The 282,698-nt window shown below is 43.0% G+C and overlaps 3 protein-coding genes across 3 annotated transcripts; 1 reads left to right on the top strand and 2 right to left on the bottom strand.

The window, feature by feature from the left end:
* Positions 1 to 23,031: 23,031 nt before the first annotated feature.
* On the bottom strand, positions 23,032 to 24,051 carry LOC147894359 (uncharacterized). The gene has a single exon (XM_087385291.1). The coding sequence runs from the start codon at positions 24,049 to 24,051 to the stop codon at positions 23,032 to 23,034; it is 1,020 nt and encodes a 339-aa protein (XP_087241417.1).
* A 49,372-nt stretch (positions 24,052 to 73,423) lies between these two features.
* On the top strand, positions 73,424 to 232,906 carry LOC147894360 (5'-3' exonuclease family protein). The gene is made up of 14 exons (XM_087384797.1): positions 73,424 to 73,677; positions 117,294 to 117,474; positions 117,680 to 117,759; positions 145,576 to 145,614; positions 160,620 to 160,638; positions 171,600 to 171,727; positions 171,821 to 171,889; positions 203,254 to 203,339; positions 203,869 to 203,978; positions 215,215 to 215,265; positions 215,527 to 215,585; positions 222,902 to 222,946; positions 232,037 to 232,111; positions 232,294 to 232,906. Exons 1-14 carry the CDS (start codon positions 73,480 to 73,482, stop codon positions 232,402 to 232,404), a joined length of 1,251 nt encoding a protein of 416 aa, XP_087240923.1. The 5' UTR covers positions 73,424 to 73,479; the 3' UTR covers positions 232,405 to 232,906.
* A 20,868-nt stretch (positions 232,907 to 253,774) lies between these two features.
* On the bottom strand, positions 253,775 to 254,820 carry LOC147894361 (uncharacterized). Its single transcript, XM_087385441.1, has 3 exons — positions 254,595 to 254,820; positions 254,259 to 254,353; positions 253,775 to 254,172 (listed from the first exon to the last, which is right to left on the bottom strand). The coding sequence occupies exons 1-3, from the start codon at positions 254,716 to 254,718 to the stop codon at positions 254,047 to 254,049; spliced, it is 345 nt and encodes a 114-aa protein (XP_087241567.1). The 5' UTR covers positions 254,719 to 254,820; the 3' UTR covers positions 253,775 to 254,046.
* Between the last annotated feature and the right edge of the window lie 27,878 nt (positions 254,821 to 282,698).

Consider the following 282,698-nt stretch of genomic DNA (forward strand, 5'->3'; position numbering starts at 1 on the left):
CTATAAAGACGTGAAGAATGGAAAAACTCCTTCACTATCTTCAAAGAACATGCAAATGAATCAAAAACCAAAATACACAAGCAATCTCAATGACATTGAAGCACGCTTGGTGGCTATTCAAATACCGTTTACTCAAATTAGGGAGCTAACATATGAGGGTCAATATGGACTACATGGAAGTGTTGTCAATGTATTTGCTGACGTAGACCGGGCTCAATGAATCTTGTCGAGATTTTTAACTGAAAATGATATTGTTGGAGTAGCATTGAAGTGCAAGCTCACATTCAAACACAACTATATGAGTAGAATTGTATGACCCACTTTTATAATGCTTGCATTGAAAGAGTTGTTAGCGACTCCCCTATATCAAGATAACAACATTCATATAAACCATCTTTGGGAAGACCATATCAAACTTATCCAACTACAAGACAGAGAACAAGAAAAGAACAACAATTGCATGCCAGAACCTACAGACAATGAAGTCATGGCTGATACTCTCATTCATGGAATTTACACAAGCCAACAAGTGGTGGGCTTCGAAGGTCAAACTACTATGATTGTGCCATCTGAAGGTTTCTCTCCATTAAGCATTTTTAAAGACAAATTTTGTGAAGAACTTTCATTTCCTAGACTATTCTTTAGTAGGCCATGAAACTACGATGCTCCAAGACACATATCATACCACAAAAAGAAATCCAAACACACAAGCACCACAAAACATGTTTCAAAAAGGGGGGAAAATGTCGGTTTGGATTTTCGCATAAACCTATGCCCTTCACTAGGGTTTTACTGTCGTTGCTAGGTGAATCCAACAAAAGTACAAATGAAACTCATCAATGCACTCTCCTCGAAGACAGCACATTGTCATTAGACTACAATGGCTTTTTGGAAGCTATAAATTTGACTAAGGAAGAGTACATAATGGCACTTCGATCAACTTTAACACAACCAACATTGTTCCTGAGAAGAGAACCAAAAGACATTTACATCAATAACTTCAACCCCACTTTGTCAAGCTTATGGGGTGCAAACACAGTTGTTCAATTCATACTTAATCCACATGGAGCTGCTACCTATTGCACTTCTTACATAACTAAAATAGATAAAGAAACAACCACAGTAGTCAAGGAGGCACTAACACACTGCATAGGTTCAAACATACCGGCAAATGAGTGTATTAGAAGGGTGGGGAACACAATCCTTAATACCCAACACATTAGCTCTCAACAAGCAGTCACTTCATTGACACTTTCGACTTTATCACGAGAGTTCCAATACATTAATACAAATCCTCTTGAAAAGTGCACTCTACTCCTCAAATGACGTGAGCACCTACAAAACCTTGACCCTGAAAGCACAAAGATTTTCTTCAATGACATTATAACAAAGTACTTGAAACAACCAAAAGATCTACACAATATTTGCTTGGCATATTAGGCTAGCAAGTACACAACGACAGGAAGCGTGCTAAAAAAAAAGAAAGAAAGAAAAAATAATATGATTCAACAACTACAACGAATTCAAGGATCCAGAGATCCAGAGAACTACTACAGGGAATTATGTTTACTTTTCCACCCATATCACATTATGGAACCAACTCTTGAAGATGAAGATTCCACATGGCACGATATGTACAATGCCAACAAAAATATAATAGATTCAAACTCATCTAAATTTAACAAACTCATCCTGAAATTCCCCACAAACTCATCAAATAATAGTTCTTCCACAAACACATCATCTAATCCCCACAAAGAGAGACACTTATGAAATAGGCTTGGACATACCCAAAAAATCAACAATAAATCAATTCATCACAGGATCTTTGCTAACATATAAAGTTTTGCCTAACAATGACTACTACAACACCATAAGAACCCTTAACAATGAGCAAAGAATAATTCTTGAGGACATCATGCTCAAGAAAAGAATAGCTCCAAGTGACCCATTCTACCTATTCTTAACCGAAAATGCTAGAACAGGAAAGACATTTACTTTGATGGCCATTGTCCAAGCACTTTTACGTTATTACTCTCACAAGAGTACAAATAATGTAGATTCCCCAAAATTACTCCTTCTAGCTTACACTGGGAAAGCAACTTTTCACATTGGTGGAACAACAATCCATTCTGTGTTGCATCTACCTCTAATGGCAACCCACTACACAAATCTCTAATGATGGCATCCTTTTGGAAAGAAAATGTCTTGCTTTATGAGCTGAATGCACCAATGCATCAAACAAACATTGAGTTCTTGAACATACTCAATAGAATCAGAACGGCAAGACACAGATCAAAGACATCTCATACCTTAATGATACCTACCTACGAATACCTCCACAAAGCAAGACATTCCTGACCTCTTCTACACTAATGCTTTAAAGGACATACACAACAAAGAGATATTCAACTTACTGGAAGACAATCCTCACAACCTTGAGGCAGTTGATAAAAGACACAAGACATGTAGCAAAACCTTAGAAATCCCTTCAAATCCAAAAAGCACAGTAGGGTTGCACAAAACACTGCACTTGAAACCAGGCATGATAGTTAAAATATGCTCATGAACTCGCGACATATCAGACGGACTAGTTAATGGAGCTGACGGGATATTCAAACACTCGAACACAACAAATGAACCCCATGTTCTTTGGATCTTATTTAACAATAAAACTATAGGTGAGAAAACTCACTTCAACAATTCATATCTTTACATGAATGGCATTCCAAGAACATGGAATCCAATACAACACATTACTAGAGAATTTCAAATAGGGAAAAACAACCTCAATTCAATTACAGGACATCAATTCCCTATACAACCTGTTGCCGATAGAACAATACATCGTTCACAAGGACTATCCATGGATTCTCTTGCATTTGACCCATCCCTGATCAAAACACATGGACTAACATACACAGCTCTTTCACATATATGAAACCTAGAACAGCTTTACCTCCTCAAACCACTTCAACCAAAACACATCAAAGTAGATACCAAAGTTCTTAACAAAATAGAACGTTTGAAATCCAAAAAAAGGCATAGGTACATACACTTATTTCCTTTTTGTAAGCCTTACACACACACACAATCATTTCACACATATCACACACACACCCCTTTGAATTCATTTTTTTTGAAATACCCTTGATATCTCATGTTGTGTGGCAATGTATTCATTTTAACACACACAATTAAACTATTGCATGTGCAATCAGCCTCACTTACTTTTGTAGTACACACACACATAAGCACTCATATGCCTACATATGGCACATGTCTTTCACTCAACTGTTGCATGGTGTGTAGTCACATAGTGAGGATTGACATCGCCTTTGGGATCCCTCTTGGCTCATTGGCTACCGCTTACTCACTTTAGCTCATTTGGTCCTACTATTCTTTGCCAATTCTCATACACACCACCTTCTCCCTCCTCTTGGTGGATGCTATTGTGGCTGATTCTCAGATGCATCCTCCCTATCATCACTTTGTCATTCTCCGTAAGGCTCTTTCAAGGAGTTGCTAGGGAATTCATTTATACAGGCCTTGCCATTCTCCATAAGGCTCTTTCAAGGAACTACTAGGGACTTCATTTATACATGCCTTGCCATTGGCTCTTCTTGCCACATACACACACAATACACATATCCACATGTACACACACACACACACACACTCAATCGATATAATGCCACAACAATGCATAGGTTCCTTACTCATACTACTATAAGGCATTTTTTACTTGAAACAAAGCTGCGATTGAGATTGATATTGTGATTGTGATTGAGATTGAGATACTAAAGGTAGAGCTAGGGGTGATGGGGCAATACATTCCTCTTACTATAGAAATTGTCTCCTTTGTAAAGGAATTGATTTTGGAATAATATTTTCCAATTTCAAATTGTTATTTATGTGAAATCTCAACTTTTGTAACTGGGCACTTGGCTTTAGAGTATGTAATCTATAAGAAAAATCACAAACTCTATGAATATATACATACTTTATTTACCCTTGTTCAACTAGAGCTATCAAATTAAAGGTGTGCATGAAGTCATTTGTTCATTAGGTGCTCTTGCAAGGTATTTTCTTTCCCCAAATACCAAAAACTATCCTTTGTACAAGAATTCCTTATTCGATTAGTTAGGGGAAAAACAGTTATCATGCATACTTTAACAAGATTAGCCTTAACAAGTACTCTAAGTGGAGGCTAACACTAATAAGGGTCTAGCTTTCATGCCTCGTGGGAGAAAGAATTTCCCACAAAATCGCTCAATATACAAGAACATATGTTGAGTTATCTTGTGATTGAAATTAAGGTGCCCCTTGTGGTGTCATGAGCAGATGGATGCTTTTTTAAGGGATTCATGAAAGTAATAAAAGGGCTTGTCTATTAGATAGCATGTCCTATATATTAACATGCCCCTTGTAGGAGTGGCATCTAGTAGATGAATGATGTTGTAAGGTATTTGTGAAAGTAGTAAAAGGGCTTTTTTATTAGATAGCATGTCTATTAGATTCATGAAAGTGATTAAAGCGTTTCTCTATTACATAAGATGCCCTAAAGGACTGATGGAAAAATGATGGTTGGTTTTGATAAAGGGTTTCTCTATTACATAAGATGCCCTAAAGGATTGATGGAAAAATGATGGTTGGTTTAATTTATCAACTACTACTATCTTGGAACATTTGATTTTGGGCCCCATCACGATGCGGAAAAAGAGATGAGCGAATGTCTAGTGGAGAGCTGTAAGGGAAACATAGTGCAGAGATAGTGAAAAAATGATTGGTTTAGAGCTAAATGAAAGGAAAAATAAATGAGATTGTATGAGCACTTGCATGATTACATAAATGCTTTTGTCAGGTACAATGCAAAGATCATGTTGAAAGGCTCAAACATATAATATTTATTCAAGTAAGAGAGAGTTGGAAGAGGTCATGTGAGATACCCACCATCGATGGGAATCCTCCCCAATGTATGTTCCTTGGAATGGCTAAGGGAAGCCTTCAAGAAATCAAACTCTAAGGGGGTCCAAGGTAGCCAATAAAAGTATTATTCAATTTGTTATGAGTGGCATGTGAGCCAAGTTGGTGCTTTTTCTAAAGCAATAAAGTTAAGCACGTGCCATACATACAAATCTTGTAGTGTTTCAATCATATTGTGTTGCTAAGCTTGCCAAATCTTCCAAGTTTACTAGTATATTTTAAAACTATGATCTTCAATGTACAATAATTTTTGTCATCTATAACTACCAAAATGCTAAATTAGAAGAGATTAGAATGGCTCATATGCCTTTGATTCTTCTAGAGGACTTCTAGGATCATGATCATGTGTTTTCCAAAGCACTTACAACAAGTCTTAGTGTGTTCCTAGTTAATCATAAAATGTGTTCAAACCAAGTAATTGAAAGTCAATGCTTTCATAATTCCTAGCTTCTAAGATAGTGTAGAGAGGCTTAACAAAAAGGGCATCTAGCATTTTTGGTAACTTAGTAGCTGGATCACAACTTCACCTAGGATAGTAGTACAATCACACCAAGTCATAAGTGCCATGCATTAGTATACTTTTTCTGCATGTATGTCTTTCTAAGTGTCTAATGTGACTCTCTACTAAGTCTTACCACATATAAATGAAAAGGGGTTGAATTAAGGGATGATATTACCAAGTTTAAACTTAAACCAATTTTTGCAAACATCCGAAGCATAATATCAACCGAATATTAGAAAAATATTTAGTTATGAAAGTACTCATAGAATGATGTCTTAAATGGTTCATCTATTTTTGTGTATGCAGGTGCATTCATGAACATAAATGCACATGCATGCATGCACGCATTAGGAAAATTCAGAGCTTGTTTTGGGGCCTTTTAGCCCAAAAGAAAAATAGCCCTCCACCAATCAGAGGAGGGCCTATGTAACATAGGAAAAGATCACAAAATGAGGAAAAAGGGGGGGAAATCGAGATATCTACTTCATTTATTATATTTGATGTATGTGATTTTATGGTCGTGAATTTGATGTTTCTGACATGGTTGCCTTGTCAGGAGCAACCAAAACCCCTAGAATGACTTTTGAAATGCTAAGAATGGACACCCAGAGGCTCAAAAATGCTAGGTGCCCTTTTTGGCATCTAGTGCATCTAGCATTTTTGTCCACCTTGCCAAATTGTGTTTTGCTGTACGTTTTTTCCCGAGCCCACTGTCCACCTGGCCATATCGCGTGTTACTATACAATTTTTTTCAGGCCTTTTTTTTCCTTTTTCGAGCCTCCGTGTGTCCACTCTCAACATTTCAAAAGTTGTTTTTCTTTGGACGTGCCAGAGATGTCAAAAACATCAAATTCTAGACCAAACTTTTGAAGAAGTTAAGTGGCACGTCTACTTAGAACGCCTACCTTGTCAGTTTGCTTTTTGATATAATTTATTTTTGAAGATAATATATATATATATATATATATATATATAGCAATTTCTCTCGGGGACCCAAAATTAGCTCTGAATTTTTGTAGTGTGGTGTACACATGCATTTGCATGTGTGTGCATGTGTGCACATGTGTGTGCACGTGCACACATGCATATGCACATGTGCGGCTACACATAGGCTTGTGCATGCATACACCCATACGTTCATGCATGTGTTTGTGTGGAAGGCATGTACATTCGTGTTCATGTGTGCATGTGTATGTGCATGCACCAACATTGCACATGCATTCAAGATCATTTGCATTCAGGGGCGCATACCCACTTCCATCCACAGAAAAAGTGAGACAATGGTCCCTCAATTTGATGGACTCATTGTGAAACTAAGGTATTGTAATAAAAGGCTCTCTTAGTCTAATTCTAAAAATGGGTTAGCCTATTTGATGCATTCATTTAGCATATAATTTGTAGTAAATCCATTGGGGCCAAAAAGGTCAACAAGCTCTAGATATCATATGACACACTAGGAGAGTTAAGGATACGAAACCAATGGCTAGGTAGAGATGTCCATAAGGATCATGTTAACACTTTGGAAAGGAAATCTATTGCTTTTAAATTTGATGAAGAAATTTTTTTGGAGGGCTAACTTTTCCTCTTCCAAGAAAATATCATTGGAAGATTACAATTGAAAGGTGAGAGAAGAGAGCAATCAAATTGCAAAAAAGTAGCATTTGTTACCAGGGTATCATTGTTAAGTCTAAGGGATGAATTATTTTCTCCCTTGATGTTAACTATCTCTAGAGTTTAAATCGAAAAAGATTCTTGGGAATTCTAGCTTAGGGTTAAGAAAATTGTAACTATAGGGTTAATGATATCCAAGTTGGAGGTTTTGTAAAAGGGTTGAAGCAAATATATTTTGCCTTATTGTGCTAGTGTACAAAATCTCTATGCAAGTGAGTACATTATAGTAAAACAGTAAACCTTGGGAAAACCAAGGTGATGGTATTTAATACTACACAGGCTTGGATAACGCGCTCAGCACAACAGTTCACTTTCAAAGGTGAGACAGTAGAGCAGGTACTATCTTATGTGTACCTCGGGGTAATCTTTTTTGGTCCACAATTTTCATTGAGAGCCACGATTGATGCCAGATTGGATAGAGGCTATGCAGCTTTGGGGGCACTAGAGAGACAGTGTGCACATGTACAGCTCCAAGAGCCACGCAAAAATTATGGTTGTTTGAGACATTGGTGGTGCCCAACTATTTTATGGTGCAGCTATATGGGGACCCAGTGTAGGGGGTGGAAGTGAGTGGAGGAGACTGGAAAGGCCATTAGTGACACTGATTGCCCGCATGATCCAGAGCAAGCCATCTATACCACATCCGATAATACGAGCTGAATTAGCAGCTGCTCCACTAGTGACTGAGGCTCTGTTCCAGGTAGTAACTTGCATACATAGATTGTGGGATCTACCTGGCTCCAGATATGCACGGTTGGCTATGATATCATCCAGACAGCTAGCAGAGGAGGGTCGAACATGGTGCTAGTATGCTCAGCTACAGAGATGGTTTGTAGAGCATGAGTTGACAATGGATGCACTCCCACCCTTTCAATACAGTTTGGATTAGACCTGTCTCACCATGACCAAAACAAGATCATTAGAGCTGATATTATCAAGTTAGAGACTGAGAGAACCTGGACTAGATCACAAGAACCCCTAGGGAAGAAGATGGCACACTACCAGAACCATTTTCTTCATTTATCTCAAGATGAACTTATAGCCAGGCCAGCATACATGAACACACACCTATCTCATGGGCTATGTAGTATTATTGGCCAAATTCGAACCTCATCACATCAGTTGGGAATAGAGCGGGAGATACACCCACACAACCCATCAGGATCAGATATGTCAGTTATGCCAGTAGGAGGAGGAGATAGAGGAGCATTACATATGTAGATGCACGGTATATTATGAAATCTGAGGAAGATACCACTGTCTATTCAGAAAGGGATTTGGCCCACTTCATAGGGTGATGGAGTACAAAGATTAAAAATGCTTGGGTTTGTTTTTATCAGAGCTCAAGTGACATAGAGAGACTTTGTTGGGAGACAAACAGCCAAGACCTAGGTAAAGTACACTTAGAGACTTCTTCGCTGCCAGCACCTTAACTAGTTTTAAGCCCTCCTTGCCATCAGAAACCCCTGGCGCCACCACCACCTTATCACACACAGGCAGATTGCCACACTCTAGTGGTGTGATTTTGGACCGAGCCATCGCCATATCTAGGTCATGGAGGCGCAGGCCCCCAAGACCCCATGCCCGGCACCCATACCTTCATCAGATCCGTGCCATCATTGCCAAACACCAAAAACGTGTGGCACCGAGTTATGAGATCCTAGAGCTGCCCATGATTGGGATTTTTGACATAAGAAGAGTGCAACCTTTTTATTGATTAGCTTTCTGCCTATGCTAATCAATTGGTACTTTTAGTAAATACTTGCTTGGTATTTCATTAGTTTTGGGTCACTTGCAATCCCTCTGACTGTAAGTACCTTTAGTAGCTCTCAGCCTTCAGCTTATTTATTTTGTTGTTCTCTTTGATGAGACAACACTAGCAGATGTATCAACTGTTTTAGTCTCATAGGCCGTTTGGCCTTTTAGAGACGTTAATATATATCTATCTATCTCTCTCTCTCTCTCTCTCTCTCTCTCTCTCTCTCTCAACTTGGGTAAAACTAAGGTTATGATCTTTAATAATCTCGAGCTGTCATAGGAGTAGTTTGCATTTGATGGGTCCCCTGTTGAGGTAGTTTCATCATACACTTATCTTGGGGTTGTCTTTTCAAAACCCATCTTCACTATGAGACCCGCGATGCATGCACGCCTGAGTAGAATATATGCTTCATTGGCTAGACTAGAGAGACAGTGCTTCTGCTCTCACTTTTAGGAACCACGAATCACAGGGTTGCTTTTTGACTCCTTGGTCTGCCCAATAGGGATGTATGACAGTCCATGTTGGGGGCTAGATTTGTCGAATACAAAGTGGGTCAGGGTGGAGTGGCTACATGTTATCACGGATGATCCGTGGTAAGCCATTTGTTCCTCACCAAATCATTTAGGCGGAGTTTGGGTCACCCCCATTACAGTTAGATGTTGCATTTTAGGTCATCACGTATCTGTACTGAGTCAAGGAGTATGGGGATTACATCTTTGGGCATAGCAAGATACCATGGCTGGCATTGTCCTCTTCTTTGGCACTTATAGCAGGGGGAGACCAGAGGTGCTAGTATGCACACACACAGAGATGGTTTGAGGGACTAGGGCTCCACATGGACAGACTACCTCCATCCCACTACAACATGGATGCTCCATTATCTCCCTTCCTATCACACGAGGTCAACAAGGTTATCCGTGAGGATCTGCTACAGCTACACATTTCGGACTTGGGCCCGAGTGATCTTCTAGTGAAGTTGGGATTCTACAGAGATCACTTCTTACATATCATAGCAGAGGGTTTCATTGATCCACCAGGATACATGCAGATTCACCTACCCCACTCGTTGAGGGTCTCTCTTGGGCAGTTCCGAGTCTCTTCACACAGACTTCGTATCGAGAGCAGTGGAGCAGAGCGGTTACCCAGGGAGAGGCGCATATGCACACTGTGTGACATGTAGGAGGTTGAGACAGAGGAGCATTTCTTCTTCAGGTATCATGTTTACTATGAGATCCGAGGCCCCGTTTCTACTGCCTCTTCAGAGATAGTTATGGGGTTTTGGTCCTTTCCTCTCCTACCCAGACTAGCAATGTTTGGTTGGTTTCATTCATGAGGTGCTTAGACACCACGAGAGGATACTTCGAGCATGGAGACAGGAGCAGACTTCTTCCTCAATTGATACCTCTCAGAGCTCTATCACAGAGTTCTTTCAGCTAGATCACATAGACCCCCACGAGATGAGACCTTGATATGACCGTGACCTAGAGCCTGTGATGCAATAGCTCAGACAAAGGGTTGACACACTAAACATACTTGGGGGCATCCCCTCCTTGTTTCGAGTCAGAGCCAACCAATGGGGGTCACAGTGGGCCTGGTTAGACGCAGAGCTACGACTAGGAGACGTACCAGGACTGCAGCCTTGAGGGGCCGACAACTCTCTATTGTTGACCTCATGCCTCCACTGCCTCATCCATCCTGATGTCCTGCTACTGATGATGAGGATGATGATGATGCTAAGTTGATATATAGTCGACTATCAACATGATTATGTTGTACTATGTTGTACTTAGGACTTAGTTTTGCCATTTTGCATTTTTTGCATTCTGCATTGGTGTGGATGCTCGTTTAATAGCTCCACTACCATAGCTCATTGTATCAGGTTTTTCCACAGTCTCATAGGCCCATCGGTCTTCTAAAGACTTTAATAAACTCTCTCTCTCTCTCTCTATCACACACACACACACACACACACAAAAGGAAGGGGGGGGGATAAGTGGAAGAATAAAACTCAAGACTTTCTAGACTTGGTCCAAAATATATATCATTATCTACTTAAACATAAATATATACGTAAGGGTTCTAGAGTTAACTCATAACTCTGACTTGTGAGTCCTTTTCTATCCCTTTGCCAAAGTATTTGAAACACCATTGGCTCATTCTTGGCATACCTTAAAGCCTTGCAACCATTGCACTTAATTTCATGAGAATAGAGAAAACCGAAACGTCTATTTTATACACTAGGGTCCTACAGACAGTTCACTGGTACCTTCTTCAATGACATAATTGTCTTTTCTAAGTCCAAAGAAGAGCACAAGGAACATCTTGCTATAGTGTTTCAAGAGCTGAGAAATCATTAGCTCTATGCAAACAACCAGAAAAGTGAATTCTTCTTGGAAGACATCCATTACCTGGGGCATATAATATCCAAGAATGGGATACAGATGGATCCAACAAAGATCCGTGCCATTCAGGAATGGCTAGAGCTGAAAACTGTGCATGAAGTTCGAAGTTTCCTAGGTCTGTGTTCTTACTATAGAGAATTTATCAGGCATTTTGCAGATATAGCTGCTCCACTCCACGATCTTACTAAGAAAAATGCAGCTTTCAGGTGGGGAATTCCTCAAAAGAAAGCCTTCACCACACTCAAGGTGAGGCTGACTACAGATCCAATCTTAATCATTCCATATTTGTATCAGCCATTTGATGTGGATTGTGATGCTTGTGGGGAATGTGTTGGGGCTGCATTGCATCAGAATGGTCATGTAGTGGCTTATGAGAGCAGGAGACTCTGGGATGTAGAGAGATATCTGGGAATCTATGAGAAAGAATTATTGGCTATAATCCATGCCATCCATACATGGAAGCACTATCTTTTGGGTGCAGATTTTACTGTTAAAATAGATCACCAAAGTCTGAGATATTTTTTAACTCAGACAAAACTTTCCGAGAAGCATATGAAATGGGCAAATATGTTGTCAATGTATCATTTTCAGATTGTCCATACCCCAGGAATTCAGAACAGAGTGGCAGATGCCTTGTCCCAAAGACCCCATGTCAATAATGTGACTATTGCTTATCATCAGGACCTTGAAGGTATGAGGGAGCAATATGCTAATGATGCAGATTTTGGTGAGATTTTACAGCAAATGCAAGAGGGGCAATCCACCAGTCACTATTCCATGAAAGATGGGTATCTAATGAAAGATGACTGCCTATGCATCACCCAAGAGATGAGGAAAAAGATTTTGGAGGAATGCCATGCACCTCGCTATGCTAAACATAGAGGAATTACAGCAACAACTCTAGCACTAGAGAGGTATTTCTTTTGGCCAGGAATGCGAAAAGATATACATCAGTTTGTTACTGAATGCCTTACATGTCAGAAAGTGAAGTATAATAGACGGAAGGCACTTGGCCTACTTATGCCTCTTCTCGTGCCTCAGGCACCATGGGAAAGTATTACAATGGACTTCATTTTTTATTTGCCAAGACCAAAGTCAGGGAATGATGGGATTTAGACTATCATTGATAGATCCAGCAAGCAAGCTCATTTCATTCCGGTTCGCAAAACCATAAAGGCAGATCATATGGCTAAGCTTTTCATGGCACAGATCTTTAAGCACCATGGTATGCCTAAGTCCATTGTCAGTGATCAAGATCCCATACTGACCAGTCTATTCTAGAGAGCTTTATCTGATAATATGGGGACGAATCTGAATTTTCCTTCTTCTTTCCATCCCAAACAGATGGTCAAAGTGAAGTAGCAAATTCTATAGCATTGGATATGCTGAAATGCTATGTGGGTGACCAAGGTTCAGACTGGGAAAAGTACCTACCATTGGTAGAGTTTGCTTACAATAATACATTATACCGGTCTACAGGGAAAGCCCCCTTTGAGGTCATTTATGGGAAGGTGATTATGCCACCTATCTTGAGGACCAAGGATTAAATATTTACAGCTGATCAGTTTGTGAGAGACCTCCAGATAGCTTACAGCCAAGTCCGTACAGTAATTGAAACGTCTCAAGAGAAGCATAAAACAGCTGCAAATAAGCATAGGAGATAGCTAGATCTCAAGGAAGGGGATTGGGTACTTTTAAAGTTCGAGAAAGCTAGGCTCCGTAAGTTTAAAGGCAAACAGAAAGTGTATGCAAAGTTATCTCCCAGGTACTATGGCCCTTTTAGGGTTACATAAAGAATAAATGAAGTTGCATATAGGTTGGCATTGCCAGAGCATTGGAGGATTCACAATGCATTCCATGTGAGTCTTCTAAAGAAATTCCAGGGGCCAGAACCTATAGAGCCAGTATCAGAGGATCCACCAGAAGTGGATGAGCTGGAGGAGGTCCTTCAGCCAAAGCAGATTGTGTACCATACTGTACGCAAAGGCCCTCAGGGCAAGGAGTTTTACAGGTATCTTGTAAAATTCAAGAATTATACGGCATTAGATGCCAAGTGGATGGATGAAGACATGTTGTCCGATCATCCACAACTTCTAAATGTTTACAAGGAAGCTTTTTAGTTGAGTTCAACTGAATAGAAGTTGAGGGGATGTCACCATCATGTAAATATCCTAGGTCAAAGTACAATTAACCATTATTTGATCATAATTAAAGAGTTTTCATATGTATTAATTATGGTCAAAGAATTCTTTTAATGGTCAAAGAATTGACTATGGTCAAAGATACTTGAATCTAGTCAAGTAAACCTGACTTCGGTCAGGGAGACTTGGTTTATTACCCAAAGGGTTAACTGTGGTTAACTAGAGAACCACAAAGTTGACTACGGTCAGAGAGTGTTGACTTTGGTCAACGAGACTTGGCATGCGCCAAGAGGGTTAACCATAGTTAACCAAGATGTGCCAACTTCAATTGGAAAGTTGTGCCAACTTTGGTTGGAGAGACTTGATTATAACTAAGGCGCCTCGACCCTTGGTCAAAGCCTCTTAATTATGATCAAGAGTGTTGACTCCGATCAACCAGATAATAAATATATTTATTATATTTGTTATGTGTGCACATGTGTTCAGTGGGGACACCCACCGTGACTAGAATTAGTCCACAATGTGTTATTTGCGTGCAAAGCGCTAATAATTAATGGGTGCCATGATGGTGCGCTTTAATTAATTGTTGCAGGTACTAAGAAGAGTTATTTTCCTAAGCGCTACGGGAGCCTACCAAGAGTCTAGGAGGCGGTTCGCATGACCAAGTGCTTTGAAGACTCCAGAGTTGCCCTTAGTGGCATGTAATTAGGAAAGTAATGTAGAAATTGACAAGTGGCTTATTGCCAAGAAGGGGAACCTTAGAGCTCATGTAATGATTTTTATTGATGTTTTTTTTCATGGGGAGGTATGAACACCTCTACGCTGAGCTCTATACTCCATCTTCTCTCAAGTAATAAAATCCTTCGGGGGGGTCCAGCCCGACTATTGTCCTGGGCCCTAGTGTATCTATTGAGAGAGGGAGAGAAATGAAAGTGTCTTTGCTGTATTTAAACGTGGAAGGTTTTGGCTATCTTCAATGGGTAGATTTCACTCACCCAATGGATGTCATCATACAGGCTTTCAAGAAGACAGAAGCCTTCATTCCTCACAAGCCCACTCTTATGGTGCTCGGCTAACCTAGGTGTGGGAAAGCCCCTCCTCATTCCTAGCTTCTCTTCTGCAAGCTTGAAACCATACAAAGTCAACACACCATATAGCTCGCTGCACATATAACTAGAACAAGAACCACCCAAGATGTCGATATGGCATGTTAGCCATTTTAACACTAATACCTAAATGAAAATTATTATATACTAAATGCAAAGTTCTATATCCCAAACTCAAATTGGTACATGCTATATGCAAAATACTGTGTGCAAAATACAAAATCATACATTCCTTAATGCAAACTACCACAATTGTAACATGCTATATGCAAAATACTATGTGCAAAATGCAAAATGATATGAACCCAAGGAAGGGCACGTTTCTTGGTCTTATAATTTTTGGAGAGGAAACGTGCCAACTCTCCCCCCACATGAATGTGTGGTTAAGTTTGTTTGTTTATGTGTTGGATACAAAGTGCTATGTGCTAATGCAAAAATACTAGTTAGTCAATTCTACGTGCTATATGCAAAATACTATGTACAAAATACACAGTCATACATTTTTGAAAACAAAGTACCATGTGCAAAAAGCAAAATGCTATGTTCTATATCCCAAACTCAAATTGCAACATGCTATATGCAAAATACTATGTGCAAAATTCAAAATGATATGAACCCAAGGAAAGGCACGTTCCTTGGTCTTATAATTTTTGGAGAGGAAATTTGCCGACTCTCCCCCCACACGAATGTGTGGTTAAGTTTATTTGTTTATGTGTTGGATACAAAGTGCTATATGCTAAATGCAAAAATGCTAGTTACTCAATGCTAAGTGCTAATTCTAAATGTAAAATGCTATGTACAAAATTTAGAGTGCTATATTTCAAATTTGAATTGTATGTTAAACACAAACTCCTATGTGCAAAAAGAAAGAGCTATTTACCATGTTCTATATTCGAAATGCTATATGCTACATTCAAATTCGTGTTCACTCTTTACAAACCATACTTGTTGTTGATGTACCAAATATGTCAATCTATTATAATAGCAAACTCTACTCAAACTACATTATTACAAAGAGATATTGACCAACAAAGACGACAAGATCCAAGAATATTTGAATAAGAGATAATTAGACGTATTCTTAAGTTTCAAATACCAAGTTCTATTCTTGGATCTCCTTCATGGCACTGTAGAAATTTAAAAGATCTAATGGCACTGATTGAAACATGGGGCCTTCCCAATATATTCCTTACACTTACTGCAGATGAGGTATCAACCAAGAGATGGTGTGAAATCTATCAAATAGAAACAATTGCTAAACAATTCAATAAGAACTTCATATGGAGAGATTGTCCAGTTGAATGCATAGTGCTCTTCCATGTTAAACTGCAACAATTCTTAGCAAGATATATTCTGTGTGATAAAGGACTACTAGTAGAGTCAACCATCACATCATAAGATATGAGGTACAAAATTGAGGATCGATGCATGCACACATAATGCTATGGGTAGATGAACAAGACATAGAGATCGTATCAAACCAGATAGATGCATATATCCCTTACATGAATGATTTTAATAACTGGCCAGAGAATTCAATTCAAAGAAAGCTTAACTATATGGTAAAGAGAAAACAAATCCACACATGAAGGCCAACATGCAATCTATTTGACTCAAGCACAAACCACAAATGCAAATACAGATTTCCATATCCTATAGATTTAGAAACTAAACCTACTTTAGATCCTCTCACACAAAGATGGATCTACTTCCGTCCATCCCTAGAACATCATAATGTCGTTCCATACCATGCAGGAATATTACTGTTGTGGTAAGCACATATGAATATTCAAAAAATAACAAACACAAGACTATCATATTACCTTCTAAAATATGCTATGAAAACCGAACCCATGGGACACATGAGCTGAATCCTGGTGATGCGAAACTTCTAGGACTAGATATATCTAGATCCAATTAAGTTAAAAATGATATCTACATACATTCTTTCAAAACCAACATCTCCAACAGAGGCAGCATTGTCATGCTTACAAATATCTACCATTCAAAGAAGCGAAGCTGTGCATTTCATTGACTCCTCTCCCCCATCTATGCGCCAAAAATACCTTCGTGAACATTGTGTTTTAGTAATGCATCCTATAGATACATATTGCGGCCGTCCAAGTGTCATGGAGAACTTGACCTTCTATGAATTCTGAAAACAATACAATGTCCAAAAGTCAAAGGAAAAAAACAAAGATAACATAACTATCATAGATTCTTTCGAAAATTATGTATATCCATCAATACGGATTGTATGTTTCACAGATTACCACCCTGCTCATCATTTTGAAGGATTTTTTTGCAACCTTCTACTAAAGAACGTAAATTTTAGAAATGAGAATGAGCTCATTTCTAAAAACAATCATATGGAATCTTACATCTTAGAATGTCATATTCGAGACCTCATAAAAACAGAAGAAGACATCGAATCTCTGATCGATCAATATTGCAAAGTGCACTTGCTATTGTATGATTTAAAAATGGCATTACTATGTTATGAAATAGAAAGAAACTCAGACTATGACATAATATATGCAACTTTTGACAACTTCAACTGACATTCATGAAGATACCAATATACATAACACAGCACACACAAAATTACTTCAAATGATGAACGAGTTCAAGGACTTCAAAAATGTAACTCTTTCTTCTGAACAACAAGAAATTTACAAAAAGATAAATGGATCACCCACAGGACTTCATGTCATTTGTGGTAATCCTGGTTCAGGAAAGACATTTATGATCAAGTACATTACTTATAATTATGTAAAATAAGGAAATCCATTGTTCTAGCAGCAACAACAGGAGCAGCTGCAATGAGATTAAGTCGGTTACCAACTACTATCCATCATCAGTTTGCTCTACCAAAGAGACATGATATGTTTCGTGCCTCCTTACCAGTGTCAAACGAATGATACATAGAATTGCAAAATGCAGAAATCATAACTGATGAGATCTCAATGATGACATGCCAAACATTAAACACAATAATCAGACAGTTGTGCAAAACTTGCAAGCAAACAATCTTGCAGCCTTTTGAAAATAAAAAGATGCTCTTATTCGGAGATATGTCCCAATTGCCTCCAGTATGTAAATGCAAGGTGCAAGAAAATGAATTTTGTAGAAAATGCTATATTGGAAACTCGGGTTTCTAGACAACTACAACCTTTTCATTCCTTCACACATCAATACGTCACCTAGAAGATCCAACATACATAGAATTCTTAAACATAATCAGAATAAGACAGCCAATGGTAGAAGAGATTCAGTATTACCTAGGCAATTTAATCATAAGTGATAGTGAAGCAAACAATTTCATTGACAAGGACACAACTATACTATGCACCCATCAAAATGACACATGATATTATAATGAGCTCATACTACATAAGAAATTCAATGAGCATCAAATTAAAAGCATCACCTGACATCCAATGCAGATCAAATCTTAGAATTAAAAAAATGGATAATGGATCCAGATTTCCATCGTGAGGAGGCGAAGCGTCGGCGATATGAGGTGGGATCTTCAGGAGGGACCATTACGGATGCATGGAGTGATGGTGATAGTAGCCCTCCGCCATTACCTCATGAAGCCATGGAGGAGGAGGTGTTTGATGATATGGTGCGGGATTTATATGTCCCATCAATCCGAAGGGAGGAATGATAGCATGGAGCAGGACGATCTTTTTACCACAGCATCAACTCCACTGTTTGAGGGGTGTAGTACATTCTCTATTCTACATGCCTCCCTTGAGTCACTAAACTTGCAAACCATCTATGGATGGAGCAATGTAAGTTTGAATGCATTACTCAAGTAAGCTTTAAAGTCTATTTTGCAAACATGGTGAATTATGCTAGTGGGTCAATTACTCTAATACTTTTCCTCATTTATGGTCTTCACGTGCAAGCTATTGTGTAAAATGCTTCCAAGGGAGAATAAATTACCGACCTCAAGAGATATGGCAACAAGGCAACATGTGACCTCTCTTGGAGGATTAGATTACAAGCCCATCCATGCATGCGTCAATGATTGCATTTTGTTTCGTGGACTACATAAGGATGCAAGAGAGTGCCCTACTTGTGGAGAGGCAAGATATAGAGCAGATCTCAAAACTTTGGAGGTGCCTCATAAGGTTCTACGACATTTTCCCATAATCCCTCGCATCCAACATATGTTTAAGTGCAAATCCATTGCAGAGCTCATGTCATGGCATTCCTCCCATCGATTAATCAATGGCAAGTGAAGAACTCCCGCAGACTCTCCTGCATTGAAGCATATTGAAGACACATGGCCAAGCTTCAAGGAAGAACTTAGGAGCTTGAGACTTGGATTGGGTATGGACGGTGTGAACCCATTTGGTCTCAAAAGCACCTCTTACAATGTATGGCCAGTGATATTAGTGAATTATAATCTTCCACACTCTATGGCTATTAAGAAAGGACATGTTATGCTATCCCTTCTTATTCCATGGAAACATAAACTCAAAAATCCTGATGTTTATTTGGAGCCTTTAATTGATGAGCTAGAGATACTTTGGAGAGGTATCGAGGTGCATGATGTGAGCAGGCCTCCCTCGTCACAAAGCAGTCTTGATGTGGACGATGCATGACTTTCTAGGCTATGGCGAGTGTTTAGGTAAGCATTGCACTTCTAATTATGAATAGGCAAAGGATGTGGCACCCTAAACCCACCTTCAACTCTTAATTGCATCTATTGTTCAGGTCTCACTACATCGAGTTACCATGCATGTCCTGTTTGTGGTCCTTCACTAGTTGCCTCATGGGCAGACGCATTGAATAAGAACATCTATGAGAATCACCATCGATTTCTCCCACCTGATCATCCTAGATATGTTGCCCCTTGGAATGAAGTCCTCCCACAATCACTCACTGCGGGAGATTGGATGAGAATTTGGGATGGTTCCACGATGACTCTACCACTTGGCATGAGCCGGTAAGGGTTTGTAACTATTGTGTGCTATATTGGCTGGAAATAAAGATTGCCTGCTAACACTAGCTTTTGTTTAGATACTCCATCTTTTATTGTTTACCATATTGGTTCCACCTCAAGATCAATCACCTACTTGATCCCATGCATATCTTCAAGAATGTGGCATCTACCATTTGGGAGCATTTGAATGGGACACGAGATGCTGTAGGCATAAGGGAGGATCTATGTACCATAGGGAGGATGCATGAAGCTTGGCCACAAGAGAGACCAAATGGGCATGTTTTTTTACCTCGTGCACCGTGGAGGTTATCAAAGCTAGAGATGGTGGCGGTGAAGCACGCTATTGCTACAATTCATACTCCCACTAGATGCATGAGATGTTTGAAGGGAGTCTTTACAAAGAGCAAGAAAAGAGGTATAGAGCAATTATATGGCTTGAAATCTCATGATTGGCACAAGATGATCCAAGTAAGTATTTTATGTTCATAATATCTTTTTCCTTTCAAATTTGTGAGTGAATAATTATAAGCAACTAATCAACCACCTCCTCGTGGGTTCAGTTCATACTACCTACTAGCATTTCTCATAGTGCATCAAAGGATGTGAAAGATTGTATTTACAAGATGGGCAAGCTTGTGAGGTACTTTACATGATACAAAATATGATGCATATCAATGCTCCATGCAAGGTGTTCATATTGCTAATATGGTGTACTTTTTCATTTCTAGGTATGTGAGCTCAAAGGAAATAGATCCCACTACGCTTGAGAATGCTCGAGTTATGTCAATGGTGGATAATAATAGATGGTGGCATGTCATACCTATTATGCCACATTCCAAAGTGATGTATAGTACATTTACTAATATGGAGCGTATGGAGGATGATCATGGCCATGGAGGTGATGATGACCATGATACGAGAGAGGAGGATGATCATGAGATAGGAGATACAGATATTGAGGCCATTACCCGAGAGGATGAGCCTACCTTTGGTGATGCTAATTTTGATGAGCACATGAGTAGCACAAGTAGTAGTGGGTTGAATGTATTTGTAGATCTAAACACTTGTTTGGATTTTGAAGTGGACAGTTTGGCAAGGGTTGATCTCATTGAGGATGAGATTGAACTGTAGCCCATCATTGATATTGGCAAAACTATTTTACATATTGTCTCATTCTCCTCATCTCACTTAATTCTTGTATATGTGGGCTTGCAAAAAAAAATTGATGTTTTTGTTAAAATTATGTGCTTTGGTAATCATGGGCAATGTTTGGAAAGCAGTGATGTACACCAAAATCTCACTTTCTGTATTCTCTGTTTAGCATCTAAATACATGTCTAATTCTTAGTGTAGACGCGCAAATAGATGCACTTATACACGTGCAAATAGACGCGCTGATAAATGCAATGTTAGACGGGCCCGTATTTTCTCAATGTAGACATGCTAATAGACGTGTTAATACACGCACAAATAGATGAGCTATTAGATGCGCTATTAGATGCGCCCATAATTTCTCTATTCAAGCAATGCCTATAGACGCGCCCACTATTTTGCGCATTTATCAAGCGTGTCTATAGTTGCTTTGTGTTATTGTGAAAATAGGGGTCTATAGGGTTTCTCTTTTTATATCAACTTTGTCTATGTCCAATACAAATATTGTAGCATAACTTGCTAATACAACTCATGTACACGTCAATTTCTCCTAATTCGACTACATATATTAGGAGCAAGCATGTACATCTCTTTGGCATAAAAATGCCCTGAGTTGAGAAGAGTCCCCATAAAGATTAATGTGTTACTTAATATCTTCTCTTAATGGGAGGATGCGTGTGTGTGTGTGTGTGTGTGTGTGTGTGTGTGTGTGTATGCGTGCATGCACGTGCATGCATGAGAGAGAGAGAGAGAGAGCGGGGAGGGAGGAGGGAGGGAGGGAGGGAGGGAGCGAGCGAGCGAGAGAGAGAGAGAGAGAGAGAGAGAGAGGGAGAGAGAGAGAGAGAAGAGGGGGGAGCGAGGGAGGGAGCGAGGGAGGGAAAGCGAGGGAGAGCGAGAGAGAGGGAGAGCGAGAGAGAGAGAGAGAGACACACACACACACACACACACACATAGCTAGCAAGAGAGCGAGAGAGGGAACGAGGGAGCAAGAGAGAGAGAGAGGGGGGGAGGGGAGGGGGACGGGGGGAGAGAGAGAGAGAGAGAGAGAGAGAGAGAGAGAGAGGGGGGGGGGAGGGGGGAGAGCGAGGGGGGGGAGGGAGAGAGAGAGAGAGAGAGAGAGAGAGAGAGAGAGAGAGAGAGATGGGGTATTTTGTTCAAAAATAAGGTTTCAAAGGAGCGAGTTGGACTTGAAAGAAAAAGAGGCGGCTACTAAAGATGTTTTGGGATGCACAAATTGAATCTAAAGTATGAAGTTTAGAAGTGGATGCTTTTAATGATGGACTTTAAATAGTGTAACTTCTTTTAATGATGGACTTTAAATAGTGATTACACTCCTGACATATTGTGGCCGTGATAGCATCTATCCATGAGAGTGGGTAATTAAGTTACAAAATATAAGAGGGGTGATGAAGTTAGAAAATGAGTCTCTAGGTTGACTAGACAAAAATATTAAAGGATTAGAATGTAGTCTAGTGGAGGAGAATGGTGAAGAAAAATATTAAAGGATTAGAATATAGTCTAGTGGTGGAGAATGGTGGAAATAGTGGTGGAGAATGGTGGAAAAAGAAGTGACTTGTGGCAATTAAGCTAATTTATTTGCATCTTAATGCAAAAAATGTGACTCTTATAAATACGGGAATGTAAAGCTAACAATTGTATTGTAAACTACAAGCCTTGCACTCCATGCCAATAAATCTGGTAGGCTAATCTTTATGCTTGATATACTTGAACTATTCTTCAATCCTATGCATTGGTTTTATTATCTTTATAATTTGGAATTCCTTTAGGCTACTAGGATTTGCTCTTTTTCTCCGTGCAATAACATCCTCTTCAACCTACTCCGATCCTTTTATTGCATAAGAGCTCCCAATTTGTAGTACTAGATATCTCCAAATTTCTCTTGGCCTACCAGAAAAATGAAAGGGGGGGGAAGGGAAAATAAATAAGGAAAGACAGGGAGAAATTTGTTTTTTTTAATCAAGGAAGCCCAATGCCCATATGTCTCCTAGGATTTAGGAAGGATGATGAGTAGTAGGGAGTTGTACCACCAATATTGAGAAGTGGGAGTGGTACTCCCTCTTTGTAATAGTTGAACACAAAAGCCAAAGATGCAAAGAATGCAAACATGCATAAAACTAAACAAATGGGGAAAGATCTTGTAAATGTCTAAATCTCGTGTAGAGATGGTTTGAAGTATTCAATGATAATGGTACTACATGATAATGAGAACATGCAGTAGTACTACCTCGGAACACAAACGACAAACAATGAATGGAAAGAGTGTAGACATGAAAGATCTTGTAAAGGTCTATAGATAGATTAAAATGTTCAAAAGTAGGAAAGATCTTGTAAAGGTCTACAGATGGTTTGCAGAGTTCAACATCGTCTTGAACTCCAAAAAGTCTACTCGCCCATCACCATTTTTATCCACACTCTTTATCATCTCTATACAAGCTTCAAGATCTTCTGCTTCCTGAAAACCCATCCTACACAGAACGAACTGTAATTCCTCAGCACTAATGAACCCATCTTTATCTTTATCGAAAACGTTGAAGGCTTGCAGTATTTCTTCATCTGTAGAGTCTTCTCCTTCGTCTTCTGAACCGCACTCTTCGATCAAGGTGCAAATAGATTTGTACAGAAGAAGAAACTCTTCCATATCCACGTACTCGTGCACCTTGAGCGTTGCGACGCTTAGAATCGAGGCTACACGCTCGTCTGTCGTCTCAATTCCCAGCTTCTCCAACGATCTTTTGAGCTCTGCCTTTGTCACCCTCCCGTCTTTGTTCTCGTCAAACACGTCGAACACTCCTCGTAGCCACCATGTATGATCAGCCTCATGAGGAGCCTGCAGGCCTGACTCGTCGGTCGCATGGGGCGAGTGCTCGACGTGGGCTGGCAATTGAGTCGCGTCAACCACGTTGTATGTGATCCCAGTAGTGGTGATTCTACCAGGGACGCCATCGCAATCATTTTGAGAGGCTTTCTGCGCACCGTCGAGCTGTTTGCTTTTGGCATTGTTGTAATTTTCAGTGCCACTGCCGGCGTCTTTTACTTTGCCGCTGGGATCGTTGCACCTTCCCGTGATGCCGCAATGATATGAACTACCGCCGATATCGATGCCCCCAGCGGTATCGGGAAAAGCATCGAGCTGAATAGGGGCCTTAGGAGAAGCCTTAAGCAAAGCAGCGTGCTCGAATAGCTGCTGGCAGTGGTGGTAGCTTCCATTGCAAGGAAGGCAGCTGGGAGAGGGTCTGAGCTGGGAGGTAGGGCTTACAACGCAATCGTAGTGCCAAATGAGGTCGAGCAAGGGCTCGACCACCTCATCCAAAGGAAGCTGAGACCGGGGGGTGAGGAGGGCGATGTTGGAGCTCATGGAGGGTGGTGGGAAAGTCTCATCTATCCATGATTCTGGTCGCTACTCTTTATCATCTTGTTGATGGCACAACAAGCGAGGAACAAAGTCAGGGATCCAGCATCCAGGGCGAGAAGCTACCAGGAAGGAGCAGCTCTGCGAGGGGAGGGACGAAGTTGCATCAAAGCATGTGAGCTCGAGTCTGCTCGACGACTGTCGCAAGGCTTTACAAGTGAAGAGGACAATGGCTTCACGTTGTGCTGTCATTCTGTACAACCCGTGGATTCTCTCTCACTCTCACGTTGTGCTGTCATTCTGTACAACCCGTCGATTCTCTCTCTCTCTCTCTCTCTCTCTCTCTCTCGCTCTCTGATCTTCTCAGACCCTCTGTCTCTCGCGCTCTCCCTGTCTTTGGGTGTGTGTGTGTTTTTCTATGGATTTCTGTTGATCCATGCAGCCGAACCCTCGAGTCCAGCACCTTGCAAAGTTGCACCGTCACCTCGTCTGCTCATCACCCCTTGCTGTTTGCTCGCAAAATTCTTCTCCACGCGCCCCTCATGCATCTCACCTCGCCGCCACCTGTACCACGCTACTTGTAAATCATCGTGCTCGCTCCTTCGGAGTCCTTAACCTCCTTAAAGCTCGCATCCTCGTCTGCACCCCTTTTGAGAAGCTGAATCAGAGTACTACAGTTTTCGTCACCGTCAAATCGCTCTACTCCTTGCAGGCTTTTCAGGCTTGTGCTCATCAACACTAATTTTGTGAAGGCAGTACTTTTAAGTGTTTTCAGGTTGTCCTCATGAACACCAATTTTGTGAAGGCACTATTACCTAAAGTTATGTCAACCTTGCAAAGACTTGAAAGAAGTGACACTTCTATTTAGAAATTAAAGTTCGAAGTCGCTTCGTACTTTAGTTCTTTTTTATCTTTTTCAAAATTTCAAATTCTCTTCCACTTTGGCATTGCCCCTTTGCACACTAGCCCAAGAGTACTAAATAAGGCTCCGCACTAGTTGCAAGTTGAGAGGAGCTTGAATGGGAAAAGATTGTGCCACGCATGTAAATCGTTCTAGCTAGTAGATGCACAACTTGAGGCAGAGAGCCTTTGTCAAAATTGTGTTGGCCTTTGCAGATTGGTCGGTCAGTGTTTGCAAGGTGGCAGAGAAGAGTGCAGAGGGAGCCCATTGGTGGAAAGGAAAACGGCACACATGCAAAAAAGGGCACCTTCATTTGCGATTTAATGTGCCTTTGGAGGTGCTTTAATAATTTGGCACGTGGCTCAAAAATGTGCCACCCATGTAGCATTTTGGGAATGGTGAAGGATTGAAACTCTTTTGTGAATTTCCATGTGTAATTTTTTTTAATACATAATTTAAGACAAATTGCCATTTATAGAGACTATTCTGTAAAAATTACATTTTAATAGCCTCAACGTCCTTTAAAAGACCCTTGGCTTTCTCTTTTCCATCCAAAAGCGGTTGCTTTACCACTATATGAGGAGGCACTGCCCACGTGCACTAGTGTACCCTTGTTTTTATAGATTTTTTAATTCTCTTAATTATTGTGTTTAAAATTGACTTCCTTAGCATGTGGTCGAGCATCTTTTTCCTCTTTAGGTGCTAGGGGTGACATCAAAATGGGACCCCTATCCTACAATGGTGGATGGTAGGGAAGGAGTAGAACATCTTGGAAAATGATCCCTCTGTTGAACATGGAGACTATCACCTATGAGGATGGATCCATTGAACATGAGACTGCCTGATCACACCAAAATGAACCTTTGAGAATTGTAGACTATGTATCAACCACTCATCGACCAAAATGGTTACAGTTAGGTTCATGGTTCACACCATCTTGGATCTTCCAAGGATTGAAAGCATATCAAACACTATTGCAAAGGCCATGTCTAAGAGAAGCATCAATACTCCATGATTGGGACACAAATAAGCTCACCATCTACAATAGAGACACTACAGTCAAAGTAAAATGACACCATTACCATGCATCTCCTCTAGTCATTAAAGAGCTAAATCCAATAGAAGGTTACACCCAAAGTCTAAAAATCAACATGAAATACATGCATTGGCCAAAATCGATAACTTCAATAGTACATCCAATGTTGTCACAAGTGGATGCACATATGATACAACTAGAACCACCAATTGGGATGAAGAGCTAGAAGTCTTAAAGCTCGTGTTAACCATGGAATGGGAAAAGCGACTATAATTGATAGCAATGGTGTAGACTTCATCTTGGATCTTAAAAATAGAAGCTGATAATGTCACATTAGAAGGTCAAGTTTTTTATATTGATTTGGCATCCTTCAAACACTAATGGTAGTAGAGAGAATCATGTTTGGCACTCACATACAACATGCACTTTCAAGTGTGTGTATGCATGCATGCATGCACACACATGTGCATGCATGTGTGCGTGTGTACATATGCACCTACATGCACATGCACTAAGTCCCAAAGGAGATGGAAGTTTTATGAAAGACATGTTTTTCAATAATGCAAACATAATATTTCAAATGTACAAACATCTAAGTTCAAATGGTGGATGTGCGTGGTTCTAGAAGACTGAACCTCCTACATACTTTCGTCTCACTCTCTCCAATTTAGAATGCATGCAATAGTTTGGCCTCTTCCCAAGTTTTCTCACAAACCTCAAGCCCCTCAAGTTCTCTTTGAGCTTTTTAAAAATCCTTGAGCTCCCTTTGAGCTTTCCCACAATCCTCAAGCCCTTCCTATTAGGACACTCAAGTTTGAAATGGGGGCTCAATATTTAAACGTTTCTTTGCCCTCAAGCTCTCTCTAAGCTTTCTTGCAATCCTCAAGCTCTCTTTGAGCTTTCCCATCTAGACACTTGAGTTTGAAAGCAGGATATCAACCTTCAAACCTTTCTTTGCTCCTCCAGCTCTCTTTGAGCTCTCCTACAATCCTTGAGCTCTCTCTGAGCTTTCTTGAATGGACACTTGAGCTCAAAATCAGGGTCACAATCTTCAAACCTTTCAATCATCATGCCCAAGGCACCTCATGGATGAAAATTAGACCTAATGGCACCATTTTAAGGCAAGATTTATATGTTTATAGAAGATTTTCATGATATCCATGGGTTGACATTACTTGGGGGGGTCTGTTATCATATGTAACCCTATCACGTGAGTTCAACAGAAGGATATTTTTAATATCTAAATTTTACAAAAATTAATTTACATAAGGGAGTTTTTAAAATGATTTTGGAAAAAAATTACATATTTGTATAGAAAAAGGGTACATTTTATTAATGGAAAAATTACAGATAAGAGATTTTACAAATAGGCCTTGAACGCACGTGATATTGAGGGTTTATACATAGTGACCCCCCCCCCGAGTGAGATTAAAGGGGAGAATCTCCATCAATCGCAGGGCATAAGAGAAACCTTAGGTGAGGATTGTCAGCATGTTTTCAAGTGTCCCAAGCCTCTTCTTGGACAAAGGGTGAAGGTACAAGATAATAAGCGATAGTTTTTGGAGGACATGCTATTGCATCTTGAGTGTCTACCAAGAGGTGACCAAAGGCTTCAAACACAAGATGATCAAGAAATCTTTTGCAAAAGCCTTTGCATTTTAGAAATCAAAGATCAAACCAATGTAGTTTGATTGGGCTCATTTTGCAAAGGAAGATATGGATTGGGTAGAGGTGCCTGGTGACTTGGAAGCAAAGATGGATAGGTGGGAAGAGAAATAAAGGAAGTTACAAAAAGGTGGTTTGATGAGAAAGGATAAGGGACTCTGAGCCAAGTTTATATGAAGCAATCTCAACGAGTTCCTACTAGGAAGGACGACATACATATTCTTGATACATTGCTGCACAAGGCTATCTTCTATGTCTTCGATAGGTGGAGGGGGATTTGCGAGTTCAATATATAGCCTTTGAAACTCTCCAAGAGATTGGGACAATTCCGTAAAAGGATTCCAATGGGAATTGACACAGGGTAACTTAGAATGCTAGAGAGTGCAGCTCCTTCAAGTTGGCATGGCGGTACATTATGTTGCGGGTTCTATTGTTGGAACAGAGGCTCAAGCACAATATCAATACTCGGTGGGGCCAACAAGTCAGGGATTGGATCTTGTGCTTGCTTCTCAGTCTCAAATTGAGCTTGTTCCTTTTGTACCCATTGTTGAAGGGCCTGAAATTGAGCCTTTTCCACTTCTGCATTCGGGTATGGAGCTTCTTTTATTTGAGGTTCAAGAGCTGATGTGGATGAGCTTGGCTGCTCATTGCTTGGCAGAGGTAGAGGCACTTGTGCTTTCTTTTGAAGAAGTTGTCTTGATTGCATTGGAATATTAGGGTCTTTAGTGGCCTCTTTTTGTTGGCATGTAATTAGATTCACAGGTTGTGATATTACACTTGTCGGCCCTAGACTTTGATGGTCCACCCCAATAATGCAGATTGGGACGTCAGGCTTAGCCTCAGTTTGTTGTGGGACCTTATTTTTCATGGGACAACCCATACAGGCATGGATTATGCCACAATCTCTGTAGAGTGGTTGAAAAGTAGCGGGGCTACCATGATGAGGGCATCTCTCCACAATCGTAGCACTTGATTGGTGCTCAATATGTGTTGGGTCAAACTTCATTCACATAGACTGGTATTAAACCTTCTACACCTTCTACATAGTAGACTGGGTACTCAACTTCATACTTGATATGGTCATGGATTTGGATTCCTGAGTAATTGCGGGACTTGTGTCCGGATAGGAATAGGATTCAGCCTCGGAGCTGAGGGCACTTGTACAAATGCGAGTTGCTTGTACACTGGTATGGGTGTCGGCTACTATTGTTGAGGTTGAGGCAGGTTGTTGCACATGTTGAAGATGCAACTATTCTCATCATGGCCACCGACTACGCAGATATGGCACCACAACCTTGGCGGTGAATTTGCTTGTGCAGTGATCTTGGCTCTTAGGACTGGGCAACTATACAAGATGGGCAAGGACCAGGTTTTAAAAAGATGTATAATGCCTCATGAGATCATGCCAATCCTGAGTGAAGTCCATGAAGGCATTGCAGGAGGACACTTCCAAGGGGAAGCCACAACAAGAAAAGTCCTCGTAGGCTACGGGTGGCCAACACTTTGGGAAGATTCCTATGAATATGTCAAAGGTTGTGATGTATGCCAATGGACTACTAAACGCCAACACAAAGACTTCAATCCCCTTACAATAGTTGTTGCACAAAAACCATTTGAAAAATGGGGGATTAACTATGTGGGTCCCATCCATCCAATAGCAAAGGGAACACGGGCATGTTACATCATTGTGTCGACTAATTACTTTACCAAATGAGCTGAATCTAAAGCAGTCAGAAAGGCAGGTGCCAGAAGCATAGCAAGATTCTTATACAAGAATGTGATCACCTAGTTCGGATGCCCCATTGAAATTGTGTCGAGACTAGAGGCACGTATTTTGTCAATAAGGCAATTCAAGAGCTCTTGTCTAGCTTTATGGGTAATCCATAGAAAAAGCACACCCTACTACCCCCTAGGGAATGGACAAGCCGAATCTACCAACAAAATATTATGCATTATCCTCACCAAGGTAGTAGAAGTTCCACAGCGTTCTGATTGGGCAGAGAAACTAAATGCAGCCTTATGGGCACATTGAACCACACTCAAGGTCAGTACAGGGAATACAGCTTTTCAATTGATGTACAGCCTTACAGCGGTGGTCCCACTCAAATTTGTAATACCAAGCCTGCGCATAGCAATACAAGAATGCATGGGAGATCATGCATCCCTGAAAGAAAGACTCTATCAATTAGAGAAGCATACAGAGACCAGATTAGTCGCCTACCATGCCATGACAATAGAAGCATAAGAAAGGCATGGTTTGACAAAAATTTTTAAGCCAAAGACATCAAGGAAGGTGACCTGGTCTTGTTATACAATGCCAAAGTACACAAGGGAAAACTCAAGTATCTAGGTCAAGGACCCTATCGAGTAAGAAAAATGAATCTCGTCGGAGGTGTGCTACTAGAAACATTGGATGGAGTCCAATTCAATACAATCATAAACAGGAGCCGACTAAAGCACTACTACTTCAACACGCAAGCCATCCTCAACAAAAATGAAGATTTGGGAAACCGGATGCGTCAATTTTACGAGCAAAAACCTATGAGCAGGTTTATCCGAGCGTGTTTTTCAAGAGATTTTTAAAAATGTTTTTCTTTAGGAAACATGGTTTTTACACTTTTATTTTCACTAGAACTAGATCCCTTTATCATAAAAATATACAGACTAGTCACTCATTCATTTTTACACAACATAATTGTCTTATTTAGAGACATCCCTTTGTACCCCTGTTATTACCTTAAAAAAGTGTTGATTCCTTTAAGAAACATTCCTCATAATCACTCTCAATGTAATAATACTATGCATATATAATTACTTATCAACACATTTATATCATATGGCAATATCTTTTTAGTGTTTTTATAGCATATTTATGGACATGTTTCTAAAGAAGTTTAAATTACTATAAATAAGTATTAACTTGGGCTTATATATCACTCTCATAAAATACATGTAATATTTAATACTATATATGAAAGATTTTCCAAAATATAACTCCATAGATGTGCTCAAATAGGGTGTTCCGATCAATTTGAGTGGTTGAATGACTATATTTGGACATTGGATATGAAAGTTATGTCACTTTTAAAAGTGCTGTCCAAGGTAGTTTCGCCAGCGAAACTACCTTGGGAGACTTGCTTCAAAGGGGTTTCGCTGGCGAAACTACCTGGATGGCTTGCTTCAATGAGTTTTTTTTGAAGAAACTCTTTCATGAAGATAGGTTGAGAGAGGGTTTTCAATGTCACCCCCTATTAAGTAAAAGTTGTAAGAAGGATCATAAGGGAATTTTCATAGAGAAGTCTACTCTACATGCGGGTTTCTTCAAAAGCCATCCCATTATGCTCTCACCATTCCTACAGATTCACCTAAAGATTTTTGTATAAAATAGGCATTGCTATAATACTTTGCATATTTCTAAGTGAAACTATGTTTTCTTCTGCTCGATTTTTGCCATATTTATGCATAGTTGGAAGCTTTTTTTTTCCTTCGCTCGGACGCTCGAAAGATTTCGCTCAGAAAATGCTCGTCCCCTGGGAAACCCAAGTCTTCCTTAGTTAGTATTAGACTGTATCACGAGCACTCACATATGTACGTCTTTGCACATATAGGTAGCACCAACCAATTTCAACCTAGGACTCAGAAGTGATGCCTAAGTCCTGGCTGCCCTATGAAATCCTAGCAACAACTAAAAAAGCATATAGTTAGTCCCTACCTAGTTACTAGGTCACATGCACTCACATGCTTTCACTTAGACACAATACCTCAACAAATTCATCCTCATGAATGCAGTAGTGCATTATGCCACCCTTACCCATTCGGTATAATCGACCTGTTAAAACTGATAAGGTGCTTCATCCTTGATAAGTTTTTGGGCCCTACCTTTGTTAAGGGCCTGTCCTGCGGAAACCCATTGGCCAAAAAAATGACCAACCTCCTATGCCCATTCTGGTATTAGGTCTACAAGGAATAGTGAGGCATCTAGGAGATCATCTGACACCTTGCAGGCTGTCCATTGGGAATCCAAGACATATGGTCTGCCATGAAGTGTGTCCATCCCTTGTGGACCGCCAAGGTTAAATCAAATTCTAATAGAATTAGCATCCACCATGTGATGCATCCAGTCATGCAAGTCTTGTTTACCAGGTAAAGGAGCACCTGGTGTTCCATAAGAACACAGTGGTGGAATTTCTTGATGGCATAGACCATCACTGTTTCACTCATCTCTGCATCATTTAGTTGGTAACTTGCAAAGTGTATAGGATAGTCTAGCTTATACTCTCTTAGTTGTGCCAACACACACCCCATCTAGCTTATACTCTCTTGGTTATGCCAACACACACCCTATTGCAAACTTGGAAGCATCCATATGCACATGGAATATTAAATTCCGATTTGGTGCTCACAAGATAGGTGTGGAAGCCAGGACAAGTTTAATAGTTTCATAAGAGGTTTGGCAGTCCTCCGTCTAGGTTAATATGATCAACATCTTGTATAGGGGGCGAGCGATCTCAACATAGTTGTAGATAAACCTTCGATAATAGCCTATATGGTCAGTAAATTGTTGCACACCCTTCGCAATGCAGGGGGTGGTAGCTCTAATATGAGCTTGATCTTGTTGTAATCCATGGAAATTTCATTTTTGGATACAACACGACATATGATTACCCCGTGTTTAACTTGGAATAGGCACTTAAGAGGATTAAGGGAAATCCTATAGAGGCGACACCTCTCAAATACTAGTCTGGGGTATTTGAGGTGGTCACATCCCACACAGAATGTACACATAGGTCATCCAAGAACACCTACAGGAAGTCTTTCAAATATTCCTTGAAGGATGTGATCATGAACCTTTGGAATGTGGCGGGAGCCCAAAGAGCGTCACCCTTGAAGCATAGATTCCCCATTCCATGGTGGCGAATTTTGTCTTATGTTGATCCGTCGGTGCTATGGATACGTGGTTGTACCCGGAGAATCCATCCAAGAAGCTATTATAAATATGCCACACACTTTCATTCCACACTCTCAAAGCATGTGTAAAAATAAGCTCTCTCACAATACACACACAAATGTCATACCTGCATGCCAACTAATCTAATGATAAATGGTACACCATCACTAAAGAGGATGTGAAGAAAGAGCCCATTGCCTCAACCACATGAGACCCCCTCTAGAGTTCGCAACCATCTACCTCCTCTCAACCATAGTGACCACAAGCATTTGTAGTTCAGAGCAATAGCTCTAAGGAGGATTCGGTGCATGACATGGAAACACAAGAAGAACAAATGCCACCCGACTCACCACTAGCCTACACAACCATTGATGGCCCAGTCCTTGGAACTTGTGTGGCCACCTACATCGACTTATGCTCTTTCCATTGCAACAACATCTTTCTTAGAGAAAAGGGGTCTCGGCAGTTTGTATGAGAGCCTAAAATCCTTGGAGGATAGTCCTACTATGACCATGTACATTAGGGACTTTCTCCATTCTTACCACTCCAGCGATGCACAGGTTGGCAAGTACGGCACCATCATTATACATCAGAGCCCACTCAACAAAGGTTGAAGACATGTGCATGAACCAATATCTCCAAGCTCAAGAGAAGGCAGTGAGGGATGTGACCTCCAACCTCCACCAAAGCCAAATACAGCTAACATTAGTAGTATAAGCTACAGCAATCCTATAGACCTCCTATGACTACTTGACCTCCACACATGCTCAGAAGATGGAGGAACTAGCACAAGCTCGACTCACTCTAATCCACAAGGAAGATGAGCTCCAGGATTGCCAAGAAAAGCTTGAAGACATGCAGCAGTCTTTGGCAATACACACATTCAGCATTGAAGAGCTTATAAGGGACTGTCGAATCTTAATAAAGGACCAACTTGCTACTGCTGAAGAGGCCTGCACTTCTCAAGCACAAATCTTGGACCAATGGTCCAATACAATTGAAGTCATTCCTCAACAAGCACAAGTCACCTTACAAATGAAAAAGCTTAAGGAGGCATATACATCCATCTACCATAAATATAAAGAAAAAATGGATGAGATGCAATCCCAAAAGATAGTCATCTCCAAGCTTGAACTCCAATTGCTAGTGCACAACAATGAGGCAATGGAAGACAACACCAATGAAGTCCCCCTACAATGCACAATGGTGGTGTACCAAGAGCTTGTGACTGCTCTACAAGTGGAAGATCACCTCAAAGCACGAGTGCTTATCCAATGGAAGCAACTCCAACAGGATCATATCCACTCATCCAACAATCAAATGGGAATGTTCTAGAGGGACCAAACCTCTACGCATAATTTGCCAAGACTTTGTCCAAAGATGAGAAAAATATCTTCTGCCTGTCTACACATGCCAGGTTTATAGCACTCAGGATGGATGCTTTCATTGCATATATATGCCTCATAAGTAGTCCTCCCCTCATTGTTATTACTGGTTTGTTACCATCGCTACAAAGGCTATCACTATTATTTTCAAGGCATGACATAACCGACATCCCGCCCTTGCAGGCTGATGATCCCATTGCACTAGCAAAAAGAAGTGTCAAAACATGACAAGGCCTATCTCACATCAAACTTCCCATATCTAACCACTCTCTATGCCAACCTCATAACCTCACTTACCCTTGCTGCTACCACCCTCTTAACCTTCCCCGAGCTCCAACCTAACATCTACTCCCTTCATCGTCTCTTTGCTCATGCCTCTCACCACTTTCAACTAGCCCAACAGTCACAAATTTATGAGCCCCTCACACCTAGCTTCTTCCCTTCCCTTGCTAATCCTACCCTCGAGGATTACCAAGCTAATCAAACCATTTGCCCAGTTCTTCCCCCTCTCCCCTCTGATTCCCCTTCCACAACTAAACCCTTCCATATTTCTCCCCCATGTCCCCAGATTCTCTCCTTGCCCAATCATCACCTCTGACACTACTTGTGCTGCCATCAACAGAAAATGACCCAGTATTTGATTTTGAATATCAGGATCCGGATAATCCAATTCACACTCCCATGCCAAATTCCAATGATGGGTATGATTTTGATGTGATACCACTTCCCAGTAACCCCATCAAGGATTTTGGAGCAAATATCCTGATATGAGAACTCGAGGTCAATGGACCCTGGATAACTTCCCTACCAACCTTCATCAGCATCAAGTTAGTGAAAGATTGGGTAAGCAAGTTGGATCTCCAATCTTATTGGCGCCGTCCCAAGCTCTTTGATGTAATCTTCTTGAAAGAGTACCTGCATGCACCTCCATGTCTCAGAACCCATCCCAAGTTCTATGCAATTCTATGACATCACAGATAAGAAGCCAACATACACACTTTGAGTGAAGATCACACCATTAATTGGCCAATGATCGAGCCATACTTTGGTGTAGAATGGAATATCCAAGGCACACTAATCTGAGCACTTCAATAGCATGAACAAATAATGCATGGCAACATTGACCACATCCTTCGCCAAAGTGCTATCTTCTGCAAAACATTGGAATACATTTTGGAGGTCCCAAGCCACATCGACCACCATTTGCCTCCATTCAGTTTCAATCCCAATGACTGGATCGATGCTTAGATTACAAGCCGACTCTATCAAAGAGTCATCTTCTTAGAATCATGTCACATATCTCTATTCGAACAAATGGTGGATAAAGGCTACTTGGAAATAGAGCAAAAATTGTATGGTGCCAAGGCTTTACAACAGGATCGACTGGCATTGACACAAGTTCCATAGCCACTAGATTACACGCATGATGGCATCCCAACTCTGTGATCATAATAAGCCATAACCTGAGGATGGGTAATAAAATGGATCTGGGAGTATGTTCTCTCTATGCCAACATGAACTTAGGTAGCACAGAATGTGTGTGTAGAGTAGCGGAAAAGCTCCGCTTGTACTTGCGTAAGGCTAGGAAAATCCTCTCTTAGGAATCCTCAACATGCGAGTTCTACATGCAACATGCAAGTCCTACATGCATGTTCTACATGCAACTCCTACATGCAACTTCTATATGCAAGTTCTACATGTAGAGATAGAATCTCTTACAATTCCTACATGCAGAGAGAGAAGCTCTCCAACTTGTATAAATACCCCATAATGGAATGAATCCCTCACTCTTTGGGGCATTGTGTTGAGTTCTACTTTGGTATTCCAAGCAATTGTCTCCAAGTGTCCATGCTTCCTTGCACTCCACGTCCAAAAGCATGTCCTAACCTTGCAACTCCTGCTCCCCTGTCTGCCAACCTTACAACCCATCCTCTCCCTCTCCTCCTCCTCCTCCTCCTCCTCCTCCTCCCTCCTCCTCTCCCTCCTTCTCCTTCCTTCTCCTCCTCCCTCCTCCTCCCTCCTTCTCCTCCCTTCTCCTGTCTCTCCTTTCCCCCTATGCTCTTATACCTTCTTCCCCTCCCACTCCTATGCTCCCCCTAAACCCTTAGTCCCTCAACCCTTGACCTCCATAATCTATGAGGGAGATGAGTTCTCCACCATGTACTCTACCCTAAACCTTTGATCCTCCTTCTAACCCTTAAACCCCTTCTGAACCCTAGAACCTCTCTCTGAACCTTGGAACCTCCTTCTAAACCCTGAGCTTCCCTCTAACCCTTAAACTCCTCCTAAACCCTTCAACCCCCAATGAAGGCAAAAGCCTTCATTACCCCAACCATGATAATGCACGTTCCTTTCACACATGCTTGCACTATGTTTGCTTACCACACTTAAGCCTATGTCTCTCATTGAAATATGACTCGAGGTCCTAAGCTACACTTATACTACAAACAACGACACCAATATATCTCTAGGTGACAAAAATCCTCAGAACCTTGCATATTGAGAATACCCTACTCTTCCTGCAGAAGCCATGGAAAAGATCCAACAACTCCAAATGGACCTACAGGTGGCCTAAACATCTTCCCCTCTAGCACAAGAGCCAGGACTCCTTCACGAGAGGCTATAGGAAGCATTGTCCCATGCTTCCACACTCTGATTCACAACATGCACTATCCATAACATGTACACATATTTTCTGTACATACTCGTCGCTGCACTTCTTCCCCACAATAATTTTTTTGAAAATACTCTTACACTACACGACCTCAATGAGGCCTTCCACCACTCCATAGTTCAAGCCCACCTGCTTATAGTTATGGTGTACTCCCATGAAGATTTAGTTTTGGAATAGGATATGGATATCCTAACACCTTATTATCACCCCATTGTATATAATTTCATGATGTGAGGTATAGTTCTTTAAGACTCCACCAATTTCCTCATGAGTACTCCACTACTAGAACTTCTAAAGCCTTCTCCCCTAGAAGACCTCCCCTACAATCCTGAAATTCTCCAACATAGTCTTGAATGGATGCAAGGGTGTGGTCGCAATGATGCACCAAATTCATTTTTCACCACCTATTTAGGGCAAGAAGCAAAAGATATTCCCCTATTGGCATCATGGTCCTCTACAATAATATTTTGGAAGCCCTTCAGAACATGATTCAAACTGGCATAAATCAGTTTGATTATTCACATGTGGCCTACCCTGCACAAGTCCATCCTAATGATATGAACTCTTTTTTTGGCCGCCCCACACCCATGTCCCTCCTCACACCCCGACACAACACTGGCCCAATCTCCACGGTCACTCGCAATCACACAAGCATGGGCCCCACCACATAGCCCTCCACTTCATAGCATGAAATAGGGGACATGCAGTAGCAACCTCTTGATGGAGAGGGACATGAATACATGGGTACCAAACAATGGTACAATATACTTAAGTACATGCTCTTCTCCAATCTAGAAGGGCCATATGAAGAGGATCTAGGAGACAAACTTGGATAGCATCCCCCAGAGAAAGACGATCAGCAGTAGCCATAGGACTCCACACTAGACCACGATTCCTAATATGAGGCAATAACTTCCTTTAGATCAGTCGAAGATGTGGAAGATGTAAACAAGTGGAGGTGAGAGGTTTAAGTAAGCTCATTCAATACATATTTTGCAAATGGTGGCGTGAACATGATCGGCACACATGGGGAGGATACAACCAACCTGACTACAACATCGTACCCCATGCTGACAAAGATATCGGTCTATAGCCTCAATGGAGAATCCCATTTTTGAAACACGTTGAATTTTGGAGGACTCACTACTACGTGGGGCGCAAAAGGTGAATTGACCCCACCTTCATGCCACTACACTGACACTAGAGTTGTCCTGATTTTGACAAGATGTGAAGTGGATCCCAACATTCCTTACAACTTCCTACGCTTTTATTTTTATGAGGTTGGCTCCTCCCTCACCCTCGCTACCCAGATTGAGTAGTTCACCACAACATTTACATCCGTACCATATCTAATAGTTGTGGCAACCATGCACTTTTCTATCTACTACTGATTATTTTTCTAAGGGAACATCATTCTCTAGACCTACCGATGGACAAGCACCACCAGCTTCTGCAAGCAAAAATAGTGTTTAACCTCAACAAGGGCCCCTTATTTCCTCACGTAATGTGGCTATATGTACGTGTCCAAAATCTTCATGGCCATCACATCCAGACATTTGAATATACGTTTCAGACACATTTTTGGAAGCCGCTACATCCCTTTTGCCTCATCTCCCATAGGACGTTCGACCGCTATCGAATAATGAAAAACGCTCTCAAGTCCGACATGATGCACGAAACACAATCCATTGGCGGATTGTGAATAGGAAGGGGGGCATATTAACCACCATGATGGTTAAGTGAAAGAAAAAATGTTGGAGAGCATGAGGGGTAGCAGGTGATACTTCCCTTGGAGCCGAATGGGCTCAAGTGGTTGTAAAATGAGAGAGAAGAAATACAAGAGAGTGCAAGGGTTATCCCTCCCTTCAAAAGGTGGATATGTATATAAGGCCAAAAGTTTAACCTTGGTCTTCATTGTGTACTTTCAAGAATTCGAATAGAAGCTCTCTCTTCTTCTCACTCTCTTAGCTTGAGTCTTCTTGTTCTTTCTTGTGACTTGTCTTGTTATTGCCACTATTCCCCTACCCCCATCTCCTCTCCCTCATGCTCTCATTTCCCTCTCCCTCCCTTCTACCCTCTTTCCCCTTCCATCATGGAATCACTTGCACATGATCCGATAGATGCTTGGGTAACACAAGTGGACGATTTGTGTATATGGAGCTGTAAGAAAATAATACAACGTCTGTGCTCAACAGATAATAGGATCTCGTACACAAGAGAGAAAACCAGATAGTATGGAGAATCAAAAAATTTGATTATTGTAGAACTGATACAATAGATGGCGCTACCTCCCAACTGTGCGCTCCTGTGAAAGAAGCTTCGATGGCAAGCTGGAAACAGTAGAGGACAAAGGCTAGATACTAAGCAATCAGGGTTGCTGTAGCTAGTGATAAAATGGGCTTCACGAGCTTGCTCTTATATAGCCACCAGTCGTAGTCGGTTAGGCTCAATTGGGTGACCGACCCAGTCTGCCCAAAATGGTTGACTGGGGGTCAGTCTCGAAATAGGCCACCGACCACATGATAGAACCGGTGCACAAAATGGAGCAATAACCTACAGTCTTCATTCGGCCCAGAGCCATCCGGGATTAGCTGAGGCTCCAAACAAGCCCCGTAACCCGAGAGTGGGCTGCCCCAGGAAATGCTCCATCTACCCTCAATGCGGTCAGTCATGGGATGCCTTCCCGCACTTGCATGTAGCCTAGTTGGTAGTGTGCCAACTCTATCTGAAGTCGTCCAGCCATCAGGCCACACAAGGCCCCCATCTGGTGTCCAAACCAGGATCTATCAGATAACCGAGCTACTCAAATGCCTTCTCCTCATATGGGGGGCTTACAAGTAGAGTTAGATGGTTCCCACATAGTTACATGAGAGTGGAGCATTGTATTCCAAGTCAATAACTTATACTCTCAACCAAGCTTGCTCAGTTTAGTTACCATTTTTGGCAAATCTAGAAGGAATTCGGCTATGGCACAGAAGGCAAAGTTGATCAGCATGTCATGGGGTGTCCAAAATTTCCAAAATCTCCATGGCATGAATTTGGCCATTTGGAGGGTGTCAAAATGGCCAAATTCATGCCGTGGAGGGTTTTGGCATTTTTGGACACCCCATGACATGCCCATCAACTTTGCAAATCTATATTTCTTCATACAAGTTCATGTAGAGGAAGATTTAAAATTAAATTAAAAAATACATCGACATAGCCAACCTACAAGGTGCAACCTCCAAGAGCAAGATAAACATAGAAAATGAGATATTTACAAGGTGATGTAGTGGAAGACCAAAGCTATTGACTCCCCTTCAAAATATATATTTCCACATGCAAATCATGAATGCATCAAAAAAATTCAAGGTGATGTAGGGATGTTAAATCAAAAATTACATTAGCATAGCCAACCTTCAACGTGCCTCCAAAGATAAGATAAACAAAGAAAATGGAAGTTATTATGGTAATGTAGGGAAAGATCAAAATATTTTGGATTAAGTAAAAAATTACATTGACGTAGACAACCTACAAGATGCCTACAGGAATAAGAAATATAGAAAATCTATTGCCTAAGGGGTCTTAATAGAGCTGCTTTGCAAGGCACACAAGTTGGCATCTTCACCAACTATCATTTGCTAGGTCACTTTGTAAATATTTCCTTTTCTATGTTTATCTATCTTGAAATTGATGCATCTTATGATTATCTATGAAGAAATATGGATTTTAAAGTGGTAGATGAAAGAATGTCACAATTTTGGTCATTCTAATGACCATTTCTAGCAAATCCTGAAGGAATTTGATCGCAGTGCTAAAGACAAAGTTGATTAAGACGTCGTGGGGTGTCGAAAAATGCCAAATTTTGCCATGGCATGAATTTGACCATTTGGACACCCTCCAAAATTTTGTAGCATGGCATATTTTGGCATTTTTGGATGCCCCGTGACATCCCAATCAACTTTGCTTTTGGCACTGTAGTCAAATTCCTTCTAAATTTGCCAAAAATGGTCATTAGAATGGCCAAAATTGTCAATTTCCTTGTACCCCTTTAAAATCAACATTTTTTCATAGTACATGAAATGCATTAGCCTTTTACAAGGTGATGTGGGGGAAGCTCAAATAATTAAATTAAAAATTCATGACGTTGAGGGTTTTGGTGCTTTTTTTCATGCTGTCCTAATCAACTTTGCCTTCAAAATCCGTTCTACATTTGTCAGAAATGGTCAAAACAACATTTTCTTGAATTATAATCACATCAAAATGCCCTAAATTGAACTTAAAATAGTATATGTAACATCATGGAATGTGATATAACTTTTTGGTGGAAGATTATATAAAAATAAATGCAATATCAAAAACAACAAATAGTTAAAATTGCCATAAGTTTTATACGAGGTTTACATGCAAAAGATACATCAAGAATACATCAAGAATAGGGGTCTTTGAATCCTCGAGTAAGTCCTTACAAACACCATTTAGGCTATGCTATATCGAATCTCACATCCAACTTGTAATATTTGCAATCTCATGTACAACATGTTGGAATGGATCATGTAGGATGAGTGTAGGATGCCTTGGGACAATAGTGTGACTTCTCCATGCTTCCTTATGCTTCCCCTATTTCTTTACAACAATGGTCCATGGCATAGAGAATATGCTGCACACATGAAGAATCATTTTAGAAATAGAAATTCAAATAAATATTCTGCTACCCCCTTAAGTTTCATGTCCTCAAAGTGAAAGTATCTTCTTAAATTGTGTAATGCATCATGTGAATTCTTCTTATACCCTCAACTTCTATGCATGAAAAAATGGCATTATAGAGACAAAGGTGTTGGTAGTGACACTACAGATATCTTATAATTTCCATGACAGCAACCTCAAATTTTTTTAAAGCAAATGTGTGAGCTTCATGACTTACATCATCAGCATCACTAACTCTAGGCATCTTCCATCGGAGCGGCAATAGAAGCATGGAGAGAACAACTATGAAATGTAAAATCTTGTAAATTCATGAGTAGAAGTGGCCTTAAGAAGGCAATTGATACAATGCATGTACCCAAGAGAGAGCATCTCCAGATCCACTAACTTCTCCACTGATTTCTCAATCAGATCGATGAATCACTAAGTCACACCTACTATAACCTTCTACCACCTAACTTGGTCACACTAACCACCATCATGTAGTCACACACAAGTACACACTAACATTGTACCCCTTGGTATAATCCCATTACATCAATTTGTCCCAACAATCCCCCCACAAATTTATGACCTCGACCCAATAGTAGTATATGGTAAGCTTCATGGCTTGTTCACACCTAGTAACAACACTCATGACCCCAACTTGTGACTCACTAATTATGGCTCTTGGTTTACAACTGGGAGAATGGACAATAACTATGCATGGGAATTTCTCATAGGTCTGATAAGGTAAAACTCACACATAAGACTAACAATCATTTAAGGGGGATATCCCAAGGCAGAGAACCCTTATTGACCACACACAAAACAACTTAGAAGATAAATGGGTCATGACCCTCATCAAGATTGACTTGGGTGGTGAAAGCAGTGAGAGAATTAATCTCCTCTGATTCTTCTTCTTTCTCTAATTCTTCCACAAGATTTGATGAGAGTCTCTTCTTTACATAGCACTCCTTTTCAAAATTATCAAGCTTTCCATAGAAATTGCACTTCATCTTACTCTCACTTGCATATCATTTTTTGAAGTTGCTTTTGACTAGATATACCTCACTTTCTTTATAGGTGTAGCCATTCCTTAGTTTGATCTTTCTTTCTTCTTCCAAGAGGGATGCCTCAATATCTACCAAACTAGATTTTGGTAGATTTGTAAGAGTAGTCACAATAGTACAATACTCTCATCAAGTAGACTTTTAAGCAATATAACAATCACAATATCATCATCAAGGTCAAATTTGATGCTAGCTAGTTGAGTCAATATACTTTTCATGGAGTTTAGATGTGAGGATATTGATTCTCCCTTGTCCAACTTCATATCAAAGAACTTAATGAGCAGACTAGTCTTGGAACATTTCCCATGTGCTCCAAAGATAGTCTCAAGGTGCCTCCATGCAGCATGTGCAGTTTCACAAGCATCAATGTGATGAATAAAGGAATAACTCAATGCTAGCGCAATTATAGCCAATGCCTTTTCATCCCTAGGTACCATAATTCTTCTCCTTCCCTAGTAGTAGGTCTTTTCTCTTTCCCATTGGCCATGTTCCATATCACCTTTTCATGAGAACAAACTTGAGTTTTGTTTGCCATGTGGGGAATCCCTTGCCCTCAAACTTGTCTATCTTTGTTTTAGTAGCCATAGGAGGAAATCCAAGAATCTAAGCTTCTTTGCACACTAATAGTAGTAGGGAACTTGATATTTAGTTGGAAGCTTTGTGACCTTCCTATTGATAAACTTTGGCTTCTTCTTGAGAGGTTTCTTCACTCTGATGTACTAGAGATTAGATGACTCACAAGAAGTAGCCATTTGACAAGCATTTCATTAATCATAATCAAATGAGCATATCACCCTCATGAATGCACATGAACCCAACTTTTAATCATTTCTATGAGTATCAAAGGTTGACTTCCACCAAAATAATATTGCCAGCATAAAATACTTGCATTTGTATTATGAACATAAGCTTCAAAATGCCCAATTTGCAGAAAAGCATCAACATTTGAGATCTGAATTCTCACCAACCATAAGTCCAATGAAGAGGCTTTTGAATATAAATGAAGCTCATATATCAAAGGATTCACACACCAGAGTGTAGGTGCAGATTCATGACACCTCGTCAATGAGAGGTCGTGGAAGTTTGACTGTGTTTTTTGCAAATACGCCTCAAATACTTGACCATTTTGCCTCAAATTTGAAGTGGGGATAGATTGATGTGTCACCTAGCCTCCCCTAAGAGTAATTAGAGAGATATTGCTCTAGTAAGAAGCATTGCACAAAATGGCACCGATGTTCTTTATGGTGGCACAAGCAGAGGGCGTAACCATTCCTTAATTCCTTCTAACCAAAGGTTTGCCCCATCAAGAGGTTATTCAACTAAAAGGGCTCAAGCAATGGTGTAGCAGAGAGGGAGACAAGCTCAAGCAAAAATTAGGGAGAAAGAGGAAGAAAGGAGATAAAGGTGGAGAGATGATGATGATGTGGCAAAGTGGGATGGAAGCTCAAGGAGGGTGGAGTGGCTCTGATACCACATGTTGTAGTAGTAATGGAAGCATGGAGAGAACAACAATGAAAGGGAAAAGCTTTTTTATTCATGAGTAGAAGTGGCCTGAAGAAGGCAACTGATACAATGCATGTACCCAAGAGAGAGCATCTCTAGATCCACTAATTTCTCCATTGATTTCTTGAACATGTCCATGAATCTCTCAATCACACCTACTAGAACCTCCTACCACCTACTTAGTCACACTAACCACCATGTGGTCACACACAAGCACACACTGACCTTGTACCCCTTGGTATAATCCCATTACATCAATTTGTCCCAAGATCACTAACTCTAGGCATCTCCTTTGCATCACCATGCCTTTCAAGTCTTGCATCACCTCTTGACAAACAATTTGGACATGCATGACTTTCTATCTTTGGGTATGAAGAGGCATCAACATCATCCTTGCCCAATATCCTCATCTCATCCTCTCCATGAAGTTTTTAAAACAAGAACACAAGTGAACCTTAACATAAATAATGCAGCCCTATGGATAATCCAAAGCAAGAAATTTTACTAAAACACTAGGGAAGTAACCTTGTAGCTTGGATTCTACTCTTTAAAGTACCTCCATTGGTTCAAGGTACTTCTTTTCTTTCAAGAAAAGACCATGGAGCACATATTGAGCCTACAATAGAAAGTTCACATGGTACAAGCTAGAGATCTCCTCCTCAAATGGGGCCATCAATAGTCATAGAGTGTAGAGAGATTGTGGGAGGCCATGATACAAGGTGACTCAAGGATGATGAGGAGGTATGAGGAGCATGCATGAGTAGGAGGGAGGAGAAGAAAGAGGACGACTAGCTATGAGGATGAGGGTAGAGGAGCAAGCATGAGTACGAGGGAGGAGAAGCAAGAGGAGGAGCAAGCATGAACATGAGGGAAGAGGAGCGTGTGTGAGCATGAGGGAGGCAAAAGGAGGAGCAAGCATGAGCATGAGTGTAGAGGAGAATTTATAAACATGAGGGAGGAGGGAGGAGGATGAGTAAGTAATGGTAGCAGCAAGAGGGAGGAGAATAGAGAGCATGTAGGAGAAGGAGGAGGAAGAGGAGGCATGTGGGAGGAGAGAGGAGGAGGAGGAGGAGCTGTGTGGAAGGAGGGAGGAGGAGGAGGTAGGAGGCATATGGAAGGAGGGAGGAGAGAAGAGGAAGAGGAGGTGGAGGAAGAGGAGGAGGAATGAGACATGTGCAAGAGGAGAGGGAGGGAGGAGGGAGGGAGGAGGATTGGGGGAGGAGGGAGGGAAGGCGAGGGAACCCAAATTCAAATTTTGAAATTTTCACTTTGGGAGAGATGTCCCCCTCGGGTGTAAGAGGTGGCCCCCTCCTAGGTGTAAGAGGTGGGCTTAACTCACCTAGGTAGGGGGGGTTAGGACTCCCTTGGAGCCCCATGATAGCACTTGCATTAGGCCTAATTCGTTTCCTAATTCATTCCTTTACGAGGCTCTTTTGAGACCCCAATTTTCCCCTAACATTTGGTGCTATTATTAAGTGAGATCTGTTTAGACACCAATTAACATGCCCTCAAGAAAAGCTCAATGATGCCCATGATAGTATAACATGGCTCACAGCAAACCTTTTCCATAGTGGTGCAATCATACTGGCCTCAGAATAGCATAGTGGCTCAAACACATGTCAAATTCACTCATAAAATTGATACAAGAAACATAGCATGTACTCATAGAGTTTAATGTGGATGGGATATTATTTGCATGGTTGGGCATGCATACTTCCTTGTTTGTTACCATGCATTGTGAATGAGTGTTAAGAAATATGCATTGGTGTGCTTCTAGCATATGTGTGTGTTAGATGTGTACAATAATTTGTCGAAACTTAATGTCAGTAAGATATATGTGCATTCAAAGTTTGATGTGGATTAGATATCATCTTTGTGGTTGTGCATTTGTATGTCCTTATTTCTATGCATCGTGCATGAGTGTTGAAAGATATGCATTGTTGTGCTTCTAGCCTATATGTGTGTATTGGATGGATACCATACTTTGTAGAGGCCTTTATGTGAGTAATAGCATGTGCTTTAAGCTTGATGTGGATCGAATATTATCTCATGGTTGGGCAAGATACAATAATTTATAGAGGCATTAATCTAAGAAAGATCTATGCTCTTGCAAAACTTGATGTGGATTAGATGTGGATTAGGTATTATCTATATGTTGTGCATATTTCCTTGTTTATTTCCATACATTATACATTAGTGTAAAAAAATATGCATCGATGTTCTTCTAGCATATGTGTGTGTATCCAATGGGCATGATACTTTACATAGGACTTAACATGAGAAATATTCATGTGCCTGTAGTTTTTTGTTTAATGTGCTTGTAGTATATGTGTATGTTTTGATTTGTAAAATACCTTGCATGAGCCTTAATGTGAGTAATATCCATGTTCTTACAAAGTTTGATGAGTATCTATAGTGGTCAATGGACTAAAGAGTGAAGGATTGCTAGAGTATGTGGTCAACATAGCACTATGGGGGGGCAATTTTGATATGGGCAGTTTTAAGAGGGACACCATAGTTTTGACCATCAACCCCTTCCACCTAGATACTATCAATGGTAGGTGTGTGCCAAAATTGAATGCAACCGATCGCTACGTTATTAATGTAGTAAGACGATGACTTTGAAACTCATTGCGCTAAGCATAACGTAGAGACACAAAGGCACACTCTATTGTCGACTAGTTTTCAATGATTTCCTTGATTTGTGAGTTTTTGTTCAAGGTTAGTGGAGGTGGGGGATGCTATCCTTCCTAATCTACCTACTCAATATAAAAAGCAACAACAAAAACAAATTTTAAGGTGCAAATGAGAGATTTTTTATAAGGTGTTGTCTATTCCCTTCAAACCACTTTGAAATTCACTTCCAAATTTGTTTCTTCATGTTTTTGATCGGATTTAACTTCACCACATGCTTAGCAATCACCTTAGCTAGCTTCTACTAAGATTCAACAATAGAAAACACCAAAAAACAATGCCCAATGACTTCTAAAGTACAAATAGATTGTGGGGTTAAAGGTCACTGTGCCTTAACCCCAGTTATGTACAATACTCAAACACATATATAAATGAATGAAAAAGAAGATTAGGGTGGTTCTGCACCCACCAAAGCTTGTGTGGCTCTCTGTCTCCCTCTCTCTCTCTCTCTCTCCTTCTTTCGCTATTGCTTCCGTTGAGAGCACTCTCAACTGGTATCAGATCCCGGGTGATCTAGCTGAGCATGCGTGAATGCTTGAAGCTCAGCAACTCTGTGGGAGGAAGGAGAAGCTTTGTGGGAAGCTTTGTGAGTGACTTTACTTGCATCCGAGTGTGTAGAGACCTTGGAGGAACCTTTGAAAAAGTCACTTTGGCTTTGCAAAGTGGTTTTGAGAGCCTGTTAAGTGGTTTCAAAAAAAAAAAGTCATTTTTTGAGCTTTTCTCTGTTCCGTGCGACGACAGAGACTCCATATTGACTTGTAGAAGCAACTATTGCTTGCTTTTGGTGTCCACTTCACTTCAGGAGCTTGGAAACACCTTCATTCTTGAATCTGGGATTATTTCATTGGAATTCTGACTCACTGTGTCAGTTCCTGCGTTTTTTGCCCGGGTGTTGGAACTCAAGTTTGGAGCAACCATTTGCAGATCTGTCAGTTCCAGTGGACTCAGGAGTCCTAAAACTTCTATGTTGCTCATCATTCGCACTCTGGTGGAGTTTACAGATAGCTCTGTTTCCAAAAACGTTTTTCAGTCCGTGTGTTGGACCCAGTGATTGAGACCACGGTTTCCAAAACCGTCTGTCCCATTGCATTCCGGACGCCCAAAAACCCCTACCTATCAGTTCTTGCGCGATTCGGTGGAGGATTTTCAGAGTTATAGATCTCTGTGTATTCGATTTCGTCTCTCTGTTATGCATTTTTCATTCTAAGGTTTTGAAACCTTAGATTTATGCCACATGGCAGTGGATAAGTGTTGACTCCCATTTCTCACTCATCGGTTGGGATTTTGGAGTTCTGGCAGAAGAGAGATATTTGCAGATTTTCTTGCTGATTTTGATTATGCAATGGTGCCCATGTTTTGAAGCATCTCAGGTTCTATTTTCAGTAGCGCTCATTACCGTGGGACTATGATTTCTTGAGCATACCTTATGCAGATCACTCTGGTTGCAGTTTGAGCAGTGTTGTGCGCTCATTCGTGGTATGCATTGGGTTGCAATGGATGATTTATAGGCCATTTGGATGCATTGCGGTCCTTGTTGGATGCGCTGATAGGCCCAAATTGCCTTGTGGGATGCTATTTTTTATGGACGCTTTGCACATGGATGCTATTTTATGCTGAGGGACAGCTTTGACACATTGCAGGTGATGCACTGATAGTGCTATGCTCTCTTGGATGAGATACTATTGATGCATATGCCAGTGGACGGTGTTTATGCTTGAGTCATTTGGCACTTATTGGCATTTTCTTTTGGGCCAGATTTGCTCATATGGATGCATAGTATATGCACATGAGTCAGATGCTTTGAGCTTTGAGTTTTGGTGATATTTCACTCTATTGTGGCATACACATTTGGGTGCACCTAGTATTTGGTGTGATTCTCTCTTGCAGGCACTAGCATTTGGGATTTTGTTTTCATTTGCATCATGGCATCCTCTTCCACGTCTGAAAAGGAGTTTTTCAGCATTAAAAAGTTTGATGGGACAAACTTTTCTTTGTGGAAAGACCAAATAAGGGATGTGCTTATTCAAAAGAAGCAGATTAAACCCTTGGCAGGGATTGAAGCTAAGCCTGCAAATATGTCTGAGGATGATTGGAATGAGTTGGATGCATTAGCAAAGTCTACTATTAGACCTCATCTTGCAGAGTCAGTTTATTTCACAGTAGTAAATGAGTAGACTACTGAAGATTTGTGGAAGAAACTGTGTGCCACTTATGAGAAGGAAACTGCCTCTAATAAAGTTTACCTCATGAAGAGGTTGTTTGAGCTGCAGATGAAGGAAGGGATCTCCATTGTTTCTCACTTAAATGAATTCAATATTATTTTCAGCCAGCTTCAGGCTCAGAAAATGAATTTTGATGCGGAGACTAAGGCAATATTTCTCTTATGTTCATTGCCATCCTCATGGGATACCTTCCGTACAGCTGTCAGTAACTCTGCACCTGGTGGAGTACTGAAATTTGATGATGTTGTGGGTAGCTTGTTGGCCGAGGAGATTAGACAGAAGTCTATGGATGGCAACAAGCAGGATGCAGCCTTAAATGTGCAAAGGGGCAGATCACAGTTCAGGGGGAAGTCCCAAGAAAGAGGGAAGTCTCGTAGCAAATCCAAGGCATGGAACATTGAGTGTTACCATTGTGGCAAGAAGGGCCATATGAAAAAGGATTGCTACAAGCTGAAAAGAGAGCAAAAGGATAAGAAAAAGAATGCAAATTGGGGTGCAAATCAAAAGGAAGAGAGTCCAAGGGAGGACAAAGGAAAAGTGAAGATCAAGGAGATCAATGCAGTCACACATGATAGTGACAATGACGTTCTCTTCATGTCTAGTTTATCTGCAGAGTTGCTTACCACTTCAAATGATGCATATTCCCAGGATTGGATTTTGGATTCTGGTGCTTCATTCCATGTTACTCCCCATAGGAATGGTTCTCCACTTATGACAGTGGAAAGACAGGTTGTGTGCATCTTGGAAATGACTATGCATGTGACATAGTGGGAGTAGGTGACATAAAGTTTTCTTTTGCAAATGGGTCTACATTTGTTTTGAAACATGTGAGACATGTGCCTAAGCTGACCAAGAGTCTTATTTTAGTGGGTCAGCTAGATGATGCTGGTTTTCACACCACTTTTGGCTTTCAAAGTTGGAAAATTCAGAAGGGCTCTATGCTTTTGGCCAGGGGTGCCAAGTGTGGGACTTTGTATCCCTTACATGTATCAGGGGTATTTGATCATGTTGTTGCAATAACCGAGCAGCCAAGCACTTCTTTGTGGCATTGCAGGTTGGGGCACATGAGCCAAAATGGAATGAAACTCTTATGCCGTTTAGGTTATGTACCGCATTTGAGTTTCTCTGATTTTGAATTTTGTGAGCATTGTCTCTATGGGAAGCAGACTAAATCAGCCCATAAAAGAAGGGGAAAGAAAGAGTTTGAAATGCTTGATTTGGTGCATTCAGACGTATGTGGTCCCATGCCTACACGGTCATTAGGCGGGGCTGAATACTATGTGACATTCATTGATGATGCAACTAGGAAAGTGTGGGCTTATGCTATAGCTCGGAAGAGTGATGTGTTCCAGGTATTTCAGAAATGGCTGGCCTTGGTTGAGAATCAGTTAGGTAGAACGCTTAAATGCCTACGGACTGACAATGGTGGAGAGTATCTCTCTCATGACTTTCAGCATTTCTGTGATACACGTGGGATTAAGAGGGAGCTCACATCCCCTCGTACTCCAGAGCAAAATCCAGTTGCAAAAAAAGATGAACCGTACCATTCAAGAAAGGTTGCAATGCATGCTTTCCAATGCAAGTCTTTCTGGTGGTTTTTGGGCTGAGGCAATGAAGACTGCAGTGCATGTGATCAATAGATCACCTAGTAAGAGTTTGGATGGTGGTATTCCTGAAGAGGCATGGAGTGGCAAGAAGCCCTCTTACTCTCATTTGCGTATATTTGGGTGTGAGGCATATGCACATGTGCCAAAAGAGCTTCGAAAGAAGCTAGATCCTAAGTCTAGGAAATGCATCTTTCTGGGTTATGGTGAAAGTGGAGAGATGGGCTATCGTCTCTGGGATCCAGAAGCAAAGAAGATCATACGCAGCCATGATGTGGTCTTCAATGAGAAGAAGATGCATAAGGCACCCATGAGGGATGTGGAAATGAGGAGAATCACTTTCCAGGATGTGAATCCACCTGCATATGTTGATAGACAGCAAGCTGTCCATGCACCAAATGTGCAAGAAATGGTACAACCAAGTACTCCCATAGGTATACAATCAAGGGTAGATGATGGATCATCTATTGGTGGAAATGATGAGCCAAATGTGGCTGATATGCAAGTGGGACAACAAGCTGAAATGCCCTTCAGAAGATCATCTAGAGTGTCTAGACCACCTGATAGGTTTGTTCCAAGGGTAGACTATGTGATGCTTACTGATTGCGGGGAGCCTTCTTGCTACAGAGAGGCTATGATGCGTGAGGATAAACGCAAGTGGGAGTATGCTATGCAATCAGAGTATGCAATCAGAGATGAGTTCACTTATGAAGAATAAGACTTGGGACTTGGTTTCTTTGCCACATGGAAAGAAAGCATTGCCATGTAAATGGGTCTACAAAATGAAGGTCACAGGTGATGATGTGCCTAGGTACAAGGCCCGTTTGGTTGCTAAAGGGTTCAAGCAAGAGAAGGGTGTGGACTTTGATGAGATATTCTCTCCGGTTGTGAAGATGACCACACTTAGATGCATGCTTGGACTAGTGGCAGTAGAGGATATGGAGCTTATGCAAATGGATGTCAAGACAGCTTTCTTGCATGGGGATTTGCATGAGGAAATTTACATGGTGCAACCGGAAGGCTTTGAAGAAAAGGGCAAAGAGCATTTAGTTTGCAAGCTGAAAAAGAGTCTCTATGGTCTTAAGCAAGCACCTAGAGAATGGTATCAGAAGTTTGATGCTTTCATTCGGTCCCAGGGTTTTAGAAGGAGTGAAATTGATCACTGCCTCTACACTAAAAGGGCTAAGGATAATAGCCTGATAATCTTGGCACTATATGTGGATGATATGCTATTGGCTAGCAAGAATACTTATGAGCTAGATGCATTAAAGGCCAAGTTGCATGAGGCCTTTGATATGAAGGATTTGGGATTTGCAGGTCATATTCTTGGTATGCGCATCGCGCGTGATCGGAGTAGGAAACTCCTTTGGCTTTCACAAAAAGAGTATGTTACAAAAGTATTGCAGCGTTTCAATATGGAGGGGGGGAAGGCAGTGAGTACTCCATTGCCTCCATATGTGAAACTAAGTCATACAGATAGTCCCAAATCAGATGAGGAGAGGGCCATGATGGCCAAGGTTCCTTATGCATCAGCAGTTGGGAGTCTTATGTATGCTATGATAGCTACTAGACCAGACATTGCATTTGCAGTGGGAGTTGTTAGCCGGTATATGGCTAATCCAGGAAAGAGGCATTGGGAGGCAGTTAAGTGCATCATGAGGTACATGAAGGGTACCAAGGAGATGTGCATCTGCTTTGGTAAGGAGACATGCGTGTACTTGGGTACACAGATTCAGACTATGCAGAGGGCATGTGGATAGTAGGAGATCCACTTCTGGTTATGTGTTCACCTTTGCAGGTGGTGCAGTGTTGTGGATGTCTCGCGCACAGAAGTGCGTTGCTTTGTCTACCATAGAGGCTGAGTATGTTGCAGCCACAGAGGGTTGCAAGGAGGCTATATGGCTTGATCGGCTAGTGGGAGATTTGGGGATTCATACAGGTGTACCGACATTGCATAGTGATTCCATGAGTGCTATTCAGCTAGCACGGAATCCGGTCTTTCATGCAAAGACCAAACACATTGAGGTCAGGTACATCAGGGAGGTACTTGAGGACAAGCGCATAGAGCTTGTCAAGGTTCATACAGATGATAACCCTGCAGATATGCTGACGAAGAGTCTACCTAGTCAGCGGTTTGAGTATTGTCGTGTATTGATGGGCATTGGATAGTATGCTCACTGGTTGTTCTCCCTTAAAGGCACATTGTCCTTTAAGTGGGAGGTTGTGGGGTTAAAGGTCACTGTGCCTTAACCCCAGTTATGTACAATACTCAAACACATATATAAATGAATGAAAAAGAAGATTAGGGTGGTTCTGCACCCACCAAAACTTATGTGGCTCTCTGTCTCCCTCTCTCTCTCTCTCTCCTTCTTCCGCTATTGCTTCCGTTGAGAGCGCTCTCATAGATAGCTTTTGTTCTTTCCTCTTTCTCTTCCTCACAATCCCTTCCTATTCTCCAAAACCAAGAATCCTAATTAAGTTAGAACTCATTGGGAAATGGGTAGATAATGGAAGAAAACAAAACACAATGCAAAAGCATGGCTAATCCTTGATAATGGCACCAAAAGTGTGTAGTCCTAGCTATGACTCAACTGTCATGGGGAAGTTCACCAATATGCCAAGGGCACTCCCTCCTCAACTCCCATGATGATGAGCAATGCATGGCTTGTCATCCACTTGTGTTATACAAGCAGCTTCTAGATTGTTGCAATGTGATTCCACGAGAGGGAGAGGGGCAGGGGAGAAGGGAGAAGGCAGGGGGAGGGGAGGTCAAGAGGGGAAGGGGAGGTCAAGAGGGGAATGAGAAAGGGAAGAGGAGGAGGAGGGAGTGGCAATTACAAGGACACTATGAAAGGACACAAAAGAACTGAAGACTAACTCATGAAAGAGAGAACGAGAGCTTGTACTCCAAGTGTGTGCATACAACAATGAAGACCAAAGTCAAAATTTTGGCTATTTACACATGCCACCTTTTGAAGGGAGGGTCAATCCTATTCCTTCTTACCTCTCTCTCTCTCTCTCTCTCTCTCTCTCTCTCTCTCTCTCTCTCTCTCTCTCTCTCTCTCTCTCTCTCTCATTTTTACAACCCATATGGCTCCAATATAGATTGCTATTGTCTTCCTCTCATCCTCTCCCTCTTCTCTATGCTATCTTGCAAAATATTCAACTGCTTGATAGCCATTCAATTTTGTGTTCTAAAAACTTTAAACCCCTTAGAGAGGTCCTTAGCAGCTATTCAATTCCAATGGTGTTGGGAATGGAAACTTTTCATAAGTTGTTAATTGAATGCATCACCCTTCTATTCATCTTTCCTACTCCCCCTTCCCCAATCGGAAGATACCATGAAGCTCATTTAGGAACAGAAATATTTTGAGATGGAGTTGCAGCAATCTCAAAGGGTGAAAGAAGATGCCTTGATGGACTTGAACCTCGGCACAGAGAACGACCCATGGATGGTTCAGGTCAACACCCAACTCAGTCCCAAGTTGCAGACGGAAGTAAAAGACCCCCTCAGGACATTTGTTGATGTTTTCACATGGAGTAACATAGATATTAAGGGGATTGACCCTCAATATCACTAGCATAAAATTGTCCTAAAGGATGATGTAAAATTGATCTAACAACAGCGTTACTGGATGAACCTAAATTATGCAAAATTGGTTAAATAAGAGATCAATAAACTCTTGCAAGAGGGATTCATATACCCCATTGACCCTACAAACTTGATCTCCCCAATTGTAATCATACCAAAGAAGAACAATAGGTTGCAGGTTCGCGTTGATTATCACAAGCTCGATGCCACAACTGTGACCGATCCTTTCCCTCTACCTTTCATTATTCCATGCTAGATGCCATTGCTAGATATGATATGTACTCATTTCTTGATGGGTTCAATAGCTACAATCAGGTCAAGATGGCTAAGGAAGACTGAGAAAAGAGAGCATTTATTATTGAATGGGGGACTTCACTTCCAATGTCATGACATTCACCCTTAAGAACACACCAACGGCATTCTAACACCTGGTCTAAGAAGCGTTCGATGAATATCTCAGTTCCTTCATGAGGATATTTGTTGATGACTTCAGTGACTTTGAGGAGCAAAGCCTACATAGCGGTCACCTCTGAATGTCCCTTACCAAATGCCGTGATGCACAACTATCCCCTCAAACCGGTGAAGTGTGCCTTTGTGATCAACAACGGACACTTACTTGGCCACATCAACTTGAAGGATGAAATTGACTTGGGTTTAGATAAGGTTGCACTCATCTGCAAGGCAGAATGACGCGCCACTAGCAAGCAATTAGCCTGCTTCCTTGGCCAAGTGTGGTGGCATAGCCACATGCTTGAGCACCTTGCCAATGTGGCTACCCCTCTCAATGCGCTTCTCAATACCAAATTGCTCATATGGACACTGGGAGCTTTCCAATTCCTCAAGCTGATATGCTTGCCAAATCCCTGGCCATTTAGCAACTTGATTGGAAGCTTCCCTTCAATGTATTGTCGATGCCTCTAGCATAGCTATTGGTGTCATCTTAATGCAAGAAAGTGCAAAGAATTGGTACCATCTAGTCTACTATGCAAGCCACCAACTATCGAAGCCTGAGAAGAACTATTTGATGATGGAGAAGGAAATGCTTGGAATCAACTTTCGGCACTACCTAGTTGGAAACCCCTTCATCTTCCACATGGACCATTCAACACTATTATTTCTCATCAGCAAGCCTAAGTTAGTAGGTAAGCATGCTCGATGGATGTTGCTATTGCAAGAGTTTGACTTTACTGTTGTTCATACTCTAGGTAGTTCACACATGGTGGTTGATTACCTATCCTGACTGGATGTTAACGAGCACCCCAACCTCTTCATTGATGATTTCTTGGATGCAGACCTATTTGAGGTAGTAGTCGAGTGACACATTCCATCCAATGTGCCAAATGGAGTGTAATTACTGGTGTAGTACTAGGGAGATATTCATACCAATGTGGTACGATGACATGTACCAGTTTCTACAAATTGGCATTCCAAGCCGTCATTGGTCCCAAGATAGCAGGCACAAGTAACTTGCTCTACAGAGCCAGAATTTTGAGATCATCCATGACTCCTTGTACCACCTTGGTCTTAACAAGGTTCTTTGTAGATGTATTCCCTTGCATGAATAGCAATCCATCCTACGGGAAGCTTACTAAGGCCTAGCAGGAGGCCCTTTTTTGGGAGATACCATTGGTCAGAAAATCCTCCAAGACAACTTGTGGTGGCCTACAGTTATTGGTGACACCTTTGCCTATGCCAAGAAATATGATAGATGCTAGATGTTGTGGCAACCCAATATCAGGGACCGCATGCCACATAACCTAGTTCTGTTTCTAGTGCCATTCCAAAAGTGGGGCCTTGACTTTGTCGGTAGAGCCATTCCAAAAGTGGGGCCTTGACTTCATCGGCCTATTCAAAAACATTGCCCACCCATCCGGTAGCAAATACATCCTGATGGCAATGGAATATTGCACCAAGTGGGCGGAGGTAAGGACTCTAAAAGATAATTTCATTGCATCAACCTCCAAATTCATCTACAAGTAGATTATCATGCAGTTAAGTTGTCCAATTGAGCTAGTCAATGACCAAGGAGGGGTTCATTAATGAAGTGAGCTAGGAGGAGTTCAAGCAATTCAATTGTCCAAGGAGCTAGTCAGTGAGACCAAGGAGGAGTTCATTAATGAAGTGATGATGAAGAAGATAACAAGGTGGCATATGATTATCCACAAGATGTCCACTATCTAATAGAATCCTCCAACAAGATCATGATGACAATCATGAAGAAAATCATCAACAAAAAATGCATGAATTGGGACCAAAATCTGTATTCTATCTTATGGGCTTTTGGGACTGTTTATAAGGTAGCAATAGGCCTCACCCCTTTCAAGATAGTCTATGGAATCAAAGCAGTGGTGCCCATGGAATAGTTGATGCCAAGCCTTTGAATTGCAATCACAAAGTGGATGAGCCCAGAAGAATCGCTTACACACTACATGGAACAGTTGCAATAAGCTTAGCGAGACCAAATTTATCATCATGGCCCATACTATTGATATAGTGTAGCACTGCTAGAATGCATCAACTGCCATGCAAAGAACCAGATATTCAAAGATAAGGATGTAGTATTGTTGTTCCAATCCAAAAAGGGCCCCACCATGGCAAGCTGAAGTTTAGGTGGGCTCAACCGTATTGGCTCGTGCATCACTACTATGATGGCACATTTTTACTCTAGCACACTTAAGGCTAAACTTTCAAAAACTAGTTAATGTCTATGCCCTTATGCCTTTTTGGCCCTATGCCACCATATGCCTTCCTCAAGGAATTAGAAGACAAGATGGTAGTAACGGCCACACGTGTGGATCTAATTTGGCTGGATGTTGAGTCATTAAGTGACAGGACACACTCCAACTTAACTACAATTTGTGCAGTGCTGCATCCCAAGAAAGGCCATCATCACCTGACATGCATGCAAATGACTCCTTGCCCTTGCATGATTTTTTGACGTCACTCATTCCCTTTGCCATTTGCCCCAATGCTGATAGAATTACCGTGCAACTCCAACAAGGAAAGATAGTGCATGTCACCTCTGGGGAGTACGTGCTCTCACCACCAAGTTGGTTGCCTCAGCGCTTCATCTCCCTCTTGATGGCAAAGTTTGCTGCTCTAGTGCCAAGCCCAGTGATATGGAGATCCTATTTGGAAAGAAAATTGCCTAGGAGCACCGCCTCAGCAACCATGTTGGCCCTCCTCTCATCCGCTGCTTCAAATTCTTTCTTGAATGATTTGGTTGCAAGAAAAGTTTGCTACTATCTCGACTGCTGCAACATGATGATTAATGTAAGAAGAGGAAGGGAATCCCATGGTGTGGGCTAAGCTATTCATGGAGGGCTTCCTCAATGAGGTAAAATTCCTCACAGAGCGAGTGAATACTTGTAGCCGTGACAGCCAAGTGTACTCCATCTTGTTCCCATTTTAGCACCACCAATAGCCAAAGCATTGGAGGCTAACCCAACAAAGACATCCAAGGTTGGGAAGCACCACTCGAAGTGGCTATTATGAATTTTGGGAATCCTTGTAATACTAAAGTACTTTCCATGAGCATCTTCCTCTTGTGTGTGGATTTATCCATGTAATGTGAAAGCACGTCTATGAGTATTACTATCTGTGAGCATATCTCCACCCTTTGCATTCTCACTTTGGTATCAATTGTAGATGCATAGTTGTATAGATGAGAGTATATGCATGTATGTGGATATGTAGGATGATGTGGCTTCTTTAAAGTAGGAGTGTGAATGGTCTTAAGACCTTTATGTAAATTAAGGAGCATGGGCTATTAGGAATTTTGGGCATCCCCGTAATACTGAAGTGCACTTTCCATGAGCATCTTCCTCTTGTGTGTAGATTTCTCCATGTAATGTGAAAGCAGGTATGAGTATTGCTATCTATGAGCATATCTCTGCCCTTTGCATTCTAACTTTGGTATCAAAGCCTTGGAATTTTAAGCCTTAAGAGTATTGACAGTAGAGAATAGGAGTGAAGAAATGGAAATTTGAGGAGAAGCTAAAGAATCCTAAAGCTGCCTGTGAAGGAGAAAACAAGTTGCATCAAAGCTATTGAAGTAGAGCTTGAGGCAATATATCACTATGGCAAAAGTGGGAGCTTCCTACGTGGATTCTTGTCTTTTCTCAAGAACTATGCAGTGATTCGGATGCAATGCTTTGGCCTGCTGCTGACATAGTGGAGATAGGTGCTACAAACTATTCAAATGATGACATCCAAATTGAACAAGGAACGGGTTTAAATTGGGCAATGCAGATTCTACTTTATTGTGCAAATTAAGCCTAGTCTTGAAATAAAATGAGTAGCACTGAAGGTACATTGCAAGAACAAGAGGCTAGCATGGACTTCAAATTGCCATAGCTGGGGGGATTGCTGATAGGCCCTATTCATGGGCAAACTCTGCTTGCATTTGGGTTGCCTTAAGTCTATTTAATGTACACACACATGCACACACGCATGCACACACACACACACATAGCCTACCCCTTCCTCCTTCTGTTTAAACCCTTGTTCCTTTTCCTTCCTACCTTAACCCCCCTGCCCCCACCCCCCCTTCTTTTACTTCTCTACTTACACTAACTTCCCTTTATTATCCCCAATTCCTGGTTTATAAAAGATAAACAAATAAATCTTTGCCTAATTTTTTGTTTCTCCAAAAAAAAAAAATAATGGCCCTTGCTTGGTAATTTCTCTTAAATTCCGTTATTTTTCCCACTATATTTTTCCTTTTGCTTAGTGGTCTCTCATTAAGTGCTTTTCTTTTTCTCCCTAAACTTTCTTTTTAATTAAACAATTTCTTTTTTTTAACTTCATCGTAATATTCTCCTTCTTTTTGTTTTTTTTGAAATCTCCTTTCCGTTGTTGCTTCCCTTTCTTCTTCCCATATCTCACTTTCTTTTTCCTTGTTTTACCCTTCATTAAGAAAACCTTTTCTTCTTTAGAAGCTTCGTAGGTTTTTTTTTAAATAGAAAAGTCTTCTCTCTTCTAAATTTATTTTTTTATTTGTTTAGCTTTTTACATTTCCTTTTTTGTTTTTTTATCCTTACCCCCCTAGTTGTTTCCCTCTATTTTGTGGTTCTTTTAAAATAAATGATTTTTTAATTTATCCTATTGTTTACTAGACCATCCCCCCTCCTTCTCTACGCTACTCTTGTAGCCTATTTTCATCCCATTTCTTATGCTAACCTCCCTGCCCTTATAAACCAACCTTCTCTAATTAATGTCTTAAACTCCTCACCGCATGCCTCCCTAGCTCTCTACCTACCCAGCTCCCTTACTACCCTACCTATTTAAAAGTATGATTACATCCGATAATTCCCACCTCCAACCCCGTCAACTATCTTCTACCCTCTACAGCACTGTAACCTCACTCCTCCATAGTCTACTCCTTAATGTTTGTGCCTGTGGTAGTAGCCCCTCCATATCTCTATCCCTTGCAATTCTACGACGCCCAGCTCTAGTGCCCTCTGAACATGCCTAAAGTATGCATGCAGTATACTTCCAAGTTCGCCCCCTGTGCATGGCCACATAGTCTTTCAAATCATCATCAATCTACTTTTGGGAGATACAATCAGCCATTGAGCTGCCATGGCATGGTAGCTTGCAATATATGAGGATCATTTCCCCTCCTCATTTTGCAAGAAAGTCCCTTGTATGCCTCCATTCTCTACCATTCCTCCTCTTCCCCTCTTATCATGCCATCCTCATGAGGAACCCTTGCCTCTAGGCTTGCTCCTCTCCTCCTCTCCTTCACCCCTCGATTCTTTAGCCTTCTTCTCTTCCCATGTCTCTCACCTTAGTCACTTCTATTAGGAGCAATGTGATAAAGGAGCAACAATGCAAGAAGTGTAATGTGTAAAATACACAATATAGAAAGCACACAAAATGGAAGAGACAAAGAGACACTGATATACGTGGTTCAACTAGTGTGGGCTACATCCATGGAGAAATAGCCAGCTCTACATCTTTCTTATCCAGCAAGTGAGAAGATACAAGATCCACTGCTCTCCTGCTAATAAAAGATCAGGCTCCACATACAACAACTCCATCTATCTCATTAATTCAGCCTAGCTTGCATCTCTCTTCTTCCACTCCAGTTCTCCTATTGTTGTAATGGTGGCTTGCTTCCCAACATTGATAGGTATTGGTGGTCCTTGACCTTAACCTTGGCATTCTTAGAGGTACAATGGTGTATTGTCAATACAAGTGATCCCATATTTCTTCTTTAGTCTAACTTAATTGTTCTTAAAATTATGGTAATATTCCAGCCTACAAGCAATGCATAATTGGGAATGTTTGATTGTCACACATGCACACACACACACACACACACAAACATGTTGGATGTTTGATAGGAATAAGTTCTGTGCCTTGGACTTCTTCTTTTCTTTTTTGCAAATAAAAGAACCTTCGATTAATGCTTGAAAGACTTCATACAAAATAGCATCCCCAAAGGTGTTGAGTGTGGAAAAAAATCAAAAAATGTTGAAAGAAAAAATCGGCCTGTTCTAGAAAAACCCAACTCACTACCTAGGGGATCTCTGGTACTGGGGCTAACAACCAGGTGGGGGGGACTATACAACTAGTAAATTCCTTGTGGAGCAAAGATGTAGAAAAATCCTGCAGGCCAAGCCTTGCAAAATCAAGTGTGCCTCGTCAATCACCCTAGAGCCTAGGGTCTAATGCTCCTAGATGGGGCAGACAATGTAGATGATATCCTGCCAAATGGCCACGAAGGTAGCCCAAGGTGGAACCGGAGGCTCACCCATCATCAGACTGTAGCGAGAAACCCAAACATCGGCTACTACCTCCCATACACTATCATCCGGAGAAGGAGGAACGAGGCTATCCAGAGGGACTGCTCATGGAGCTCTATCCTCTAAATGCTATGACCCTATATCCGATACACTGGGGATATCTCATCAATCTAGAAGGCATGTCCTCCCTCAAGCACATCACCATCCCCCATGTGTAGTCCCTTTGAAGGCTCTACATATGAGGCATAATTCTGGAGTTGGAGGGATGGTCTCCAGAAAACCAACAAAGCAACAATGACATTGCCCCTCCACCCGCATCTGCTCCAACCACGGGCCGATGGGCAATCCTCCATGGGCGCCTAGCTAGAAGTCGGAGATCTTGCTCAACCACCACAACCTATACCATAACCGTGTCTAAAACCTAGAACGAACCTCCTGGGGCACTCTCTGGGCCACCCAATGCCTGTCCCTTGAAGGGGTCTACATCGAAGAGTCCATCTGAAGCCTCTTGCCAATCCTTGTGATGTAGGACAAGAAGGGCACCTCATCCACCTACTCAAAAAGGTCGCTCTTGGAGAGCCAGAACCACTCTCCTAGATCCCACTGGACCTCCCTCAAGGGCCTACCCTCCCAAAGCCAAAGATGCCATCTAGGGGCATCTTGCTATTGGATACTGGGAGAATCAATGTGCCACTTCTTCCCCAAACATCCCACCACTCTGATCATTTGCCAATGAATCCCATCCAGACTCCCATCCATCTCTGAGTTTCTCTTAGTGAGTCCCTAGAGTAGGCCTCCAAGTCCTACACAAACCGGGCTGCATGCTGCCTCGTTGCATCATCATCCTCAAGGGTACACCAGTCCGAGAAAATTGGCCCAACCATTTGCTGTCCATTCACACATGAAGTCCCTCCCATTAGAACTCAGGGATGGCTAGCTCAGCCTCTCGCAAATGTGCTAGAGCACCAAGCCTCGCCTCTATCTCCATCAATAATCTGCTCCATTTGCCAAAGGACCAGGCTGGTCCATTATCCCACTGTGCCCAACCAATGTGAGTCTGTGCTCGAGCATACGCCCCTCCTAATCCTTGATCTCTAGGTGCCAAACAAAGGGCTGATGCTCAAACTCCTCTCTGAATCTGGATTGTGAGCACAAATGAGTCCCCCTGCTAATCTCTGCCAAACCCTATGGAGGCTCCTCATCAAGGGGGAACCCTTTCTCGTAAGGGGGGCTTCTGAGAAGATCCATCTATGTGAGTGTTGCCTCCATGGCCTCCAAAGTGTGTGAGGTGTTCTTGAGAAGCCCTCAATGTAAGAGGAGCTTCCAAGGCTCTGCACTGGGGGTGAGGCCATAAACAACCAGCTTGCCCAAGAGGACTCTTCTCTACATCTCCGGATCAATGATACCCAAGCCTCCTAATGCCTGCAGCCTGCCAAGCGACCCGGGCTCTAGTATTCCTCGTGCTGTCCAATCCTACCCAAAGGAAGTTCTGAACCAACCGTCAGAGCTATCCAATGCACCCTCTATGAAAACACCAGCAGGAGGAGATATACTAGGCCATGGCAAGAAGGACCTGGTTTGCCACTAAGGCACGACCCGCTAGAATCTATTTTCTAGCAACTGCTGAAGAAAATACATATTGGATCATTACTAGCTACCAAGTTAAATCAGAAACTTTGACCTGTGATTAGACAATGACGTATATATACCCTTCTATTGATCACAGAATAGTATATGCCACTTATTGCTACTCACATCATAAGGAAAAATAATTATGTTTTGTATTTGTTATTATTTCTCAATATCATACTAGTATGGTATGGTATAGATATTGAGGACTATGACAAATATAATGCTTGGACCTGTACAAAAATAACATAAGCAATGAATGGATGTGATATAGTACATTCTCTTGATATAAGATAAGAATAAAAATAATATTATATCAACCCAAAGCAAAAAGTGTATTCCACTATGTAAATAAGCTTTTGGAATGAAAACCCCCAAATTTAAGTTGACTTGGTCAACCATTAAAAAAAGTATTCTTCTAAAAAAGTACTTATAGAAATAGCAGCAAACTGGAGAGCTCAATTCGTACTAATAAAGAAACCATTAAAGTGGCTTCTTATGTAAAATGAAAGGTCTTATACCAAAGAAGAGCCACCAAAGAGGAATTGTGTGATGTTGTTTCAAGTCATCCGGGAGAGCTATGCCAAGTGCGACTAGTTTTTTGCTTATTTCTCCGTATCCATTGAAGTATTTGAGCTTAAAATTCATCAAGAGGTCCTTCATAGTGTCACCCAACTTCAACTAGGAGGACTAGCCAAAATTCTACGTCTACAACCCGAATTTTGAAAAAGTGTGCCAGAGAGAGAACGTGTTGGTACTGTGGCAGTAGAAGGACAATTCTATGCCAAGCTTGGAGCCAAAAGTGCACCCAAATGAGAAGATCCTTCATCCCAAAGGGCATGGAGAATCGTGACTCTAGTGAAGAGAATAAGCTCTCACAAGAATTTCAAGAAAGAGGCAAAATGGAGAGAAGGAGGTGTTGGTGAGGAAGAAGATGATGATGTGGCAAAGTAGGAGGCTAAGGAGTTTTCTAGGACTGACAGATCTGATACCACATGTTGGGAAGTTGTGGGAGAGAAGAGATGCATCATGACAAGAGTTGAGAACACAAGAGAAGACCAAAATGAGTGTTCTACTTATTGTGAGAGGGAAGCCTCTCATTCATAGAGTGGGAGAGAGGGTTTCCTAGATCATAGGCACCTCTCCCACATCAAAGGTAATCAGCCCGACGTCATAGGTACTTCTTAAATATTTGGCACCTCCTTAAGATGGCACCTTGTACTATATCACCACCGGCGTCATGGTCCTAGACACCTCATAGCACTAAGTGTGCTATACTACACACACACACATCAAACATGTGACTACTAGATGCACATATGCACCTTAGAGTAAGCCCTTTATCACAAATATCCCAACAATTTTGCAAATTGTAGTATCTATATGGACTCAACCAATTAATTCCAATGATACAACTGATTTCTTTGCTTGCACCCTCAGATAGTGGTAGTCAACATTGACCACTCAAAGTACAGGCAAGGAGAAGTTCTGTGGCATAGAGATCCACCTCCAATCTAAGAAGTTATACTCATGGTTCAAAGGCACTTGGGAGGTGGAGTATAAGAGTAGCTTTGTATTCATAGACAAATTGATGGAATTTGAAGAGCAAAACTCCTTCAAAGAAGCATTGCAAGTCCTTTTCTAGCAACATACAATGGATGAAGGGTACATTGCTCTTCTCCAAAACCAAACTTAGACCTTTACACATATCCCTGCAAAGAAGAATCCAATAGGATCCAAGAGGGTCTACAAAGTCGAGGAGACATTGGCAAATACAAAGCCAAGTTGGTAGCCAAGGGAAATGTTTAAGAGTATCGCATGGATTATGAAAAGACATTTGCAATAGTTGCAAAAATGACCACAGTTAGGATAGACATTGCTCTTGCTTCACACTTTGACTTGCCCATCCACCAAATGGATGTGAAGAATGTCTTCCTCAATGGGTTTTTGGATGAGGAGGTTTACATGACATAGGCTCTCAAGTATGTTGTGAATGGTATGGAGCATAAAGTCTACAAATTGCAAAAATCACTTTGTGGTTTGAAACATGCATCTCCTGAATGGAAATGTAAGGATTCATCAACATTTTTGGTGTCTGGTTTTCATCCATTAGATTTAGATCCATCCCTCTACATCAAGAAAACTAAAAAATAGATCCTTTGAGTAGTACTTTATATGGATGACTAGATCATCACCAACTCTAATGGGGACATCTCATATGAAAAGCCAAGAGTCAACACACCTTGGAGTTTGAGAAGAAATATGGAGGGATGACACAATGATCACACTCTCTCAAGGCAAGTACACATAATGGGTACTCAAGCAATTTCATCTCCATGACTCCAAGCCACTACCTACTTGCATGGAATGCAACCTCAAATAGCCACTTGATAATTCTCCAGCTTCAGGTCCTCTTTAGTACTGATAGCTGATTGTCAACATAATTTATCTACCACTAAGCTCAATATCGCATATGTAGTTAGTGTGCTCAATCAGTTCATGTAGAATCCCAAGAAAACTCACTTCACTTAGTAAAGAGCGTACTCAAATACCTACAGGGGTAAATGGGAATATAGCCTTCATTCTGCCAAGCCACTCGACTTACACATCCATGGATACAATACTGCTGATTGGGTAGGAATTGTAGATGATAAAAGATCCACCAATGGTATAGCTTTAGTCTTGGCTCCACAACTTTGTCATGCAAAAGCAAGAAGCAACCAATTGTGACCTTGCCTTCCACCAAAGCAAAGTATAGAGGATCTACCAAAACTACTTGTGAAGCAACTTGCTTTGGATGGCTTCTTTAGAGATTGAGATCACTTAGGAGACCCTATAGTGCTTTATTTAGACAATGTGAGCAACATCAAATTGGTAAACACAACCCAATGCTTCGCCCCACACCCAACACTTGAAGTTCATTATCACCTCATTTCTAAGAAAGTTGTTAATGATGAAGAGATCTACTGGGTTCACTATCCAACATAAGAGCAAGTCACAAATGACTTCACCAAGTCACTCTTCCTCAACAAGGTCACAAAATTTTGACATCAGCTTGGTCCTCACCAATCGCAACTTAAGAGAGGGACAAGTTGTACAAGATGCACTCACTATGAAGGCTTCCACCATATAATGACTATGCCCAGTACATACTATGCTGATCTTTTTAGATCGATCTTTTTTTGTCTTATTTGCTAGTATACGCACCAATAAAAATTAAAAGCATATCCTGTACATGCACTTTTTACTTATGTGGTGCCATTTAAGATAAGATGTCAAGAATATAGTGCAATTGGGCTTTCTCCATATAGTCACTATGCCTACCACATACTATGCTGATCTTTTTAGATTATTATTTTTTGTCTTGTTTGCTAGTATACGTACCAAGAAAGTCTATGGTGTTCATGCACTCTCTACTTATGTAGTATAATTTAAGAGAAGATGTTAAGAATATTGTAAATTATGATATTCCATGGAGGACTATAAGGGCATAGGGACAATCCCTAATCCTAACCCTAAGAGGTAAGGTATATATATTTTCTATTATGTTCATAATACATATAGTGTATAGCTACATATCATGTGCACTCCTTTCTCCCCTACTTCCTTAACATTCTCTATTGGGTTCCATTAAGGCATTCTTTAGCTAATGATTTGAAGTTTGTTTTTGCAAGATTTGGGGTGTCTATTAGAGGAAGAGTTGATTTTAAGTACTCTCTCAACCTCTCTCTCTAATGAGACTCGTTGTTTCATATAATCTAAACCATACTACTCGTGATCATTCATGCTCTCATTTGGCAATGCCTCACTATAGAATTGCTTTACTTTGAAGTCACTTAGTTTTGATTTTCCATGCACTTTTTGGGGGATTTGTCTTTGGTTTTTTCATTCCTTGCCACATTTCAAATGACTTTTCTAGTCCTGCCCCCCCCCTTCTCTCTCTCTCTCTCTCTCTCTCTATCTCTCTCTCTCTCTCTCTCTCTTTGCATGTGTGTGTGCATGTGCATACTCACATGCATTTGTGTGGTTTGATACTTGGTGTACCTCAACTTCAGCTCTATAGACACCTTGTATTACATAGGTTGCATAAAATTATTCATGTTTGATTCATTTTCATTTGAAATATCTTTATAACTAGATAGTGTACACACGTTCAACTTTGCCTATAAGTGAGTTCTTATTGTGCTGCAGACGTTTTTAAGAGCAATGAGGATTGCCCATAGATATGACTAGGGGAGCAAGTTATATGATGTATAACTTGTGATTTGGGCCAAATTGCATGCAATTACGACTTTGTAATGATGATCATTTTCACATAAGGTGCCCCCCCCCAAAAGGGAAAATTTCATTTCATCCCAATTTGACATAATTAAAGAGTTTTGTGATTATTAACATTAAACAAAGATTTCCATTTTCCATGAAGGGTAGCAGTCACCACACCAATAGGATAGGCAAGTCTACTTGTGCATTTATCATTGTGTCTTCTATGATGATGGGTCCTCTTCTAAGTGTTAAACTTGCTATGACAGCTAAGTGTTTTGTCAAAACATTGTTTAGCTTCTAATTGGTTGCCTTGAGTAGAACTCATAGCTCCTTTTGGTAGCTCTCCTCTAACAAGAGGGGGAAATGGAGGCCTTCCTATGATGAATGGCATCTATAGGGTCCAAAGGCTTGAAAATAGGCTCTTGGCCATTGTTGATGGCTTTTTCACAAGCCCACTCTCCTTCCCTCCACTCTTGTAGAGGGTACTCTAGTTTTTGCCTTCCCCATTATACCTTGGCCTCAAAAAATAGGCTCTCGACTATTTTTCTTTGCTTGTCTCATCAAGCATTATAGTGTAATGACCAATGGCATAGCCATCAACCATGATGGATGAATGATCAGGGTTTGGATTGTTGATCTAGGGTCCAATGCTTGTATAAAGGGGAGAACATTGAAATCATTTCCACACCTAAGTCTTAAACCTATCCCTCACAAGCTTGTGTAGATGACTCCATGCTACTCCCTAGACCATCAACCACACCACGACCTGTGTCTCATACTAGCATGCATATTTTTCCCCTATAGAAAATTTTGACGGTGGAAATTATTATGCCATTGACAAACACATGTTGCTAAGCATTTTGATGTCGGGCGGTTCTAATACAACATCCCATTCGAAATACCACCCGAATTATATGCTATTCAAAAGCTTTGGACTGGACCTAAATTCTCTAATGTTTAGAGTCCACTTGACATCAACTACATGTTCACTATGGTCTGTTCCTCTATTTCTATATATATTTGAAGGCAATTTTGTTGTGTTTCCATTAAAGCCATTCTTGTTACTTTTGATGACACAAATGCATTGATGATGTGCTTTGACCGTTGGAACAATGAACTTATTATTTGACATAAGTCTGTGAGAGCATCATGTTGTATCGCTGGGCATCAGTGGAGGTAATTTAGCCAAATCCCTAGCAATGTCAAGAGTGATCAACATATTCCACTAAGCTATAAGGTGGTTAGTGGATAGGGGAGGGGAGTGCCACACTACTTTCATGTCTGTTTTGACCACACCAGCTATCATAGTGACCAATTTCACTAGTTTGATGTAGTTTTGTTGTGTAGACTAGGCAATCACTTTGTTTACATTACAAAAAAAGCTTTGATTCAATGAGGTGGATCAGATCTCTCATGACCCTAGCCATTGAGATACAGCATCATTTTCCCCTCCCCTAAGGTCGAAAGTCTAATGCCAGTCATAGGCCACCAGTGTTCACAAAAATTGGCAAACTATGTACACTGCAGCTGCAAATTTTCAAGCCTACCGATTTTTTTTTCAAATTTTAAAAATTCATAAAACATTTTATGTTTTATTATATTTTGGCCTTAAATTTTCAAAAGTTTTAGGAAAAACCTGGTTTCCCTATCTGCAAAATTAAAACTTCTCTATGAACACTATAGGGCAAGGCTTCAGACCAAAGAGTTCAGCTGATGACGGCCACTTGGAATCAGATGGCTAGAGATTCCAATGCCAATCTAGACAGAGTTTCGTGATCGTGGAACTCTAGCTCGTGCATTCTTTTAGAGAAGGGGCAACGGGGGGCCCTATGACGGCAAAGGCCTCAACCTATTTTGAGCATAACATGCATCATGCATTTATGCATGCTCACACATGTATGGCCTAAAGTATGTACATTCACAATACTTTTCTAAAATTCGATGCCCGTGTCTTCTATGATTTCCACAACCTCACATCCGTCCTCTCAAATCCATACTTCAGCCCTTGGTCCATTTGCTTTTAACACATCGACTTTTGCATTTTGGCCCCACCTAGCTCCCTTGCATGCGCATTCATGCTATGGTGCTTCTAGCCTAGGACAGCTTCTAAGCTTTCACGCTTCACCCAAGAACATCAACTTCTACTATTGCCACTCATCTTGGCTTCCTCCTCCATCAACAATGATTAACCTAAGGTTGTCTTCTTGGCAACCTGTCCTTGCCAGCCCTTTTACCATCCCATTCACAATTTTGAGCTTCCAAAGCTAATCATGGCTTCCTTCTATGGACAAACTTGGTCACTAATAGTTCATCATCAGTAAGTTTCATCCCTTGGAAGCCTCCCTCTGCACACCTTTCCAAGCACAATGTTGAATCACCAGTTACGTTCTTACATAGTACTGAATGCTTTTATGATCATGCATGTGGTGTTTTTTCCATCCTCTTTGGTTATGTGAATGTTGCACAGGTAATTATATTTTCATAAAATTTGTAGGATCAAATGTTCGGACGTGCTTGGGTGGGTTTAATCCATCAGCTTTGGTTGCAAGAAACTAATTATCATACCTTGCTTTCCTTCCTAAATCTTTGTTACCCCGGGTGATTCCTAATGCATGCACCTTAACCATAGTTAATTTTCTCTTTGTCTGGTATCTCGAACTTAGTCTCCGTATATCTAGGCACAATGGTTATGTTATTAATGTCTGAAGCAAAGGGCATGGATTGTGTTTAATGGTTTGCCATATTTTCTTTCATTTGGCTTTACTAATGGCACATCTTGATCAACCAATGTGAATAAGGTATGGTATTGGCAAAGCAATCAAATATCCCTTTTAACCGAATGAGCAAAGAGCACAGAGCAATGAAGCTATAAATCTACAGTGTGATCTTGGCTTAGCAGTTTGGTGCTCTCTTCCCTAGTCCAGCTAGCTACACACATCTCTTTGCTCAATAATCCAAAGGGGCAACAATATTGACAAACTTGTTGCTACCAATAGACTCCCTTGACAATGACACATGTAATCCTTATCGATGTTGATAATCTAGGGTGATGTCATTGGGCTATCCAACTCTCTGGCTTGGACACATACCTGTAGTGGTTACAAGTTTGATTTCTTTGAGGAAATATGTTACACACCTAACATGCTCATGTCCTAACGTTTAGGGCTATGTGTATGTCTAGTTAGTCCATTGTTATCTGTAAGGGGCACACTATTAGCATCCTTTGAAAGGTGAAGTTTGCAAATATTTCATGGTCATCCTTGTTTGTCCACTTGTTTAGTTCATGGCCCTTCAACTTGGGAGTGTTTTCAAAGATATGTTTGTACAGTCATTGCACAAGATATACACACATAATTTGCTTGCTAAAAAATATGCCAAGTATAAGATTTTCAATTTTAATTGAAACTTGGTTCATAGGATTAAGGGGCTTTCCAATCTCTTTGTAGACTTGGGGCCAAAATGGATGAAATTGAAAACTCATAGATAATGCTTAGAAAGATTCCTTGTGATGGCTACAAAAGGAGGGCTATTGTCCATGGCCTAAGAGGACATTATTTAAGGGAAGAAAGGATCAGGGGAACTCTAGGAGGTAATAGTCAAAAAGGGCAGCCATCAATAGGGAGAAGGCAAGTTTTGGGAGAATGCAATCAGCAAGAGAGAAGGCAGTGAGGAAGGGAAAGAAATATCAATGTAAAACTACATAGCTACTACTGAAGGTGAGCCGATTCTCATGAGAATGAGAAGAGACAAAGAGGAAGAAATGACCTTATTTAAAAATTAAATTGCATTAGGGAGCTGCCTTACATAAGCCACTTGTCCCTCACCTTAACGTTGGTATCTTCCACATACATCATTGCTTAGACCACACAACCATGAGTTACAGTTAGTCCTCACAACAACAATCCACTCAACAACTACAATTGCCCAAAGTTTGAGCACGTCATGTACATACACCTTTGATCCCCCTCTCAAACCAATAAAGAAGTGGCATCACATTTATAGATGATTTCTCCAAAAAGACTTGGGTGTATATGTGTCACACAAGTCGGATGGATTGCATTATTTTAAGAAGAGGTGGAGAATCAGATGGGTCGAATATAAAATTCTCAAATCTAAGACTGGTTGAGAGTACAAATCTAAAGAACTAATTTGAGTTTTGCATAAAATATTGAAATAGATACATACCCTCAGCAAAATGGGGTGGCTAGAATAGAGGTCTTAGATCTCAGTACGCTCTCCCCCCGTGTAGGGGTAGGAACATTTTGATGTAAAAAAGATTGTCTATCTTTTAGACTTTATAATATAAACCTGCATTTTACCCCCCCCGCCCCCCCCCCCAAAAAAAAAAAAGGGGTGGCTAGAAAAAAAATAGAGCAATTTTGGAAAGCACCGGATCAATGCTTGGAGTAGAGAATGTGCCAAAATACTTTTGGGCTATAGCTATAAATACACCTATACATTTGCTTTTTCAAGCACCAACAAAAGCTATCAATGGAATGAGTCCTCTGAAGGTTTTTAAGGCAAAAAAACAAATTGTAAAACATAGTGAATTTTTACCTACAATGTCTATGCATGCATTCTAGATGAGGAGAGAAGAGAATCAGATGCAAGTTAGTAAAATGCATCCTTGTTGGTTATGTAACAAAGCAAAAGTCATATATGTAGACCAGAAAGCTAGAAATATTTTTTTAATGTGAGTTTGATAACAAGAAAAATAGTAGCCATTCACTCTTGAAATCGAAGAGTAAGATGAACAACCTAAGGTTCAATTGGAACAGCCCATCTAGCTCAATAAAGGCAAGCAGGTTAACAAAGATAAACACGTTGCTGATAAGGATAAGAGGTGCTTGAGGAACAAACTCCCCCTACTAGTCCTCTAAAAAAGGTTGCTAGATGGTCCATGGGATGTGAAAAAAGATATAACGATACAAGAACCCTCTAAAAGTCCATCGAAAGGACCTAGAAGGTCACAAGGGTGAAAAAGATGATTAAGAAGTACTCAAGCTTTTCCAGTGTAGCTTCTATAGGAGAGATCTAGAAAGACTTAACAATGTTCTAACCGTAATGTTTTGATGTACTACCCGATGCTAAGCATCCTTTGCGCAACAAGGGCTGTCTCACACCTAGGAGAAAGGGCATCATGAGGATCTATCGTACGAGCATAGATTTCACTTCGGAGCAGATGAAGTTGACATGCTCTCCTAATCCTGCACTTTGACAAGCAATGCTAGCTGTAGAAGGAGAACTACATTGAAAATGTGACGCAACCAATAAAACAAACCAACATTGCCAACTCCACAGCCTCCAAGCAACTTATAACGCTCCATAAGAGAATTGATGCCCCAGATTCTATAACAAGAGCTTGGTAACTAAAGGAAAGTCTCGGTGAGTGTATTTAAATCCATAATGAGTGTTGGCAAGCTTAGAAAAGCTAAGATTATAAAGCTTAGAAGAACTTATAACGCTCCATAAGAGAATTAATGCCCGAGATTCTATAACAAGAGCTTGGTAACTAAAGGAAGTCTCGGTGAGTATTTAAATCCATAATGAGTGTCGGCAAGCTTAGAAAAGCTGAGATTATAAAGCATTAAAAGACAAAGATCCACCAATCATTTCTACGTAGGATCCCTACCACTTCTCTCCTAGTGTAATTGCACCAAATATCATGTCATGTAGTGGACATTTCTTCCCCATAGGCAAAAACTTTTTAACCAAGAATTATATCTTTTGTTTACCTTAGTCCATCGTTCTTTATCCTGAAAGTCTCATGCACCCACGTGGTCACCCATTCACCTCGAGACTTATAGAAATCTCGACCTCGTGTGGCGATCTCAATTCAAAGCTATTGATTGCCTCCACCATAGTAGCTGCTTTGAAGAACTTGCTAGTGCTCTATACAAGGCTTGGATGGTGCTTCAATTCGAAGATTGTCTCAATTCAAAGTTGTTGGTCATCTCCCCATTGCAACTCTTTGAAGAACTTGTGAGCATTTTATACAATGCTCTGGATGGCACTTCAATTTTCATTAAGATCAATGTTGTTGGTGCACCGTGAGTACTTTGAAAATCGTCTCCATCGTAGCTACTTCAAAGAACTTGTGAGTGCATGTGAGTTCTAGTGCCATGGAAGTAGGGAGGAAGGACAAAAAGGAGGCACCAAAATACTTCATAAATGTACGTACAAAACATACACGTACGCCCCCAACATAGGCATGAGCACATGCATGCATGCGAAATGGAGGTGCTTTGCCACGTTGTGGCCTCTTCCCTATAAAAAAATTGCTAGCTAGCAATTCCACTATCACAGAACTCTATCTAGAATCTCACGGCAATCTCTGGCCATCTGCCGTCGATCAGCTGAACTCCTATGTCAACAATGGTCTGAAGGATAGGCAAGGGGCCAAAAATAGGTGAAACTGCGTACAAGCTCCCACCCTGGGCACATGAGCTCGATTTGATGAAGATCGGGCAGCCTTTTGCTGACATTCCACTAGAATGCCAGTGGAAATGAAACGAAGGGTTGTTCCGTGCTTAACCCATGCAAATGGAGTGCACAGGCAGGCAGCTAGCTAGAGGCAGTGTCAGGTAGTGAATAGGAAGCGGCAAAGTATGTAGATGATTCATGTCGGATCATGTGTGCCTGCAATTCTAATAAAGGTCTGACTAACTTCCTCCGACCATGTGCCCATGATGGCGATGAGATCCGATAGCTAGGCGCACACGTGCCTAAGCTATCTGTAAACAATGTGTCTCGGAAATCAGTGAAACCGGCTCCAGATGTCCATATACTCTTGGAGTGGTGCTTTTGCATCATCATCAACACGATGCATGCATGGTGTTCACCATGCCACCCCGACCACCTCCTTCCTTGCTCTCCTCCTCCGCCCACGCCATCGCCACGCGCTTAAGCCCCCCCTTGCATCCCCCTCCTCCTTGCTCGCCTCTCCTACAGTTCCTCCGCGCCACTGCTCCGTCGAAACGGCAACCCAAAGGAGCTGCACAGCCCCCCGTCGAAGTCCGTTGCAAGCAGGTGTAGAATTTGGACTTCTCTCTGTGTTGTTCTGCTCTATTCCAAGCATCTCGAATCCCAATCTTCCGCCCACTTCGAATCACGATACCCATTTGATGCGCCAATGCCTGAGTAAAGCCTACGTGTCCATCCAACGAGTGAAATATCTCGTGGTTTCCATCGATGAGCCATCCTCGAAGCGCTTGGACTGTGTTTCGCCCAATGGCCGACCTGTGGGCTGTCATATATTTGATTTAAGCATCTCGAGTCTTGGGAGAATTCAACACTCTTCTGGTTTTGGAGGTTTTGGAAGGCCATTGATGGTATCGATACAAACCCAATGATGTGATATTGTAGACCTGAATATAGTTTAAACACCACGGCCAAGGTGGATCCATATGAGCAAGAGACACAGGTTCTTCATACAGACCACAAAGGACCACATAGGTTCTTCATACAGACCACAAAGGACATGGGCCTCAAGAGTGCATGAGGCTTGAAAAAGGACAAACATGAGACCATCAAGCAGAGAAGGCTGTGGAATCTTCAGACTTAAAGTTGATCTTATTGAAAATGGGAGAGATGAGAACTTCTTAACAAAGTCCAAGATCATTAGAGATAAACTTGCATTAATATTGCTTAAAAGCTCCCTTGGAGTGTAGGCTTTGTGATAGCACTCTGAGCAATCCACTCACATTCTATCAATCTTGGTGAGAAGCCTACATATATTTTGATTTAAGCATCTCTTGAGTCTTGGGAGAATCCTACAATTTTTTGGTTTTTTGGAGGTTTTGGAAGGCCATTGATGGCATCGATACAATCCCAATGATGTGTATTGGTGGACCTGACTATAGTTTAAATACCATGGCAAAGGTGAGCAAGAGACACAGGTTCTTCATACAAACCACAAAGGACATGGGTCTCAAGAGTGGATGAGGCTTGAGAAAGAATAAACATGAGACCATCAAGCAGAGAAGGCTGTGGAATCTTCAGACTTAAAGTTGATCTTATTTGGAAATGGGATAGATGAGGCCATTGAGGACTTCTTAACAAAGTTCAAGATCATTAGAGATCAACTTGCATTAATGTTGCTTAACAAGCTCCCTTGGAGTTTAGGTTTTGTGATGGCACTCAGAGCAATCCACTCACACTTGAGGAGTCGGGGGAATGATTGCTGAAGGAAGAGCTTCGCATCAATATGTTTAGCAGGGAGGACTGTGTAGATCGAGAGTGAGCAGAAAGCTTTCACTGCTGAATGAAAGGGCAAAGACACTTGGCATAGGGAAACCAAGTGTAGCAAACCCAAAAAGAAGTAGGAAGGAGACTTGGGGACATGAGCTTTAGGATCTTTTAAGATTGAAGAGGGAAGGATAGATAAGTTAGAATGAGGAGGAGGAGTGCAAAGCTTATGTTGCATGGGTCCACCAATTCTTTGACTTGGATGAGCAGCATGCCAGGTAATGTAGATGTTAGTCAGAAAATATGGGTCAACTCCCTGCTTGTAAGCCCCCAAATGAGGAGAGCCTGGGGGTGTGATATTTTGTAGAGAAATAGGGGGAGGGGTGAGGGATCAACAGGATTCTACATGGGCAGCACACAGGCTGCCATGTGGGAAGCATACATAATTCTTCTTAGGGTTTATCCTTGTTGTGTTTGTGACCCACCCTACAGAGTGGATCAGTCTGCAGTGGGACTGTTCTGGTGCTATCCACATATGGGGATGCATACTAGCCATGTGAAGTGGCAGTTGAGGCTGCACACAGGTCTGCATGCATTGTGCAGAAAGCCTAGACGGTGGGCAGCAAATGGTGCAAGGCAAGGGGGTTCTATATGTTGGAGTTTTGTAGGTGCCTACCCGCCTGTGAGCCCCAATGAGGAGAGCATGGGGGAGGTGTACCAGCAGAGGATCAGAGATGCCATGAGGGCAGCCACAGGGGCAGAACTGATAGCATCGGCAAGGCTGCCACATGGGTAACAGGATACCTGCCATGTGGGCAGCAAGGACTGCACAAAAAGTCTGCCAGATGATGATGACTGGAGCAGCATCAGTCTGGAGCCTGCAAAGACAGCTAGATGGAGCTGTTAGGGCCAGGTTACAGAGCAGCAAACAGTGCTGCCTGTCTGTGCAGCATCCAGGACTAGACTGGAGCAGATTGGAGCTGATCTGGTGGTCAAGGCAGAGCAGAATCTAGGCGTCTGGTGCTGGACTGACACGCGGCAGCAAGGCGCCTATTTCAGGGACACTTTGGAAGTGTTCTACAGGTCAGAGCAGGCTGGAAAGGTCTGCAGACAGAGGAGATGCGTGTGCAGGAGACAGTACTAGAAGATGCAGCAGTTAAGTGCACTTTCCAGCTGTCAGACAGGTCGGGCAAGTCAAGAGAGTGCAGAAGATTGGTGCCTGCAGCAGGAGTGCCACACGGCAGAAAGGTGCATATGCTGGGGCCATTTATAGGCATGACCCAAGTCGGCTGGCTGCAAGAGAAGGTCTGCCCAATTTGTGAGAAAGTTGGCCTATTTTCCAGCCCTATATAAAGGGTTCCAAGATGGGCATTCTATATTCCACTTTACTAGGTCTTTGTTGCATCAAATTCGGCTGCTAACACAGCAGTAGGGAGGTCAGGAACACCAGCAGCAGGCCTTCAACTTGGGCTGCCTACACAGCAGCAAGGAGGACAGGATTCACAGAACACTTGTGCCTCTCCATTGGCTGCAGACGGAAGCAGCAAGGAGGTCAAGGTTCAAAGGAGCAAACACTGCCTTACGTTGGGCTATCCATTGGAGCAGTAGGAAGGTGCGTTTGCAGGGCACTAGTATGAAGTCCACCCATGAGGAGGTAGGAGCAGATTTTTGGGAGCCACAAGGGTCCACATCTATGTAGTGCCCTGTGGATAGATGGTGGCCCGCTGTGTCCACATTTTGTATAGGATTTGGTCCATCTCAAACCTTCTAGTAAACAAAACTCACCTTCAAACTCAAAATTGCAGCATTTCTAGGCAATTTGCACTTGGCAAACACCTCCGGAGTGAATTCTCTATTTGATGATTTTCGGAGGTTACAACATTAAGTCGGAAGTGTTGCGATTTGAGTTTGATAGATGGTTTCAGTGGTATCAAAGCACAACTTTGTCAATTTCCTTGGTGACAGCGATCCCAAGCACTAGCAAATTGTAGAGGAGAGCAGTGAATTGGGGAAGACAGCAACGACCTAGCAAAAAGAGAAGTTTCGGCGCAAATATTTCAGACAAGGAATCTCCCGTTTGATGGCAATCTTAGGCCCCGCTTATTCAACCCAATCAGCTCGACACGGATCGTGAATTCAGCCAGAGAAAGCACATGGATTTCGAGCTGCAAGCAACCCCAGAGAATTGGTGATGCGTGGCATGGGAAATTCTGCCTGTTTGCTGTTCCATAACAGCGAATTTCAAGGCCAGATCAGTCCTAAATGTTGATGCTTTGATTCAGCTCTGTTTGCTGTCGCAAAACAGCAAATTGTTTTGCCAATTTACTACAAGAAAAGTTGATTGTTGTTCAAGTTCTTGGAGCTGTCCAAAGTGCAATCCAGAATTGGTTTCTTCCATCCCAATGATCCAGTGCTTTTTGGATCAATCAAGCTTTGAAACAGTCCAGCCTTGATCTATTTCAACTCTTGAGCACATCATGGCTTCAGAGCACGGAAGTTCTGCTACCAAATGACCAAGCAAGAGGGGACCTATAGGGGCAGATGATGACCTTGATGAAGAGTTTGTAAAAGGGAGAATCCAAGAGTTGCTGTTTTTGAAGAAGATCTTTCGATTCAGCATCTCTTTAAAGTCCATTCTAGGGAGCGTGTGTACAAGCAACTGACGGTTTCTTATCCCAAGGAAGTGAGTCAAAGACGCTCTTCTAGTCCTCCATCGGTTGCTTCAAAAGAATATCCACGAAAGTGCCAAAGTTTGAGAGGCATTCTCCTAGTCTATCACCACCCCGAAAGCAACATAGTTCGAGGGAAAGAGAAAGGAGTCCAAAGCCAAGTAGAAGACGAAGAAGATCTCCTACTCCCCAAAACAAGAAGCACAAAGAAAGTCTTCGAGTTCCTTCTAGTACTCTTCGAGTTCCTTCTAGTACTTCTTTCAGCATGAGTTCATCGTCCTCTTACTTTGACTCACGCAAGAGACATCGAGGAAAGCACTCAAAGACGAAGGAGAAGAAGTTCAAAGGAGGAGGCAAGTCTGTTTGTTTCGTCACTTAAGATGGAGCCTATGGACAATTAGAGAAAGCAATGAAGTTTGTGTGCCAATTCGACGTGGCTTTTGGTACCGAGAAGTTTCAAGAGTCCTCCAAGCTTCGGATGCTACATCTCACAAACACGGCCATTGCTTGGTAATGGGTCTAATGCTACTTTTGGAACACCTGCATCTTCTACTATAGGTACTTTGCCTCCTACACAGGAGCAGATTCAGTGGGATGGTTGTGATGCCAAAGCACATGCCTTGATTGTCTTTCAGTGAAAAGGGTCATTATCCCTCATATCCGGTCTTGCAAGACAACAAAGCAAGTGTGGGATCAGCTTGCATCCTTATATCAGGTGCTGAATGAGGCATGATTGCCTATCTCCGCAAGCAGTTGAAGGACTTGTAACTCGAAGAGGGTGGTAACATGGATGCCTATCTTACCAATGTGAAAGATTTGAAAGAGCAATTTGCTAATATTGATGAGGTGGTGCCTGATTCTTAGCTTGTTTCTAATACCCTTGATGGGTTGCCTGACTCTTATCAGGGCTTTGCTACTACATTGAGGTTGGTTGCAGGTGGCAATGCCAACCATTAGTCCTTTGACCAGTTGGCTGCTCTTCTCCTTCAGGAGGAACAAAGCCATGCAAATCGCAATGCTTCTATAACTAGTGATCAAGCCTTTGCTGCCCAGCATAAAAACAAAGGCAAAGGCAAGGTTGCAGGTGGTAAACCCCCTCATCAAATGCTGGTCACTCCCATGGTACCTCTTCTTCGGGGGATAACAAGAAGAAAAAAAGATGCAACTATTGTAGGAAACCTGGGCATGATATTTCTAAATGCAGGAAGAGAATTGCATATGAAATGTAGAAGAAAGAGTCTGGTCTTGCAATATCTGGTTCTCCTACTCCAGAAGATCGACGTGAGTCAGCTAATTTTGCACAAGACTAGCATTGCGCTTTCTTGGTTACTGTAGGCCATCCTCTGGTGGTTCTAGTGATGCCCTATAGGCCATGGTATGTGCCTTGTAGGCATAAATAAAGACACTTATAGTGTTAGTGTCTTTTAAGCCACATAGGACACTTAGTCCTATATGACACCTAGGACACTTAGTCCTAGGTCTAGGTACTTGTACCTTGTACTCCTTTGTTTTAGACTATCTAATCCAAGTTTAACGTGACGGGTGTTCTTCTGCGACCTTTTGCTATCTGTACTCTCTCTCTCTCAAGCGATCCTACAGTGGTATCAGAGCCACATTCGACTCGTCTTCTGCCTCCAGATTTGCATTTGCTCCCTATACCTTCATTCGTTCAGTGTGTACGACTGTACAGACGTCCGTACAGATCTTGCGTCAGAATCTGTACGTTCTCCACCCGTGGCTTCCGTACTCACTTGCGTCATACAATCTACATTAGACGTCTGTACATTGGACACTCGTCGTATGGACACATCTCGTACCTGCTCCGTACTGTCGTCATGCACCTTCCGTACTCATAGCGTGCTCTGTATTTGTGTCGTCGTACAGTCGTACTTGCTTCATCGTATAACCGTACAGATTCAAATATGCATCGTCGTACACCGTACACCTTGGTACATGCATTTCGTACACCGTACAGCTACGTACTTGAGCAGTTGTACAGATCGGTACCTGCACTACCGTACATTGTACTACATAGTACATGCATCTGTACAGCCGTACATTGGATTCCGTGCTGATATCCGTACTGTTCCGTACATCAATTCAGTACTCGCGTTGTACGTTGTACTTGCATTGTACTTGCTCCGGGATTTGGTGCACTTTTGCAGACAATTTGTGGACAGCAGTCCTAATTTTGCAGTTACAAGCCTTGAGGCTATTTTCTTTGGGATTTGGTCTGCAATTTCTTTTTGTTTGCAGTCAGATTGCAGGACATTGAGTCCCTTTTGCAGGACATTGAGTCACTTTTGCAGGACATTGGGTCAGCTTACAATACATTGTCTCACGTTTGCAAAATCTCAGCAAAATTTGGGGCTTTTCTACATTTGCCCTCATTAAATTTGGGGGTTTTGCCATATTTGCTGTTTTTGCAGTGAACATTGCCTGCTACAGTCACATTTGGATCAGATCTGCATTTGGGTTGAAAAATTGCAGATATTTGCTGTCATATTTGGACAGCCAGCTTTTTGCAGTGATAGCCTTGAGGCTTTTGGGTTTTCAGGTCTTTTTCAGGGTATCACATTTGCTATGGTTGGAAACAATCAAGATTTATTTGGAGTTCTTCGTGAAGATGATAAGTTGGATGGCACCAACTATCCGATGTGGTCTTATCTCATGAAACATATCCCTGTTGCAAAGCATTTGTGGAATATTGTTTCTGGGGCTGATCTAAGGCCAGCCAATGCTACAGTGGTTGCCTCTATTGCTGGTCCTTCTGCAGGGGGTACTACTCCTGATGCCTCTTCCTCTAGCACTCCTACTATTGCTCTTCCAACTCAAGAACAGTCAAGATGGGATGCAAGAGATGCAAATGCACATTCATGCATTGCTTTATCATGCAAGAGAATCATTATTCCACACATCCGGTCTTGCAGGATAGCAAAGGATGCTTGGGATAAATTTGCTTCTCTCTATCAGATTCGCAATGAAGCTTGTGTTGCATATTTGAGAAGGCAATTATAGGAAGTCAATATGAATGAAGGTGAGTCTATGGATGCATACCTGACAAAGGTCAAGGACCTCATGGAACAGCTTGCCAACATTGATGAGGTGGTGCCAAATTCACAGCTTGTCAAGTACCACATTGAATGGACTGCCAGATACATATCAAGGGTTTGCTACAACCCTTCGATTAGTGGCCATGGGTAATCCAAACCACTATTCTTTTGATCAGCTAGTGACTTTGCTTTTGCAGGAAGAGCAAAGTAGAGCTAATAGACAAGCCATTATTCCTGATCATGCATTTGCTTCACAGTAGACAGGAAGAGGCAAGGCTTCCAACTATGGGCAAGCCAAAATCTGCGCATAGCAGCTGCAATTCCTCCCATGCATCTAAAAATACAGCAGATAAGTCAAAGAAGAAAAGATGCAACTATTGTCGCAAGCTTGGACATGACATTTCAGAATGCAGGAAGCGCATTGGTTCGGAGAAAAAGAAAGCAGGATTGACAGTTAATGCCTCACATGCTATTGAATCCCATGAGCCAGAAGATGCTTCACATGTTATGCTCTTCAGGATGATTGGGCATGGGCTGTCCATTGCTCATTTGATCCCTCCAAAGCTGATGCATTCTTTACTGCTAATGATGCTCAGTCCTGATACTTTGATAGTGGTGCTTCCAAGCATGTCACATCTTGCAGACAGTTGTTTCATTCTTTAGCTGATGCACCTCGAGGGGGGACTGTTACATGTGCTAATAATGCTTTATATGCTATTAAAGGAATTGGAGATGTGCAGCTCACATCTATTTCAAGCCATCTTGTTACTCTGACAAATGTTCTTTTTGTGCTTGGAATTGAAGTCAACTTGATTTCAATTTCAGCAATTGCCACTTCAGGTTTCAGAGTTATTTTTGATGGTTACAGATGCCTGGTTTATGATCTTCGTGATGACAATGCCATAGTTCTCACTGGCACTTTGCAAAAGGTACTTTATCACCTTGATCATCACTCAGCTGCACTTTCTATTGAAGCATTTGCAATTTCAGATTCACAGCTTGCTGAAACTCATCTTTGGCATGAGAGAATGGGTGATCTCAATTATAGAGCTCTTGCAAAGCTACATTCACAACAGATGGCAAATGATGTACCTCAAACTCACACAGTTTCCAAACATGTGTGTGAGGGTTGTCTTTTGGGTAAGATGCATCGGTTTCCTTTTCAAAAGAATTGTCCAAAACTCTCACAAAGGAAATTGCAGCTAGTACACAGTGATGTCTGTGGCCCAATGAGGACAAATGCCATTGGGGGGTATAAGTATTTCATGACTCTCATTGATGATTTCACAAGATATTGCTTGGTATATCCTTTAAAAGCCAAATCTGAAGTTTTCTTATGCTTCCATCTCGTATATCCTTTAAAAGCCAAATATGAAGTTTTCTTATGCTTTCAGAGATGGCTGAATATGGTTGAGAATGAATCAGGATGCAATCTTGTCACCCTCAACACAGATAGGGGGGGAGAGTATATGTCAAAGGAGTTTGATGCATTTGTGTCTTCACGGGGCATTATTCACTCATGCACTACTCCTTACACTCCTCAGCAGAATCCTGTTTCTGAAAGAAAAAACAGGTCCACAATGGAGATGGCCAGAGGCATGCTTAAGGCCAAGTCTTTGCCCAATAAATTTTGGCTTGATGCAATAATGTGTGGCAACTATGTGCTGAATAGATCACCTACACGGACATTGAAGGCTGTTACACCTTATGAAGCATGGAAAGGCAGGAAGCCTTCACTTTCACACATGAGAGTTTTTGGGTCCCTTGCATATGTTCATGTACCATCTCAGCTGAGACATAAGCTTGATGACAAGGCAATCAAATGCATATTTATTGGTTACAGCCAGGAGAGCAGAGGGTATTGGTTATATCAACCAAATACTTCGAAGATTATTGTTAGTAGAGATGTAATCTTTGCTGAACATTCAGCTTCTCCTCTTGTGGACTGCAAAGCAAAGCCAGATGTTGACATGTTTGATGCCTTTGAATCTTGGTTACCTCTGCCATCATCAGAAGAGGATTTTGACCAGCAACATGAGCCTCCTGCAGGCCCCCCACCAAGCAATAATCAGCCACAACCTCATGCTGATTTGCAGGTTTCTCTTTTGGCACAAAATGATGATGCAGTCATTGAAGAAAGAGCTATCAATAGATAGCAAAGGCAAGTTCCCAGATGGCTTCTTGATACATTGAGGGACAGCAAGCAAGATCAGCCTTTTGCTGCGCGGACAAGATCAGGGAATAGACAGCATGGTCACTTTCTTGAGTTTGCACTCCTTGCTACAGCTTGCAATAAAGAGCCTTTGTGCCATAAAGGTGCTTTTGACAGCAAAGAGTGGATGGATGCAATGAGAGCTGAGTTACAATCTATTGCCAAAAATGACACATGGGAATTAGTAGATCTCCCTCTCGGCAAGCATGCCATTGGAACGCGGTGGGTCTACAAATTAAAAAGGAAATTTGCTGGCAGCATAGATCGATACAAAGCCCATCTTGTTGCAAAAGGGTATGCCCAACAACAAGGCATTGACTTTGAGGAGACATTTGCTCCCACATCCAGGATTACTACCATTAGATGTGTCATTGCCATTGCAGCCCATCATCATTGGCAAGTGCACCAGCTTGACATCAAAACTGCTTTTCTTCATGGGGATCTGCAGGAAGAAGCCTATGTTACACAACCTCCTGGCTTTGAGGTTGTTTGTCACCACAATGTAAATATTCTAAGTCAAAGTACAGTTGATCATTTATTTGATCATAATTAAAGAGTTTTATATGTGTTAATTATGGTCAAAGAGTTCTTTTAATGGTCAAAGGATTGACTACGGTCAAAGATACTTGACTCTAGTCAAGTAAACCTGACTTCGGTCAAGGAGACTTGGTTTATTACCAAGAGGGTTAACTGCGGTTAACTTGAGAACTATAGAGCAGACTACGGTCAGAGAGTGTTGACTTCGGTCAACAAGACTTGGCATGCGCCAAGAGGGTAACCCCGGTTAACCAAGATGTGCCAACTTCGGTTGGAGAGACTTGGCTATAATTAAGACGCCTCGACCCTTGGTCAAAGCTCCTTAATTATAATCAAGAGTGTTGACTCCGGTCAACCAGAGAATAAATATATATTTTTATATTTGTTTAGGTGTGCACATGTATTCAGTGGGGACGCCCACCGTGACTAGTAATAGTCCACAGTTTGTTATTTACATGCAAAGCGCTAACAATTAATGGGTGCCATGGTGGTGCGCTTTAATTAATTGTTGCAGGTACTAGGAAGAGTTATTTTTCCTAAGCGTTACGGGAGCCTAATAAGCATCTAGGAGGCGGTTCGTGTGACCAAGTGCTTTGAAGACTCTAGAGTGGCCCTTAGTGGCATGTAATAGGACTTAGTCTACATTTTAGACAAGTGGCATGCTGCCAATTTGAAATGAGCTTGAAGCTCTTGTAATAGGGATTTCATTGGTATCACAGCCTAGGCTCATAGCCTTTTAAGGCTGTGACGATTCTAGCCAAGGAGAGGAATTAATTGGTAGGTCTGGGATCTCCAACGCAACAACGAAAGAATGCCTAACAGAGAATAGGCTTAGAGGGAAGGTCGTCATCGACGAGATGCTAACGGATGAGCGACCAATGTCAAATGCAAAAGGTCGCAGACGGGCGTGCACGGGTGGAGGTTTGCATCGCCAAATTGACACTCAAAGCTATGTTTGAGAGGCACTTGTGCTGAACGGGTGCCTTTGTTCTTCATTGCTGAAAGAAATGAAAGAAAGGCAAGACGGAGAGCCAACGCCAGGAGTCTAAGTGGCGTAAAGGAGCACCGCCTTTACGCACGTGTTTACATCAGGTGACGGGGTGCCTTTTGCTAGACCCCGACCGAATTTTCGATGGCGAAGCTTCCACAACGACTATTAGCGTCGTGAGACCTGACGAGGGGAGATTGGACTGAACGGTTGCTGCGGGGGTAGAAGCAAGTTGTGATGCTTCGTAGCGCCTGACAGACGATGGTCTTCGACGGAAGGTTATGGTTAGATGCACGCAGAAGGTCCCGCGACGTCGGATGGAAGCCTTGCGAGATCATTGTGCTAAACGAAATCAGGGCATTTAGAACTATGCTGATCTACGCAGGGCTGTAGGCGATGGCGTGACGGGATTTGCACGGGAATCTGAGCTTTCTTTTTTTTTCCTCTGACGTGGCGACCGCTGACGCAGAGCTGACGTGGCCCCTGACGCAGCTCACGTGGCAGTTAGCCCATACCTCCTGATGTGGTGCTGACGGATCTGACACATGGCATAGGCGATGATGTGGCAGATAACTGCGGGTTGCTGACGTGGCATGCAGGCCTGAGGAGTGCTGATGTGGCAGCACACGTGGCAGCCAGCAGGGCAGATGACGTGGTGCTGAGGTGGCAGGCAAGGCAGCCAGAGCTGATGTGGCACTGACACATGGCAGACAGGTGGCTGATGTGGCAGACTTGAGGTTAAGCTAACCTCACCTTGGTTAGTGGACTGGTTAGAGGTCCAGTTAGTTGACCCAACCAGACCAGTCTGGTCACTGTAACTAGACTGTGACCAGTCCAGTTAGTCTAGTTGCAGACTAACCAGACCAGAACCAGTCAGTCTGGTTAGAGTAACTAGCCAGTTACTCCATCTAGTTACTGCTCTTTCAAAAAAAAAAAAAAAAAGACAGTTGCAGAGACTGTTTCTGCTAGCAGATTTCACCTGCCTGTCAGACTTTTACTATCAGAAAAGCAGCAGAAAAGCAGTAAAATCAGAGATTTGCAGAAAAAGAAAATGCATGCCTTTGTACACTGGGAAGATGAATCATATGCTTCTGAGTGCTTTTTGCAGTAGCCAGAAAAAGGGCAATACAATTGTTGATGCTTTAGCAATTTTGTGGGTTTATGCTTTGAACTGATAGCCCAATTACTGGCACAAGTTGTGAATGCAAGACACCTCTTGTTGAGGTATTTTTCTGTCGGAAAAGCAAAGGTAGTTGTGCATCAGTTACCTACACGGTGTGTGAAAAATTTGCAGATCTCAGAATATGGATCAATCACCTATCTAGTGGGATTCACAAGATAGGGATGTACATCTAAGACAGAGAAGTGTGCAACAAACTCATCAAAAATTTGAGCTGATGGTACGCACTCGTATACAAGAGATGGAAAATCTCAAAAAGGATCCAAGGGCTCAGCATTTGTTTCAAGCAGAAGCTATGCCTAATGCAGTATATGACGTGCCAATGCCAAAGGCACACTCTCGTGTACAGCCTGAGAAAGAGAGATCTCATAGGGGACGGTCTCATAGCAGGAAGAGATCGAGGCATCATCACCGATCTCCTAGTCCATCACCATCTACCTTGAGTTCGACTTCTGTATCTTCTTCTTCTTTATCAGATAAACCATCTAGGAAAAGAAGGAAACACAAGAAGTCTAGGAAGAGAAAGTCTTCCAGAGAGACCAAGGAATTCAAAGAGGGAGGTAAATCTGTCAAGTTTATGACCTACAATGGACAGTATGGTCATACAGACAAAGCATTGCAGTTCATCAAGCAGTTTGATGCTGCATTCGGCACAGAAAAGTTTTCAAAATCCTCCAAGTTAAGAATGGTCAGTTTGCACTTGACAGCGACAGCTAGTGCATGGTGGAGTGCACATACCATAGATGGGTCAGCCCCAAGGAAGTGGAAGGACTTCAAGAAAGCCTTCTACTAGTAGTTTATGCCTAAACAGTTTAGAGACCATGTTCATCAAGATTGGGACAGTTTGCATATGGATGCAGGAGATACAGTGGATGTGTACAACCAAATGTTTTGGGATGCTTATTTGCAGGTTGCACCTTTCAAAAAGATCTCCAAAGGGACCCAAATGAGAAAGTACAGAGCAGGTCTCACTCCAAGAATTTAGGCAAAAAGAGGTAAAAAGGTTCCCTCTCACACACATCGAGCTGCTGCTCCTCCCCGCTCCCCTGCTGCACCCCCTCCCTCAGCCCGTCCCTCCCTCTCTCCCCTCAGCCTGTCCCTCGCCCCCTCCCTGCTGCTCCGCCCCCTCCTCCTTCCTGCTGCTCCGCCCCCTCCCCCTGCCTGTCCCTCGTCCCCTCCCTGCTGTTCCGCCCCCTCCCCCTGCCTTTCCACCCCCTCCCCCTGCCTCCTGTTCCGCCCCCTCTCCCTGCTTGCCCCTCGCCTCCCCCCTGCTGTTCCGCCCCCTCCCTGCTGTTCCGCCCCCTCCCTGCCTGCTCCCCCGCCCCTTCTCTGCCTTTCAGCCCTCTCCCTACCTCTCAGCCTACTCCCCTGCCCCCCCCCGCCCCCTCCCTGCTTCTCCGCCCCCTCCCCCCCCCCCTCTCCTCCCCTTCCCTTCTCTCCCCGCTCCCTCTCCTCCCCCTCCCAGCCTGCCTCGCCCCCTCCCTGCCCCTCCCTCTCCTTCCTCTCCCTCTCCTTCCTCTCCCTCTCCCTCTCCTTCTTCTCCTCTCCCTTTCAGCCCTCCCCTCCAGCGCCCCCTCCCTCCCTCTTAGCTTGCCCCTTTCCCCTCTCAGCCCCTCTCCTCCATCCCTCCCCTTCCCCCCTGCTTCCTCCTTTCCCCTTCTTCTGCCCCCATTTTCTCCCGCAGCTTTTTTGGAACGGAAGGAGCCTTTATTTTGTTAGAGTCGGCCTCCTCACCCCGATTGGCGATGGATACTCCATCAGCCAATCCTACTCCACCTCCACTGGCCGCGAAAACTATCACTTTTTCTAAAGACGAGTTGCAGCAGCTCAAGAAGGATGTAGAGATTGAATGCTCTACCACGTTGCTAGCACGCATCTTCGGGTCTCACCCCTCCAGATCCCAAGCTAGAGACTGGATGCTTGCGGCTCTTCCCTCAGACCTCACTCCACGGTTGTTAGATGTCCGTCTTCTGGGACGAGGTTTTTTCCAGGTTGTTTTTGACACTCCAGAGGCTGCGAGCACTGTGCTCAAGGCTGAGTTTTTACACCTGGGACACAGGAAGATCTTCTTTGAAGCCTTTCATATTGGTTTCGACCCAATAGAGGCAGATAAGAAAATCTTCTCGCTCTTCATCAGGTTCCCCAGGCTCCCCCAGGTTTATCATCGACTTCTTTCTGTTATTGGGGAGCATTTTGGCGCAGTTGTTGAGATCCCACCCCTCCCTGGGTTGCCATTGACTGCAACAGAGGCAACCAAGGTTGATGGGGTTCCTAGAGTTAGGGTCCTTTGCAAGGATCCTAACCTCAAGATGGATCACGTTATGATCCAGCGTCCGGATGGTTCCTTTTTTCGCCAGAGAGTAGAGATTTCAGGCAGGCAGAACCAGTGCAGGATTTGCAGGACCTCTGGACACTTTGCCAGGGATTGCCCCAGGAAGAAGAAAAGGCCCAAGAAGCCCTCTGGTACAGCTACCGCCCCAGGGCATCGACAAGGGGGACAGGGGGTGGTTTAGACCCAGCACTTGCTCCTCGACCTCGACAGAGGGGTGGTACAGGTCCAGCTCCTGCTCCTCGACCTTTGCATGGCGGTCCTCCTCAGTTAGGTGGTGGTACAGGTCCAACACCTGCTCCTCGGCCTCGACAGGGGGGTGGTACAGGTCCTTCACTTGCTCCTCGACCCCCACCTCCCTCAGGTACATGCGACGCTCTACAGTGGATTCCAGTACGTGTGCAGGTCCCTCCTTCAGTTCACGAGGGTACCTTAGTGGACTCTGCTTCACCTCGAGCTGTCCCTCCTGTCTCACCATGCACAGTCCGAGACGCTGAAGCTTCGACCTCCTCCCCAGTTGCAGCTTCTTCCTTAGATCCAGCAGTGCCAGATACTCTTCTTGAGGCAGGAGAGATCTCCGCGGCTGGGCAGACACAGGATAGAGAGCATTCCTCACTTCCTCCCTTGGATAGGGGGAAGGGGATAGCTTACACTATTGATCCTTTTCCCTCACAAGGGATCCTTCGCACTTCGGTGTCTGGCTTGCTCCACAGGAACTCGTTTTCAGCCTTGGCAGAGAGTTCAGATTTCCCAGAGGAGTTTGTGCCCGCTACTTTTGGGGAGCCAGTGGTTGGGTTTCCTATTGACAGGGCTTCTTCTTCAGGCGCTAGGATTCTTTTGTTAAGCCAGGCAATCTCCAATTCTCCAGGACCAGATAAACAGGTACAAACACCACTGGTGCCTCTCCAAATCCTGTCAAAGAAACCCCGAATCGGAGGCAAAAACCACAACCAAAGAAATGTCAAAAGCCCCGGTGCAGAGGAGAAACAAAATAAAAAATTATTTAAAAAATGTTTTTTTTTCTGGTCTGACCAGATCTGGCCGACCAGATTGACCTGGTCGGTCAAATCTGACCAGGTCGGTCAACCTGCTGGTTGACCGACTTTTCTGCCCCTTCCTATTTAAAGGGGGGGGGGCTAGGTATTCATATATCATCTCTCCTCCAGCTCCAGAGGTTCCTGCACACCCTGAGCCACTTCTGCCTCCTGGCTGCCTCCTCTGCTGCCTCAACTTCTGCCTCCTGGCTGCCTCCTCTGCTGCCCTCTTTTCTGCCCCAGATCTGCCCCTTCTTTCTGCTCAGATCTGTCCTCCTTTCTGCTCCAGATCTGTCCCCTTTTACAGCTCCAGATCTGCCCTCTTTTCTGCCCCAGATCTGCCCCTCCTTTCTGCTCAGATCTGTCCTCCTTTCTGCTCCAGATCTGTTCCCTTTTTCAGCTCCAGATCTGCCCTCTTTTCTGCTCCAGAACAGCCTTCCTTTCTGCTTCAGTTTTGCTCTCCTTTCTGCATCAGATCAGCTCCAATTTCTGCTCCAGATCTGCCTTCGTTTAGCTTCAGATCTGTCCCAACTTCTGCTCCAAGATCTGCCCTCAACTTCTGCTCCAGATCTACCTCCAACTTCCGCTCTAGATTCTGTTCTTTCTATTCCAAATCTGCAGCAACCCCTTCATCAGTTTGCTGTCTCAGATTTGGTTCAGTTCCAACTTGTGGAGCTAGTGCAGAAGTCCACTATAGTTGTCAGGACTGAAGTTTGTTTCCTCCAGAGCTTCTCTTCACTTGTACTAAGTTCCGTTTGTGATATATATATCTTCTTCAGCCATTGATTGTCTTCAGTATTGTTTTATTTGTCTCCAAGTATTTTCTTTATATGGTATCAGAGCCAGGTGTGCCAATCGACACCTGAGCCTTGATCTGGAAAGCTTGGAAGATAAGTCATCACCTGAAGATGTCTTCTCCCTCTTCTCCGAAGCGATCTCAGCCTGAATCAACCTCTATTCAACCATCACCTTCGACATATGTCGAGAGAGAGTCTGCTAGGATTGAAGGTGATGAATACCTCTCCAAACTCTTTAAAGAATTTGCTGAATTCCAGAAATGGAAGGAACTTGAAGCAGGTACCCGCACACCTCGTGCCTCTACCTCTCCACGGTTCTCTCCAATACGTCAACAAGGACCTCTATTCAACTCAAAAGAAGCTGAGCAACATCTCAAGTTCGGTGCCAACGAAGAACAAGTATCCCCTGACAAAAGAGGACAGGCCGGCATGAGAACATTGGATTATTCGACAGTGCCTATTCCACAAGAATCAGTGCAAGGTATGATGCCCTATTCCCTTAATGCAACTCCTTCTATTATGCAAGGCATAGGAACAAGTAATCACGAGGACACAGATCCATACATGCATGTGAACACTCGCAGACGAGAAGGGAGAAATGCGTCTGACAATGAGTTTGCTTTCGGTTCACATCCCTCCCTCCCTCCCTTCCCTCTCATCTCTTCCACTGCCATCTTTCCTCCAGTAGTTTCTCATCCTCCTCCTTCTCCCATGCCACTGGATTCCTATAGTTTATTTCCCTCTATCTCTCCCGCTGCCTCTTTTTCACCTCTCATGTCTTATCCCGCCTCTCATATTCATCCCTCCCCCTCAGGACCTTTTTCAAATTCCTTTATTCCTCCGGTGATGCCACCTCTCCCTTCTTCTCACTCTGCTACTATTCCCAATTCTCTTCTGCCTCCACCGGTTGCTTCTCCCTATCATTCTATTTCTTCCCCTCACCTTGTCTCTGCAACAGCCAAACATGCTTTCACTGATATGACTCGTTTTAACGGGTCTAATTATACCACATGGTCAAATCTTATGCGCCATGTGCTTGATTCTCAAGACCTATGGGAACTCGTTCAAGGTACCGAATCGCCACCTGATCCTCATGTTTATCCTCCTCAGGTAGTTCGTTCGTGGTGACATCGTAATGCCACTGCCATTGTTGAAATTATGCAAGGTCTTTTACCTGAATTTCACTCTCAATTACAGCATTTTGATCTTGCCTCTGAGCGATGGGCACATCTCACTGACCGCTATGCAGCTCGAGATCGTACTCGTCGTATCAATCTTGACCATGATCTCCAACAATTCCAGATTCTTGCTGACGATGATCTCAAGGTTAAACTAGCCGATTACCGGCGGTTAGTTGCTGAATTTGCCACAACTGGTCCTCCCAAATCCGAGGATGACCAAGTTACTTTCTTTTTAAATAAACTTCCGCCCAAGTATTTCAGTTTTATGCAACAAATCATTTCTCAACCTTCTCTTCCTACTTTTTATGAGTTTGAATGTCAACTTTTGCGTTATGCTCGTCTTTACTCTCAGGTCCACCAAAAACATAGCATTCCTGCTTCAGAGGGGGCTCTTCTCTCCGGGATTTTAAAAGATCAACCTAGCTCCGGAAAGCCCTCTCCTACTCCTAACCCCTCTAGTAGTAAACCCGCCTGGCACTCCCTTCCCAAAAAGAATAGGTTTTGTCAGCATTGCCAGAGAGTTGGGCATATTGACGATGAATGTCGCTCCAAAGCCAAAGGCCTTCTTCCTCAGCCTTCCACCATGACTCCTCAACCACCCCGTTGGACTCCTCAGCTTCCTACCACGACTCCTCAACCACCCCGTTGGACTCCACAGACCCCTACCACGACTCCTCAGCCACCTCGTTGGCGTCCTAGGGGTGGTCCTCCTCCTCCTCCTTCGAACACTGGTCTCTGGAAACCCCAGGGCCATGTCACTAATCACTTCACTCCTCCTCCCTTTATAACTCCTGAAGGTCTGTCTGACTGGTCCACCGGAGATTCTCTAGACTTCACTTCTCAAGCCTTGATCCATATCACCGAGCTTGACTCCTCCTCTTCCTTATCTGGGTCAGCTTTTCATACTCTTTCATGTGACTCTAAATCTTCTTGGATTGTGGATAGTGGAGCCACTCATCATATGACCCCTCATCCTGATCTCTTCATTTCTCGCCAACCGGCAACAGGGGGAGTTCGTTGTGGCAATAACTCTGTTGCTACTATTCATGGTGTTGGTTCAATAACTTTTGATACTGACAAAGGTCCCAAACTTGCTCAATTGGATCAAGTGTTTTATGTGCCCCAATAAGGGGTCAATCTTCTTTCTGTTCATCAACTTTGCCTCCTTGGTCGCACAGTGCTATTTACAAAGATGCATGTTGACATCATAGATGAGTCCTCGGGACTCCTTCTAGCTCGAGGTGATGCTCAACCTAATGGTCTGTACTTTATAAATCAATTTCTTGCGACTCCCTCTCCTTGCGGTTCTGAGTTTCATCGGCTTTACGGTAATGCTACCCTAAAAGATCCAACTGACACAGAACGATTATGGCATTATCGTCTGGGACATTTGTCCTATGACTCTTTATATGAAATGTCTCGGGATCATCTAGTTGATGGTCTACCTAAATTATCGCGCGCTAAAGATATTTGTCATCCTTGTCAATTAGGTAAACAAAGCCACACTCCTTTTCCTTCTCATTCCACTTCTCGAGCCAGTGAGATTTTGCGTCTAATTCATCTCGATATTAGTGGCAAATCTCCTGTTCCTTCCCTCAATGGTTCACATTATTTCTTCTTAATTGTGGATGATTACTCTCGCTATCAATGGGTGTTTTTCATGAAAGAGAAATCCGATACTTTTTCTTTCTTTGCTACTTGGGCTCGCTTGGTTATGAACCAAACAGGCAAGTCTATTGGGATTGCTCGTAGTGATAATGGTGGTGAATTCATTTCCCATGAATTCACTCAATTCCTTCAAGAGCATGGTATCCAACGCCATCTTACATCTCCAAATTCGCCTTCCCAAAATGCTCGTGTCGAACGGCGACAACGTACTGTCATGAACATGGCCCGTTCCATGCTTTTTGCAGCCGAGTTGCCTGAACGTCTCTGGCCCGAAGCTGTCAATACTTCTGTCTATATCCTTAATTGCTGTCCTACTCAACCCATCCTGAACATGACGCCTTTTGAGGCCTTTTATGGCTATCGTCCTTCTATTTCTCATCTTCGAATCTTTGGTTGCCGCGCGTACACTCATACTCCCAATGATACTCGCGGTAAACTCGAACCTCGTGCTGAACTTTTTCTTCTAGTTGGCTACTCGGCAGAAGCCAAAGCTTATCGATTATTTGATCCTCGTATAAACAAAGTTTTGGTTCGCCGAGATGTGGTCTTCGATGAAAGAGCAGTGCTTAAAAATTCCTCTATTCTCAGTCAGTATTTTAATGAACCCAAGCTCACTCATTGGCATGCATGTATTCGTATCTTGCGGTTCATTCGTGGTACTTACTCTTATGGTTTACATTTCAGACCAGGACTAACCCTACAGGGATACACTGATTCCGACTGGGCTGGTGACCCGGACAATCGTCGTTCTCATGGCGGCTATATTTTCTCGTTTGGCTCGGCACCTGTTTCTTGGTCTAGCCGTAAACAAGAGACTGTTGCTGGTTCTTCTACTGAGGCTGAATACCGGGCCTTGTATGATTGTACCACAGAGGCCATATATCTCCGACAGTTTTTGGCAGAATTGCACTTTCCTTGTACTGAACCCATGATCCTCTACGTCGACAACAAAAGTGCCATTGCTCTCGCAGGCAATCCCATTTTTTCCAACCGCACCAAACATGTCGGTGTTCACTTTCATTTTACTCGCGAGCAAGTGGAATTAGGTACTATTCGGTTGATCTATGTTCCAGCTGCCGATAATCATGCTGATATTCTTACCAAGCCGGTTAATCGCCCTACTCTTGAGCATCTCTGCCCACGGTTGGGGATTGGTTTACCTCCTCCTCTTTAACAGTTTTTTTCTCTTTGTGTACTTAAGGAAGTGAACAAATCCCCTGCGAGGACACTCCTTCAAGTCTTTCTTTTTTTGTACCATCATCTGGGCATTTAGTGAAGATGAAAACCTACTCTGTAGGCATCTCCATCTAAATGAAAACCCCAAAAAAAAAAAAAAAAAAAAAGGCTGATGAAGATGATAGATCACTCATGGAACACCTCTTTGCTTCTCCTGTCTGCATTGGACATTGAGAGGGGGTGTTAAGCCAGGCAATCTCCAATTCTCCAGGACCAGATAAACAGGTACAAACACCACTGGTGCCTCTTCAAATCCTGTCAAAGAAACCCCGAATCGGAGGCAAAAACCACAACCAAAGAAATGTCAAAAGCCCCGGTGCAGAGGAGAAACAAAATAAAAAATTATTTAAAAAATGTTTTTTTCTGGTCTGACCAGATCTGGCCGACCAGATCTGGCCAACCAGATTGACCTGGTCGGTCAAATCTGACCAGGTTGGTCAACCTGCTGGTTGACCGACTTTTCTGCCCCTTCCTATTTAAAGGGGGGGGGGGGGCTAGGTATTCATATATCATCTCTCCTCCAGCTCCAGAGGTTCCTGCACACCCTGAGCCACTTCTGCCTCCTGGCTGCCTCCTCTGCTGCCTCAACTTCTGCCTCCTGGCTGCCTCCTCTGCTGCCCTCTTTTCTGCCCCAGATCTGCCCCTTCTTTCTGCTCAGATCTGTCCTCCTTTCTGCTCCAGATCTGTCCCCTTTTACAGCTCCAGATCTGCCCTCTTTTCTGCCCCAGATCTGCCCCTCCTTTCTGCTCAGATCTGTCCTCCTTTCTGCTCCAGATCTGTTCCCTTTTTCAGCTCCAGATCTGCCCTCTTTTCTGCTCCAGAACAGCCTTCCTTTCTGCTTCAGTTCTGCTCTCCTTTCTGCATCAGATCAGCTCCAATTTCTGCTCCAGATCTGCCTTCGTTTAGCTTCAGATCTGTCCCAACTTCTGCTCCAAGATCTGCCCTCAACTTCTGCTCCAGATCTACCTCCAACTTCCGCTCCAGATTCTGTTCTTTCTATTCCAAATCTGCAGCAACCCCTTCATCAGTTTGCTGTCTCAGATTTGGTTCAGTTCCAACTTGTGGAGCTAGTGCAGAAGTCCACTACAGTTGTCAGGACTGAAGTTTGTTTCCTCCAGAGCTTCTCTTCACTTGTACTAAGTTCCGTTTGTGATATATATATCTTCTTCAGCCATTGATTGTCTTCAGTATTGTTTTATTTGTCTCCAAGTATTTTCTTTATATCTTTCCCCTGTTGATTTTCCACCACTTGGTTCCATCCCTCCCCCCTCGAGCAGGAGGTCTTCCCCTGTTGAGGGGTTTGTTTCCGCCACTAGGTCGGGTAAGGTGTTCCACTCTACACCCTCCCGTCGATGAGGATTATCAGTTGGAACATACAGGGCCTAGGTGGCGTCCCACATCGCCGCCGTAGACAGCTGATCCGGGATCAGCTTCATCCAGGTGTTACTAGGGGTTCCATTGATATATTATTTATTCAAGAGCACAAGCTGGATTCTAGAGATTGTGCCAAGTCAGACAAGTTGCTCTCTGGCCATACTTTTTGGTCGCCTGCCTTGGGCACCAGGGGGGGCACTTCTATTTCAGTTTCGCAGTCGGTTCTCCCCTTAGTTGTTGGGCACGGAGTCATTATCCCCTCTAGAGCTCAGTGGATTATTCTTTTGATTGGAGGGCGTAAGGTTGGCTTCCTTAACCTATATGCCTCCAACATTAGAGGGGAACGTGTCCTTATGTGGAAGACTTTGCTCTCCTGGGCCCCCATTGTGGATTCATGGGTGATTGGAGGTGACTTTAACATGGTCGAGTTACCGTCAGACAAAAAAGGGGGTAGAGAAGGCGGACTTCACTCTTTGGAGAGAGCAGCTTGGGATGCCTTCCTTTTCCATTTCTGTGGCAGAGATACTTGGTGTGATGATGCCTTTCTTATTCAGCCACAGTCCCTCCTGTTCTCTTGGTCGAACAGGAGGCAACAGATGCCTATTCATGCACGCATTGACAGATTCTATGTAGATGACTGGACACTAGACAGAGGTGGATCGGTATGCATTGCTGCGGGGGTTTCCACTTCAGACCACTTCCCTGATGTGCTGGCTATCTCAGAGCCTCACTTGAGAGGCCGGTCTGCCAGCATCAGGATTCCAGATGCCTTTTACATAGAGGAGGACCTTACAGAGGCAGCCCTGCAGATATGGTTTGCTCATGTCTAGGTGGGCAGCCATATCCATCACATGTAGCCGTTGCCCTTTCTGGTATTAGCGACTTCTACTGCTCAGTTGCTTGTACCAGGAGACGAGATATTCTCAGACGTGAGATTGGTGTTCGCCAGCAGTTGGCAGCTTTGTAGAGGGAAGAGCAGAAACGGCCTTCAGATTCTTGGATTCAGGAGCGCTTGCTGCAGCAAGGGCTCATCTGCAGTTATTGCTTGATCAGAGAGCAGAGTATGCCTTTCATGCACGGGAGTCCTTCTGGATTCAGATGGGTGGTAGAGTCAAGAAACACTTTTTCTCTACTCTTGGCCCTAGACATAGTAGAGAGAGTGTATCCCAGCTTATTGACTCACATGGGGTTTTACAGACAGAGCCTGATGACGTCTTACGCATAGCTTCAGATTTCTATGCCACCCTCCTTACTGCTGATCTTGAGACACACGATAGAGAGGATGCTAGACAGGCTATTTGGCAGAGTATCCCTGTGTTGGTGAATCCGGATATGCATGTTCTACTCGACGCACCTTTCACCAACACAGAGTTCAGGACTGCACTTTCAGCCCTTCACAAGGGCAAGTGCCCAGGTTCAGATGGCCTCACCCCGTCTTTTTTCATTGCATTTTGGGATATGATTGGAGACTATATTACTTCAGCCATGCAGGCCATTTGGGACTCTGGCGAGATGCCTGGGTCGCTTACAGAGGGTCTCATCCACCTTATCCCAAAAGGAGGTAGCAGAAATTTAGTGTCCCAGTGGAGGCCTATCACACTTCTGGGGACTTGTTACAAGATTCTGGCCAAGGCTATCAGCCTCCGATTGCAGCCACTTCTCCCTGATCTTATTCATGACACTCAGACGGGATTTGTGCATGGCAGAAGTATTTTTGATAACATTTTTTCTTTCTGGGAAGCTTCAGAGTGGGCCATGTAGAGTGGCCAGAATCTTGCCATTCTACTATTGGATTTTGAAAAAGCTTATGACAGAGTAGATTGGGGTTTTTTGGAGGGCACCCTTCTACGCTTTGGATTTACTGATGTTTGGATCAGAGGTGTTTCCTTATTGTACAGATCAGCCCATAGCCAGGTACTTATTGGTGGGGTAAGGGGTGAGAGATTTCAGATTTCGAGATCAGTCCGTCAGGGATGCCCCCTTGCTCCTTTCCTTTTTTTGTTCGTGGCCGAGGCTATGAGTATCTATGTTAGATCTCAAGCTGACATCTTTGGGCTGAGACTTCCCATCAGAAGAGAAGAGGAGCTACTTGACAGTGAGTTGGCTAATGACACAGCAATTTATTTGGATGCCTCTCCACAGACGCTCACTTCTTTCAGGACAGCATTGGATTTATTTTGCTTGGCGGCAGGGGCGCAGATAAATTGGCATAAATCCAATGGCTTTTGGATTAGTGATGAGGACACTCCAGTTTAGGGGCTTGACATAGGGTTCACTTGGGTTCAGAGGGGTGTGCCTATCAGGTATTTGGGCTGCCAGGTCGGCTTGGGTATTTCTACCACGCAGCAGTTTGCTCCCGTTTTGGAGAGCATCAGAAGGAAGCTTCTCTTTTGGAGCTCAGCCAAGCTGGATCTTGCCTCTAGAGTTGTGGTGGTCAACCAGGTCCTCTTGGCCACAGCTTGGTTTGTATGTTCATGTTGGTGCCGTTCTAGGGACTGCATCATTCAGCTCAGAAGACCGATCAGGAACTTTCTCTGGAGTGGGCTTGATGGCATAGTAGATGCCTTAGCCAGGGTGGCTTGGGAGACCCTCATCCTCCCTACACAGGATGGCGGTCTCAATATTATTGATCCAGATTTACAGTGCAGAGCTTTACTTTGCAAGATGGTGGTGCGAGGACTTATGCCAGGACAGGTACCGTGGAAGGACTTTCTTATCAGCAGCATACAGAGGTGCACACCTTCCTCAGGAGGAGACTGGATGAGCAGTGTTAGATGGATCTTCACCACAGCACACCTCAGGTCACCTTCGTCCCCTCTCATGGTTGCCATTCTGAAAGCTTGGGCCAGTTTCAGAAGCACTGTTCGGAGGATTCCTCCTTCCTCCCGGGAAGAGATTGATAGGCAACCCATCATGTGGAAAGACAGTATTTTAGGTGATCTTGGCAGGCCACTGGGTGCCTCACTCTACATGCAGTGGGCCAGGTGGGAGAGGGGACCTGCTTCTTCTTTGGGATCTTGGAAAGCTTTCCGTAGGCTTCTAGAGGAAACCAAATCAAGGTTGACAGGACATCTTAGAGGGAGTGCAGGGAGGATCTTGCAGATTGAGGCAGCCCTTCCAGAGGTTTGGATAGACACAGATGATATGCCACTCACTTCCTCCACTTGGACAGGTACTTTCTCGAGAGGCGGGGTTCCGCTTCAGGTCTTTGCGGAAAGATATACATCAGTTTGTTACTGATTGCCTTACGTGTCAGAAAGTGAAGTATGATAGACGGAAGGCCCCTGGCCTACTTATGCCTCTTCCCGTGCCTCAGGCACCATGGGAAAGTATTACAATGGACTTTATTTTTGATTTGCCAAGATCAAAGTCAGGGAATGATGGGATTTGGACTATCATTGATAGATTCAGCAAGCAAGCTCATTTCATTCCGGTTCGCAAAACCATAAAGGCAGATCATATGGCTAAGCTTTTCATGGTACAGATTTTTAAGCATCATGGTATGCCTAAGTCCATTGTTAGTGATCGAGATCCCAGAATGACCAGTCTATTCTGGAGAGCTTTATTTGATAACATGGGGACGAATTTGAATTTTTCTTCTTCTTTCCATCCCCAGACAGATGGTCAAAGTGAAGTAGCAAATTCTACAGTTTTGGATATGCTGAAATGCTACGTGGGTGACCAAAGTTCAGACTGGGAAAAGTACCTACCGTTGGTAGAGTTTGCTTACAATAATACAGTACATAGCTCTACAGGGAAAGCCCCTTTTGAGGTCATATATGGGAAGGTGATTTTGCCACCTATATTGAGGACCAAAGATGAAATATTTGCAGCTGATCAGTTTGTGAGAGACCTCCAGACAGCTTACAGCCAAGTCCGGACAGCAATTGAAAGGTCTCAAGAGAAACATAAAAGAGCTGCAGATAAGCATAGGAGACAGTTAGATCTCAAGGAAGGGGATTGGGTACTTTTGAAGTTTGAAAAAGCTAGGCTCCGCAAGTTTAAAGGCAAACAGAAAGTGTATGCAAAGTTATCTCCTAGATACTATGGCCCTTTCAGGGTTACGGAAAGAATAAATGAGGTTGCATACAGGTTAGCATTGCCAGAGCTTTGGAGGATTCACAATGCATTCCATGTGATTCTTCTAAAGAAATTCCAGGGACCAGAGCCTACAGAACCAGTATCAGAGGATCCACCAGAAGTGGATGAGCTGGAGGAGGTCCTTCAGCCAGAGCAGATTGTGTACCATACTGTACGCAAAGGCCCTTAGGGTAAGGAGTTTTACAAGTATCTTGTAAAATTCAAGAATTATACGGCATTAGATGCCAAGTGGATGGACGAAGACATGTTATCCGATCATCCATAGCTTTTGGATGTTTACAAGAAAGCTTTTCAGTTGAGGTCAACTGAATAGAAGCCGAGGGGATGTCACCACAATGTAAATATCCTAAGTCAAAGTATAGTTGACCATTTATTTGATCATAATTAAAGAGTTTTATATGTGTTAATTATGGTCAAAGAGTTCTTTTAATGGTCAAAGGATTGACTACGGTCAAAGATACTTGACTCTAGTCAAGTAAACCTGACTTCGGTCAAGGAGACTTGGTTTATTACCAAGAGGGTTAACTGCGGTTAACCAGAGAACTACAGAGCTGACTACGGTCAGAGAGTGTTGACTTCGGTCAACAAGACTTGGCATGCGCCAAGAGGGTTAACCCCGGTTAACCAAGATGTGCCAACTTCGGTTGGAGAGACTTGGCTATAATTAAGGCGCCTCGACCCTTGGTCAAAGCTCCTTAATTATAATCAAGAGTGTTGACTCCGGTCAACCAGAGAATAAATATATATTTTTATATTTGTTTAGGTGTGCACATGTATTCAGTGGGGACGCCCACCGTGACTAGTATTAGTTCACAGTGTGTTATTTGCATGCAAAGCGCTAACAATTAATGGGTGCCATGGTGGTGCGCTTTAATTAATTGTTGCAAGTACTAGGAAGAGTTATTTTTCCTAAGCATTACGGGAGCCTAATAAGCATCTAGGAGGTGGTTCGTGTGACCAAGTGCTTTGAAGACTCCAGAGTGGCCCTTAGTGGCATGTAATAGGACTTAGTCTAGATTTTAGACAAGTGGCATGTTGCCAATTTGAAATGAGCTTGAAGCTCTTGTAATGAAGGGATTTTCACGTTTTTGGATTAGAGTGTGTATCAGACAGCTCTACACTGAACTTTTGTAACAGATTCTCTTCAAGTAATAAAATACCTTCGGGGGGGTCCAGCCCGACATGTTGTCCTGGGCCCTAGTGTCTCTGTTGAGAGAGAGAGAGAGAGAGGGAGCAAAAAGGGAAGTGTGCTTGCTGTCTTTTACGAAGGAGGTTCGTAGTGAATCAAAGAGTAATTGCTGTCTTTCAAGAGCGTGAGGGATTTCATTGTTAATTCTGAAAATAAGGTATGCTGGCTTAGAAAAGCCCTTTATGGTTTGAAGCAGGCACCCAGGGCATGGTATGCCAAAATTCATGCACACTTACTATCCCTTGGTTTTCAGAATAGTCCCATAGAACCCACTCTTCATGTCCGTGGGAGTGCTTCTGATTTTTTAGTGCTGATTTTATATGTGGATGATATGCTCATCACGGGCCCAGATACTCAGCAAATTGCAGCTTTTAAGGCTGATTTGCAGCATTTTTGACATGTCAGACATGGGACGGCTCCATTATTATTTGGGCATTCAGTTTGCTCATGTTGAGAGGGGTATCATGATGTCTCAGTCCAAGTATATTGGACAGCTCCTTGATCGTTTTCAGTTTGAGGATTGCAAGCCAATCTCTACTCCAGTGGACCTTGGCTTCAAATTCTCAGCTCATGATGGGAGCCCACCATGCGATGCGATATCACTCTTTATCAATAGGTTGTTGGATGCCTTATTTATTTATGTCACACCAGACCTGACTTGTAGTATGCAGTATCTCAGCTCAGCAGATTCATGCACATGCCCAGTTCACAGCATTGGCAGGCAGTGAAGAGAGTCTTCAGATATCTCAGAGGCACTCAGGATTTAGCCGTCTTCTATGGTGATTAGGGTTCACTCACCATGCATGCTTACACGGATAGTGACTGGGCAGGATGTTGCGACACCAGAGTGTCACATACTGACAATTGTTTTTTGCTTGGCAATTCATGTATCTCTTGGCTCAGCAAGAATAACAGTTGCCACGTCTAGCTGTGAGGCTGAGTACAGGGCAGCTTTCACCGCTACAGTAGAGTGTGTTTGGCTTCGACAGTTACTTACAGATCTTGGTATGCGCCAGACATCCTCCACTATTGTCTACACTGACAGCCATAGTGCTCTGGCCATTGTGCGTAATTCAGTGTTTCATGCGCGTACCAAGCATATTGAAGTTCACTATCATTATGTTCGGGAGCGGTTATCAGCAAGAGACATAGAGTTGTCCTATCTTCCCACAGAGGACAACATAGCAGATATGTTTACAAAGGCACTTCCTCGTCCCAAGTTCGAAGTCTTTCGACAGGCTTTACACTTTGTTCCCTTTGTTACATGGTCTGACATCCCTTGTACATTCATAGGTGGCTATATTCTTTTGGATGAACATGTGTCACCACGACCAGAAAATACCAGGTATTCTGAGACGTTTCTAGAGTACTTCAGCCCATCCCATGGAGGGGTGTTTGTAGGCCATCCTTTGGTGGTTCTAGTGATGCCCTATAGGCCATGGTATGTGCCTTGTAGGCATAAATAAAGACACTTATAGTGTTAGTGTCTTTTAGGCCACATAGGACACTTAGTCCTATGTGACACCTAGGACACTTAGTCCTAGGTCTAGGTACTTGTATCTTGTACTCCTTTGTTTTAGACTATCTAATCCAAGTTTAACGTGACGGGTGTTCTTCTGCGACCTTTTGCTATCTGTACTCTCTCTCTCTCAAGCGATCCTACAGTTACATGTCAGTATAATCTTGATGTTCGTGATGTTCATGATGCCCACATGACAGTTTCTGATGTATTTGATGCCTGGTTCTTTGATAGTGGTGCTAGCAACATATTACTTGCTGCAAGAAGTTATTCAGCTCACTTGAGCATACATCCAAGGGGGGGAGTGTCACATGTGCTAATAATGCATCATATATAGTGAAAGGCATTGGGCAAATTGCTCTTACTTCTGTTTCTAGTGGTCTTGCCACTCTAGAGAATGTGCTTTATGTTCCAAGCATTCGCAATAACCTTATCTCTATTCCAGCCATCGCTACTTGTGACTATCGAGTTCTTTTTGATGGTGTTCTGTGTGTAGTGTATGGTGCTACACACGCCTTTACCATGGTCTTGACTGTTACTTTGACTAGAGGACTGTATAGACTTGATGCCTATGATAGATGCTTGGATGATGCTAGATTTGCAGATGCAGATGTCTTTGCTCTTGATTTCTCTACCATGGCAGATATCCATTTGTGGCATGAGAGGTTTGGACACCTCAACTTTGGGGCTTTGGTGAAGTTACATAAGGATGGTATGGTTGTTGATCTTCCCAAAATGCATATGCCTTCCAAGCATGTTTGTGAACCTTGTTTGCTTGGTAAGATGCACCGTTCTGCATTTCCCAAGGATGGGAGAGTTGGTGTCTCACGTAAGCTTTATTTGGTTCATAGTGATTTTTGTGGACCCATGGGGGTTGCAGCTGTTGGGGGATTCTATTATTTTGTCACATTCATTGATGACTTGACCAGGTACACTTGGATTTTTGCATTGAAATCCAAATCTGAAGTTTCTACATGCTTTAGGTATTTTATTGCCTTGGCTGAGAATGAGAGTGGGTTGCACATTGCTTACCTTAATACAGATAGGGGGAGTGAATATATGTCAAAGGAATTTGTTGTTTTTTTGGCCTCCGGTGGCATTCATCATCAGTGCATGGTGCCTTACACTCCGCAACAAAATCCTGTGGCTGAGCGCAAGAATAGATCAGAGATGGAGATGGTTAGGTGTATGCTGAAAGGCAAGCACTTGCCTAACAAGTTGTGGTTGGATGCCGTCATGTGTGCTAATTACATTTTGAACAGATGTCCCACAAAGGCATTGAAGACCATCACATCTTATGAGGCTTGGACAGGTCATAAGCCCAAGATCACTCACATGAGGACTTTTGGATGCTTGGCATATGCCCATGTGCCTTCTCAGACATGCACCAAGTTGGATGATAAAGCTTTCAAATGCATTTTTATTGGGTATAGCTCATAAAGCAAGGGCTACAAGCTCTGCCAGCCCCGCACGGGCAAGTGTTTTGTCAGTAGGGATGTTGTATTTGATGAATCCTCCACTATGCCTTTGCTGGACTGTCAAAAACAGCCAATTGTTGATGCCCTAGATCTCTTTGATAGCTTGATGCCTTTGTTTCCGTCAGATGCTCATGATGATGTCACATCTGAGGTTGCTCCTTCTCCATCTCTTGGTCATTTGCAGCCACATGTGCAGCATGATGATCAGCCTCATTTATAGCCTGATATGCCTCAGCTTGACCAGGACATTATGCACAGTGTCTTGACCAAGAAAGAGCTGAAATTCAGGAGCCCCAGAAAGGTCTCTCATTGGCTCCTTGACACATTAAAAGATAGCAAACAAGATACTCCTCTGCTAGCTTGTACTAGAGCAGCTGCCCGGAAAGAGCATGCTAATTTGTTTGCTTGTGCATTGGTTGCTACAGCATGCAATGAAGAGCCATTATGCCATAAAGATGCCTTTCAGAATGATTGTTGGTTGAAGGCTATGCAAGCTGAATTGGATTCTATATATCATGATAACACTTGGGAGTTCTGTGACTTGCCTCTCGGTAAGAATGCCATTGAAACTAAGTGGGTTTATAAGATTAAATGGGAAGCTAATGGTTCAGTGGACCGTTACAAAGCCCCTCTTGTTGCTAAGGGCTATGCTCAGCAGCAATGCATTGACTTTGAGGAGACTTTTTCCCCCACTTCCAGGATCACTACTATTCGCATTATTATTGCCACTTTCATTGGAAAGTACATTAGCTTGATATCAAGAGAGCTTTCCTTCATGGGCATTTGCAGGAAGAGGTCTATGTTTCCCAACCTCCTAGTTTTGAGGTTGAAGGTTTCGAAAGCAAGGTATGCCGCTTAAAGAAAGCCCTCTATGGATTGAAGCAAGCACCTCGGGCTTGGTATTCCAAGATACTTGCTCATTTACTCACATTTGGCTTTCAGAATAGCCCTCTAGAGGCTACCCTTTATACCCGCAAGAGTCGGACAGATTTGCTGATTTTAGTGCTCTATGTGGATGACATGCTTGTGACTGGGACACATGCTGAGAAAATTGCAGCTTTTAAGCTTGACTTGCAGAAGATATTTTCTATGTTTGATCTTGGTCTTTTGTATTACTATCTGGGCATTCAATTTGCTAGCAGTGAGGGGGGCATTTTGTATTAAGCAACTAGCAATCCCCAATTTCTGGGGCAAACATACCAGCTGGCAGGCCAGCCAAAAGGTCAGCCAGCAGGGCCAAACCAGTGGCCAGAAAGGCCAGAAATGGCTGACCAGCTGGCAGACCCACCGACCAGCTGGCAGGCCCACCGACCAGCTGGCCGACCAGCTAGGTCAGGCCTATAAAGGCACTAGACCCCACACTCTCAAATGACAGGACAGGACCTGCAGCTGCTCCTCATCTCCGCCATCCTTTGCTGCAGCCCCGCCTGCTCCAGCTCTACCTCTCCTCTCCAGATCTGCTCCTCTGCTTCAGCTTTGTCCCTTCTGCCCCAGATCTGTCCCCTCTGCTTCAGCTCTGTCCCTTCTGCCCCAGATCTGTCCCCTCTGCTTCAACTCTGCTCCTCTGCTTCAGCTCTGTCCCTTCTGCCCCAGATCTGTCCCCTCTGCTTCAGCTCTGCTCCTCTGCTTCAGATCTGCCCCTTCTGCTCCAGATTTGCTCCTTTTCTTCATCATGTTGCTATTCCAGATAGCCTGAAGGTTCCTTCCTCAGAGCATGCTGGTTTTCAGCCATTTCCTAGGGCAGCTCTAGCCCTTCATCATCTTCGTCACCATCAAGCGACACGGAGGACTGCGTTTCGCTCCCTCTGCTGCTATATTTCCTACTGTTTCTCTACATGGAATCATCTTTCTGATTCATCTCAGCCATGGTCCTTGAGACACGACGGCTTGAGGTTCTTGTATTCAGTTTTTCATATTACCGATAGGCACTATGTTTTCTGAGTTTCGTTCTTCAGTTGTGTCTGAGTATTGTCTATTTTTGATCGCTCCACTGCAAACCCTATCGTTTCTCTATATGGTATCAGAGCCATGGTGATCTAAAGACCCCAGATCTCTGGTGATCTAAAGATCGTGCTTCTTCATGGAGGCCATAGGTACGGGGAGCATCACTCCTATTAACATATCAGTTTCCTCTTCATTCCGCTGCGCACTACGGGAGAGAACTCCATCTTCTACTCCCATTCCTCCCTCCCTTTCAGAACTCCATCTTCTACTCCCATCCCTCCCTCCCTTTTCGGTTTCAGGCTTGACACTCCCCATTCCTTCGAACAAGGAGGTCATGATCCTTCACCTCTACCAGATCTCCATCGGCATCGACTTCCAGGATCTACAAGTTCTCCCTAGGCGGGAACCTTTCTGTTCAGATGTGTCTTGATGTTTCGAATCTTCTACATGCATGGAGGCGGGGATAGACTCCTCTCTCCCGAGGTCCAAGATCGGGCACACACCCTGGCTCACTGTTCAGCTACGACCTCTTCCTTTGGCGGAATCCTACCATCTCTGGATTATCAGTGCTGCTACGACATATTTTCTTTACCTTTGTTTTTTCCTCCACCTTTCGGCGTTGAGAGGGGGTGGCTTATTCTCTCAAGCTTCACAGTGTTCTTATTTCTATATGGTATCATACATGTAACTCAGACACTTAAGGAAGTGAACAATTCCCTTGCAAGGGCACTCCTCTTGTGATCATCTCTTGGGCATTTCACAGGGATAGCCACCACCACCATCGACATCCCTACACGAAGCTCCAAGCACACAATGTCTGCCCCTCCAAATTGGCAATTGAGAGGGGGTATTAAGCAACTAGCAATCCCCAATTTCTGGGGCAAACATACCAGCTGGCAGGCCAGCCAAAAAGTCAGCTTGTAGGGCCAAACCAGTGGCTAGACTGCGTTTCGCTCCCTCTGCTGCTATATTTCCTACTGTTTCTCTACATGGAATCATCTTTCTGATTCATCTCAGCCACGGTCCTTGAGACACGACGGCTTGAGGTTCTTGTATTCAGTTTTTCATATTACCGACATGCACTATGTTTTTTGAGTTCCGTTCTTCAGTTGTGTCTGAGTATTGTCTATTTTTGATCACTCCATTGCAAACCCTATCGTTTCTCTATATTTTGATGTCACAATTCAAGTATATTGGACAGCTTTTGCAGCGTTTTTAGTTTGAGGATTGCAAGCCAGTGTCTACACCATTGGAGCCTGGTTTTCACTTCTCTTCTGAGGATGGCAGCGGTGCATGTGATGTGACTCTCTATCAGCAAGCAGTTGGTTGTTTGATTTACTTATGCCATACGAGACCCACCTTCAGTATGCTGTCTCACAGTTGAGCAGATATATGCACAGTCCCTCTACGCACCATTGGCATGCCGTGAAGCGTGTCTTCAGGTATCTCAAAGGCACTCAACATTTGGGCCTTCTTTATGAGGTTGATTCTTCACTTGTTATGCATGGATTCACTGATAGTGATTGGGCTGGCTGTTCGGACACTTGTGTGTCACATAGTAGCAACTGTTTCATGCTTGGTACTTCATGCATTTCTTGGTTCAATAAGAAGCAGAGTACAGTTGCGACTTCTAGCTGTGAAGCTGAGTACAGGGTAGCTTTTACAGCTACAGTGGAGTGTGTTGGGCTCCGGAAGTTACTTGTAGATCTTTATGCATGTCAGAGTGCTTCTACTGTCATCTTCACTGATAGTCAGAGTGCTTTGGCTGTTGCATGGAATCCCGTTTTCCATGCTCGCACAAAGCATACTGAGGTTCACTATTACTATGTCAGAGAGAGATTATCAGCAGGTGATATTCAGTTGTCTTGTGTTCCCAATGAAGACAATTGCCAATCTTTTTACGAAGGCTCTATCTCGACCTAAGTTTGAAGCTTTTCGACAAGCTTTAAACTTAGTACCTTGTTTGACTTGATTTGTTGTACTCTGTACAGTCATAGGTTGCTATATCCCTACAAGATGAACATGTGCAACCATGACATTAGATATTTAGGTATCCTAAGCCATGTCCAGGGTACTTCAGCCCATAACATGGAGGGGGGGTTTGCAGGCCATTCTATGGGCTATCCATAGGTGCGACGCATTCCTTGGTATGTGCCTTGTAGGCCTAGTTACAGTCAGTTAGGTGAGTTGGTACAATTAGTACATGTACCACTTAGGACAGTTAGTCCAATTAGGGCATTTAGCTCTAGGCTTTTGTTATGTTGGCTCTCTCTTAAGCCTTCACTCTCAGTTTTGTAGCAATTCATTTCAGCATCTGGTTATTTGTCTTCTCACCTTCATTTTTGAGCTTCCATTGCTTGAGCTTCGGAAGTATTGGGTAGGATTATCACCTAAAGTTCGAGCTTTCATAAACATCCTACCTAATATATAGAGACTCAGGACCTTATAAGTTATGCACCCAGCTTCGATTGCAGCTCTCACGTATATAAAATATCATCCTTCCTTTGAGAATGGGAAGAAAGGGGGATCATAAAGAAGAACCCTCTATGCCACCACGATTTGAAAAGAAAGAGTCTTAGCCACAGAATTTGAGGGGTGAACCAACGCCCTACAAAGGAAAGTCTAAAATCACTGCAAAATAGCTCAAGACCTTCTGAAAGGAAGGCAAGTGTTTCGGATGCGGCCCATGGGCCAACGGGGGCTATCGACTGTTTGGAATAGTCCAAGAACTCGAAGGAGCAAAAAAAGCCAAGAGATTTGACAAAGGCCTTGATGGGAGGAGTTCTTGACATACTAGACAGAGTGGCTGTTTCTTTCAAAGTAAGAATGTGTTGATTTTGTTCGATCCTGTGGATAACTTCATCTCACACAACCTAGCTTTCCGGCTAGGAATCAAGACAGAAAAGTTAGGGCAATCTCTTGCTGCCCAACAGATATTTCAAGGACAGTCAGTATAAGTGCTGCCTCTTATTGGCTTCATATCCAGTAAGTATTATGTGGAGCACGAGGACTGTTTCATCTTACCATTGGATTGGCTCGATGTAGGTTTGGGAATGCCTTGGTTCCATAGGAAAGGATTGCATCTTATGATGGCCGGAAGGAGACTTGTTTCAGTCATAGAAACAAAGAGCATCGGATTGTTGCCAAAGGAAGAGAAGAAACTATTCCAGTTATATCTAGTGTTTCTTTAGAAAAGTAATAAAGTCTTTTATTTTCTACTTACATGATTTTTGTTAGGGCAAAAGGGAATGAACCAAAAGCTGAGTTGGATCCTCAAGATAAAGAAAATTTCAGTTTTTAGATGCTTGTAAAGACTATTTTCCAGATTCACTGCCAGGAGATTTACCTCTAGAGCGGCTAGAGGATTACTCCATCAAGCTCATTCTAGGGAGTGGGCCTCCAAATCGGCCACCTTTTTGGGTGAGTGTAGTGCAGACCGAGGAGATCATGGCTTAGGTGCATGATTGGCTTTCCAAAGGACTAACCTGACCTAGTTTCTCTCCTTTTTGTTCACCCATGTTGGTGGTTCAAAGGAAGGATGGGTCCTATTGTATGTGTGTTGATAATAGAGCCCTCAACAAGATCACCACCACGTCAAGCCTTTTGATCACGCCGCTCTCTCTAGAGAAATCTCTCACCAACGCTCATCCTCCAGAGACTTCTCAAGGTCCTATTTACACTGACTCTCACACTCCTTAATTAAACCACTCTACCCCCCCCCCCCCAATGGGTGCATGACCCCTACACTAACTTATTTGATTGTATATCTCGGGTTACGGTGACCCGATTGACTGAAAGACCCATCTGAAAGCCCTTTCGACACCCCATCTCCCTCTGGACTCCATAGCGGAGGTGGATTTAGAATACAACCCAACACAGCCGTTATACAATAACACTAGAACCTGTTAAGCACCTCTAATACCAGCAAAATAAATTTTCGGATAACATTTCCCCCCCTGGCTCCCAGGAATATGGACATGCTTGGCAGACAGGAAAGAAACAAACTGACACAAGCTGTATATATATATATATATATATATGTATATATATGTATATATATATATGTATATATATGTATATATATATATGAAAACTGGCTGTACAGAACTCAACATCCTTTCACACATTCCGTTTTGCTTTGAACTTTTCAAGCGAAATCCATTCCTCTTTCAATGGGCATGTGCTGTCCAAGCTCTTGCAGATCATATGTCGTGTTTGCATAAGCCTTCAAAATGATAAATGGGCCTTCCCACCGTACCAAGAATTTCTTATCCAAACGGTGATCAAGTCTATTATCATATTTCAGAACTGAATATCCTTCCTTAAAAACTTCTGATTTTATCTCATCATCCATTCTGGCCTTCATAATTCTCTGTTGTATCTCATTGGTAAGCATTGCTTCCTGTCGTTGCTCATCTAATCTCTCCAAAGCAAATAACCTGGCAGCACATGTCTCTGTTTCATCCAAATTATGTTCCACTGCTATCCTCAAGTTCGGCAACTCTAGTTCGATGGGTAAGATTGTCTCTGTTCTGTACACCAAATGAAAGGGGGTGAAACTTGTAGCTACTTTGTGAGTAACCCGATATGCCCATAAGGCCGTGGACAACCACTTCTCCCATTCACCTCTGCTCTTTTCGATTACTTTAGCAATGATATCACACAATAATCCATTAGTCTTCTCCACAAGACCCTGGCATTGCGGGTAATAGGCTGAAGAGAATTTATGTTTTACTGACAACCGAGACAGCATCATTTGTAAGACATCTGCTCTAAATGCTGGACCATGATCTGTTACAATTTCTAGAGGGCAACCAAAGCGTGTACAAATATTCTCAATCAGAAAGTTGGCCCCGTTTTAGCACTAGCATTTGTTACAGCTTTTGCTTCAGGCCAACGAGTAACATAATCTGTAGCCACTATGATATAGTATTTTCCATGGTGGGAGCGTGGCAGTCCTATGAAATCCAATCCCCATTTTTCAAAAGGCCCTAATGCCTGGATGGGGTGAAGTGGGCCCCTCTTCAGTTCCCTCCTCCCAAATGCTTGACAAGTATGACAAGTGGCACACCACTCCTGGATGTCTTTATGCATAGAGGGCCACCAATACCCTGCTCTCGAAACTTTTTTGGCAGTACTTTCGTGTGCAAAGTGACCTCCACATACATCCTCATGGCAAGCGTCCATCACAAGCTGTGCTTCTGCAGTCCCAGTCACCCTCCACAAGATCATATCCTTGCCCATCTTATATAAAGTATTCCCCAACAGTGTGTAGGGCTTGGATTTCACCAACAACCTCTTTTGCTCCTGCTGTGACATATCTTCAGGGAACACCCCTTCCTGCAAATAGTTATACACATCCTGTAAATTCTCCAGCCCTGTTTCCAAGAAGAAGGCACCCATCATACGCTTAAGTGCTTCTTGAGCCAATGCATCAGCCTGTGCATTTTGCTGCCTAGTTATATGCAGGAATGACCTCACTTTTAAGCCCTTACACAACTGCTCTACTTCTTTCTGCAAGAGTTTAAGTGCTCCATTTTGTACTTGCCACACCCCTTGCATCTGACAAATTATTAACAGAGAATCTCCACATATAGTTAACCCTTGTATTCCCTTTTCTTGGCTGTACTTTAAACCATAAATCAGGGCTGCATACTCAGCCTCGTTATTAGAGTTCACACAGCAAATTTCCTTTCCTTCTGCAGCAATTTCCTGCCCCTCTGGGTGGCATACATATAAGCCAATACCTCCTCTTCCTGTACTCTTTTGAAAAGCCCCATCAAAGCACAAAGTATACGCTGTTTCCATCACTTCCTGTATTTGTTGTGTAGACCGTCTTTCAGATTGTTTTCTTCCTTTCTCTTTGACCTGAATTTCCATTTCCTCTGCCATCTCTTTTCCTGTGAGCAAATCCGCCAGGGTGGCACGTATAGAGTGCTCTGTCATGAAAGTAAATTGAAATTCCTGCAACTCAGCCAGCCACTTCACAAACTTCCTAGAAGGTTTGGGCTTCCTCACAAGATAGGGCATGATCACTGAATCTGCCAGAAAAATAAAAGGCTTGGGCATACTGCATACATCATCGTCAGCCCTTGTTTTTCTATCTCAGAATATTTCCCCTCCGCATCCATTAGACGGCGGCTCGCATAATAAATGGGCTGCATACAACCCTTCTCCCCTTTTTGTAATAGCATAGCAGCTACTGCATTCTCTGTTACACTCACACTTACGAAGAAATCCTTTTTTCAATTAGGAGGCATGAGAACTCATCCATTCTGTAGCATTTTCTTAACCCTCTCGAATGCTTTTGGGTCTGATCTGTCCACTGAAATTCAGTCTTCTTTTTGGCCAGCTGATGCAAAGGATGGAGCTCTTGTGCCAATTCTCATAGAAACCTTCCATAGTAGGTAACTTTCTGGACAAAGGTCTTTAATTGCCGCCCTGTCTTTGGCATCGGCATATCCTCTATGGCAGCAATCTTTTCAGAATCCATTTCAATCCCTTGCTGGAAGATCACATGACCAAGCAATTTCACTTTATCCTCTGCAATATAACACTTCAAAGGATTCATGCTACCTTGGGCATCATCTATTCGTTGTAATGCCAACCGAGTCTTTTCCAGATGGTCTGCTTTCGAGCTGTAAATACAAAAATCATCTATGAAGACTCGTATGAACTTGCTCAAGTAGGGCTCAAATACCTCATGAATTTCTGAAAGGTAGCAGGTGCATTTACCAACCCAAATATCATGACCCTGTATGCATAAGTCCCCCAAGGCATCACGAAGGTAGTCTTCTTCTGGTCTTCCTCTACAATACCGGTCTGAAATAACCAGAATAACCATCGCATACAGTGTACCTTTCGTGGCCAGCCACTTGATCCAAGATCTCATCCTGAATTGGGAGAGGATAATAATCCCTTTTAGTGCATGCATTCAAGGGACGCATGTCTACACAAATCCACCACTTCCCCCCCCTCTTTGGTATGACACCCACTCTGCATCCTCCACAGGAAAGATAAAACCACCCCAGGCACCCACTCTGTATCCTCCACAGGAAAGATAAAACCAGCAGCAAGTAACCTCTGAATCTCTATCTCCAAAGCATCTGCTTGAATCACACCTAGCCTTCTGAGTTTTTGCACCATTGGCTTAGCTCCAGGTTTTAATTTAATCTCATGTTGTACCATAGTCACTCTATGCATCTGCCAATAATCAGTAACAAAGAGCTGTGGGAAACTATACAGCATATCCAAGTATGCCTTCTTCTCCGAGCTCTCCAACTGTGGGTTTAGCATCTGTGCATTTGCTGCCCTCTTTTCAGATCTTTTTGTAATATCTTCTTCTTCCTGTGAGGTTCTAAATGCACCTAAGGTTATGCCAAATGCTTCCATAGTTAAGGCCTTTGGTTCCTCAGAGGTTGTTTCCTCCGTATTCCAATCATATTCGTGATAGCCTGTGTATGAAGACACTTCTGACTCCCCATCCTTTAACACCTCTTTCTTTCCATTCTTTAAGCTGTACTTCACTTTTTTTGCGTCATCATGGAAGATTAGCTCACCTGTAGCCCATTTTTGCACTGCTGCCACTTGGCGCAGCCACTTTCTTCCTAATATAATAGGGTAAGCATTCTTATCTGGCTTTGTTGGGAGTATCTGGAAAGTACATAAGGCTGCAATATCACATACATCCACCCGAACCACTGTAATAGCACCATAAGATTTAGCCCTAGAATTGTTTACCAATTTTATCTTATATAGAGAAGGAGCATTACTTTTCAAACCCACTTCTTGCATGGTCTGTTCACTTATAACATTAATGGCAGCCCCACCATCAATATACTCATTTTTAATAGGTATGCCATTTATGGAGGCTATCAGTACAGGGATCTGGTAATTCAAATCAATGCTGACATCCTTGGCATCCGCTGTTCCTTTCTTCCTCCTCGATTTACGTGAACTGGCTGCCCTTACAAATTTCTCAAAGCAGGGCTGACTGCAAGTAGCTGAGGAATGGTGATATTTGCTTTTACTCCACGCAAGTCAGTGATGAGATCATAATCCTGCACTCCTTGACCTAACAGGAAATCTGATAACCCAATCCTCCGCCTGGAAGACTTCTTCTTCTTTCTCCTTCTTTCATACACCTTTCCCCCATGGCCCTCATTAGTGCCACTACTCATCTCATCTTCATGATCTTGCTTTCTTGCAAACACCTCTAACTCCTTGATTCCTTTTTCAGCAGTCTCCTGCTCTGATCCAATAAAGAGACATGTTTATCATTCTCTCTCTTTCCTACCAAATGTGGGCAATCATACTTCACATGTCCTTTCTCATGACATTCAAAGCAGATAATATTGCCACGGTCATGTGGAATTCTTGGTTCCATCTTGGGTGCATTAGTTGGTGGGGCTTGCACCAAATGCAATTTCAGTTCATTGAACTCAGCCATCATTTTTTCTATATTCTTCTCCAATTGGTGGCAGTAGTGGATGGCATACAACTGTATTATTCACTGCAGAAGATGTATTCGCTCCCACTGAAGTCAAAGTATAGGTATAATCGGCTTTGCTTCCAACTTCTTCTTCTTCTCTTTGGTTAGAGCCACCTGTAAAGCAGCAGCATAAGCTTGGGGATCCTTTCCTTGAACCTTCCGCCTCAGCTGGGGTTCCAAGCCTGCAAGAAATCTATTCAGCTTCAAATGCTCCAATCCAGTAGTGGACACAGGTACAGATGACTTTCCCAACTCACCTTTAGTCTGTCCATGGCTTCCCTTTGCCTTCACAGCTACAGCCCTTGCTACAGCTGCCTTGTACTTGCTCCACACTGATTCAAAGCGCACTTCAAAGCTCTTAACTGACTCCTCCTCTAGTTGGCATAACTGATTCAAAGCGCACTTCAAAGCTCTTAACTGACGACTCCTCTAGTTGGCATAATTGATCAAGCTGAACCAACAAAACATTTGGGGATTCCTCCACTCCAAATCGCTTCTTTAAGGCATCAGTAACAGCCCCCCAATCATTCTTTACTCCCTCTGAAAGTGTCCTATACCAGGCTAATGCCATCCCTTCCAAGAAATCAGAAAGAAATTGAGCCCAGGAAGCTTCTAGCCAACCCGAGATACGACTGGCCCTCACAAAATTCCTGAGATAGGCCTCAACATCCTCCCATTCCTTACTTTGGAAAATTGGTACCTCCACCATTTTCACCCCTCTATCAAATCACTCATCTACTATCAAAGTAGAGAGCAGTCTCAAATGGACCTCAACCACGGGCTTGCAGCAAAAGCCCTCTCCAAAGCATCAAACTTAAAAGTCAAAGTGGCCCCTCTAATCAACTGTATGTTGATCTTAATCTGCAAATTAATTTTCATTCACTGCTCTGACTATCTCCAGCATCAGTGCTCACATTTCCAACTATAATTGCCACAGGAATTTCAAACTCAAACTCCACTGAAGAGCACACAAAAAAAGCCAAGTAAGCCATAGGCAAATCTGAATGATCCACAGCATAAGAAGGTCCCTGTGCAAAGAACAACCTGTAAATCACTTGGATTGCCTCCATATCAAAACATATCACCTCATAATGCACGAAAATCCTTGGCAGTACCCTCAAAATTGTTTATTTCACAGCCCGTAAACATCCACATAACTTTCAAGTTCTATTCTCCCATCAATCTCCCACCAACTTTTGTAACTCTATCCTTAGATGTCTTTCGTGCTAACCACGTGTCTTCTGCATATGACCACTTATGAGACAGACTCTTAGCACATATCACTTATATACAGATCGACGCCTTTTTGGGAAGCATTGCCACCCTTCACACCATTGTTCCCACTCTCTTGGATCGACAGCCTTCATACGTCTCATCCATTGCAAGTATGGTATGGATTCTCAAGTGCAAGTCATCATCCAAGATCTGTTGAAAAAGAGCGCAGGCCTGTGTGAGGGCTAAGCGCTGCAAGATGTGAGTAGTCAAAGGAAGATGCTTAAGATTCGTGAGTATGTGTGAGCCTACGTAAAGACCTGCACTTGCACTTTCCAAACTTTGCACATGCAGACGTTCAATCCTGCGAGACCTCACACAAATACTTCTTCGAATAAACACTTGCGCTTCGCTTTGTGCAACCGTACGCCATAATTAAGTTGAAGGCCCGTCGTCCAAGCCTTGTGTTGACCCAATCTTTCACCTAAATCACTATCATTGACAACCCTTCTCCAGATTCTACGGGTCTCAATCTCAACAACTTTACGTAAGAGCCCGAGCAAATCTCTGACCCAAAGCATGCGCTTGCCCCATTGAGATTATGCCAATTATGTCTTCACGTATAAAATCCTATTACTATTTGTATAAAAAAACAAAACTGTCCACAAGCACCACCACGTCAAGCCTCCTTGATCACCCCGCTCTCTCTAGAAAAATCTCTCGCCAGCGCTCATCCTCCAGAGACTTCTCAAGGTCCTATTTACAATGAGTCTCACACTCCTTAATTAAACCATTCTACCCCTCCCCCCCCCTATGGGTGCATGACCCCTAACTTATTTGATTGTATATCTCGGGTTACGGTGACCTGATTGACTTGAAACAGACCCCATCTCAAAGCCCTTTCGACACCCCACCTCCCTCTGGACTCTATAGCAGAGGTGGATTTACAATACAACCCAACACATCCTTATACAATAACACTAGAACCTGCTAAACACCTCTAATGCCAGCAAAATAAATTTTCGGATAACACTACTTTTCTGTCCTATCTTTTGAACCTTCTTATTTAGTTATTGGTTGTCGTATCTTGCTGTCTATTCTAGATCTGAGCATGATTTACATTCACATGCATGCGTGCACATCCTGAGTGGGACTTGGAGTTCTCTCGTGGATGATACATATTTTGCTGCGTGTTCTAACATGGTATTAGAAGCTAGGATTTGAGCTAGATGTATATAATTAGATTTTCTGGGGTATATTGGACTTTGGAAAAACGGGACTGGAATTAGTTCAACAGAGTACCAGTTCACCTTGGAGCCATGCTGGGGTAGGTTCAAGGAGACTCAAGGCGTTGCCATTGGAGCTGTTGCGTATGGGCGTAGAGTTACATTGGACATAATCCCAATCTCATGGCTGAGAAAGCGACGACTCAACATCCTGTTTGATGGGTGGCATAACAGTCAGAGTCGATGATGGGCCAAATTTTAAGTTCTTGATCTGGCATCTGTGCATTGACCTCATATTGAGCAAGAAACAGGCTATGTTAGTGTTCTTGGGTTGGAGTGAGGCTCGCCATAGACGTGCTTATCGTTAGCCCTAGAACGAAGAGGTAGAAAGAGCCATATGTTTTTGAGCACTAGATGGTGAGCTGAGTCCAAGTCATCCGTACAGTTGGGCTAGGGAGTGCCTTTTGAGCAGCAGCAACTACTAAACCTTCAGTGGGATAAAGTGTGACAGCTTGGGATGCCGTACTAGTACCTTATACTTGATCTTTTCATCCACTCTGGGTGGGTTGCCTTCATGGATCAGATGCAAGCGTTGGTCTTGAGTCTTTCCTACGTATGTAGATACTCTTCTATGTTGATCTGCTTTTGTGGCATCTTGTAGCATGGACATATACTTCTGTCAAGCACATTGTTTTGGTCATTTTTGTCAAAACGTGAACACCAGGGGCAAGAGGTCACCTGGGATCTCCCCATTCCCACTGAAGCGTCCTGTGTGCCTTCTTCTATCTACAGATTTGGTCCTTTGAGGTGCTCAACTGTCTAACCTCCTGTGAAACCCCGTAGTTTAAGGGCTTTATCTAGTGCTTTCTCCATCATTCATGGGTGGTGTCTTAGATAGGAAAAAAATAGAGCTCATAAGATGCGTGGAATGTGATATGTGGAATATATTGTGTTTAAAGCTTTCTACTGCTTTGCTTTTGTTGTGTCTATTTAAAACCTTCACTGCTCTACTGATTTGTTTGGATTATTTTTTAAAATAGGCGGAGATTATACACAGAAAACCTCATGCTGTTCTGCCTGATGATGAGCCTCTTATACACCAGCACATTGATGGACCTACTGCACTGCTGTCTAAGGAAGGCTCATCAATGCATGATGCAAATCGATTAATTCTAATTGATGGGAAGGCTATTGTCTACCGGGCATACTTCAAACTCATGGGTATCTGCATCTTATGAATATATATTGCAAATTGTTCTTTTATCATGTAATCAATGATTTAAACTAACGATATGCTATCCATTGTCATTCAACACCTCTCTCTCTCTCTCTCTCTCTCTCTCTCATTTTACTGTCTTTGTTTTTTAATGTTCTTTGAATAAGAGGAAAACATCACAATTTGTTCTGTTTCTCTCCCAAAATGAAGCCAAATTTCAGTACGGGACACTGGAGGATGCAAGTGGCGATGGCGAGTGGGTGTTGACGGTTTTTACTGCTCTCTCAACGGTTTGTATTCGTTCCTTTGTGTTTAATAGTTGGAATTGAAGGTTGACTTCCCTTTGGGATGGCTTTATCTTATCTAGGATTAACAAGCTGTCACCACAATGTAAATATCCTAAGTCAAAGTACAGTTGACCATTTATTTGATCATAATTAAAGAGTTTTTATATGTGTTAATTATGGTCAAAGAGTTATTTTAATGGTCAAAGGATTGACTACGGTCAAAGATACTTGACTCTAGTCAAGTAAACCTGACTGCGGTCAGAGAGTGTTGACTTCGGTCAACAGGACTTGGCGTGCGCCAAGAGGGTTAACCCCGGTTAACCAAGATGTGCCAACTTCGGTTGGAGAGACTTGGCTATAATTAAGGCGCCTTGACCTTTGGTCAAAGCTCTTTAATTATAATCAAGAGTGTCGACTCCGGTCAAGTAGAGAATATATATATATTTATTTGTATATATATTTGTTTAGACGTGCACATGTGTTCAGTGGGGACGCCCACCGTGACTAGGATTAGTCCACAGTGTGTTATTTGCATGCAAAGCGCTAACAATTAATGGGTACCATGGTGGTGTGCTTTAATTAATTGTTGCAGGTACTAGGAAGGATTATTTTTCCTAAGCGTAATGGGAGCCTGACAAGCATCTAGGAGGCGGTTCGTGTGACCGAGAGCTTTGAAGACTCCAGAATGGCCCTTAGTGGCATGTAATAGGATTTAGTCTAGATTTTAGACAAGTGGCATGTTGCCAATTTGAATGGAGCTTGAAGCTCTTGTAAAAAAAGGGATTATTCACGTTTTGGAGTGTGGAGATTTACGAGATAGCTCTACTCTGAACTTCTGTAACAGATTTTCTTGGATGAATAAAGACCTTCGGGGGGGTCCAGCCCGACGATTTGTCCTGGGCCCTAGTGCATCTTGAGAGAGAGGGAGTGAGGGAGAGCTTTTGAGAGTATAAATCCCGTTGTTTAAGAGTGGTGATATTGAAGTCATAGCTGTCTTTCACCGGTCAGTCGGGTTTTATTGGTATCAGAGCTAAGGCAAGGATTGCCTCCTATGGCGACCTCGATCAAAGAATTCGTGAGCAAATAGGCTAGCTCTAATGCCCAACGTAGGTGCGGGAGACGTGAAGTTTTTGACGTCCCTCAAATCGCTACAAGGGACTCTCTGGCTGTAAATGATTGATGAACGCATGTGATAAAATCAAGCCAGCCTGACAAGGGTGCACGGGTGAAACTATGGAGAGGTCTTCATGCTTGAAGTAGCGCAAGGGCTCTGAGAGTTGAATGCTAACGGAGCGCTTCCACGACAGACAGTTTGACGCGCAGGCAACCCAAGGCTTGGCCGTGGAGATTTTTGCAGGCGATGTAGGCGTTGTAGCGTGGGTTGCAAAAAGAGGCGTGAAGGTTAATTGTGAAGCACCGCTCCTGTGCAAGCTTAGAGCGACGGTCACCAAGGCGCGGGCGGGGCACTCTGCATAGGCGTTGCTGAAGAAGAAGGGTGCCGGCGTGACGTGCGATGTCACTGACGCTGCCAAGGTTTGAAACCTTTGGCTGGTGTTGACGTAGTCAGACAGCTCAGCAGACACGTGGCACACAGGTGACGTGGCGTCCGCACGTGCAGGCACTGACGTGGCGGATGGAGCGGTGGGGTTGATGATGTGGCACTGACACGTGGCAGACAGCTCAGCAGCTGACGTGGCAATACACGTGGCAGACAGCGCAATTGCTGACGTGGCATGCACGTGTGAGATGACCTGGCATTTTGACAGGTGACATGGATGCTGACATGGCTAACCAGGGGTTAATCTAACTCAACCTTGGTAGTGGACTGGTTAGAGGTCCAGTTAGTTGACCCAACCAGACCAGTCTGGTCACTGTAACCAGACTGTGGCCAGTCTAGTTAGTCCAGTTGCAGACTGACCAGACTAGAACGAGTCAGTCTGGTTAGAGTCACTAGCTAGTTACTCTATCTGGTTACTGTTCTTTAAAAAAAAAAAAAAAAAAAGAGAACAGTTGCAGAGACTGTTTCTGCTAGCAATTTTCACCTGCTTGTCAGACTTTTACTGTCAGAAAAGCAGCAGAAAAACAGAGAAAGCAGAGAAAACAGAGAAAGTAGATCTCTACTGTCAGAAAACAGCAGAAAAACAGAGGAATCAGAGATTTGCAGAAAAAGAGTATGCATGCCTTTGAGCAGTAAAAAGAGGGAAAAACAGATGCCTTTTGAAGCCATCTGCAGCAGCCAGAAAAGGGCAATATAGTTGTTGATGCTTTGGTAATTGTGTGGGTATATGCCTTGAACTGACAGCCAGTACTGGCATAGATTGTGAATGCAAAACACCTCTTGTTGAGGTACTTTTTCTGTTGGAAAAGCAAAGGTGGTGTGCATCAGTTACCTGCACGGTGTGAGAAATCTACAGATCTCAGAATATGGATCAATCACCTATCCAGTGGGATTCACAAGATAGGGATGTACATACAGGACAGAGAAATGTGCCGCAAACTTAACAAGAATTTGAACAGATGGTACGCACTCGTATACAAGAGCTGGAAAATCTCAAAAGGGATCCCAGGGCTAGGTATTTGTTTCCAGCAGAAGCTATGCCTAATCCAGTATATGACGTGCCAATTCCAGAGGCACACTCTCGTGTACAGCCTGAGAGAGAGAGATCTCATAGATCTCATAGGAGACGGTCCCATAGTAAAAAGAGATCGAGGCATCATCACCGATCTCCTAGTCCATCATCGTCTACCTCGAGTTCGACCTCTGTGTCTTCTTCTTCCTTATCAGATAAACCATATAGGAAAAGAAGGAAACACGAAAAGTCTAGGAAGAGAAAGTCTTCCAAAGCGACCAAGGAATTTAAAGAGGGAGGAAAATATGTCAAGTTTATGACCTACAATGGACAGTATGGCCATACAGACAAAGCATTGCAGTTTATCAGACAGTTTGATGCTGCATTCGGTACAGAAAAATTTTCAGAATCCTCCAAGTTAAGAATGGTCAGTTTACACTTGACAGCAACGGCTAGTGCATGGTGGAGTGCACTGACCACAGATGGGTCAGCCCCAAGGAAGTGGAAGGGCTTCAAGAAAGCCTTCTACCAGCAGTTCATGCCTAAACAGTTTAGAGACCATGTTCTTCAAGACTGGGACAGCTTGCACATGGATGCAGGAGATACAGTGGATGGGTACAACCAAAAGTTCTGGGATGCTTATTTGCAGGTTGCACCGTTCAAAAAGATCTCCAAAGGCACCCAAATGAGGAAGTACAGAGCAGGTCTCACTCCAAGAATTCAGGCAGTAGTGAATGCTTTGGGGGCAAAGAATATTCAAGATCTTATGCATTCAGCTTCAGTAGCGAGTCTTGTGCCGCTACAAGATCCATCTACAGTGCCATCCTTGCATGCAGGACGTGCTGAAAAAAAGAAAACTGATTTTACAAAATCAGAAAAGAAAGAGTACCCCAAGGCTGAAAAGAAAGGGTTTCAGCCTCAGAAGCCGAGGGGTACTCAGTTTTCAAAGACTTAAAAGGGCAAATCTCTATTTACCCCTGAACAGATAGCGGAATTCCGTAGAGATGGGAAATGCTTCAGGTGCGGTAAAGAGGGGCATGTGGCTGCCCAGTGCCCAGAAAAGCCTTCAACATCGAAGGGAAAAGAGGCAGAGAAGCCACGAGGACCGCAAAAGCCAATGGCGGGGGGAATTCATGATATACTGGGTCATGCTTTGAACCCAGAAGAACGAGAATTGCTGCTATCATGGGGCAAAGTTAGAGACCAGCAAGCGCTAATTTTATTTGATCCAGGGGCTACTAATAATTTTATATCAGAGGATCTAGCCCTGAGGCTTGGAATAAAGACGGAAGAGTTAGGCAGGGCTTTGGATGCCGATCAAATGTTTTGTGGGAATCCTGTGCCAGTTACTCCCTTGATAGGGAAGCTCCGTCTTCATGTTCAGAGCTATGTGGATCAGGAAGACTTCTTCATTTCTCCACTGAAACATTATGATGTAGTTTTGGGGATGCCTTGGTTTCACCGCAAGGCAGTGAAGTTGACTCTTCCTGAAAGAGTGTTGGAGTTTGTGCATAGGGGGAAAAATCAGCGTTTGATTGCCAGGAATAAAGGGGACACTATCCCCATTGTATCTGATGTTTCATGCGGTAAAGCAATAAAGTCTGCAATTTCTGCGTACATGGTTTTTGTAAAAGAAAAAGAGAATGATATGCATGCTGAAATGAATGATGCAGACAAAGATAAGTTTCAGTTTCTAGTAAACTTTAAAGATTGTTTTTCTGATGTTTTGCCAGGGGAGTTACCCCCAGAGAGACCAGAAGATCATCAGATAGAGTTAATGCCTGGTAGTGAGCCACCAAACAGACCCCCTTATAGAGTCAGTGCGACTCAGAGAGAGGAGATTATGGCTCAGGTACAGGACTTGTTGTCCAAAGGGTTGATTCAGCCCAGCTCGTCTCCTTTTTGCTCCCCTGTACTGTTAGTACAGAAGAAAGATGGTTCATTCCGTATGTGCGTCGACTATCGCGCACTAAACAAAATGACCATTAAGAATAGATTCCCTATTCCGCGCATTGATGATGTCCTGGATCAGTTAAATGGAGCTTCAGTTTTCAGCAGGATAGACTTAAAGAGTGGCTACCACCAAGTGAGGATACAGCCTCAGGATGTGCACAAGACAGCATTCCGCACTACATTCGGGTTGTATGAATACTTAGTGATGCCTTTTGGGTTAACAAATGCTCCAGCCACATTCAATAGAATGATGGATCGCATCTTCCGGAAGTACAGGCATTTTACAGGTACTTTCTTTGATGATATCTTAGTTTTTTCTAAGACAGAGGAAGACCACAGAGAACATCTTGCTATAGTGTTTCAAGAGCTGAGAAATCATCAGCTCTATGCAAACAGCAAGAAAAGTGAGTTCTTCTTGGAAGAAATCCACTATCTGGGGCATATAATATCCAAGAATGGGATACAAATGGATCCAGCGAAGACCCGTGCCATTCAGGAGTGGCCAGAGCTGAAAACTGTGCATGAAGTTCGAAGCTTCTTAGGCCTGTGTTCTTACTACAGAAGGTTTATCAGACATTTTGCTGATATCGTAGCTCCATTACATGACCTCACTAAGAAAAATGCAGCCTTCACATGGGGATTATCACAGAAGAAAGCATTCAATACACTCAAGGAAAAGTTGACTACAGAGCCTATTTTGGTAGTCCCGGATCTTTATCACTCTTTTGATGTGGATTGCGATGCTTGTGGAGAATGTGTTGGGGCTGCATTGCATCAGAATGGTCATGTAGTAGCCTATGAAAGCAGGCGACTTCGGGATGCGGAAAGATATTTAGGAATCTATGAGAAAGAGTTATTGGCTGTAATTCATGCCATCCATACATGGAAACACTATCTTTTGGGTGCAGATTTTACTGTCAAAACAGATCACCAAAGTCTGAGATACTTTTTGACTCAGACCAAGCTTTCCGAGAAGCATATGAAATGGGCAAACATGCTGTCAATGTATCATTTTCAGATTGTCCATACTCCCAGAATTCGGAACAGAGTGGCAGATGCTTTGTCCCGAAGACCCCAGGTCAATAATGTAACTATTGCTTATCATCAGGACCTGGAAGGCATGAGGGAACAATATGCTCATGATTCTGATTTTGGTGAAATTTTACAGCAATTGCAAGAGGGGCAATCCACCAGTCACTATTCCCTGAAAGATGGGTATTTAATGAAAGATGATTGCCTATGCATCACCCAGGAGATGAGGAAAAAGATTTTGGGGGAATGCCATGCACCTCCCTATGCTGGACATAGAGGAATTACAGCAACAACTCTAGCACTAGAGAGGTATTTCTTTTGGCCAGGAATGCGGAAAGATATACATCAGTTTGTTACTGATTGCCTTACGTGTCAGAAAATCAAGTATGATAGACGGAAGGCCCCTGGCCTACTTATGCCTCTTCCCGTGCCTCAGGCACCATGGGAAAGTATTACAATGGACTTTATTTTTGATTTGCCGAGATCAAAGTCAGGGAATGATGGGATTTGGACTATCATAGATAGATTCAGCAAGCAAGCTCATTTCATTCCGGTTCGCAAAACCATAAAGGCAGATCATATGGCTAAGCTGTTCATGGCACAAATTTTTAAACTTCATGGTATGCCTAAGTCCATTGTTAGTGATCGAGATCCCAGAATGACCAGTCTATTCTGGAGAGCTTTATTTGATAACATGGGGACGAATCTGAATTTTTCTTCTTCTTTCCATCCCTAGCAAATTCTACCATTTTGGATATGCTGAAATGCTATGTGGGTGACCAAAGTTCAGACTGGGAAAAGTATCTACCGTTAGTAGAGTTTCCTTACAATAATACAGTACATAGCTCTACAGGGAAAGCCCCTTTTGAAGTCATATATGGGAAGGTGATTTTGCCACCTATATTAAGGACTAAAGATGAAATATTTGCAGCTGATCAGTTTGTCAGAGACCTCCAGACAGCTTACAGCCAAGTCTGGACAGCAATTGAAAGGTCTCAAGAGAAACATAAAAGAGCTGCAGATAAGCTTAGGAGACAGTTAGATCTCAAGGAAGGGGACTGGGTACTTTTGAGGTTTGAAAAAAGTAGGTTCCGCAAGGTTAAAGGCAAACAGAAAGTGTATGCAAAGTTATCTCCCAGATACTATGGCCCTTTCAGGGTTACAGAAAGAATAAATGAGGTTGCATACAGATTAGCATTGCCAGAGCATTGGAGGATTCACAATGCATTCCGTGTGAGTCTTCTAAAGAAATTTCAAGGACCAGAGCCTACAGAACCAGTATCAGAAGATCCACCAGAAGTGGATGAGCTGGAGGAAGTCCTTCAGCCAGAGCAAATTGTGTACCATATTGTACGTAAAGGCCCTCAGGGTAAGGAGTTTTACAGGTATGTTATAAAATTCAATAATTATACGGCATTAGATGCCAAGTGGATGGACGAAGATATGTTATCCGATTATCCACAGCTTTTGGATGTTTACAAGGAAGCTTTTCAGTTGAGGTCAACTGAATAGAAGCCGAGGGGATGTCACCACAATGTAAATATCCTAAGTCAAAGTACAGTTGACCATTTATTTGATCATAATTAAAGAGTTTTTATATGTGTTAATTATGGTCAAAGAGTTATTTTAATGGTCAAAGGATTGACTACGGTCAAAGATACTTGACTCTAGTCAAGTAAACCTGACTGCGGTCAGAGAGTGTTGACTTCGGTCAACAGGACTTGGCATGCGCCAAGAGGGTTAACCCCGGTTAACCAAGATGTGCCAACTTCGGTTGGAGAGACTTGGCTATAATTAAGGCGCCTTGACCTTTGGTCAAAGCTCTTTAATTATAATCAAGAGTGTCGACTCCGGTCAACTAGAGAATATATATATATTTATTTGTATATATATTTGTTTAGATGTGCACATGTGTTCAGTGGGGACGCCCACCGTGACTAGGATTAGTCCACAGTGTGTTATTTGCATGCAAAGCGCTAACAATTAATGGGTACCATGGTGGTGCGCTTTAATTAATTGTTGCAGGTACTAGGAAGGATTATTTTTCCTAAGCGTAATGGGAGCCTGACAAGCATCTAGGAGGCGGTTCGTGTGACCGAGAGCTTTGAAGACTCCAGAATGGCCCTTAGTGGCATGTAATAGGATTTAGTCTAGATTTTAGACAAGTGGCATGTTGCCAATTTGAATGGAGCTTGAAGCTCTTGTAAAAAAAGGGATTATACACGTTTTGGAGTGTGGAGATTTACGAGATAGCTCTACTCTGAACTTCTGTAACAGATTTTCTTGGATGAATAAAGACCTTCGGGGGGGTCCAGCCCGACGATTTGTCCTGGGCCCTAGTGCATCTTGAGAGAGAGGGAGTGAGGGAGAGCTTTTGAGAGTATAAATCCCGTCGTTTAAGAGTGGTGATATTGAAGTCATAGCTGTCTTTCACCGGTCAGTCGGGTTTACAAGCCCAGCCACAAGTAGGGATTTTGCCAGTTGTTGAAGTATGCTGCTTTTTCATTTTTTGAAAATCCTCTCTTAAGTATATTATCACGAACAAATTTCTTAAATTCTACTTGTCATACTGACATTGGAAGTAGATGTGATATTTATAATACTATTCAATTCCATGACACCCTCGCATAACATTCATCTATTATCCTGTTATGCTCTAGCCGAGATAGCATGACCTCGGAAAGGTCGGTGGGCATTTTCCCTTAGAGGACCGACTTCTGTAATATTTTATGTGCGTAAATAAAATGGTCAAGGGAAGTAACTGCCAAGGTCCTAGGTGAGTGTGTATTGGCATCGACTAGGTGGTTCTGAGTGCTCAGGCCTAGGTACACCTAAATGTGTAAGAATGCCAAGGGGCAAATGTTTGAATTATGCCCCAAGAGAGGGGTAAATGGTGTACCAAGTTAAAGGTCTAAAATGATGACATGTGGCAAGAGGGAACCATCTAGGGAATTGTGGGCTTGTGGATAGGCATGAAGGAATGAAAAAATTACGTATCTGTTACAGGCATGCAATCCATAAGAGAGACTGGGAGGAAAAATACGATGCCATCGCGTGTGACTTTGTCTTGCCTGTGATTCGATGAACGAAAGTGAGAATAGTAAAGAACGTGTCATTTGGTATCAGAGCCTGCAATCGAGGCTGTTTAAGCTTTGACGATCGAGCAGACAGAGCGTTGAGGAGTACTCTGGGTGATTAGTCGACGTTTTTCCTTGGTGAAGGACTGAAATAGGCGACGTTCATCGCTTGCGCAAGGCTTTGTTAGCAAATGGGAGTCGAACGTGCATTAAATTGCCTTTGTGCATAATTCACCTGTGATGAACAAGGGACAACTCTGCTACGCGTGATGCCAAAACGGAGAAAAAGAGTCAAGGTGTATGCTTGGTGCAGGAATGTTGAGGTTGTGTGGCAGTTTGTCTCCTACGCGTCAAAGGGCTCATGAGTAGGACGTGATGGCGACTCCAGGGGCTCGTGGCCTCCATGCGACGGGTAGACCTGAGAGGCACCTGATGGATGATATGAGGTGCTCTGAGAAGCTGTAGGCATTGATCGCATTTGATGAAGGCACATATTACCTTCACGTAGGCGAACGTCTGACGGAATAGAATAAGAGTTAACTATTTCGGAAGCGGCTAGCAGAAAAATTACGGGAAGAAGGTCGCCGTCCCCTTCGCCATTTCCTACAAATTCTGCACATGGAAGTTGATGCCGCGCCTCACGTGCAAGAGAAGAGAGATTAGGAATAGAGCATTTTCGTCGAGGCAGCAACATCTACATTGAGGAGCAGACGATTACTTCGTGGAGCTTCCAGGGAGCAATTTTTTCCCCCTTCTATACAAATTTCCAGTTTGCAGTCTATTATTCTTGTACAGCACCAAAAAAAAAAAGGGGAATTCGAAGTGTAATATCTTTTTGGGGTTTTTGACGTACGGAAAGAAGTTAAAAAATAAATAAAATCTATTTTCCCTTTTGAAAGAATGGAGGTAGAGGGACAAGATTCCAGGGTAAATCCTGGTGAATCTAGAGCGCGATCTACGCAAGAAATGTCCCATCACACAACGCCTACTCTGGTGGGTAGGATTTCTGTACTAGAAGATGCCTTACAATAGATCATGAACCAGCAGCTTCAAGTGAACGCTGGTCAAAATGAAATTAGAGAGATGGTGCAAGCCTTGTCGGCTAGACCATCTAGAAATGAAAAGGGCAACGCTCCAGCAGAGCCAGAGTCCAGTATACACTCGTCGGAATGTGCGAAGGTCAAGGTACCTAATATTGCTAATTATAGACCGGAAAAGTACGCTAGTCGGATGACCGAGCGCAATTCTGATGTGCTCGAGGTTTGGTTACACAAGTGGGAAGAAGCCTTCGCCATTTGTGAAATCAGATCTGATCTAAAGAAAATCCGCGAGACCACTCACCTGTTTATTGAGGCAGCGGATATAGGTGGTGGATAAAGCAACAGAAAGATCAGGTTGCCCCCACCACCTGGGAAGGGTTTAAAGCTGAATTTAAGAAACACTTTCTTCCACCTGACGAAGAGTCCCGAGCTTGGGATGCTTACAGAAACCTTCGCCAGAGGAATTTGTCAGTGACAGAGTACACTGACAAGTTCAGGGAGTGTGTTATGAAAATAACAGACCCTCTCCCTATGTCGGTTCAATTGAAAGACTATATCTATGGACTGAACGACAAGATTAAAATGGAAGTTCGGGCTAAATATGTGACTACATTAGATGAATCTATTGCAGTAGCCCTGAACTACGAGGATGCCAGAGGCAGACCTAGTGGGTTTGTGCAGGCAGGGACTCAGCATGAGTACGCGAGAAAAGGGGGATATCAGAGGAAATGGACTTCAAAGACAAGTGTCTCGCAGCCAAGTGGCCAAACCAAGCAGGTGAAGCTGGTTGAGGGACAAGCAAAGACAAGTACCACCGTTGGGGTGAAAAGAAAAGTAACTCCAATGGCAGCCCGGGCTTGGTCAAAGTCCTTGTTGACCCTTGAACAAAAAGAAAAAGCTAGAAAAGAAGGATTGTGCTTTGGCTGCCGTCAGCGACATCAATGGAAAGATTGTCCACTAAACAAAGACCGTCGCACGGCCAATATGATAATATCTGAATGCGACACGGAAATGCAGGAGAGTCCCAATGCAGAACATATGCAGATGCAATTGGTGGGACCTTCTCAGAGGTTAGTACCTGTGTTGTTAAGTGTGTCTGTTACTAAGTTAGTAAGCGGTGCACCTGATAACATCCTTTCAAAGCCCGCAGCAACGGGGTATACGGTTCTCGATGAGCCCGAGTGATTAAAATGAAAGGGCAAGTACCCAATCATGATGTGATTGTGTTGTTTGACTCAGCGTCAACGCATAATGTAATTAACTCGAAGCTTATTAAGAGGCTCAAGTTGAAAACTAGTCCGTCTAACTATGCTTATACGGTCAGGATGGCGGACGGAACTTCAACTGAAGTATGGGACCAAAGGGTTACCCAGTTGGAACTTCGAATTCATGACTATGTTGAGAAGCTGGACTTTGAGTTGACCAGGCTTGCTCACGCAGATATAGCCCTAGGCATGGCTTGGCATTTTTGGAAAAATCCAGCCATTGATTGGAAAAAGCATATTTACCAGTTCAAGATGAACGGGGTAGAATATGTTTTGCGAGGTGAAAAGGATTTACCTCGAGGACCATTGATTTCAGCTATGGAAATTCGGAAGACTCCGAAAGAGATTCTGTGCCTGTGTATAGCATCGGTAGAGTCGATTGATGATGCATCGGCTAGCACTGAGGCTACCCAAGATGGAAAAATGGTCGAGTTGGCTAAAGAGATATCGGAGAAGTACTCTGATTGTTTTAAGGATGACTTACCTTATGGGTTACCTTCAGAGCGGAATGTTCAGCATAAAATTGAGCTTATCCCGGGGGCAGAACTGTAAATAGACCTCCCTATAGATTAAGCTTTACAGAAGAAGTTGAGGTGCGAAGACAATTGGAAGAATACCTCAAGTTGGGGCAGATTCAACCCAGTTTTTCACCTTTTGCTTCGCCAGTGATATTAAAGAAGAAGAAAGATGATACTTTTCGTCTCTGTATAGATTACAGAGCATTGATTAATATCACTATTAAGCACATGTATCCGATGGCTCGGATCGATGATTTGCTAGATGCATTACATGGGGCCGTAATTTTCAGTAAGATAGATCTTAAGTGTGGCTACCATCAGATCTGTATTAGAGCCAAGGATGTGCATAAAACCGCTTTTAGAAGCAGGTTTGGTCATTATGAGTTTTTGGTAATGCCCTTTGGACTTACCAATGCTCCAGCTACATTCGTCATGCTTATGAACGATTTACTACGTCCGTATATCGGAAAGTTTGTAGTACATTTTATTGACGATATTCTGGTATTCAGTAAAAGTATTACTGAGCATCAAGAACACTTAAGAATAGTGTTCAGCACTTTGAGAAAAGCCAGTCTTTATGTAAATAAGAAGAAAACTATACTGTGTATGGTTAGACTTGAATATAAGGATTCATAATTACTCCAGAGGGGGTACAAATGGATCCAAAGAAAGTGGCTGCGATACTGACTTAGCCAATCCCTCAGAGTTTGACCGCTTTGCGATCATTCTTGGGATTTGTCCAATTTTATCGAAGGCATATCAAAGGATATTCCGAAATAGTATCGCCATTGACTGATCTGACCTCAGATAAAGTATCTTTTATATGGGGACAGAATCAACAAGAAAGTTTTAACACCATAAAACAAGCTGTGGTCACATGACCGGCGTTAAAAATAGTTGATCCCCAGAAACCGTTGTTCCTTGAAACTGATGCAAGTGGCATTGCGGTAGGAGCGGTTCTTCTTGAAGAGGGAAGGCCAGTAGCCTTTGAAAGCAAAAAGCGTTCTCCCTCTCAAAGAAATTGGCCAAATCATGAATTAGAGTTGTATGCTGTTGTCCATGCTTTGAAGACATGGAGACATTATTTATATGGATCAGAGTTTTATGTGGATGTTGATCATGATACTCTGAAACATTTTTGTAAACAACCTTACTTGAGAGGCCGCCCAGCTAGGTGGGCAGAACTCATGCAGGAGTTTAACTTGACGATTCGGTACCGAAGAGGGAAGGATAATAAAGTTGCTGATGCGTTGTCACGCATTATGCATAACATGAGTTTCACGGTGTTAGAGAGTGCTCTAATGACCGAGATTAGAGAAACTCAAAAGGTGGATGAGTTTGTCCAGAGCCTATGGCCTAAGGCTCATATGTTAAAACCCGGGGAAAAGGATGACCTGGCATCCAAAAAAGGCCAAACTTATGCAAGATATGCCATAAGGGATGGTATGCTGAAAAGAAATGGCAAGGTAGTAGTACCTAATCAGAATGATCTCAGGCAAAGAGTCATTCGACAGTGCCATGACAGCCCATGTGTGGGACATCAAGGAGTCGAGAAGACATATGATCTTGTGAAGCGAGATTTCTTTTGGCCAAAGATGAAAAAGCATATTCATGAATATGTGACACGTTGTTTTTCGTGTCAGGTAAGTAAGGCAGAACGGGTGAAGCCACCCGGCCTTTTACAGCCCTTGGAGATACCACTAAGTAAGTGGGAGAGCATTTCCATGGACTTTATTGTAGGGCTGCCTACGACACAAGGTGGATATGATTCTATGCTTGTGGTGGTTGATCGTCTTACCAAGATGGCTCACTTCATTCCAACTAGAGAATCTGTTAGTGCCCCGCAAGTGGCGGATTTGTTTATTAGACATATATTTCGTCTGCATGGATTACCCAAATCCATAGTGTCAGACAGAGATGTCAAATTTACCAGTCATTTTTGGATTGCGGTATTTGAGACACTAAGGACTGAGTCGGGAATGAGTAGTCAGAAAGAATCAACCAAATTTTAGAGGATATGCTTAGAGCATATGTGTTATTGAGGCAACATACATGGGACAAGTGGTTGCCATTGTTAGAGTTTGCCTACAATGATAGAAAACATTCCTCTACAGGGTTCAGTCCGTTTGAACTGAACTATGGTTATAGGCCAGCGAATCGAACTATAGTTGGAATACCTCAGAAAGTGCCTAGTGCCGCGAACTTTGTGGTTCAGATGCGGGAGATGCTAGTACTTGCGAGAGCTAACATCCGCCAAGCTATGGATAGAGCTAAGGCGTATGCGGATGAAAACCGATCCGTTAGAGAATTTAAGGAAGGAGAAAAAGTTTTTCTCAAAGTTCCTTCACACTCTAAGTCTTTGACTGCAGGATAGTGTGCTAAGTTATCACCTCGATATTGTGGGCCATGGTTAATTCTAAAAAGAATAGGCAAGGTAGCCTATAAATTAGAATTACCACCGGGGTGTAAGGTGCACCCAGTGTTTCATGTTTCTCGTTTAAAGAAATTTTTGCATACAGGTGACTCACTAATCGAAGGTGTCCCAGAGTGATCTGTGTGTCCCCTCGATGTCTCGTGTGTCGTGCTGCAGTCGTTGGGTCGGGGTCTCTGTCACGTTTGCGGCTAGAGACTGGACGATCAATGTCACTCGATGGGAAGAACTTTGTGATCCTGCTCTGAGAGGTGTCTGATGATGTGCAGCCCCGTCGCCTGAGTAAGTACTCTCTGTGTCGGACCTCCTCGTGAATGAAGGCTGCGAGGCATCTCTGATCTGGGTAGGTGAGGAATCTGGAAAGAAGCCCGGAGCCGTCTCTGAAGAGGTAGTGGTAGCGACCTCGGATCTCGTAGTACACTGGGCACCTGAAAATAAAATGCTCCTACGACTCAACCTCCTGACAGTCACACAATATGCATAAGCGATGCTCCCTAGGAATCCCCTCTGCTTTGCCGCTCTCTATGCGGAGGCAGTGTGATGATACCCGAAACTGTCCGATGGAGATCCGTAGTGAGTGAGACATATGAAGCTCAGTGTACCCAGGTGGTGTGATGAATCCCTCCTCCGAAATAAGAAGACAGTAATCTGTGTAGAAACTCAGCTTCACTAGAAGCTCCCTCAGCTCCAACCAGGTCCTAAAGGTGTGTAGCTGCAGGAGATCCTCTCGAATGACCTGGTTGGTGTGTGGCCCCCAATCGGGATGGTGGATGGGAGTACTGGAGGGGCATCTAAATTGTACTGAAAAGGAGGTATCCTATCGATGTGGAACCCTAGTCTCACAAACCATTTGTGAGTCCATGCATACCAGCATCGCTCGTCTCCCTCTGCTGCCAACCTAAGAGCCAACCATGGCAACCTCTGTCTCCCTGATGTGCAGTCCCCATATGATCTAACCTGGTGTAGATATGTGATGGTCTGAAAGGCTGCATCTAGCTGGAGTGGAGAAGCACCAAACTCGGCTTGAATGATGGTTTGAGCGATTGGGACTCCACACAGATAGACTCCCGCCCTTCCAATATAGCATTGATGCGCCTTTTTCCCCTCTCCTGTCTCATGAGGTCAACCAAGTCATTTGTGAGGATCTTTTACAGCTATACACATTCAGGACCTGGTTGGGACAGAGCGAGCTTCTAGTGAAGCTCAGCTTCTACAGGGATCATTGTTTACATATCACACTGGAGGGTTTTATTGACCCACGAGGATATACACAGATCCACCTACCCCACTCACTGAGGATCTCTATTGGGCAATTTCGGGTCTCTTCACATAGATTTCGCATCGAGAGTGGCAGGGTTGAGGATTTGCCCAGGGAGAGGTGCATATGCACATTATGTGACATCAAAGAGATCGAGTCGGAGGAGCATGTTATTTTTAGATGCCTTGTATACTATGAGATCCGAGGACGCTTCTATTACCTCTTCAGAGACAGCTCTGGGATTTTGTCCCGCTTTCTCTCCTTTCCAGACCAAAGATGCTTAGTCGCCTTTATTCACGGGGCAGTCAAACACCACGAATCTACTTTGATCATGAAGACATGAGAGATCTCCTTGATAGACTCTTCTTAGAGATCAATCACCGAGTTCTTCCAGCCAGACCATTCAGGCTCCCACACCACGAGGCTTCGCCATGATTGTGACACAGAGCTAGCGACACGACAACTTAGACAGAGGGTTGATGCACAAATTACGCTTGGGGAGATTTCTTCTCTGATAAGAGTTGGAGCTCTACCGACATGGGTCACTGTAGCCCTTAACACTCTATTTATGACTTTATGCCCTCACTACCTTGTCCCCCTCGATGCTCTAACGATGAGGATGTTAGTGTTGTGTAGGCGATCATCATTATGACATGACTATGTAGCACTCGGTACTTATCATTTGCATTTTGCATTGGAGTGGATGCTCGTTTAGTAGCTCCACCCACACAGTTTCTTTGTATCAGGATTTTTCACAGTCTCATAGACCCATCGGTCTTTTGAAGACTTTAATAAACTCTCTCTCTCTCTCTCTCTCTCTCTCCCTCTCTCTAAAAGGTACTCTCCTATCTATTTCAGTGATACAATTAAATACTAATCTCTGCCTTCTTCTCGTTGATTCACGGGCACAATTACAGGTGATGGCATCCAGAATATCCTCCCAACCTCTCTCATGGATTGCATGCACGCACAAGATACGTAATTCATTTTCTTTTCATGCCTATCCACAAGCCCACAGCTCCCTAGATGGTTCCCTCCTGCCACATGTCATCATTTAAGACCTTTAGCTTGGTATACCATTTACCCCTCTCTTGGGGCACAATTAAAACATTTGCCCCTTGGCATTCTTACACATTTAGGTGCACCTAGGCCTGAGCACTCAGAACCACCTAGTCGATGCCAATACACCCTCACCTAGGACCCTGGCAGTTACTTCCCTTGACCATTTTATTTTACGCACATAAAATATTACAGAAGTCAGTCATCTAAGGGAAAATGCCCACCGATCTTTCCGAGGTCATGCTATCTCGGCTAGAGCATAACATTCCTTCCCTCTTCAAGCATCAGCGTCCTCGATGATGAAATCTGGGAATACTTTCCGTAACTAGTATACGGATTTATCAGGTAGCTTCTGATAGAGGTAGACCATGCCATGCAACCAACACCGTGGGTATCTTCCGATTGCGCACTTGCATTGTTCCTCGGTCCAGGATTCCTGTTGGTTTGCGTCTTGCATTATTCTCTATCTCGTGAAACAAAACAACACCTTTGATTAGTGAGTCACCTGTATGCAAAAATTTCTTTAAACGAGAAACATGAAACACTGGGTGCACCTTACAACCCTGTGGCAATTCTAATTTATAGGCTACCTTGCCTATTCTTTTTAGACTTAACCATGGCCCACAATATCGAGGTGATAACTTAGCACACTCTCCTGCAGTCAAAGACTTGAGTGCGAAGGAACTCTGAGAAAAACTTTTTCTCCTTCTTCAAATTCTCTAGCGGATTGGTTTTCATCCGCATACACCTTAGCTCTATCCATAGCTTGGCGGATGTTAGCTCTCGCAAGTGCTAGCATCTCCTGCATCTGAACCACAAAGTTCGCAGCACTAGGCACTTTCTGAGGTATTCTAACTATAGTTGGATTCGTTGGCCTATAACCATAGTTCAGTTCAAATAGACTGAACCTGTAGAGGAATGTTTTCTATCATTGTAGGCAAACTCCAACAATGGCAACCACTTGTCCCATGTATGTTGCCTCAATGACACATATGATGTAAGCATATCCTCTAAAATTTAGTTGATTCTTTCTGTCTGACCATCCGTTTCTAGATGATCCCCACTACTCATTCCCAACTCAGTCCTTAGTGTCTCAAATACCGCAGTCAAAAAATGACCGGTAAATTTGCCATCTCTGTTTGACACTATGGATTTGGGTAATCCATGCAGACGAAATATATGTCTAATAAACAAATCTGCCACTTACGGGGCACTAACAGATTCTCTAGTTGGAATGAAGTGAGCCATCTTGGTAAGACGATCAACAACCACAAGGATAGAATCATATCCACCTTGTGTCGTAGGCAGTCCTACAATAAAGTCCATGGAAATGCTCTCCCACTTACCTAGTGGTATCTCCAAGGGCTGTAAAAGTCCGGGTGGCTTTACCCGTTCTGCTTTACTTACCTGACACGAAAAACGTGTCACATATTCATGAATATGCTTTCTCATCTTTGGCCAAAAGAAATCTCGCTTCACGAGATCATATGTCTTCTCGACTCCTGGATGTCCCGCACATGGGTTATCATGGCACTGTCGAATGATTCTCTGCCTGAGATCATCCTGATTAGGTACTACTACCTTGCCATTTCTTTTCAGCATACCATCCCTTATGGCATATCTTGCATAAGTTTGGCCTTTTCTGGATGCCAGGTCATTCTTTTCCCTGGGTTTTAACATATGAGCCTTAGGCCATAGGCTCTGGACGAACTCGTCCACCTTTTGAGTTTCTCTGATCTCGGCCATTAGAGCACTCTCTAACACCGTGAAACTCATGTTATGCAAAATGCGTGACAACGCATCAGCAACTTTATTATCCTTCCCTCTTCGGTACCGAATCGTCAAATTAAACTCCTGCATGAGTTCTGCCCACCTAGCTTGGCGGCCTCTCAAGTCAGGTTGTTTACAAAAATGTTTCAAAGTATCATGATCAACATCCACATAAAACTCTGATCCATACATATAATGTCTCCATGTTTTCAAAGCATGGACAACAGCATACAACTCTAATTCATGATTTGGCCAATTTCTTTGAGAGGGAGAAAGCTTCTTGCTTTCAAAGGCTATTGGCCTTCCCTCTTGGAGGAGAACTGCTCCTACCGCAATGCCACTTGCATCGGTTTCAAGGAACAACGGTTTTTGGGGATCAACTATTTTTAACACCGGTCCTGAGACCACAGCTTGTTTTATGGTGTTAAAACTTTCCTGTTGATTCTATCCCCATATAAAAGGTACTTTATCTGAGGTCAGATCAGTCAATGGCGATACTATTTCGGAATATCCTTTGATATGCCTTCGATAAAATTAGACAAATCTCAAGAATGATCGCAAAGCGGTCAAACTCTGAGGGATTGGCCAAGTTAGTATCGCAGCCACTTTCTTTGGATCCATTTCTGCCCCCTCTGGAGTAATTATGAATCCTAAATATTCAAGTCTTACCATACACAGTATAGTTTTCTTTTTATTTACATAAAGACTGGCTTTCCTCAAAGTACTGAACACTATTCTTAAGTGTTCGCGATGCTCAGTAATACTTTTACTGAATACTAGAATATCGTCAATAAAATGTACTACAAACTTTCCGATATACGGACGTAGTAAATCGTTCATAAGCATGACGAATGTAGCTGGAGCATTGGTAAGTTCAAAGGGCATTACCAAAAACTCATAATGACCAAACCTGCTTCTAAAAGCGGTTTTATACACATTCTCGGCTCTAATACGGATCTGATGGTAGCCACACTTAAGATCTATCTTACTGAAAATTACGGCCCCATGTAATGCATCTAGCAAATCATCGATCCGAGCCATTGGATACCTGTGCTTAATAGTGATATTATTCAATGCTCTGTAATCAATCTATACAGAGACGAAAAGTATCATCTTTCTTCTTCTTTAATATCATTGGCGAAGCAAAAGGTGAAAAACTGGGTTGAATCTGTCCCAGCTTGAGGTATTCTTCCAGTTGTCTTCGCACCTTAGCTTCTTCTGTAAAGCTTAATCTATAGGGAGGTCTATTTACAGGTTCTGCCCCTGGGATAAGCTCAATTTTATGCTGAACATTCCGCTCTGGAGGTAACCCATAAGGTAACTCATCCCTAAAACAATCAGAGTACTTCTCCGATATCTCTTTAGCCAACTCGGCCATTTCCCCATCTTGGGTAGCCTCAGTGCTAGCCGATGCATCATCAATCGACTCTACCGATGCTATACACAGACACAGAAACTCTTTTCGGAGTCCTTCGAATTTCCATGGCTGAAATCAATGGTCCTCGAGGTAAATCCTTTTCACCTCGCAAAACATATTCTACCCCGTTCATCTTGAACTGGTAAATATGCTTTTTCCAATCAATGGCTGGATTTTTTCAAAAAATGCCAAGCCATGCCTAGGGCTATATCTGCGTGAGCAAGCCTGGTCAACTCAAAGTCCAGCTTCTCAACATATTCCTGAATTCGAAGTTCCAACTGGGTAACCCTCTGGTCCCATACTTCAGTTGAACTTCCGTCCGCCATCCTGACCGTATAAGCATAGTCAGACGGACTAGTTTTCAACTTGAGCCTCTTAATAAGCTTTGAGTTAATTACATCGTGTGTTGACGCTGAGTCAAACAATACAATCACATCATGATTGGCTACTTGCCCTTTCATTTTAATTAACTCGGGCTCATCGAAAACCGTATACCCCGTTGCTGCGGGCTTTGAAAGGATGTTATCGGGTGCACCGCTTACTAACTTAGTAATAGACACACTTAACAACATAGGTACTAACTTTTGAGAAGGTCCCACCAATTGCATCTGCATATGTTCCGCATTGGGACTCTCCTGCATTTCCGCATGCATTCAGATATTATCATATTGGCCGTGCGACGGTCCTTGTTTAGTGGACAATCTTTGCACTGATGTTGCTGAAGGCAGCCGAAGCACAATCCTTCTTTTCTAGCTTTTTCTTTTTGCTCAGGGTTCAACGAGGACTTTGACCAAGCCCGGGCTGCCATTGGAGTTACTTTTCTTTTCACCCCAATGGTGGTACTTGTCTTTGGTTGTCCCTCAACCGGCTTCACCTGCTTGGTTTGGCCTCTTGGCTGCGAGACACTTGCCTTTGAAGTTCATTTCCTCTGAAATCCCCCTTTTCTCGGGTACTCATGCTGAGTCCCTACCTGCACAAACCCACTAGGTCTGCCTCTGGCATCCTCATAGTTCAGGGCTACTGCAATAGATTCATCTAATGTAGTCACATATTTAGCCCGAACTTCCATTTTAATCCTGTCGATCAGTCCATAGATATAGTCTTTCAACTGAACCGACATAGGGAGAGGGTTTGTTATTTTCATAACACGTTCCCTGAACTTGTCAGTGTACTCAGCCACTGGCAAATTCCTCTGGCGAAGGCCTCTGTAAGCATCCCAAGCTCGGGACTCTTCGTCAGGTGGAAGAAAGTGTTTCTTAAATTCAGCCTTAAACCCTTCCCAGGTGGTAGGGGCAACCTAATCTTTCTGTTGCTTTATTCACCACCTATCCGCTGCCTCAATAAACAGGTGAGTGGTCTCGCGGATTTTCTTTACATCAGATCTGATTTCACAAATGGCGAAGGCTTCTTTCCACTTGTGTAACCAAACCTCGATCACATTAGAACTGCGCTCGGTCATCCGACCAGCGTACTTTTCCGGTCTATAATTGGCAATATTAGGTACCTTGACCTTTGCACGTTCCGACGAGTGTATACTAGGCTCTGGCTCTGCTGGAGCTTTGCCCTTTTCATTTCTAGATGGTCTAGCCGACAAGGCTTGCACCATCCCTCTAAGTTCATTTTGACCGGCGTTCACTTGAAGTTGCTGGTTCATGATCTGTTGTAAGGCATCTTCCAGCATAGAAATCCTACCCACCAGAGTAAGTGCTGTGTGGTGGGACACTTGTTGCGTAGATCGCGCTCTAGATTCTTCAGGATTTACCCTGGAATCTTGTCCCTCTGGCTTCATTCTTTCAAAAGTGAAAATAGAAAAAAAAAAAATTTCTTTCACTTCTTTCGGTACGCCAAAACTCCAAAAGTATATCACACTTCAAATTCCCCTTTGCTGTACAGGAATAATAGACTGCAAACTGAAAACTGAAAATTTGTATGGAAGTTCCACAAAGTCTTGAGAGGATACTCCCGATTTATTTCCCTGGTCCCTTCCGAGATTCCTACGTGAACCGCAAATGCAGTCGCCTATCTTCAGCGTCAGTGTAGACAGCAAAATCAGCATCCAACCACCAGTATGCAGCTCACAAACACCACATAGACATGCGAATTTCTGTCCAGCACTTTCTCCCAGCGCATAGGGTCACTTTTGGAGCTGTAAAGTTTGAAAAACAGCAGCAATTCAGCCACAGATGAAGTCGCCATTTATACGACTCCACAGCGTAATCCTGCGCTGAAGTCTTGCTTCTAGTCTCGTCGACCGAACCAGTACCCGACCAACTTCGTTGAGGCAATCAGCCACGTATCGCCGTCAAGCCAATCACGTAGCCATGACGGTGCCCGTGCGTCGCCCATCGCCATGCCTCATAACCACCTCTATTCGCAGGTCTTTCACCCAGCATCGCTTATCGCGTCGAAGGGCCTCCCCGTAACGTAAGTATCACGAGCCACCGTTCCCTGGCCCTAAGCTAATCGTAAACCAACGGGTGTCTGAAACTTTCCGTCACCTGCCTTCCGTCAGCTGTCTACGTGAACCCTACGCTCCTGCGATAGCTCGTCCCTTCCCGCGATATCATGGAGTCCTGAAGGTAACCACCCGTTATCCCTTTGTACGCAACTCGTTCATCCACGCTACCCAGATATTCTGCGCTTTGATACCAAATGATACAATCAAATACTAATCTCTGCCTTCTTCTTGTCGATTCACGGGCACAATTACAGGCGATGGCATCCATAATATCCTCCCAGCCTCTCTCATGGATTGCATGCACGCACAAGATACGTAATTCATTTTCTTTTCATGCCTATCCACAAGCCCACAACTCCCTAGATGGTTCCCTCCTGCCACATGTCATCATTTTAGACCTTTAGCTTGGTACACCGTTTACCCCTCTCTTGGGGCACAATTAAAATATTTGCCTCTTGGCATTCTTACACATTTAGGTGCACCTAGGCCTGAGCACTCAAAACCACCTAGTCGATGCCAATACACCCTCACCTAGGACCCTGGCAGTTACTTCCCTTGACCATTTTATTTACGCACATAAAATATTACAGAAGTCGGTCATCTAAGGGAAAATATCCACCGATCTTTCCGAGGTCATGCTATCTCGGCTAGAGCATAACATTCAGCAATGTACCTCCTATTTGCTCTAGCACTGTACTCTGCTTCTAAATGGAATGGACCTAGCCTAGGTAAATACTCCCTATTTTAAATTACTCATTCTCGCCCTACAGTTAGGAAAGGACTAGTCTAGGAGTGTCTAACTAGGCCAAGGCAAAACTTTAATTCATACAAGCCCCGTTCTATGCGGAAGGCCGTCTTGTGCTCATCTCCTTTCACCCTGATGTGATGGTAACCGAATCTCAAACCTATCTTTGTGAGAAACGGAGCACCCTTTGAGTTTATCCAAACACGTCATCTATCCTGGGGATTTGAAACCTATTCTTGATAGTGGCCGTGTTTAGATCCTTGTAATAAATGCACATGCAGTACAATCCATCTTTCTTCTTCACTAGAAGCATCGGGGAGGCAAAAGGAGAAGTGCTATGAGCGATAAAGTCCTTCTCAAGAAATTCTTGGACCGGTACTACCACTTCCTCCCACTCAACGTTAGAAAGATGGTACGGGGCTTTGTTTATGGGTTTATTGTCAGGCTCTACATCCCTCTTGGGAGGAAATCGAGATGGCATATTAGTGAATACATCAGCAAACTCCGAGAGCAACTGCTGCATAACACAATCCTCAACACGGGGAATGCTACCCCCTTGAAATACTGACACATTCAATGCATAGAGGGCATGCTCCTTCCTGAGCTCTCTGGCCAACTGCCTTGCTGAAATGACCTGCAATTTAGGAGTGGCAATGCCATGCAATCCTATAGTTCTAGCCTTGTGGACAAAGCTGAGTAATAGGGCATTTAAATCTATGCTGATTTTACACAAAGATTTTAACCGATCGCAGCCCAAGACAGCATCTATTGGGCCCATGTCCAGTGCCAAGAGATCCCCAGCTATTTCATAATCCTCAAAGAGCTTGATCCTTGTATCTTGGCAACAAAATTTACTGATCAAATGCTGTCCATCTACTCTCAGCCCATGATCAATCTCAGTAGCCATGAGTCCCACCTTTTGTAAGGTCTTAGAACTAATGAAACTATGGGTGCTACCGCTGTCCACAAGCATGTGAGCAGTCTTGCCATTAATTTGCCTTTTCAATCTGATAGTTTCATCACTACTAGCCCTGTGGCAATAAGGGCCAGAAGTGCAGTCTAGAGCAACATTGATGAGATCATTGTGTGTGTAGAGTAGCGGCAAAGCTCTGCTTGTAATATCTTGAGCCTAAAAGATGGCATGATGAATCCTAAAGGATGAGGATAACCAAAATCATCTCTAGAAAACATCCAATCATACTTGCAAAATCAGGATCTAGAGAGAGAAAGTCTAAATCTAGATAGAGAAATACTAAAAGCCTACACTTTTTGAGGTTCCCACACTTTGTGTAGAGACCTAAAAGGTCCCCCAAAAAGAGGAGGGACTCTTGTCCAAAAAATCTCCTACAAAAGAGGTCCTACCACGAAGGTACCTATGGATTATGTAGAGATCAACATATATTAATATATCTCAATGAAATGAAGCTCCCACTCTGTGGGGTTCAGTGTTCAAGCTCACTATTGTGTTCATGTGATTGATCTCCATTGCATTCATGCTCTCTTACACTATCGTGTTCTAGCATGCCCTTACCCTTGCTCTCCCTACCCTTGTACTCCGTCCTCTTCCTCTCTCCTTCTCCTCCTCGCTCCTCCTCTATCCCTCTTCCCTCCTCCTCCCTCCTCTCTCCTCCTCCCTTGTCCCTCCTCCTCAACCCTTACCCCTCGAAGTCGTGAAGGAGACACTAGCTCTCCACCCCTCAACCCTAGACTCCTCCTAAACCATACAACCCCCTTTGAACCTTGGATTGACTAATGGACAGGCCACCTTTCCGGCGCTGATGAACAAGATATTGCAGCCACTTCTTTTCAGATGCATGCTGGTTTTCTTTGATGATATACTCATTTACAACAAGGATAGGTAGGAGCACATTAAGATAGGGTGCTCCGTTTCTCACAAAGATAGGTTTGAGATTTGGTTACCATCACATCAGGGTGAAAGAAGGAGCTGAGCACAAGACGGCCTTCCGCACAGAACGGGGCTTGTATGAATTAAAGTTTTGCCTTTTGGATTGACTAATGCACATGCCACCTTTCAGGCGCTGATGAACAAGATATTGCAGCCACTTCTTTTCAGATGCATGCTGGTTTTCTTTGATGATATACTTATTTACAGCAAGGATAGGTAAGCTTGTAAAGCAAGTGCTAGAAATTTCGAGGATGCATCAGCTTTATGTAGAAATTTTGAGGATGCATCAGCTTTATGCAAAAGTCAGCAAATGCACTTTCATGGCAGAGGAGGTTGAATACCTGGGGCATATTGTGAGTAGACATGGCATTTGGGGGGATCCCGCAAAGGTGAAATGCATCAAAGATTGGCCATAGCCACAAAACCCCACCCAATTGAGAGGATTTTCAGGGCTTGCTTCCTTCTATAGGTGCTTTATTCACAAATTTTCCAAGAGGGCAGCTCCTCTTACTGACCTCTTGAAGAAGGATGCTTTTTGGTGGTCAAAGGAAGCACAACGCAGCTTTGAAGACCTGAAATTTGCTCTCACTCATGCATCTGTCTTCGTATGCTCTGATTTTTCACGTCCTTTCATTGTGGAGGGAGGTGCCAGGGATTGGGTGCTGTTCTGAGGCAGGAACACGGGGTAATAGCCTTTGAAAGTAGGAAGTTTGATGCCAAAGAACTCAATTACCATGTTTATATATGATTAGGAGATGTTGGCTATCTTGCATGCTTTCAAGAAGTGGCACCACTATCTGTACGGGAGTAAAATTAAGGTGAAAACAGATCATAGGACACTCAGATTCTTCCTCACCCAGCCAAATTTGTCATATAAGCAAAAGAGGTGGTTGGCTATAGTCCAATCCTATGATTTTGACATTTAGTACAGAAAAGGGAAGGAAAATGTGGTTGCAAACACCTTGTCCAAGATGTGGGCTTGCAATTGGTCTGCTATCTCTACCATATATCAGAAGTGGATTCATGGCATTCAGGAAGAATATGTGCAGAATTCTAAGGTAGCTCCCATATTTTCAGATTTGCAGAAGCCTTCTTGTCAGGGTAATCCAGAATTCAAATTACATAATGGGCTGTTGTGGTGCTAGGACAAGATTTGTTTAGTGCCAGACTCAAAATATAGAGAGTTGGTTTTGCAAGAAATGCACTCCTCCCCCATGTCTGGACATGCACGTGTCATTAAAACATATGAAAGAATCAAGTAGAGCTTTACTTGGGAAGGCATGTGGTGGGATGTGATTAAATACATGGCTGAAGAATGCTTGCCTTTCCAACATCATAAAGTGTACAGCAAATTACCTACAGGTCTCTTGCAGCGATTAGCCATTCCAGAGGGTAAATGGACGCAGATAGCAATGGATTTCATCACATGATTGCCTTCTACTGAGAGGGGATGGGATGGCATCTATGTTGTGGTGGATAGAATGACAAAACATGCGCATTTCATACCCACTAAGACCCGGTATTCAACATCATAGGTTGCTTGGCAATTCATTGAGCATGTCTTCAAGCATCATGGTTTCCCTCAACAAATTGTCAGTGAGATAGAGATGCAAAATTTATGGGCTACTTTTGGAAGGAGTTATTTACAGCAGTGGGTACGTTACTCACACCTAGCACTGCATACTATCCTGAGACTGATGGACAGTCGGAAAGGGTGAACAAATGGGTGGAGGAATATTTGAGGCACTTTTGTCATGATACTCAGAAGTCTTGGGATAAATGGTTGGCACTTGCTGAATTTTACTACAACAGTACCAAGCATCTCTCCATTAGCATGAGCCCGTTTGATGCAATGTATGGATGCAAGGTCGGGATGCCTTCTTCAATTGCTGACATGGCTGTGAAAGATCAGCAAGCAGGGAATGACTTGGAGCGGATGGATGCCCTTCTGTAGTTGGCTAAAACAAATATGCAAGATGCCCAAGCCAAGCAGAAGAATTATGCGGACAAACGCAGGAGATATCTGTCTTTCAAAGAGGGAGATTATGTGCATTTGCGTCTCCATAGAACCGTTATGCCTCATTGAAAGATAATACCAACACGAAGCTTACTCATAGGTATTACGGACCTTACATGATCATCCGCAAGGTTGGAGAGGTAATATATCAGTTGGAGCTACCCAGTACCCCCAAGATCCACGATATTTTCCATGTGTCCTTGCTGAAACCACATGTGGGACAACATGTCCATATTCTTCTTGAGTTGTCACCTATGGATGAGGAGGGTGACATCCTCTATGTTCTGGAGCGCAATATGGGTTTCATAGACCATGTACTCAGAAACAAGGTCTATACAAAGTCTCTTATCAAGTGGCGGGACTCTCTGAGGATGAGAATTCATGGCAGCCATAAAGCATTGTCGAGGACCCACCCCCATCTCTTACCGGGATGATTAGTAGTTGTTGTTTGCTGCACCTTTTGGACAGCCATCCTGTGAAATTTTGAGGGCAAAATTCTATGGGAAGGGATGGCTGTAATGAAGGGGGAAAAGGGGCCAATTTAGAGGACCTTTTAGAGGCCTCTTAGGTGGGTAATGTGGAGGGACTATATAAGTCCCCATCCACCCCTTATTGTACACTTTTGATTTGACATCTAATCCTATCTACTACCACGTCCTTCCTCCTATGTGCTCCCTACACTCTCTCTCCCAATCTCTCTCTCTGTCTCTCTTCCTCTCACCCCTTTTCTCTCTCTTCCTCTCCCTCTACCCCTTTCCCTCCTATCTCTCTCTCTCTCTCCTCCTTCCTCTCCCCTATCCTCTTTCCCTTTTATGCCATCGCAGGCCCTTCACCAAATTCTTCCCTGCCCCATTCATTACACTTGTCGGGTGCAAAGCCACAGCTAGGAGACTACAATTGACCATGCATATTAATTCTTTATCACGGGTTTTATGCCGCCTGGCAGCCTTGTACACCATTGGAGCCTCTCTTTGTCGAGACCCTCTTATTTATTCTTAGTACCAGGTGGACTTGATTCCTCATACATCTAAAGGACCACCACAGTCATGCCACACCGCAGTTTCCATCATCTCCATGGGATCAGTCACTTTGTACTAGTGTTGTGTCTTTATTTTGTATGTCTTGGGTCAGCTGCTTGCTTAGACTTATAGACCCTTCGGTCTTTCCAAGGACTTTAATAATCGTTCTTTCTTTCTTTCTCATCTCGATTAATGTGAAATTTAGAAGCGATTTTGTGGATTCCAAATCTAAAGATCCTGCTGAGAAAGCTTTGACATTTTAATGTGATTTTGCGTGGTGGCAGGTTCTAAGAGTCCTTGACTTGAACCCATCACATATAGCGGTACTCTCTCTCTCTCTCTCTCTCTCTCTCTCTCTCTCTCTCGTGTCTGCTTTTTTCATGTCAGATTAAACACAAAGTTAAAGGATCTGCATGTCCAGTTTTCTAGATGTTTTATGAATGTTTCATCATAATCTAGTGTGATACATTATTACTGATTTTATCTATATTTCTGTTCATACTCCAAGTCAAAATTCCAGCTGACCATTTATTTGATCATAATTATATAGTTCTTCATTTGTTAAATTATGGTCAAAGAGTTAATTTTCCATTGGTCAAAGATACTTAACTCCGGTTAAGTAAGCCTAACCGCGGTTAAGGGAGACGGTTGACTATGGTTAATCAGAACAATTTAGAGCTGACTTCGGTCAGAGAGTGTTATCTTCGGCCAACAAGACTTGGCTTTAGCCAAGGAGGGTTGACTTCGGATCCCAACTCCGGTCAGAGAGTTTTGGCTTTAATTAAGGTGCCTTGACCCTCGGTCAAAGCACCTTAATTATGGTAAAGAGGGTTGACCTTGTTCAACCAGACTATTTCTATGCTGTGTGTCACGGGGACGTGAATTTTTAATTTTCAAGAATTTACGGTGACTGTCCTGGCCTCAAACTGATTAAATTTGTAAAGGACACTTCGCCAAGGCAAAAGGACCTGAGGGTTAGAGAGGGCTAAAAATCCATTGACTTGTAAGACAAGCAAAGGCAGCTATTCCTGGCTCAGGTGGATTGGGGGCTAAGCCAAGGATGGTTCAGCTTTCTCTCATATCAGAATCTCGTTTTTCTTGCTTCCCAGCTTTCCACACAGCTACCAGGAGCCAGTTTGTCAGATTTGCCATCACCCAAGAGCCCTTCCAGGTCCAAGATAGCAAAATTGCACTTCCCAGAGGATGCTAGAGGAATTCGCAGTTCATCAGGACCTTCTCCGGTAGCAGATTTGTGAAATCGCAATTTGCATGGGAACCTTTTGGACAGGCAGTGGTGATTGCACATTTTTCTAGGTTCTTCTTCACTTCCAGACAAGGCGATTCATCATTTTGCGTGTTCCCAGGGCTTATCGAGAAAATTCGCAATCTGTAGGAGCTGCCAAGGCTGTTCAAACATTGTGCAATTTGTCAAAGAGGCCTTTGGTCAATCGTTTTCCAGTTTCGCACTGTCTTGGCTGTTTGAGTGATCTCTAGCAAGTTGCCTTTAGGTTTTCTCATCTGCCTGGCTATCCAGGTGCTTCCAGGGTTGGAAAATTTCTCCAAGAGCTCTCCAAGCTTGGCGATGTTCCTCCAGTTGGTTTCCAGGGTTGACTTTGCTGATTTTCATCTACCTGGGTGCTAGAGATCTTGCCAGGGAATTTTGTTTTCCCATGCTTGCTGAATTTTCCAGGGGTTCCCGAGCTTTCCGATCGGTTGATTGCTTTTCGGGAGCTTTCCTACTTCCTCAGAACCTTCAGATCCTTTTGCTTTGCACAGCTGGCCTTTCTATTTGCCAGGAACAGCTTGGTGTGGTTGTTTTGTTGGCCTCTGTCTTGCTAGGACTCCCTTGACGGGTATTCAGAGCTACCAAGACAGATTGGGCTTATTTCTCTCCTTCCAAGACTCTCCTAGTGGGTATCAAAGCTGCCAAGTTAGAACCCTCAGCCAGATTCGGAAGAAGGGATGCCATGGAATGTTGCACTGAATTGGGATGCCTTTTCTGTGATTGCAGAGGAGGACGGAAGGCTGTAGGCCATCTCCTGGTGTTTCTAGTGATGCCCTATAGGCCATGGTTTGTGCCTTGTAGGCATAAATATAGGCACTTGTAGTGTTAGTGCCTTTTAGGCCACATAGGACACTTAGTCCTATGTGACACCTAGGACACTTAGTCCTAGGTCTAGGTACATGTACCTCCTCCTTTTTCATTATCCAAGTTTGACGTGACGGCAGAGACTTGTGCGACGCTTTGCTACTTGCACTCTCTCTCTCTCTCTCAATTGATCCTACAGTGGTATCAGAGCTGAGGTCTACACTTGTCTTCCAGCTCTCCTCAGCCTCCCGAGTCCTCCATTGCTCATTGGGAGTCTGCTCCTCTGCTGGTCATCACTGCTTCAGCCTGTTCGCCATACAGACTCAATACGGATCACGTACATATCCCAAGTCTTTCCGCCCAGCTGCGTCCCTAGCTGTTTTGCCCGTCGCATCACCTTCCGTACCTGCGCCTATACAAAGTACTTGCGTCGTACTTGCATTGTACAACAGTGCTTGCAAAGCAACTGTTTAGTACAGTCGTACCTACACACTGTACTTGTTTCGTACATGTATACTTGCATAAGTACACAGTTTCGTACAATAGTGCGTGCAGACGTACAGGTCTCCCTACAGATTTTAGTACAGGTGTACTTGCATCGTACTTGCTCCGTACAGGTTCATCTACTCCGTACTTGTTTCGTACGTTCTTTCGTACGGTCTCACGTGCACATCAGACGTCAGCAACTTGTACCTACATTCCGTACACACGTGACTGCGGATCAGCTGTCCGTACAGCTCGTACTTGCTCCGGGAGTTCCGTACAGGTTTCGCATGTGCGAAGTTATTTACAATTTGGGGGCTTTTGCAGAACATTGGCAAATTTGGGGCTTCCAGTTCTTTTCACCTTCTTTGGTTGCAATTTCTTGCAAGAACATTGGGGCTTTGGAGTTTGGTCTGTTCGATCCATCATTTTGGTGAATGTAGTCTCTTGTTTGTTTGCAGTACATTGGGTCAGATTGCAGGACATTGAGTCAGATTTGCATACATTGGGTCACATTTGCAAAAATGTCAGCAAAATTTGGGGCTTTTCTGCATTTGCCCTCTTTTTGGCCTATTTACCCTCAATAAAACCCTCAATAAATTTGGGGCTTTTGCCAGATTTGCTGTTTTTGCAGTGAACATTGCCTGCCACAGTCACATTTGGGTCAGATCTGCATTTGCCCTTTGATTTGGGTTGGAAATTTGTAGACATTTGCTGTCATTTTTGGACAGCCAGCTTTTTGCAGTGATAGCCTTGAGGCTTTTGGGTTTTCAGGTCTCTTTTAGGGTATCACATTTGCTATGGCTGGGAACAATCAAGATTTATTTGGAGTTCTTCGTGAAGATGATAAGTTGGATGGCACCAACTATCTGATGTGGTCTTATCTCATGAAACATATTCTTGTTGCAAAGCATTTGTGGAATATTGTTTCTAGGGTTGATCTGAGGCCAACCAATACTACAGTGGTTGCCTCTACTGTTGGTCCCTCTGCAGGGGGTACTTCTCCTGATGCCTCATCTTCTAGCACTCTTGCTACTACTCTTCCAACTCAGGAACAGACAAGATGGGATGCAAGAGATGCAAATGCACATTCATGTATTGCTTTATCATGCAAGAGAATCATTATTCCACACATCCGGTCTTGCAGGACAGCAAAGGATGCTTGGGATAAATTGGCTTCTCTCTATCAGATTCGCAATGAGGCACGTGTTGCATATTTAAGAAGGCAATTCAGCATGAATGAAGGTGACTCTATGGATGCATACCTAACAAAGGTCAAGGACCTCATGGAACAACTTGCCAACATTGATGAGGTGGTGCCAAATTCACAGCTTTTCAGTACCACATTGAATGGACTACCAGATACGTATCAAGGGTTTGCTACAACCCTTCGATTAGTGGCCATGGGTTCCTCAACAGAATCCTGTTTCTGAAAGGAAAAGCAGGTCCACAATGGAGATGGCCAGATGCATGCTTAAGGCCAAGTCTTTGCCCAATAAATTTTGGCTTGATGCAGTGATGTGTGCCAACTATGTGCTGAATAGATCACCTACACAGACATTGAAGACTATTACACCTTATGAAGCATGGAAAGGCAGGAAGCCTTCACTTTCACACATGAAAGTTTTTGGGTCTCTTGCATATGTTCATGTACCATCTCAGCTGAGACATAAGCTTGATGACAAGGCAATCAAATGCATATTTATTGGTTACAGCCAGGAGAGCAGAGGGTATCAGTCATGCCAACCAAATACTGGGAAGATTATTGTCAGTAGAGATGTAATCTTTGCTGAACATTCAGCTTCTCCTCTTGTGGACTGCAAAGCTAAGCCAGATGTTGACATGTTTGATGCCTTTGAATCTTGGTTATCTCTGCCTTCCTCAGAAGAGGACTTTGATCAGCAACATGAGCCTCCTGCAGGCCCTCATAATCAGCCACTACCCATGCTGATTTGCAGGTTTCTCTTCCAGCACAAAATGATCCCACTATTCATGATGCAGTCATTGAAGAAAGAGCTGTCAATAGACAGCAAAGGCAAGTTCTCAGATGGCTTCTTGATACATTGAGGGACAGCAAACAAGATCAGCCTTTTGCTGCCCGGACAAGAACAGGGAATAGACAGCATGGTCACTTTCTTGAGTTTGCACTCCTTGCTACAGCTTGCAATGAAGAGCCTCTGTGCCATAAAGATGCTTTTGACAGCAAAGAGTGGATGGATGCAATGAGAGCTGAGTTACATTCCATTGCGAAAAATGACACATGGGAATTAGTAGATCTCCCTCCCGGCAAGCATGCCATTGGAACGCGGTGGGTCTACAAATTAGAAAGGAAATCTGATGGCAGCATAGATCGATACAAAGCCCGTCTTGTTGCAAAAGGGTATGCCCAACAACAAGGCATTGACTTTGAGGAGACATTTGCTCCCACATCCAGGATTACTACCATTAGATGTGTCATTGCCATTGCAGCCCATCATCATTGGCAAGTGCACCAACATGACATCAAGGTTGTTTTTCTTCATGGGGATCTGCAGGAAGAAGTATATGTCACACAACCTCCTGGCTTTGAGGTTGTTAATTCTGAAAGTAAGGTATGCCGGCTTAGAAAAGCCCTTTATGGTTTGAAGAGGCACCCAGGGCATGGTATGCCAAAATTCATGCACACTTACTATCCCTTGGTTTCAGAATAGCCCCACAGAACCCACTCTTTATGCGTGGATGATATGCTCATCACGGGCCTAGATACTCAGCAAATTGCAGCTTTCAAGGCTGATTTGCAGCAGGTTTTTGAAATGTCAGACATGGGACAGCTCCACTATTATTTGGGCATTCAGTTTGCTCATGTTGAGGGGGGTATCATGATGTGTCAGTCCAAGTATATTGGACAGCTCCTTGATCGTTTTCAGTTTGAGGATTGCAAGCCAATCTCTACTCTAGTGGACCTTGGCTTCAAATTCTCAGCTCATGATGGGAGCCCACCATGTGATATCACTCTTTATCAATAGGCTGTTGGATGCCTTATTTTTGTATGTCACACCAGAGCTGACTTACAGTATGCAGTATCTCAGCTCAGTAGATTCATGCACATGCCCAGTTCACAGCATTGGCAGGCAGTGAATAGAGTCTTCAGATATCTCAGAGGCACTCATGATTTAGCCCTCTTCGATGGTGATCAGGGCTCACTTACCATGCATGCTTCGACGGATAGTAACTGGGCAGGATGTTCCGACACCAGAGTGTCACATACTGGTAATTGTTTTTTGCTTGGCAATTCATGTATCTCTTGGCTCAGCAAGAAGCAACCAACAGTTGCCACATCTAGTTGTGAGGCTGAGTACAAGGCAGCTTTCACCGCTACAGTAGAGTGTGTTTGGCTTCGACAGTTACTTATAGATCTTGGTATTCGCCAGACATCCTTCACTATTGTCTACACTGATAGCCAGAGTGCTTAGGCCATTGCGCGTAACCCAGTGTTTCATGCGCGTACCAAGCATATTGAAGTTCATTATCATTATGTTCGGGAGCGGTTGTTAGCAGGAGACATAGAGTTGTCCTGTCTTCCCACAGATGACAAAATAGCATATATGTTTACAAAGGCACTTCCTCGTCCCAAGTTCGAAGTCTTCCGACATGCTTTACACTTGGTTCCCTTTGTTACATGATCTGACATCCCTTGTACATTCATAGGTGGTGGCTATATCCTTTTGGATGAACGTGTGTCACCATGACCAGAAAATACCAGGTATTCTGAGATGTTTCTAGAATACTTCAGCCCATCCCATGGAGGGGGGTTTGTAGGCCATCTCCTGGTGGTTCTAGTGATGCCCTATAGGCCATGGTATGTGCCTTGTAGGCATAAATATAGGTACTTGTAGTGTTAGTGCCTTTTAGGCCACATAGGACACTTAGTCCTATGTGACACCTAGGACACTTAGTCCTAGGTCTAGATACTTGTACCTTGTACTCCTTTTTCATTATCCAAGTTTGACGTGACGGCAGAGACTTGTACGACGCTTTGCTACCTGCACTCTCTCTCTCTCTCTCAATCGATCCTACAAAGGCCACCTAACCAGGTTGGGTAAACCTGACCAGCCTGGTTGGGTTGAGCCGATTAGAGTTGACCCCTACCGACCAGCAGGTCGGTAAGTCGGCCTGTGCAAGCCAAGGGGGGCTCCCCCTAAAATAGGGCCTCCTTGCCCTCTTATTTGTACATCACATGTGAGGCTTTCCTCAACAGTAATCAGCAAAGTTTTTCCCAGACTCTTGTGTCAATTTCCATCTTTCTCCACTCAAGTTTTCTTGCTGGTCCAGTTCGATGTTGTGGTCTAGTTCTCTGCTGGCATTTCCGCTGCATTTTCACATGGTATCAAAGCAGCAGTCCTCTAAAAGCTTGGACTAGGTGAGAGTTTGAGACCTGGATAGTTTGGAGGTTGCTGCTGTCGGAGATCACTGTTTGTAGGCGTTTTGAGCTGAGGCGTGGACATTTCTGGGATATCGTTGCCGCCCATATCTCACCCACCCTCACTGCATCGCGCATGGGTGAAACCATCGCCCGTGTCTTGATCATGTGATGATTGTGCATGTAACATCAGAGCACTAAGCTTTTGGGGCTGACGCAGTTTGTTGCTAGAAGGCGTGGACTGTTCAGGTGCAAAGGAGCGCTTGAAGAAGGCGAGGCTGGTTTGGGGTAGAAGGTGATTGTGTTGCAAGGCATGGACAGCAAGGAATTGTTGAGAAGGTGTTGCACGCAGCAAGCATCAGAGCAGCCCCTTCTCCCTTCCCACATTCTCTTCAAACCTCCTCTCTTCTTTCCCCAGCCTCCTATCTCTTATTCCTTCCCACCCCTCCTGGGTCAAGATCCCCATTCTGCCCGCCTTTCATGTTGGCTGTCAGTAGGATCGCAACAATTACGGTGTTTGGAGATTGACGGTGGAGTCCATTCTTCTGTCTTATGGCCTGGCCAACTTCATCCTTGTGGGAGTTACCAAGCCAGATCTGCTTGCAGAGAACCTTGGCATCCTTGAGCAGAAGGATGCAGAGACAATGGCCCAGCTTTGGGATCGAGTAAACGCTCGTGCTTGTTCCTTTGTTATTTTCAATTGTACTCCTTAGGTTATCAACTACATCAAGCACATGATACTGGGAGCATTTGGCATCTCTCTACAACAGAGCCTCCCCCATGAAGCGAGTCCCCCTCAAAGTGGAGATGAGAGTCTTGAACCCCACCAAGTCTGCCACATCATATCCACAAACTGTAGGGGCTTCAACAAGAGGTACGCTAGGCAAGCAATGAGATCTCTTCAGAGGTGTAACAAAGGGGGTTAATTAGTAGCTTTTAAGTTGCCTTTGTATTTTGCACAAGAACTCTAGGCTGCTTGAATAATGCCACCTGGCCATCTGTGGGCACCAAAGATGTAAAACAGCTTGCCCTAATCCTATAAAAGGCATGGCTCTCTCATTTATTCTCAGCTTCTAATGAATCAACTGATACTCTGCCAAATTGGACACAGGAGCTCTAGCTCTTGCTGAATCTAATAAGGAATTAACCTCTTTCATGTCCCTTTGCAGCCCCTCACAGGTTCCTATGTAAGTCCAGCCCTTGACTTACTCACTCTCCCTCATTTCTAGAGATACTTCTCTGTCCTTTCCACGGTGTACTTCCTGCACACTCAAGCAATGCAATTCCTATTCTTACATGATGTAATCCTATCCTATTTTCTGTTCTAAGATAATCATAACAGTTCTAGACATGCTAAGACTCTCCTTTCAAGCTAAGTTAGCTGGAGTTCTCCCTAGTTAGGAGCAGTCTTGTTTCAATTAATTTGAAATTGTTTGGGTCCCATGCTTCAAGTGTTCTAGGATGCAACTAATGAATTCAAGATGAATAGTCAAAGGATGGATCAGAGATTGCAGAATTTATCTTCAACCATGAATAGAGGGTTTGACCAACTCAAAAGGAGCCAAATCCAGAAGGGAAAGAGGCCCGTGGATGTTGTAGCAAACCTTGACTCTGATGATGATCTAGTGGAAGATGAGCCAGTGGGGTTTATTTCCTCTACCAGAAAGTCCTATCACTCAAATGGTTTGGCAGCTCACAAGGTTAAGGATTCTCCCAATGCTGATATTCCTAGAGGTAACAGTCCTGATGCTTAGGGTTTATATCAGAAATTCATTAAATATAAAGGCTTACCAACAGACCTTAGAGTAGTGTTGATTTTTGAACAATATATCCAAACTGTGAAGTCATTTGAGCCTTAAGGGGCCCTGCATGCGGAGAAGATGTAAGGGATAAGATCAGCCTATCCAAATTTAAAGGAGATTCATGTACTCCCCGTGAGTTGGGGGCTTAGTAAGACGGATGATTACTTCCTACTGTATCCAAGAGGGGATCAAAGCAACATTGGGTTTGCTGTCCTACACCTTTAGGACTTTGCACACTCTTGGTGGAGGCATCTTCAAAGAGAAGGTACAATCATTGACACATGGGATGAATCCAAAGCAAATATTGTTTCACCACTTGTAGGGACCAATATATTTGTCAGTGGTATGACTTATCCCAGCAGGAAAGAGTAAAAGATTATATCAAGCAATTCTGGAAGTTATCCCTATTTACTCATGGGATTGATGAAAAGGGCAAAATGATCAATTTCTTCACCCTAGCTTAGCCTCTGATGTTTCGCCCAGACTCCAGAGGCCCAACTATTGGAAGGAGGCCATGCAGCTTGCTGAACATTATGAGCCTAAGTATAGCTGGAAGAAAAAGGGCATTGGTATTGGGCATTTTGGCAATAAGTCCCCGAGTAAGGTTAGCACCACCTTGGACCAGAAATCAGTGATATCTTTTTCACTTCCCTCTATCCTTAGGTATCCTACAGTGTATGGCAGCAACATGGGGCATACAAAGGCATATAAGGCTGTTGATGCAAAGCCGTTATTTAGTCCTACTTTAAAGGATGATCTAGGTGATAAGAAAGACAAGATGGTGAAGCAACTATCTCAAGCAATCATTGATGATAGGAAAAGAAGAATTTGTGCTATCTTTGTGGAGAGAAATGGACCTTGGAATTGTGTGAATGATAGCCAAGATGATGATGTGGCCAATCATGGATCCAAAAAAAGAGTCTTCCTTCCCATTCGACCCAGGTGGTGGTGTCTCCTTTGGAAGTACCATGACTGGTGGTGATTGTCAGCCCAAGTACCAAGGAGATCCAAACATTGGAATGTTGAAGTTGTGGATGATTACGTGGATGAGGCCAGGGATTCAGAAGGAAATGCTTCTGTTGAGGATGATGAAGTGTATTGGGACACCCAAAGACAATGGGCTGGAAGTGGAGGATAGGGACATGCAGGAGCTACTTCAGTAGTTCTCGGATGTGTTTGATGATCTGCCCCACTGTCTTCCTCCTAAGAGGGAAATTGACCTTTCTATTGTGCTGGAACTAGGATCCAAATGTAAGGAAGGTTTTGGAGGTGTTAAGGGCACATCAATTGTTTGCCTAGGCAAGCAAGTGCCCAAGAGACTCCGCGGATCTTTAGAAACCCAGTATAGCTGCTTATGCTTGGGCACTGATGACGACATAAGTGTTGCTTTGCTTGCTAAGTATGTCTTCCTTTTGTTTTTCATAAAAGTTTTTGTTTACCTCTTTTTTCTTCTCTTTCATTTTCTCTTTTATTTTCTTTGTAGATTTTTGATATTTAGAACAACAAAAATTCTAAATTTGTATGATTGGACTTATTCTAGTCTTACAAAGGTATATGTTTGCCTAGGCAAGCAAGTGCACATTCATGGTAGAGGAAGTGGAATATTTCGGTCCTATAGTCAGCAGCAAGGGAATAAGACTAGATGCCAAGAAGTTGGAATAGTCAGCAGCAAGGGAATAAGACCAGACCCCAAGAAGTTGAAGTGTGTTAGGGATTGGCCTAGACCCACTAATACTACACAGCTGAGAGGATTCCTTGGACTTTACAGGAGGTTCATTGAACACTTTGCAGAAATTACTGCACCTCTCACGGGTCAACTAAAGAAAGAGGCCTTCTTTTGGACAGCCATTGCAGAAAAAAGTGTCCAAGAGCTAAGGATGCCCTAACATCAGCACCCATTCTTGTATGCCATGATTTTTCCCAGCCTTTTACTATTGAAGCTGATACTAGTGGTCGTGGCATTTGAGTTGTTCTTAAGCAGGGTCTTGGAGTTGTAGCCTATGAGAGTCGTAAATTGGATGATAAGGAGTCCAAGTATCACATTTATGACCAAGAGATGCTTGTTATCTGGTATGCCATTAAGAAATGGCATCACTACATTTATGGCAGCCATTTCAAGGTTCATACTGACCACAAAACTTTCAGATACTTATTATCTCAGCCCTAACTATCTCCTAAGCAGAGAAGGTGGTTATATATGGTGCAGAACTATGATTTTGACATTGAATACAAGGTGGGGAAGGAGAATGTGGTTGCTGATTCACTCTCAAGGATGTGGGCATGCACTCTATCATCTATTACTAAGATGTACAAGGATTGGATCCATGGAATTCAGGAGGAGTACCTCTCAGACCCTAAAGCTGCTGCTATATTTCAGGCTTTGCACAACCCTGATTGTCCAGACCACCAAACTTTAGTTTGCACAATGGATTATTGTGGTACAATGGCAGAATATTTCTGGTTGAGGACTCCACTTATAAGCTGTTGGTCCTATGGGAACTACACACATCTCCTATGGCCGGTCATATTGGGCTGTTTAAGACATATGAAAAGGTCAAGCAAAGCTTTTATAGGAAGGAGATTTGGAGGGATCTATGCTTATGTGCGAGGTAGTAAGCCATGTCAACAGAACAGGGAGTTAAACTTAAGCCCTGCTGGCCTACTCCAGCCATTACCTACCCTTGAAGGAAAGTGGACCCACGTATCTATGGACTTTATTACTCGTCCGCCAGTAACTTCTAAGGGCTGGAACTGCATATTTGTGGTGGTTGATAGAATGACTAAGGCAGCCCATTTCATTCCCACCCAATACTTTGCCTCTATGATTGCTCAACAGTTCATTGAAAAATGTGTTCAAGCTGCATGGTTTGCCCCAAGAAGGTGTCACTGTGATGCCAAGTTTATGGGCCACATTTGGCAGGAGCTTTACATCAGATCATCCACAGACTGATAGGCAATCTGAGAGAGTTAATAGGTGGCTGGAATGGGACAAGTGGCTTCATTTAGCTGAGTTTTGCTACAATGCCATTCTATTGGGTGAGCCCCTTTGAGGCTATGTTTGGTTGCCAAGCCCATGTACCATCCATCATTATTGACAAGGCCCTTACCAACCAGCAAGCTAAAGATGATCTGGCCCACATGACTGCCCTGTTGCAGCAGTGCAAGGAAAACATGATGAGGGCTCAAGCCAGAATGCTAATCAACACATGAGGAATGTCCATTTTGAGGAGGCTGATTTTGTATTTCTACGACTCCACAAATCACGATATGCATCTTTGAAGGTGAATACTTATGTCAAGCTTGCTCACAGGTATTATGGACCCTACAAGGTGATGAGGCAAGTTGGTGAAGTGGCCTATCAATTGGAGCTTCCACCTCCTACCAGAATTTATAATGTTTTCCATGTTTCTCAACTCAAGAAAAACTTAGGTCCTACAGAGCAAGTGTTAGAGGAACATCTAATGGATGAGGCTGGATTCATTGAATATATTCATAAAAGGATCATTGGTTTCAGAGATCATGTGCTCATAAACAAGTCATACATGGAGTACTACACCAAGTGGAGAGGCCTCCTTGATGATGAAAATTCATGGCAGCCTATATCCATTGTTGAGCAGTACCCCTATCTCCTCAGCTGATGCAAACGTTCAGAAGTTTGGGTACGAATGATGTTGCATCAAGCTGATTTACTTTTACTACTTTTCCCAAGACTCTTCAAAATTTGGGGACAAATTTTCTTTAGGAGGGGTGGACTGTAACAAGGGGGGCTAGTTAGTAGCTTTTAAGTTGGCTTTGTCTTTTGTACTAAGAACTCTAGGCTGCTTGGATAATGCCACGTGGCAATCTGTGGGCACCATCCCATAAATAAAGACAGGTCATTACTGTGGCTATGATATCTTCTATGCTGGGGAGCACTCTTTCTCAGGTGTAGTCTTTTTGATTAAGTACTACAAGCCTGACACTTCTAGATCTCTGAGCCCGCGTGCTCCACCTCGAGCATATGTAGACTCTCTGTCTAGATCCCTCCCACCTTGCTGTCCAGAAGCCAGTCTAGGTGGGCAGCACCTTAAGCTCAGTCTGTAGCCCTATGTCAGCCTCCTTCTCCTCCTGTGTGTAGGTCCAAGGGTGGGCCTGTGGCTGCTGCTGTCTGCTTCCCAACTGCTGCTTCAAGTGATGCTGAATGAGGGCTGGATGCCCTCCTTTTATAGGGCACAAGGCCTGCCCCAAAAACCGACCAGCAGCCTGAATCTGGCCAACCCAATCAGGCCGACCAGGCTGCTATAAAACCGCCCTAAAAGGGCTCACTTAACCAGGGCCCCTGGCCCACAAAACTAGGGCTTTGGCCCTCACTTCAAGGGCTGACGCCCTCTTATATATGCAGGGTCCACAGCCCCCTTTTGCCCTGCCATTTCTAGGCATGGTAGGCTGGCTGGAACCAGCCCTACCAGCCGTACATCTGGCTGACCAACCTGCTGATAACCCCTGCCATGTTGCACTTCTGCCAGCCCCTTCTTCAGTGCCGTACAGCTCCGTACATCCTGCTGAGTCATCGCGCCTTTATTGGGGATCTGTTGCAGGCCGTACGCCTGCCATGAAGCTTTGTCTTGCCAGGCAAGATCTAGGGCTACATGCCCCTGCCACCTTTCCTGCACAAGGTCTTCTTTGTGCTGTCCATGTAGCAGCCTAATCATTCCTTGGTCTACCTCCCCCTTGCTCTCCTCATTTGGGGGCTCACAGATGGGGAGGTGACCATTCCAACAGTTGTCCCATTTATCATCTCAATTTGCTACCTACGTTTGTATCTCTTTGTTTTCGTACACACACACACACGCGCGCGTGCGTGCACGCATGCGCACACACAAAATTACGAGTGGGAGGTTGAACACTCACGTGGGAAGAGATTGTACCCAGGATGCTTGCTCAGGAGGAACATTTCTAAAACCCTCCATAGGGAGGAGGTGCGAGCCTTTGGCTGCCCCGCAAAACAAAGGACGGAACAAAGGCACTGGTAAGTGGAACTCTTCTTCATCCACATTCTCAAAAAAAAGGTGGATGCGGAGAAAGAGGTCTTGAAGGCAGAATGTACATGCAACCGGTGGCCAGAATAGTCAATACTGGAGGAAGTGCCCGCAAAGAAATTATGGCAAGGGTACTGGTTCCTTAGCTGCAGCCATCACGTCTACCTTTGTTCATTTGCAGCTCATGGATTCTTCTTCTTCTTTAGGAGGAGAGGTGGTTGCCCTCAAAGTTGGTGAGACAAGGAACTGGATCCTTGATGTGATGTCTCTAGGCACATGACTCCATTCCCGATAGAGTTCCAAGACCTTTGGTTGGAGTCCGGCGATGTGGTCATCGGTGACAGTTCCATATTACCAATTCGTGGAGAGGGTGTTAGAAAATGAAACCCCTACAGAGAGTATCCCGTAGCGGAAGACTAATAGATGCGCCCAAGAATTACACGCAAAAGTGTTTCACTATGGAATCAAGCTTCGTCAATACTTGTGTAATTCACAACCATTCATGTCTATGCAGGCCAACAAATAGACTGTGGTCTCGTCTTGAGAATCCTGTTGGCCGATTGTGAGTATAAGGCGGATACCCATGAAATCCACGTCATTGAAGCCTAGTCTCCTCATGGTTCCCTCCAGGAAACTTCAGTGAATTGTGTCATATGCCTTCTCAAAATCGAGAAGTAGAACGGCAATGTCCTGCTGGCTCGCTTATGCCCATCATGTAGCCTCCCAAAAAGCAAACATGTTGTCCCAAGATGCAGCAATTCTGGATTAGACGTGACTGAATGGCTTGGATGATGTAAGGAAACAAGGGTCTAAGGCGCAGTGTTAAAGCCTTAGCCAGGATCTTGTAGGCAGTCACAAGAACTGTAATGGTCTCCAGCTCCTAAGAACTGCCTCGAACCCTCTTTTGGAATGAGATTAATGAGATCTGTACACAAGGGCTCTCCTAAATATCCAGGCTGAAGAGCCTCTGAGAAAGGAGACAGAGGTGAGCTCTGACATGATCTCCCACATGTTCCTGAAAAGTATTGGAGACAAGCATCCTCCGCCTCTTCTTTTATTTGGAACTAGCAATTTCGGTAGGCAACCACTATGCACCTCGACCACAGACCCGTGATGAGAATCAAGCCTCAGAAAAAGAGGAGGCTTTTGAGGCATACATGTTTGATGCCATGTTGAAACACCTATTGGAGAAGATGGTCCACAATGTGACTATAGCATGTGAGTTTGCAAGTGCATTTCTTGTTCACACAGTTTGAAAAAATGCTTAGCATGCTGCTGCTTGAAGTTGCCCAACATCCATGAGTTTAATGGCTACTTGCAACATGTCTTATCAGTGTTTTCTAGTTAAGGAGTGGATGATTCTGCATGATAGATATTTTTGTATAAGGGATGATTATCTGAAAACTTATGATGTTTCTGGATTTTCACATAACAGTTGCAATTTCTGCTGCTGCTTCTTAAATCATTGATTGTGTTATTTGGCTTGCTACTGTTCTTCTTGGTGTAGGATCTCATGATGATGTTTGGTATTTTTCAGGTTGTATTTGATCATGAAGGTCAGTAAAAACATTCAAACAGTAGTCCTTAATACCTTGTGAGTTTGTATGGTCAAATGTTTTTTGGTACATATGTACGATCTCTCCTATTGTTTTTAATAGCTCAAGGAATGCAGGTGGGAAAGAAGTGGCTTTAAAGAGCATTGGATTCTTTTTTATATAAAAAATAGGAGAAGTGCGTGAGTGGTTTTAAAGCGCATATTGCACCTGCACAAAATTTCTGCATCTTTACAATCAAGAACAAAATCGAGGTTATATTGCCAATTTCTACTCTCTATATGGACTTAGTTCAATGCATTGAAGTGTTAGAGAACCGGATAATATGGTTATTCTCATCTCGCGGGATCAACTCAAGAGGTGCATCCATGTTGTACTGAAAGGCGGGAAGCCTATCCATCTGGATACCGTGCCTGGCAAGCCATGTAGATATGCTTGCATACCATGTGTTTGCCCCGCTCTCTGCGAGTCGTTTGGATGACTCTAGGGCCAACCTCGGAAGTCTCCAATGGGGTAAGTCCCATACTCTGTGGATGAAAGTCACTGTTTGAAAGACGGCATCAACTTGGAGGTGTCATGGCAAACTCTGCCTGTACCATCTCATGTGGAACTGAGGGATTACATCGGATCATCGTGGATCCCATTGTCACTTGTAGCTGCTCGAAGCTCCTCCAATCTGTCCTCGGAAGATCGCACCCCCAGAAAGGTGTTGCATACATGACAGTTGGCCGCACTAGTGTGTCGAAAAGCCAGCCCTTCATTGGTGGATTCTGGAAGTGCACGTGGAAACACTGCCACTCTAGTCTAGCCAAAGCACTACGCCCTCGTGTGAGTCGTGCCTGGGCTGCATGTTTCATTGTGAAGATGGGTCCTATGAAGACTGCTCCCAAATATGTGTATGAGTGCACCATCTCCACTGGTTCGCCATGATAGGTGAAAGTGAGTCGGTTAGTCACTGCTCGTGAGGTGTTGAAGATCATAACCTTAGTTTTCCCAAGGTTGACCGTCAGATCTCTCTCTCTGCAAAACACCTCTAAAGCCTCCAGATCTCTCTGTAGTCCCTCTGCTGAAGAGGATATAAGGACTATATCATCAGCATATAACAATATCTGTATGAGGAGATCCCCTAGTAATGAGCCCTCGCCACCTAGGCGATCTATGAAAGATGTGATCTCATCAACGTAGAGTACAAAAAGAGTCGGTGGCAGAGGGCAGCCCTGCTTCACCCCAATGGTGCTCTCGATCCAATCTGATAGGCTGCCTGGGGCACGGACCTTGCTTTTGACTGACTCATATAAGCTCATCACACCCCAAATCAGCATCTCTGGGATCTACATCTCGTGTAGTCTCCTGATCATGCAGGATCGTGAAACAGTGTCAAAGGCCTTGAGAGAGAGAGAGAGAGAGAGAGAGAGAGAGAGAGAGTGAAGAAAGAAAGAAAGAAAGTTTATTAAAGTCTTCGGAAGACCGATGGGTCTATGAGACTATGAAAAAACTGATACAATAAGCTAGAAGGGTGGAGCTACATCATCACCCATGCTAAATGCTAAGTTCTAACTAGTCATAACATCATCAATACTACATAGTCATGGCATCACCACCATCATCATCATATCAAAGCAAATCCAATGTCAGGTCTGGTTCAATACAATAAAACCTGGGGGCCCCAAAAAGGAGGGAGGTCTCGAATCGCTGGTCTCATCGTGAAGATCGGGTTAGAGAAAACAACACCTAAGTAGGTATACGAGGAGACAATCTCAACTGGCTGTCCATCAAAATTAAACTGCTCCTTGTGCGTGGCTGCTCGCCTTGGTTTTGTCAAGGTTGACATTCAAATCGTGCAACTCACAAAAGGCATGCTATGCGTCCAAGTGTCTATGGAGGTCCTCAGGGGAGGAGGACATCCGTACCACATCATTTGCATATAGGAGGATCTGAACCAAGGTACTGGTGAGAGAGCAACCATCCCCCCTTAAATGTCCTCATAGAGGTCTCGAGCTCGTCTATGTAGAGACCAGACAAGGTTGGTGATAGCAAGGAACCTTGTTTGACCCCAATGGTGCTCATAATCTCATCTGTCCATCCACCACCTATCCGAAATTGGCTTGAGACTCTCTCATAGAGTGCCATAGCAGCCCATATGATCTCCTGGTCATACCCCATCTCTTGTAGGCGCCTAATGAGGCGAGCCCATGGGATCGTGTCAAAGGCTTTGCGAAAGTCCACAAAGCAGCAATATACCTTCTGCTTTCGTGATCTAGCATGCTCTATGATGCTCTGGAGTGTAAGCACATGATCCATTGGTCACATGGTCCCGTCGAAATCCTACCTGCCCCTCTGCTCTGAGTCCCTACATCTCTGCGAACTGGCTAACCTCTGTGTCAAGTACTGATGCATAAATCTTGGACATGACATGTCCAATCATAATGGTCCTGTAGTTTCCTGGGTTCATGGGATCCCTTGCCTTGTGAATAGGAGTGATAGTGTAAGGGTCCAGGCGCGTGGGAAGCTAAGGCAAACTACATCATTGAAAAGTTTAGCTAGGACCGGAGCTAGGATATCAATCCCATATGCAACAAATTCAGTGCAGAGCCCTTCGTGATCTTTTGCTCTACCATTGTGAAGTTTCAGTGCCGCGTCCTTGACGCCACCTCTAGTGAACAGAAAACAGGTGGTGGGGCAGGGTGAGTGAGAGATCGGGTGGGCTGGTGTGGGACATCATAAAGGTTGTGTGCATATGTGTGTCAAGTTCGGGTATCGGGAAGAGGTGAGGGTGATTTTCGCTCAAGGAACTTGTGCCAAAAACCCTTCGAGTTGTTACTAAATAGTGTATTCAGTAACTCTTCCTCATTTCGACAGATAAATGACTGCTTCTTCCGATGTACTAGACGACGGTACTCGTGTATCATGTCTGGACTGTTCGAAAGTTTATGTTTGGCTTCGAATCGGAGTTGTCGGCGAAGGGCCTTACACTCCGCATCGTACCAACTATTGCAAGGCACAGATCCAAGAGGCAGAGGTCTAGTGGAGCGGGTAGTGTAGGGAAAAGTGTGTAAGGCAGAGCGGCTAATCAAGGCAGCACGGTCCCCTAAGAGGGGTATGTGATCGATGTATGTGAGTAGTGTGTAAATCGTGTTAAGTAGTGTGTTTGTGAAGCTTTTGTTAGAGCACCAAAGTGGTCTTATATTTTCTCTAGATCTCTCGGGGAAGTCCTTCTCGTTGGGGACTTCAACGCTAGGACAGGCACACGTCAGGCACCAATACTAGATTTTCGAGATGACCCCATTTTGCTACCCGATATTGACTTGGATGAGGCAGGTATGACATGAGTATTAGTAGCTGACAGACAGAGTCCAGTCACATCGTACGGACACACACTTCTGGACATGGGGAGGATGCATGATCTTGTCATTTATAATGGTCTTCAGCTATGGCCCTCTTCAAGTGGGTTCAATTGTTTCCCACACCGGGGGGGGGGGGACTCTAGCGTAGTTGACTATATCATGGGATCCCCTGCCTTCTCATCACACATCACTAACTTCCCTGTCTTACTACTCCCTTCGAGGGCGGACCACAATCTCTTCTTCAGCATCTCAACCCCCCGTCTCACAGCGCCATCAACTGCTCCGATACACTAACCAACACGCATGCGCATGGCAAGTATTAGAAGACAGTGTCGCAAGGATTCAATTGTGGGATATGACGTCTAAAAAGTCTCATCTAGAAGAAGCAAGGAGCACACATGTGGAGACATTCACTAGACAGTTAAATTAAATTTTGGTACTTCATGTTGGAGTATAGATGGCCACCTTCCCATCTCTGAGCCTCCAAATAAGGAGTGCAATGGGGAGGTCGACCTGTATGTGTTGGATGACATGTGGGCAGAGTTTCAACCTGCCCACATGGGTCTGACAGAGATTGCAAGGCTGCCACATGGACAGCACATGGGCTGCCATGTGGGCAGCAAGCGAACAAAAAACAAGAACAAAACAGAGCTACCACGTGGGCAGCACATAGGCTGCCATGTGGGCAGCATCCAGAAAAGTACCTGGCTGTCCGAAGAACTTGGGACCAAGTTGGAGCAGCAGCAGTGCTTGGAAACCTGCCTGAGGTGGTCGCGATGCCATGTGGCATGGTCTGGAGGATCTTCAGCAGGTGTACTCCCTGGTGGTTGGTCTGGAACAGACCCGGGGTGTGTATCTGTCAGCCTGCATGGAGCTTTTGGAGTAGGAGGAGCATGGTGGTACTTCGTGGGGAGGATCGGGAGCAAGCCAGGATGATAGGAACCTGTGTATGAATCAGTGCGGGGATTGACAAGTGGCTGTACGGAGCATATGCAACAAGGCTGGAAAGGAGACAGCATACAGCCTGGCATGTCTGGAGCACAATAGCGATGCGCTGGACTGCAGATCTGGCCAGCAACAGGGCCTCCAAATCAGGTGGGATCTATGCAGGAAGGCATGGGCCAGTGACAGGGTGACCAGGCATGTCGGCAAAGAGCTGAGTGGTCAGGTCGGGTGTACAGACTCAGACAGTCTGCTGTTTTGGGCTGGAACATCAGCCTATAAAAGGGAGCCCCTCATTCTCGATCCAGTGTGCAGTTTGTGAAGCAGGCAGCCTGCCTCAAGGGTCTTATTCAGAAGTATCTGGTGGAGCAAAGGGAGGTGGCTGACTGAAGGGATCAACAGGTCTTTTGCCATCTTCAGAGCAGCAAGGAAGATTGGATCAAAGGGGGAAACTTGTATGTTAGACTGGGCTGCATTCTGGGCAGCAAGGAGGTCAAGATTCCATGGCAAGCACTGCCTTACAAGGGGCTGTCCAGGAGGATCAATTGGAAGATGTGTTTGCAGGGTACACTTACGAGGCCAACTCAACATCTAGGAGAGCATGCAGGCCAAGTGTTTTGAGATTGCCAAGAAGGTAGGAGAAAAGCGTTGTGTATGTACGGGGGTCCACATCTAGTCAGCACTCTGCTGATAGAGGGTGAGACACTAGACATAGATTTTGTATTGTGTCCACATTGGACGGAAATATATTTTGTTGGTTCTACATCTCTCTTTTGAGCATTGTCTAAATATTGTATGCACAACTATGCAAAGTACACATTAAGGAAATAAGTTTTTGGATTTGAATGTATACCCGTGTGAGTTCCTGGACTCTATAACTCTACTTTGGAGTTAGCTTCTGCTGCGCATACCCTCTCCTCCAGCTTCACACATCCCGGACTTGAGGGGAGGACCACGAACTCCCCACCAAGACCCAGTTCTATCATGACCACTTCCTGAGAGTATCAGAGGTGGGATTCATTATCAGAACCCAGTATCTCGAGGATAGAGGAGTATCTCATGCACTGAGGATTGCCATTGGTCAGATGCGGGTTTCATCCCATCAGCTAAGGATTGAGGCAGGGAGAGCAGCAGACATACCTAGAGAGCAGCGGATCTGCATGCTATGTACGCTGGGTGCGGTTGAGACAGAGGAGCATTTTCTTTGTGTTTGCCCAGCCTACTACAAGATTCGACGACGCTACCACTGCCTCTACCTAGAGAGGAATGGCTTTGGTCCTTTGTCACGACTGATCCATTTCCATGACCAGGTCTGTATCGGACTCTATTTGATGGAGATGTGGCGACACAGGGAGGCGCTTCTATGACAGATCAGAGAGCAGCAGGGGGTGGTCAGGCCACCACAGGACATAGAGGATGATCGGACAGGATGATCGGACACAGCAGCACGTCACAGACTTCTATACATTTGAGTCAGGCCCCCAGACACAGTGGAGTGGAGGTAGAGGAGCTAGCCGATATGAGAGCAGTTTGGATGAGTAGCCGGCACAGTACCGCCGAGAGGGGGGCACAGAGGCCACATGTGCGAGAGAGAGCCCCTGGAGTACACTCTATTGAGGTCCGACCTATCACAGCTTTCCTGAGAGGAGACCACTCTAGACATAGCCCAGAGAGTCCAGAGGAGACCGCGCTCCCCACCGTAGCACGAGACAGCTTGACAAACACAGATACAAGATATTTTCGTAGCACACCAAAGAGCCATCACTGTACCAGGCTTCGGTTTCGTCCCAGCATCTGGATAGATTGATTGATATTATATGATGATTATGATTATGATTATGATTCTGTTAGCATAGATTAGTACTCAAGGGTCCTAGCGTACCCTTTGCTTCAGCTGACTGAGGCTTGTATGAGTTCACTTTTTTGTGCACTTTGTCCCATAGGCCCATGAGGTCTCCCATGGATGTTAATATATCTTTCTTTCTTTTTTCTCTCTCTCACACACACACTTTTCTTTTGGGTGAAAACTTTGATTGATTATATTACAAGAATAGTCACCTTAGAAAAGAGATGCTAGAAAATACATCAACTGAAGATTTCAGTATAAGCCAAATATACATCCTGATCTATCTGGCGAGTCTGCAAGCAATCAAAGAAAGATTGCTGCAGAGAACGCTTAAAGAAAGCAAACAAAGAAAAATTGGATCACTAAAGACTTTACAATTGCGGCCTGTCCATAAAGTCCAAAGTGCCCAATAGCGAGTCCAAACAAAGAAAAGATGAAATTCCAGTTGTTGTGGTGGATGAAAGCCAAAGAGCCAGAGATTTTTTTTGAAGAGAGGAGTATTGAATCTTGCTCGTAGCCGCTGTCGAAGAGAATCCAGAAACTGCCGAGAAGACGGGCAATGCCAGAATAAATGAGGCACGGTCTCTTGAGAAGTTACACACCGTTGACACTTTTTTTTTTTTTTTTGTGGAATCTTTGAGTCATTATATTGCAAAAAAGCTATCCCAGAAAAGGAGAGCTATAATACATCAAGAGAAAATCTTACTGCAGGACAAATATACATCATGATCAAAGACACGAGATTGCAAGCAATCAAAAAGCGATTGCTGCAAAGAGTGTCTGAAGAAAGAGAAAGTGAAAAAAACAGGATCACCAAAGACCCTATGATTGCGATCCTTCCAGAGAGTTCAGAGTGCCCAGTACCGAACCCAAACAAAAAAGAAATCAAACTCCTGTCTGGGTGGATGTACACCAAAAAGTCAGAAGAACTTGCCAAAAGCAATCTGAGGAAACTGAGCTCTCAATATATTCCCAAGGAAGTCCAAGAAAGCACGAGAGGAAGGACAATGCCAAAAGGGATGAGGCACAGTCTCTCTTGGAGCCAGACATCTGCGACAAATAGAGGAAGCAATATGTCGTTGTGCCAAGAGCTGTCCATGAGGAAGAACACCCAACAAAGCTCTCCATAAGAAAACCTGCTGACGGAGAGGAATCTTAGAATGCCAAATTTGTCTCAAACGTTTCCGCCACCATTTCATAGGACGATTAAGATGCCAAAGCTGATTTGCCTTTTGTGAGATAAATGGCGGAGGAAGTAGAACTTTATAAAGAGAAGAGACAGTAATATGTGCAAACTGCAGAGGATGGTATGACAAGCCCACAGAAGAAAGTGTCCAGTCTTGAAGACAATCCTGTAGATGCAATGGAGGAACCAGCTGAAAAGGTTGGAGCATCAAAGTAATCTTATGCCAAAGTGGACGATAATGCATTCCAAGGCTGAATTTGGCAACGGCCAAAGGAAAAGTAAGGGGAATTCTAGCATCATTAATAACATCATGAACCAAACGAATCCCCTTGAGACTGAGAAAGTACGAACGTCGAGGCTCTTGCAAAGCTAGAGGAAGGGCGAACACTCTAGACCAGTGTATACTTTCAGCTCTGAAAGAGTTGCCCTGCAAGGAATCACGGCCATGCCAATCCAAGTGAGAAAGGATACGTTTCCAATCCATCAACAAATGGGAAACCAAAGGACAGCTTGGGATTTTGCCTGTCACAGAACCAAAAAGAAACTCCCACTGGGAAAGCTGCCAATGACCAAAAGCTGGAGATTCAACATGCAAGAGTAAATGACGAATTATGGCAGCCCATGGTTGAGAACCTTGCCAAAACTGCAGCATGAGTTTCCCCTTATGAGCAAGAATGTGCAGATGGATATTAAGAATATTAAGACCTCCATGCATCTTTGGAGAACAAAGCTGCTGTACCGGAAGCAAACGCAGGCTTTTTTGCCATGGCGAGAACACCAGAAGATTTCCAGCACCTCAAACATAAAAGAGGCAAGATCAGCCTTGCTAAACATAATAAGAGGCAAGTAGAATTGAATATATGCCATTAGAATAGATTGCACAATTCGAAGACGAACATGCAAAGGCCAAGTTGCCAATTTCCAATACTCCAACTTTTTCTTGAGAGCTGCGAGAAATCAATCAGATTGTTGACGAGGAGAAAGTGTCCAACTTAAAGGATAGCCAAGATGACGAACCAATTGAGTTGGTGAGATGATTTCTCCAGGCCATAAAAGAGAGTGCCATTCCTTGGAATGCAAAGGCAACAATTTTGATTTCTGAAATTTTACATGAAGCCCAACAGCTAAACCATATAAAGAAAGAGCTTGCATCAGCTCAGAAAGATCCTGCTCTGTATTGCAGGGAGTGAAAAAAGAATCATCTACATAAGCTTGAGCGAGCAATGGTTTACTGTCATGAATTTCCAAACCATGTAGCTTATCTGTAGCTATGAGATGACCCCTATAATTAAGCATGGGGTGCGTGGCTATAGCATACAGGAGCGCACTAAGTGGACAGCCTTGACACACTAAGCAATGAAGAGTCCATGCTTCAGAGTTATCTCCAGAAAGAATGCAAGCAGCTTGACTGTCACTATAAAGCTAGTATATGATATGCTGCAATTTCTGCCCAAATCCCAAAGCATGCATTGTCTAAGAGATGAAGTCCCATTGAACAGTATCAAAAGCCTTGGCAATATCAACTTGCAGTAAAAGAACATCCTGCTTTGTGTATTTGGCATACTCAATTCCAACATAAGCATTTGCGATATTATCAGTGATATGCCTGCCAGGAACAAAACCATATTGTGCAAGATGTAAACCATCATGCAAGTATCCTTTAATACGATCAACCACCATTTTGGTGATGATTTTATAAATGACAGGCATAAGAGTAATGGGTCTCCAATCAGCCAATGATTCACAAATCTGCTTTTTGGGAAGAAGCTTTACTAGCCCTTTTTTCCAAGAAACTGGCATATGTTGCTGTTCCTAGGCATGGTTGATCATACGCAGCAAAATGGGCTTGAGAAGATCCCAGTATGCAAGAAAAAATTCCACTGTAAGGCCATCCCATCCCGGAGATTTCCATTTACCACATGATCGGACAGCAGTGGTTAATTCTGTTTCAGTGAAAGGGCATTCAAGCTCAAGAGCTTGTGCATGAGAAACAATAGGGAAAACATGCTGCAGTAATTGAGTCCGGGCTGCCAATACTGCCGGAGAAAGAGGATCAGCCTGTCCAAACTGCCTGGAAAAATGATGAACACAAGCTGTAGCAAGTTGAGCTCGAGAGGAAGTCCAATGTCCATCAGAAAGCAGAGTACGACAAATATTGGTAGCTTGTCGCTTATGATGTAAGCTCTTTAAAAAACCCTTCGATGAGCAACCTTTATCCAAGAAAGCTCACTGACGAGCTCTTGTCTCCCATTTGGCAATTTTTCTTTGATCATTACTTTGCAAACAATGTCTAGCTTGGCATAAAGATGTGCTTTCTTCAAGAGACAAAGATCGAAAATGACTGAGTTCAGTCAAAGATTGACAGGTAGATTTTGCCCGAGCAACCATATCCCTCAATGTTTTGAGATAATTTTTGCCATAATCCCGAATAACTGATTGCATACGAGCAACAAATGCATCCGAGGCATAATCATTATCAATAAAACTCTGAGGCGAAAGAGGTTGACATGCATCATACACCATGGCCTTAATATGATCAGGATCCAAATAGCTATTGTTAACCATGAGGAGCCTTTTGTGTGGAAGCCGATCATCCGGCATGTCATGCAGAGAAATCCTCAAACATAGAGGTGAGTGATCAGAATGCACAAATGCATAATCAACTGACAAGATAGTAGTAAAAGTATCAGAGTGCTGAGGATCAACTCTTTACCACCTATCCAGTCTAACTTTGTATGTAGATTGAGCATTGTGCTGGAAAGTAAACCCAGGCAGCAATGGATAAGATGCTGTCCAAAGATCAGCAAAATTGAAATCAAGCAACAATTTAGACCAGCTTTGCCTCTCAGAGGCCAACATATGTGTATGGCCAGATGTATTATCCCCTGGCTAAGGAGCATTGTTGAAGTCACCACAAAAACTAGACCAAGGCCCAAAGGGCATGTGAACTTTGAACAGTGGGGGCCAGTGCCATATAGCACCCTCATGGTGCTGGCAGTGAGGCCCTAAGACAAGGAGAGGCAGGCGGGGAAGGGAGCCTGGCAAACTACAGTGGTTGCACCAGACACTCAGACCCATGAGATGACTGCTTATGGGTTGAGCAGACTGACTGGGAGGAAGGGAAAATGAAGGTGGGGAGGGAGGCTGGGGCTGAACATGGGCTCAGAGGGATGGTGAGGGAGCTGGAGCAACTTGTCAATGCAAGGAGCTAGCATCATCTTATTATTTTTCCCTTCAGCCTCTAGTGTTGAGTATCACAAGTCATGATTGCATTAGAATTACTAGCACTGGAATACTATTAAAAGATCCTAAATGGCACACGAATTTTAATTCTACAGCACGTTTTTGTGGACATCATTGATATAAAGTGAGGTGAATGAATTTAAAAGATGTGACTTAGCTAACATTTCTGCAACCCTTTGAGAAGGCGTAGAAGACTGTCTACATTAACTCGACATGCAATGACGTTTATGTATATTTTCTCCAACTATATTTGGAACAGCAACGTCTGTTGTTCACATCCTGCAGCATGTTTTTCAACTTTCTGAGCTGGGTGCAAATGGCAAGACTTTAGCATCCACTTGTCCAAATTGTTGCAGTGTAGCTACAAATGGCTTTGCAATAAACCTTATGACAATGCTGGCAGGTCTGACATTTCGCCACACAATGTTTCAAGACTACAAGCTGAATCGTATTCCGACGCCTGATACAGTTATTCAGGCACTTAAATATATAAAATCTGCTCTCCTTGCAATGAGCATCAAAACTGTCGAGGTTGGGAATCTTCGCTCTTTATTTCTCTGAGTATCTTGAAGTTCTGTTTGTAATTAATAATATAATGCTGATGTTTGCGCCTTTATTTTGTAGGTACCTGGTGTGGAAGCTGATGATGTTATAGGGACATTGGCTCTCAGTGCTGTGAATTCTGGAACAAAGGTCAGATATAAATTCCAATTACTTTATTCCTGTAGCTTATGCTTATGCTGCTTATTCCCAGTATAGCTGCTTATGCTTGGGCACTGACGACGACATAAGTGTTGATTTGCTTGCTAAGTATGTCTTCCTTTTGTTTTTCATAAAAGTTTTTGTTTACCTCTTTTTTCTTCTCTTTCATTTTCTCTTTTATATTCTTTGTAGATTTTTTATCTTTAGAACAACAAAAATTCTAAATTTGTATGATTGGACTTATTCTAGTCTTACAAAGGTATACTTTATTCCTGTAGCCCTAAAGCCTGAAAACAGCATAGAACATATTATTTGTGCACACATCAGAATGTAAGCACTGAGCTGCAATAGTAATGAGCCTGGAGCTGACTATGTGAACTTGACATGGTATCAAAGAGTCCTCAAGACTGATTTCTTCAGCTCTCCAATACGCAACATTTCAAATGTACCAGAGGTGGAATATGTAGCTTGGATCTCTTGACACTACCATGAAAGTTTGGAGGAGTGTGGGATCTCTGTATTCTACAATGACAATTTGGCACATCACACGAGGCTTTACGGACATTTTGTGATGTGACTGCATATTGCAGTTAAGATTTATTGCTAGCGCTCTTCAGGGGCCCCATAGTCACAAGAAACATTACATCCGTTTATTACGGGGTTTTGACGCGTTTTGTTTCGACTTTTCGGACGAAACATATAGGTTTCGAAATGATACTTCATATATACAAGGATAGAGGCAAACAAGATATGTTATATTCAAGTTTAGAGTGAACAAAGACAAATACAATTGACAAGTCAATACACCTAGCCTCTGGTAATTCAAAACATGTCACAAACACATTATTTTAGCATCCTATCTCAAGTTTAGCTTTGAAATTGGACCATAATCCATTTAATATTTATGGAGTCAAAACTTAAAAGCATATGGACATTGGATTCTAGGATCTAGATATATGAACATCATTGACTCATTGAAGTTTGAATCTAAATTCTAGATATATGACTCATTTCCAAAATGTCAAGTCACGAGTAATAACAAGTCAACTACTCATGCTCTCTACTCTCTCTATCACTATCACTATCTACATCTGAATCTGTAGATTCTTCGCCATGGAAACTCTCTTGTGCCTCTACCCTTGCGGCCATCTCCTCTACCCTTGCTGCCATCTGAATCTGTAGATTCTTCGCCATGGAAACTCTCTTGCGCCTCTACCCTTGCTGCCATCTCCTCCAAGGAATCACTACAATGACCACTAGTAGCAAGGGTACGACCACGACCTTGCCGTCATGTATAACATCGTGGTGAAGATGAAGGGCCAATGTCTGCAATTAAGGGTGTTGCACTAGTAGATGGTTGTGCAATAACCCTTGATTGCGCACGTGTCACACGTCGAAAGCGTGCCTCATCCTCTCTCGAAGAAATCATAAGCTATATCCTCATCACTGCACCTTTGGATGAATGATACATGAATAGTATCCCCTCGAGCCATGCCTCGCTCAAGCTTCTTTAAAACTTCTGGATCGAGCTCGTTGACCTTCCAATTTAGCACATCGGTCCCTTCAGTATTGTCAGTGTCTTTGATGAGGGGCACCGAGAGAAAAGCTTCCCCTTCTTTCGCTACACAGTTAGAAATGCTCGGAGATTTCAGCTCAGCAGTAGAGGTTGGAGGCCCTCCAGAGCGACACATTGGGATTGTTTTCAGATTTCCGCAGTTGTGCGGAATAACTTTTGGCATAGGCTCTGGAAATCCCTCAGGAATAGAAAGATCACTCTTTTCTTTTGGCTTTCTATTCATGGAGGGATTGCAATGAACCTGTGGAGATCCAGGTTCGGGGCTGATCGTACTTGTCCTCGTGGTCACATGGCAGTTGAGTCAGTACAGCATTGCCTTTGGGAGTGCAGACAGGCGAGGATGATCTAGAAAGGTGTTGCTAGGATTTTCAGCATCTTTCATACAACACCTTTCTATATGACCTGGGGTTCAATGGCTTGGTTATCTCTTACTGGTCCACAGGTGTTTTTTAAGGGACATGATCCAAATCCAGCTTTCATTGTACAGTGACACTCAGTGGAGTCTTGTTCCCTCCAGGATGTTCCCTTCACTCCTTTCAGAGCTGCTCATGCCTCAGTAGACTGCCTCAGTAGACACGTCTTGGGAGATTTTGGCTAGCATTGTAGCGTGGCATATTTGGAGAGCTAGGTGTACAGAGGCGATGGAGGGTATCTAGGTTCACCCTTCCCAGACTATGGCCAGTATTTGGACTGACACAATACGCACTCTGATGGCCAGTTGGGCGAGCATGCAGGGATCCTCCAGAGCAGCCACTGCCAGGAGAGTTACTTTTTTCAAAGTTTGGAGAGGATCTCCTTTTTCTCTGAGTCTCCTTTAGGGTTGAGATGGCATTTTCAGCCTCTGCCTATTAGCTCATTTTGAGCTGTTTTTTGCTCATGCATTGCATGATGTACTCCCACATTTGAGCTTGCTCTCGCGGTTTTCATTCATACTTAATGAAGTAATTTTCTTGTAAATAAATTGGATAAGACTTAAGAGTCAAGAGAATTGAAAATGCATCCAAGCAATAAGTTGGATTACCTATTTCTCTTTTTAGTATGAATGTCTGCGCATATGCTCCATATGCGCTCGGCTGCTCCACTAATGCAGTCTTGTAATAATACTCGAAGAGCTAATTTTTGTAAATTAGGAGTAAGCCACCTATTTATCTTGCACCATGAAACGGCAAATCTTCTTTGCTCTAGACTCATAGCCACATCTTGCGTGAACTAGCTATGGTCATGAACATATAGCACATACTCCCTCTCAATCCTATAAGATGCAAGCATAAGCTCTTAGCTAATTGATCACATAGTATACTAAGACCAAGAATTTCAATCAAGATGCTTCGTAGTAAGTACTCACATTCCTTGCTCTTTGGAGGGCAAAACTCTATCCACATAGGATGTCCACCCAGCCATATGAACAATGTATGACCAATGGCTTTCCTCCTTGTATAATGGATGTAACATATAGGAAATAATATGAATTGGTTTATGAAATCAATTCCATCTTTTTGTACATATTTGATGAAGATCATCCATCCTGTAAATTGCAACGTATGAAATTTCAATACTATGTCACAACATTCTCTAAATTCAATGTAACATCTCAATAGAATAACAAAGAGTTTGCATACCTATCACTTGAGAGACATCTACAATTGAGCATGCTCTCTTTAAGCTTTTGCATGTAGTGGTAGAGATAACTCATTGTACTTCCCTCATAGTCAAATAATCTTAAAATGAAGTACAAAGGTATGATGACGGCTTTTATGGCTACGGTTTCTTTCCAAAAAGTACTGTCCAAGATGTAGGAAGTTATGGTTCATGCTTCCACTTTGCGGCTTTCTTTCCAAGCCTCCCACTCTTCGCTACAAACGAGACGCCTAAGTGCATCTTTCGTTTGTGTCATCCTAAATTTCAGCATAAGTTAAGATGCAAGAATCAAAATTTAAATAACAAGTATTAAGAAATGAAATTGAGAATCAACTTTCTATTAGCTAGCTCTTGACTTGTCACTTACCTTTGAAGAACAAGAAAAAGATAGCCAAATCTTGTCCTAGATGGCTTGAAAGGTCATACTTGCATACACCTATGAAAAGAGCTAATGCCAGGCTCTTTCTTGTTATGAACTTGATGATTTGGGTTGCTTTATTAAGCGTAGATTCCACCCAATCCAACTTTGCGATGTCCTCCATCATCAAGTCCAAAGAGTGAGAAGTACATGGAGTCCATACAATGGTCGGATAATCCCTCTCAACAAATTCTCCCATCTTGAAACCATTGGAGCCATTGTTAGTAATAATTTGGACCACATTTTGTGGCCCAATCTCCTCAATGGCATGCCTAATATGCCCATAAATCCACTCCCCCGTGATACTCAAGCCAGGGGCAGAGGCATTAACTACACGAAGTAACGTAGTGCTAGCACAAGAGGAGACCATGATGTTTATCATGTGATGCCGTCTCTGAAAATATTTGACAAGTCACAAGAGTAAATATCCAAAAATACGTCATGCATTAGAATTTAGCTCTAAAATCAGCCACAAATCTATAGTGTAACTTTATAAGTAAAGACTCAAGAGTAAAGACTTGTACTTATAACTTGTTACTTACCGTGATGTTTATCATGTGACGCCGTCTCTGAAAATATTTGACAAGTCACAAGAGTAAAGATCCAAAAATACATCATGCATTAGAATTTAGCTCTAAAATCAGCCACAAATCTACAGTGTAACTTTATAAGTAAAGACTCAAGAGTAAAGACTTGTACTTATAACTTGTTACTTACCGTGTCACTCCATCCATCTGACACGATGCTACACCCATATCGCTCCCAGCATGCTCTCAACCTTGCAAGCTCCTCCTCAATTTGACTCACTTGATTTGTCAAGTGGGTAGTCCTTAAGGACTCAGAATTTGCTGGGTGTAGGCCTGTAGCTCCTGCTACGGCTGCTGCCACAAGTGCACGATAGAATTTTTGGTATGCGGAACATCGAGCTACATTGAATGCAAGGTTGCATTGGTAGAATAAACGATGCTCAGCTATTTGAGCCTCTTGCTTCAACTTTGGAGCAAAACTAGCATCAAGCGTGATTTGGCGTCTTGGAAGCTCTCTTCCCCTTTTTCTTGTTGTTGCAGCCTTGCATGAATTTGGGAGGATGTTGGGATCCTCTCATGGCCTATACCAACACTAACAAAGCTTGATGAATGTGGAGAAGGCATGAGAACTTCATTTATATTAACATTGGGTAAAGACTTACCAATGTTAGAAGACTCCGGGGTGGTAAGAACTTGGGGAGAAGACCCAATATTGCTTTGAGAGGGTAGTTGTAGTGAGGTTCTTGTTGAAGTAGAGGCCCCTCCTTGAGAAGGTACTTGAGGTGAGATTCTTGTTGAAGTAGAGGCCTCTCTTTTCAGCCCTCTATTTCAGTGGCCTCTTTGCTCCTTTGCATCAATCACCTCCTGAGGCAAAGGTAAATGGAGCAATGACCAGACCTATTTAAACTTTGATGGCAATTCACCATGTGCTAAAAATACACGTTCCGGAACATGAGTGCAGCCATGTGTTCCTTGAGCTCTCTCCCATATGTAGTGTGTCTTCACCCGGCTTGATGCTCCTCGAATCACTTTACCACAATACTTGCAAACAACACATTTCGTGCTCGAAGTACCATACTTGCTGATGAGAATTGAATCTCCCCAAACATCACGCTGATTGGAATACTTGCAGGGAGGCATGATGGACAAAGCCCTCAAATTTTGGAGAAAAGCAAATTGGGGCAAATCGAACTGCTGCTCCCTTGATCCCAAATTGAGGCAGAAAACAAGGGCAGCTGCAAAGGGGATGGTGTGTAGGATCATCGATGGCAGCAGAAAAAACAGATGGGCAACGTGCAAGTCGTTGATGAACATTGACAAGAGTTGGCTGTAGCAAGGGCTTGCAAGAAGGCAGCGTGGAACGGAGGTTTGCAAGAAGGCAACGTGGTACGGGCAGCGTAGAAGCGTACGGGCAGCGAGATGGAGAGGCAAGATCCAACGCGGGTGGAGGCGAAAGCAACACGGGTGTGCCTAGGCGACGAAGGTGGAGAGTGTTTCGGAAGGTCAACAGGTAAAAAACGGCAAAAATCGACTTTCATGCATTTGGACGAAACAACGTTTCGTCGTTTCGTAATGTTTCAAAACGTTTTGTCTTGTTTCGAGGGGACGAACTGCGTTTTCATGTGACACTGGGGGCCCCACACGCATGCGCGTGCGCGAGAGAGAGAGAGAGAGAGAGAGAGAGAGAGAGAGAGAGAGAGAGAGAGAGAGAGTTTTATTAACGTCCTCAGGAGACCTCGCGGGTCTATGAGACAAGATACAAGATATACAAGCCACTGTGGCTCTCGAACCGCGTTTTCATGTGACACTGGGGGCCCCACACGCATGCAAGAGAGAGAGAGAGAGAGAGAGAGAGAGAGAGAGAGAGAGAGTTTTATTGACGTCCTCAGGAGACCTCGTGGGTCTATGAGACAAGATACAAGATATACAAGCCACTGTGGGCTGAAGCAAAGGGCACACTAAGGCCCTTGCTGAGTGGCAAAAAGCTCACGTATTTGTGTCTATCGGGCTGTCTCCCGTGGTGGCGGGAGGCGCGCTCTCTTGGATCTGTGTATCCGATGGGCTGTAATGCCTCGTCTCTGGCGGTCCCCTTTGAGAAGGGCTGAGATAGGTCGAACCTCAATCGTGCGTGCTTTGGCAGTCCCACGTGTCGTGTGTGGTCTCCGCGTCTCTCGTCCAGCCATATCGTGGTGATTACGGGTCTCACTCTTGATCCATAGTGCTCTCGTCTCCTCGAGCTCCTCCCCCTCAATCTCATCTGGCACCGGCTCAGATGCGTAAAAATCAGTGACACGTGTCTGTGCTCAGTCTAGCTCGGTGTCTAGAGGCATCGATTGTAGGTGATCTCTGGCCTGAAGCACAAGGGAATCTCTGTGTCTCCACATCTTAATCACGTAGGGCTCAATGCAGATCTGGTCTCATGAAGCTGAGCCCCTCTTGAAAGAGGCAGTGGTATCGCCCTCAGATCTCATTGTAGGCCGAACAAACACATAGAAAATGCTCCTCTGTCTCGACCTTCTTCATCCTGCATAGTCTACAGACCACCTGCTCTCTAGGTATGTTGGCCGCTCTCCCAGCCTCAATCCGTAGCTGATGGGACAAGACTCGTATTTGTCCAATAGCAATCCGCAAGGCGTGTGAAACTCTCCTATCCTCGAGGTATTGGGGCCTGATGATGAGACCATGCTCTGATATCCTCAAAAAGTGGTCATGATAGAACTGGGTCTTGGTGGGGGATATGTGTGAAGCTGGAGAAGGTCTAACCGTATGATACGTTTAATCTCATCATGTGGAAGGAGCTCCGGTGGTGCATCCATGCTGTACTGAAAGGGGGGGAGCCTATCCATTTGGATACAGTGGCTATCAAACCATGTGGACACTTCCGCATACCATGTTGTATCAAAGCCTCTCTCTGCCAGGCGTCAGGATGACTCCAGTGCTAATCTCGGTAATCTCCACTGAGGTAGGGCCCAAATTCTGTGAAGAAACGTCACGGTTTGGAAGAGGGCATCCACTTGGAGCAGTGTCATGGCGAATTTTGTGTGTATGATTTGATGGGGAACTGAAGACTTACTCTGAATCATCCTGGATCCGATGATCACTTGTAGCCTCTCAAATCCCTTCTAGTCAGTAGTTGAAAGGTCACTCCCCCAAAAAGGTGATGCATACATGGCGGTGGGTTTCACGAGAGTGTCAAAGAGCTAGCCCTTTGTCGGTGGATCCTAGAAGTGCGCCTGGAAGCACTATCTCTCTAAACGGGCAGGGCCCCCTTCCCTCGTATGAGTCTCACTCTGGCGGCATGGGTCATCATGAAGCCTAGTCCCGTGAATACCGCCCCTTGGTACGTGTAAGACTGCACTATCTCCACTAGCTCCCCACGGTAAGTGAAACTATGTTGACATCGATGTTGATGAAGCATTGCTTGGGATGTGTTAAAGATCATAATCTTGGTTTTCCCAAGGTTGACTGTCAGGTCCCTCTCTCTACAGAACATCTCCAAGGCCTCCAAGTGTTTCTGCAAACCCTCGGCTGAGGATGAAATGGAGGACTATGTCATTTGCATATAGCAGTGTATCTGTACCATCAAATCAGCCAATAGGGAGCCCTCTCCTCCTAGGCGATCAACAAAGGATGCGATCTCATCAATGTATAGCCTGAAGAGAGTCGGTGAGGGGGGGCAACCCTGCTTCACCCCTATGGTGCTCTCAACCCAATCTGATACCCCCCCAGGAACAGGGACTCGCCCTCTGACGAACTCGTATAGACTCATCACTCCCCAGATCATGACCTCTGGGAGATGCACCTCCTATAGTCGCCTGATCAGGCGAGAGTGAGGGAGTGTGTCAAAAGCCTTTCGAAAGTCCACAAAGCAAGTGTAGTCCTTCTGGTGTCTTGACTTTGCCTCCTCGATGATGGCTCTCAGGGTACAAATGTGGTCCAATGTGGAGTGTTGTCTCCGGAAGCGTGCCTGCCCAAGAGCCCGCTGTCCATGATCCTCTGTATAACTACTGATCGTCCTCTCTAGTATCGATCCATAAATCTTAGCAAAAGGGTGACCAATCATGAGAGTGTGGTAGGTCCCAGTATCCATAGGGTCCCCTGCCTTATGTATCGGTACAATGGTGGTAGTGCTCCAAGTAGATGGGAACCCGTGACATACTGCATGGTTAAACAGCTGCGCTAGAACTGGGGCCAAGACCTCCTGTCCATGTGCAAAGTGCTCTATACGTAGACCCTCATGGTCTAGTGCTCTCTGGTTGTGCAAATGAAGGAGGGCATTCCTCATGTTCTGCACAGTGAACAAGTGACAAGTAGTGGGTCTGGGCATAGAGGACATATCTGGTGGCATTTGACCTGGGACGTCGTATAAGGAGCATGCATATCTGTGCCAAATCTTTGGGTCCGTGATGGGAATGGGCCGTTTCCCCTCTGATAGGAGTCCCTAGCCGATAGTCGGGTCTCCCTCTCGAAAAAATCTGACCACCTCATCAACCTTGCAAGTGAGAAAAGTCTGCTTCTTATGTCGTGTCATCCGACATGAGATGCAATGCGCCTCAGATGATGTCAGGTGTCCCAGGGCCTGCTTGCGTGTGAGATGAGCTCTCATCTCCTTACACTCATCATCGTACCAAGGGTTTTGAGGCATCTTCCCAACTGGGGCATGTGTGGGTCAAGTCGTACGGAAAGATATGATGGCAACCTCGTGTACCACTAAAGCCAAAGTGGCTGAAACCTGGGCAAGGTCTACCTCTGCTCTGTGTAGGGTCAGAAGCTCTTGAGCTAAGTGACTTACATAAACTGGATCGAGGGTCCTGTCAAAGTGAACATGGGTCTGGGTGGGCGCATGGAGGACTCTCTCTGACTGGATTGGTAGCGGAAATACAGAATGTCAGGTACGAGTGATCAGCCCCGAGTGGGGGAGGGGGTATTACAAAGTCGTGAATCTGAGATGCGAAGGCAAGGGATCCCATCAGGTAGTCCACTGTGCTTGTCCCCCCTCCATGTGGGAAACAAGTGAGTCCACCGGATGATGGCCATCTCTGAAGGCCGTTGTATATGATCAGATCATATATTGCTCCCATAACAAGTAGGTGCTGCCCATACCCTGTCACGTGTGGAGCATCTGCTAAGTGTCTTACTATCTCGAGCTCAATTGCATCTAACTGTGGTACTATGAGGGAATCGGATGCAAAGTCAAGTAGTCCCACCTGGTTGTCCCCTGTGCGTGCATTGAAGTCACCAAGGAGGAGGGTGTCACCCTGTCTAGAGAACTTTGTGATATCATCGTGTATACTCTCATACGGGTTGTTCCCTTCTGTGGCAGCCTCAATTGCATACGATTATGTATCCAGAGGAAAGTAGCACACCGCAATGTAGATCAGTTGTGCCTCTGGTATCTTGACTCTAATCCACATGTGCCATGCATGTTCCTCTTTCCTAACCACTGAAAGGAGTGGCCTGAGGGCTGACTTGAAGAGGACAGCCACACCCCCAGAGCCTCGTACTCCACTGTCCCTCAGCTCCTTCCTGTGGGCAGATTCCCATGTGTATCCTGTCACGGTGGGTAGCCCTCTCTCTGGGCTCTTGTGTGTCTCAATATAGAAAATTATGTCCCTGTCAGTGTATGTCTCCAGGAAATATCCTAGGTCAAACCAGAGGGTGCCATTGTAGTTCCAAACTGCCATTTTCAATCCTCCTTGTGCTCTCGTCTCTTGGGTCTGACACCGTCATGTGCTGTCTATTTCTCCCTCTTCTCTTCCTTTCCTTTCTCCCCTGTCTGCTCTCTCTCTGATAATCACTTTGCCATCCCTATAGGCAGCCCATTTACCTGCATCTCTTGCTGCCATAACCCGTACCATTCCCTCTCTCCGATGCTCCTGCTGTAGCAATGTGAGGTCATCATCCAAGTATATTGTGGTCCCCTTCAAGGTTGCCCTCATGCTCATGAGGGTAGACCTGTCCATAGCTGTTTGGAGTTTCATTACAAGGGGTCTTGTTGGGGTCTCAACTTTACCAACCCTCCATGCTGTCTCTTATGTGGCGGGGCCTTGTGTTTGGGAGCCCGCATGGTGTGGTTGGAAGAACTCAGTGATCAAGCTCTGAGAAGAGTCTATCAAGGAGGTTCGCTCATGTCTTCGTGATAGAAGTAGACGCTCGTAGTGTCTGATTGCCTTGTGAATGAAGGCGGCTAAGCATCTCTGGTCCGTGATAGAAGTAGACGCTCATAGTGTCTGATTGCCTTGTGAATAAAGGCGGCTAAGCATCTCTGGTCCGTGATAGAAGTAGACACTTGTAGTGTCTGATTGCCTTGTGAATGAAGGTGGCTAAGCATCTCTGCTCTGGAAGGGAGAGAAAGCAGGACAATATCCTATAACTATCTCTGAAGAGCCAATAGAAGCGTCATCAGATCTCATAGTATACTGGGCATCTGAAAATGAAATGCTCCTCTGACTCAATCTCCTGGATGTCACATAATGTGCATATGCACCTCTCCCTAGGCAAACACTTAGCCCTGCCACTCTCGATGCGAAGTCTATGTGAAGAGACCCAAAACTACCTAATAGAGATCCTCAGTGAGGGGGGTAGGTGTATTTGCATATATCTTGGTGGGTCGATAGAACCCTCCGATGTATACGTAAACAATGATCCCTGCAAAAGCTGAGCTTCACTAGAAGCTCAGCTCGGTCCCAACCAGATCTTGAATGTTTGTAGCTGCAGAAGATCCTCATGAATGACCTGGTTGACCTCATGAGACAAGAGAGGGGAAAAAGGCGCATCAATGCTATAATGGAAGGGGGGGAGTCTATCCATGTGTAGTCCCGGTCACTCAAACCATCTCTCTATGCATGCAAACAAGCATCTCTGATCACCTGCTACTGATAGTGCCATAGAGGACAATGCTAGCCATGGTAATCAGTTGCATCTAGGAGTGCAATCCCTGTACCCCTTGACCCGATATAGGTAGGTGATAACCTGAAATGCTGCATCAAGCTGTAGTGGAGATGACCCAAACTCAGCTAGAATGATCTGGTAAGGAGCTGACGGCGTACTTCAAATCATCCGTGATAGCCTGAGAACTTGTAGGCGCTCCACTCGAGCCCACTCTACATCTGACAGATCTGTCCCCCAACTAGGGTTACCATATATCCCCGTTGGGCGGACCAAGGAGTCAAAAAGCAAGCCCTTGGTCCGTGGGTCCTGAAAATGTGAGCGGAAGCACTGCATCTCTAATCTTGCCAATGAAGCGCATCCTCTACTCAGTCGGGCCTGCATCGCTGGTCTCATAGTGAAGATAGGTCCAGAGAAGAGAACCCTTAGATATGTATACGACGAAACAACCTATACCGGCGACCTGTCAAAAGTGAAGTGCTCCCGATGCATAGCGGCTCAGGATGTGTTGAAGATCATGACCTTGGTTTTACCAAGGTTGACCTTCAAATCATGGGAATCTTGGACGAGCATGCAAGGATCCTCTAGAGTAGCTACAGCCAGGAGAGAGACTTTTTTCAGGGTTTGGAGAGGATCTCCGTTCTTCTCCGAGTCTTCTTCAGGGTTGAGGTGGCATTTTCAGTGTCCACCTTGGATATTTTAAAGCTCCTTTTGAGCTGTTTTTTTTTTCTCATGCATGACATGATGTACTCCCGCATTTGAGCTTGCTCTTGCGGCTTTCATTCATACTTAATGAAGTAATGTTATTGGGGGAAAAAAATCATGGGAATCACAAAAGAATTGTAGTGCATCTAGGTGTCTCTGGAGACCCTCTGTTGAGGAAGATAAGAATGGCAGTCATTTGCGTATAACAAGATCTGAATCAAAGTGGCAATGAAAGAGCATCCATCCCCCCCAGTGTTTGCATAATTGTCTCAAGCTCATCAATGTATAGGCCAAATAGGGTTGGTGATAAAGGACACCCTTGTTTGACCCCAATAGTACTTTTGATCTCATCTGTCCATCCAGACCCTATCCGAACTCTCTGCCTGAGATCCTCTCGTAAAGTGCCATGACAGCCTAAATGATCTTCGGGTCATAACCCAAGTCCTGTAGACGCTTGATGAGGCGGGCTCTCAGAACCGTATCAAAGGCTTTGCAGAAGTCCACAAACAGCAATAAACCCGCTATTTCCGTGCCCTCGCCTCCTCAATGATACACCTAAGTGTGAGAATGTGATCCATGGTCCCATGATCATGTCGGAATCCAGCCTGTCCATCTGCTCTAAGTCCATGCATCTCTGCGAATCGACTAACCTAAGACCTAAGAGAGAGAGAGAGAGAGAGAGAGAGAGAAAGAAAGAAAGAAAGAAAGTGTATTATTGTCCACTAAAGGCCAAAATGGGCCCATGGGACATCGAGAACTCTGCGTACAAGATAGCACAAAATCAACGTGCCACAAAGAAGAGGCATCGTCGAATATCATCTAAGTGCTACGCAATACAATGCAAGTGAAAGTACATAATGTCAAATCCGAGCCTAAATACAAAGTAAGCTAGATGCAAGGAAACCGCCCCTGGGTGCAAAATGGGGGGATGAGTACAATATGTCAATGCAAAGTTACAAGTCCATGTATCACGGAGTCTGAGAACCAAAATAATACTGGAAATCCTGTCCATCGACTCTGCCTCCTGCTATGAGAGTACAAATCTGAGCAAAAGTGAGGTGAGCGGCTGGTAGGGCGAGATCTCCATGAGTAAGTCCCCTCCGAAAAGCTGCCATCATCCTGGATCGTCTGGAGATGAAGCGGCGAGTACGTCCCCTATGTAACAAGATCCTGCGGCGTCTACAAACCATCTCATATGTACATCCACAGGGTGGAGGCATGTGTCCTGTGTGAGCTCTGACCTCCTCGTGCTCCTCCTGATACGTGTCATCTGGTATAGCGTGTGTCTGAGCTCTATCGGGCTGGGCTCTATCACGCTCCGGTCTGTGCTGATGGTCTCTGAGGTAGTGTCGTCGAAGCATAGTGGCCTCCCTGACATAAAGAGCTAGGCAATGCTGATCCTCATAATCCATCACTCGTGAGAGAGGTCCAAAGCCATCCGTGAAGAGACAGTGGAATCTCCCTCTGATCTCATAATATAGCGGGCATCTGCAAATGAAGTGCTCCTCTGACTCCACCTCTCCCATGGTGCAACAAGGGCAGATCCTGGTCTCTCGGCCTGGACGCCGTCCATCCTCCATGCGTCGCATCCTACCAGCCTCTATCTCGAGCTGATGCGAAGAGACTCTAAGCTGGCCAAGGGCAATCCTCAATGAGTGGGACATGTGGATACCTGTGTAGCCTGGTGGAATGACAAATCCATCCTCTGAGATCCGAAGGAAGTGGTCACGATATGTGGCCATCTTCGTCGGAAGCTGCGTGGGATAAATCCAAGTGCGGTACGTATGAAGCTGCAGCAAGTCTGCTCTCGTGACCTGACTAAGCTCGTGGCGAGTCAACTCGAGATGAGGGGCATCTATGCTGTATCGGAAGGGAGGCAGTCTATCCATGTCTAGTCCAAGAGATGTGAGCCACCTAGTGAGTCTGAAGTACCAGCAGTATCGGGCCCCAGATCGTGCCAACTCCATAGAAGATGCAAGTGCTAACCATGGCAACCGAGCTCTGCCTGCTGCTGAGTCTCCAAACTCCCTAACCCTGTGCAAATACATGACCGACTGAAACGCTGCATCCAATGCAAGGGGAGTAGCTCCAAACTCTGCTAGCATGATCTCGTGCGGAACTGTAGCCTTGGCCCTAATGAGCCGAGAGAGAGAGAGAGAGAGAGAGAGAGAGAGAGTCATATTAACGTCCTCGGGAGGTCTCACGGGCCTATGGGACAACATGCAAAATGTCAAAATGACTTACAACATCTGGATAGACCAAAGAGTCGAGGAGTGCTCATGGCAGCTCAGCTCGAAATTATTGTACCATAACTACATATTTAAAAAAGTACTACTTTGAAATCGGTCTGAATAACATCAGTTTAAGACTGAGAGTCTTTGGGTCTAGGTTTGAAATCTTGGATCAGTGCTTGTCCATCTCGATAGACTGCCCATTTGCCCTCTTTGCGTGCTTCCTTCACTTTGTTGAGTTCATTTGTTCTTCAGATATCCAGACTCTAGTACCCTTGAGCTTATTGGTTTGTCTGAAAATCTTAATTCTTGAAATCTTTTCTTTGAAATAAACCTGTATTTGATTCCTTTTTCGGGTGATAAGGCCAATGTCCTTCTCATCCCATTCGATTTGTGGTATTGCCTTCTTAAGTTGGCTATGCTTCTGTTCTTCAATGTAACCACCTTCATCATCAAAATAATTAGTGTAGTTATCTTGCAATCCCCCAATGCGCAAGATCCTCTTGTTTCTTGCTATGGCTCCCTGCTCTTGTACCTCTTCATAAACATCACATTTGTCAATCTTGTTATGCATTGTTGCTGTAATTTCCTGTCCCACAGATTTGAGCTGAGTAGTGACAATTTCTTGTACCTTGGTCACAAGCTGTGGTGCAGGGGCTGCAATATTACATTGCTGTAAGACTTCTTGGATTATCTCTTGTTTGCCATTGCTCTTCATCTCTGAGATTGCGTTCTCTAGAGAAACAATGCGAAGCTTCGCATCTCTGAGTTCTTGTTGCAGGAAGTAAATCTTCTCAAGTTGGTCTCCTTTGCTTTGAAATTTGTGGTATGCTAAGGCATAGGGGGACGGTGTAGATGCCATATCAGCGTAGGAAGGCTTCTTGTTGGCGGGAGTCGAGGGAAACAACTTTGTCTTGGGGAACTCCAAAAGAGAGAGAGAGAGAGAGAGAGAGAGAGAGAGAGAGAGAGAGGGTTTATTAAAGTCTGCTAAAGGCCGATGGGTCTATGAGACAGAAGGAAAACCTGATACAATGAGCAAAAGCGTGGAGCTACTAAGCGAGCATCCTAATACGTGCTGGAAAAACTGTGTAGACATAGTCAGTGTTATCATCGTACATGTCCACCATAATCCCGGTCGGCCGCACCCCAGGTCTGAAAATAGAGGAGATGTTAGTGAGTGTGATTTGTGCATCTATCCTCTATTGGATGTGCCGCGTCTCGGTCTTAGGGTCTCTGCCTCTCTTGCTATCTGTGGTTGGGAGAGCAACCTGCTCTGCTTGGAAGAACTCTGTGATCATACTCTTGGATGCACGGTCCCCTGCTCCTGTCTCCTCAATCTGAAGAGACGACTCTATGCTGGAATGCCTCGTGAATAAAAGTTGCCAGGCATCTCTAATTTGGGTGTAGGAGTCGTCTAGAGAGGCCCTTGAATCTGTCTCTGAAAAGGCAATGGTGTCGTCCACGAATCTAATGTAGTAGCGTCTCTCTGTGTTGTCGCAGCTCGATCAGCTAGAGCCGAATGCAGACGCGATCATGGAAGTGGATTAGGCAAGAGAGTGAGCCAAAGCCATTCTTGAAAGAGGTAGTGATAGTGTCTCTGAATCTCATAGAAGGCTGGGCAGTCACATGACCGTCTCAATTGTGCATAACTTGCAGATCCGCTGCTCTCTAGGTATGCCTGCAGCCCTCCCCACCTCAATCCCCAGGTGATGTGATGAGACCCGCATCTGCCCAATGGCAATCCTCAGTGCATGTGAGACTCCTCCGTCCTCGAGGTACTGGGATCTAATGATGAGTCCATCCTCTGATACTCTCAGAAAATGATCACTATAAAACTAGATCTTGGTGGGGAACTCCTAGTCCCCCCCTCCCCCCCAAGTCCGAGATGTATAAAGATGGAGGTGGTCTAACCATATGGTATAGCTAATCTCATCTCGAGGGATTGACTCGAGTGGTGCGTCCATGTTGTACTAGAAGGGGGACAACCGGTCCATCTGAATACTGGGTCTAGCAAACCATGCGGATACGCGTGCATACCATGTATCACTCTCTGCTAGTCGAGAGAGAGAAAGAGAGAGAGAGAGAGAGAGAGAGAGAGAGAGAGAGTTTATTAAAGTCTTCGGAAGACCACAGAGAGAGAGAGAAAAAGAAGAAGAAGAAGAAGAATATATTATCGTCCTCTGAAGACCAAAACCGGCCTATGGGACTGAATGCATGAGTCTGAGAGAGAGAGAGAGAGAGAGTGTGTTTATTAAAGTCTTCAGAAGACCGATGTGTCTATGAGACTGTGAAACCAATGCAAATGCAAAAAATGCAGAATGTCAGTACTATATCCTAAGTACAAGAAAGTCATGTCATGTCGGTAGTCGACTATCTCATCATCATCATCATCACCATCACCATCAAGACATCAGGGTGGATGAGGCAATGGGAGCATGAAATCGGCGATAGAGCGCTGTCGGCCACGAGGAGATGTCCCCAAGTGTGATCTGTGTCAACCCTCTGTTTGAGCTGTTGGGTCACAGGCTCCGAGTCACGGTCATGTCGAGGCCTCGTCCCGTGGGTGTCCATGTGATCTGGTTGGAAAAACTCCGTGATAGAGCTCTGAGAGGGATGAGCCAAGAAAAAAGTCTGCTCCTGTCTCCGTGCTCGAAGTATCCTCTCGTGGTGTCTGAGTGCCTCAGGAGCAAAAACCTGCCAAACATCGCTGGTCTGGGTAGGAGATGAATTAGGCCAAAATCCCATTGCTGTCTCTGAAGAGGCAGTGGAAACGTTCGCAGATCTCATAGTAAACAAGACACCTGAAGATGAAGTGCTCCTTTGTCTCAACCTCCTGCATGTCACACAAAGTGCATATGCGCCTCTCCCTGGGTAGTCGCTATGCTCTACCGCTCTCGATACGAAGCCTATGTGAAGAGACCCGAAACTGTCCAAGTGAGATCCTCAATGAGTGGGGTAAGTAAATCTGAGTGTACCCTGGTGGGTCAATGAAACCCTGCGCTGTGATATGTAAGAAGTGATCTCTGTAGAAGCCCAGCTTCACTAGAAGATCACTCGAGCCCAACCTGGTCCGGAATGTGTGTAGCTGTAATAGATCCTCACGGATAACCTAGTTGACCTCGTCTGATAGGAGGGGAGAAAACGGAGCATCCATGTGTACTGGAATGGAGGTAGTCTGTCCATGTGGAGCCCCAATCCCTCAAACCATCTCTCTGTGCGTGCATACCAGCACCTCTGGTCTCCCCCTGCTGCGAGTGCCATAGAAGAGGACAGTGCTAGCCATGGTAGCTTGCTACTCCCCGAGGTGTAATCCCCATACTCCCTGACAGATACGTGATGACCAGAAATGCAGCATCTAGCTGTAATGGGGGTGACCCAAACTCTGCCCGAATGATCTGGTGAGGAACGGATGGCTTACCACGGATCATCCGTGATAACATGAGAACCTGTAGCCATTCCACCTTGACCCACTCTGTATCCGACAAGTCTGGCCCCCAGCATGGACCACCATACATCCTCGTTGGGCGGACCAAGGAGTCAAAAAGCAACCCTTTGGTCCATGGATCCTGAAAGTGAGAGCGGAAGCACTGCCTCTCTAGTCTAGCCAATGAAGCATATCCTTTGCTCAAGCGTGCCTACATTGCGGGTCTCATAGTGAAGATGGGTCCGGAAAAGACGACCCCAAGATAAGTGTATGATGAAACTACCTCAACAGGTGACCCATCAAATGCGAACTACTCCTGGCATATGACGGCTCGAGATCATAACCTTGGTTTTACCCAGGTTGACCTTCAAATCATGAGACTCACAAAAGGACTGTAGTGCGTCAAGGTGTCTTTGGAGCCCCTCTGCTAAGGAAGACAAGAGAGCCACATCATCTGCGTAAAGCAATATCTCTCCGAGCTCATGGGATCCCCTGCCTTGTGAATGGGTGAGATAGTGTTAATGGTCCAGGTGCGTGGAAACCCCAAACAAACAGCTTCATTAAATAGCTTTGCTAAGATCGGGGCTAGGAGGTTAATCCCATATGCAATGAACTCAATGCATAGTCCCTCATGATCCTTCGCTTGACCATTATGAAGTTTCATTACAACATCCTTTACCCCAACCCCCCCCCCCCTAGTGAAGAGGGTGCAGGATGTGGGGCGTGGAATATGTGAGAGGTTAGGGACTGGCTGAATTGGGATATCATAGATTGTGCGTGCATAATCAAACCACACCTGAGTGTCAGTGAGTGGTGAGGGGGACCGTCCCTCTAGAAATCTCCGCCAAAAGTCCTTAGAGTTGTTACTGAACAGAATGTTTAGTAGCTCCTTGTTCTGGCGAACAAAGTCTAGTTTCTTTCTGCGTACCAGACGACGGTACTCGCGTAGCGTCTCTGGTTCGCTTGGAAGACTGTTTTTGGTTTTGAATCTGAGCTGACGGCGTAAAGCCTTACACTCATCATTGTCCCATCTGTTACAGGGTACAGTCCCAAGGGGTGGTGGGCGGGTGGTGTGGGGGAAAGCGTGGAGCAGCCTTGTGTAGTGAGCGGGTGACTAGGGCAGCACAATCCTCTAATAGGGGTATGAAGTCAATGTAGGCGAGAAGTATGTACAAACGGCTAGAGTAGGTAGGTGAGTGATCACGATCAAAGTGTATATCATGGTAGGTGGAGTAAGAACTCAGCGGGGTGGAAAGTGTTGCGTGACGGGGAGTAGAAATGCTAAAGAAAAGATAGGTATGATCAGCCCCTAGAGGGAGAGGTGCTACGGTAAAGTCAGTGATGCGAAATGTGAAGGCAGGGGATCCCATGATGTAGTCCACAACACTGGAGCCTCCCCCACGTGGAAAGCACGTGAAACCACCTAATGCGGGCCATCTGTCAAGACCATTATAAATAATGAGATCATGCATCCTGCCGAGGTCTAATTGGGCCTGCCCATAAGATGTGAACGGTCCTCGTCTGTCAGTTGAAACCCGTAGCATACCTGCCTCCTCAAGGTCAATGTCTGGCAGAACAGTGGAATCATCCCTGAAGTGGAGAAGTGGTACCTGACGAGCGCCTGTCCTCGCGTTGAAGTCCCCAACTAGGAGGACTTCTCCGCAGCTAGAGAAGTTAACAATGGACTGATAAAGAGCAGCAAATGGAGATGTCTCATCCTCACCTTGAATATCTCTGGCAAAGTGGGAGGTCTCAGGGGGGAAGTAAGAAACTGCAATAAACAGATCCTGGATGTTCATGTGCCGAATCCGGATCCAAAGAAACCTAGAATGTGCATCTCTATGCTCCACTGAGATGGTCCCCCAAAAGTGTGGATCTGTAAAGGACTGCGACTCCTCCTGACCCTCGAACCCCTCCTGTATCCCTCGTCTCATCTCTGTAGGCATACTCCCATGTATACCCGCTGACTACTGGTAATGGGCGCTCTGGGCTCTGATGTGTCTCTGTATAAAAGACTATGTCGTGACCTGTACAGGATTTCGAGAAGTTCCCTGGTTTTAGACCATAAGGTACCATTACAGTTCCAGATGGTGCAGGATAGGGTCTCGGATATCTGAGTCTCATAGACCCCGCGTCCCTATGTGGGAGGGGAGGTGGGTGTCCCATAGGGGCCTGTAAGGAGTCGTCCATCTCGTACTACTGCCCACTTCCCCTCCTTGCGGGCTTGATCCCGCTGCTGCAACAGAGAGCGCCTCTCCTCAACCTGTAGTGGAGTGAGGTTCTCATCCATGGAGATCGCTAGCTGGTCTCGTAAGGCTGACCTACAACGTAAAGCCGAAAGTCGTGCCCGAGCATCATGGAACCGTATGATAAGGGGCTGCTCTCAGTTGGGGTCCCTCCTTACCCACCATGCTCTTTCAATCCTGTGCTCAGTCGCCCCTAGAGTAGTTGCAACGAAGGCCGTGGCATCTGCCATCGGTGTAGCCTCAGTGCGTGGGATCTGTGCTCTCTGCTGTTGCTCCAGGAGAGTAGCCGAAACGGTTACCCTTGCAGGTTCCTGTTTGGCTATGTCGACCCATCTGGATGTCTCCTCGATGACAGATTGCATGCTCGCAATCTGTGCCTCCACAACTGGGGTGCTCCCTGGGACTATGCATATAGCAATGACCTCCTATCGAAGCTGTGAGATCTCCTGTCTGAGTCCCTGAATAAGATTAGCCTAGTCTCGGATAGCCTGAGCATGCTCCTATATGAGATGCGCCTGCTCTTGGGTGAATCGTGTCAGCTCCTGTGCGAAGTTCGACAACTCCATCTCTCGCTCTCGGATGCTATTTACCTCCATCAGCAAGTTCTCCCAAGCCTCTGATGGGTCAGCTCATCCGTGCCCTAGCGGAAACTGAAAGGACTGTGGCATGAAAGTGTGGGGATGAGAGTGGAGGCTGGGTGATGACTGGGTGCAATATGGAGATGATAGTGTCTTGGTGGAGGCGATCCCAGCAGGGTGTGGGAACGTGGGCTAACTGAGTGGTAGAGGGGAGAGAGAGGTCGAGGCGTAGTGCGGAACAATGTATGACCCCACCAAGTAGGTGTCATAATCGAAAAGAGAACCGTAGCGGGAGAAGAAGGGAGAGATGGAAGAGATGATGTCAGTGGCAACCCCTCTATCCTATAGGGGAGGGTGGAGCAATCGATGTCATGGGTAGGGGTATATCAGTGCCAGTAGCTGTAGCTGCGGATGTAGAGGCTGTGGATGGAAGTGGAGCTGAAACTGAGCTGAGGTTGAGGCTGACGCTGAAGCTGAGGATGAGGATGTAGCTGAGACGGAAGCTGAGACTGAAGCTGAAGCTGAAGCTGAGGTAGAGGAGGACCCCGCCTTTGCTTTGCTGTCAACTCCGAGTCCACTGCAGTTGTAGCCAGTTGTAGCGTGTTCACATCCTCGAGTTTCAGTTGTGTTTGTTTCTTGGTTTTGTTGTCATCTTTCTTGGCGGCTTTATCCATATCTTTGCCATCTTTTCTCATTTCTTTTGGCTGATCCTGTGTTCGGTGCAGGTCTTAGTTGAGGAGCGGGAGCATGAACCCCCCCCACCCATGGCGGGAGGCACACCCAGTCCTAGGGGCTGAAAATGACGGGGAGCGGGAGAGCTCGATGGAGGGGGCTGAAGGCGGGGTTGTAGGTCGGGGTGGAGGAGAATGGATGAGGATGGAGAATGGAGGAGGGCGGAGTGGCGAGGGCAACTGGCAACGAAGCTGTAGGGCGGGGGGGGAGTTGTGAAGGTGGAGTTGCAGAGCAGTGTGGGGATGAGCAGCGGGCAGGGGGTAAGCAGCGAACAGCAGCAGCAGTGCTAGCCGGGCTAGTAGCGCCAGCAGCAGTACAACAAGTAGCTGGGGGGGCTAGGCGCAGCAGAGGCCAGGTCCCGCAGCGGGGGGGCACAGGTGTTGCAACGGGGGGGAGGGGACAGCCGGGTGACGCGACGGGATAGGATAGGACGGGGAGGGAGCAGGTCGAGGGCTGAGGGGTGGCGAAGCTAGGCGGAGGTAGGCTGAGGGTAGGCGGAGGAGGGTTGAGGGGTGGCGAGGCTAGGCTGAGGGTAAGCGGAGGAAGGCTGAGGGTGGCGAGGCTAGGCAGGAGGGTGGCGTTGCGTGGGTGGAGCAGACAGCGGGAGGGAGGAGCTGTCAGGGCAATGGAGGCAGCGGGAGGGCAGAGCAGCTAGCAGCCAGAGAGTGGAGAGCAGAGCAGCCAACAGCCAGAGAGTGAAGAGCAAAACGGAGAGTGAAACCGAGAGAGAGAGAGAGAGAGAGAGAGAGAGAGAGAGAGAGAGAGAGAGTTTATTAATGTCCACTGGAGACCTAATAAAGGTCTATGGGACAAAAGAGACCTGCTTATACATCAGTACAGAGAGGGCCATAGGCAACCTCCCTGGGAGTATCATCAGATTCCTCCAAAAAACAAAACACATAGAACCTAAAAACATAGAACATAAAACATAAAAAGAACTAGGTACTAGGCTATGGGATGGCCATTACATCAGTTTAAGACTGAGGGTCTTTAGGTTTTGTCTTAAATTCTCTAATCACTGCAAGACCGTCACGATAGACTGCCCATTTTCCTGCTTCCCTGGCTGCCCGAACCTTAGCAAGCTCGGTAGCTTTGTTCTTCAGTTGGGTTCTTGTAAGCTCCTCAGCAATCCATATCTTTGTCCCCTACAGCTTATAGAATTGTTGTAGAATCCTCTTCCTGAGTGTCTTCGAGTTGAAGGTGATGACAACGTGTCCATTCCTGGGCGATAAATAAACTGGGGAACACTTCTCTTCATCATCATTCTTGTCATCAGTTGGGCTTGCTGACCAATCAATGGCCGGAAATGCTGCCTTGATTCTTTTGATGGCCTCATCGAAAGTGTCATTCTCGTGATGCCAATCGGATATTCCCCCTATTCGAATCTTCATAGCATTCTCTTTCCGAAGGTGATGTTCTTGGATCTCTGCTTAGATGTCAACCTTGGGTTCAGCTGTCACTTTCACCTGGATGAGCTCTCTAACTGTGGAAATCAGCTGTGATGTTGGGGGCTCAGCTTTACATGTCTGTACGGCTGCTGCAATAATCTCCTGCTTCCCTGGGCCTTCCAAAGCTGCAATACGAGCTAGGGCTTGGGTGAGTTGGGACCTCAGGTCTTGCACTTCTTGCTGGAGATGGTAAATCTGCTCTTGCGGCTTGGTCGGCGTCGGGGGAGGTTGAATCCTATACCTAGAGAGAGAGAGAGAGAGAGAGAGAGAGAGAGTCTATTAATGTCCACGGGAGACCAAATTTTGGACTACCTTTTTATTAGCCTTCTCCTTTAGTGCTAGCCTTCATCATGGCTAAGTCTGTCCTTCACCTCCGGAGTGCCGACAGAAACTTAGTACGAAGACTTTGTATAAATGGATGCTCAAGTATGTGTGGGTGTGTGGATTTGTATGTGTGAGAGCATATTTTTATACTATGGTCTACACCCACTGTTGGGCGCTGATGATGTCAGTGGGGATGTCATAGTAGCTATTCCCTGCTATGCATGATGGGGTTTATGGTTTTCAACCTTGTGAGTGACTATCATGAAAGTCTATGGGACAACAAAAAGACCCATCTAGTACATCTGCTTAGAGAGAGTACATGGCAGCTCCCAGGGAGTGCAAAAAAAGCAGCTCTAGTTAGTACCTACATACTAGACTAGAAAAAACTTTATCAGCCATACATCAGTTTAAGATTGAGAGTCTTTTTGTTTGGATTTAAACTCTTTGATGATTGCTATGCCTTCACGGTATGCTGCCCATTTTTCTTCCTTCTAGCAGCCTTGACCTTGGCTAATTCCATTACCTGATTCTTCAGTTTTGAGCTCGAGTGAGTTCTTCAGCTATCCATGACTTAGTCCCTTTTTGCTTAGGCTTGGAGAGAAGCTTGACCCGAAAACCTTGTGATTTGAGCATAATAATATCATGTCCTCAGAGTGTCGGCTATTAGTTGCTCCACCACCACCACCACCACCACCACCACCCCCATCATTAGCCTTCCATTCAATGCTGGGCATGGCTGCTTTGACATGTGCTAGAGAGAGAGAGAGAGAGAGAGAGAGAGTTTTTTACTTCGTAGCAACAATGCCAAGACGCACACAGTAGGCGTATCCGAAGTCGACCACAAGGATCGAACACACACACACAATGACACGAACCAGGGCCTCAACCACCAAGACCCACGCGGGTTTTACAAAACTTGACGGGGAAGGATGGCTTATACACGTTTGAGAGAGAGAGTTTTTTAGTTCGTAGCAACAATGCCAAGACGCACACAGTAGGCTTAGAGAGAGAGAGAGAGAGAGAGAGAGAGAGAGAGAGAGAGAGAGAGAGAGTTTATTAAAGTCTTTGAAAGATTGAAGGGTCTATAAGACTGAGAAAACTAGATACAATGAGCGAAATTGGTGGAGGGGGCATCCACACCCAAGACAAATATAAATACTAATACTAAATATCTGAACCCATGGAAAGACACACAAGGTGATCAAGATCCATTGGGTAACAAGAATCCTATCCCCCTCTGGTGTGAAATGAGCTTCCTTGCTTTTGGTCACTCGAACTGCATCAGGCATTGCACTGCATATTTATCTTTTATCCTTTGTAGGTCTTCTTGGTTTGAAACATGGACGCTTCTTCACATCCATTGTAGCATCTTGATCTCCAACTAAGCATAGCAAAATTTATCGTGATTATGTAAACTTTGATGTTCCATCAGCCTCCATCATAGCTGTAACGGGGACGCGAAAAGTCTATTGTAACTCAACCCGTGCTTAACCCGGGGTTAACTGTGGTTAATTCTAGTAATAGTTTGGCTGGACTGGCTAGAGGAAGTGCCTAGGGGCAATTTCTAAGTGCACCTACTAGGTCCTAGGGGCAAGGCATAAGCATTAAAGAGGGGTCTTAAAGTTGGGCCCAAGGACAACCAACATTGTCTGTAAGGTGGGTTATGACTTTAATGAAGGGCCAAGTGGCATGCATGTGCTCCCTTCAACCTAACACCTCTCTCCTTCACCCTCCTGGAGCATTTCCAATTTGCAGAAGCTCTGTGTGTGGATTTCGTTGCATCTTCTTGCTCTCCCTGCATGCTGCTACTCTGACCTCTACCACAACCCTTGCACACAACCTGATGCAGCCCTGCTGCTGCTGTACGGCCCTTTGGCATGAATCTTGAGGCAATCCGACTGCTCTATGGCTGTTGTATGGACAATCCATATAGCTGTACGGATCATTCGACGCTCCTCGAGAAGGCCCTAATGAGGATTCTGTGGCAGGCATGCTTCCCGAGGAGGCTTTTTCGGCACAGATCCTAAGGTAGAGACTTTGGGACAGATTTGTTGGCTTTTATCCTCTACAGCTCTTGCTTGTCTGACTTCCACTCTCTATCTCTCCTTTTTTCTCATCACCTGGAGGCTAGAAGATACCTGCACCTAGCTGGGATCCTGGACAGGGGATAGGTGCGAGGCCAGAGCTCGCCCCTCTTCCACGAACATCGGGTACATGGTGGTTGTCTTATTTTTACTTGCCTTTCCTTCATTTGAAGTTATTTGCACGGTTTTTTGTGTGCTTGGAGTTCTGTCTGGTTCCCACAGGCTTAAGTAAGCACTCAAAGGCAAGGGTGTGCCTGGGAAAGGCAAGGGGACATAGTTGTTGCATGTCTTGACGCTACCTTGATCGCAGTTGCATATTGGTTTTGGATGCTTGAATGCCTTTCAGTTGGGTCAAGTTGTTAGAAACATGGTGGACAGAGACGGAGAAACGGTTAGGGTGTGAGGAAATGATACATGAATGAAAACATGATGAAAGGCTATCTTATTCATAATCATGAGAAGTACAAGCCTTATATAGGCTACTCACACACTAGCACCTAGTGCATATGGGATAAGTCCCATAATGACATGTGGCACTCACACATGATTCACACACATGAACTAGTACTAGATCACCTAGTACTACACACTAACACATCACATCACCACACTCTTTGGCTATGATATCTCTAACACCTCCCTTCAGAGCAAAGAGTGTGCGACCCAACACACAAGAGTAGACCAATCCCCCCTCCACCGCAATACTGCAAAGAGCAAGTCCACCTATCCAACACCTCCCGTGTGATAGCAACTTCTCAGTTAGCTTGCGACCGGCAAGGGTAAACCATCACTTGTCACCCCCCCTTACTCTGAAGTGGGTGGTCAATACCATCAAACCAAAGTAAAAGACAATACATTCATTTTTGGGGGACAACCCAAGGCAAAGTACCTCTTATTGACTCCAAATACATTCAGTTTAGAGGGACAACTCAAGGCTTAAGAAGCTTTATTCGACTCAACACAAACACACATACAACTAAGCATCATCTTTCTCCTCTAAGAGGAATAGATCATGCAACACAGTAGATGAAGCTTCTTGCTCAGGTCCAGTAGATGTAGCATAAATATTCTTGAGCTTGTCCACTTGGCTGAAGTATTGAGGTCAAGGGGATGAAGTAGTTTGTTAGCCAACTTCACACTAATAAACGCCATTGCTTTGTCATTCTGCTCATCTCTAGCTGAGAGTGGTGCTGATGAGTCTTCACCACGAGGACGAGGCTCCATAGTATCAAATTAAGGTAATAAAACCAACAGGCTGAAATGGATAACCAGCAAATGAAGAGGCTGGTCTAGGGATTTGAAATGGATCAGCAGCCTTCACAAATGCAAGGCAGCTGAAGAAAGGCTTGAATAAGCATGGCCAGCAGCTAGTCAATGACCTTGGAGGCTCCACGTATGCAAGAGGACAGAAATAGAGGCCTAGTGGTGCTCCAAATGTGAACCCGAATCAGAAAGCAGCAGGTATATGCCCCGAAAAGCAGAAAGAAACCACGAGGTGAGCACTCGTGGGTGTGATAACTGCCCAAGGTGCTGCAGCAGGTCCGAAACCCTAAAAATGGCTCACTAGGATACTCCGAAGTGCAAAAACAGGTCAACAATGTGAAAGGCGGCTCCCAAGAACAGCTCAGAATGCTGTAGCAGGTCTCTGATGCAAAAAACGGCTGATGTAGATGTGCAAGAGGCCAAGGAACTGTTCGAAAATGCTTCTATTGTAGGCGGTTCTGCAACAACCACCCTAGAACACCTTGAAAATGCAAGCAAGAGCTCTAAAACTGGTCGAAAATGCCTCCAAATAGGTCGAAAATCTGCAACCAACGCACGTGGATGGGCTGCTCTGCTGCAGCGGCCTGAAAACCCTAAAAACAGGGATGAACATGCTCTGAAATGGCTCGAATTTCCACATGTGCTGCTCCTAACAGAGGCGGCTATGGAGGGGAGACAATGGAGAGGCTATGCGTGCAGAAAGGAGAGCAAGCGAGCTGCAAAACAGAGGATGAATGGGCAACAAAGATGGCAGTTGTGCAAAAACCCTAAAAGGGTAGAAAGCAGCTGAAAGAAGACAGAAACGAGGCTGAATCTGAGGCGGAAATGTGCAGGGCTGAGGCAGGCAGGAAGAAAGGTTTGAGCAGAAGTAGGGTTTTGGATTAGGGTTAGGTCTAGGATGATGTGGCAGCTATGGCAGGGTGAACCTGCTCTGATACCATGTTAGAAACATGGTGAACAGAGATGGAGGAAAGGTTAGGGTGTGAGGAAACGATACATGAATGAAAACATAATGAAAGGCTATCTTATTCATAATCATGAGAAGTACAAGCCTTATATAGGCTACTCACTCACACACTAGCACCTAGTGCATATGTGATACGTCCCATAATGACACATGGCACTCACACATGAGACACTCATGAACTAGTACTAGATCACCTAGTACTACACACTAACACATCACATCACCACACTCTTTGGCTATGATATCTCCAACACAAGTCTGAAGTGGATGCCTAAGATTGCCTTGCCACTAGGATTCTAGTGGTGCACTGTGGAATAGATGCCCAGAAGATAGTTCGAGGATTTTCAAAGAGGAACGGTACAGGGGTGAGCCCTTGGTGTAAAGAATTTCCATTCAGAAGCATTAAATAAATACCACGGGTGCCAAGGCATTTGGGGCCAATGGGTGTATTGTGTACTGTTTTCACTGAGCAGGGACATTCTAGCCTCCCCGTTGTTGTTGTTGAAGTTTATTTCTAAGTAAGTAAACGAAGTGTTTGGTGTGATGCATTTGTGGCTGTATTTGTGGCACTTGATAGTTTGGCAGAGGTTCACCACGCTTCAGTTATCTGAAGGCCGGTTACAGTGGTTCCATTGCTGAGATAGTCACCATCTTTCTACAGAGGTGAGCCTTGGTAGTGTTGGGTAAAGGGGGCCCATTGCACTTTTTGCTACAGCCAATCAATCTCAGCAAGCATGTCACACCGTGAGAGGTCATTGACCATCTCTGAGCAAGAGGAGCAAGAGGAAGGCCCCTGGGCATGAGAGAGCTTTCAGGAGGAACATAGTATCAGCGAGGGTGATGCGGAGTTGGACAGTGGGGAACAGCAAGTTCCTCCTAAGCATGCCGCTGAGGACTCACAAGATGAGGTAGATTAGGCTGAGGAGCTTGATCCCAATGCCCTTTTTCAGTTGCGAAGGCAAAGTGTAGTGGGAGCCCTGTCACAGCTGCAGCGGGGACGAGCATTTTTCAAGCGAAATCTTCCGAGCGTCCGAGCGAAGGAAAAAAAAAGCTTCCAACTATGCAAAAATATGACAAAAATGGATCAGAAGAAAACATAGTTTCACTTAGAAATATGAAAAGTATTATAGGAATGCCTATTTTATACACGAATATTTATGTGAATCTTTGGGAATGGTGAGAACATAATGGGATGGCTTTTGAAGAAACCCACATGTAGAGTAGACTTCTCTATGAAAATTCCCTTATGATCCTTCTTACAACTTTTTACTTAATAGGGGGTGACATTGAAAAACCTCTCTCACCTATCTTCATGAAAGGGTTTCTCCAAAGAAAACTCATTGAAGCAAGCCATCAAGGTAGTTTCGCCAGCGAAACCCCTTTGAACAAGGTCTTTCAAGGTAGTTTCGCTGGCGAAACTACCTTGGACAGCACTTTTAAAAGTGACATAACTTTCACATCCAATGTCCAAATATAGTCATTCAGCCACTCAAATTGATCGGAAAACCCCATTTGAGCACATCTATGGGGTTATATTTTGGAAAAACTTGCATATATAGTATTAAATATTACATGTATTTTATGAGAGTGATATATAAGCCCAAGTTAATACTTATTTATAGTAATTTAAAGTTCTGTAAAAACATGTCCATAAATATATTGTTATTAATACTATAAAAACAGTTGAAAGATATTGCCATATGATATAAATGTGTTTAATAAGTAATTATTTATGTATAATATTATTATGTTGAGAGTGATTATGAGGGACGTTTCTTAAATGAATTATTTTTCAATACTTTTTTAAGGTAATAACAAGGGTACAAAGGGATGTCTATGAATAAGAAGATTTATGTTATGTAAAAATGAATGAGTGACTAGTTTGTATATTTTTATGATAAAGGGATCTAGTTCTAATGAAAATAAAAGTGTAAAAACCATGTTTCCTAAAGAAATACTATTTTTAAAATCTCTTAAAAAACACGCTCGTATAAACTTGCTCATAGGTTTTTGCTCGTAAAATTGATGCATCCAGCTGCAGCTGACTTTCATGGAGATTATGCAAACTCCTCCTAGCAATATTGCTCCTCCTGGAAGCAAAAAGATGTCTCAAAAGAAGCATAAGAAGACTCACAGGCACAATCCCTCAGAGGAATAGCCACAATTGATGCCCTCAGTTGCCCCGGGAATGGGTAATGCCAATAATTTTTACTCAGTGAATCAAAGACAACAAGTTTTTCTGCATACTATGATGCATCCCAGGTATTTATTTGTAGGGGGTTCAATGTTCCAAGCAATGGTGGAACAGCCGACAGAAGCACCTATAATGCCAGGCAGTTTTGTGGGCAGCATGCAGCCCGGAATGCAAAATTTCTAGCAGCATATGATGGGAGGAATGTCCCTTGCTAATGCCAACATGATGTATGCAAATCTTGGGATGCAGATAGGGATCCCCGAGGAGGCCTTGACGAGGATTCCGAGGTAGGCACACTTCCCGAGGAGGCTTTTTCGGCACAAATCTTGAGGCAGAGTCTTTGGGGAAGATCTGTTGGCTTTTATCCTCTACAGCTCTTTCTTGCTTGACTTCCTCTCTCTCTCTCTCTCTCTCTCTCTCTCTCTCTCTCTTTCCTTTTTCTCGTCACTTGGAGGCTGGAAGACACCTACTCCCTGCCTGCATGCTGCTGCTCTGACATTTACCACAGCCCGTGCACACAACCCAAGGCAACCTTGCTGTTGTATGGCCCTTTGGCGCGAATCTCGAGGCAATCCGACTGTTGTACAGCTCCCGTACAAATTGTACGGACAGTCTGTACAGCTGTACTGATCATTTGGTGCGCAATTCGAGGTGGGTGCGCTCCCCGAGGAGGCCTTGACAAGAATTTCGAGGCAGACATGCTTCCCGAGGAGGATTTTTTGGCACATATCCTGAGGCAGCGACTTAGGGGCAGATCTATTGGCTTTATCATCTACAGCTCTTTCTTGCCTGACTTCCGCTCTCTCTCTCCCCCTTTTTCTCTTCACTTGGAGGTTGGAAGACACCTGCAACTAGCTGGGAGCTTGGACAGGGGATAGGTGCGAGGGAAGAGCTCGCTCCTCTTCCGTGGACAACGAGTACATGGTTGTTGTCTTCTTTTTGCTTGCCTTTTCCTTCGTTTGAAGTTATTTGCAGTGTTTTTCGTGTGCTTGGAGTCCTCTTTGGTTCCCACAAGCTTAAGTAAGCACTCAAAGGCAAGGGTGTGCCTGGGAAAGGCGAGGGGACAGAGTTGTTGCATGTGAAAGCCTTGAGGCTATTTTGAGCGCAGTTGCATGTTGGGTTGGATGCTTGGATGCCTTTCAGTTGGGTCAAGTCATAAGTGGATGCCTAAGATTGCCTCGCCAATGGGATTCTAGTGGTACACTGTGGAATAGATGGCCAGAAGGTAGTCAGAGGATTTGCAAAGAGGAACAGTACAGGGGTGGGCCCCTGGTGTAAAGCATTTCCATTCAGAAGCATTAAATAAATACCGAAAGGGGTGGCAAGCCATTTGGGGCCAATGGGTGTATTGTGTACTATATTCACTGAGCAGGTGCATTCTAGCCTCCCCATTGTTGTTGTTGAAGTTTATTTCTAAATAAGTTAAGTAAAGAAAGTGTTTGGTGTGATGCATTTGTGGCACTTGATAGTTTGGCAGAGGTTCACCACCTTTTAGTTATCTAAAGGACGGTTATAATAGCCCTCCTCTTAATCGCTATGATACCAATGTGACATCCCAAAACTGGAGTTATTAGACAGCCGAGATAGTTGTGCAGAATGTGTTGTAAGGAGTTCTTGTCTGATGTCTCCTTTGGATCACCTTGGCTTTGGAGCCACATGTGAGAGTCACCTCACACTGTATCTAGCCCAATGATGGCTTTGATCTAACTATTGTTACCATCCCCATAATTGCCTACTATGTGACTTCCAACATCCCTTGGGGTATACCCATAGTTAGGCCAGGATTTGGATGTAGTCATGGCAAAGTGCGTCATAAATCTAACTGCTTAAGTCCTTTACTGAAATAGTTTAATACAACCCTTGTCTCTCCCCCCTCTCCTTTTCTCCCTCCTCATATCCACCCCCCATGTGCCCCACCTATTCCTTCTTTTTCGCATAGAATGCTGCAATTGTAGTTACATTGAATGCTAGTAGCACATGTTGATGCTCACTTGTATTCTTTTAGCAATTATTTGCTCGTTATTGCTAAAACTCCATCTCGATTGAAGTACAACTAGGATGAGTTTGGTTTCTTCTTATATGAACTGATGGCTTTATTGTGAATATGTATAGGTTCGTGTGCTATCCCCTGATAAAGACTTCTTCCAACTCATTTCCTCTTCGCTCCGCCTTTTGAGATTTGTTCCCCGTGGTTCAGGGTGAGTTTTTTGTTAAGCAAGAAAATAGGAGTGTGACTCTTGATGTTTGCTCAGCATTATGAAATCACACCCTTGGACTGGTACAATGTCTCTAGTCATTAAATATGTACGGTATCCATGCAAGAGTAAAAAAGTTAAATGATACCAAGAAGTCTTTTATTATGTTGACTTATTCTATAATGCAAATAAATAGGTAGGCTAACCAACCTCTGCCAAGGGTTTTGGATTGAATTTCTATGATGATCTCTTTGAGTGAGTATTGAATATGCTTTTTTTTTGGGGGGGGGGTGAATTTAAGGCCACGGTGGACTAAATTCTCAATTGGACAGAAGCTTGGTTGATTTTATAATATTCGTAGCTCATAAACATATGCCTTTGGAAAGGTGCATTGCCTTTTTATCAAGTTTTTCCAATGTAGTTTTCTAGGTGTGTGCCTAGAAAGTGGAATCAATACTCTCTTGCTACTAGACTTGTAACTTTAAGTTCTAATATGTTCTATCTAATATTTGAAACTTCTTTCCATACACAGGATTGTATCTTTCGGTCTTGAGGACTTTCATGCAAGATTTGAAAATTTGGAGCCATCACAATTTGTTGATATTCTAGCTCTAATGGGAGATAAGATCGACAACATTCCAGGTGTAGTGTCTTAACTTGTTTATCACTCATCAGCTTAGCTAGATGGAAAGTTGACTCATACCTTAACCATTCTTCAGCTTGGAATCATATTGTTCTTTTGTTTCATTTGTGGAATTCCTCACATGTGGTCCAATCACCCAACAAAGGGAGGCATGGCTAGCTAACTCTTATAGATCCTTTGGTCTTTCGAAGATGTTATTAAAATTTCTTTCTTTCTTGCTTTCTTCACCAAATTGTAGATTTCTTAAAGAGTCGTTCCTTGAGCATGATCTCTATATCAAAGAAGTCATCAGTTCTAAATGGTGCAAATGCACATTTGCTACAACTACTTGTCGATTGTGAAAGGATGATGTCATGTAGCTAACAATCAGCTCATAGGTATTAATTGCATTTATTAAGAGACATGCCATGTACAAGGATATTTTTGGGACTGAAGGGATGGATTGAAATTTATTTTTCACAATAGATGTGTTGGTAAAGTTTTGCATTGGAGAGATCTTAGCACAAGAAAGTGCTCTTTGAAATTGTCTAGGCGAAGCCTAAAACATGAATACATACTTTTATAAGGAGGCAAATCCTAACCCGGACCCTAAAGAGCGAGAGACCTTACTATTTTGTGGTGAATTTAAAAATGATTCAAGTACCCATTCATTTTCAATCAGTCCCAACATTTTAAGATTCAATGCTTGGTAGCTCATGGCTACCGTAACAAAATCCTCTTCATGAGTACTTGCACAATCAACACTTGTCTTGACTTCTATTGTCCTTTACCTAGAAGCTTCAATAGAGACGCTCAATGTGCGAGTTGCCGAACTATGGTATTGACATGCTAAGCTACCTGGGAACAATAACGTCAAGCACAACCATTAGCTATTGATTTGAAATCGTGATACTTGTACGACATCTCGTTAGTGCAAGAGATCATGTCTCTTGTGCTACTCTGAATCAGCAACCCACTCAATTATACAAAAGAGACTTCAAAATATAGGTACCCTTCAAATCCCCTCTCAATGATATGCCCAAAAGCACTCATGGAAGTGTCTTAGCAGCACCTAGTGTACTCAAAGCATTAAATTCAGCCCATAGGGATATAATAACTTCTAGGAGTAACCCAGTGAGTCAATACCTTTGACATTCTTATGATAGTATAAATAGTTGAGCTCTGTGGATTTGGGTAAATTTGTTTTTCATATTGTGACAGATAGACAATAGATGAGATCATGGGATCCATCAATTGAGCCATCCGCAAATGTAAGGATGATAGTTTTCATGTGTTTCTTTTAGTCATGAAAGATCGAAATGACAATGCAACTTTGATTGTGTAAAAATATTTTGGCAAATATGCCATCCTTCTTGGGCCTTGTCTTGGTTTTGAGCTTCGGCTTTGGAGTAGGTTAGCAAGCTATCTTAAAATGGGGCAAGAACTTTGCAACAAAAAAAAAAGAAGGAGCAAGGAGTGATAACACTTGGCAGTAGGAGTGGCAGACTAAAATGCTATTTTAAGGTATTGGTTGGTCATGTGCTCTAGCTAGGATGAACTAATGAAGTCATAGTAAAAGAGGTGACTGGGATTGTGGTGCTTCTATTACATCCTATGCCTTGACTTAGAATTTGTTGATCTACTAACAACATAGCATAGAGCACCCAATCATAATAACCATGCCCTTAGGTTTGAGCTAGCAAGTTTACCTCCTAGCCCCTTAGTTTGAGCCAGCAAGTTTACCTCCTAGTTGTATACCTCGAAGCACAACGTCTAGACAACTGATCAAACTAGTCAGCTTAATAAATAGAACTTGTGTCCCATACTACATGCCCCTTTCACCAAGCTACCAAAAAGTCTATGCACGAGGGCCTAGCTCTTCGGAGATGTGAGCATTTGGCTTATATTTACAAGCCTTGATCTGCTATCTATACTATCTAGTTGTTGTTATCAGAGATATGCCTTAACTAGTTTGCTTTTCCATAACATAGTTAGCTTTCAACATTGCTTTTCTTGGAACAAACCTTTCCACTAAACCTCATTTGAGCTAGCTCCAGCCACAACCTTAGACTCTATTCCGAACCCTTGATTAGAGTGCACTCAAACCCTTGGCTGCTATGTCAATGATGAATGAGACTTGGTTGAACTCTAGATATTGTTATCCTTGAGTCAAATCCTAGATCTTTCCAAATCTTTGATTTAAGTGGCCTTATGCCTAGGTCATCCAATCTTTGTTTAAGTTGTTAGTAGTTGTAGCTGAAGTCTGTTTACAAATGTATCCTTATAATAATAGCTTGTACCCTTGACGAACCATATATGTTGGCGTCCTATTTTACCAAGGTATGCTGTCTAGGTTGATGTATTGCAACATCTCTACAGGATATGCTTTTAGTTTTCAACCTAACAAAAGAATCACACAAGGTCCGATGGTGATCGGGGCCACTATGGCATCAAACCCATGATAGAGTGCTGACGTCGGCAAGTTTGCATGGTCCATTGTGGTCTCCTAGCAGTGGCTATCCGTCGGACATCACCCCAACTCCTGTGTCCTTGGTTTGACGAACATGAAGGGAAGATCCCCAATTCTCATTTGTGCATTGCCACGTTGATGGTCTGTCGTGCCTCACTCTGGGCCTCAGCCACGTCGTCTCCTTGGGATTGTGGCATGTGCTATCCGAATGAAAAAATGTTGTGATCACGCTCTGGGCTGGTTTGAATGGGTTCCCTGATCTCGTCTGTGTGTCCTAAGGGAACTAGTTTGTGTCGTACAAGATCATGAATGAAAATGGCTAGATGTCTCTGATCTAGGTGGACAAGGAGGCTGAAGAGGGAATTGAATCCATCTTTGAAAAAGGTAGTAGTGGCTGCCTTGGATCTTGTAGTACAAGGGCATCTAAAAGCAAAGTTCTCCTTTGACTCAATCACAGATGCGCCCTCTCTTGGGATGCCCTCAACCCATCTAGTCTCAATGAGAAATCAGAGAAAACCTGGAACTACTCAATCAAAATCCTTAGAGAGTGGGGGAGGTGGATCTGTGTGTAGCCTAGTGGCAGGTTAATGAAGCCCTTCTCTGGTATCCATAGATATTAATCTCTGTAAAAGTTGAGCTTCACAGGAAGCTCGCCAGGGGCTAACTAGGTCTTCTATGTAGTAGCTATATGAGATTCTTCCGAATGACTTGGTTGGCCTTGCAATAGGTGAGCGGAACAGAGGGAGCCTCAAGGCTATATTGAAAGGGAGGCAATTTGTCCATGTGGAGTCCCAAACGCACAAAAAATCTGCAAGGGCACATACTAGCACCTTTGATCACCCTAAACTGCTAATGCTTGCGTTGGTAACTTGCATCTCGAGGACCCAAAATCCATGACTCATTGGAGGTATGTGATCACGTGGAATTCTGCGGTGAGATGGAGTGGGGAAACACCTAATTTAGCTAAAATGATATGGCATGGAGCTAACGGCTTACAACGGATGATCTGTGCTAGAGAAGAATCTGGAGTCTCTCCACTCGAGCCCATTTTGAGAGATCTCAACAACTGAAGCAGAACAGAAGAGGGTGAGAGAAAGGGAGAACTAGAAGAGAGAGCCACAGAAGTTTTGGTGGGTACAGAACACCCTAATCTTCTATGTCATCCATATATATGTGTTTGAGTATTGTACATAAGCGGGGTTAAGGTACAATGGCCTTTAACCCCCACAACCTCCCACTTAAAGGCCAATGTGCCTTTAAGGGAGAACAGCCAATGTGGTACAGTGGTCTTTAACCCCTACAACCTCCCACTTAAAGGTACAGTGGCCCCAATGTGCCTTTAAGGTATGTGATCACGTGGAATTCTGCGGTGAGTTGGAGTGGGGAAACACCTAATCTAGCTAAAATGATATGGCATGGAGCTAACGGCTTACAACGGATGATCTATGCCAGAGGAGAATCTGGAGTCTCTCCACTCGAGCCCATTTTGAGAGATCTTAACAACTGAAGCGGAACGGAAGAGAGTGAGAGAAAGGGAGAACCAGAAGAGAGAGCCATTCAAGTTTTAGTGGATACAGAACATCCTAATCTTCTATGTTATCCATATATATATGTATTTGAGTATTGTACATAAGCGGGGTTAAGGTACAGTGGCCTTTAACCCCCACAACGTCCCACTTAAAGACCAATGTGCCTTTAAGGGAGAATAGCAAGTGAGCATACTATCCAATGCCCATCAATACACGACAAAACTCAAACCACTGATGACTAGGTAGACTCTTCGTCAGCATATCTGCAGGGTTATCATCTGTATGAACCTTGACAAGCTCTATGCGCTTGTCCTCAAGTACCTCTCTGATAAAATGGTACCTGACCTCAATGTGTTTGGTCTTTGCATGAAAGACGGGATTCTGTGCTAGTTGAATAGCACTCATGGAATCACTATGCAATGTCAGTACATCTGTATGAATCCCCAAATCTCTCACTAGGCGATCAAGCCATATAGCCTCCTTGCAACCCTCTGTGGCTGCAACATACTCGGCCTCTGTGGTAGATAAAGCAACACACTTCTGTGCATGAGACATCCACGACACTGCACCACCTGAAAAGGTGAACACATAACTAGAAGTGGATCTCCTGCTATCCACATGTCCTGCATAGTCAGAATCTGTGTAGCCAAGTACACGCATCTCTCTTCTGCCAAAGCAGATGCACATTTCTTTGGTATCCTTCATGTACCTCATGATGCACTTAACTGCCTCCCAATGCCTCTTTCCTTAATTAGCCATATACCGGCTAACAACTCCCACTGCAAATGCAATGTCCGGTCTGGTAGCTATCATAGCATACATAAGGCTCCCAGCCGTTGATGCATAAGGAACCTTGGCCATCATGGCCCTCTCCTCATTTGATTTGGGACTATCTGCCTAACTCAGTTTCACATATGGAGGCAATGATGTATTGCCTTCCCTCCCTCCATATTGAAACGTTGCAGCACTTTATAACATACTTCTTCTGTGAAAGCCAAAGGAGTTTCCTACTCTGGTCACGCGTGATGCGCATACCAAGAATATGACTTGCAGGTCCCAAATCCTTCATGTCAAAGACCTCATGCAACTTGGCTTTCAATGCATCTAGCTCATAAGTGTTCTTGCTAGCCAATAGCATATCATCCACATAAAGTACCAGGAGTATCAAGATATTATCCTTAGCCCTTTTAGTGTAGAGGCAGTCATCAATCTCACTTCTTCTGAAACCCTGGGACTAAATGAAAGCATCAAACTTTTGATACCATTCTCTAGGCGCTTGCTTAAGGCCATAGAGACTCTTTTTCAGCTTGCAAACTAAATTCTCTTTGTCCTTTTCTTCAAAGCCTTCCGGCTGTACCATGTAAATTTTCTCATATAGATCCCCATGCAAGAAAGCTGTCTTTACATCCATTTGTATAAGCTCCATATCCTCTACTGCCACAAGTCCAAGTATGCATCTAAGTATAGTCATCTTCACAACCGGAGAGAAGCTCTCATCAAAGTCCACACCCTTCTCTTGCTTGAACCCTTTAGCAACCAAATGGGCCTTGTACTTTAGCACATCATCACCTGTGACCTTCATCTTGTAGACCCATTTGCATGGCAATGCTTTCTTTCCATGTGGCAAAGAAACCAAGTCCCAAGTCTTATTTTGCATAAGTGAATTTATCTCTGATTGCATAGCATACTCCCACTTGCGTTGATCCTCGTGCATCATAGCCTCCCTATAGCAAGAAGGCTCCCCGCAATCAGTAAGCATCACATAGTCTGCCCTTGGAACAAATCTCTCAGGCGGTCTAGACACTCTAGATGTTCTTCTCAAGGGCATTTCAGCTTGCTGTCCTGCCTGCATATCAGCCACCTTTGGCTCATCATTGCCACTAATAGATGATCCATCATCTACCCTTGATTGTGTACCTATGGGAGTACCTGGTGGCATCATTTCATGCACATTCGGTGCATGGGCAGCTTGCTGTCTATAAACATATGCGGGTGGATTCACATCTTGAAAAGTGATTCTCCTCATTTCCACATCCCTCATGGGTGTCTTATGCATCTTCTTCTCATTGAAGAACACATCATGGCTTCGTATGATTTTCTTTGCTTCTGGATCCCAGAGACGATAGCCCATCTCTCCACTTTCACCATAACCAAGAAAGATGCATTCCTAGACTTAGGATCTAGCTTCTTCTGAAGCTCTTTTGGCATGTGTGCATATGCCTCACACCCAAATATACGCAAATGAGAGTAAGAGAGCTTCTTGCCACTCCATGCCTCTTCAGGAATACCACCATCCAAACTCTTGCTAGGTGATCTATTGATCACATGCACGGCAATCTTGCATTGGAAACCATACATTGCAACCTTTCCTGAATGGTGCGGTTCATCTGTTTTGCAATTGGATTTTTCTTTGAAGTACGAGAGGACGTGAGCTCCCTCTTGATCCCACGTGTATCATAAAAATGTTGAAAGTCGTGAGAGAGATACTCTCCACCATTGTCAATTCGTAGGCATTTAAGCGTTCTACCAAAGCCAGCGATTTCTGAAATACCTGGAACGCATCGCTCTTTCGAGCTATAGCATAAGTCCACACTTTCCTAGTTGCATCATCAATGAATGTCACATAGTATTCAGCCTCGCCTAATGACCGTGTAGGCATGAGACCACATACATCTGAATGCACCAAATCAAGCCTTTCAAGCTCTTTCTTTTCCCTTCTTTTATGGTCTAATTTAGTCTGGTTCCCACAGAGATAATGCTCACAAAATTCAAAGTTAAGAAAACTCAAATGTGGTACATAACCCAAACGGCATAAGAGTTTCATTCCATTCTGGCTCATGTGCCCCAACTTGCAATGCCATAAAGAAGTACTTGGCTGCTCGGTTATTGCAACAACATGATCAGACACCCTGATACATGTAAGGGATATAAAGTCCCACACTTGGCACCCCTGGCCAAAACCATAAAGTCCTTTTGAATTTTTCAACTTTGAAAGCTTTGAAAACGAGCATCATCTAACTGACCCGCTGAAATGAGACTCTTGATCAGCTTAGGCACATGTCTCACATTTTTCAAAACAAATGTAGACCCATTTGCAAAAGAAAACTTTATGTAACCTACTCCCACTATGTCACTTGCATAGTTATTTTCAAGATGCACACAACCTGTCTTTCCACTGTCATAAGTGGAGAACCATTCCCTATGGCAAGTAACATGGAATGAAGCACCAGAATCCAAAATCTAATACTGGGAATATGCATCATTTGAAGTGGTAAGCAAGTCTGCAGGTAGACTAGACATGAAAAGAATGTCATTATCACTATCATGAGTGACTATATTGATCTCAACCAAACACATTGAGGTCAGGTACCATTTCATCAGGGAGGTACTTGAGGACAAGCGCATAGAGCCTGTCAAGGTTCATACAGATGATAACCCTGCAGATATATTGACGAAGAGTCTACCTAGTCAGTGGTTTGAGTATTGTCGTGTATTGATGGGCATTGGATAGTATGCTCCCTTATTTGTTCTCCCTTAAAGGCACATTCTCCTTTAAGTGGGAGGTTGTGGGGGTTAAAGGTCACTGTGCCTTTACCGCGGTTATGTACAATACTCAAACACATATATAAATGAATGAAAAAGAAGATTAGGGTGTTTTGCACCCACCAAAACTGTGTGGCTCTCTGTTTCTCTCTCCCTCTTCTGTTCTTGCTTCCATTGAGAGCACTCTCAAGAACTTGCATATAGAAGTTGCATGTAGGAGTTGCATGTAGAACTCGCATGTAGGCTTTGTCCTTCCTTGGACTCTATTTCTTCTTATTTGCATCCCAATTTGCATTCTTTATTTCTTCTTATACTTGCATTCTTTTTCTTATTCTTTTGTTCTCTTTTCAACTTGTAGGAATCCTTTTTCAAGTGGCTCTTCTTGCCACAATGGTAACACTCAATGTTCCGTGCCTTAGATTTGCTATGGACTTCCCCTTGAAAGCCAATAAGCTACCCACAACATCATCAAACTTCAGTACTCCACGAGGTGCAGAGTTACTGACAGCTGTACGGAAGGTATCCCATGAGGATGGCAATGAACACGAGGAATATTGCTTTGGTCTCTATATCAAAATTCATCTTCTAAGCCTGGAGCTGGCTGAAAATAATATTGAATTCATTTAAGTGAGAAATCTTCTATGTCATCCATATATATGTGTGTTTGAGTATTGTATATAACCAGGGTTAAGGTATAATGGCCTTTAACCCCCACAACGTTCACCTCTCATAGATTAGTCCCCCAACATGGGCTACTATACATACCCGATGGAAAGAAAAAATACTTCATCTGGGGAACGTGGACTTGGGAGTGAAAGCACTATGCTCAAACTTGGCAAGCAGGGCGTACCCTCTGCTTAGTCGGGCTTGCATCGCTTGTCTCATTGTGAAAATCAGGCCTCCCGGATATGTGTAGGAGGCAACGACCTCCACCAATAATCCATTGAGGGTGAACTGCTCTCTAGTCATGACTGCCTTGGATGTGTTGAAGATCATAATCTTCGTGTTGGCCTTGGAGCGGCCCTAATTTTTAAAGTATTCAGATTTTGACGATTTTTATATCAGCGCATAGAGCAAAAGCCCTCAAAAATCGCTGAAAATTTTATAGATTTAGAGCTGAATATGGCCAGAAATTGATGACGCAGGCTGGCTGTTGCCCTAACTGCGATCTGGGGTTATAGTTACGCAAATCAGGTTCTGTTTGTTGCTGAAGGGTCGCCTAGGGTGCAGCAGGCCTCGTACTAAGTTTGGTCGAAGCTGGAGGCCATTTGCCTTAATTTCGAGGAAAAAGGCCCTTCCAGCCTGGCGAAATGTGCAGATCCTATGTGCTTCTGATGTGCATTCTGCAAATCAGTGAATCCCAGCTTCTATTGGCATTCTTCTACCCTAATTGGTCTGGTATATGCATGGATTGGTGGAACTGCTGAAGTTCGAGGCCAAAATATGGTAATTTGGCTCAAAACATTGTGAATTGCAGTAAATACGGTGCAATTTTTATGCGCTATTTGCAGTGCAGGGTATTTGCAGGCTGAACAACACATTTATGATACATACAGTGTAGTCGTCAGCTGAATATTGCACCTGTAACTCAGACAGTGCAATTATACACATGGCATTGCATTTGATCTGCAAACAGTGTATCAATTGACTAAGCATTGCAGAGGTATATATTTTTTCTCTTATGGCTCGGAGAAAATCTGCCCCAAATTCAAAAAAAGGAAAGTTAGCAATGGATCTCAAAGCTGAAATGGATCATGATGAAGCTCAATTAATGGGTCAGGCTGAGGCATTGGTACCTATAGATGTTGTTCAGACAAGGATCATGAGCATGAAGAGACAGACCCTTCTATCAAGCTTTGAAGTCCCATTCAAGATCCCATAGTCGATCATTTTCTAAGTCACCTCCCCACAAGGCCAAGCTCAATTTGGAGGGGTTCATGGCGGTAATGTTGGAACAACAGGAACAAATGATGGAGTGACAGAGTAAAATGATACAGCAACTTGTGGACCAACAGCAATTAGTTGGTCAAGTTGGACACTTCAATTCAGTTCTGGAGCGGAGGATTCAGGGTATGGAAAACGAGTGCAGGACTAAGTTTGATAATGCCTTCAACCAGTTGTGAACTTAGCTAGGAGTAGGGTCGAGCCTAAAGGAAAGGAGACAGCTAGGGATGAGCAACCTAAGAAGTATGTGGATCTAGGGCAGGCTTGGGTGATTCCAGACAAGTGTGATTTCATGGCTGATGCCAGAAGGGCACATCCTCCTCTTTTCAGGTAGCCAATCAATTCATAGAACATATATTTAGGTTACATGGCCTCCCTCGGGCCTCAAGAGATAGTGAGTGATAGAGATGCTAAATTCATGAGTGGGTTTTGGAAAGTACTGTTCTCTCAAATGGGTACCAAATTGTTTCCTAGTACAGCTTACCATCCCCAACCCAAAGTGATGGTCAGACTGAGAATGTGAACAAGTGGTTGGAAGAATATTTGAGGCATTTCTGTTGTAATACACAAGAGTCCTGGGATAAGTGGTTATGCTCGACAGAATTTTGTCATGACTCTGGTAAGCACACTTCCATTGGAATGTCACCATTTGGAGCTATATATGGTTGCCAGGTCAAGCTAGCTTCTACACTCAAAGATCAGAATATTTTCAATCAACATGCTCAGGAGGAGTTGGAGAGAATGTACACAATCCTACAGTTGGCCAAGGATAATTTATGCACGGCACAATCTAGGATGAAAGAGTATGCAGATCTAAAGAGAAGGATGTGGAATTACAGGAAGGGGATTGGGTGTATCTCAAGTTGCATATACATAGGTATGCCTCTTTGAAAGGTAACACCAACATCAAGCTAGCTCAGAGATTCTATACGGTTGGACCTGCCTTCTGCCACTAAGATCGATAATGTATTTCATGTGTCCTTGCTCAAAAAGCATGTTGGAGCAGATATTCCAGTTATATTGCAGAATTGCCTCCCATGGATGAATCAGGACAGATAGAGTACATACCAGAAAAGATATTGGGTTACAGGGACAAAATCCTCAGAACTAAGGTTTTGTCAAAATAGTACATTAAATGGAAGGGGTTACCAGAGGATGATTCACCATGGCAGCCTAAGAGCATTGTGCAGGACTTTCCCTATCTGCTGAGCTGATTGGAGCCCTTTCTGCCCACATCTGGCCGCAGTACTTATATGTACTCTTTTTCATTCAGTTGTATCATTTGTGTCCATTTTGAGGACAAAATTCTGTGAGGAGATTATGACATTATTGAACTCCAGTTAGCAGTTAGTTAGGTAGTGGGCCAAAGAGTACTTATACGTACTCATTTCCATTAAGTTGTATGATTTCTGTCCATTCACAAAGTTTTAGCAGGACAAGATACTCTTGCGTGTGGTCGAACAGATTTTGGTCTTGAACAGTATTGTATTTAATAAGTGAAGAATTCTCTAATTTGCAGATGCCAAACAAATGCAATAGGCTGATAGATGAGGGTGCAAAAAGTATTTCAGAACATGAAAATTGCCCAGAAAAGCAATCTAGTTTGCTGCATTTCTCTCAATTCAAAGTCATCTTTAGAGATGGTATTATGATATACTCACTCTTGTTCTCACATGCAGCCCAAGAAGAAACTGTGAGGTTGAGTTTCCTATTCGTGCTACCAATGATAATTTGCCTTGTGTGCAACTTTTTCCTGTGCAATGTGTGCAGGTGTGCCAGGGATTGGAGAAAAAACTGCTGTTAAACTCATCAAACTGTATGGTGCGTTTTAATATTTTTATCATTATAAACAATGCTTTTGATTTTTAGTGGCACAAATATTTCTTCCCTATCCTTCATATGAAAGGACGATGAATTCTTTCATCCTGAATCTTGATATTGCTTGTATTCTGCTTTTCATCTATGTATGGGCTAGCAGGTCATGTAAGTTTTTATATTGTTTTCACGTTATACTTAAAATGTCAAAATATGGACTATGGTCTTGTGGCTTGTTCTGAGACGTATGGAAGGTGCTGCTGTTAGGCTCTTTGGAGAAGGTGCTTGAAGAGCGTTACAACGTGAAAGGAAAAAGAGCTCTAAATGTAATCACCTCAGCTCTCTTCACATATTCAATTAGCAATCCTTTCTATTTTCTAAACATTGAGAAATAGTAATCCTTTCTATTTTCTAAAAATTGAGAAATTCTGTGGTTTCTTTGTATGGTGGGCCTGGTACTTCAAGCAATTTATTGTTGTCTGCGAGACCTTTGTTTTAATATAAATACATGTGCCCAAGATATTTGCAGGGATACACTATTTTTGGGGACTTTTGCTCTTTTGAGAGTGTGTGTGTGTGTGTTTTTTGGAAGGGGGGAGGGGATTGAGGTTGGTGTAGATAAAACAATAATGAAGCCTTACATAAGGCCAAAAGAGGTTCCTGCCTGTGTAAGAATTTTTTTATACAGGAGCAAGTAAATTAAAGCTCGATTGTATGTACGTTTACTGAGTTTGGACTGCTCTAAAATCTTGAATATGAGAGAGCTGATCGGAGGGTGCGAGGAGGTAGAGAGAGCTGAAGCACGTGCGCGCGCGTGCGTGAGAGAGAGAGAGAGAGAGAGAGAGAGAGAGAGAGAGAGAAAGAAAGAAAGTGTATTATTGTCCACTAAAGGCCAAAATGGGCCCATGGGACATCAAGAACTCTGCATACAAGATAGCACAAAATCAACGTGCCACAAAGAAGAGGCATCGTCGAATATCATCTAAGTGCTACGCAATACAATGCAAGTGAAAGTACATAATGTCAAATCTAAGCCTAAATACAAAGTAAACTAGATGCAAGGAAACCGCCCCTGGGTGCAAAATGGGGGGATGAGTACAATATGCCAATGCAAAGATACAAGTCCAGGTGTCACGGAGTCTGAGAACCAAAATAATACTGGAAATCCTGTCCATCGACTCTGCCTCCTGCTATGACAGTACAAATCTGAGCAAAGGTGAGGTGAGCGGCTGGTGGGGCGAGATCTCCACGAGTAAGTCTCCTCCGAAAAGCTGCCATCATCCTGGATCGTCTGGAGATGAAGCGACGAGTACGTCCCCTATGTAACAAGATCCTGCGGCGTCTACAAACCATCTCATATGTACATCCACAGGGTGGAGGCATGTGTCCTGTGTGAGCTCTGACCTCCTCGTGCTCCTCCTGGTCTCTGTCCTCTGGTATAGCGTGTGCCTGAGCTCTATCAGGCTGGGCTCTATCACGCTCCGGTCTGTGCTGATGGTCTCTGAGGTAGTCTCGTCGAAGCATAGTGGCCTCCCTGACATAAAGAGCTAGGCAATGCTGATCCTCGTAGTCCATCACTCGTGAGAGAGGTCCAAAGCCATCCGTGAAGAGACAGTGGAATCTACCTCTGAGCTCATAATATAGCGGGCATCTGCAAATGAAGTGCTCCTCTGACTCCACCTCTCCCATGGTGCAACAAGGGCAGATCCTGGTCTCTCGGCGTGGTCGCCGTCCACCATCCTCCATGCGTCGCATCCTACCAGCCTCTATCTCGAGCTGATGCGAAGAGACTCTAAGCTGGCCAAGGGCAATCCTCAGTGAGTGGGACATGTGGATACCTGTATAACCTGGTGGAATGACAAATCCATCCTCTGAGATCCGAAGGAAGTGGTCACGATATGTGGCCATCTTCGTCGGAAGCTGCGTGGGATAAATCCAAGTGCGATACGTATGAAGCTGCAGCAAGTCTACTCTCGTGACCTGGCTAAGCTCGTGGCGAGTCAACTCGAGATGAGGGGCATCTATGCTGTATCGGAAGGGAGGCAGTCTATCCATGTCTAGTCCAAGAGATGTGAGCCACCTAGTGAGTCTGAAGTACCAGCAGTATCGCGCCCCAGATCGTGCCAACTCCATAGAAGATGCAAGTGCTAACCATGGCAACCGAGCTCTGCCTGCTGCTGAGTCTCCAAACTCCCTAACCCTATGCAAATACATGACCGACTGAAACGCTGCATCCAATGCAAGGGGAGTAGCTCCAAACTCTGCTAGCATGATCTCGTGCGGAACTGTAGCCTTGGCCCTAATGAGCCGAGAGAACATGATGATCTGTAACCTCTCTACTCGTCTCCAATCTGTAGCGCCGAGGTCTTCTGTCCAGAAAGGAGCTGCATACATCGCAGCTGGTCTCACCAATGTATCAAAAAGCAAGGATTTCGTATCGGGATGCTGAAAGTGGGACTGAAAACACTGACGCTCAAGAGAGAGAGAGAGAGAAAAGAAAGAAAGAAAGATATATTAACGTCCTCGGAAGACCTCGCGGGTCTATGGGACAGAGTGATACAACATCAAAAAAGGATCTCATACAAGCCTCTGTGGGCTGGGGCAAGGGGGTGAGCTAAAGCCCTTGCCAAGTACTAATCTAGTGTCTAAATAGAATAGAATAGAGACAAAATCAGAATCTGAATCAAGACAGAGAGTCCATGGGAGGCCTCACGGGCCTATGGGACAAAGTGCACAAAAATAGTAGACTCATACAAAGGGCTCATACTAATCTATGCTAGCAAAGTCATAACCTAATCAGAACCAGTCAAGCACAAGCTCAATCAAGTCGATCTCGAAGCTGGGGCTCAGAAACCGAAGCCCGGCACAGTGATGGCTCTCTAGTGAGCTGTGAAAATATCTCGTACCTGCATCTGTCAAGCCGTCTTGCGCTGTGGCGGGGGCACGGTCTCCTCAATCTCCAAAGTCTCTGGGCTATGTCTAGGGTGGCCCCTTGTTTGTGTTGGTCCCCTCTGAGGAAAGCTGTGATAGGTCGCACCTCAATAGAATGTGCTCTCGACACTCTCTGTCTCGCAGGTGATCTCTGCGTCCCTCTCTCAGTGGCACCATGTCGGCTCTCTCTGCTGATCCAAGCTGCCCTCATATCAGCTAGTGCATCGCTACTCTTTGATCCGCTGTAGGGGTGTCTCCCTGTGCCAGCGCATCTCCATCAAATAGAGCCCAAAACAGACTTGGTCATGGAAATGGATCAATCGTGATAGTGGACCAAAGCCACTCCCCTCTAGGTAGAGAAAGTGGTAGCGTCCCCGTATCTCATAATAGGCTGGGCAAATACAGAAAAAATGCCCCTCTGTCTCAACCACCCCCATCATACATAGCATGCAAATCCTGTGCTTTGGGTATACTTGCAGCTCTCCTTGCCTCAATCCTCAGCTAATGTGATGAAACGCACGTTTGGTGGGTATTCATACTTTGTAATTTTTGTGGATGACTTCACCCAGCATACTTGAGTTTAACCATTGAAATCAAGTCATATGTTTTTGCTTGCTTTAAGCGATTCCTTGCTTGGTTGAGAACGAAGCGGACACAAATTTCTCACACTCTGCACTGACAAGGGGTTGAGTATATGTCCTGAGGGTTTGCTGATTTTTTAGCATCTTGTGGTATCATAGATCAGTGTTGTGCCATACACGCCACAACAAAATGGTGTTGCGGAACACAATAATAGAACCTAGATAAAGATGGCATGGTGCATGATGAAGGGTAAGTATTTGCCCTAAAAATTTGGGTTGGATGCCATTAAGTGTGCAAACTATGCCTTGGATAGGTCACCCACTAGGGCATTAAAGACTAGCATTCCCTATGAGGCTTGGACGAGTCATAAGCTAGTCATCTCACACATGAGAGTGTTTGGATGCCTTGTGCTATGCACTTGTTCCATCATAAGCTTGAGGACAAGGCACTTAAATGCATCTTTATTGCTTATTACAGCTTAAAATGCAAAGGCTATGGCTGCTGGATGTGAGGAGCGATGTTGAGCATGAAAGTGGGTTGTGGAGGTCGAACAGCAGAGAGGGCAGTGGTTTCGACGACGGGATCAGGATGCGGGGTGCCAAAGGACAATTGGGAGGGACGATACTCGGTAAAGGGGTTCGCTACAGAGTCTTCGTCTTCCTCCTCGCCCTCCACAATCAAGCTTCTCCTTCTCCCCTTCACCATCGCCGCGATCCTCCTCCTCCTCCTCCTCCCCCACTCCTCCTGCTGCGATTTCCCTAGCTAGTACACGGCTCTCTCTCCTTCTGCTTCTTCGAGTCCTTCTACTCATTAGTAGAGATGTTGTATTTGCTGGAAATTCTGTTATGCCGTGGTTGGACCATCAAAAATAGCCAAGGATTGTTGCTTCTGATATCTTTGATGCATTGCTGCCCTTGTTCAAGTCCGTGGAGGCTCCAGATTAGCCAGTAGCAAGTGATCTACAGCCTCGAATTGAATTTGACTTTAGCCTGAAATCCTTTCAGGCTACCACAAATCAAGTAGTGACCAAAGATAGGGCTGTCATTGGACAACAAAAAGCATTCTCCATATGGCTGTAGATACATTGCCCATGTGACAAGAGGCTGCTCTTGTGCAGCTAGACAACGGCTCGGTTTGTTTGTTGTCCTGCAGTGACACTTAGTGGAGGTCGAATTGATTGTTATAGCTTGCAATGAAAAGCCATTTTGTTAGAAGGATGCCTTTGATAGGGAGGATTCAATGGATGTTATGAAACCTGAGCTAGACTCAATTCATCAGAATTGCACTTGGGAGTTATGTGGTTTTACATAAAGGCAAGCAAGTGGGTAGAGGAAGGCTGATGGCGGCCATAGTTGCACGCTGAAACTGAAACGGGGGAAACAAAAACGGCTGAAATGCTGGATCTGGAGTTTCCGGGCCGAGCCGAAACGAGAAACGGCAATATGGTACAACTTATGTGTAAAAATAAATTTATGAGGAGAAGGGGGAGGGAGAGTATGAGGAGTAGTAGGACTCAAGGAGGAGGATGGAGAGGAGGAGGAGGAGGAGGAGGGCGGGAGAGTATGGGGAGAAAGAGGAGGGACAGCAAGAGAATGAGGAGCAGCAGGAGGATGGAGAGGCTAGGGTAGGAGAGTGGAGAGGCTAGAGTAGGAGAGTGGAGAGGATAGGAGAGTGCAGGAGAGTGGGGAGGCTAGAATAGGAGAGGGTAGCATAGTGGAGAGGGGCTAGAGTAGGAGGATGGAGAGGGCATGGGAGTGGAGAGGCTAGAGTCGGGGAGAGTGGAGAGGGTAGAGGAGAATGGAGAGGCTGGAGGGTGTTTTAGAAAAGGCCAAAACTTTTTTTAAGACAAATATTTAAAATTTAAAAAAACAGACTACCAGAAATGCCGTTTCAGAAACGGCTGGCGTTTCCGTTTCTGTTTCAGCCGCAATAAACGGAGTTTCGTGCAACTATGATGGCGGCATTAAACGCTACAAAGCCCACCTTGTTGCAAAAGGTTATGCTCATCGGGGCATTGATTTGGAGGAAACATTTGCACCCATTCACGCATTAGGTGTGTCATTGCTATAGCATCCCATCACGATTGGCAAGTGCATTAGCTAGATATCAAACTGTTTTCCTTCATGGAAACTTGTAAGAGGAAGTGTACCTCTCTCAGCCTCGTGGTTTTGAAATCAAAGGGTATGATTATGCCGGTTGCACAAAGACTTCATGGTTTGAAGCCGGCACTCGGGCTACGCCAAGATTCATACTCATTTGATTAGCCTTGGTTTTCAGAACAACCCTATGGAGAGCACTCTCTATGAAACAAGCGTGATGTCAACTTACTGATTTTAATTTTATATGTCAATGATATGCTTTTGTTTGGACCTTCCACTCAAGCATATTGCAGCCTTTAAGGCTGATTTGAAGTAGTCATTTGCAATGATAGATTTGGGCCATCATATTGAGGGGGCTATAATGATGAGTCATTCCAAATACATTGGACAGCTTCTATATAGGCTTCAATTTAAGAATTGTAAACCAGTTTCTACATCCATGGAGTCTGGTTTCCGTTTCTCCTTGGATGATGCCACTGAGCCCTTTGCTGCCACCCTCTATCAGCAGCCTGTTGGATGCTTGATTTTTATCACACGACAACCAAATCTTCTTTAAGTTGTTTCTCAGTTGAGCATGAAGGGCATACAGTCACAATTTTTCACTCACGCTGCATGCTTTTATAGACAGTGATTGGGCAAGATGCTATGACACGAGATTGTCACATAGTGGCAACTGTTTTATGCTTGGAGCTTCATGCATCCTCTTCGTTCAGCAAAAAGCAACCTACAATTGCTACTTCCAGCTATGAAGCTGAGTACAAGGCAGCTTTTACAGCCACTGTGGAATGTATCTACTATGGAAGCTACTTGTAGATCTTGATGTTGGCTAGACATCTCCCACCACTATCTACACTGATAGTCTAGAGTGTTTTGGCCATTGTTAGCAATGCAATGTTCAATGCATGCACTAAGCACATTGAGGTTCATTATGATTATGTTAGAGAGAGACTGTATTGACTTGTCTTATGTTCCAACGCAAGGCAATTTGGTAGATATCTTTACCAACGTGCTTCCATGATCCAAGTTTGAAGCTTTTTGGCAAGCTTTACAATTGGGAACTTCTAGGTATCTTTGAGATGTTTCATGAGTACTTCACCAATACCATGGAGGGGTTTGTGAGGTTTAGTCCTTGTAATGGTCTGGTAGGCTAGCTCTAGTTAGTTTAAGTCATTATTAGTTCTTTTTAAACTCTTATAACATGAGTTGACCAAACTAGAGTTTAGGGTTAGCCTTCATAGCCTTGTACTTTCACTTCAGTTGTACGGTTTGCTTCAATACACTTCAGTTTGACTTCATCTCTACTCTCTTGTTGTTGCATTTCTGCTCTCTTGCTCCCACACTTCCCTTCAAAATCTTGGTACTAGGCTGCCTACACAAAAAGGCACACAATTTAAGACGAGGAGAAATTGAGTATTATAGAAAGGTGTGAGAAGAAAAGAGATGATTTAAGAAGAAAGGTCTAACAACATGTGTGAGACTCATGAGAAAAATTTTGTCCTTGGTAGGGGATCAAGGTTTCTAGGGATATATACCTTGTGTGTCAAGGAAGTGATTCTTTTCATGTGTCATTCATGAGTGATCAAAGCTGTGTGTGGGCTAGATTGGATCCCAATGGGAGTACCGGTGCCTCTGAAACATGTTCGAGATTTGCAGTCGTCACCCCTTACTCTGCTTTGTGGGATGGAACTCTACGCGTCGTGGAGTAGCTGGTGTTGTAATGCAGCAATAAGGGTGGTTCAAGTGGGGCAGGAGCTTGTTGGGCCTATATCTAGTCTCCTACTGACTTGCATCTGTGGAGAGTGAGTTCCCCAGCGTGATGACCTCCTGTCAATGTGGGATTCTCTCATGTGAAGAAGTTTGCGATGTCCTTCAGGGCATGCACCATTTTTTAATGGCCATGTTGTGTTCTTTTCCTCCATGTGCGCCTGCTGGTGTCTTTTACTTGGAATCACATTATGCAGGATAATACCATGATGACATGCATAATTTTTTACCTGAACTGACATGGTAGTGGAATTATTTCGATGCAGGGATTATTGGCAGACAACGGCGAAGTACTTCTTAGTAAACGTCTGGTGAGCTTCTGAAAGACTGATCCCACATTCTAGAAATTACTAAACATGCAACATTCTATGGGCCTGGTAAGTGTGTCTGGGGGTGTAATGAAACTCAGACGTGATGCTTCCTTTCATGATTATAGCTTAATCCAAAAGTGGTTTTAAAGGACTTCTTTCTGTCTGTTATAATGAAACAAATGGCTATGTTGGTGCCTCCAAACCTAGTTAGAGAGGCAACCATCTTCAGTCAGGTGCCGGGTAAAAAGAAATCAAGATAAGGAAAAGTTAAACTTTGTTCTCCGAGTATATAAGCTAAATTACAAGCCATAATCCAGTAAGGAAGGACAGCTCCAAACTGTAAAAGACTTGTATGAACGAAAGCTTGCTGTGGGCCATCCTGGTAGGTGGGTCAGCCTTGGCTTTTACCTTGAAAAGCATTCAAATATTAAATTTTGTCTGGGGGTGTGATGAAACATTGGACGTGATGCTGCCTTTCATGATTATACCTTAATCCAAAATGGGTTTTAAAGGATTTCTTTCTGTTTGTTATAATGAAACAAATGGCTATGTTGATACCTCCAAACCTAGCTAGAGAGGCAACCATCTTCAGTTAGGTGCTGGAAAAAAAAGAGATTGAGAGAAGGGAAGTGCAAGCTTTGTTCTCAATGTATGCATGCTCAGAATAAGCTAAATTACAACCCATAGTCCAGGTAGGGAAGGACAGCTCTAAACTGTAAAAGACTTGTACCAATGGAAGTTTGCAAATTGGTTGGGAATTCCACTGAGGAGATGCAGATGTGGAGACGTACTTGAAAAGCTGACTGGGAAACTCATAAAAAATGAGGGATCAAATGAGACAGGAGTTTTAGCTAGCATGCTCACATATCAATACAGAATAGACCTGATTCCTTGTAAAGGAGGAGATTGACACAATGTTATTTATACAAAAGTATCCCCAATAAAATATCATTTTAGATGAGACATAAGAGATGAGGCAAGGCCTCTTAGAAAATGCATGTATACCAAGCAGTCTGGACAGCACGAAATAGAATGGAGCAATATGTTGCTGGAAGGCCCTTTACGCTCTTACCCATGGAGCGATTTGACCAAATGAAGCTAATAGCGAGAATGGAATTCGATTGAAGAGATTGTGTAAGCCTTAACCATGAAATTACCAAAGAGCATTTCACATGCATTATCAACTGTAACATCGATAAGAACGAAAGATATTCAACCAGACTTAGTTTAGATGGTAAGATTAGATATTCAACCAGACTTAGTTTAGATGGTAAGATTACGTGTAAGGGAGAGGCCTCCAATGCCTACCATTCCAAGAGTAGCTCCAAATGAATATAGAGCAGCTTAGGCACACCTACAGATTCATCAAACACATGATCATTGTTGCAGAATAGAGACATTGAATGAGGTTACAATGTGGACAAGGGAATTAGCATTGTGGCCAAAGACACTTGTAGCTTCAATTATCAAGGAGTGTGATAGGACCCATGAAATTTGATGTGACTCATGAGTAGTCTTTAGCGATTGACCACTCACCAGCAGCAGTAGAGGGTATGCAACAGGCGTTGGAAAGCAACTTGATGAGCCACACTTAGTTTGTAAGAAAGTAGTTTTAAATTATGGGGAGACAAGATATTAAGAAGAGAGGAAGGGAGGGAGACAAGGAAAAGGGGGGAGGGGTGTACTCCATGATAGTATCCCTCACATTGTGTCTTGAGACATCCATTTATTGTTGAGTTATATTATCTGTCTGTCTTATAAGCTAGATTTCTCATCATTTGCATAGCACAGGAGCTGCACGCAGAGGTTCCACTCGGATCAGCACTAGACTCTCTCCTCGTCTCCAAGGGAGTGCTTATTGAAACCCTACTCTACTAGATTATTGTCTATTCGATGGCTATTGCTATATCTTGAGAGAGATGCTTTTATTTTGAAGGCATTCTTCTTAAAATGTGTGCCTTGTTCCTTTACGTACGAGAGGGTGGCCAAAATACAAAGGGAGGATCAGGATGGAGGATAGAGGTGGAAAGATGGTTTTGTAGTTCTGTCCCGCATTGTTTATGCAATGAAGAAGTCTACTGACCTGTCTTGGAATTTTACTTTCTTGGATTGTGGAGAGTGATGTCATGGGGGGTATTGGCCTTGTTTATAGCAGAGTTAAGGGGGCTATTGGCCTTGTTTATAGCAGAGTTAAGGGGGCTATTGGCCTTGTTTATAGCAGAGTTAAGGGGGGCTTAGCCTCACGAGAGGGATTAACCAACCACCTCCTATTTTATTTTAAATTACTCAGCCCATGCACTCCCATTTTACAAATTAAAACTTGGAGGATGATCTCTAGCCCTCTAGATCTCATTTTAAGGCTCAAAACTCTCAAGCTTTTGCAAAAGACATGCCATTGATCCCCTTTCTTGTACACTTTATATTTGCCTGCAAATAAAAAGAAGGCAAGTTTATTTAAAAGAAATAGAGGGATCCACACATTGCAGGTACAAGTTGTGGAATTAGAACTAACACAACATTAGAATCTACAGGCGAAGTGATGTACCATATCTTGCTATGCGAAGACATCGAACAGTTGTGTGGACAATTTTTATCATGAACTTAAAGAGTCAAAATGAGTATCTTACATTTTAAAGAGGGCTCATTAGACTTAATAATATGAGAAACCAGATGCACCCTAGGGTTGAGGTTCTTCCTCTGTTGGCCTTCCTTCTTCCTGCTCCAGCCTTGCTGGTACATTCTCAATCTGAGATAGGTTCTTCTTTGCCACTTTTCTTTTCATGTGACCCTTGTCTTCCTCGTTAATTATTCCTTCCAATCATGTGCCCCCTTGCTCCCCTTCCATCACCCCTCTCTCACGTCTTGTGGATTCCATTACACGTCCCCCCCACGAGCCATGGCTGCTGCTATGCTTGAGACCCTCCCTCACCTTCTTGCTAAAGTCATGGTTAAGGCTCCCAAGTTCAGATGGGCATTTGTTGGATCACACCAGCAGCCGCTGTGCAGTCCATACAGTCCGTAGGGCAAATCCCTGCTCTGATACCAATGTTGTATCAATCAGAAGCTGCCATAGCCGTGCAGTCTCCAGAGCCTCCAAAAGATCCGGGAGGGATAGTCTGGAGGGTTTTAGAGGTCATTATACCAAGATCCACACTTAACACAGATTTGTATGTTGGACTATGTCGCCATCAGCCACGTGTCGTTCAGCGCTTCTATGAGGCCTTTTAGCCCCCATTTCCGTTAGTCCTCGTAGTCATTTCTTGGTGCAACATGAGGGGTTTGGTCCACACAACACCAACAGCCTTGACAAAAGGTGATTATATGCATGCAAGTCCAAAGGAGTGAAACACAACTGCATATGTTGCCCTTGCCTTCCATTCTCAATGAAGGGGTAGGCAAATGGTAAAGGCAATTTGGATGCTTTCCAGAAGGATGATACTAAAGGCACATGAAATTCTTCTGATTCCCATTCGCTTGATCTTATTAAAAGCAAGATAGTGACACCTCACCTTTTTCCAACATGACACTTAATGCTGCTGTGTTATGTATGGCCATATGTGACCCTTCTTTAATAGACTTTGTACCTCATAAACCATGCTCAGCCAGCCAAACCCACACCCTGTGTCTAAATACTGCTTAGATTAGGATAATCTAAGCTTAAACTCTCTATGTGCTGCTTCTGCTTCAATCGCATTGCAAGTTACTGTAACAAAGGGTAAATTTGCTTAGTTAGCTTTTAGAATGGTGGGCCTTTTAATGGCTTGTAAATAAATATCTTTTAGCAAGGGGAGCCATAAGTTGCCGCGTGGCATCATAGGCTGGCCATCCCATAAGTAAACTTGTAATTGATGCCAGGCCCACACCTATAAAAGGGGGCCCTGCTGCACTATATACTCAATTCATTTCTTAATGCAAAGTTGTGGTTACTCATTAACAGCAGCTTGAATAGCTCTAAGCTGAACTAGGAATCCTCTTTCCTAGCCCTGTTGCTGGTGCAGCCCCTCACTAGCTATGGATCTACACCCAAGCCAGGTACTTTGATGGTTCAGCTCCCTACATGCTGTACTTTACCTAAGCTAGCAGGCAGTAGGCTAGCTTAGTTACAGTGGTATCAGAGCACTGTTTTGGGAATTTTGTGGGGGAAATCATATCAGTTTTCTTTGAAATTTGCAGCACATCATCTTGAGCTATGGGCTTATCTACCTGCAAAAAGCTGTTGCTGCCAGGTGTCTGGATCTGCAGATATACACGTGGCAGCCCTATACTAGGTCAAATTCCAAAGTGGTCAGATCAGCGTGATTCTTACATCATTGTGATCCATTTGATTAGCAGATTAAAAGCCCTCAAGAAATTTCAGGAAATTCCATGGTATGAGTCAGCATTACTCAGGTTTTATGAGCGTTGCCAATTTTACTGATTCTGCTGCGAATTAGGGTTTCGCTGTATCTGCTTATATCATTTCGCCCCAGCTACTCCAAGTCCTATACTAAGTTATATTGGGATCTGAGGTCATTTTTCCTAATTTCTACCTCGAAATTGGTTCCAGCAGAAGCTTTTCTGAACATCAGCAGTTATAGTTTCCCTACAATTTGGGGCTTTCATGTTTCTCCTGCATATATGGAGTCATCCCAGCTGATTACACTCCTGTACCAAGTTTGGTACTGATCAGATGTCATTTGCCCCTACTTCTGCCTCGAAATTGGTTCCAGCAAGTGCATTTTTGACTGTCAGAACTTATAGTTTCTCTAAAGTTTGGGGTTTCTGAGGTTTTCCAGCTAATCTGACCTATTCTATTTCATCTATACCTAATCTGAACATTTGGTTGGGGATTGAGCTCCAAATTGGGCCAGATTGTGAACTGTCCAGTCAGAGAATGACACGTGGCAGTGAACCTGCTGCCCTGATCAGTGACATTTCTGATTCAGATAGTATGTTTTCCACACAGAGGGCTGATTAGTGTTCTAAATCTCACAGTGTTCCTAAGCAGTATTCTAAGTCTTGCACTGTGTTCCTAAACAGCTTGGGATAAGCAATCTGCAAGTAGTGCTGCTACAGAGCATCTGACGGTGAGTTCTACCCAAACAGTGTTTAAATTACTGTTCAAACAGTGTTTTTACTTCAGAATTGATTGGGGTTATCAGGATGCCTCCAAAGAGAGCTTGAAATCAATCTAAGAAGCATCAGATGGGGAACTTTGACCCCATTCCAGAGGATGATTTGGTGTTGGATTCTTCAAGATTGGGCATTGGCTTCAGTAGGATGATGGCACTGAAGTGGTGGAAATCCCTGGCAGTTGCAAGGAGCTAATTGATGGTACTTCCAATGCCCAGGCATCTCAGGCCCAGGAGCAAAACACTAATGGGTATATGGATCCTATATTACAGGCCCTTAGGGAGATGACTGTGGAGATAAAAGCTAATGGTATAAGGATGCAGAATTCCCTTGCTACAATGAAGAGGAAGTTGGACCAGCTTAGAAGGAGTCAGATTCATGAGGGAAAGAAGCCTATGGAGCAGGCCCTAGAGGGTGACTCAGATTATGAAAAGGACCTCATGGTTTCATGAAGACCTATCATTCTAATGGGGAAATAGCTCATAAGAGCAAGGAGCCACTAAAGAGTAATTTCCTTAAGAGTGCCAGCCCTGAGGTAGATAGCCTCTGTAAAACGTTTAATGAATACAAGACCTTTCCTACTTATCTCAGGTCAGTCATGCCATTTCATCAATATATTCAGTCTGCTAAATCACAGCATAGCTGCTGATGTGACAGCCCTCAATCCTAGCACTCTTAAAGAGGCAAGGAGATTGGCGGAACTCTATGAGCCTAAATATAGCTTGAAGGAGAAAGGATTAGGCATGGGGCACATGGACAGTAGACCTATCAGCAAGGGTAACCTCCCATTGGTTCCAAAGCAAGTGTTACCTGCTACAGCAGCCACTCCCATTCCTAGATATCCCACTATTTTTGGCAGCAATGTGGGTGATGTCAAGCCTTTCAAATATGGAGATGTAAATGCCTCAACTAGGTCCAGCTCTAAGGAGGACCTAAAGGACAAGAAGGATAGAGTGGTTAAGCAATTGTCTCAAGCTATTATTGAGGACAGGAAGAAGAAAATTTTATGCTAACTTTGTGGAGAGAATTGGACTCTAGATCATAGGAATGTGTGTAAGGCCAAGCCAAGAGCTAAATTGAGTATGATTATGAAGGTGATGGTCGTGGAGATGAGATACTCCTCGAACCACCTATTGACCCTTTCAGTTTGGCAAGGATGGTCAGCCTTGCTTAGGGTGAGGAGAGTGACCATGGCTTTGAACAATTCTTGCCAAAACTGACCCATAAATTTAGCATCTCTGTCACTTACAATTTGTTGAGGCATGCAATGTAATTTGAATACATGCTCCATAAACTGAGCTGCCACCATAGAAGCTGAGTAGTGTCTTTGTGGGTATAAAATGTGCTGCCTTTGTAAGCCTATCGACAACCACAAAGATGCTATTCCACCCCTTTGTTGTCACTGGTAATCCAGTTATAAAGTCCATAGAAATGTGGGTCCACTTGCCCTCAGGTTCTGGAAGAGGTTGAAGCAAGCCAGCTGGTCTGAGATTTGATTCCCTATTTTGCTGACAGGGTTTGCGTGCTTGGACGTATTAATATACATCTCTCCATAACCCCTTCCAAATAAAACTGCCTGACCTTTTCATAGGTTTTAAACAATCCTATGTGACCAGCCATTGGAGAAGAATGCATTTCCTGAAGGACCAGCAACTTATAGGCAGAATTCTCCACAATAAAAAATCCTTACTTTATACCACAATAAACCATTAGACAACTTGTAGTGAGGATAGTCTTCACGTGAAGCATTTTGTAGGTCCTGGAATATGACTGCAACTTCATTATGTGAGAGATACTTTTCTTGAATACCATGTATCCACTCCTTATACACCTCTATGATTGAACTCAAAGTGCATGCTCAGATCCTAGATAGAGAGTCAGCCACAATATTGTACTTTCCTGCCTTATACTCAATATCAAAATCATAATTTTGGACAATAGAAAGCCATCTCCTTTGTTTGGGGATGAGATTAGTTTGTGACAGGAAATAGTTGAGAGTCCTATGATCTGTCTTTACCTTGAAATGACTGCCATAGACATAATGGTGCCACTTCTGAATGGCATGGATCATGGCCAACATCTCCTGATCATATATGTGATAAGTGATCTCTTTAGCATTTGACCTTCTACTCCCAAAGGAAATAACTACACGAGTCTACTTGAGGGCTGCACCAATACCTCTCCCACTTGCATAAGCTTCAATACTAAAGGGGAGGGAAAAATCAGGGCATACCAATATAGGAGCTGAGGAAAGGGCAATCTTCAATTGCTAGAAACTTTTTTCTGGATCTGATGTCCATACATAGGAATCCTTCTTGAGTAGGTCAGTGAGGGGAGCAACAATCTCAGCAAAATGCCCAATAAATCTGCTATAAAGGAAGAAAGACCAAGATTCAAGCTACCCAGAGAGTTCATTCGACTTAGTATAGACTGAAAGCTATTTACAGCTAGCTGGAACGAGACAGTGTGTACTAATACAGTCCTTTCAAAGCCAAGGTAACGTCATTTTAATAAAAGGAAGCTGTCATACAGAACCGATAAATGGAAGAAAGGATACAAAAGGCTCCTACAGGTTGTGTACAACCCCGTGAGTACTACTTAATTGACCACCGTAGAGCTAAGTTCTCTTGTTGTATCCTTGTGCATAGAGTAGGCACTCAGCAGTGGCTCAAGTGTGACATACCTCGAGCTCCAAAGATTTCTACCAGTGGAGGCAGAGTATTATCGGTCGCTTCTAACCATTTCCACTCTAAAACAGTCGTGCGGATTTTTCAGGCGGAGTCGAGTGAGTCTAGGCACAGCTCCTCAAACCTGTGTAAGCTCCATGTGCCTTGTGGCCGTTTGTTGCAGATGAAAGATTGGTAGTATAAATTTTTGGGGAGTCCAAGGCTTGTGCCTTGAGCTGTGCGCAGTCCATGCAGATCCTCCTCTTCATTTGGAGCTCGCCTGTGTTCTCTGGGATTTGGGACCTCCTCGGATACCGTGGCTCTACCTCTTCTTTTGGTTCCTTCACAAGGGGATCCTCCTAATTTTCTGCATTTGTTGATGGTCCCCATGCAATCAATATCCCACCCTCTTCCACTTTCTTCATACGTGTATTCCATTTTAAGAGTAGGAGCAAAATTACGTACCCATGACATTAGTTGGGTTATCTATGGCCTCTAAGCCAAGCATGGCCATTAAAGCTCCTCCATCTCCCCATCAATTGGCTCTGTACTCATTCTTGATAACAATTGACTCAACATGTGCGAATAAAAATGGTACCTTTAGAGCGAAAAGTGTGAGGTCTCTAGTGATCATGTTGCTTGGGCTCCTTGTCTAAGACAAGAGGCATACATCCTAAAGGTTAAGCTTCTCTTAGAGGGATAATCACTTGTGCATTAAGATTTTCTCAAACCATACACCCTAAAGGATAAGCTTCTCTTAGAGGGATAATCACTTGTATATTAAGATTTTCTCAAACCATCTGCAATAGTAGGCATGATGTGGGAAAATCCAATCTCTTTGACATCAATACCGATTCCATTGTGAAGAAAAATGGTACCTTTGCAGCCAAGAGTATGAGGATAATCATGTTGCTTGGGCTCCGTTTTTAAGATACTCTAAAGAATAAGCTTTCTCTTAGAGGAGTGATCACTTGTGTTTTAACTCTAACCATTCGTAATGGTAAGCTTGATTTGGGAAAATCTAATCTCTTCTACATGATACCGATCCATTGCACCCTTCATCCTTGAAACTCTGTCCTAGTCAACTACAACAATTTTCACAGGAGCCTCTATGCTCAGGCAAACAGGAGAGAAGAGAAAAGAAGAGGACCAATTTAATAGATCTAGAATGACATATCCTGTTTGGAATATGGGATAGTTTATGAATCTCATGTACATGAGGAATAATTTGCTTCTAGGCATCTGGCAATTGTTAATAAAAGCTTTGCGATTTAAAAACCCTAACTATCTAATATTATGGTGATTGTAATAGGTAACATTGAGGACTGATCTACCATTTTACATGGTACCATTCACTCTGGGTGATTTTTTGTACAAGAAACCTCAGGTTAAGATTTTTCCTTTAATTTTCCATTGGCATAATATTCTAGCATGGATTTAATCAAACGTTACGGGCTCTGATTCCTTTGATTCCTTCACATCAGGTGTGCAATCAACAAAGTTATCCAAATTCTCATTAGTATATTTTATTTCGTATGGATCTTTTAGCTCTCTTGTGATATGCTGTAGGATGGAGGTGAACGGTACTTCAACTTGTTAAGGGCCATGGGCTCATTTGTAGATGGATCGTTTACTGGTGTTTTTGAAAGACGTACAAGGGAACTTTGGCTCAGGTATTAGTTTTTGTAGATGGCTCCAAATATAATACAATCAAGGTACTTTATTAAGCTTTGTATAGATATCATTGATCATCTCGATAAGTTATGCTGCGCAATGTATACCTCATTCCCATGGGCCTTAGTTCTGGAAATTTTTGCAGTTCCTTTTTTGGTAATTAACATGATGCGTTGAGGGCAAGCTATGCAATTTGATACTTCAGAAATATTTGTGATGAGTTCAAGCTGTCACTTTTGTGGCATGCCATTTCTTCTGCCTGTTTCAAAAGAGGGGTTGATTGTTCAAAGGATTTTGTGGCAGCATGTGTTGTAATCTACCGTTGTCACAAGCATTATGCAACCCTGATCAACAAAGCATCATGCCTTTACAGTTAAATGCTCAATACAGGTTGTTGGCAACTGTAGAGGGCCATTTAGAGATGTTGATGATGCTTTCTATCAAAGGACAATGCAGTGTGTGCAAAGAATGCCCCTCTTAATAGACTATCCAACATGATATTTGTGCTTTCAAGAATTATTATGAAAACAACTTAAATCTTGGCAAATTCTGAAGTGGACATCTAATGAAAATGCATTAAAAACTAATTGTTTCGACCAGGTGGGCTGACTACAAAGCTGGGCAGTTTCCCATGGACCCTGTGCTCCTCAACCCTGCTTCTCCCTCCCCTCAGCCCTCCCAGGCCACCCTCCTCTCCCCACCCTCCTCCTGTCCCTTCCTGCTTGCCCTACTTCCAACTCTCAGCCCTCTAGCCCCACCTTCATTCTGCTACCTCTCTTACCCTCAGCCCACCCCCGTCTCTCTGCCCCTGTCTGCACCTCTCCCCTCAGCTCGCCCCCTTCCCAGTCCTCCCCGTGCCTTTTCTGCCATCATCCCATCCCGCCTCTGTCTGCCCCTCCTGCCCAATTCTGCTCCCTTTCCCCCTCTCCCTTCCTGCGCAAACCTTTCCCACTATCCAACCCATCCTGCTCACTCCTGCCCTTTTCCGCCTCTCCCTCATGAACCCTTCCCACCCACCCCGTCGTTCAGGACTCCGTCCACCTTCTCTCTCACACACGTACACATACCTTGCACTCACCTTCACTCACATTCTCTCTCTCTCTCTCTCTCTCTCTCTCTCTGTGCAAGAGCCCTAGCAAGCCCTTACATCATGTCATGGTGGCTTGTATGAGATACCACTTTGATTGTACTTAGTCTTGTAGGCCTACGAGGCCTCGATGTTAATATATCTTTCTTTCTTTCTTTCTCTATCCTTGCAATCTGCCGTTCGAGCTTGTAGACAACTTAAAAATGATTGTCGTAAGGAAGCTGGAAAAAAGGATTACTTGGCATCACCAAAGATCCTATAGTTTCGTCCTTACATAGAGTCCATAGTGTGTAGTAGTAGCGAACCCAAGGGAAGAAAGAGGATATGCCTGCTTGATAGGATGGACTCCAAAAAGCTAGAAAATCTTGCCAAAGCAAGCAATAGAAAAGTGTGTGTACTAAAACTCGTGAGTTTTTGATAGTCATCGTCGACAAAAAGCAAGCGCAACATGACGGCATGCCAAGATTTGCCCAAAGGAAGCATAACTCGTCAAAGGAAATCCTCTTGTCGAAGAGGATGTTTGCAAGCCTAAATGTGAATTTGCAAAAACACAAGAAGGGAGCAAAACTTCATACTAGCTTATGACCATGATATTAGCCGATGAGGACGAATGATAAGCAGGATCATCCAAGATAAGGGCTTAGTCCTTGAGGTGGTCTAAAATCTCACAAGGAGGCATTGGCTGTAATTCACGGAGTATGTGTGACAATAGGTGCTAGAGGGGGGTCTATAATGTTGTCCCAAGCCACACCGTCTGACTGTCACAGGATAGGATCACACCATACCCGTATAATCAAGCACGTCACCCACAAGTGATAATCCTTTAGATCAAATAAATGAGCAATCGGGCTCTTGCATGGTTGAAGGTTCTGCAGACACTTTTGACCAACGGAAGCACTTTGCATGCAAAGAATTTCCTTGTAAAGCATCCCTGTCTTTCTATTTAAGATAAGAAAGTATTTGCTTCTAGTATGAGTGACAAAGGGACAACCCTTAACCGCGCCATCAAAGTGCCGTAGAAGAAAATCCCATTGAGTGGGTTGCTAGTGACCAAAAGCATTTGTTGATAATGCAAAATCAAGTGATGCATCATGTACACCCATGGTTGGTCACCTTGTATGAATTGAATCATTATTTTTCTTATATGTGATAGAATATGCATATGAATATTTAGAATAGTCAATCCCCCATGCATCTTGGCAAGCATAGTTGATCCAAAGAAAGTAATCTCGGAGCTTTACGACCATTATGAGATTGACAAAAAAGCTCCATAATAGTGGACATGAAAGAGATGATATCCTGCATAGTAAACATTTTCAAAGGCAAATAAAGTTGCACATAGGCAACCTAAATCAATTGGACAATGCAAAAACTGACACATAAGGGCCAAGTATTCATCTTTTAGTATTCCAATTTCTTTTCAGCTTGGCAAGTACCTAGTATATTTGATAGCAATGAGTATCTATTTGCCCCGAAGGCTAGTTGAGTCGACACACAAGCAATGTAGGTGAATCTATTTCCCTATGCCATAAAATGTGATCATAATCTTTTTCATGTTGTGGAAGAAGCTTGGACTTTTGGAAGTTAATCTACAATCCATTGCCAAACCATATAGTGATAGAGCACACATAAGGCATGAAATATCTCTTTCAGAGTTTTGAGGAGTGAAGGAGGACTCATCAGCATTGTGCAATTAGTGACCTTCCTCTGCATATCTCTAACACATGGAATGCCCAAGTACTACTAAACAATCCATATATTAAGCATTTGATGAGTAGCTATCGCATATAAAAAAGCATTGAGAGGGAAACCTTAATGAATAGAACAAGAGAGTGTCCATACATCTATAGTATCACAAGCTAGAATGCTCATAGCTTTACTATCTTGATACAACCAATAAATAATATGTTGCATTTTTTTCCCAAATCGTGGTGTTTGCATAGTTTGTACAATATCAAAGGCTTTAGCAATATCCACTTGGTCAGTGTATTTTGCGTATTCAATCCCCACATAAGCATTGGCAATATTATCTATGAAGCTATATTAAGCAGGGTGTAAACCTTGACTTTAATACAACTCACTATCATCTTAACAACCAGCTTCTAGATGACATAGATCAGTCTAATGGGCCTCCCCAATATGCAAGGATTCTTAGAAGTGCTTCTTGGTAAATAATTTAATCAATCTTTTTTTCCAAGTAGCTAGCATATTTTGCGATTCCCAAGCATGATTCTTCATATATAACATTGCAGGTGAAATGACATCCAAGTATTGCAAGAAAAACTCCATAGTATGATCGTTCCATTGTAAGAATTAATAGAACTCAGCCACATTTGAGAATCTGCCCCGACCGCTCCATCAAACAATTCTCGAATGTGGCTGAGTTCTATTAATTCTTGACAGTTATTTTTAGATTTTACAAAATCCTTCCTAAGCATATGCATATAGTTTTTGCCATAAATCACGAATGACATGGTGCATGCCAGTAGACCATGCATAGTCAACGCCAATGTGACAATGTGCCCAAAGAGAACAATCAGCATCAAATATTTATGATGATTATGTTACTATAAGAGATTGCAATCTATTGATATATGCCCATAGAATTTTCCATTTTCTTGTTGGTCACATAACCCATGTACATTGTAAGTTGGACATTTTATATATGCCATCATATTCACAACTATGTACACATTCAATCTCACAAACTAGGAAATCAAGATTGCATATCCACCTCACGATTTGCGACTCAAGCCTGAGGTGACACTATAGCCTATTGATAAGGTAGCAAAAAGGCAACTTCATCCTCCCAGAAAATTGTATGACTCCCTATCATTGCGGCCCAAGTGATGCCAATTCTTGAATTCATTGCAAGGGTGTTTCCATTGGATGATGCACCATTCCATGTTCGAGAGCACTTGGGGGTTATTTCGCCCAAATGTAACCAAGGGTTTTATTGACGTTATCATGGAAGATGAACAGAAACCAATGCCATTGGAGCATTCTCCTCTCTATTATGGCAGCAGATGGTGCATGTCCTACCTTGGTCTCCTATACGTGATTTCTTAGCGTTGATTAGCCATCTGCTCGATTTGGTTGTAGATTGCGATTTACCTGAATGCTTGGAAAAACTCTTGCCCAATTTTTGTAGCATCATTGGGAAAGGTGGCATGTCCACCCAACCCAAATGGAAATTCTAATAGATTATGCATATTGTAGGACACGGATGTCCCTATCCCAAAGTATTATTCTATAATAGTCAATAATGCTGCTATGCGGAGTGTTCTTTGTTAAGCTAAAATGGGGTCTCTTTGCTGGAGCTTGCTTTGAATGGAAACGATTTGGGAACATGGCTTCACAATGCCCTTTGGTTTTGCATAAAATGCTGCCGGATGCAATAGTTGCCTCAATACAAAACAAGGATGGCCTGAGGATTTTGGGCTTAAAAAGAAAAGCAATAAACTATTTGCAATTCAAAAGGAAAGGCAAAACTCATTTCTACTAGTACTGGTAGTGGCTCAATGCCTTCTACATTCTACTAGTAGTGGTAGTGGCTCAATGCCTTCTGCAACTGAGCCTAAAGCTAAGGAAGAGAATTCCAATGAATTTTGGCAAACTCTAAGGAAAATAATATTAGCTAGAAAAGATGCTCTTGTCAACCAATTCCCCACATTAGTTGGAATAGGCATTTGACTACCAAAAATAATAATAACAACATTTGTAGCATATTCTCAAACCGCATCTATTATTTCATCAACCTCAACCATGATTCCCACAATGAGGGTAGGATCCTTCCATTCATTTCGGGTGTCTTTAAAACCCTCATGAATCATATAAAAAACCAGCTATGCCTCGTGAAAGGCATAAAGAGGGCCATCATGACCCATTACAAACTTTTTCTTCTTATTCTATGAAGCTTTATCTCTATTGTAAGTCTCGTCAAATTGAGGGTCAGCCATCTCTAGACAAGGAAAATCCCAAACTCGGCTATCTACGCACAAAATTAAGCACACAACTTGGAAGCTCATGGACAAATAGCCGATGAATAGTGGAGAAATAGTCGATGAGAAGTGGAGAAATAGCGTTCTATATGGAGATGAGAGTGCACCAGATTGATAATTTCTAGTCAACCACATGCGATTTGATCAATTGGCATGTCCAAATAATCATGAGTGACCTTCATTAATCAAAGCCAATTGACCCTTGAGGGATTCCATTTAGAGACAAGGGCCATATTGACAATCCATATATGTCTTAGTGGTATCATTCACCTACCAAACCACCATGGTAATAGGTAATTCCATGCACACCATCATGGTGGTGAAATCATATGGTATCAAACTTCAATTGCTCATTTATCCATGTGTCCAAATAATCACGAGTTGCCTTGAACCAGCTAAAATTTGAGCATCCAATTAATGGCTGGGCCATCAAAGAGTCAAGCCAAATTAATCACACATGCTAGCCAGTGGCATGCCCAAATAATCATGAGTTGCCTTTAATTAATCAAACTTCAAGCCATATGTTGTGTCCAATGCATGCTAGCTAGGCGTCTTCATTCCCATGGCTTGGCTGTAAAATTATTCTCAGTGGCTGGTAATCAACTGTACACTCTACTTACTCTACATGCAAGCTAGTGGTCTTCTCTCTATATGCAAGCCCAGTGGTGGAATCATCATTGCATTTTTAAATTGATGCCACTCTTGTACTCAACCATCTCGCTTGCACATTCCCTTGTAGTACTTAACCTTACTCCCTTGCACATTGCTTTGTACTCCACAATCTAGAACTTCCAACAACTTCTATCCCCCCCGCAACATCTATCTTCTGACAATTGATTCCTCTAAACACATTGAGTTCTAGAACTCGGCATCTAGCCCCTCTTCAATGGATCCCTATGGACACATAGACCTCTAAAACTCGCCATCCAACCCCTCCCTAATGAATCTATGTGGACACACTGAGTTTCAATGCTAGCCATCTAGCTCCTCCCATCTTGAAATCATGAGACATAGTCCCATCTAGCTTACAATGTTGGTAATGGGTTCTCTTGTCAGCTTCACCAAGATGACAAATAAGTGAAAGTAAAGGAGGAATATATTGTTTATCATATCAAAAAAATTATATCGATGGAAGCTTGATTGAAAAGGCACTCGACATTCCTGGAGGAAATTTAGTCAAGGCTTTGAGACCACTAAATGTTCAAGCTATTTCAAAGGAGACAAGGATGAAGTTCTAGCAAGTTCAAGCAACATAGAGCAACTGAACGGACGTCTAATGTCTATCTCAAGGGAGAGATCTAGGACCTTGCTACAAATCCTAAAGAATGTAATAGACAACAAATTGAAACTGACATTTGAGATCATTGGAGTTGGATTGTACTTGGTGGACACTTGTCTCAATATAGTTTTTTGCCAAATTATACTACAAGGGACTACAAAGAGAAGCCACCCATGCAACCTCGATAACACTGCATGAGAAGATCCTCAAGGATGGTACAAAGGCCAAGATAGAATAGGCACAAGCTATGGTAGAGAAGACAAAAGCAAGGGCCGTGTAGGCCGATCTAGTAACATATAAGAATGACAACCAGAGGCCGATCTAGTAAAATGAGAGAACAACTTGATGCTCAAGAAGCAAAAAAGAAAGTTCTTTACCGAGTCTACAAGATGCAGAATGCATTGAACATTGAGAAAAATGATCTTATAGATTAGCTGAGAAGGGACAATTCACAAACTAGAGCAATGGTACAGGAGCTATAAGAGAGTTTGAAAGCCAGGAAAGATTTAGATTGAGAAGAAGTCGGGAAGATAGTAGGAAGGATGCAGATCGAATAGAAACAACCAAGGTGGAGCACACAATAATAATGAGAACATACAATATTAGAAAGAGAGGCATAATATTGACAAGATAGTCACAATTCCCTACTATTGATCACAATATCATGTGCAACACTCAAGGGGGTCACTATGTATAAACCCTATATATCACACGTGTTGAAGGCCTATTTATAAAACCCCTTATTTGTAAAATTATCATGAGTAAATTACACCATTTTTCTATTTAATACATGAATACCTCCATTATATGATATCCTTCCGTATGTGAAAATTGTGTAAAAAGGGGGTTTATAAAACTCCTTTTGTTGAACCCACATGCTACGGTTACATATTTATGGAGTGAACCCCCTAAGGTACAACATCTTGTTGTGGCTCTTAAAAGTTGTGGAGAGGCAATCCTCCATTTTTTCTAAAACCCAAACTTCTCCCGGCAGCCTTGCAAAAGGCCTATGGCGGTGAAGTTGCTAAAGAGTTTACAACTAGAAGTTAGAGCTATTGCCATTAGCGAGTAGTAAGTGGAGTAGCTAAGGGAGAATGTCCACACTCTCAGGATGAGGTAGGAAGGAACCAAGAAATACCTTGCCCCCTCTCCCAAAAAAAAATGTACACTTTCCATTAAAAACAAAGAAGCTTGCGTCAACGTTTGCTTGGGTGTAGCCAATCGCGAAACTATTTTCGGGGCCATTTTGGGGCTGCGACATAATGAGAAGAGGCATTGGCATAATAATGAGACGAAATCTATTTGTTTTGAACACCGCATAGCTCGACACACAACATCTCTGCACTACTTCACGTAGTGCAGTCTCTGGCCTATGCCACCTGATCACTTATCATTGCGCAGCCTTTTGCCGCAGCTTTGCCACATGTCACTGGGCAGTGTATGCATGCATATCATTAAAATTGAAGGTTTGCTTGGAGAGACCACTGTGTTGGTTCTTAGCATAATAATTGGACGCAATCTATCATTCTGAATACCGTTGTAGCGCAGTCTTTGGCCTGCTGATCAACTATTATCGTGCAGGCTTTTACCGCATCTTTGACCATAGCCCATGCAAATCATAGGTTGGCTTGGAGAGACCACCGCGCTGGTTTTTGGCATAATAATACAACACAATCTATCATTATGAGTATCGCCTCAGCGTAATCTTTGGCCTGACGACCTGTCATCGCCCAAAATTCAAGGTTGTCTTGGAGAGACCACCATGTTGGTTCTTGGAGTTATAGCTCCGTTACCTATTTTTACGTATTACAAGAGGAGGTCTATGACAACCAGTGTGCTGGCAAACAGAAGGAGATTTATGAAATCCACCGCGCTAGTTCTTTGAGTTATATATTTGTGTACCAAGGAAATGTATTCCGTTGTGCAACCAAGCAAAATGCAATTGATGACATGGCCTTTGAGGGGTCCCCGTTAAGGGCAAGGGCCATATCGACATGCCATTTCTGTCCAGTGGCATCTTGGATATTGTATAATGCACGTCAATATGGCCCTTGCCCCCAGAGAGGACCCCTCAAGGGCCATATCCTCAATTGCATTTTCTAAAAGTTTAATTGTATTTTTTTAAATGTATCTCCATGCAACCACAACGGTGGGGTCGTTGGAGTTATTTTTGTGCTATTTTGGTCATAAGCCAAGGAAATTATAGTCCTTCTTTCTTGGTATTTTAGTCCTTGTTGCAATAAATATAAATGAGGAAAAAAGTACAATTTATCAAGTGAAAATTGAGCAAAAGAGATTACAATGTACATCTACGTCCAATAACATGTTATATAAAAATTATCATTTTATACTGAGCAAAAATTGAACAAAGGATCTTACATTTATAAAAACTCGGCAATTGCTAAGAGCCTTAAAGGCCAAAATATTACAAGTAGTGACCATAACCATTCAAATATAAAAGTTAACAACAATGCATACTGAGAGCCTCAAATTGAACAAAAAGAGATTACATAAATGCCATAGAGAACAAAACATTACATCCAGCCTTGTCTCAAGTCATTGTACAAATTCCCTCTTGCTCAGAAAAGGCTCTCAGCAATCTTTTAGGGAGCCAAAGGAGGATACGATGGAGAGGCCAAAGACCATGCACAATGCCAGGACTCAAATTACACCCCCCCCCAACAAGTCAAGAGTACGCTTCACTAAAATACTGAGGCCTTCGTCTCGACATCTAGAATAAACCCATACAGCACAGCCATAAAAAGGTCCTCTGTGAGCATGTCATCTAAGGTGGTGACATGCAGATGTCTAGGGAATCGATTGTGGGAACGAAGGGTCTCCACTAGTGCTAGCATTTCTACTCTAGGTGAGTGCAACGCAATCACCTTATATGAGAAGGCAAATAACATTGGGATCACAAAGCCTCAAGGGGGGGGTAGTAGGCATGCTGAAGATGAGTAGGTGAGGAGCAGATGAGCAGGGGAGCAGATGAGTGACGAGAGTTGGAGGAGGGAGCATCGAGCAAAGTAGAGCAAGGGCGGAAAAGAGCTAGAGGAAGGGTGTGGAGCTAAGTAGTAGAGCATGGGCGGATCAGAGCAGCATAGTAAAATGCCAAATGCCATGGATCTTATATATATTATAAAGTTCAAGCCAATGTGTTGACTGGAGCCAAGGGTTCCATCCATATTAATTGCAGACCACCGTAGTGGAATCTTAGGCGCCATCCCAGACGGGCTGATAATCATGAAGAAGATGCCATGTGGTGCCACTCCAGTGGCTAGTAAAATTAACTGCCAACGTGGTGGGATCTTAGCCACAATAGATGTGGCTGATGAGAGCCACCACCACCGAGCAGTAATCCTCACAAAGGTAAATCATGAAGCTCTAATTACTCATTACCATGCACTCTAGTTCTCTACTGAGCATGCGAGCCTGGTGATTGGTAATTTTTACTACACTCGTAGTGATCATGCATGCTTAAGCTCGGTGGTGGGTGAGCGATGGCTAGTAAATTTAATTGCTAGCCTGGTGGAATCGTAGCCACTACAGACGTGGCTATAAACACTCATTACCATGAACTCTAGTACTAACTTAGCATGCGACACTGGTGATTGGTAATTTTTACTGCACTCATAGTGATCATGCATGCTTAAGCACGGTGGTGGGTGAGCGGTGGCACGGTGGAATCATAGCCACGATGGACATGGCTGATGACAGCCACCACCATCAGGCAGTAATTCCCACAAAAGTAAATTATGAAGCCTAATCACCTCTAATCCCTCATTACCATGCACTCGTAGTAATCATGCATGCAAGTCCGATGGTGGTAACTGGAAGCAGAGTAATTTGCGGGCCATTGCGGTGGTTGTTTGGTAATTAACTACCAGCCCGATTAGTCTTAGCCACCACCACAGACGTGGTTGGGAATCTTAGATACCACCTCCAATCATTCATTACCATCAGTACCGCCACCTTGAATTAATCAAAATTCAAGTCAACCACTGTAGTGGCTCTCACCTTGACAGTAGTCGGGCTACCACCACCGCAGTGGCTCTCACCTTGACAGTATAGTCGGGCTACAAACCATTATTCTATTTCCTTAACCGTTTCATCTTCTATCCCTCTCGACCGTTTTGTTCTCCCTTGCAATCTCAAGCCTGCACTATTCCATTTCCTTCACTACTTTATCTTCTATCCCTCTCGACCATTTCTTTCTCCCTTGTAATCGGACTATAAACTCAAGCCTCCACTATTCCATTTCCTTCATTGTTTCATCTTCTATCCCTCTCGACCATTTCTATCTCCCTTGCACTCTTCCTGCAACTTCTATCCCCTCTCGTAATGGACCTTGCACAGTCCGGGAGCTCCTCACACAATCTTTCCTTCCCCTCTGCAACATAGTGCAAAAACCCCTCCTCCCCTAATCTTGAAATCGTGACATATGGGAGCTCCTCTCTTGCTCTTCAAAAGCCCAATTTGGATGCTCTCCAAAACTTCACCAGGTTGGTACAGAGGTAAACGTGAAGGAGGGGCAACTAGTCTGTCAACGTTAGAAGATTACTATCAATGAAAGCGTGATTGAAAATGCTCTAGGAATCTCTAGAGGTAGTTTGCAACAAGCACACTTTTTCGAGAAGCACTGGAAGAGACAGGATATTCTAGATGTATACCCCAATTCTCAGATTAGTAAAGATTGTGGAGTCAAGATTTCGAGCTTGCCAACAGACCTCCAATCCAAGATGTGCTGAAGAAGACCATTCACTTCTCTCCTGATACGAGAAGAACCTGCAAGTTTTGGTAGGTTCAAGCAGCAATAGAGCAATTAAAAGGATGTGATGTATCTTTCTCAAGGGTAATCTCCAAGAGCGTGTTAACCAACCTGAAGAATTGCGTGGATAGAAAATCCCAATTGTCATCTCAGTCCGCTGGAGTAGCAACGCACCTGATGGCATCTACCCTCAAAGGGATTTTTGAGCAATGCGATAAGCATATGTCTTAGAAGGTGACTTTTCTATAATAGAAAGCCACCAATGCAGCAAAGGCAGCACAACTTGAGAAAAGTCTTAGGGAAGGTGCATAAGCCAAGGTAGAGGAGGCACAAGAGCAAGCTAAGGCTGCTACAAAATTGGTTGACATGGAAAGGCATAGAAGAGAAGAAGCAGAGAAGTGCATGATGCAGCTCCGAGATAGGCTCAAAGAAGTGAGAAATGACTGGGACATGGCAGACAAGGAGTTAGAAAAGATACAAAAGGATCTTCAAGATCAGAGAGTCAAAAAGTAGGGTCTTTACAAACAGCTCTACAACATGCAGAACGCATTAAACATTGAAAAAGACTAGATGTTGGAGGAGCTGAAAAGGGAGAATGCAAAAATCAGAAAGGTGACATAGGAACTGCGAGAGAGCTTCAAGGCCAGGAAGGATGGGGCAGAGAGCAGCTGGGGTGGAGAAGACAATGAGGTAGCTCCCAGGCCAAGAAGGATGCACAGAGCAGCCAAGGTGAAACAAGTTCCAGCCATCACAGTGGAGCAATTTGCAATAGCCACGGTGAGGGTTGTTTTTTTGCAACACTGTCGAAAGTCCAAAGAGCAAGCTATAAGACCCTACAAGAAGATCACGATAGATGTTTGCACAAGCTTGCCGTGGCTTTCCACAGTTATGAAAAGTAGTCTGTCGTCCTGAGAGATTTCCAAACTAGAGTGGAAGTCTTGGAAAAAGCCCATCAAGATGTTTTTCAGCAATTTACATAGCTTCAACAGACACTGAGGGATTCAGATGAAGCTTTTGCACAGAGTGAGCAAAAAGTGGAGGAGATGAAGGAGAACATCCGCAACCTTAAGATGAGGGAGGAAGGATCAAGAAGCAACTTCGTCATGTACAGAGCAAGACTGTGGTTTTGACGGCCGCAATAGTTAAATCGAATGCCTATCCTGCTATGCAACAGGGTTCGAAATGCATGGTTTGCCATACCCCTATCATAGATGACTGCTGTATCCGATGGTTTGCGTGCTACCACCCTGTGCATGTTTTTTACATTGGAGTGTTTGTGCATACAAAATCTAGCTATAGAGAATGCCATTTGCCATTGCCCAGGCCATGGACAAATCAAATGTGCCTGCCTACTACAGCTATCTCTACAACGAGAAAGTAGATGATGCAGTTCAAATTTCCAATTGGGCAAAAGATTTTAAAGACAAGGAGCTCAAATTGAAGAAGGCCAAGACCGACTGCGAGGAAAAGGAGCCTAAAGGGAGGAACCACCCCCTTCAGGAAAGGAGCAAGAAGGGACGAGTCTACAACTAAGAAGCTCAAATCAAGGAAAGAGGAAGCGGCATGAAGGGAGGAGCCGGCAGGCCCTTGCAGGAAGAAATCAGCCCCGATCTGAAAAGGAGCAAGGAGGGCCGAGCCTACAATCAGGGAGCTCAACAAGGAGTCCTTGAGATGTAATCTGAAGTAAAGGAGTCTTTGAGATTGTAATCTATGTAATTTGTGTGTAATATATTGAATTCTTAATCTTCTCCATAGTTTACTTGGGCAATGTTTTCTCAACCATGTGACTAGATAATGTCCTTTGATCCACGCCAGCATGGTGATAATAATGAGACGAAAGATTTTGATTTGACAAGTAATGTGAGATGAAAGATTTCGATTAGATCACTAATGTGAGACTGAAAGACTTCGATTAGTGAACTAATGTGACACGAAAGATTTCAATTAGACAACTAATGTGAGATGAAAGATTTTGATTAGACAACTAACATGAGATTGAAGAATGAGAAGGTCGGGCTCAATGAACTCAAAGATTTCGATTACCAAACTAACATGAGATTGAAGATTGAGAAGGTCAAGCTCAATGAACTCTCTCCCTATTTAAGTGCAGTGCAGACACAACTAAGATCCCATTACGAAATCTAGCCCAAAACTCTGTACACCGATCCAACTACTATCGATCTACCTACAACGAATATATGGCATACCCAAATAACTTTGGAATGATGTTGTTCTATCTGAAAATGATGTTGGATGGCATCCTCATAGAAACAGACCCGAAGAAAAAGGACAAGAATAGCTCTGCAAGGAAGACATGCTTCAATGGTGGGTGTATTACTTGGAGTCGATAGAGACGGTGAATATTGATTTCCCTAGCTATTGTTTTTCCTTCTACTCTAAAATACTTGTCAAGCTCATGATGTAGGTTTCTTTTGGCAGGACATGATAGAGGCACGAAGATGTATAGAGTGCAAAGACTCGGATGAAGAGGACCCCCAACAAAAGGAGGAGTTACTATGGGTGTATAAGTCAACAGAGTTAAGCAATTAGTGTGTAATCCAATTGTGTGAAGAGGTCTACCATTGTGCAGCATACTGGCCTCAAGAGCTGGGAGATGCTTGCCATAGAGAGGCTGATAAGATAGTTGGGAGTCTGGAATTTCCTTGAAAAAGTAAAATGTCGTCGTGTTTTGAAATAATAAAAATCTTGCAAGCATTTCTTGGACTTGTGGACTTTCTCATGGTGCTTGTAATACCTGATTTTGTATCGACCTGCTTCCATGTTAGTACTTAAATGTTTTAGGTAGCCTGGTGGTTGAAATCTGACGATTAATGATAACCAGTCTTAAGGGCACTTGTACTCTGTAACAAATTTAGGATAGCACGGTAGTAGATTAGGGATATCACAGTAGTAGTGCAGGATAAGTTATCGCTAGTATGGTGGTTAGTTGCACTAGGATATTAATAGCCACCAGCATGGTGGTTTGCTTCTATTATTAGAAGATGAATGGATTTGTAGGATGTGTGGATTCGTTATGGGAAACTAGCACGATGGTCGTTGGGATATACTAAAAGCAAGAATAGGATGAAATCTGATGGTTAACAAAACGATAAACAGTCTAAAGGGCACTGTTTTAGTATAGCACTCTGTAATAAATTTTAGGATAGCATGGTAGTAGTGTAGGGATAGCACAGTAGTAGTGTAGGATAAGTTATCGTCAGTGCGGTGGTTGGTTTGCACTAGAATATTAACAGCCAGCGTGGTGGTTTGCTTCTATCATTATAAGATGAATGGATTTCTAGGATGTGTAGATTTGTTATGGGAAACCATCGCGGTGGTTGTTGGGATATACTAAAAACAAGCATGGGATTTACCATTTGGGATTTACAAAAATAATTTAATAAAACCAGCACGGTGGTTACAAGTTTGGGTTATAAGCAGTCTCAAATACAAATTCCATTTTGTAGGACAAGTGGACATATTGTTTCCTTGCAATGAGACTACATACATTTTCTTAGTACTGTCTCAGTTGTCCTCGTCCACCTCTCCAAGACACCCCAAGATGTACTCATCCGCATTGTCTAAATCCAATTTGAAGACAGGCTCTTACCCTTCTTTCATTGTGGCACAAGCTACATCTTGAACTTAATAGCTCTTACTAGATAAGAGTACACACATGTTTGTGGACTCTTATGTAGTAGTTCGTAATTGTGGCCTCTCTTGGATGTTTTTTTGTACCAAAAATCTCCGACTACTACATCCCACTTCTCATAGGTTGTTCCCCAATTATCCTTAAATGTTTCCTTGACCTTGTACTTAGGTTTTGTACACTGCAACGGAAAGTATGGGTCATCTTCCTTGTTCTCCGCAGAATCTGTGACAACTACAAAGTTATCCCCTCTTCTAGACAGTCAGTGAGGTCATCAAAGCTCTCCCTAAACTGTGGTGAGTTGTTTGTCTCTCCATTGTTTGTCACTCCATCTGAACGTAGAGGGAAAACTTGAACTCGCTCCCATGTCTTCACAATTGCAATGTTCTCATAATCGTCATGATCCCCTATGATGCATGCACTGCAGAAACAAGAAAGTTTTCTTGTTTTAATTAGTTGGTGGTTTGAAAAGCCCCATATCTTGTGCAGGCCACGAACTCCTTTAATTTTCTTGCAATTGTGTTGGCTTCTCCTTTGTACTTCATCCACTTTCACTTCATGGAACACTCTGTGTACTATGGTATTCTTAAGGCTTTGTTTACTATATGTTGAATGCGCTCCTATCGAGAGGTTGGCTGTAAGCCATGTTACAGCATCATGGGCATCATTGAGTTTTTCTTGAGGGCATGCTAATTGGTGTTTAAATAGAGCTTGCTTAATAACAACACCACATCCATCATGTTCACCCTTGCCATGGCTAGACCCAAAGAAATTCCACATCATGTCTAGACCGATTAGGGATTTGAACCTTGAGACGAAGTAGAATTCACGTGCTGATTTAAATTGGGAGGCAACACCATCTGACCACACCCAATGTTGTTTTATATTTTCTACATGGGGATTTTTCTTTTTCGGCCATTCCCAATGCAATAGAAAAGCATGCTACACAAATAGGGTGTCATGTTCCCTATCATCTGAAATGTAGAAATCGTACGTGCGTTGCACTGACATGGACTCCTATGAGTCAGCAACAAGTAGATTGGCATCAAGCATGGAAGAATCAAGCAAATGATTGTACATGATATGCACAAGAATTGTTATCTGCTTGTTGTACCAATGAGCATTTTGTATCTCATCTTGTTCTTGAAAAGAATAATTTTTTGCAAAATCTATGACAGATACAATAGTATCACAGGGAAAATTGGCAAGGCATGTCTTGAATTGCTTATCCTACCAGTTGGCCGTGAAATTGTAAAGCACATATTTTGGGATGGATTGAACCACGTGACATACAAGCCTTGGCTAGGTGCTCTTATATGACAATAGCTATCTCTTTTTATCGGATCCTTCAACATTGACATTTTCAAATCTCCTCCATTTTAGAGCAACATGGTTGTCTTCCCTCATATCATTTGGACAAACATTGAATGTCTTCTTCTTTAGCGTCAAACTACAATGCTTGCATGTGCCACGAATGCATTCAATCTTGTGCCACTCACGGCCTCCCTTTGGACACAAACCACTAGCTCCCACAGTCCTTAGGCTACAAAACCTGCCCTCCCTTGCAACACAGGATGAGGATCCAGGTGGCCTATAGACTACATTGGGGAGGCACGGGCATCGATCCCCATGGAGCAATGCTCCAACACTTCTAGATCTCAAGTCATTCATAGCTTACCGGGCTAATTCAAAGTCTGTGTGTTTTGCAACAACGAACATTCCTATCTTTGAGTTTCCTGACGTACCAGGGCTTACAATGCTCAAAGCTCTTTTGCCCAATTGAAATGTATGGATTTTGATCCATGAACTTGAGATACAACTCCGTCTGCTGACCCAACATGCAAGAACAATAGAACAATGAGCCCCCTTTTTGCTACTACTAAAAGAATACAAAACATAGTCTAATTAAAGTATATAATGAAGCAAAATAATTTTCAACCACCATGCTGGTTTAGGATAGTCACAGTTTCAATCATCGGGCTGATTTAGGACACGTTTAGGATAGTCAACCACCAAGCTGGTTTAAGACACGTTTAGGACAATCATAATTTCAACCACTGGGATGGTTTAGGACACTGTCACAGTTTCAACCACTAGGATGGTTTAGCTTGATGGTCTCAACTTCACAGATTAGACAATAACAAGTATATTGCTTTTCATTTCTGAATTTCACCATTAGAAAATGACAATATATTGCTTTTTATTTCTAAATTTCACAATTTAACAGTGGTATATGACCCGAAGTATCAATGACTTCCACACTTAGGCTATCTCTCCTTTCCTGCATTCTATCGAAGCCCATAGACTTCTTGGATCAGGATGATCGTGCATTGCTTCTACTCTACATTCAACTGCTGGAGCCATGTTGGTCCTTCTAATTGACAACATCTTCGACATTGTGCGCCTAGGCCATTTCTCCTTTGTTTCAGGGGACACCAACATAGCTAATGTCGCCCTCTTTCTCCCCTCTTTACAGCTAGTTAATCTAAGTTGTGCACCCCTTTCACTTTTTGTAGGCCATTTCTCAGGTTAGAGAGCATCGCCTCTTGGGTGTGCATCTCCCAAGGTGTTCGTAGGGTTGTTACTCTACGAACTTTAGGGTGCAAGCTAAAGCTCGTGAAGACTCGAGACTAGTAATCACCTGAATGGCCTGATGTTGCTGCCTCAAATGCTCCCACCAATCATGACACCATAGCTTGTGTTCTTTGCTTCGATGGCAATGATCGAATCCGTGCATCTACAACTGCTTCTTGTTGCTGCTCTATAAGGAGTCTTCTTTCTTCTCGTTGTTTCTCCCTTCGCAGATGTTGCAAAAGTGTCTTCCGTTGCTGATTTGATTTCGTGCCAATGCTTTCCTCGACCCGCACTCTGTTCCTTGTTTCTTGACCTAGCTTTTCGACTTTCCTGTCTCGCAACCTCTGTCTGCTTCTCTTGCAAGCCATGGCAAGCTGCATGTTGCCATTAACGCCATGGCCACGATCAATCCAGAATAGACCAAGAGAAGCTAGCTAGTGAGGTAAGCAAAGAATAGAAGATAACTTACCCGATAGAAGACAATGGCAAACCAAAGTCTACGCAAGGCCATGTCGAGATGTGTGCAGGTTGCAGGGGGGGCAGGTTGCAGGTACTTAATCTTCCAAGATTTGATGAGCGGGAGGTATGAAAATTCAAAATTCGCGAGAGTAGCAAAATTTCAGTCGTGAGTCTTTCCCCTCTGGCGATACACATGTCAGCAGACTTGGATATCCCAAACAAGTGCAATGTGGCCTAAAATGCTTCAAAACACAAATAGGCCAAAGGACATGCTATCGGGTTTGATGCTACGTATTATTAAATGCAATGACCTTTGGCATGCTTATGAGCCATATAGCAAGCAAGTGCATGGAAAAAGAAACAATTCAAAATTATAAATAGTGTTGGTTTTATTAAAATATGTTTGCACATGCACAAATTGCACTTTTCCAACTTCTTTCATTTTAGGGTGAATCTAGATACCAATACCAACAACTATCAATGTTTTAAGACCATAATGCACTAGTCCCAATAGTTTGGATTCCAAATTTTCAATCCGTTTTGGTTTCAACAAATCAAAAAAAGTTATAGAGCGTGCCCTCAAATGGGTATGCATCACTTTAGCACAACATTGGAGGCCCATTAACCCATGCATAATGATCTCATTTAGGTGTGTCCTTGGGTTGAGGAGCAGCTCACGTAGTGTACTTTTGAAGGTTGCATGTATGTATAGAACAAAATTTTGATGTTTTGGAATAAATTACTATATCCTATAGTCTTCAGGATGCATCCTTCACATGTAACATAACACTTGTAATGCTTTAACGGTCTCGTTCGAAATCCTTATTCCATAATTTTTTGCTCTCCTGTTCAAATTTGGAATGTGTACTACAACTTAAAGACAAAGTTTGTCGAATTCCATTGAGCAATGCATAAGTTATGGGTCATGCAAGATACCTATATACAGAAAAGTCCCTGAACCTCACCAAAAATGGCTACACCCAAGCAAGCAATGACCCGCTTCTATATTTTTTGTATGATTTTAAAAAAATAGTAAGTTTCTAGATTATAAGTTGGTAAATATTATGACCTAGTTCCTTTGTGCCAAGTATGAAATAGGATTAACCCTTATACAATTACTTTGATGTAAATCATAAAGTGAAAGTCACAAGTGAGTTGATGGAGTGAACCACCCAGGTCAATAAAATATAGCACCCATTCTACTAGCGATAATAAAATAGGCTTAGTCACCTAGAAAGTTACCAACAAGAAATGTGACATTAACCAACTGTTGAAGCAAGGGAGTACTCAATGTAGAGCATTGGACATGTCAAAAAGGACAAGTTATATGCATACAAAGAGAGATAAAAACCAAGCTTTTTCTCATATGTACTATTGCTTTATATTAGTACTAATTTTGGGTTAAGTTTTCCTACTACATGTGGCAAGCACCTTAATATGTGAATGGCTCCTCCCATGGACTTAGATTGATGGTGCCATTTGGACCCTTTTCCTTTGTCTTTGGATAGCAAAGTTGTGACAGAGACCTTGTCATATAAAAGGAGGCCTTGATTTTGTGTGATAAGGAACAAAGCAATGCACCACAAATTTTAAAGACACTTTTCTTGTGTTTCACTCAATCACATAGCCTACCATCACTATTGCATCAATTTCAGGTACACAAGTGGATGGTGTCTCCTGATGTGCTCTTTATGCTAGTTGACTTTTTATCAGTGTGGGGCATAAGACAAATACAACTCACTAACTTACAAACCTTACCATTGTCCATGAATAGGTTCACTTCCAGAAAGTGCAAGCAAGTTAGATCTCCTTTAGTGTACCCACTAGGTGGTGCCTTGGACAAATCCCTTAAATCTAGAACTATGTTGGCAAATGGGTCAGTGTTGTCCCCAAGAGAAAGCTCATAAGATTTATCTACACTAGGCTATGATAAAGAGGTTGATGGGTGGTGCCTTTTAATTCGAAAAAACAAGGGATGCAAGGCCAATCCGAAAGGAAGCGGGAGACTTAAACATTGAGGGCAACACACCATATGCATAATTTTAAGATGCGAAGCAATGAAGACAAAGGGAAAAGTGTGGGTTTATAACCTATGAATAGTCCATGGAATAGTCCTATCAATTAGTGATAGTCGAGAGCTCGGCTAGAGGGAAAGTGATGACCGTTGTTACGACACCGAGAGGTTCGAGGGAAGGGGGGAGGTAAACTCCCGGTATGCCTACAATATAATGGGTTTAGTAAATTCTGAGTGGAAGTGTCAATGGTATGATTTATTGAGTGATGAAGTTGTGTGCCAAGCATGAGGTCAGTTACGTCTCAATCATAGGGCATGGTCCATCGAGTGGAGTGGGTAAAGAAGGGTGATGAAGGACCTCGAAATGGTGCACAAGTCTGATAACAAAGGATGACCAAGAAAGGGAAGCTGCCAAATGACCGAGATAGAGACATTGTGCAAAGCTTTTATATATATAGACCCACATGCAATATTTTTGTCAAAGTGCGTTTGTCTTTGTGTTGGGAAGTCCCACATGAAATATAACATTTGTATATTGCATTGTCCAATTCTGTGGTAGATCAGATAATGAGATGAGAGGTTTTTGGTGGGTTTTGGGTGCTGCCGTGCATGTGCTGCAGCTGCTTTTGATTGTATCGCGCATGTGACCTCCATCACCTTTTCCTGTAGCGTCTTGTCTGTCGAATGCGCCTTTCAACTTTTGTCCCGCTATTGGGTCCTCTTTCTCTGCTCTTTGATCCTCCGCAGATTCCTCGCACAGCGAAAAAAAGCTGCTTCAACGTGACCTCTATCATTTTTTGGTCCCGTTGATCCATCATCTCCCACTGTTGTGCAGTCGGTGCAGCGAGTAGCTTTACTTTCTTCGAATCGATACGCGCCTTGCATGATAGCTGCTGGTTGTTTAAATCGCATTATTGTATGTGTAGAAGACATCAACTCGAACTTTAGTTCGTTACGTTACATTAACATATACATGAACTCGGCTTGCAGCGTACAGCTGAAGATGATTCTTCTTCTGCTTCGGACTCTGGAGCGTTCCGTTGTTTTCCTCGTGACGTAGAAAGCTTTATTCTGGTAAACCTCTTTTCGCCGACACATGGCTCCATCTAAACGTGCTTGACGTCAGAGCAAGAAAAGCTCACCCAAATTACTACGTAAGAGCGAATGATGCTTATACTTAAAACCAACTTTTTGTGGCTTGGAATCGTCTTTCAGATGTTTATACTACCATTGTCATATATTTAATCCCGTTTTGTTATCCTGAACTAAGTTCCTTGGACCTTTAGAAGCGTCGTCTATGTGTCCTTACGAAACATCTGCATCATCTGAAAAAGAGAAGATCTTACAAGCATGTGACCAGTGTAATCACATGAAACGTGAGGTATCTTCTCGGAGTACACGGATTGGCACCCTTAAGCATGTCGATGCTTTACAAATGAACAGAGAATGCAAAAATGTTTGACAAACAGCGGCCTAACTTAATTGTTCACAAAAGAAATGGCATTTTGAAGCGCAGTCCAACCCTTTCGATAACGAGCGTTAGAAACAAACAGATCTTTGGTCTTGTTATATGTATCATTACAAAAAACCGAATAAGGATTTTCAGCCTGAGAGGCTTAAGCTCTTGAAACAATGTGATAGCACTCATGCACACAAAGAAATTTTACGCAACAATTCCGACTCTACTTTGGACCATATAGTCCTCCATATTACATTGACTACCACAACCCGAGAGAAGCTGTGCCTGACGACCAGTGTTCAAGTCAAACCGAAGCTGCAAGTGCTGTCATATTGAAACCGTTGTTTCTCGCAACACGCTACGGTAGAGTCGCTTCATCGCTTGAGGGGGGTTTGCCTTTTGGATTATGACTCCCATTCGGTTTCGGCTCCGCGTAATCGATAAAAGCACCAAGTTTTCTAAATGGACGTGCACCTTCCACATCCTACATTCACAAGTGAGTACGAGCCATCACATTAAGACGTCTATCGTTTCAGACAAGGAAGAAGCAATACGGGGATCTTTACTCACCAATACGTACACGTCTGGTATCCCAGAACGCTGCACATAGTCGCTAGGCTCATGCTTGCCGAGTAGAGCTGCGGATTGGAGCAGTCGTAAAGATTCTAACCATTTACAAAGGCCAAGTTTGTAAGTACAACACATGCGGCACGTATAATTTTGCATCACTGACAGGTCCAAACTCTACGAGAATTTGTTAAGAACTTCCTTTAATCCCAACTCTGCAAAACTACTACATATTGATCAACTAAAGTAGGCACAACAGATGTATCTGGCATTATGCAGCTTCGTTTAGAATTAAGGACGCTAAATGGACTCTTAGTAAAGGGTGGAACAATAGATCACCTGTGGGCAGCAACGACTTGGCATTGGCAAGGAAGAAGTGACGACTAGCGAGTAGGAGGACTAGCATGATCAAAAGAAGCTTGCAGCAAACTCTGAGGCCGTTGGGGAGAGAAAGAGCTGCCATAATTGAGGCAGAGAGAGAGAGAGAGAGAGAGAGAGAGAGAGAGAGAGAGAGCTGATCAGGGAATAAGAAGAGAGCCTGCAGTCTCCAGCTTTAAGAAGTAAGAGGGCTGTGCCTCAGTAAGAGATCAGAGCTCGTTAAAGTTGCTTCATGCAGCATATGACTGGCCGACCATGCCAGTGATGGGAAAAAGTCAAACAATGCACCACTTATATTCGAGATGCTCTTGTACTTTACACAATTTCACTCTGATTTGTCCCTGCCCAGCTACACCTAAGAGCTATTCCATTGAGGTGTTCCTTGGTGACACAAAACAATGCAGCAATCCCCCAACGCTTGATTTGAAATCGTCTTCTGAAAAAACATCCCCATAGAAAATCAAAGAAGGCAGTGGAATACAGCAGTGTACAGCTTTGCAGCCAGCAATATTGGAAACAGACACAGCTTCTTTGTCTCGCAGAGCTCAATGCGTGTGTTTTAAAGCATACTAAACGATGGGGGCGTTTGAATGGAGCATTTCTTAAGTGGGTATGGTGGAAGGAACGTTGGAATGCAATGGAAGTGGACGACACTGGCATAAACATGTTTTTGACTTTGCAAGCGCAAAAGAACAGTGGTATATCTCTCTCCAGGGTACACTCACAGCCCTTCAAACATGACATCATCTAAACAAAAATTCACATACAAACGACAGGCCAGACGTGCAAAGGAGATCTATACAGCAAAAAAACACAGCCCTTGATTTCCAACAACATTAGTGCCTCTCCAAGACCACAAACATAATGACAGCTCTGAAAGTTAATCGAATTAACAAAACCTCACACCTTACACAACGCTCTTAAACTCCCAAGCCAACGCCAACTCTATGGACTAGTGATTCTTGGACACATTGTGTCCAAAAACATGATCTCACGGATGAGAGAAAATTCAAAATTATTGCCGAACCATAACCCCCCATGAACTTCAAAGGTGTCCGGAGATTTATGGGACATGCGGGCTATGATAGGAGATTCATATTGGACTATGCCAAGATGGCACGATCCGTGTACCGCCTAATGTTGAGCTTTGAGTGAACAATGGATTGCCAACACTCCTATATGACAAATTAAAACAAAACGCACCCACATTGAGGAGACCCATTGGGATGTAATCTTCCATGTTCACACAAATGCATCCAACTATGCATTAGGGCGTCTATTGGTGCCATCAAGAGCACTGCATGTTTCTACCTTTGAGATTCTTCAACATTAAGGACAAGGTAGTTTGCTTGATGCTTGATGCTAAGGTGTGGAATGTTGAGGGAAGATACAGAATAACACCAACTGTGATAATAGCATCTCCATATATATAGTTTTTCAAAAAATAATAGGCAGCTGCCAACAATTTTCGTACATGTTTTTATAGCATTTGGCTTATGATTTGCCACAACTTGCCATACATTTGCTCAATGAGACTCTTCACTACTATTCTTCCAAAATCTATACAGATAAGCTGTCTATTTCTCTCTCATTTGTATTCATTTCTACTTGTTGTCTTGTGTACCCTCTTGTGTGTCCCTCAAACTTCTACAAATTTGGCCATGTGAATTATCATATGCGTCTCTTTTGAGTATCATATTTAGGGCTTGCAAAAAGTAGGAGATTATGTTGTGTGTATTTGAGTTGATCCCTTGGCTATCATAAACACTTGTAAGCTATCCCATTTCTCTCTTTGAGAGATCAATATCTATAGGTGGTATTCTTAAAGTCAGATGACATTCACAAATGTATCACTACTATGAGTTATCATTTCTCCTTTCTTTGAAAAGTGAGACCCTAGTCCCATAAAGGGTAGGAGAAGAATAGGAATTTCTTAGTTAAGTCATTTACATTTATAAGATTCCGCTAGCTATGCATCTTTTCATTTATCACTATCAATCCTCTTGTGCCTCATAAGCACACTTCTCTTATATAAGAGATCAAAGATTGGCATACCAAATATAGGAGGCCATTAGGGCTTACATTCCAATACTAGTACACGTTCTTGCATATGCATCATAAGGGCACTCGCTATGCTAGCATATCTCCACTATGAGAGAGACATCACTAGCCTGTACAAGTTTGGATCCTCTAAAGCATCTCGTATTTGCAGCTGATACTTATGTATTTGAATAGTCTGAAGCCATTCAGAAATGTAGGGACCCATAATGATCAATGACGACCCATTCAGGATGATCCACATAGGGCCATACTTGAAGGCCCTACAAGTCCTTATAAGGCTCTACATAAGGCCACATATGAAGGCCCTACATGGACATATTCAAGGCTTTACAAGGTCCTACATGCTCCCACAAGCATTCATTGCAGCCTTAAGGCCCTACAAGTCTACAAGCCTATGTCATCTAGAATATAAAGGTCCTACATGCTCCCACAAGGACTTACATGGTCGTTTTAAGGTCATGTGCACCCTTACATATTCTTAGCATCTCATATGCCCCTTAAAACTTACAAAATAGTCAAAGATTTTAGAAGGTCCCACATGCTTCCAAAAGAACATGCATGCTTCCACAATGACTTAATGGCCAATTTAAAAGGTTTACAAGGACTTTCATGCCCTTTTCAAGGTCTTATATGTTGCAAGTCCTTATAGATTCTTAGCATCTCATATGGTTGCTAAAATGCATTAAATTGTTAGAACCCATTCCCAACATTTGGGAAACATTATCTCTTCCATTGACCCATAAGGATCTAGTGGGGGTTTCTAAGGACATGTAAAGGTCCCATGTTCATTTTTTATGTATTTTACATAGTAGAATATCATAATCACCATTATGATTTATTTGAATATCTCAAACCCATTAAGACTTAGGAGCATAAAAGGATAAATTAGGGTCCATCCATATCTTAGGGGCCCAAGAGAAATGAGCACTTAATGCTCATCTAAGGGTCCACAAGATCCATAATGTTTCATTTATATCTTACCAATATTACAAGTTCATAACATCCTAGAAACCCTAGTATGATTCATTTGACTAAACAAGACTCATTTGGATCAATGGGAACCATCACGATGTAACAGGATTGAGAACCCATCAAAATATTTGAGCTCCATCAATTTCAATGTCAAAGGACATTTACAAACTTACCTTACACATCCTTGGCATACCATATGCCCCATAAGACTTATCCAAATAGCTTATACCATTAGGATGCATAAGGACATTATCAACTCCTTTTAAGGAATTATGGATTCTTACAACTCCTACTAGAAGAAAATTTTAAGCAAGGAATCTCATTTCAGGAAAGGATATGGAAAGAGAAAGAGAAAAAGGAAAGGAAATTACGAAAATTTCCAATCAAGAAAATGTGAACATGCACGAGAGTTCTTGCTAGTTTTCTTTGAAATACATGGGCCAAAGGGTTGTTTTTGGTGGAAGTATGTATTTATAGTAGAAACAAAGAGAAAAGGTATGTAAGCTTTACATTAGGAGGTATGGCTTCATTAAGGTGCCACGTAAGTGCACCCACATTATAAGGGTTATTTTGCAATGGCTATTAGTCTATTAGTATGTATTGTTGGTATTAGTTGATTAGTATGTCTACTTTAAAAGATGCTTTGTTAGTATATCTTACTTTAGAAGATGGAAAAGGAGACTTAAATCTTACAAGCATCCATAAGGACCTATGTACAACCCTAAGGAAGGACGCATCTAATATTAGGGGAGATTTGGGGTCTCAAAGAGCCCCGAATTAGTGTTTCCTAATCTTTGGGGATCAGGGAGGGATTTGATCAGGTGGACCAATGGGAGTGCTCCTTCTTTGGGGTGATTCCATGTTGTGGTGGTGCATAGGAATTCATGAGGAAAGCTCTCATTGGCCCCTGCTCTTACACAAGGGGCCACCCAACCCAACTTCCCTTCCCTGTGACCCACACTTGACCTGCCTAGTCCACTTGTCAGTTAGACCTACCCCAAATTTGCATCAATGCCATGTGGGCCCCATGTGGGTACCTACTCTGCTACCCCCTCTCCCTCCAATGGTACACTCTAGATTTTCACCACTTCTCACTCTACTACCCCCTCTCTTCATGTCTCCTTTCTTGTATTTCACCCTCAACATCCACTCTCGTGCTCATGCCGTGGTGCTGGAGGTTCTTCCCTATTGTTATGGACTCTCTTCTCCTATGTTGTAGCTCTATTCCTATTGTTTTCTCTCCCCCCTAGCTTCACTACCCCATTGACCTCTCTCTAATGCCAAACACCTTCATTAAACCTTGTTTGTTGATTCATTGCTATAGAGGCATGGTGAGGAATATCTCCCCATGAGCATGCAATGTTATCGCTAGTTGTATGCTCCATAGCTGCATTGGGTGAATGGATCCCTTGTGCTTACAACTTTAATGACCAGATATCATGAGAGTATCTTATACCTAATAACTTGAATGACTAGACAGTCATTAGAGGATCTTGTGAGGGGACACATAAGCTTCCCAAGAGCAAGATAATGGATGTTCTTCATTAGGAAAATTTGGAGCTCATTTTGTGGCCCTCTAAGGACTTCCCTTGAGAATATTCTCTCAAAAAAGGGGGGGCATGGATAATTTTTTACAGATTAGCTCAAAACTTGTCAAACATTCCCATGTCCAAACCCCATCATGGTATATATCATTGGAAAGCCCTCAAAGAGTAGGTTCTAGAAATGCCAAGTCCGATAAGTTTTGGGCTAATCTGGAAAAAATTATCCATGCCCCCCTTTTTGGAGAGAATATTCTCAAGGGAAGTCCTTAGAGGGCCCCAAAATGAGCTCCAAATTTCCCTAATGCATGAGTGGAAGGGCTCATCTTGAAGTTCAAGCTTGGGAAGAGAGGGTGTCTTGCAAGGGTACAACATATCTAGAGGAAAAGGACATGTGCTTGCCTCCATGAATCAATCAAGCTCCAATACCATCACATTGTAAGTTTGTATGCTCTATATACACTATTTAGAACGTGATTGTAATGACTATATTTCAAAATTCTATGTTGATTTTGCTAGAGTGCTTATTCATGGCAGATGTATCTCCTTCGAACTTTGAGCAGAGGAAACAAGTGGAGTCTTTCATAGGAATGTTCATTGCCCATTACTGAAGATGTGGGTAACCAAATTCGTGTTAGAGAGAAGATTAATTCTTTATGAAGGAGAAATAAATATTTATTAATGCAATCTACATTGTTCCAAATGGGAGAGGACACTATGTTCATCTTCTAAGCACATTCCATAGCCCTCCCATAGCCACACCTTCAAGACATGGTTGTGACATGATGGACACGAGAACAATGCAATGCATAAGAAGAAGATTTCAAAGGATGTGAGCATGGAACTAACGTTCGCATTTGGCTCCAAATGTCAAGGTTTTCTTGGTTCATGCATCTTTATATTTTATGCATAAAATGAGAATAGAACAAAGACTATGTGGTCATGTAAGTGCATAGATGAAAGTGCCCTTGATGCTTTTCTTGGGAAAAATGGCAGAGCAGGAAGGATAAAGAAGAGTGTGATGTGTTTCAATGTCATGCATGTAAGCACAATGTGATTATTAGGTCCCACATTTCATGACAAACACTGTATTTTTCCTTTTGGTACAGTATGTGGAAGAAAATAGTATCCATTGGCTTCCCCTTAAGTCAAATACAACATTATATTTCCCTATTAAGCTTGATGGAGGAGATATCAAGAATTGACTTTTACATCACAATTAACTCTAAAGGATGTATGAGAGCATATTGTTGATCATGAAGGATGGTATGTCAAAGTCTTTCAACTTCACATTGAAGGGAAAAAGGCTGCACAAAAGGGCCAAAATTTTCATGCCCAATGTCAATTTTATCCCTCGTGCAACCTAGTAAATAATCGGTTTGACTAGTGTGGGCGTTAAGTTAAGATGAAGGTTTTTTGTATTTTCTTAAGAGGTTGAAATGTTATAAAAAATTGGGTGTACTTGACCATAAGGTATTTATCGTGTGGTTTCATGTCTTAATTGTTTAAAAATAATTTTGGGGTAAGCATATTTTGAAAATATATTGTTTTTAGGACTTTATGGGTGTAAGAGGCATTTGTTATTCTCTTTCACTCTTCTATAGGTAGATTTTTACGAACTATGCCAATCCATCCTTTATTGTATCACCCCTGTAGCTATCACTACAATTTAGCATGAGGAGAATTCTGTGAGTTCATCTCACAAACCTCATTTGCTGATAGGGAGAATGAGATTTTTCTCCTATTTTGCAAGACCCTAGATGTCTTAATAACATAGCAGGGAGCAAAAGAAAAATTCCATGAACTTATCAAGTACTTTATAAAGGTTTTTGCACATGAGCTTGATGAATCTGCAAAACATTAGGTGCCCTTAGATTATCTTGTCTTCTTGTATGAGGAGGAGCATTGATTCATAAAGCATCTTGATCATTTTGTCAATGATCTTCCAAAATATTGCTGTATAGAAGATGATGTCAATGTACTTATTGTTGGAATGTGTGCAATCACGAGTGCATGGAAACTACAAGTGTTAAAGGGGGAGAGGGCTAAATGGAACCTCACCTCTCAATGACAAGCGGCATAATCTTCAATGGCTTAGTTTCACATATGTAAATTGGGGGCCTCATGTTGAAGGCATATAATGCCTTGAGGGAAGGAGGCCTCAATAACCCAAATCCACTTTTGGGGACGAGGCTCCTAGAGTGTCAAGTGGATAAGGGTTGGGACACCCTTAATATATATCTCGTGATAATGTCAAGTGTTTAATTATCTGAACATCGTATGTGAACCAATGGCTCTGACTATCCATGAGTGGAGGTGCAAGGGAAGCACACCAGCACATGGCAGTAAGGCAAAATCTTGACCAATAGTTCACAAGACCCAAAAATTTCTAGGCATGCCACAATAGAGATTGACGTGTGTACTGAAGCAATAGGTCATAGCTAGCTTCCAAGAATATGATACTCAAGGAAAAGATGACTTATGGAATGAACCAAAATGCTGATTGCATAGAAAAAAGCATGTAAAAAGATCTGTGATACACATTAACATACAATGAGTAGCATAGCATAAGATCATTGATGGATGGAACTAAAGCAATAGATGGTATGACATAGACTAGGAAGGATACACTGACACAAACAGCAAGCATGTGCAAGATAGACATGCATCCGATATAAAAGCATAATTAGAATAGATAAAGACTTCTCCAAAATATCACGGCAATAAAAAGCAATAGATAATGCAAACCAAGAAATTAGCAAATACTTGAGCATGGGCAAGGAGCTTAGAAACAACCAAAAAGTAGCCTAAAAAGGAGATGTAAGCATAATGCAAACCAAAGGAATTATATACACACACATGTGCAATATCGAGGCAAAATGGTGGCTAATCATCATCGTGCAGATACACATGATGAGGGTTGCAAGTGGTACCAAGAAAGGCATAGGTGTCATGACACAAGACATGTGCCAATGTGCAACAAAGAGAACTGCAATAGCAAACAGCATGTGGCATGAATTGAGCATTGCAAGATGCATAACATTACATGGTAATGCACATAAGTCGATGGATGAACATTAATAGAGAGTAATGTGGCCCTTGAAGGTCGTCCTTCTTCAATTAAAAATCTTCACACACAAGAAAAAAATAGAGTGTGAATACAAAGTCCTCCAAGGGAAGCTAATGCCCATGCATGCCAACAAATATTCACATAATATTGAATTTGTGAAAGGGCCCAAGTAGCCACATGCCTCAAAAGATAGACCATGTGCAAGGCATGATCCATATAGCATGAAATTGATGACAAATTCAATCCCACAAATAACAAAGAGAGCATGTGAGGATTGGAGTCAATGGCAATTAGAACCTAGGCTAATGTTTGTGGGGGGCTTTATGAATGTGCACAATCATGAGTACATGGAAGTTCAAGTGTTAAAGGGGGAGAGGTAAATGGAACTTCACCTCTCAACGACATGCCAATAATGTACAATGGCTTAATCCCACATAGAATTTGTTGGGGCCTAATGTTGAAGTCATATCATGACATGAGGAAAGGAGCTTCCCTTTTGGGGATGCAACTCTTAGAAGTGGCTAGGCGGCTAAGGGTTGGGGCACCCATAGTACATCTCTTGAATAATGCCACATGTCCAATTATCCTAACACTTACAAACTTGGGTATCATAGGGAACATAGGAGCTAGGTTCCTCTCTTGGGAGATGACATTCATTTTCCTTCTACAAGAAGGCCAACAAGAAGAAGAAACCTCATCCCCACATGACCCTCTAGCTTTGATTCTGAGATCGTAACCCCTCAATATGACTTTGACCTCTACTTGGAGGAGCTACTTGACAAGGAAGCTAAGAGAGGTAGTCAATGGAAGACTTGAACTTGCACCAAAATTATCCGAGAACAGGGTCCTCAACTAGCATGAAGACTCCATCTACCTCTGCAAACATGTCCTTTGATCCAACGATGGAAATTTTTGACATCGGCCCCAGCATTACTGATGGAGAGGAATACCTATTCCTCCATGATATTCGAGACTTGTTTTGGTTTGAGGGAGGATGAGGCAGTGGGAGTTTTGTCAAGTTTTAGTGTTGACCCTAGCATCAAAGATCCTGGATATCTGGATCCAATGAAGTCCTACATCAATTTCTTATCATGGCACTAGCAAGTTTAAAGGACATAGATGGTTGGACTTGCCACTAGATGTACCACAGAACAAAGAAACTTTGGCCTCTCACACAACATAAGATGTAGTCAAGAGGATTAATTACATTGGAGACGATAAAGGTACAAATGAGGACATTCATATGGTGTAAGAAACTAAACACCCCTTAAATTTTGAGTTTGTGTTTTGAAGTATTCATATGATGTAATCTCTGAAGTAATGCAAGATTCCTTTCAGATCGATGAATTTTCCTCTTGGAGGGGACATGTCATAGGACCTTTTGGCATGATCAATCACTGGCACACTACACAAATCTTATGCCCATAGGTGTGATGGTGATAATTCTTTCACCATAGGGGATAGAGGAGCTACTCAAGGGTAAGGCCCTAGAACCATAGAGGAAAAAAGAGATATTGACATGTAAGGCCTATGGTGTCTTTCACCATAAGGGATAGAGGAGCTACGAAAAGTGTAAGGTTCTAGCACGGGTGATTGGGCATTTGAACATTCATCAGAATCCATTGCCTCTAGTAGCCCTCAATGTGTTTGGGTGGGCCAAACATTCATGGCATGGAACTCTTAACATCCATGGCTTCTTTTTTTTTGGGCAAAAAAAAAGTTTGTATTATATTATATCATCATCATAAATATTCATAGTACATGTTCTTTAGCATAGAACAGCTAGCCCCCATGGGGAGGTTTCTTTAACAAAATATTTCTGACAGATACTCATGAGCTTGAGAGCTTCTAAAGTCGTCATATCAGCAATAGCAGAATTAAAACATCCATGGCTTTTGCTACCAATGATTCCACTCCTGCTACTATTGGCAGTAAATTTGTATCTAGGAGCCTATTTGGGGATTGTAAAACCCCTATTCTAGATATCATAGAAGTAGTAAAGATGAAAAATAGGCTATGAGGTCTCCTTGTAATAAACTTTTTACAAATAATACATGGATCTGTTTTACATTGTTTCTTCTATCACTGACAAATGCAGAGTTTTAATTATTCTTTTTTTTCATTGAGTTATGGTCATATAGGGATACATCATCATGAGATGACATCAAAATGCCATCGAGCGCAACCCCCGTTTATTCAGACTAAAAGCCCAAACAAAATGAGCACCCGAGAATACTACGATATGCTTCTAGTGAGAGGTATCCGATTCTTGGGTGAGTTAACTCGTCTTTTTGACCAATGGGTAATCATGATCAACTCCAAACCACTGTCAGGCCCCTCTCTCCTCCGTGGGGTCCTGGCATGGAGCATCTGGACCAACAAGGGGGATCAAGAAGAGTGAAGTGAGGAGACGGAGAAACTAAAGGGGCCACAACAAAAGGAAGTATTTGGTGGGCTCACATATATTATGAACCTTGGCCCAAATCCTCCAACCAAGCAGACTACATGGAAGAGAGTCATCAACCCTCTGTGCATTGATATGAGGAGCCTCTAGTACGAGTTGAGAAAAAGCCTCAACTTGACTCACAGCCTTAGCCAAAAGGAACGACACAAGGACAAAGAAGACCCCAAGACATGAGAGGCCACCTCCACGGACCCACCAAAAATAGGAAGAGGACTATTAAGAGGAGGTTACAAGGAAGGAGAGGTAGAAGAAGTTCAAAGTGGACAAGCAGCCACGGAGCCATATCCAGAGGCTGATGCAGGGCCCCCCAAAGATTGAGAGGCACATGAACTCAGGACTGAAGGCACTTCAATAGATCTACAAGTTCCAGACCACCGTGGACAATCTCATTCCTCGTATGCCCTTCCAATGTGTTGTACGTGAAATAGCACAGCAATACAAGGATGATGTGTATTTCACTTTAGGTGCTATGGGAGCAATCTAGGAGGCAACGAGCAAATGGTAGTAGGTATTTTTGAAGATGCAAATTGATGCACGATCCATGCCAAAAGACCAATAGTGATGGACAAGGACCTTGCACTTGCCAAGTGCATCTGCTCTAATCCCTCTCTTAGGCTTAGATTCACTTGGTGTAATCTAAATTATTTTGTAAATATCTGCCCTTTGAGGCCAATTAATGAAAGATATTTTTATGTTCTATTTTTTTTCCCATGTTATTATACACGTTATGCGATGTTTTTCATCACTTTATGCATGTTCAATGTAAATTTGTGTGGTCAAATGAAGTTTTTTTGATGTGGTCCCATGTTATTATACATGTTATGCTTTCCATCAATTTATGCAAGTTTAGTGTGAATTTGAGTGGTTAAATGAAGTTTTTTTGACTTGGTCAAATAGGCTCCCTACGCACCATGGCAGGTTTTTGCATTTCTGGGCTTCCTGCGCAATGTTGAGCACTTTCTCCTTCTGCGCCAAGGTGAGATTCTTGCTGGATTCCAAAATGACCATTATAGTGCAAAAATTTATCTAACAGCATGCTTTTGAACAGAATAATGAATGAAAATATTAATACCACCAACAATTAAAGTTACATAATACAATGATAACATAAAAGAAATTTTGAAAGAGAATGCAAAATGGGACACTGTAGAAAAAGTATATCTATATTCATGTAACATAAAAGTTATTTACAATAAGACTTCATAGCATTTCGTTCTTCTTTGCTGCATCTAAAACATTGAGAATATTGGGCTTTGAAATCCCAAATAGACTCCTAGCTCTAAATCTAAAACGCTGTTGCTAGCCAGAGACATGTCTCCTGTCGTCAATGACATACCTTGAAAATTGGTTCCAAAAGCATTGAGGGCAGCCATGTGGTTCACCAAAATGACCTAGTCAACATTCCCATTGATGTTAGCATGATGAATCACCCATGACAAGGCCTTGCACATCAGGAGGTCTTCAATGCCTCATGGCAAAAACTTTTTGTGGAGATAACCACAAAGAGCCCTTCTTCTTGGATGAGGTAATGTGCCATTGAGTGATCTAAACCTATGCTACCATGAACAAGGTGTTGCCAAGATGAGAAGAGGTCGACCTCAAATGCCTCCTACAACAATCCAACATTATGTTAGAAGGCTGATAAAGCAAAATTATACCAAAAGAGAAGAATTTCAAAGCTCATAGTTTCTTACCACTATGGAGTCTTCATGCTTGATCCATTCCTCTTTCTCAATGAGGATGGATCCATGGGTCTCTTGCTATCTAGAGTGAGATGTGGAGGCTTTGTCTAGCATATCAGGTAGTTCGGAGTAGATCAATTTGTCTGCATCTTTGATTGTGGCCAGTGTGAAAGCAAGAACCTCTTCTGTTGAATCATTTGCTACCAAAAACCTAGGTCCTTGCATAGTAGTATTGTCCACCTCATATCCACATAGGACACCAAGGACTTCGTCCTCCCAGAGACCAAACATAACCTCGATGTCATGGAGAAAGAGGTATTGTTCTCCATCGACAAGAAGGGGAGCAAGAAATCATATCTTTAATGTGGGGTCAATAGACGTGGTGCCCCAGGTACACAGAGTTTCAGAAGTGGAAGGGGATTCAGGAGGTCTCTGGAGCACTTCCAGGGACAATGCAGCTTCACGCTCCTTTGCTTCTTTATCAATGGGCTCTTCATTGTAGATGTTGCGCTCATCTACAAAAATCAGACGATTAGTAGGGGTAGGGGCCAGGGCAAGGCTTGAGGTCAAGGCCTCCTCTTCCATTTGTCCTTCCTAGAGAAGGAAAATAAAGGTCATTTCCTAGGATAGGTACCTATTTCTTGTGTTTTTTATGACTCCACATGCTAGGAGGTCATCAATGTCCACCTCCCTAAACCCTTGGGGTGTGAGTTGGGCTCAAAAGCAGGGTGTGAGTTGGGTTCGAAAGCATTCTAAACACTTCACAAACCTGGGTTCTTGATTGAACTAGTACTTCAAGTAATCAGTTAGGATTTGTAGACTCATCAAGTTGATATGAAAAACACCAATATTGCATATACTTGATGAGGTCTTCAAAATCATCTTGGGCTCCCAAGTAGGTGCCTAGGACATCTATGCTCTTATTAAATAATAAAAAATAACTTCTCTCTATCAACTAACAGAGTATGGGAAATGAAATCATCGAAGGAAGACTTGGCAGAATCCATGGTAATTTGGTAGCTAGGAGAACTATGGCTATGATAGTGAAACTTTGAGATAAAGTATCTTTAAAACCTATATATACCCAAATATTTTAGCTACTATTGTAGGAGGTAGTACAGCTAGGAATAGAGGGAGAAAGATTAGGGGTGGATGAGCATCTACTATAGGAGGTGCTATAGCTAGGCATAGAGGGAGAAAGAGTAGAGGGGGACGAACAGTTGCCATAGGATGTGCAGGGAAGGGAGAAAGATAGTGGACTAGAGTAGGAGGGGGCGGAGCAGCTTCCCAATGAGTTCCCACATTTGAAAAATGGAGGGAGAATGGAGCTGGACCAAAGAAGAGGAGGGGACAAGTGTGCAACAAACTAAGAGGGGGGGGAAATTCACTCAAAAGGGCCCAAACCTCTTTAATTCATTTAGGGATTGTCTAGGGGAGGTGCACATGGGAGGAGGGTCATGGGTTGAGGAGGGAGGGGTGGGGGGGTGGGGGGATGGTTTGAGTGTTCCTCTAAGAGGAATAGCCACCAATAGGTTCTATTTCTAGGTATGCCCACCCTCCACCTCAACATGGCATTGCCCCACAAAAGGAGCACTCCATTTGGTACACCTCAAATCCCTCACTAACCCGTGGAAATTAGAAAACACTAATTGGGGGCCCTTTAAAGACCCCAATTCTCCCCTAATGGAGTCTCCTATTTTTAAATGTGTTCTACGTAGCCATGCCATGGAACTCACCCTTGTATTTATAAATGTTTCTATGGTACAATGTGAATAATGGTTTTGTCTAATTGTAGGAAAAAGGAGGTGTTTCTTGTGTTGTCTGCCAATGTATCGTTGCAGCAGACGGAGCTTGGCATGCCAAAGACAATAAGGAATGGAGATGATACATTGCCAAAGAGACTTATTGGTCCTAGATGGTGCAGCTAGCATGTGAGTTGAGAGAGCATGTTGATCCAAATATCGATGCACTTGTCAAGCAAATTCTAGGAGATGCAATTAAGTATTTTAGAGCATGCCGCCAATTGCACTTCCAGGACACGTTCTTGGAAACAGCATCGGACATGAAGAGTTCAACACCTGGTGACAAGAAACCACAGATGCCTATGTTAGTGCATCACCCGGTGTACAAGTAACACTCACAATGATCTCGATGCCTCAGCAGAAGGCAAGGGAGTTTTGATACCATGACAAAATATGAAGAGGGGAGAGGAGAAGAGGGCATAGCTAGAGAGCACACCACAAATGACTAACTGTACACTAGATTTAGTTGAAAAAATAGAATATATACAAACCCATTTAGGGTTAGGGTCAGGGGATCTAACCCTTTCCTTTATAGCACTCTATAAGGTTCCACACACCCACACATAGAGGTAAGTGCTGGTTTATAACTTGTGTGTTATGGCTTGCAAGAGGTTCCACTTGCTTGTTGATAAGGGTAATCTCAAGGAGCTACCACAGGAGTGCAATGATTGGTTGGTGAAGGAAGGGCCCTTGTCCATGTTTCCTGACTCATTCTAGAAGTGCCCTGGTGAGTTGATAGATTGGGAGGTGCAGAGATGCATGTGGTGGCTAGAGTACCCAAGGTCCCTTGCACCAAATAGAAGCTGTGTGAAGGTATGTTTGTCTTGTTTCATTTATTGTTGTGGTGCAATGTATGTGAAGCTTATGACCCATTGCATTTATTATTATGGAGCGTATGAGCTTATGAGCACTGATATTTATCGATATAGATCTTATGACCGATTATTGTGGATCTTATGACTGATTATGTTATTATTTAGTGGAGCTTATGACCGCTTACATTCATTATTGTGGAGCAATTGGGTGGGCTATAATTCCTATTTTAGTATTAAAGTACCATGCCCTCATACTTGAAGTGGGATGAACAACATTATGCTTGTTCAAGGGAGCCGCACAGATTAATTTTATACACTTGAAAATGATCTCCACATGGAGCCAAGGATGCGTAGCTTTGCAAGAGCCTGTGTTCTTACATTCCTCACTAACTCACTAATAGAAGGCACATTCTTGCAGAAAATAGGGCTTGTGGAGCCAACAATGTGTTGCTTTGCAAAAGCCCTTGTTCATGGTAGAAGGCACGTTCTTGCACAAAATAGGGCATGGAGAACACTAGTAAGTACCTTATCTCACACCAAGGCACACTCGCCTAAACTACTAAAAGCTCCAAAAAAACTGTGACTACTTGCCTAAAATGCAACCACTCACCTAGGTCTTCTCGCCTAAACATTTCCCCCAGTAGGGAGCAAGGTTCTTCAAAAATAGGCCAGTTTCTTTCTGACAATTGAGTTTGTTTTTGTTTTCTTCTCCCATTATCAATGATTGTAGGATTGTTGGGTTGTATGGTTGGGTTTTTTCAAGCATGGTTGTAGGATTGTTTTCTTCTCCCATTATCAATGACTGTAGGATGTTGATTTGTATGGTTGGGTTTTTTCAAGCATTAATAAAAGTTTTGTTAATAGTCTCTAGTACAAGCACTTTTTTCATTCCCAAAGGAAGATGATGTTGGTATACTAGAGTTCCATTTGGCATTTTTATTAAATATGAGAGTGGGAAATGCATTTTTCCAAAGGAAGATAATGTTGGTATACTAGACTTCCATTTGGCATTTTTATTGAATATGAGAGTGGGAAATGCATTTTCTTCACGGATTTATTTAGTGTTGTTGTTGCATTTGTGATTGTTCTTTGTCATTTAAACTTGTAGGCAATCCAATGAATTTTATGAACCACTTTGTCTTTCAGCTTTAACCAAATTCTCTAATTTGTACCATGTGATAGTCCACTTAACCACCATTAATGCCCTCAATTGCAAATGGTTATCCCATTAACCATGGATATCAATCGATGTTTGTAGAGTCATGTCTTCAAGTTCTAATGAGCTTGTCAAAGGAAGCAAGAAAACTATTGATGAAGATGGTTATGTCTTTATTAGGCCTTGCCTTACTCCAAGTACCTAGGTGTATGGCCTCAAAGCAACTTTTTTCACTCATCTAATGCAAATTTCTAATAACAAAATCACATGGTAGGCACTTTCATGGTCGCGGGTCCTAGAATTTGCACCATGCTTCTTAGCACTCCAATAATTTCTTTCTTATCATAGTATCTTTCATTGCCCACTTGTGAGACCATGAATGCTTTTCTTTTGAATATTGATCTATAAAATAAAATGATGTGTCCTTGATCTTATTTGATACCTTATAATATCTTGGAAATGGAAATCTTTCAAATAAGTTCATTGAATAAATGGGTCACCAAGAGCCACAACCAACATCACAGTTAGTTGTTCTCCCATATATATCCTTCACTTGAGTGGAAATACCATGGTCAATATCACTCACTAGTATTCTCAATCCCTATTATTGCATCACTTATCCCACCAACCCCTTCATTGTTTTCCTTTGTGATCCCATATTGTCATCCTCAACACACGGAAAGTCTTCTATGTTAGTGATCATATTGCACAAAAGCAATATATTCAATGCTATAGCAACATCATGTATAATATTATAGGTGCCCTTAATACCTATGACCATGTTTCCATGATGCTCCTCCAACTGCTACTACAATTCTAGATTCGGTCTTAGGCAACTATGATTTTAAGAAAGCTAGTCCCCATTTGATAGCATTATGACCTATAAAGGTGAACTACTATGAATTGTATTTTGAAGCCTCCCCCCCCATCTCTCCTTGTCCTTGACCATTTAGGAAAATTCATTTTCTTACATACATGTGGTTGGTATGCAATTAGGAATGAATTCCTAGTAGTACAAGTTGGAAGGCAAAAACAAGAGCTAAATGATGGACCATGGATAGGAAAATCATGATATCTATCATGACAATCCATATATAAAATATTATACAAGAGTACCTCATAGATACACTTTGGAATAAACTTGGTGTTGGAAATATTATACAAGAGTACCTCATAGATACACTTTGGAATAAACTTGGTGTTGGAAAATCTTCATGCTCTTCATATCAATAGCTTCATCATGCCCATCAATTTTATATATATATATATGAATCAAAAATTAAGGATTCTTAAATGGAATATGATGAAAGAGATCTCCTTTAATAGGTTTAAATGAAGTCTCATATGCTAGCCAACATTATATAAGAAAACTAACTTGTGAATTAATCAAGCTATGGCAAGTTCTTTAAAAGAGTATAAAGAGTGTAGAAAAACATTCAAGGTACTTCATCCTCCAAGATGGTTCTATTGAATAAAATGGAAAGATTGTTACTAGACCCTATGCCATGGTATAAGAACCTCATAGTAGTCATACTCTAGCAATGAGTGATGATCTTATGCCAAAAATATATAGTCTTGCACAATGTCAATTAGTCATATTTAAGCAATGGCCATGGTGAAATGCAAGTTGTTATTTTATCTTGATCAGCCCTATGAGCCATAGGCTTGCTCTCTGATTCAATCATACTATGGGCCTCATTCTTTTAAAACATGTATTCATTTATTTAGTTATTTTTATCAATAATGTTATTTAAATAATTTACAAAAGTGGGAGAAGGGGATTAATTATTTGCATCATTCACTAATTCTTCTTTTAATTTATGATTTTGGTAAATATTTCTTTTTCTTTATTTTTTATAATAATGATATTATTTGATTCCATTTTGTTATTAGTAATATTTATTTATTATTATTTATAATTTTATGTATATTTTTTATTGTATTAGACTATATCAATAATGTCAATCCACATAATATGGGTCTCTTTGTTTTGAAAAAATGTATTGATATATTTATTTTCTTTCTTTTTAAATAATATTATTTAAAGTATTTACCAAAATTGGGAAAAGAGGATTAAATATTTACACCATTTAGTAATTTTGTCATTGGTTTATGATTCTAGTACATATTGTTTTTTATTATTTTTAATAACAATGATATTGTTGTATTGCATATTGTTATTTCAAACTTTTAAAATAAATTTCAATTTATTTTTTTATTCTTATTTGTATTTGTATTTTATCTTTATTCTTATTCTTATTTAATTTTTTCAATAATATCATTTCAATAATTTATTTAAATTGGAAGGCGTATTGAATATTTGCATAATTTACTAATTCTTCAATTAGCTTATGATTTTGATACATATTTGGTATTTTTACTTTTTTATAATTATTATATTCTTTATTGCATAATATTATCGTTGTATTTTTTAATTTATTTATTTTATTAATACTTATATTCTTTATCAATTTCTATTTTTTAAATCTATGAAATTTTTTCAATGAATATCATCATTTAAATATTTTCGAGATATATTTTATTATATTTAAATTTATATATCTATATTAATATATTATTTTAAATAAGTACAAAGAAAAGTATTGCATGCAAAAGCTTATAGTCTTGAGCTACCAAAACCTAATAATTCGAATTTTCAGAAAAAACCAAAATTTAAAGCATAGGTAAGAGGTTGGAAGGTAATTCACCTCATGGAGCATTTTTGTGAATTTTTAAAAACAAGTAGCAAATTTTTGAAGGTCAATAGGTTGGTAGGCGATTCACTATTGCCGCATCTCTTAAATTTTTTAAATGAGCACTAGGTTGAGATGTAAAGACAACACAAAGGTGGTGGAATGAAGTATGAGGTTAAGGTTGTTGTACCTAAAAGGCTAAAAAAGGCTTTAAAAACTAAAAAGTTAAAAAACCTTAAAGATAGACCTAAAAGGCTATATATTCTTAGTATAAACTCTCCACTCCCTCCTCATTGTCCTCCTCCTCACTCTCTCCTATGCTATCCTCTCAACTCGGATCTCTTTTCCTTACAAATAACTCTCTCTCTCTTTCTCTCTCTCTCTCTCTCTCTCTCTCTCTCTCTCTCTCTCTATCTATCTATCTCTATCTATCTATCTATATGTGTGTGTGTGTGTGTGTGTGTGTGTGTGTGTGTGTGTGTGTGTGTGTGTGTGTGTGTGTGTGTGTGTGTGTGTGTGTGTGTGTGTGTGTGTGAGTGTGTGTCTATCTATCTTCTCTCTCTCTCTCTCTCTCTCTCTCTCTCTCTCTCTCTCTATCTATCTATGTATCTTTCTATCTCTCACTTGTGGCCTTGGTTAAATGGCTGACAAGACTTGTCCAATCATGTGAATGAAGTCATGAAACAGTGATGCAAGAGTGTCAAAAGATGTACGAACAAAGAGATCATTAAATGATGAAGATGAGATAATGCCATGGAGATAACCATAAAGGATACAATTTTGGTAGTAGCTCCTCTATCGTATTGCTTTGTCAATGATACTATAAATTTGGTATCAATCAATGGCATTGACACAAACCACTTCATGACAATTAGCAATGATGGTAACAAGATTCCATGTATGTTCTTTGATAAATTACAGGACCTCGCGATATAGGGACTATGGAGCTTATAGAATTTGTCATACAAGATCCTTGGTACAGTAACAAAGATTAACATTGGTCATTTTTATCATAAAAACACATAGGAAACCATTACTTGCCAGTCTCACATCTACTTTTGGGGGTTACTAGTGAAGGTGTTTCATCGCATAGTGCTACGTAATGACCAAAATCTTGGCATTACCATTGAGGTCTTGCAACCTATACTTTTACATAGAGGGAGTTTTCCTTCTCTCAAAATCCAAAGACTCTTAGGCTCTCATTCCAAGAGAAAGAAAAGGCTAGATTAATTCCCACAATGTGGACTATCAAAAACCAAACCATACCTCCTTGATACAAGTTGTGGTTGAAGTATACTACATGGATGAATGGGTAGTGGCATTAGCTCAATCATTAAAAAGGGAGTAGTATTGCATACAGTATTGATGTGAATATCATTGATACTCTATATCAGGTCAAGTACTTTGATATATGGTTTAATTGCATGATATTGAGAAGCATGCTCTAGAAAAGGTATAGAAGCTTGCAAGTGGAAAGAGAGTAGTGGCAGAGGATGAAGCTTTCAAGATCGAAGAGAGCAACAAAGAGGGAAAACTGTTTCAAGCTCTAGTGATAAGGATGATAGGTTTACATTAGAAGACTCAAATGGATCTAGTGAGAAGTATTCTCAAAACATGTGCATAAAGATGTGAAGGGATGAAATGCTATGGAGAACCATTGAGGTTTCAATTGTCATACGGAAGGCCACAACGAGGAAGAAATGCATGGTGTTGTAGTTAAAGGAAGGCTGTAGAGGTGTAAACAGAGAAAATAAAGCCCAAAAGGACACATAAGGTCCTTTTTAGAGAGAGATGGAGAAGGTGAGGTAAGTAGGGAGCCAAAACTTACAGCAAGTAGTGAGCCTTTAATTCAAAACTCCATGAGTGGGCTGTGGGAGTCAAGTTGTTAATACAAGGGAGAGTGTAGAGATAGATGGTTTTGATAGTGTTGATGGCATGTGATAGCTATACTAATAGCTGTAGATGTTAACATTGTGACAAAGGATGAGACAAACGTTAGTGTTATGCTGCAAAAAGAGGCTAAGAATAATATAGATAAAAGTATAGAAGAGATGAACTTCCAAGTGAAACCAATTTTGGAATAAAGCAATCATTTATTTGGCCCTCATTGAAATCTATAAACATTGTGGAGGAGTTTGTTTTTACATTATAGATGGGTGTAGTTTGACACTAAGAAGGTGTGTATGTATATCATCTCTTCAAGACAACACTCATCTCTTAGGATCAAAATTACTCTATCAAAATTGATGTTTTAAGACAACACTCATTTCTTAGGATCAAGATTACTCTATCAAAATGGATGTTTAAAGTATTTGGTTTAATTATTTTGATAGTACGATTTCTTATCTAAAGCAAATTTCATTTTGGAAGATAGCTTAGAAGTAGAGTATTTATTATTTTTGGACTCTCTCTGGTCTACAAGGATGTAGGCATCTTGTAACATGGCCTTGTGCAAACTACAATGTACATGAGACAACTAATGATTTTTCGTTCTGGTTGTGTGGTGGGTGTGCACAAGTCCATAACAGTCCCAATTTGATGATCGGCATCGTTATCTTTCTATTATCTCCATAATGCACCAAACCCAAATGTTTCATTTTAAATTGAGTTTAAGTTTTACCTTCAGCTAATTCATCTATACCTTCGATATGCATTCAATCAAGAGCTTATCAACATATACACTGCAACAAGTAGAAGATCTTTTCATGTCCCACTCACATACACACTAGTCAGTGCATAAGTACCGAGTTCATGAAAAGTATCGGCTTGTGCAAATGACATAGAGAGTAGATTTGGACTAACATGCATTGCCCATTTTGATTCATTGGGGTGTTGGTACCATATCTTGAAAAGAGCTCCTTGCATGAAGTCATGTCGTGAATGGCCTCTTGCAGTCTATATACCAAACATAAGTGTTGTATGCTTCCTAATGCTTGACTACTGCTGCTGCAAGTACGTTGTCACCTTATTCCATGTGATTTGTTTTCTCCATGCACTTATTCATGTTTGCTAAACATTGTGAGCACTTTTGGCCATGAACCATGGTTTCTCTTATGCTTGCTATCCGGATATGACCTCTCAAGTTGTGGAGAAAGAAAAACCTATGTAAGAGAAGGTGGTAATAGTATGTAAAAGATTTAGCCCTATGCATGTTTGTAGGATAATATAAGAAAATATTAATACGTATTAACTCATCACTCTGGGCATTAGCACATGGGAGGAAATAAGATGGGAATGGGAAAAAGTGATCCCAACCATATTCAAATGTATCTCTATCATATTCCCTTCCCACCATGTGCTACTAATCAAAAGAACTAGGGATGGGCTGGTGGGAGAGGACACATGGCATCATTTCATGTGTTTAGGAGGTGCATACAAAGACACATGTCATTATTCCATGCTTTCAAATCCCAAAAAAAAGGGATCCCATTCTGGCTCCCAGGGTCTTGAGGCCATGGTCTAAGATGGGAGAAAAAGTTATTGCTCTCATCCTCAACCCATTCTAGACCACTTGGATTACAATGGGAGTAATGATGACAAAAGGATTCCCATCCTAAATCCATGCTAGCCCCATCCATGTGCCAAGTCCCTTAGTACTTAACCCCTAGGTCAACATGCCAAGGTTTGTAGATAAATTTTATTCTATTTACAAACTTTACTATATGAAAATAAAAATTTTAACATGTTACCAATTTCCAACTAGAGGGGTTCATGTTTATTTTAGGAGTTGAGACTCATCTATTGCCTTGCGTGTGCATGTGTATGCACACATGTGCACATGCACACTGTAAACATCATGCGTGTGCAGGTGTGTGCATTGTAAACATCATGTTTAGTGTAGGAGTTAAGGCTCATCGATTAGCTTGCATGTGCACGTGTGTGCATTGTAAACATCATGCCTGAGAACTTTGCAATACGTCTATCAATGTTAAAGATAGAGGCATAGGCAATGCTAGTCTTTAATATAATTTGTGGGTTTCAATACCAAAGTTCATGATGAAGTACCCTCCTCTACATCAAATCTTATATGCTACTTAAATTTAGCTTACTTTATGTGTTTAGGATTGATCAAGTGTCTGTAAAAAAGAGTGCCTTTCCAACTCTTACTTGTTAGTGCTTTTAAAAAGAGTTGTGTACATTCTACCATATAGCATTTCCAACTAGTTTCATGAGAGATATTAAGATGTATCCAAAATATATATATCCAATAACAAATCATAGTTGGCCATATAACATCATAAATTTTGTTGTGAACAAGATCAGAACCCTATAAAGCCATGGTTGTTTTCACAACATCATACCACATAACATGATGTTTCCTTTTAGGATGATTTTTGTATGAAGCTAAGTGCATGTTTGGGTGCATGGAATTGTGTGAATATTTGTGCAACTATGAGAGATTATGCCTGCACAATGGTCTACTCCCACCATTGGGGGGATGGGAAGGTATTTGAGAGACCCTAGTTGCTGATTGTGCTATTGATGGTTTTAGATTGGTGAAGCTAAAAACTACGCATTTCATTTTTGCAAGTTTGGGTAGGTTTGTGAATGCACATAAACATAGAACATAATATGTGAATCCCTACTATTCATTACTATTTACTCTTCCTAATTCAAAAGGTGAGGAGGTCCTCCTTGTCCTTGGGAGGCTTTCACAGCCCCCCTTCTCTGCTTGCAATCCATTGTCCCCACTCCTTTTATACCCCAGGGCAGCATGCGAAGGCTTTTGGAAGAAGCTTGTGCTACTCCCAACTGGAAGGAGGCTTCTGGAAAAATCCTGCGCCACAATCAGCCCACCCCCCCTCAATTAAATGCACAAACCTTATGTTAATTAAGCATCGCGGCCCTCCAAAAACATAAACAAATTAATTAATATAGCATTTCTTCACACTGGGGGCCCTATTCACTCTTCCTAATTCAAAAACTCACTAGCAAACAACACATTATTTAACATAGAATCAATTGGAGATTATTTGTAATTTGCAAAGAAAATTCCCATGACATTTTCAGAGGCACCTGGAACAGTGGATCTTCCCATCGGCACCAGAGGGCTAAGGAGTCATATAGAGGAGTGTTAGGGCAGTGAGGAAGAGGAGCGAATGTATGTTTGGGAATGTTGGATGAGATGGACAAGAGGGAAAGGACAAGAGGGAGGGAAAGGCAAGGAGCAGGTAGGGAGAGGGCCAAGAGAGAGGACATAGCAAAAGACCAAAGCAATCGAGTGGCAGCAGCTAGCCAGCTGGAGAGTGGAGGAAGAACAAAGAGAATGCTACTAAGATTCATAGAAGCCAGAGGCGGTTTGAAGCTTCAAGAAGGAGGAAGCTTCGAGAAAGAGCCATCAATTTGATGCAAAACTTTACGTTAATTTTTTGCGCACCGAGCATACACTAATACCAATGCGAATTTTCAAACATCAAGACCTATTTAGGCCAAAATGGCACAATAATTTGTTGGTTGCAAGTACATCTTTGTAGGATACTATTATTGGGATGTTTTGGCCATTTTAGCACGTCTTTTCTATCAAAAGTGGCATAGAATTTTGCATGTGGGATGTGGTTGCATTTGTTGCGTACATAAAAGTGGATATGTTTGCATTAATTTGACTAGTTCTATAAAATTTAGTTTGACGATTCGAGTTTATCACTTATAGCTTGACAAATGGCTATAATTATAGAGAGGCAAAGATTAAACCCATACTCTTGTTGTATTACCCATACTCTTGTTGTATTTATGTACCATTCTGCGGCTTTTCGATCTCAATTACATAATTAATATCACCATTAGTTTTTGAGGTATTGTTCTAAATCCAGTTTTGAATGCATACTCTTGTTGCATTTATTTGCCATTCTGTAGCTTTTCGAAGCTTACTACGAGGGATAAGTTTAAGGAGCTCAATTGCATCATTAATATCACTATTAGTTTTTGAGGCATTGTTCTAAATCCAGTTTAGTGACATTCCATGAGATTAGTAAGGGCAACAAAGAGATAAAACATTTTTGGTTGTCCAATTCACATGGTCTTCCACATGCCCACATCAAAAATGATGGTCCATTATTGATATTGCTACTACTTTTGGAGGCACCGTCAAAAATTCAGCATTTGTTGTTGACACATCAAAGTGCTAAACGTCTTCGGGTGCTCCAACACGTTCCTCCCATGTCCAATCTCAGAGCTAAGAAAACAGTTTCATTGAATGTACCACACGGTCCCTCTTTGTCCACAATTTATTGTTATGACTAAACATTTGTCTTGAATGCAAGCCAAGCCTCTTTTTTCTAAGAAACAATAATCAAGGACTCTTCCAAACTTGAGACTCATGAAGAATATATTATCACATCATGATCACACTCATATAGGCTACTCTCAATAGAACATGAAATCTACATACATTTAATGTGTTCACTTAAATTTATACATATAAAATGCCCTATTCACCAACAAGTTCCAAAACCACAATCCATTATGCAAATAAAAAATCAAGAAGTATCATTGCAACATCCCTACAACTACATAATTTACGACAAGCAGCCTAAAGAGATGTTTTGGTTTTTACCCACCTCGTTTAGCCATGTGTCATGAATGTGAGCCATTGTTGTTGATTTCTATTGTTTAATTTGAATCATCGAGCTTTTAACCGTGAAGCTTTCAGCTTTTGTCCAAAAAGCGGTGCAGAACTAAAAGCATTTCCTTGCTTTTGAAACGTAAAACAAGAGAAATCTATATAAACGTTTGAACAAAGAGTTCGTTCTAAGTAATAGGAAAGAAATAAGAATTTGTGACGGGAGGTGCAGGAAGGACAAGAGTCTCCGGTGCAGGTTCGTAAAGCACTCTTTTGAATTATTCGAGAGGCAATGATAAGTGGCTCGATTTGCTAGCTCCTAACAATGGCAAACGCAAGTCTCGGCCAACATCATTTATTTTAGATATAGAATTCTGTCAAGTAACAGAACACACAGATATAAGCTAATGATCTTGTACAAAAATCAGCCACAAATCCGCTACCTTGTGATTCGTAACACGCAAGGCACAAAGGCCACGATCAGTTGGCGAGTTAGTTTCCAATCGGGCAGTAACACGAAGAAACAATATCTATATAAATAGATTGATCACAAGGCTAGTCGTAGTGGATGAGAGCCTCGTTAGCTCCTTGGCTTTTGTACCCCACTGCAGGTTCTTTAGTCAGCTTCTTTGTAACGTGTCACTAGGCCATGGCTTTCTTGGAATTGCTTTTATTTGCCCAAGCTTAGGTCCATCTTGATCCGGCATAGCAGAGGTTTTAGCAGACTTCAAAATTCGATGATCGACTGAAGGTTTGCGTGGTGAAAATTTGATCACACTGCAGGGTAGGAATTGTTCTAACAGTTTTGGACATGGTGAACAAAACTTTTGCCTCTTCCGATTTCCAATCTACGTGGACAAATTCGCAAAACTTTTTAGAAACCTTTCGGGTAGAGAGTGATCACGGTGAGAGAACATTGACATCTGACATAAGGAAGATCACTCGATTGATTTAAGTTTCTTCGAAACTCCTTGCCAAAGATGAGGAAGCAGGAAAAGGGAATTTTCTTGATTAGGCTTCAGAGCCTTTCAGGAGAGTGAAAGTCCATAGCGATGTAGCAATAGATGATGTAGCCTTCACTGTGGAAGGAGGAGCAGAAGAATTATGAAAATCTTGCGCATCAATCACGCCAGTTGGTATGGTAAGCCTTGCAAAAAAACAGTGTTGAAGCTTGAAGAATGCCTCTGAATTTGCCTCTTTGTGGAATCGGTAATCTGCATCAGTTCAACCCATGGAAGAAGGCATGGAGAAGGTGGCTCCCTTGGAATGGTGGGCTGCATGGGGACTTCTATAGTTTTTGTGCCATGGGCCTGCATGGCCCTCCATATGTCCTATGCCATCTCACAGGCTGCCATGTGCCTGTGCCACCTCATGGCTGCCATGTATCCAATGCCACATATCATGGCTGCCACATCAGCATGCCACAATGCCATGTGCCATGTGCTATATTGTGGACTAAGGTTATTTTAACCACTCTTTATTTGCCTGACTAATATAATCAGTTTGGGTGATGAATACCAGTCTGATTTTACTTCTATTTTCATCCTTAGGTTTCTAACAATTCGCTATATTCAAAGGGCTAGTTTAGGATTTGAGTTTGGTTGGCCTTCTCACATATTGCAAAAGCACCTTAGTCTATAAAGCGATCACGTAGCAAGGGTGCAAAGTGTAGGTGACAGTATTTAATGTGGCGATTGACAGCATGTTATTGAGGGTCTACCTCTTGCCTTGGACAACCAAATGGATCGTATTCATCAATGTCTCTTCTGTGTTTCCCAATTGAAAGAGACCCCATTGAAGCAACTCTGAAAGGGCGAAGAGAGGAAGAAAATTTTGGATCACTACCCTAGAGGACCTTTGCAATTCGCACGCAAACATTCACAAAAAATCAACTCTAGACAAACCATGAGGACCCACAACTAAAGAATAGCATTGATAGAACAAAGCCAAAAGTTTGCAAAACCCATTGAGCCAAATCTTGCCATGGAATCTTGGAAAAGGAAGATAATTGTTGCTATTATTAATCATGAGCAAATAATAATAATGAGTATAGGGATCACGAGAAGAGGGTAAGCTTTTTCAACTACAGGTGCCACACACAAAAGTAGGATCTAGTGGAAAGAGACATCAGACTATAGAGAGACTATTGATGATCTACTCCAATAGAAAGCTTCTGCAGAAGTTGAGGTTGTCGACAAAGAAAATAGTGGAGAAGACATAACAAAGGGGCAAAATAGATCGTGGATCCCATGGACCAAATTTGATGATGGAGAAAGTTCACCGCATTCTGCAACTCAAGGTATTGAATCTCTAACAAATGTACTATTTGGACATAGCTCTGCAAATTCAGCCACAATAAGCATCACAAGGTTGCTAAGCTCCTCCATAGGCGCATATTGGCTATATAGAAACTGGCTATATAAAATTGTGTGTATCAAGCATGAAGAGTTTAGCCATTCCGATGGAGAATCTGCTAAAGAAATCCTCTTGCATAAACAATCTGCTAAAGGAATCCTCTTGCATAGTCAGATGACAAATAGGCTTGCAAATGTCCTTCTTTGTGAATATTCGCATCAAGTCAACAAGCAAGTTCTCTCTCCTTGGCTTATTCTAGTACGAAGAACATGAGCAACTTTCTAGCGAAATGTTCAACAAGAAGCTATCATCTTTTGACCAGTCGCTCTCTATTTAGAGGAGAAAACTAGTATTATTGCAAGCAAGATCAAGTCATCCTCTGACTCCAATTGAAATTACAATTGTAATTGTAATTGTAATTGTAATTGCTATTGTTAGAGCTGCTGGAGAAGCCGTTAAGTATGGTGGCCGCTATCTCTTCCTTTAGACAAGCCCTACCAGCTCTTCGAGTATCAAAACTTTTAATTCTACTATTAGGAGTGTGCAGGTGCGAGATGGCATGAAGTTTGTAAAAATTATTTTGAACGAGTCAAAAAAGCTCATGGTAGCACTCGCTGACACATAGCCAAAGACATGTAAACCTTTATGAAATGACTGACTTAGTATCGTGGTATGTCTCTGCTCCTGAGATCAAATAGTTTTAATGTGACATCGGCATATCTTGATTGTTATGTTCTTAAAAGTTAGCGTTATTGCTCACATTATTTGTGGTTTTGAAGCGCAAGAATTATCTTTACCGCATAAGCATCCCCTTCCTTGGACAAGTAACCATAAATTTCCATGCAACATGGCAATAGAAGAATCCACCTTTACAAATATTACCTCTAAGGTCAAA

This window comes from Dipteris shenzhenensis, chromosome 14 (genome assembly GCF_047967505.1).
Source record: "Dipteris shenzhenensis isolate YYH24624 ecotype China chromosome 14, Dip_SZ_1.0, whole genome shotgun sequence".
Classification (NCBI taxonomy): Eukaryota; Viridiplantae; Streptophyta; class Polypodiopsida; order Gleicheniales; family Dipteridaceae; genus Dipteris; species Dipteris shenzhenensis.

Coding starts and splice junctions, on each gene's coding strand:
- LOC147894359 (XM_087385291.1), bottom strand. CDS start 24,051: ATGAGCTCCAACATCGCCCTCCTCACCCCCCGGTCTCAGCTTCCTTTG.
- LOC147894360 (XM_087384797.1), top strand. CDS start 73,480: ATGGTGTTCACCATGCCACCCCGACCACCTCCTTCCTTGCTCTCCTCC. Junction 171,890..203,253: donor CTGTGAATTCTGGAACAAAG/GTCAGATATAAA, acceptor GAATATGTATAG/GTTCGTGTGCTATCCCCTGA. Junction 203,340..203,868: donor TTTGTTCCCCGTGGTTCAGG/GTGAGTTTTTTG, acceptor TTCCATACACAG/GATTGTATCTTTCGGTCTTG.
- LOC147894361 (XM_087385441.1), bottom strand. CDS start 254,718: ATGGCAGCTCTTTCTCTCCCCAACGGCCTCAGAGTTTGCTGCAAGCTT. Junction 254,354..254,594: donor CAAGTCGTTGCTGCCCACAG/GTGATCTATTGT, acceptor GTAAATGGTTAG/AATCTTTACGACTGCTCCAA. Junction 254,173..254,258: donor TACCAGACGTGTACGTATTG/GTGAGTAAAGAT, acceptor TTGTGAATGTAG/GATGTGGAAGGTGCACGTCC.